This window comes from Lontra canadensis, unplaced genomic scaffold (assembly GCF_010015895.1).
Source record: "Lontra canadensis isolate GAN:19392208 unplaced genomic scaffold, GSC_riverotter_1.0 scaffold16, whole genome shotgun sequence".
Lineage (NCBI taxonomy): Eukaryota > Metazoa > Chordata > Mammalia > Carnivora > Mustelidae > Lontra > Lontra canadensis.
Genome location: NW_022631010.1, coordinates 1273857 through 1562214, shown reverse-complemented (window position 1 = coordinate 1562214; position 288358 = coordinate 1273857). Strand labels below are relative to the sequence as shown.

General features: G+C 39.6%; 3 protein-coding genes and 3 pseudogenes across 11 annotated transcripts; 2 read left to right on the top strand and 4 right to left on the bottom strand.

The window, feature by feature from the left end:
• Positions 1 to 7981: 7981 nt before the first annotated feature.
• ASIP (agouti signaling protein) lies at positions 7982 to 75861 on the top strand. Its single transcript, XM_032858861.1, is given in 5 exon segments — positions 7982 to 8111; positions 70098 to 70267; positions 71733 to 71794; positions 75687 to 75718; positions 75720 to 75861. Coding segments are annotated over 5 exon segments (420 nt in total). The 5' UTR covers positions 7982 to 8097.
• On the bottom strand, positions 10774 to 30281 carry LOC116868767 (annotated as a pseudogene).
• LOC116868802 lies at positions 54017 to 54124 on the bottom strand (annotated as a pseudogene).
• A 17094-nt stretch (positions 75862 to 92955) lies between the features above and the next one.
• Positions 92956 to 105374, bottom strand: AHCY (adenosylhomocysteinase). The gene is made up of 10 exons (XM_032858858.1): positions 105239 to 105374; positions 100846 to 101036; positions 99681 to 99756; positions 98034 to 98183; positions 97025 to 97137; positions 96356 to 96563; positions 96180 to 96267; positions 95962 to 96079; positions 94989 to 95183; positions 92956 to 93866 (listed from the first exon to the last, which is right to left on the bottom strand). Exons 1-10 carry the CDS (start codon positions 105264 to 105266, stop codon positions 93735 to 93737), a joined length of 1299 nt encoding a protein of 432 aa, XP_032714749.1. The 5' UTR covers positions 105267 to 105374; the 3' UTR covers positions 92956 to 93734.
• A 20407-nt stretch (positions 105375 to 125781) lies between these two features.
• On the bottom strand, positions 125782 to 125882 carry LOC116868813 (annotated as a pseudogene).
• A 35774-nt stretch (positions 125883 to 161656) lies between these two features.
• Positions 161657 to 287502, top strand: ITCH (itchy E3 ubiquitin protein ligase). Of its 9 annotated transcripts, none has more exons than XM_032858846.1 (25): positions 161657 to 161758; positions 166485 to 166561; positions 203312 to 203402; positions 214533 to 214674; positions 218133 to 218257; positions 219246 to 219383; positions 228703 to 228757; positions 243192 to 243349; positions 244765 to 244954; positions 246165 to 246260; positions 247850 to 248024; positions 251943 to 252012; positions 257148 to 257232; positions 262177 to 262305; positions 268134 to 268206; positions 269088 to 269159; positions 271521 to 271609; positions 273544 to 273703; positions 273933 to 274066; positions 274384 to 274524; positions 276449 to 276569; positions 277015 to 277119; positions 279906 to 280002; positions 284342 to 284414; positions 286958 to 287502. In XM_032858846.1, the coding sequence occupies exons 3-25, from the start codon at positions 203333 to 203335 to the stop codon at positions 287055 to 287057; spliced, it is 2598 nt and encodes an 865-aa protein (XP_032714737.1). In that variant the 5' UTR covers positions 161657 to 161758; positions 166485 to 166561; positions 203312 to 203332; the 3' UTR covers positions 287058 to 287502. The 9 variants fall into 9 exon arrangements, with proteins under 9 accessions (XP_032714737.1, XP_032714738.1, XP_032714739.1 ...); XM_032858847.1 differs by having other exon boundaries at positions 203291 to 203402; XM_032858848.1 differs by lacking the exon at positions 166485 to 166561 and having other exon boundaries at positions 161671 to 161758.
• Positions 287503 to 288358: the final 856 nt, after the last annotated feature.

Below are 288358 nucleotides of genomic sequence, written 5' to 3'. Positions count from 1 at the left end.
TGTAGCATGCGATCCTGTTTGATAGCATTTTACTCACAAGAGAACTTTCAGTCCTCTCAAATCCTGCCACTGCTTTATCAAGTAGGTTTATGTGATATTCTAAGTTCTTTGTTGTCATTTCAACGGTCTTCACCAGGAGTAGTTTCCATCTCAGGTAACCTCTTTCTTTACTCATGTGTAAGAAGCGACTCCTCATCCATGGAAGTTTTATCACAGGATTGCGGCAATCCAGTCTCACCTTCAGCTCCGCTTCTTCTTCTTTTTCTTCCTTTTTTTAAAATTAATTTCTTTTCAGCGTAACAGAATTCATCGTTTATGCACCACACCCAGTGCTCCATGCCATACGTGCCCTTCATAATACCCACCACCTGGCTCCCCCAACCTCCCACCCCCAACCCCTTCAAAACCCTCAGATTATTTTTCGGAGTCCATAGTCTCTCATGGTTCATCTCCCCTTCCAATTTCCCTCAACTCCCTTCTCCTCTCCATCTCCCTGTGTCCTCTATTCAGCTCCACTTCTTGCTCTCTTGTTATTTCCATCACATCTGCAGTTGCTTCTTTCACTGAAGTCTTGAACCCCTCAAACCATGAGGTCAAACCCCTGCTAATGTTGATATTGTGATCTTTTCCCATGAATCACAAATGTTCTTTTTTTAAAAAAAGATTTTTATTAATTTATTTGACAGAGAGAGATCACAAGTAGGCAGAGAGAGAGAGAGGGAGCTCGATCCCAGGATCCTGAGATCATGACCTGAGTTGAAGGTAGAGGTTAACCCACTGAGCCACCTAGGAGCCCATTCACCCAATGTTCTTAAGGGCATCTAAAATGGTTAATCCTTTCCAGAAGGTTATTAATTTTCCCAGATATATCAGAGCAGATGAATCACTATCTATAGCAGTTACAGTCTTGTGAAATGTATTTTTTAAATAATAAGACTTGAAAGTCAAAATTACTCCTAGATCCATGGGCTGCAGAAGGGTGCTGTGTTAGCAGCATGAAGACAACATGAATCTTGTGTATCTTTTTCAGAGCTCCTAGGTGAGCAGGGACATTGTCAATAAACAATAATATTTTGAAAGGAATCTTTTTTCTGAGTCATAGATCTCAACAGCGGGCTTTACATATTCAGTGAATCTTGTAAGCAGATGTGCTGTCATCCAGGTTTGTTGGTAAATTTATAGAGCATAGGCAGAGTAAATTTAGCATACTTCTTAAGGGCCCCAGGATTTTTAGAATGGTCATTGAGCACACTGACTTCAACTTAAAGCCACCAGCCACATTGGCCCCTAGCACAAAAGTCAGCCTGTCCTTTGAAGCTTTGAAGCCAGACATTAAACTATTCCTCTGTAGCTATGAAAGTCCGAGATGGCATCTTCTTCCAGTATAAGGCTATTTCATCTAAAATCTGTTGTTTACTGTAGCCACCTGCATGAATTATCTTAGCCAGATTTTCTGGATAACTTCCTGCAGCTTTGGGGCACCTGGGTGGCTCAGAGTGTTGAGCCTCTGCCTTCAGCTCAGGTCATGGTCTCATGGTCCTGGGATCGAGCCCCGCATCGGGCTCTCTGCTCAACAGGGAGCCTGCTTCCCCCCTCTCTCTCTGCCTACCTCTCCGCCTACTTGTGATCTCTCTCTCTGTGTTAAATAAATAAAAATCTTGAAAAAAAGTTTAAAAAACCCAAACTTCCTGCAGCTTCTACATCATCACTCACTGCTTCACCTTGCAGTTATGTTATGAAGACACCTGTTTTCCTTAAACCTTTAGAACAAACCACTACTCGCTTTGAACTTTTCTTCTGCAGCTTCCTCATCTCTCTCAGCCTTCACAGAATTGAAGAGAGTTAGAGCCTTGCTGTGGATTAGGGTTTGGCCTAAGGGACTGTTGTAGTTGGTTTGATCTTCTATACAGACTACTAAAAACGGTCTCCATATCAACAATAAGGTTGCTTTGCTTTCTTATCATTTGTGTGTTCACTGAAATAACACTTTTAATTTCCTTCAGGAACTTTTCCTTTGCACTCACGACTTGGCTAACTGTTTGGTGCAAGAGGCCTAGCTTTTGGCCCCTCTCAGCTTTTGACATGCCTTCCTCACTAAGCTGAATCATTTCCAGCTTTTGATTTAAAGTGAGACACATGCAATTCTTCCTTTCACTTAAGCACTTAGAGGCCACTGTAGGGTTATTAATTGGCCTAATTTCCATATTGTTGTGTCTCAGAGAACAGGGAGGCTGAAGGAGAGGGAAAGAGATGAGGGAACAACCTATTGGTGGAATAGTCACCGCACATACATTTATCAATTAAGTTTGCCATCTTACATGAGCACCGTTGGCAGCACCTCCAAACAATTATAACGGCAAAGATCACTGAACACAGATCACCATGACAAATATAATAATAATGAAAAACCTTGGAATATTGTGGGAATTACCAAAATGTGATACAGTGTCACAAAGTGAGCAAATGCTTTTGGAAAAATGGCACCAATAGACTTGCTCAATGCAGGGTTGCCACAAATCTTCAACTTGTAAAAAATGTAATATCTGCAAAGCATAATAAGGTGAAACAAAATAATATGAGGAATGTCTATAATATCAAATAATGAGGAGTTCTGGGAAGGAAATAAATAATGTGATAGGGAAAAAGAAGGAATCACCTGAGAGAGGTTAGTCGGGTAAGCCCTCTCTGAGGAGGAGACAATGAAATTCGGAGGACAAGAAGGAGATAACTAACAAAATGTAGGAGATGCTTGAAGTTTTTGCTAAATCAAAAAAAATGGGGGGGGGGAGATAACTATATGGGGATCCACTTTAAAAAGCATTCCAAGCGGAAAGGTCAGCAAATGTGTGGGTCCAAAAACAAGACCAAATGACTAGCTATAAAGCATTATATAAATAAACAAAATGTTACTTTTGGGTTTTTCTTAGCTTGTGACCATCACCCATTTCACATAAGAGTGTCTTTGATCCCTTCTGAGAAGTGATTAACTTCCCTTAACCTTCACCTTCCTTACGACTCAAATCACAGAATTTTCTTCCCCTGAACCCCACTGAAACTCATCTGAAGTTAATCTGACTGCAGCTGTTTTGGTGACTGAAGTGCCAATTTGTGGGATTAGAAAATCTGTGTGGTCCCTATGTCAGATAATACTTCCCTTCGCTATCTCTTTCAGAAGGACTAGGTCCTGCTCTCCCGTCTCTTGGGAGAGTCATCTCACCAGAAGACTCAGATGGAAATTTGTGGGGCGGGGGGGGGCAGTTCTCTGGACATACACCCACAGGTGCCTAAACTTAGAGTCTATCTCTTTGAATCCCAGGAATATCTCCCCACCCCTACAGCCATTCTGGGTACCCCTCTTCCACACTGTATGTTACCCTCCATTGGGCTTTTAAGAGAGAGTCCAAAAGAGCTGGCATCCTCTCTTAGATGCAGAGCAGTTGTTAAAAGAGGCCAGAGGGCTTCTTGCCACCAGCGACATGAAATGCTCTTAGTAAGTTAGAAGCCAGAATCAAAACCATATGGTTTGCTTTGCAAAGATCACAGGGCCCGAAGAACTAGATGAAGGAGGCCAGCCAGGGGACAAGATTTTTGGGTAAGGGGGAAGCACCTACCCTAATCCTGACAGCCTGTACTCAAAAGTATAGCCCTCCTGCCAAGGGGCCTCCTCTCCCTTGGACTTCCGGCCCACTTGGACTCTCCTCAAGCTCAGACAGGTGGAAGTTCAAACAAGAAAGGCTGGAAGAATGGGACTACTACTCGCTAGAACTTTTTAGGATTCCCTAAAAGCCTCCTGACAGATGCCCCCCAAATGGAAACTGTCCCTATTTGCTCTTGTCTCTAATGAACGGACATATCCCACATCTTAAAAATATTTAAGAAGCAGCCCTTTATCTGCTTGCTTACCAGGTATCTAACTAGATTCAGGCTCTCTAAGAGGGGGTCTAAACTTTTCCAAGCTGCTCCTGAAGGAGAATCCACAAGTATTATAAAGAAATTCAGGGGCACCCAGCTGGCTCAGTCAGTTGGGCACCTGCCTTAGGCTCAGGCTCTAGGGGTCCTAGGATCAAGCCCCGTGTTGTGTTCCCTGCTCTGCCCGGGGCCTGCTTCTCCCTCTCCCTCTGACTGCTGCTCCCCCTGCTTGTGCTCTCTCTCTCTCTGTGTCAAATAAATAAATAAATCTTAAAAAAAAAAAAAAGAAATTCATGCGAGTAACTCCTTATACAAGGGTAGATTATATGGACCCACTCTGGCAAGTCTGGATTTGGATCTGTTTGGGACTTTAAATGTGAGGGTTTGTGTTAGTTCCAGTGGGTTCCTGTCCTTACTGATATGTGAGCAGGGATTATTCATGGAAACCTGGGGAGGAGATCTGCATGCTTGGAGCTGGGGTAGCTAGCATCGTCTTTTCCTTTGCAGACCAAGACCAGGGCACCTGAGGAAAGATTTAATCCTAATTCTCACTGTCCACTCACTACCTCCCTGCTCCCCATCTAACCTATGGCTTCAGCGGCTCTATGCAAAAAGCAGAATTTGTGGGCAAAGATCTATGTTCACATGTCCTCATGTGCATGCAGAAGAGTTTGGGGTAGATGCCTTTGTTTTAGGGCCCAGGCTGATCCATAAATGGGAAGAACCTTCCAGGCAGCCCTTTGATATAAGAGAAGGATAAACCCTCAATGCCTTAGAATTGATAGCCTGCTCCATAAGCCTCTCCCATAATCTCTTCACCCAGGGCAGATCCGCAATATGCTGGGTCATAGAAGAAAATGCAGAAGCAAAAAATAGGACAAACATTGGTTTTTCTAACTTTCTTCTATAACTATTTTCTTCGATTATTAGGGGAACAAAAAATCTGATAAACAGGACTATTCTCCTTCTGGGCTGCTGTTGGAAGTCAGTGTTTACAAGGTTCTGGGTGATGAGTGATTTGAGGGTAGGACTTTGTCTTAAGCTTCTTTTTTTTTTTTTTTTAAGATTTTATTTATTTATTTATTTGACAGAGAGAGAGAGAGAGAGAGAGAGCACAAGTAGACAGAGAGGCAGGCAGAGAGAGGGGGAAGCAGGCTCACTGCCGAGCAGAGAACCCGATCCGGGGCTCGATCCCAGGACCCTGAGATCATGACCTGAGCCGAAGGCAGAGGCTTAACCCACTGAGCCACCCAGGTGCCCCTGTCTTAAGCTTCTTAAAGTTGCAATGTTGACCCCTTCCCTGCCTGCCAGATCTCCTGGCTTGCTCTACTATATTTTAAGGTCAGAACATAGAACAAGCTCCTGAAGCCATTGGGTTCCAAACATGCTCCTCAATACTAGCCATCAAAGACATGGCTTAAAAACTTGAAACATGCGGGGTGCCTGGGTGGCTCAGTGGATTAAAGCCTCTGCCTTTAGCTCTGGTCATGATCCCAGGGCTCTGGGATGGAACCCCACATCGGGCTCTCTGCTCAGCAGGGAGCCTGTTTCCCCCACTCCCCCACCTGCTTCTCTGCCTATTTGTGATCTCTGTCTGTCAAATAAATAAATAAAATCTTAAAAAAAAAAAAACTTGAAACATGCACTCACAGAAGACTTAGAATAGCTGGAGGCAAGCCTTTGTTCATTTTCTAGTGTTATTTCTCATTGCCCTTGAAGAATTAGACACAGAACAGAAGGGACTGGCTATTTGGGGGTGTTTGGTGAAAGCATTGCCAGTTATATTCTGTTCAACCAAAAAAACAGGATTAAACTAAGTTTCAGACAAGCTTGTCAGAGCACATTAGACATTGCTGGGTTGGCAGGATTCTTTTGAAGTTTTTGACTCATATAAGTTATAATTTTATTTTTACATGTTGTATACTTTCTTATATAGACCTCATCTTATTTAAGTTTCACAATTATACTATGCTTTGGAAAATGAAATTATGAATATCACAATTATATAGGTGAGGAAACAGACGTAGAGATTAAATGACTTGCCCAATTTTATCTAGGTCTGTTACCAGAATCAGAACTATAATACCAATTTCCTAACTTCCTGTTCAGTGCCTTTTCCATTCTGCTTTAAGAGCAAATATCCTCCAAAAAGGTGCACTAAGACAGGAGTATTTGGCAGTCATTGGACTCCTTCCCTGGTTCCCATTATAATTGTGGGGTCTTTTTTTTTTTTCAAGGAAGAGTTCTCTTTTGCCATAATGTGCTCCCCCAGGTTCATATGCTGTTCATGTGCATGGAACCCCACCATCAGGTTACAAACCATTATCTCAATTCATTCCCCAGTATCTCCACTGGGGATAATATTTACCCACATTACTGATAAAGAAGCTGAAGCTCAGAGAAAGCAGATAAATTAGCTTAATATCCCAAGGCTTGTAAGTGGCAGAGCTGAAACCAGGGTCTTCTAATATTTTAGTCCTCTTTCTGCTATACCCTACAAACATTAGCCATGACTGGCATCAAACAGAGATCTTCTCCTCAAGACATAAATATATTTGTGGCCTTTACCCACATGTGTCATATTCTAGGGCTGGGACACCACACAATATAATACAGATCCTCCAGTTTCTCCAGAAGGGCAAATAGTTCTCCCATTGGGTATTCACACATAAATATGTGAGCATGCTTGCATGGCCATGCTGCCCCACCTCCCCCTGCCAGGGATTTGGTCACAGCTACAGCATCTTGACAACCTATTTAAACCAACCTATAGTAACTGGCAGCACAGAATCATTCCCTGGCAGGCTGAGTCATTGAGCCTCTGCAGACTTTGGAAGAGAGAATCATTAGCAGAAACATCCAAGGGGCAGGGGGGGCGCAGGGCAGAAATGTATGTAATAAATTCCATCCAGATGTTGGGATTGGGTTTTTTCTTTTTCTTTCTTCCCACCCCCCCTCCAATTGCACTGAAAGAGTGAACAAGTTGTTTTCACCTTATCAACCAAGGTGGGAAGAACACCGTTTCCTTTATTCATGGGTGGGTCTGCACCAAAGGATTAAGAGGGCTAACAGAATGTAGGTAGTTCAGAGTGGCATCTGAATTATCAGCACTTTGTACACATGAAGGAATTAAACAGATAGGTAAATAATATTGCAAATACTTCAGCAAAATCCAATTAGCAGTGTCCAAGTCCATTCCAATTTATAGCTTCCACACCATTTACCTATAGGGTAGACAGCCTCTTTTGAAATCCTTCTAAGAGATACGGTTGTGCAAATTGGTCCAACAAATAGCTGAACATGCACATTGCTCTGTTAGAGAGGGAAAGGCAGACCTAGCCATAAATACTAAATTTTATCTCATGGCCTGGTAGCTTTGTCATGCTTTATGGCTAATAACTGAGTCAGCAGGTAACTCAAAAAGTCCTCTCCAGCAGTTCAGGCTCTACTGGGGTTAACTTCTGCTGTGGAGCAGATCTTCCCAAGCTACAGCCTCAGCTGACATCCCTTTTACCCCACACCTGAGCTCCTGCTCCCTGAAAGGGAAACCTGAGTAAAGACAGCTGTGAAAGAAGCAGAAAAGGGTTCTTTCTGGCAGTGGCTGCTTCCGACTTCAGGGAAGTGGGCATTGAACTAAAAAGCATTGCTTGGAGAGGACCAGGAAGTAAATGACACTGGAAAATGAAAAAGGACCTGACTTTCCTCCCCTCAAAGGTGTGCTTTGCAAGGTTTTTTTCATCTGGACTGGTGAGTCTTAAGATATATAGTCCTCAGACTACTTATTTGAGCAGGACAAAAGAGTTTTACCTGTTTAGTAGATTAAATAAGCCAGCAAACAAAAGAAAACATTTTTGAGATGTTTTTGCCAAATTCCTGTCAATTATTTGTAGCTCCCTTTAGACATGCTTGTTTGGGTGCTTTTAAGTTTTGATTGAAATCCTCAGTGGAAAATGTTTCAAAGGAAAACAAAACAAAACAAAAAAACCATCCCACACACTTCTACGCCTTGCGTTTTGACCCAGCCCACAAAACAATTGTAAGAATCTTTGCAGACCCACCAGAGATCCCTGGATTCACTTGGAGAATCATTGATCTAAAAACATCTTGATTTCAGAACGCTTTTTTTGACCTGGAATTATCTGTTATTGACCACAGAGAGTTGCTACTGACGACTCCTGGGACAGGGCCATGTATAGTGAGAGGTGAGCCCCAGTGTGGGAAGAAGAAATTTCTTTCTCTTTCTCAGCGGGTGTTTTGATATAGTACACTATCTATGCTTAGGATATCTGTAGACTCAATTTCTTCTCCTCCTCCTCCTTCCTCCTTCTCTTTCCTTCCTTTTCATCTTCTTCTATTTTTTGTTTGTTTGTTTCTTCTATAGTAAAAATTTTCCCAAGCCCTTGGTGCCTAGATGAATTTTGCCTGGCACATTTCACTAATTGGAGTTTCGGAATCACAGTTTCTTACTTGTGTGCAGAATTTTTCTAAATAGCTAAGCACCTAATTATTGTAAAAGCAACTGGCCACCATCACACCCTGTAGACAGGTAGGTGAGATTGCATCAGAGAAGAGAAGGCTTCAGGTCTCTACCCTTCACTGTGTCAGAACTGGGAGCTCTGTTGAGATAGATATAGGAAAGAAGAACCTTCATGGAGGGAGCAGCCATGTTGCAATGAGTGGAAATCACAGATAATATGAAGAGCAAGTCCAGGGAGTAATGGAACCAGACCCTGGAAGCATGAAGTTAAAAATCTCCCAACCAAGCTGAACCCAGAGAATGAGATAGTTCCTTTGGCCAGACTGCTCTGAAAATAAGGGAAAATTGATTCACACTGATTCACACTGAAGGTAAGAAGCGTATCTGCGTCTCTTCTGCTTAAGCCACAGGGATCTCATTAAGGATCGAGACACTAACACTGATTGATGGCTTCACTCTGGGCACAATCCTCAGCAGGAAGGTCCCATGCAAAGGTAACTACCGGGAATAGTTGGGGGTGGGGGGACACTATAGCCTTTTGATTTGATCACTCAAACATCCTGTCAGGCAGATGTAGAAAGGAGATCAACCCTTACCTTAAAAGAAGTAAATTGTTGGTTGAAGTATTTGGTTTCAGTATCTGTCAGGTTAGGCTTTGAAAGGCAGATCTGTGGTCTAGGAAACCACATCCAGGATTCTGTTGCTTTGGAGCTCTGAAAATGCAACAATATAAAGAAATGTATAACTCAGATTGAGACAATTACTTTTAATTGGGTGTTTTACTATTGAGTGCATAACCCCCATTTTGTGGAAGTGGCCCTGGGTTAGAATGTAATCTTTCTGGAAAAGGATTGTTTCTGGTTCTTCAAGACCAACTGGAGGAATCTCAAAAGTTAAAATAACATAAAACTTGCCATCTCTTAGTTTTACCATGAATGTTTCTTTATTCCAATAAGTAAGTATGAGTAAGCATTCTAACAAGGTGTTGTTACAGCCCGGCACCAGGAAGCAAAGAAGTCAAGTGTTCAGAGTTGGGCAAAAGAAGTAAAGATCCAGAACCATGCTGCTGGTCCAAAAGAGAGAAGAGTTCTTATAAAAGAAAAATACAAAATAAGAACCAAAAAGATCAGATAGGGGTTGAGTGGAAGTGCCCAGGGTATCATCTTTGATTGAAATAAAAAAAAAATACAATTCAGAGAGGAAAATACACACAAAGAAATAGATTATGATTTGAGACAAAACTGACTTCAGTTGTGTAGGGAAGATTTATTCCGATTTGGGGGAGGACACTGGAAAGAACCGTAAAGTTAGAGGCATCCAACTGAAATACCTGTGTAGCTGAGTTTGGGGGCCAAAGTAGTTGCTCCATCCCTTAAAGATCTGTGTGTTGTTCATAAAGCAGCTATCTTGAGGAAAAAGAAGAAAAATGGGGGCATGGCAGAGGGCAGAGAGTTCCATAAGCCCCGCTAATGGTCCCACAAGGCAGGATTCAGCCATAAATTGCCTCCTAGTTAGCCAACAGTTCTGTCTCCATCTGTTCCCCAAACCCTTGCTTACAGATTCTTTTTTTTTTTATATTCAAGTCTCTTTGAATCAGCTTGAAGTAAAAGTACTAAATTCAAAACATTCTATATCCTTTCATCTGTTGAGCGAAATAAGTCAATCAGAGAAAGACAATTATCATATGATCTCCCTGATATGAAGAATTTGAGAGGCAACATGGCAGACTTGGGGGGTAGGGAAGGAAAAAAATGAAACAAGATGGGATTAGGAAGGAGAAAAACCATGAGAGACTCTTAATCTCACAAAACAGAGGGTTGCTGGGGGTGGGGGGGTGGGTAGGGAGAGGGTGGTTGGGTTATGGACACTGGGGAGGGTATATGCTATGGTGAGTGCTGTGAAGTGTGTAAACCTGGCGATTCACAGACCTGTACCCCTGGGGCTAATAATACATTATATGTTAATAAAAAATAAAAAATTTAAAAAAACAAAAATTCATTCTGAATCACAATTTGAATCTTGTTTAAAGATGAAAGGATGAAAAGTAGGACTCGGTTTAGAAATAGTCCTTGTAGATGGGATCCCACGTGTTATGTGTTTTACTCTTCCTTTGATTTATTCTGCTTTTAAGTGCCACCAGGCCTCTCATTCCATAGTCAGTAATTGGGCTTTTAGAAGGGAGAAAAGTGGTTATTTAAAATTGTCTCCTTATGTTCTGTAGCCGCACCACCTGACATTTGCTTCCAGGGAAGTGTACACAGCAATAACTGACTGGATATCTGCTTTAGGTCTGTTCAACTGAAATAAATTAGGAAGCCATCCCCATCTTTGCCATCACTATAAATTAAGGACACAGAGAAAAACTCACTGAACCCTAATGAAGGCTTTCATAACTTAGAGCCTAGCCTCAGAGTGGTCGGGTGACCTGGCTCACAGGAGTAGCAGCTCACAAAGCCCAGGAGCTGAAATTAGGGGGCCAGTTGTTGGTACTGCATCTGCGCCTATCTGACTGGGAGGCTTTAATCTAGTCATTGACTTGCTTAGGGCTACCATCCTGTGCATCCAATGGGAAAATGAAGACTAGCTTCCCCTACTTACAAGGATGCTTGTGGGTAAGATGACAACCAAAAGTAACTGCCTTCGCTGGGGTAGAGAGAGCTGGGTTAGACGGAGAAAGTACATTGTGGTAGCTAATTGCTACCACATGTCATTGCTTAATTTTTAAAATCCTCATCTTCCTCTTCCCTGGGCTCCTGAATGGTCCGGAAATACTTTTCTTTTAAGTAAAGCTTTCATTGAAGATTTTTGTGTTTTTATTGAACAAAAAAGTCTCTACCATGTGAACATACCCAGGAAAGCAGAACCTAGATATAGAAATAGGACAAGGGGCACCTGGGTATCTCCATTGGTTGGGCATCTGACTCTTGCTTTTGCTCAGGTTGTGATCTCAGGGTCGTGAGACTGAGCTCCCATGTTTGGCTTGGTGCCCCTTGCTCAGCAGGGAGTTTGCTTCTCTCCTTCTGCCCTTCCCCCAACACACATGCATGTGCACACTCCCTCTCTCTCTTTCTCTAAGATAGATGGATGAATCTTAAAACAAACAAACAAACAAACAAACAGAAATAGGACATTATCAGCACCCAAAGCCCCCTTAAGTCCTTTAAGTACTTTTCTCTCCAAGGGTAACCACTGACTGACTTCTAACACCATATTTAAGTTTTGCTTGTTTGAGGGGCCTTATATATATATGTGTATGTACTTTTTTAATGTTATGACTTCTATTGTTTAATATTGGTTTGTAAAATTTGTTACTTTACATAGTCATATTTTGTTTATTCTCAATGTTGTATAGTATTTCATGAATTAATATGCCGTAGTGTGTTTATTCATTCCTTATTGGTGGATGGTTAGATTTCCAGTTGAAATCTGTTATGAACAGTGCTACTAGGAACATTCTTTTTTTTTTTAAGATTTTATTTATTTATTTGACAGACAGAGATCACAAGTAGGCAGAGAGGCAGGCAGAGAGAGGAAAGCGGGCTCCAGAGAGCCCAATGCGGGGCCGATCCCAGGACCCTGGGATCATGATCTGAGCTGAAGGCAGAGGCTTTAACCCACTGAGCCACCTAGGCGCTCTGCTACTAGGAACATTCTTGAGCAATTTTTTGATGAATGTATGAGTACATTTCTATTGAGTTATCTAGAAGTAAAATTGCTGAGTCACAGAACATATGTAAGTTCTGCCTTAATAGCCCCTGCTAGTCTTCCAAAGTCATTTTCAAAAGTCCAAAATCATTTTACACTCATACCCGTCATGTCTGAGACTTCTGTTTTATCTACATCCATATCAACATTTGGTATTGTCTGTCTTTTACATTTAGCCATTTTGGTGGGTATATTGTGGAATGTTTTTGTTATTAATTTTAATTTTCTTTATTTCTTTTAATTTTATTTTTTATAAACATATAATATATTTTTATCCCCAGGGGTACAGGTCTGTGAAACGCCAGGTTTACACACTTCACAGCACTCACCATAGCACATACCCTCCCCAATGTCCATAACCCCACCACCCCCAACCCCCCTCCCCCCGTCAACCCTCTTAATTTTAATTTTCTTGATGACTAACAAAGTTGAACATCTTTTATTTTTTATTTATTTATTTATTTATTTATTTATTTATTTTTTAAAGATTTTATTTATTCATTTGACAGACAGAGATCACAAGTAGGCAGAGAGAGAGAGGAGGAAACAGGCTTCCCGCGGAGCAGAGAGCCCGATGTGGGGCTCGATCCCAGGACACTGGGATCATGACCTGAGCCGAAGGCAGAGGCTTTAACCCACTGAGCCACCCAGGTGCCCCAGTTGAACATCTTTTAATACATTTATATTGGCCATTTGGATATCTTGTTTCATGAAATATCATTAATTCTTGAGCCTGTTTCTTCTGTTGGATTATCTGACATTTTTATTGATCTATAAGAGTTCTTTATTATAGATACTTCTTGTGTACATGTTGCAAATATCATTTCCCATAATGCCATCAAGTCATACTGGAGCTTGAGGCAAAAGGAAACATCAGAAATACTGATACTTATCTTTATTTAAAATTTTGATATTTTGCTCATCATGGGAATTTTTTACATTAATTACGATTTTTTAAAATATTGCATTAATATCTCACTTGTCTTGATTACTGAGTTTTGGGCACTGCCTTAAAAACTTATATCCAAGCCACCTTGATATACACTTCACTTGTACTCACCCTCATCCTGACTCTTATCCCATTCTGTGTCTTGTATTTTCACTTTTTTTTTTTTAAAGATTTTATTTATTTATTTGACAGACAGAGATCACAAGTAGGTGGAGAGGCAGGCAGAGAGAGAGGAGGAAGCAGGCTCCCCGATGAGCAGAGAGCCTGATGCGGGGCTAGATCCCAGAACCCTGGGATCATGACCTGAGCCGAAGGCAGAGGCTTTAACCCACTGAGCCACCCAGGCGCCCCTTCACTCTCTTTATAGTGTTATTTTTTGAAAAGGAGTTCCTGATTTTATTGAGGTCCAATTACTCAAGCTTTTCTTTTATAGTTAAGATCTTTTTTTTTTTTTTCCCCTGGGCTAGAAATTTGGCACCTTTATTTTTCTTTCTTTTTTTAAAAATTTATTTTCAGCATAACAGTATTCATTGTTTTTGTACCACACCCAGTGCTCCATGCAGTCTGTGCCCTCTCTAATACCCACCACCTGGTTCCCCCAACCTCCCACCGCCCCCACCTCTTCAAACCCTTCAGATTGTTTTTCAGAGTCCATAGTCTCTCATTGTTCACCTCCCCTTCCAATTTCCCCCAGCTGCCTTCTCCTAACTCCCCATGTTAAGATCTTTTTAAAAAATTCTATTTAAGACATTTTTTCTTACCTAAGTTCATGAAGATATTCTCTTATGACTTCTTCTAGAACAGTGCTGTCCAATAGAATATTCTGCAATGATGGAACTGTTCTGTAGGTATGCTGTCCAGTATGTTTCATGGCTAGCTACTAGCCACATGGGGCTCTTGGGCACTTGAAATGTGGCTAGTATGTTTGATACACTGAATTTTAAATTTTATTCACTTTATTTTATTTTTTTAACATCTTAATTTTATTTTTTTTTCATGTTCCAAGATTCATTGTTTATGAACAACAATTAATTAATCATGGCTAGTGGCAAAATAATCTGACAGTGCTATTCACCCAGAATTGATTTTGAGGTATGGCACAATGTGAAATTTCCTTTTCCTTTTTTTTTCTTAAAGATTTTATTTATTTATTTGACAGACGGAGATCACAAGTAGGCAGAGAAGCAGGCAGAGAGAGAGGAGGAAGCAGGCTCCCTGCTGAGCAGAAAGCCCAATGAGGGGCTCCATCCCAGGACTCTGGGACCATGACCTGAGCCGAAGGCAGGGGCTTTAACCCACTGAGTCACCCAGGCGCCCCTCCTTTTTTTTTCTTTATAGATATCCAATTGACCCAGCATCATGTACTGAAAAGACTGTTAATTCCTCACTTTTATAATTAATCATTTGTTTATATGTAAATCTGGTTCTGGAATGTCTGTTCTTTTCTACTAGTCTGTTAGTCTGTCTTTGTGCCAATTCCATACTGTTACAATTATTATACATAATAAAATAACTTCTTTTCTGGTGTTCCCCAAAATTGTATTGACTATTCTTAAACTTCTGCATTTCCACATAAATTTTAGAATAACTTTTCAAATTCCACCAGAAAAACAAAGCCCTCCTGGGATTTTTATTGGGATTGTATTTAATCTATACATCAACATGGGAATCTTTACAATATAAAAATTAACTATCCATGAATATGGTGTAGCCCTCCATGCACTGAAATCTTATTAAGATTTTTTTTTATAATGTTTTATAGTTTTATGTGTAGAGGTCTGGCATGTCATTCATTGGATTGATTCCTTATTATTTTATATTATAGTTATGTAAGTGCCATGTTTTAATGTTTTTTTTTTTATTTTAATTTTTTAATTTTAATTCCAGTATAGTTAACATACAGTGTTGTATTTGTTTCAGGTGTACATGTAGTGATTCAATAATTCTGTGTGTGATGCGGTGTCCATCATTAAGTATACTCTTTAATCCCCATCACATATTTCAACCATCCTTACCCACACCTCCCTCTGGCAACCATCACTTTGTTCATAGTTAAGAGTCTGTTTTTTGGTTTCTCTCTGTATTTCTCTTTTCTTCTTTGCTTATTTGTTTTATTTCATAAATTATACATACTAGTGAAATTACATGGTATTTGTCTTTCTCTCACTGACTTATTTTGCTTAGCATTATATTCTACCTCCATCCAGGTTGTTGCAAATGGCAAGATTTTATTATTTTTTATGGCTGAATTATATTCCATTGTATATATATACCACATCTTCTTTATCCATTCTTCTATTGATGGACAATTGGGCTGCTTCCATAATTGGGCTATTGTAAATAATGCTGCTATAAACATAAGGGTTCATGTATCCCACTGAATTAGTGTTCTTGTATTTCTTGGGTAAATACCCAGTAGTGTAGTTACTGGGTCATAGGATAGTTTTATTTTTAACTTTTTGAAGACCCTTTCTACTGTTTTCTAGAGCAACTACTGCAGTTTGTATTCCCACTAACAGTGCATGAGGGATCCTTTTCTCCACATCCTCTCCAACACATACTGTTTCTTGTGTTTTTTATTTTAGCCATTCTGACAGGTAGAGGTAATATCTCATAATAGGTTTTTTTTTTCCTATTGTAGTTTTGATTTGCATTTCCCTGATGATGAATGATGTTGAGCAACTTTTCATGTGTCTTTTGGCCATCGTATGTCTTCCTTGGAGAAATCTCTGTTCATGTCTTCTGCCTATTTTTTAACTGGATTATTTGTATTTTGGGTTTTGAGTTTTATAAGTTATATATTTTGGATACTAACCCTTTATCAGAAATGTCATTTGCAAATATCTTCTCCCATTCCATAGGCTGCCTTTTAGTTTTGTTGACTGTTTCCTTCACTGTGCAGGTTCATTTTCATTTTGATGTAATCCCAATACTTCATTCTTCCTTTTGTTTCCTTAGCCTCAGGAGACCTATTTAGAAAAATGTTGCTATGGTCAATGCCAAAGAAATTACTCCCTATGCTTTCTTCCAGGATTTTTATAGTTTCTGGTCTCACATTTAGGTCCATAAGCCTGTTTAATTTTGTGTGTGATTAAAAAAAAAAAGTGGTATAGTTTCAGGGTGCTGGGTGCCTCAATTGGTTAAGCGTTTGCTTTCGGCTCAGGTCATGATCTCAGGGTCCTGGGACTGAGTGCAACATCAGGCTCCCTGCTCAGCAGGGAATCTATTTCTCCTTCTCCCTCTGCCCTCCACCACAGTCGTGCTAGTATCTCTCTCTCTTTCTCATATAAATAAATAAGTAAATAAATAACATCTTTTTTTTTTTTTAAAGTGGTACAGTTTCATTTTTTGTAAGTAGCTGTCTAGTTTCCCCAATACCTACTTTGAAGACAGTCTTTTCCCCATTGCATATTCTTGCCTCCTTTGTCAAAGATTAATTGGCCACACAATCACAAGTTTATTTCTTGGTTCCCTATTTGGTTCCATTGATTTGTGTGTCTTTTTTTGTGCCAGTATCATATGGTTTTGATTACTACAGTTTTGTAGTATAACTTGAAATCTGAAATCATGATACTTCCAGTTTTGTTTTTCTTTTTCAAGAAAGTAGCTTTGGCTATTTGGGGTCTTTTGTGGTTTCTTAGAAATTTTAGGATTCTTTGTTCTAGTTCTGTGAAAAATGTTGTTGGTATTTTGACAGGGATCACATTAAGTCTGTAGTTTGATTTAGGTGGTATAGGCATTTTAACAATATTTGTTCTTCTACTCCATGAGCATGGAATGTCTTTCCATTTGTTTGTGTTGTCTTTAGTTTATTTCATCAATGTTTCTTAGTTTTCAGAGGACAGGTCTTTCACCTCCTGGGTTAAATTTATTCTTTTTGGGAGGGGGTTAAATTTATTCTTAGGTATTTTATTCTCTTTGATACAATTGTAAGCGGGATTGTTTTCTTCATTTCTCTTTCTGCTGCTTCATTATTAGTGTATAGAAATGCAATGGATTTCTGTATATTGATTTTTGTATCCTCAAATTTGTTGAATTCATTTATCAGTTCTAGTAGTTTCTGTTTTTTTTAGGGTTTTCTGTATAGTGCATCAAGTCATCTTAAAATAGTGAAAGTTTTTTTGGTCTTTTTTTATTAATTATTTTTATTGACATATAATGTATTATTTGCCCCAGGGATACAGGTGTGTGAATCATTAGGCTTACACACTTCACAGCACTCACCATATCACATACCCTCCCCAATGTCCATAACACAACCACCCTCTCCACACACACACCCCTGTCCCCCAGCAACTCTCAGTTTGTCTTGTGAGATTAGGAGTCTCTTACAGTTTGTCTCCCTCCTGATCCCATCTTGTTTCATTTTTTCCTACTCCCCAAACCTCCCACTCAGCCTCTCAAATTCCTCATATGAGGGAGATCATATGATAATTGTTTTTCTCTGATTGACTTATTTTACTCAGCATAATACCCTCTAGTTCCATCCATGTCATTGCAAATGGCAAGATTTCATTTCTTTTGATGACTGCATAGTATTCCATTGTATATATGCATATACCACATCTTTATCCATTCATCTGTTGATGGACATCTAGGTTCTTTCCATAGTTTGGCTATTGTGGACATTGCTGCTATAAACATTTGAGTGCACATGCCCCTTCGGATCACTACATTTGTATCTTTGGGGGTATATACTCAGTAGTGCAATTGCTAGGTCATAGGGTAGCTCTATTTTCAACTTTTTGAGGAACCTCCATGCTATTTTCCAAAGTTGCTGTACCAGCTTGCATTCCCACCAACAGTGTAGGAGAGTTTCCCTTTTTCTACATCCTCTCCAACAACTGTCATTTTGTGACTTGTTAATTTTAGCCATTGTGACTCGTGTGAGGTGATATCTCATTGTGGTTTGGATTTGTATTTCCACGATGCTGAGTGATGTTGTGTACTTTTTCATGTGTCCGTTGGCCATCTGGATGTCTTCTTTGTAGAAATGGATGTTCATGTCTTCTGCCCATTTCTTGATTGAATTATTTATTCTTTGGGTGTTGAGTTTGATAAGTTCTTTATAGATTGTAGATACTAGCTCTTTATCTGATATGTCATTTGTGAATATCTTCTCCCATTCCGTCAATTGTCTTTTGGTTTTGTTGACTGTTTCCTTTGCTGTGCAAAAACTTTTGATCTTGATGAAGTCCCAATAGTTCATTTTGCCCTTGCTTCTCTTGCCTTTGTTTCTAGGAAGATGTTGATGTGGCTGAAGTTGAAGAGGTTGCTGCCTATGTTCTTCTCAAGGATTTCGATGAGTTTTTGTCTCACATTGAGGTCTTTGATCCATTTTGAGTCTGTTTTTGTGTGCAGTGTAAGGAAATGGTCCAGTTTCATTCTTCTGTATGTGGCTGTTCAATTTTCCTGACACTACTTGTTGAAGAGACTGTCTTTTTTCCATTAGACATTCTTTCCTGCTTTGTCAAAGATTAGTTGACCACAGAGTTGAGGGTCTATTTCTTGGCTCTCTGTTTTGTTCCATTGATCTATGCATCTGTTTTTGTGACAGTACCATACTGTCTTGATGATTACAGCTTTGTAATAGAGCTTGAATTCAGGAATTGTGATGCCACCAACTTTGGCATTTCTTTTCAACATTCCTCTGGCTATTTGGGATCTTTCCTGGTTCCATACAAATTTTAGGATTATTTATTCCATTTGTTTGAAAAAAATGGATGGTATTTTGATAGGGATTGCATTAAACATGTAGATTGCTTTAAGTAGCATAGACATTTTCACAATATTTGTCCTTCCAGTCCATGAGCATGAAATTTTTTTTTCCATTTCTTTGTGTCTTTCTTAGTTTCTTCCATGAGTATTCTATAGTTTTCTGAGTACAGGTTCTTTGCCTCTTTGGTTAGATTTATTCCCAGGTATCTTATCTCTGGATTTGGGGTGGAAGGGAATGCAAACAGGGAGAAAGGGAATTTCTAATGTTCTGTTTCCTAACCTGTGTGATGAAGACAAAGTGCTGACTGTTCTTTTATTTTTTTTTAAGATTTTTATTTATTTATTTGACAGACAGAGATCACAAGTAGGCAGAGAGGCAGGCAGAGAGAGAGGAAGGGAAGCAGGCTCCTCGCTGAGCAGAGAGCCCCATGTGGGGCCCAATCCCAGGACCCTGAGATCATGACCTGAGTTGAAGGCAAAGGCTTTAACCCACTGAGCCACCCAGGTTCCCCAGTGCTAACTATTCTTTGAATAATTTGTATATATAATTTAATGTAATTTAATGTGATTAGCATGATATCTTATTTTTAAAAATTTTACCATGATATTTTGGAACTTAAACTTGTTAAGCACCTTCACACGCCTTCCCTTGCTTAACCATCTAATTAATACCCTTGAGATTTTCTCTTATAGTATTGTCTGTTTTTCTTTCACAAATCCTACAGTTTGTAATCATATACTTACTTGTTTATATGTTTTACTACCCATTTCTCCCACTAAGCTGCATGTTTCTTGAGAGCTGAAACCATGTTGGTTTTGTTTACCACTGTGCGATTCAAATAATTTCTTCTACATGAAGTTGTATATGGTTGAATTCTAGAGTTTTGAGAAATTTTTCATCCACAAAGATGAGTTTTGCCAAAGGTTGGAGGGGGAGGCTTTGCTAAAGCAGTTATACAAACACTGAAATAAGTAAGATAGCATATAAATAGATTAACACAGTACATGGTGTTTGTAAGTACTCAATACATATCAGTATGTGCTGGTATTGGTGTCAGTTCTGCATCTTTTTATTTAACTCTAATTGTCTAAATTAATTTCATTCAAATTTGTTCATCAGGGGCACGAATTATGTTGTAGTCAATCTTTCTTGCTACCCGGATATATAAATGAAGACTATTTTGCCAATCCATGAATAATGATTGTAACATAAACATAAACAGCTGAAAACCACGGAAGTCCAGTAGAGTTCAGTGTACCTGTAATTCTCCTAGTGGAAAGAAAGATCCATAGATTTGGGTTAGAGGTTGAGAGATGAAGTACTCATTTGCTGATTCTAATTCTCAAGCACAAGTGTCTTGGAATGATTTGTTTCACTATTTTAGAGACAGGGTAACATCTAAAGTCTTTTATCAAGACAAGTCCCCATTTAAAAAAAATAAGAAATTACACTAATACCAAATAAAGGGACAACTCTATAAAATGGATTAGGACCCAAGAGTTGGTGGGGAAATAAATTTAATGAGTTTCAGCCGTCACTTGTTGTAATGAGATAAAATGAATAATAAATAGCAGATAAATAATGTATGATATTATACATTATATTATATCATATATATACATATGTCATACATTATACCATTTGATATATATACCATTTTTGTTTTGATATATATACCATTTGATGTATATACCATTTTTTAAAAAATCATCTATTTATTGTGAGACACATGCTAATATCAGGGATGGTAACATGAAAGAATGGTCAATGGCAATTGCAAGAATTGTTGACTGAAATTTGAAGAAAAATTCTTTCAATTTCTTAGTGTGGATTGTGGCCAAAACATTTGAAAGCTACTGCCCTATAAAATGTATTTTCTGTTCCTTAGATTAAAGTTGAATGGAATATTGCAAAATTATACACATATCAGACTGTGAAATTACAGCATCTGTAAGAAACTCTTTGGTAAATTAAAACTAAAGTAACATTTCTAAAATTGACACAAAAATTACACATATATTATGAAATTATCAGTCAAATTATAAACTGAATCAATATAAAACATTTACTGACCATGAAATATGACAGTTAGCTAATAGCTAATAATACTTGGACCAGTGAAAACTTTAAACCACCAAGCATGAAGAATGGACAAACATGTGGATTTCTCAGAATCACAGACTCTTGGAAAAAATATATCAGCTTTTTCTGTAAAGTATATAATTCATTGCCAGTTATGTGTAATCAGTTTTTAAAAACTTCCAATTACTAAAATTTGAGAATAATAATAAAATAACCATATAAGCTTTCAATAACAATTACTTCAGTTGTTCTAGAAAACACTGCTATTTTTGGCTCTGCAGAGTCAAGTGCAGAAGTGAGCAGATTGATAAACATCATGAAAAGAGTTGTAGAGAGGAACTAGAGCCACTCAGATGCCATTTGGTTCTCACTTGTCACAAACCACTCCTTGTTTTTCTAGTTGTTGGAAAACATATTTTATTGGAACAGAAAATGTCAGTGTGATCTGGCAACCATGATCCTCTATGTAGGATGGAGTAATTATGTACAGTTTCTTGGTATCTGCTAATAGATTTTTCTCCTCAACGTCTTCATAGTTGCTTGCTTAAAGATCTCTAAACTAGCATGTAAGGAACAGACCAACAAAAGCGAGGGTTTGAAATTTGAAATCCATCGACCCCAGGGATTAACTGCTGTTTATAATCCACCTTAAATCGGGTGCTGATTTATGGCCAAACCATCCCACTAGCTCAGTTTTGATTGTATGGGCATGTTTTTCATGAATAAAGGCACCAGCAAGACTTCCTGCTCCTGAATTTAAATACTTGTAGGAGTACCAGCAAACAAAATCAACTCCCCAGTCAGGTAAGCGGAGTTCAACATTTCCAACCACATGTGCTAGATCAAAGCCAACAAAACAACGCTCTGCTTGTCCAGCTCTTGTGATGGCAGATACATTAAAGAGCTATTCAGTGTTAAAATGCAGCCCACTGAAGAGGATCACTGCAATTGAGTCTCCTTCCTTCTCAATTACTTCAAGGATATCCTCTATACTCAGTCTTTTCTTCCCTCCTTGGCTTTATCATCCACATACTTTTCTCAATATTAAGCCTATGAAATTGAAGCTGTGACTCAATAGCACAGTGATCTGAAGGGAAGGCTTTGGCTTTCAGAATTTTATACCATCTTGGTGTAGGCTTACACAAGGATAATAGCAGAAGATGTAAATGAACAGTCAAATCATTTATTAGGGCTATTTCTTTCTTATTGGCTCCTACAATGTCATTCATAAGGCCTAAAATAATCTCATCTCCTGTAATCCAAGGACATTTTTCTAGGCCGTGTCATGTGGTTTCTTTAAGGGTGGGTACTCAGCTTCCTATTGCCCTCCAGCTCTCCCAGAACCAGACACTGATTTTTAAAATTGCAGGTTTTAAGTTCTACTGATTGTAAGACCTTATGAAATTTGGCCCCTCACTTTCAAAACTGAATGTTATGGGGATTTGTCTTCCCTGTGTGGACACTCTTGTGTGATAGTCTGTTTCTCTCCCTTCTCCATGCCCAAGGCCCACTCTCCACACCCAGCTGATAGCAGAGGTGCATTTTGCTCCCTATTGTGTCTCTGTCCATCCTACCCTCTCAATGTGGTCTCTTCTTTACCTTTTGTTGTGGAGTTTTTCTGCCAGTCTTCGGGTTGTTTTCTGGGTTATTTATGTTGATGTGAGTGTTACTTAGTTGTATCCATGGCTCAAGGTGAGCTTAGGGTCTTCTTACTCTCCATCTTCCCAGCTTCCTGTACTAAGTTTAGGAATCTGGAAGTATAAGTCCTTCAGCTCTGTTCTTCTTTTTCAAGATTATGTGGGCTGTTTATATTCCATGTAAATTTTAGGATGATGTTTTTCTATTTCTGCCAAAATATCATTGGGTTTTTCGTAAGGTTTACAATGAATCTATAGATCAATATTGACAATAATATTGATGTCTTAACAATATTAAGTCTTCCAATCAGTGAACATGAGATAGGTTTCCATTTATTTATGTCTTTCATTATTTATTAATTTCTTTCAAGAGTGTTTTATAGTTTTCATTTTTAAATTTAAATTTAATTAATTAACATATAGTGTATTATTAGTTTCAGGGGTAGAGTTCAGTGATTCATCAGTTGTATATAACACCCAGTTCTCATTACATCACATGCCCTCCTTAAAGCCCATTACCTATTACCCTATCCCGACCCCTCCCCTCCAGCAACCCTAGTTTGTTTCCTATGACTAAGAGTCTCTTATGGTTTTTCTCCCTCTCTGATTACCTCTTGTTTTATTTTTCCCTCCCTTCCTCTCTGCTCCTCTGTTTTGTTTCTGAAACTCCACGTAACAGTGAGATCATATAATTATCTTTCTCTGATTYCCCTATTTCCCTTAGCATAATACCCTCTAGTTCTATCCACATGGTTGCAAAGGGCAAGACTTAGGTTTTTTTGATGACTGAATAGTGTGTGTGTGTGTGTGTGTGTGTGTGTGTGTGTGTAATCTCACATCCTCTTTGGCCATGTGGATATCTGGGCTCTTTCCATACTTTAGCTATTGTGAACATTGCTGCTATAAACATTGGGGTGCAGGTACCCCTTTGGATCACTACATTTGTATCTTTGGGGTACATACCTAGTAGTGCAATTGCTAGTCATAAGGTAGCTCTATTTTTAACTTTTTTGAGGAAACTCCTTACTGTTTTCCAGAGGGGCTGTCCCAGCTTGCATTCCCAACAGTGTACAAGGGTTCTCCTTTCTCCACATCCTTGCCAACATTTGGTGTTTCCTCAATTAATTTTAGCCATTCTGACTGGTATGAGGTAGTATCTCATTGTGGTTTTATGATTTGTATTTCCTTGATGCCAAGTGATGTTGAGCATTTTTTCATGTCTGTTGACCTTTTGTATGTCTTCTTTGGAGAAATGTCTGTTCATATCATCTTCTATTATTTGTTCTTTGGGTGTTGAGTTTGATAAGTTCTTATAGATTGTGGATAGTAGCCCTTTATCTGATAAAACATTTGCAAAAATCTTCTCCCATTCTGTACGTTGTCTCTTGGTTTTGTTAACTGTTTCCTTTGCTGAGCAAAAGCTTTTTATCTTGATGAAGTCCCAATAGCTTATTTTTGCCTTTGTTTCCCTTACCTTTGGAGACACATCTAATTAGAAATTTCTGTGGCCAAGAACACAGTTTGTGTTCTCCTCTAGGATTTTGATGGATTTCTATCCCACATTTAGGTCTTTCATCCATTTTGAATTTATTTGTATATGGTTTAAGAAAGTGGTCCACTTTCGTTTTTCTTCATGTGGCTGTCTGATTTTCCCAATACTATATGTGATGAGCCTGGTTTTTTCCCATTGGATATTCTTTCCTGATTTGTGATAGGTTAGTTGACCATAGAGTTGATGGTCCATTTCTGGGTTCTCTATTCTGTTCCACTGATCTTTGTGTTTATTTTTGTGCCAGAACAATACTGCCTTGATAATTACAGCTTTGTAATATAGCTTGAAGTCCGGACTTGTGATACCACCAGCTTTGGTTTTCCTTTTCAACTTTCCTTTGGCTATTTGGGGTCTTTTCAGGTTCTGTACAAATTTAAGGATTATTTGTTCTAGCTCTGTGGAAAATGTTGATGGTATTTGATAGGGATTGCATTGAATGTATAGATTGCTCTAAGTAGCATAGACATTTTAATAATATCTGTTCTTTCAATCCATAAGCATGGAATGTTTTCCATTTCTTTGTGTCTTCAGTTTCTTTCATGAGGGTTTTATAGTTTTCAGAGTGTAGTTTTCATTTTATAAGTCTTTCACATCCTTGGTTAAGTTAACTCCTAAGTATTTTATTTTAATTTTTTGGGAAGGGAATTATTTTTGTTCATTGTTAGTGTTTAGAAATGCAACTGATTTTTGTGTGTTTATTTTGTATCTTGCTACTTTGCTGAATTCATGTATTGGTTTTAACAGTGCTGTGTGGAATCTTTAGGGTGTTATAAGATAATATCTGCAAACAAAGATAATTTTACTTCTTCCTTTCCAGTTTGGATGCTTCTTATTTATTTTTCTTGCCTAATTGCTCTGGCTAGAGCTTCCAGTAATATTTTAAAATAGAAGTGTTCCTGATCTTAGAGGAATAGTTTTCAGTGTTTTATCAGTAAGTATGATGTTTACTGTGGATTTTTCATATATGGCTTTTATTGTAGCCATATATGAAATTATATTGAAATGTATGGAATTGTATATGCAACTGTTTTATATATGAAGTTGTATTGCAGTCTCCTTCTAGTCCCAGTTTTTTAGTGTTTTATTTTTAATCATAAAAGAGTATTGAATTTTACCACATGGTTTTTCTGTATCATTTCAGGTGATCATGTGGGGTTTTTTCCCATCACTATGTTAATATGCTGTTTAATATTGATTGATTTGGGGGGTGCCTGGGTGGCTTAGTGGGTTAAAGCCTCTGCCTTCAGCTCAGGTCATGATCCCAGGGTCCTGGGATCGAGCCCTGCATCTGGCTTTCTGCTCAGTGGGGAGCCTGCTTCTTCCTCTCTCTCCCTCTCTCTCTCTCTCTCTCTCTGCCTGCCTCTCTGCCTACTTGTGATCTCTATCTGTCAAATAAATAAATAAAATCTTTTTTAAAATATTGGTTGATTTTTGCATATTGAACCATCTTTGAATTCCAGGGATAAATCCCACTTAGTCATGGCATATAATCTTTTAATATGCTGCTGAATTTGATTTGCTAGTATTATGTTGAGGATTTTTGTATCAGTGTTTATAAGGGATATTGTTCTGTAGTTTCCTTTTGTCTTTGCCTGGCTTTGATGTCAGGGAAATGCTGGTCTCACAGGAAATGTTAGGAAGTGTTCTTTTCACTTTAATTTTTTGGGAAAGTTTGAGAAGGATTGGTAGTCTTAAATGTTTGGTAGATTTTGCTGGTGAAGCCATCCAGTTCAGAGGTTTTTGTTTGTTTGTTCGTTTTGGTTTTTTATTCTGTTATGTTAGTTACCATACAATATATCATTAGTTTTTGATGTAATGTTCCAAGATTCATTGTTTATGTATAATGCCCAGTGCTCCATGCAATATGTGCCCTCCTTAATACCCACCACCAGGCTCACCCATCCCCCCAACCCCTCCCCTCTAAAATCATCAGTTTGATCCTTGGAGTCCACAGTCTCTCATGGTTCATCTCCCCCTCCAATCTCCCCACTCTTCACTTTGCCTTTCCTTCTCCTAATGTCCTCCATGTTATTCCTTATGTTCCACAAGTAAGTGAAACCACATGATAATTGACTTTCTCTGTTTGACTTATTTCACTCAACATAATCTCCTGTCCCACCCACGCTGATCCAAAAGTTGAGTAGTCATCATTTCTGACAGCTGAGTAATATTCCATTGTATATATGGACCACATCTTTATCCATTTGTTTGTTGAAGGGCATCTTAGCTCTCTCCACAGTTTGGCTATTGTGGACATTGCTGCTATGAACCTCAAATCTATGGCCAAATAATCTTCAACAAAGCAGGAAAAAATATCCAGTGGAAAAAAGATAGTATCTTCAATAAATGGTGTTAGGAAAATTGGACAGCGGTTTACAGAGGTTTTTTTGTTTTGTTTTTTGGGTTTTTTTTGCTGGAAGATTTTTTATTACTATTCAATCTCCTTATTAGTTATAGATCTATTCAGATTTAGTATTTTTTGTGATTTAGTCTTGAAAGGTTTTGTGTTTATAGGAATTTTTCCATTTTATCTAGGTTATCCAACTTGTTGGCATACAATTGTTCATAGTACTCTCTTAAATCTTCTTTATTTCTATAAAATTGGTGGTAATGTTCCCACTTTCTTTACGATTTTAGTAACTTAAACCTTCTCTTTTTTTTCTTACTCCCTCTAGCTAAAGGTATGTCAATGTTGCTGATCTTTTGGAAAAACTACATTTGGCTTCACTAATTGTCTCTACTGTTTTTTCTATTTATCTCTGCTCTAACCCTTATTCTTTTTTAAAAATTTTTAAATTTTTTATAAACATATAATGTATTATTAGCCCCAGGGGTACAGGTCTGTGAATTGCCAGGTTTACACACTTCACAGCATTCACCATAGCACATACCCTCCCCAATGTCCATAACCCCACCACCCTCTCCCGACCCCCCTCCCCTCGGTCACCCTCAGTTTGTTTTGTGACAGTAAGAGTCTCTTATGGTTTGTCTCCCTCTCGATCCCATCTTGTTTCATTCATTCTTTTCCTACCCCCCAAACCCCCCATGTTGCATCTCCACTTCCTCATATCTGGGAGATCATATGATAGTTGTCTTTCTCTGATTGACTTATTTCGCTAAGCATAATACCCTCTAGTTCCATCCATGTCATTGCAAATGGCAAGATTTCATTTCTTTTGATGGCTGCATAGTATTCCATTGTATATATATACCACATCTTCTTTATCCATTCATCTGTTGATGGACATCTAGGTTCTTTCCATAGTTTGGCTATTGTGGACATTGCTGCTATAAACATTTGGGTGCATGTGCCCCTGCATCTAATCCTTATTCTTTCCTTATACTAAATTTGTGTTTAGTTTGTTGTTCTTTTTCTAGTTCTTTACATTGTAAAGTTAAGTTGTATTTTAGTTCTTTTTTGTTTTTGTTTTTATTGTGTTATGTTAGTCACCATAAAATACATCATTAATTTTTGTTGAAGTGTTCCAAGATTCATTGTTTATGTACAACACCCAGTGCCCTATTTATAGCTATTAATTTCCCATTAGCACTGCTTTCATTGCATCCCATCAGTTTTTGTATGTTGTGTTTTTGTTTTCACTCATTTCTAAGTATTTCCCTTGTGATTTCTTCTTTGATCCATTGGTTGTTTAAATGCTGCTTAATTTCCACAGATTTGTAATTTTCTAGTTTTACTTCTCTTTTTGATTTCTAACTTCATCCCACTGTGTTCAGAGAAGATACTTTGTATGGTAGCTACCTTTTTTAATTTCCTGAGACTTAATTTGTGACCTAACATTTGGTCTATCCTGGTAAATGTCCTTTTCAGCTCCAGAATTTTTGACTTTTTCATAGGTTTTCCCATTCTTTGTGGACATATCCATTTTGTTCACTTTGTTTTCCTGACTTTCTCTGCATCTTCCTTTAGTTCTTCAAGCATCTTTAAGATGGTTGTTTTAAAGTTGGCTAATATATCTGACATCACATCTTTTTCAGGGACAGTTTCTGTTGATTTTTTTTCCTTTGAATAGCCATATTTTCCTATTTCTTTATATGCTTTGTTATTTTTTTTTTGAAACTGGACATTTGAATCTAATAATGTGCTATCTCTTGAATTCTCTGCCTTTTCCAAGGTTTGTTGTTTTTGTTATTTTTCATTTTGTTTTGTTGATTGTGGTAAGCTGTTTCTTTGCCCAGGTTCAACCTGAGGCATAAACTTAAGAACTTCTTAGTTTTTTCCTAAGCCTTTTTATGGTCACTTTTTAATTTCCCTTATATATGTGGTTGTTTTTGAGTGTCCTAGTATAGCTTCCATAATGTCTGACTTCCAAAAAGAGGAAAGGAGAGAATTGAAATGGAGAATGGGTGCTGGCCCTTTAAATCTACCGAAAGTCACTGTGGCTATAGAGCAAGGGGCTTGCAGCAATGTGGATGAGTGCAACAACATTGACCACCCACTTTTTCATCTGTACCTCTATGATCAGAAGCAGGAATCAGCAATCAGGGCACAGATCCTAATATTTGGAAGACAGGGTTCTTTTTTGCCCACACTAGTTCAGCAAGCTCCTCCAGGAACATGTGCACAGCTGTCTGCCGCGGGTTAGTCAAAATTAAGCACAACTTGCTGTGCAAGCTTTTCCCTGGAAGTCATAAGCCTTCAATAGAGTTTGGAATTCCTAGAGAATTACATGAGACAGATTTTGTCAGTTCAGTTGTCTCGGTGGAGAGGCAGATTCCCTGTGCTGCTTACTTGATCGTCTTCCTGAAATTCTCAGTAGGAGTTCTTCATATTCTGTGACTACAAATCTTTTGCCATGTATATGTATTGGAATATTTTTTCTTAGTTGGTTGCCTGCTTATTCACTTTCAAAATTAAGTCTTTTGATGAGCAAAAATTTATTTTCTTAAAGTCCAATATTTTACTTTTTACTTTTATGGTTAGTACATTTTACATTATTCCTAAGAAAGCTTTGCCTATTCTGTAGTTGCAAGGATATTCTTTTAGAAGCTTCATGGTTCTAGCTTTTACATTAGGTTTGTGATCCATCTTGAATTATTTTTGTGGATGGAGTGCAGTAGGGATTCTTTCCATTGAGATATCCTGTCATTTTAGCACAATTTGTTAAATAGACTTAACTTTCCCAATTGAATTGATTTGGTGTCTTGGTTGATAATCAATTGACTATATATGACTGGATCTATTTCTAGACTTGACTCTTATTAATCTATTTTTTTGTTGTTGTTGAAGTTTTTTTTAAGGACACCTGGGTGGGTCAGTCCGTTAAGCGTCTGCCTTCGGCTCAGGTCATGATCCAGGGTCCTGGAATTGAACCCCACATCAGGCTCTCTCCTCAGAGAGGAGTCTTCTTCTCCCTCTTCCCTCTCCGCCGCCCGCACCCTGTCACCTGGCGTGCTCTGTCTCTCGCTTTCTCTCAGATAAACAAAACCTTAAAAAAATAAAGATTTTATTTATTTATGACAGAGAGAGATAGTGAGAGAGGGAAAACAAGCATGGGGGAACTGGAGAGGGAGAAGCAGGCTTCCTGCTGGGCAGGGAGCCCTATATGGGGCTCAAACTTAGGACACTGGGATCATGAACTGAGCCAAAGTTAGATGCTTAATGACTGAGCCACCCAGACTATTAATCCATTTCTATTTACTTCTTTTGTAAGCCTGCTGTAGTTTTCTGATAAATTCTGAACTCAGGAGTATAAGAACTCTAACTTTGTTCTTCCTTTCAGTCAATATCATTCTGATAATTCTAAGTCCTAGGTCCTTTGTATTTCCATCTAAATGTTAGAATCAAATTGTCAATGTCTTTGATAAAGCTTGCTGAACTCCAGAGATGATTAGAAATTCTATGTGATGTTATATCCCTCTAGAGAGGATTTATTTTATTTCTGTCAAACAGATGGATCAGAGCCTGAATACCTTCATCAAGTAAATGTCTGAAAAATTCAAAGCTGAGCTTCATAAGTGAATCCTCATAAGGACTAGTCTACTTTCAGTTCATCTTTATCCCTAGGGTAAATCCTTCATGATCCCAATTGAAACCTGGGGTGTTTACCAGGGCCCCTCTTCCTATTCATGCTCTTTACAATATTTTTCTCTTGCCATTCCTGGTAGGGAAATTGCCAAAAGCTCTTTTCACCTTTTCAGTGCTGTTTTTGTTTTTGGATCAGCAGTTATCTTCAGGGTAAGTTTTCCCCAAACACCAACTCACCTTTTTTAACTTCTCTTTTCTTCCACATCTTGGACCAGCAGATTATCATTGCTTTGTTAGCTTTTCTATGACTTCATTTGGTGTTTAAAAAATAATTTGTTCAACTTTCCTAATTGTTCTCAGCAATATTGTGTGTAGCAGCCTAACTAGTCAGGCTTTGCTAGAAGTAGAACTCTCTGATATTACATTTAAAATATATAAAAGTTAATTAAAATCGACTTTGTCTTGGGAAATATTTTCAGGCTTTCCTAATGACTCTGGAGATAATTGACAATTACCTAGGGGGTGAAAATTGCTAGCATAGAGGTTTGGCTTCAGCATTATTAGAGGGGGAAATCTACCACAGGCCCTTAGACCAGAATGAGAGATGCCACAGATTTGATGTTTGGAGCTACTCACCAAGACTACTTGGTGTGCCTTATAAGTTTTCCATTCACCTACTCTGCCTAGAAAATGGGAAGGTGGAGATAATATCCCTTTTTTCATTACCTTCGTTAAGTCCCACTGATGCAAATTGGCATCACCTATTCATCATTTTTCTGTTGTGAGCTATAGCAGCATCTGGGTTTTTAGTTTGATAATGGTGGGGGTTTTAGTTTGATAATGGTTTGATAATTCGCTTTTACATGTTGACAGTGGAATCTGCTCACTGCAGCTTAATCTAGTAGCTTCTCACTATATTTTCATTTAATAGGGAAAACCAGGTAGATGGCAGTAAAAGCAGCAAGAGGAGAGGAGAATGTGCCCTATTTAGTGATTTTAATTAAAGCCTCTGAGGTTTCTCAAATCAAATGCAAGGATAACTGGAAGCCTTTGGCTCTTACACACAGATGTACACACACAGCCATATAGATGTCCATATATACACTCCCAAGTAATACATATTATACACTCAAATGTATATAGGTATAGACTAATAGCTCTTGTGGGACAGGTAATGTGAAAATAGGAAACCTAACCATAGGCCACACAAGACAACATCTTGTAACACAGGAGATATTGTGTGACCCAAGTGACCCTCTTGAGGAAGGACGGGATCAAGAAGCAATAGCTAACATTGGTTGAAGACTATGGTATGTGCCAGGTATGGTGCTAAGATACTTTATATATATTATCACATTCAGTGCTCATAATGATCCTAGAATATATACCGTTATTTCCATTTTTATTTATTTTTTAAAGATTTTATTTATTTGAGAAAGAGAGAACATGAGCAGGGGACAGAGACAGAGGGAGAAACAGACTCCCCAAGCAAGAGCCCAAAGCAGGGCTTGATCCTATGACCCTGAGATCATGACCTAAGCCAAAGGCAGACACTTAACCCACTGAGCCTCCCAGGTAACTCCTGTCATTTCCATTTTTAATTTAGAGCCCTAAAAGGCCCTGCAATAGGTCAAATAACTAGTGCATTTGCAGCGCCATGAGTCTAATAAGCTTTGGAGCCAGGCAAATCTAATTCTGCCTGGCTCTAAAGCCTATTCTCTGAAAGTATGAAAATGAGGCAGAAGTTCTTTTTGACAATTAGACTATGCATGAATTTCTAAACAGAAGTATAACTAATGAAATTGTTTCTTGTTTTTCTTTCACAGTGGCCATCAGTATTAACCTAAGTTAATAAGAGTCTGTTGAGATTTACTAAATGCTCAGTAACTAAGGTTTAATGGGCAAGGGTAAGGTTATGAGTGGATGGCGAGCACAGAAATGTTAACATTAACAAGCTTTTTCTTAACACCTAAACACTGAGCTTGTTATTCATAATACAAAAGCAAGAAGTGTAAAAACTGGTTCCCCATCCTTCAAAGCTTACAGCCTAGTTACTTCAGAGACCATTTCTGTAGCATCTTCATCTACAGAGTCTATAGAGATAATACAAAGACAAGTAAGCCTGGACCTTGTCTCATGAAATTCATAGTCTAAGGGTGAGTCATACTCACAAAGAAGCACTTTCAATATAAGATATTGAGTTACAAGTAAACACCAGGGTCTTATGGGAGCATGGAGAAGGGGGCATTTAGCTCAATATGGGCCATCAGGGAATCAGGAAGAAATGAATCCTGAACTAACATGGGGGAAGCAGAATGAATGTATCTGAAACACTTAGCAAGGAACACTGACAGTATATGTGTTCTGAACAGAATGATACTGATTATATGGTACTATAGAAAGCCAACAAATATTCCTCCTGAATAGCTTCAAAGTGGGAATTATCAGACTACTAGCATTTCCTTCACTTCCCTTGACTTTAGCAACTCCTAAAGCCAATTATCTGTTGTGGGGAACTTTTCTTCCCTCCTCTCCTCCCTTTAACCCTCTCTTCCTCCCTCCCTTCCTTTTATTTTCTTTGGTGTGTGTGTGTGTGTGTGTGTGTGTATGTGTGTGTGTGTGTGTGTGTGTGTGTTTTCTACATAATAAATATGGAGGCCATAAGAACTAGAGAAATTTGGAAAATCTGTAAGCAGAATATGGCATTTGAATGACTTGTGGGATTAAATATAAAAAGAGAGGACATCAAAATGGAAACAAATGCCAACTGCTGAGTCAGTTGGCCCACATTTATTGGACTCCTATTCTAACTCCTTATACCATACTTTGGGAACATTGAGATAAATCTGTCCCATGGGTTGAAATGAGCAGGCCATGTGTGGGCAGTAAATGGAAAGCATGTGTGCAATAGTGGGAAATAAAGCAAAATGGGATGCATTGTAAAGGGCCTGGAAAATAAACAGAGGAGTTTAAACTAGCTATGGTTAATACCAAGAGTCCTTTTAGCATTTTGAGCAGGTGGGCAAGATTTGAGAGAAGGAGCACTGATGTCATACAGACGAACAAAAGGCTGTGTGTGAGTCTCATTATGGTGATAAGGGTCCCTCGGGTATGGCAGCAGGAATAAAAAGAAAAGAGTAGGAGACATTTTAAAGAAAAAATGGACAGAGTTTGTGGGTATAATGTTTACCTTTCGGATATCTGTTTTTACCTTAGAAATGCCCAGTTACAGCCTATGAAACAAAAAAGAAGTGGGGTTGGGAATGGTGGCTACAGAGAGGGAGGGAAATGAAAAACGGGCTGCAGACAGGTTGAGGCTGTAAGTGTTGTGATCTGCAGCCTTTAAGGAGCCCAGAGTCTTTCTGTGAGGTTTAGGGCTCAGGACCTGTGAAGTAACTTTTCACAAAACTGGTAAGAACCCTGAGAACCATTTTTTAGAGGGCAGTATTTCTCAGGTTGAGCAAATCTGAAACTAGACACGGAGTAGAGGGCATTTGAGAATGTTTAGCCTGCAGAGAAACTTGTGAAAAACATGTTTTAAGGATCTAGGTCCTGAGATCCTGACTTGTAGATGTAAAGTGGGACTCAGGGATCTTTAATAAGTTCTTAAGGTGATGCTAATGCAAAAGATGCTCAGGAGAAACATAGGAGAAACATTAGGGAAAGATACACACTGCCTCCTTGGGAAGATTGGGCTGGTGTTTGCCTATATGCCTTCTCAAGATCCGTGTGACTTCGCCACATCCAGCGTCAGGACTGTTCCTCCTCATTGCAGCCATTATGCTCCACTCGCCGTGAAATAGAACGAGGTATTCATGTTCCAGGAGACTGACTAATAGACAGTCCTTTTGAGTGGCTCTAAAGGTTCATAGACCTCAAAAGGGTTTTTTTGTTTTTTAAGATTTTATTTATTTATTTGACAGACGGAGATCACAAGTAGGCAGAGAGGCAGGCAGAGAGAGAGAGGAGGAAGCAAGCTCCCTGCTGAGCAGAGAGCCCGATGCGGGGCTCGATCCCAGGACTCTGGGATCATGACCCGAGCTGAAGGCAGAGGCTTTAACCCACTGAGCCACCCAGGCGCCCCTCTCAAAGGGTTTTTAAGAATGATCATCTTAACATAGTAATGACTCAGAAACATGTGTTAATTTTCTTCAGTGACTCTGTCGAGACTGGAGTAAAAAAGGAAGGGCCTTTCCAGATTCACGGGTCTAACAGAATATATTTGCTTGGGAAAATCAAGACAAGCAAAAAGGACTCCTGGGATTGTTCTACTAGGACTTCTGAGATGCCTCTAAGGAAATGATGTAAAAGAGTGGTAGAGTAGCATCTGTGGCTCCCACACTGGCTTACTCCCAGTTGAAATTGCACAACCAAGACAGGCTGACAGTCTTTGGAGCACAGTTTTCTCAAATGAACCTCAGAGGCAATTTATTTATTTTTTTAAAGATTTTATTTATTTATTTATGTGACACAGAGAGAGACAGGAGAGAGGGAATACAAGCATGGGGAGTGGAAGAAGCAGGCTTTCCGCTGAACAGGGAGCCCAAGCCAGGATGCAGGCATCGATCCCAGGACCCCAGGATCATGACCTGAGCTGAAGGCAGATGCTTAACAACTGAGCCATCCAGGCGGCCCCCCTCAGAAACAATTAAAAAAAAAAAATTTCAGTGTACCTGGGTCATTTAATGGGTTGAGCCTCTGCCTTTAACTCAGGTCATGATCCCAGGGTCCTGGGATCGAGCCCCATATCCGGCTCTCTGCTCAGCGGGGAGCCTGCTTCCCCCTCTCTCTGCCTGCCTCTCTGCCTACTTGAGATCTCTCTCTGTCTAATAAATAAATAAAATCTTAAAAAAATAAATAATAATAAAAAAATTCATTGGGATTTAGGCAGAGATTATGTTAAATTTATATATTAATCTGGGGGCAGTTCTTTTTTTTTACTGTAATAATTCTTACCCTCAGTAGTTTGTCTTTCCACTTACTCAAGTTTTTCCTGTGTCTCTCACCAGAGATTATAGTTTTTTTCATATATATCTTCATAGTTGCTTAAATGTATTCCTACTTATTTTATTTTTGTCATTCTTCTGTGAATGAGATTTTTTTGTCATTATTGCTTTTAAGTTATTGTTGGCTTATACAAACACCATTGATTTTTTTTAAATATTTACTTAGTAACCACAACAATAGAGCTACAGCTATTTTAGAACATGTGTCTCATATATCAACTGACCATATTAGCAAAAATATTCTGTGTATTATGTACATAATTTATATTAATTAGTATATTTTCTTGGTCCATGTGAATATATATTTGGTATCATCAATAAGCACAATTAAAAAACATCATCATAGGGGCACCTGGGTGGCTCAGTGGGTTAAAGCCTCTGCCTTCAGCTCAGGGCATGATCCCATGATCCTGGGATAGAGCCCCACATCGGGCTCTCTGCTCACCAGGGAGCCTGCTTCCTCCTCTTTCTCTGCCTACTTGTGATCTCTGCCTGTCAAATAATTAAATAAAATCTTTTTAAAAAAATCATTATAAATTGTCCACAAGACAATACCATCCAAAAAAGCCACAAAATTTAATTTTAAGACAAGTTACAGCTTTCCAATAAAAGAGTAATGTCCTCACTTGGCTTATAGTTTATTAAATTTGAATACCTATGCAGAAACTGATGGTACTAGTAAGACAAGTACCTTTGGTAATTACAGCTACCATTTATTGAGATTTTACTATGTACCAGCCATTAGGATACACATTTTATATTAGTTATTTCAACAACTCTAGAAGTAGGTGTTATTCTTATTTTCCAAATGAGAAAACTGAAGCTCAAAGAAACTGTCCATGGTTATATAGCTAGCTAATGATAAAGACAGAATTTTTTTTTATATAATTAATTCACTGTGGGAAAATTTATTCACATTTCTTTTGTATCACCAAATACAAGAGGCAGGCTGTATTTAAAAAGTATACATTAAAAGTATACATTGACTGGCGATTCACAGACCTGCACCCCTGGGGGAAAAATATATTATATGTTTATAAAAAATAAAATTTATAAAAAAGTATACATTGATTATGTGATATGTGTTCAACAATCTAGAACTAGAGGATCACTCCTAGTCTGCTTTACAGAGGTTGAAAATGCACTCTAAGTGCTGCGGGTGTGACGATCCAAATATTCCAAACAATTGAATCTAAACATATCCAGACAATTTTCCTATTGACAGTTTTCAGAATTTTAGATCTAGAAGACAACTTATAGATTAATTAGACTTGTTAACTCCATTAAAGACAGAATTTAAACCCAAGTTGTCTGACAAACTCCAACGTCGTGTTTTTGACACTTGATTACTTCCCCTAAGAAGTAGAATACTATAAATTCACCAACTACACTAGTGATAAGAGTTTAGGATAGTATATACCTGACTCTTTTTTTTTAAGATTTTTTATTTAATTATTTGACAGAGATCACAAGTAGGCAGAGAGGCAGGCAGAGACAGAGAGGGGGAAAGCAGGCTCCCCGCTGAGCAGAGAGCCCAATGCGGGGCTTGATCCCAGGACCTGGGATCATGACCTGAGCTGAAGGCAGAGGCTTTAACCACCCAGGCGCCCCTATACCTGACTCTTAACAGATGGTTAAGAACACAGCATACTTCTTTCTTAACTTTGTTACTTCAAACAGAATGAACACAACCAACCAAGATGGAATAACTGGTACTGAATTTACCCTCCCCCTGAAAAAACTAAAAAATGGAACAAAATATATGAAACAGTGGTTTCAGTGGACACCAGGTTATGACAGCCAGTAATCATTGAAAGATGGAAAATAAGCCAAGCTTACAATTGTTTTAATAACAGTTTACAGACCATGGTGCAATGAGGTGAAATCCAGTCATCTGGCAATCTCCCTGAGTTGAGGAGACAATGTTGCGAGTCTTTAGATGCCACAGCATATAGAGTTTACAGGGCAGAGAATCAGAGAGGAATGAAGAAACCACCTGAGGCTGGGGAAAGAACCACTTAAAGGATTAGCAGCAAAACAAAATACCAATGATCACACAGGGCTGGGACTATTACCTATTCCCTCCATTCAGGGGGGAAACCCACATAATTCACAGAGCATCAAGAAGAGTATTCAGAAGGGTTTGCCTGAATGTTGGGGAAAAATTAGTCCTAGACTAAAGGTTGCTCTAGGCCAGTCTAAGAAAGTTTAGAATCAAGACCTTAAACAATAAAACTGGTTCCAAGTAACTTTATCCAAGAACAAAACTCAAGAATATTATAAGAATATAAAAATATATATCATCCAAAAGGTGATAATTGGTTCACAATGTCTGGTCATCCAAAAAGAAATTACTGCACATTTAAAGAAGCAGAAGATATGACCTATAATTAGGATAAAAATCAATCAGTAGAAACCAACCGAGAAATGATACATATGATAGAATTAGTAGGAAGGACATTAAAATAGTTCTTTTTACTGCATCCTTACGTAAAGAAGCTGAAGAAAGGGTTGGTCATGCTAAATGGAGACATGGAAAACATAAAAATGATCCAAATCAAATTTATAGAGATGAAAAGTGTAGTGAATGAGACAAAGTATTTTATTACTCATCATACAGCAAGCAACATGAGCATTAATTTTTTATGTCTGTTCCCCTTGCTCCCAAGTTCACCAGAACAACACAGAGACCCATATAGATGTCTGCAAACATGGTGAAATGTTTTACTTAAGAGAAACACGGGCCTTGGGGAACCCACGGTTTTGTTGTATTGCAACATCTACAGTTTATTTTATTTATATATCATGTAACATTTTTATTGAAGTATGGTTAATATATAACATTATATGAATTTCAGGTGTATGACATAATGATTTGATATTTGTATATATCACAAAAACCCACCAACAATAAGCTAATGATAATAGCTTATAATATATATTATAGAAATATTATATATATTTATATAAATATTATATAAATATAAATATATTATAAAATATATATATAATTTAATAGCTAGTTAACAACATACAAATACAAAATACACCGTAATAAGTCTAGTTAACATCCATCACTACATAGTAACAGAATTTTTTTTCTTGTGATGAGAAATTTTAAGATACACTCTTAGCAACTTTCAAATATGCAATATAGTATTATTCTAGTTGCCATGCTGTACATTATATCTCCTGACTTATTTATTTCATAACTGGAAGTTTCTATCTTTTGACTTCCTTCTCCCACTTTGCTCCCCCACCCCCACTCCCACCTCCGGCAACCACCAATCTGTTCCCAAGAGGGTGTAACAACCAGGCTGACCTGAAGCTGCTGTTGGCAGAAGGAAAGGTACATTATGCCCAGGAATGGTCGGGCAAAACTGCTGAATTTCAAAAATGGGTCTATATAACTCTTCATCCCATTCATCCTGATCACTAATCAGTAAACAGCTAAGAGGAGATTATTCCTTTCCAGAGAAAGTCACATTCCAATATCAAAACTCCTTTCTAAGGTATGTGGACCGGGAGAGTTAAGAGAGGTAAAAGTCAGAAATTCTTTTGAATTAATTTTTTTTTAAGTTCATTCCATAACCACTTCTATTCAACATTGTACTGGAGGTTCTAGTAGAGCAATTAGGCAAGAAAGAAAGTAAAATATCCATATTTGAGAGAAAGAAGTAAAACTATCTCTGTTGACATGATTTATTCTATGACATAATTTTGTATATAGTAAATCCTAGGAATCCACAAAAAACTATCAGGATTAATAAGTATGGGAGATTGTAAGATACTAGATTAAAATACAGTAATCAATCATATTTTTATACATTAGCAGTTAGCAACATGAAAATAAAATTTATAAGACAATTCCGAGTAAATTACCATCAAAGAGAGTAAAATAGGGATGCCTGGGTGGCTCATTGGGTTAAATAAAGCCTCTGACTTCAGCTCAGGTCATGATCGCCGGGTCCTGGGATGGAGCCCCGCATCGCATAGGGCTCTCTGCTCAGCAGGGAGCCTACTTCCCCCTCTCTGCCTGACTCTCTGCCTATTCATGATCTGTCTGTCAAATAAATAAATAAAATCTTTTAAAAAAGTAAAATACTTAAGAATAAATTTAATAAGAAAGTGTAAGATTTATACACTGAAAACAAAAAAAAAATCTTTTAATTAAAGATTTTTTAAAATATTTTGTTTGTGAAAGAGAAAGAGGTTGAGAGACCACAAGCAGGGGGAGCAGCAGGCAGAGAGAGAAGCAGGCTCCTTGCTGAGCAAGAAGCCCAATGCAAGACTTGATCCCTGGGATCATGACCTGAGCCAAAGACAGACACTTAACCGGCTGAGCTACCCAGATATCCTAAAAAAAATTAAAGAAAATTTAAATAAGTGGAAAGACATCTGAAATTTAGGGATTGGAAGGTTTAATGTTCTTACAGTGGCAATAATCTCCAAATTGGGCCACAGGTTCAGCTTAATCCCTATGAAAATTCCAAATGCTTTTTCTTTGCATAAGTTATCAAAATGATCCAAAAATTTCATATGTGAGGGACTTAAATTGCCAAAACTATCTTAGAAAGGAAGCACAAAGTTGGAGGATTCACACTTCCTATTTCAAAACTTCCTACAAAGCTATAGTAATCAAAATAGCATACTTGTATTAGACATGGTTCTCCAGAGAATAAAAACCAATAGGAGTTATGCACGCACACACACATGCACACACAATAGAGTAGTAGTCCAATTTTCCATTGGTAGTCAGGATCAGTCACCCCAGCCAGTACAGTAACTCCCTTCTTTGCTTGTTGATTCAAGAGCATGAAGAGCCAAAAGTGATGGGGTGGCAGTATTAAATTCCAGATCAATGGAATCTGTTTTGTCTCCTAGTGGAAGCATTCCTCCCTCAGTAACGAAGACCTCTGTGCCAGCAGAGCATAAAGTCATGGGAACAAGGAGCAGAAATTTTGCTAATGGGCAACAGTAAGTGGTGCCACTTCCATTTCCATCCCTTGACTCCTGGATTTGTGAATCCTGGCTATCAGAGAAACAGTACAATCTATTCCAACCATACAACTTTTTGGAGAACCTTGCCCCAGTCCTGCAAGATACTGCCACCTAGCTGGCACTGTAACTGAGTCTTCAAAAGGCCATTCCACCATTCTATCAAATCCCACTGCTTCAGGATGGTAGGGAACATAATGAGACCAGTGAATTCCATGAGCAGTATGGGTCCATTGCTGCACTTCTTTTGCTGTGAAATGTGTTCCTTGGTCAAAAGCAATGCCATGTGGAATACTATGACTGTGGATAGACATTCTGTAAGTCCATGGATAGTAGTTTTGGCAGAAACATTGTGTGCCAGGAAAGTATATCCATATCAAAGATGTGTATTCCAGTAAGAACAAAATGCTGTCCTTCCATGATGGATGTGGTTTAATGTAATCAACCTGCCACCAGGTAGCTAGTTGATCATCTCAGGGAATGGTGCCATATTTGTGATTCATTGTTAGTCTCTGCTGCTGGCAGATCGGAGACTCACTCGTGGTCCTAGCCAGGTTGGTCTTGGTGAGTGTAAGTCCATGTTGCTGAGCCCATGCAAAGTCAGAAATGCTTTCACAGTCACTTACCCAGAAATAACAGCCAAATATCTGCCCCCCCATGGTCTAGTCAAGTTGACTCAGGTATTAAAGAAGTATAGTATTGACATAAGGAAAGACATATAGATTAGTGGAATAGAACTAAGTGGTTAGAAATAAATCAATTCATAATCAGTTGATTTTTGGCAAGCATGTTAACACCATTCAGTGAGAGAAAGAACAGTCTTTAATAAATGCTGCTGGGACAATTAGGAAACCATAGCAAAATATTATGTCAGACCCTTACCTCACACCACGTACAAAAATTAACTCACAATGGATCATAAACCTAAATATAAGACCTAAAATTATAAAATTCTTAAACGAAAACATAGAAATAAGGGATACCTGTGTGGATCGATTGGTTAAGTGTCTGTCTTTGGCTCAGGTCATGATCCTGGGGTCCTGAGATTGAGCCCCATGTCGGGCTCCCAGCTCAGCAGGGAGTCTACTTCTCCCTCACCCTCTGTCTATACTCCCCTACTAGTGGTCTCTCTCACTCTCTCTTTCTCTCTAAGTAAATAAAGTCTTCTTTAAAAAAAGAAAACATAGAAATAATAAGGAAACATGACATTAGGTTAAGCAGTGGGTTTTTAGATATGATACCAAAAGCACAAATGAAAATAAAACATAGATAAATTGTGCTTCATCGAAATTTTAAAATCTTGTGCTTCAAAAGATATTATGAAGAAAGTGAAAAGATAACCCACAGAATGGCAGAAAATATTTGCAAATTTATCTGATAAAGATTTTTTTTATCCGGAATATATAAAGAACTCTCATAACTCAACAACAGAAAGACAAATAACCCTGTTTTTAAATGAACAGAGGAGGGCACCTAGGTGGCTCAGTTTGTTAAGCGACTACTTTCAGCTCAGGTCATGATCCCAGGGTCCTGGGATCAAGTCCCACATTGGGCTCCACCTGCTCTATGGGGAGCCTTCTTCTCCCTCTCTCTCTCTCTTTCTGCCTGCCACTCCCCTGCTTGTGCTCTCTCTCTCTCTCTCTCTCAAATAAATACAATATTTAAAATAAAATAAGGAAAGGATTGGGGCACCTGGATGGCTCAGTAGGTTAGGCATTCAACTATTGATTTTGGCTCAGGTCATGAGATCAAGCCCTGTGTCAGGCTCCAATCTCAGCTCAGAGTCTGCTTGTCTCTTACCCTTCCCCTGCTTGTGTGCTCCTTCTCTCTCTCTCTCCTTCTCTCTCAAATAAATAAATAAATAAATAAATAAATAAATAAAATCTTTTAAAAAAATAAAATAAGCAAAGGATTTGAATAGATATTTCTCCAAAGAAGATATATTAATGGACCAGAAACACATGAAAACATGCTCAACATCATTTGTTACTAGAAAAATACAAATCCAAACCAAAGTGAGGTAGAATTGTACACCCATTAGGTTGACTACAATCAAAAAGATGGTAGCAAGTGTTGACAGGATTGTGGGAAAATTAGAATCCTTATGTGTTGCTGAGGGGATTGTAAAATGGTGCAGCCACTTTGGAAACGTTTGACAGTTCCTCAAAATGTTAAACATAGAGGTACATATGACCCAGCAATTCCACTTTTAGGTATATACCCAAAAGAAATGTACATACATCCACACAAAATCGTGTACTCAAATGTTTATAGCAGAATTATTTATACTAGCCACAAAGTGAAAAACAATGCAAATACCTGTCAATAGGTGAATGCATAAATGAAATGTAGTACATCCATAAAATGTTATTCAGCCATGAAAAAGAATAAAGTACTGATACATGCTACAACATGGATGGACTTTGAAAACGTTATACTAAGTGAAAGAAGTCCGTCACAAAAGACTACATGTTGTCTGATGGTTGCACAACTCTGAATATGCTAAAAACACTATATTATATATTTCAAAAGGGTGAATTTTATGTTATGTGAATTATATCACAATAAAGTTATTTTTATTTTTTTCATTTTTTAAAGTTTTTCTATTTTTAAGTAATCTCTACACCCAACGTGGGGCTCAAACCCACAATACTGACATCAAGAGTTGTGTATTTCACTGACTGAGCCAGCCAAGTGTCCCTAGTCTATAAATCTTTAAATGATTAGTATTACACAGACCATATGCTGGGACCACAATGCAATTAAGTTAGAAACCAATAATTAGGGGCACCTAGGTGGCTTAATTGGTCGGGCGACTGACTTCAGCTCAAGTCATGATCCTAGAGTCCCAGCATCGAGTCCTGCATTGGGCTCCCTGCTCAGTGGGAAGTCTGCTTCTCCCTCTGACCCTACCCCCTCTAGTACTCTCTCTTTCTCAAACTCTTTTTCTCAAGTGAATAAATAAAATCTTTAAAAAAAAAAAAGAAACCAATAATTAATGAAAAGTTTGGAAAACCTCACATATTGGGATTTAAAAAACATACTTCTTAACTACTTACAGGCTAAAAATGAAATTATATTAGAAACCAGAAAATACTTATAACTAAACAGTAGGAAAACTACTATGTAACCAAACTTGTGGGATGCAACCAAACACTGTTTAGAAGGAAATTCATAACCTTAAAGGAAGAAAAAGAAGAAAGTCTTAAAATTACAGAAGTAAGCATTCAACATATGAAATTAAGGGGGAAAACAGCAGTATAAACTAAAGCAAAAGAAGTAATAGAAATGAAGCAGAAATTAATGAAAAGGAAAGTAAATATACCATAGAGAAGGTCAACAAAGCCAATATTTGGTGTTTTGAAAATATTTCTGGTAAAATTAATTAGGCAAGCAAGAGAGAATATGAAAATCACCAATATTATAAAAGATTAAATAGATGAAGATGATGATGATGAAGAGATTAAATAGATACAAAGAATAGTATAAATAATTTCAGGCCAACAAATTTGAAAATATGAAATAGATAAATTCCAACTGATCGATGTTGAACCAGAAAATCTGAATTGTATAATGACCAGTAAAGAAATTTGATCATAGTTTAAAAATCTTGACATACTCTGTATGATATTCTTTCAGAGGCCTGGTTGTTAAGTTCTACCAAAGTTTCCAGGAATAGAAAATCTTACATAAAGTTTCCAAAGAATTAAAAAAAAAATGTAAAGGAGGGACATTTCCCGGTTCTTCTGATGAAGGTAGAATAACTGATTCCAAAACCAAGCAAGGATAGTGGTAGAAAACAGGACAGAAAACAAAAAACAAAAAACACTGTACTACATCACCTAATTGGTTTATACCAGGAAAGTGAACTTGGCTTAACAGTGGGAAATAAATTGATTTACTACATTAGCAGATGAAGGAAGGGAAACCACCTGATTGTACCAACTGATGAAAAATCCAAGATCTCTTCATGACTTAAAAAGGAGAAAACAACAACAGAAAGGAACCTCCTTAATCTAATAAAAAGAATCTCTAATACTACATATGATTGGGAAATGTTGAAAGTATATCCTTTGTTGAAATATTAGCAAAAATTCTTCACCTTAGGGATGCCTGGGTGGCTCAGTCGGTTAAGCTTCTGCCTTCGGCTCAGGTCATGATCTCAGGACCCTGGGATTGAGTCCCACATCAGGATCCCTGCTAAGCAGAGAGCCTGCTTCTCCCTCTGCCTGTCACTCTCCCTGCTTGTGCTCTCTCTCTCTCTGATAGATAGATAGATAGATAGATAAGTAAATATGTAAATAAATAAGTATTCTTCACTTTATTCAACATTATGCTGAAGACCATAGCCAACACAGTAAGATAAGAATAAGAAATAAAAGATATAAAGATTGGAAAGGAGTAGAAAAAATGGTGGGTTTTGATGAATGTACTTATCATCTACAGAGAAAATCCAAAAGAATCTGTAGGTGAATTATTAGAATTAAGAGAATTTAGCAAGCTTGATGGGTATAAATCAGTTTATAAAATTCTGTTGCTTTTCTATATACAATAATAATTACTAAAATTAGTTTACAAATATAACATTTATAATAGCAACAAAGAAATAAAAAATTCTTAGGAATAAATCTAACCAACTCTTAATCTCAGTTCAGGTCCTGATCTCAGGGTCGTGAGTTCATACCCTTTGCTGGGCTCCACACTGGGTGTGGAGGTTAAAAAAAAAGAAAAAAGATGTAAAGATGACATTTCTCTTCAGATTGATTTATAGATTTAATGCAATTTTGACAAAAAATCCTAACAGTCTGTTTTTGTGGAATTTGACAAGCTGTTTTTATGATTTTTATATGGAAGAGCAAAGGACCAGGAATAGCCAAGACATTCCTGAAAAAGAAAATAAAAGGACTATCCCCACTAGATATCAATATTTATAAAGTAATAGTAATTACAACAGTATCTTAAGACAAATAGCCCAATGAAACAGATAGAATTCCCAGAAATAAACCCATGCATATATGAAAACTTGATTTATGACAGGTAGCATTGTAGAAAGGAAGGAAAAAGATGGATTGTTCAATAAATTGTTCTGGGACAATTTTTATGGGAAAAATTATATTCCTAGTTCATACTATGTACAAAAATTAATTCTAGTTCGACTAAAAATTTAAACTTGAACTCTAAATAGATATTTGGTGACATTAAGAAATTTTAAATATTTTTATTTATTTATGTTAATACCATAGTTATGTTTTTTTAAAATAGTTCTTATACTTTAGGGTGCCTGGGTGGCTCAGTGAGTTAAAGCCTCTGCCTTCGGCTCAGGTCATGATCTCAGGGTCCTCGGATTGAGCCCCACATAGGGATCTCTGCTCAGCGGGGAGCCTGTTTCCCTTCTTCTCTCTCTGCCTGCCTCTCTGCCTACTTGTGATTTCTGTCTGTCAAATACATGAATAAAATCTTAAAAAAAATAGTTCTTATACTTTAGAAATGCATTCTATAATACTAATGGGTAAAATATAGGGGCGCCTGGGTGGCTCAGTTGGTTAAGTGGCTGCCTTCAGCTCAGGTCGTGATCCCAGGGTCCTGGGATCAAGCCCCACGTTGGGCTCCCTGCTCAGTGGAGAGCCTGCTTCTCCCTCTCCCTCTGCCTGCCACTCTGCTTACTTGTGCTCTCTCTCTATCTCTCTGTCAAATAGATAGACAGATAGATAGGTAATTAAAAAATAAATATTGTGTTTTGGGGGTATAGTGGGTAAGAGTATAGATAAAACAAGATTGGCCCTGATTTGAACATTTTTGATGGGGTGCCTGGGTGGCTCAGTCATTAATCGTCTGCCTTCAGCTCAGGTCAAGATCCCAGGACCCTGGGATCAAGCCCCGCATCAAACCCCTCATTGGGATCCCTGCCCAGTGGGAAGCCTGCTTCTCCCTCTCCCACTACCCCTGCTTGTGTTCCCTCTCTCACTGTCTCTTTCTCTCTCCGCCTAGTAAATAAATAAATAAATAATCCTTTTTTTTTTTTAAGAATGTTTTTGAAACGGAATATAGGGGTTTAATATACTATTTTCTCTAATTTTGTATATATTTGAAATTCTCCACTATAAAAATTAGAGATTTTAGTGTGAAAGACAAAACTATAAACCTTTTAGAAGAGAAGATAGGAAAATATCTTTATGACCATGAGATAGAAAAAGGTTTCTTAAATATACAAAAAGAAAAATACTGATAAATTTGACTGCGTTAGATGAAGAATTTTGATCCATCCAAAGATACCATAAAGAGACTAAAAGGGCAAGCTATAAATTAGGAGAAAAGATTTGTAAGATACATAACCAGCAAAGGATTTGTATATAAGATATTTATGAATCAATGAGAAAAAGACAATCGAGGACATGGAGGAAAGACATGAATGGGAATTTCACAGAAAAGAAAGTTCAAATGGTCATAAAAATATGAAGAAATGCTTGATCTTTTTAGTAATCAAGAAAATGTCGGGGCACCTGGGTGGCTCAGTGGGTTAAAGCCTCTGCCTTCGGCTCAGGTCATGATCCCAGGGTCCTGGGATCAAGCCCCGCATCGGGCTCTCTGCTCAGCAGGGAGCCTGCTTCCCCCTCTCTCTCTCTGCCTGCCTCTCTGCCTACTTGTGATCTCTGTCTGTCAAATAAATTTAAAAAAAAAATTTAAAAAAAAAGAAAATGTAAGTTATTCTATAATGAAATACTGTTTTAAAACAGAGGGGCAAAAATTATTTTAAGTCAACAAACAAACAAACATTGGTGATGTAAAGAGCAAGAGCAATCTGCTCCTAACTAGAGTATAAAATTGGTAAAAATGAACTTGGAAAACAATTTGGTATTACCTAATAAAGTTGACTATACACATAACTTTATAACCAACCAATTCCATTTCTCAGTATGTGGAGTAACCACTACATGTGTGCTCAGCAGTCCTGTACAAGAATGTTCACAGGAGTGTTGTTCTTAATAGTCCATATTGGAGCAACTCACATGATGATCACAGTAAAATATGCATAAATAAAATGTGGGATATTCACTATGTAGCAGTAAAAATAACTAAATCACAACTTCACACATCAACAGGTAAAACAAAAGAAGCAAGTCCCATAATACATACAGTAGTATTCCATTCAGATAAAGTTAAAAACATATTGCATCAGGCTCTCTGCTCAGCAGGGAGCCTGCTTTACCCCTCTCTCTGCCTGCCTCTCTGCCTACTTGTGATCTCTCTCTCTCTATGTCAAATAAATAAAATCTTTTAAATAAATATATAAATACATAAATAATAAATACATAAATAAATATTTATGCACCCAACATGGCACCTTCCAAATACATAAAGCAGTTAATAACAAACATAAAGGAACTAATCAATAGTAATACAATAATAATAGAGAAATTTAACAACTCGCTTACATCAATGGAGAGATCATCCAAACAGAAAATCAACAAGGACGGGGCGCCTGGGTGGCTTAGAGGGTTAAGCCTCTGCCTTCGGCTCAGGTCATGGTCCCAGGGTCCTGGGATCAAGACCTGGGCTTGATCATCGGGCTCCCTGCTCAGTGGGGAGCCTGCTTCTCCCTCTCTCTCTGTCTGCCTCTCTGACTATTTGTGATCTCTCTCTCTCTCTCTGTCAAACAAACAAATAAATAAAATCTTAAAAAAAAAAGAAAATCAACAAGGAAACAGTGGCTATGAATGACACATTGAACCAGATGAATCTAACAGATACATTCAGAACATTCCATCCTAAAACAGCAGAATACACATTCTTTTCAAGTATACATGGAACATTCTTCAGATCATATATTAGGCCACAGACAAAGTCTCAACAAATTCAAAAAGAGTAAAATCATACCATATATCTTTTCTGACCACAATACTATGAAACAAGAAATCAACCACAGGAAAAAAAATATGGGAAGAGCATAAATACATGGAGGTTAAATAATATGCTACTAAATAATGGATGGAACAACCAAGAAGTCAAAGAGGAAATCAAAAAATATATGGAGACAAATGAAAATGAACACACAATGGCCCCAAATCTTTGGGATGCAGCGAAAGCTGTTCTAAGGGGGGAGTTTATAGCAATACAGATCTAAAGGAGCTAGAAAAAGAAGAATAAACAAAAACCCAAACCAGTAGAAGGAAGGAAGGAACTAATAAAGATTAGAGCAGAAATAAACAAAATTGAAACTAAAAACAAACAAAAACCAATAGAACAGATCAATGAAACCAGGAGGCGGTTCTTTGAAAAAGTCAATAAACTTGATAAGTCTTGGGGCACCTGGGTGGCTCAGTGGGTTAAGCCTCTGCCTTTGGCTCAAGTCATGATCCCAGGGTCCTGGGATTGAGCCCCGCATCGGGCTCTCTGCTTATTGGGGAAACTGCTTCCTCCTCTCTCTCTCTGCCTGCCTCTCTGCCTGCTTGTGATCTCTGTCTGTCAAATAGATAAATAAAATCTTAAAAAAAAAAAAACTTGATAAGTCTTTAGACAGACTCATCCAAAAAATGAGAGGACTCAAATAAAAAAAATCAGAAATGAAAGAGGAGAAATAGCAACTGACCAACTGACATCACAGAATTATAAGGGATTGTGAAAGAATATTATGAAAAATTATATCCCAACAAACTGGACAACCTAGAAGAAATAGGTAAATTCCTAGAAACATTTAATTTCCCAAACCCGAATCAGGAAGAATAGAAACAGACTGATTACTGAAAATGAAGCCAAATCAGTAATCAAAAACTCCCAAAAAGGGACACAAGCAGGGAAATTGGTGTCTTTTGCAAGACTGAAATCACAGCAAGTCCAGAAATTGATGCCCAATCCCATTTCACTGGTGTCAAAAAATGTTTCAAAACTTCTACTCTCACAGGTAGAATGAATTGTGTACTGGCCACATACAGAGGAATTGCTTTGATGATCTTATACTTCAAGTTAAGATCTAAAAAAAACACCATCTCTGAAAGCAACATAAATGGATTTTAACCTGTACCTCATTTGTTAAGTCCCTATTCCTGCAGAAGCCAATGTCAACTCATCATGTGATACTTAATTTGTACCAGACAAATTGTACTAGACAATTTGTACAATAAATTATGAACCTGGGAAAAAAAACAAAAAACCTCCCAACAAACAAAAGTCCAGGACCAGATAGTATCCCAGGTGAATTATACCAAACATTTAAAGAACAGTTAATACCTATTCTTCTCAAACTATTAAAAAAAAATAGAAGCAAGAAATCTTCCAAACTTATTCCAAGAGGCCAGCATTACCCCAACCCCCAAACCAGATAAAGACACTACAAAAAAGAACTACAGACCAACATCCCTGATGAACACAGATGCAAAAAATCTTCAGCAAAATACTAGCAAACCAAATCCCACAATACATTAAGAAAATCAGGGCACCTGAGTGGCTCAGTGGGTTAAAGCCTCTGCCTTCGGCTCAGGTCATGATCCCAGGTTCCTGGGATCAAGCCCTACATAGGGCTCTCTGCTCAGCAGGGAGCCTGCTTCCCTTCCTCTCTCTCTGCCTGCCTCTCTGCCTACTTGTGATCTCTGTCTGTCAAATAAATAAATAAAATCTTAAAAAAAAAATCGTTCACCACCACCAAGTGGGGTTTGTTTCTGGGATGCAGGCATGGTTCAATATTTGCAAATCAATCAGTGTGATACATCACATCAACAAGAGAAAGTATAAAAACCATATGCTCATTTCAATAAACTCAGAAAAAGCATGTGACAAAATTCAACATCCATCATGATAAAACCCCCAACAAAGTAGGTTTAGGGAGAACTTACTTCAACATAATAAAACCCATATATGAAAAACCCACAGCTACATCATTCTCAATGGTGAAAAATTGTGAGCTTTTCCCCTAAGTTCAGGAACAAGACAAGGATCTCTACTCCCACTGCTTCTATACCTTGCCACAGCAAGGAAGTCCTTGCTACAGCAATCACACACACAGGAAGGAATAAACGGCATCCAAATTAGTAAGGAAGAAGTAAAACTTTCACTGTTTGCAGATGACTTGATATTCTATACAGAAAACCCTAAAGATGCTACCAAAGACTACTAGAACTGATAAATGAATTCAGTAAAGTTGAGGATACAAAATCAACATACAGAAATCCATTGCGTTTCTATACACTAATAATGAAGCAACAGAAAGAGAAATGCAGAAAACAATCCTGTTTACAATTATATCAAAGAGAATAAAATCCCTAAGAATAAATTTCTTAAAAGATTTTATTTATATATTTGACAGAGAGAGATCACAAGTAGGCAAACAGGCAGGCAGAGAGAAAGGGAGAAGCAGGCTCCCTGCTGAGCAGAGACCACCCCCTCCCCCAGGCGATGTGGGGCTTGAACCCAGGACCCTGAGATCATGACCTGAGCTGAAGGCAGAGGTTTAAACCACTGAGTCACCCAGGCGCCCCCCCTAAGAATAAATTTAACCCAGGAGGTAAAAGACCAGTCCTCCGAAAACCAAGAGACATTGATAAAACAAACTGAAGACAACACAATCAAATGGAAAGATACTCCATGCTCATGGAGTGAAGAACGAATATTGTTAAAATGTCTATACCACCCAAATAAAACTACAGACTTAATGCAATCCCTGTCAAAATACCAACAACATTTTTCACAGAACTAGGACAAAGAATCTTAATATTTGTATGGAACCACAAAAGACCTCAAATAGCCAAAGCTACTTTCTTGAAAAAGAAAAACAAAACTGGAAGTATCATGATTTCAGGTTTCAAGTTATACTACAAAGCTGTAGTAATCAAAACAGTGTGATACTGGCACAAAAACAGACACACAAAGCAATGTGACTGAATAGAGAACCCAGAAATAAACTTGTGATTGTGTGGCCAATTAATCTTTAACAAAGGAGGCAAGAATATGCAATGGGAAAAAGACAGTGTCTTCAAAGTAGGTGTTGAGAAAACTAGACAACTACTCACAAAAAAAAAGAAAGAAAGAAAGAAGGAAAAGAAAAAGAAAGAAAGAGAGAGAGAGAAACTGGACCACTTTCTTACACCATACACAAAAATAACCTCAAAATGGATTAAAGACCTAAATGTGAGACAGGAACCATCAAAGTCCTAGAGAACATAGGCAATAACGTCTTTAACATTGGCCATAGCTCCTTCTTTCTAGATATGTCTACTGAGGCAAGGGAAACAAAAGCAAAAATAAACTATTGGAACGTGATCAAAATGAAAACTTCTGCACAATGAAGGAACAGTCAACAGAACTAAAAGGCAACCTACAGAATCAGAGAAGATATCTGCAAATGACATATCTGATAAAGGGTTAGTATCCAAAATATATAAGACACTTATAAAACTCAAGACCTGAAAAAAATTAATCCAGTTAAAAATGAGCAGAAGATATGGATAGACATGTTTCCAAAGAAGACATACAGATGGCTAACAGACACATGAAAAGATACTCAACATCACTCATCAGAGAAATACAAATCAAAACTACATGAGATATCACTTCACACCTGTCAGAATGGCTAAAACTAACAACACAGGAAACAACAGGTGATGGCAAGGTTGTGGAGAAAATGGAACCCTATTACACTGTTGGTAGGGATGTAAACTGGAGCAGCCACTCTGGAAAACAATATGGAGGTTCCTCAGAAAGTTAAAAATAGAACTATGCTATGATCTAGGGATTGTACTACTAGGTATTTACTTAAAGGATACAAAAATAATAATTCAAAGGGATACACGCACCATGGTGTTTACAGCAGCATTATCAACAATAGTCAAATTATGGAAAGATAACTTTCCATTGACTGATGAAAGGATAAAGAAGATGTTGTGTGGGGGCACCTGGGTGGCTCAGTCATTAAGCGTCTGCCTTCGGCTCATGTCATGATCCCCGGGTCCTGGGATCGAGCCCCACATCATGCCCCCTGCATGGGGAAAAAAAAGAAGATGAAGAATCAAAGAAGGAGAAGGAAAAGAAGAAGAAGGAGGAGGAGGTGAAGAAGCAGCAGCAGCAACAGGAGGAGGAGGTGGGGAGATGTGGAGCATATATACAATGGAATATTGCTCAGCCATAAGAAGAATGGAACCTTGGCATCTGCAACAAATGGATGGCTCTAGAAACTATATTGCTAAGCGAAATAAGTCAGAGAAAGACAAATACCATATGATTTCACTCATGTGTGGAATTTAAGAAAAACTACAAAACAACAAAGAAAAAAAGAGACAACCCCCCCCCCCAAACAGCCTCTTAACTATAGAGAACAAACTGGTGGTTGCCAGAGGGGTGGTAGGTGGAGGTGGGTGAAACCGGTGAAGGGGATTAAGAGTACACTTATTTTGGTGAACATTGGGTGATCTATAGAATTGTTGAATCACTATATTGTATATCTGAAACTAATATAACACTGTATGTTAACTATACTGGAATTTTAAAAATAGATATGAGGAAATAAGGCTAAATCAATGTAGAGTTATGCTATTTCCTTTCAAACTCTTTCACTGACATCCCCACAAAAACAAATAATCCTTGCTACAGGGCTCTTGCTGTAGAAACTGTTCCCTTCTAGAGAGCCTCTGAGCTTCAGGTTACCCAGGGGGCTATAAATTGTGAACTTGTAGTTCTAATTTGTTCAAGTAAAACCCACATGAAAAAGAAGAGAAGAGCCACAGCCTAATAACCTCCAGAGTCAGCTGAAGGGCAGATCCTCAACTGACAGAAATTACATAGAAATTTGAAAATTATCAGACCAATACTGAAAATCTCCAAAAGATCTTACTAATAACACAAGCGAGGTCTCATCAGTCTTCCCATCTAGGGTTTAACTTCTCCACCAAGCTCTCCTTAGCCCACCCAGAATTTCTGAAAGAAGCTGAATTAAACCCTTCTCTGGCAGGCTTTTTTTTTTTTTTTTTTCCCCCAGGTTAACTCCTTTAGTCAAAGTTTCATTCTGTCTCCCGGGATCCATTCTGAGGTAAATTCTCGTTAAATCTTGGTCATGAGTGTCCTCAGTACAACCACTTCCTTTTCAACTTCTTCTACTAATTTTGGTGTCAACCCCAATTCCAATTCCAAAACTGAGGAGAAATATATGGAATCAGACAACAAATATGGGGAAATTAGACATCCATGTGGCTTCCAGAATGAATATGAAGGCACAGCCTTTGCTTGACTGAAAGCAAAAGGATGAGATGGGAAGCCAGCTGCTGGGAGCTCCCCAGGTCTTCTAAAAAAGTCACCACAACACATCTTGCCTCTGCTGCTTAAGGACAGGGAAGAGACGCAGCTGCAGCTTCCCTTCATTATAGAGGCTGACTAACAGGCACTGTAAGTAGGAGGAAAACACTTTTCTTCTGCTGTCCACAGAGACCCCATCTTCTTCTCTGGGTTTAAGTTTCAAATGACCTGAGCTGTTAGAGATACTCTCTGTAAAATAAATGCTACCCTTTACTTTTGCTTCTCCTGCAAAACCTAGCCTGCTCTCTTGGTCTGCCCTCCTTCTGCTTTCCAGCTGATGAAACAGTTCTTTTCGTTGTGCATCAGTGAGAATCTTCCTGCCCATGAGATGGAGTGAAGTTTGGAATAATTTTTTTGTAATATGATCGGCTGTTTCCTTATTCTTGTCTTTGAAATTACGGACAAACAAGCTGCAAGCCTCTTCTGCTGCAAGGTCAGAAACAAAGTTCCTTTGGCCTCAAATTCTTCATATAGAGTTTAGTTAGCAACTTAAATATGCTTTCAGAATGAGTGAAGCTGCTACTACTTTGGAAAGTTTAAAGAACTTGTAGTCAAAGCAGTTTACCTTCTGTTAACTAGTAGCTTCTTACTTTTCTTTACTCTGCTTTTTCCATTTCCTAGCAGTTAAAAGAAAAAAAAGGTTTTAAGAAAGAAGTACTCCAAGATCTCAATTCTGACTCCAGAGTCAGATTTTAGCACTTCTTTAATGTCTTCAGAAAGTCACCTATTGTATCAGATTTCTCCCATCCAAGTACTAACCAGGCCCGACCCTGCTTAGCTTCCGAGATCAGACGAGATCGGGTGCGTTCAGGGTGGTATGGCCGTAGACTAGTATCAGATTTCTAATGATTGTCACAGAGCAGAATTTAGGATTTGGGATCAATCTGCTTGTGTAAAACTGGTTCATTTCATATTTATTAAAAGCAAAACAGATAACCAAAAGTCCATTTATGGCATAGCCTCCTTTTCCTTTCTCAATGTTTGAGTTTTCAGAGTGGATGTCCATTTTGGCACTTTTTATTGGCCCAGGGGAAAGCTCGGGTTAATATTTTCAATTGTGGATGAATTTGTTCTGCCATTTCCATTGAAGTGATGCTAGGAGAAGGAATGGCGCACTGGAGCCACTTGTGGTTCTCTTTGGTTATTTTGGAGGACTTTGTGGGATCAAAAGATCATGACCCACTCCCGAAACACTTGCATGGGCATTTGTTTCAAAACTTTTTCTAAGTTCTCTTGGAACTAAGTCATACATAGTCTTAAGATTTGTTCAGCTGTGGGGCACCTGGGTGTGGCTCAGTCATTTAGGTGTCCCTGGCTCAGGTCATGATTTCAGCATCATAAGATCAAGCCCACAAAGGGCTCTGCACTAAGCATGGAATTTGCTTGAGGTTTTCTCCCTTTCCTTCTGCCCCTCCCTCTGCTTGTGCTCTCTCTAAAATAAATAAAATCTTTTTTTTTTAAAGGATTTGTTCAGCTGTATATCCTTGGCTCTGCCTTGAACATTTTCTGCAGAAAATTTCATTTGACAAAAAAACCTCTTCCCTTCCATCTGCTGTGAAGTTCTGAGCTGTAGCAGACCATCAGCCTAGCTTCAGGTCATGCTTAGTGAGTGTAGAATGTGCCCCAAGTCAAAGGGATCTAGAGACTCACAGCTTGGCCCAGGGCAAAGAAAGGGAGAGAAGTAGTTTCTGGCAGACAAAAACAAAATCAGTGAAGTCCCCACTAAGGTTTTTGTTGAGTAATAAGCACTAAATCATACTGAAGGGAACATTGTCAGGAGAACAAAGTAATCTTTTTTAGCAACTCCTACAAGTATTGTATTCCTTGTACACTCTGGGAATGAATATCTTGGGAAGCCTGGACTCTGACCTCTGTCTCAGTAGAACATGGAGACATATTTCATGCTGAGACGCAGCTGCCTGGATGATTTGTGTCTTTTTGCTTCTTGAGGAGAAACACAGCCTTAATTAAACCTTCTCTCAAATTCTAACTCAGGGTCCCTTAGGCAGATCCTGGGCCTGACACATGGTTCTTGCTTTCTGCAGAAGAGTCCTGAAGCAGGCTGTTAAGACCAAAACCACCCATTAGAATATTATCCAGTTTGGCATCGGATAATAAAAATATAGACTAGTCATAAAAAAAAGGTATAAAAATTAAACTAGTCAATTCAGTCACAACAGTCAGATTTGTCTGTATATATAGAAACCGCACAAGAAATAAAATTGTTTTGGTATTGTTAAAGAAGAAATCATTCTGATGCTTGTTAAAATGGTTGAGGAAGACTTTCTTCAAGACTATTTCAGTAGGGATAGTGCAATAAAGGATGGAGATCAGGCTCAACTCCAAATACAGCAAAGATAGTTGTGGATTTGTAACCAACAAGCAGAGTGAGGGTCAGTGGATGCAAAATTACTAAAAGGAGACATCAAGGATAGGAGGAATTCTTGCTAAACTGACCTAACAGGATTCTTGCTAAAGGCAGCCTTGTACATCAAAGTGGGGGACGAGGAAATCGGTCAGATATCAGGGGTGGGGAGATTCTCATTAAATTGACAAGATTCTTGCTAAAACGATGTGGTAGGCAGACCAAAGACAGGAGGAGGACCAAGGCGGAGACCTAGTTGAGAAGCCTCAGAGGAGTCTAAAGTCTGACCAGGAAGAGTCTGTGTCAATACCCACAAGCTTTCTTCTCTCCTTCTCCATTCTTTCCCATTCTGCTCCCTCAATCCCACCAGCTACAAAAGAGAAGGCTCTATTTCCTCAGCTGGCCCTTCCCTTATACTTCCCAGGCTCCCTCATTATTGAAAAACAGAGCTTTCCAGACTCTCAGAACTCCAGGTTCAACATCTCAGCTAGCAGATGTGGCTGACTTATTCTAGTTTCTGATTGCTAGGGTCAGTTTATGCCCTGGTGAAATAGTCAAGGCCCTCCCCACTTTGGGAAACATGCTTCCCAGATGTGGAGAGGCATCCCTGACAGACTCACTGGTAGTATTTGTAGTCCCCACCACTGTGGGGAGACTGGTCCGTAGAGGAGGAAGAGCAAGTGGCTAAGCAAACATATCACTCTCTCCTTAGCTGGAACATTTTTAATTAATCTGACAGTCAACAACTTTCACTGATAGAACAGTGAGTATAGAGAACTAAAAAAGTTCTAAAACCAGGGTTTGAAAAGCCAAGTAAATAGTGTTTTGCTTGGTTTTGTTTATTTCTAATGTAGCAAGCTGGACTAGGCCAGGACGGCAGGCCCCTAAACCAATGAGTTTGTAGTGTTCCTCCTTTCTACCTTAGGAAAAGGTGCCAACCTTCTTGTGTGACTTGAGTCAGACCTGGGACTGATGCCTCTCTGTATACTCACTATCTCTGTCCTTTGAGCTGCTCTGAGTTTCAGTTTCCTCAGCTATGATATGTAGTTTATGGAGAGGATTAAATGTACATAATGTGCCTAGAACAGAGTCTGGCATATAGCTGGTACTCAATAAACAGAAGCTATTATGAGTCACATCCCTGTCTTTGTCACTAATTATTAATTAGAAGTTTGAGTTGTCTTGCAGTGGAAAGAGTAGCACAGTGAAAGAAGTTCTAGTCTTGCCTCTTATTGTTGCCTCTTATTGACAGTGAAATACTAATCAGGAAAAAAAGAGCAAACTACTTATTCATCAAACAAACAAACAAAAATTCATGAAAAAATAAAACCTCAAAAATATGTTGAGCAAAAGAAGAAATAATCCCACACAAAATATTTCATCCAGTATGATTCATTTATATGAATACAAAAACCAGAAAAATTGATCTATGTTGGTTAGAGTGAAAATAGAGGTTATTTCGGAAGGCAAAAATAGGTATTGACTGGAAAGACGCCCAAGGAAACTTTCAGGAGTGAAAGAAGTATTGTATATCTTGATCTGAGTAGTGGTTACATAAGTGTATATGTAAGTTAAAATTCATTAGGCTGAATACTTAAATTTGTGCATCTTACTGTATGTAAGTATAGTAAGTGCTTGTGTACGGTAAGTACACAATACTTAACACAGTATTGTGGGCATAGTGGCAAAAACTCCCCTGATAATTCTAATGCATAACTAGGCTTAAGTTCCTTGAACAAGATCCTTGAAGTCTCTTCCTGTTCTAAAGCCCTTAAATTCTTCTATTCCCATCTCGGCCTCCTTGCTGGACACTTTTGTTCACAGAGTAAATGGTCTCTTTCACCTTTTTTGGTCAAGCTCAAGATCAAAGATATTAAGAAAAGCCAGAGTCCTATCCTAGCACTCAGATAATGGATACTGATGAAACTCAAGAATTGTCCAAGCCCCAGTATAGTAGAACAAAAGCCAAGGAAAAGACATTGAATCACAATCAAATTTGATGTGTAACCTGTCCTGTTGGCCTGAAGGGACTAGCAAATCTAAAGATTTTCCCTTGTTGGTTTTTTTTTTTTTTTTTTTGCTACCCATTCATTCATTCACTTATTTGCCAAATAATTAATGAGGGTTGACTCTGTGCCAGGCAGTGCTTAGTAGTGGGGGCAGCAAAATGAATTTGACAATAAGGTCCCTACCTTCTGGAAATTTAAATTCTACAAGAGAAGGAAAGACATTATGAAGATAAGCATAGATAATTGCTAATTTATAAGAACTATAAAAAAATGGATAATGGGATAGAGAGAACTGGAGAAAGGACACTTTCAGATAAAGTGGTAAAAAAAGAGAGATGATATTTGTACAAAGATCCAAAGGTTGCCAATGATCCAGCCATGTGAAGAGATGAGGGAATCAAGTTCAAGGCCAGGGAATGAACATTTAGGGTTAAGAGAATGACAGGTGTAAAGGTCCCAAGATAGGAAACAGTTTAGCATATTCTAGAAACAGAAAGGAGTACAATATGTCTAGAATATAGGGACTCAGCAGGAGAGTCTATCAGATGAGTCTGGAGACAGTAACAGGGCTTTGTAGGAAATTCTGGTTTTATTTCAAGAACAATGGGAAGTTCTAACAGGGTTTAAGCAGGGAGTGATGCATGATTTGAATCATGCCCCTCTTCTCCAATCCCTCTGGCTACTATTTGAGGAATGGATGGGATGGGACAAGAAAGGAGGCAGGATGTCAATTAAGAGACATTCATATGCACATGGGACATTCACAGTTGTCTAGGCAAAGGTGTCGGTGGCTTGGCTTAGAGTAGCTTTGGTTAGCAGTTCATCAGGGATGCTGAATCTCTAGGACCGGGTTAACCAAAAAGAGAGCAAGAACTAACTGTGAGGTTGGTGAATTCCTTATGCTCTCTTGGCCTTGTCTTTCTAATGTTTTTCCCACCTGTTATGGATGAGGTCAATTAAATGATCCCTTGGAATATTGGTCTCAGTCCTTCAGGTGCCTTTCTTCGGGCCCTTTCCATCAGTCTCTTCCTCTCTTTTGTTATCCCATTCCCACCCTCAGCAAAATCTGCTCTCCTAGCACCATGTCCCGAAGTTCTCTGGACCCTTCTTTCTTTGCTTCTCCTTCTCTTGCCTTGCTCAGAGGTCTACTTAATCCTGTAACACAAACTGCCATGGGAAGGAAGCCTCAAAAAATATTTGTTGCTCGATTGGCTATTCTAGGAGAAAACTAAGTAGATAAAACATATTGACACCTTCATACTACTCCAGAAATTGCTCTCACTGATAAGCCTGAAGGAACATTAAGAAATGAGCTGATAGCCCTAATGGAGCCTCCTTAGCTCAGCACAGCAAGACACCTGTCGTATCCACATATATCCACATATATCACCTGTTGATCAGATGGGTCAAAGATGTGTAGGATGATAGGACCCCTATGCAGCCACTGAACATTTTGTGTGGGGAAACTAGGTAATTATGAATGAGAGATATTTCTCCTCTGGCTCTGACCTTCAGTAATTGGTGTAGCTCATTTGGTTGAGAAACAAAACCATAACAAAATTTGTGTTACCTTTCCTAGGTTTTGGCATATCAGAAACAGTGGCTGATGAACCAGAAGGTTAAAAACTTTGAGAGCTTTCCAGGACAGAGAAGGGTAAAAGGAAGATATGCTATGAGAAAGCCCTACATTTTGGTGACAGAGCAGTAGATGCTGAGAGCAAACTGTACCTTGAATTTGAGGTACAAAGTGGGAGGAAGTTCCTGCAAATTCCACAGCATCATTGTCACAAATCAAATATAACTTTCCATCCATTTTCTTTAAATCCTTTGATGTTATGTCAAGTAGCATTCAGTATTTTATTTCTATCCTCTCTTTTTATGACAAAGTAGTAAGATTCTGTTTTTAAAAGATTTTTTTATTAATATATAATGCATTATTTTTTTCAGGGGTACAGGTCTGTGAATCATCAGTCTTACACAATTCACAGCACTTACCATAGCACATGACCTCCCCAATGTCCATAACCCAGCCACCCTATCCTTCCCCTCCCCCCAACCCTCCAGCAACCCTCAGTTTGTTTCCTGAAATTAAGAGTCTCTCATGGTTTGTCTCCCTCCCAATCCCATCTTGTTTCATTTTTTCCCTCCTTACTCCCTAGGTGCCCTATCTCTCAAATTCCTCATATCAAAGAGATCATATGATAACTGTCATTCTCTGATTGACTTATTTCACCTAGCATAATAGCCTCTAGTTCTGTCCATGTTGTTGCAAATAGCAGAATTTCATTTTTTAATGGCTGCATAATATTCCATTGTGTGTATGTGTATATGTACCACATTTTCTTTATCCATTTATCTGTTCATGGACATCTAGGTTCTCTCCATAGTTTGGCTATTGTGGACATCGCAGCTATAAACACTGGGGTGCAGGTGCCCCTTTGGATCACTACATTTGTATCTTTGTCATACATAGACAGTAGTGTGATTGCTGTGTCATAGGATAGCTCTATTTTCAACTATTTGAAGAACCTCCATACCGTCTTCCAGAGTGGCTGCACCAGCTAGCATTCCCACCAACAGTGTAGGAGGGTTCCCCTTTCTCTGCATCCTCACCAACATCGGTCATTTCCTGACTTGTTGATTTTAGTCATTCTGACTGGTGTGAGGTAGTATTTCACTGTGGTTTTGATTTGTATTTCCCTGATGCCAAGTACTGTTGAGCACTTTTTCATTTGTCTGTTGGCCATTTGGATGTCTTCTTTACAGAAATGTCTGTTCATGTCTTCTGCCCATTTCTTGATTGGATTATTTGTTTTTTGTGTGTTGAATTCAATAAGTTCTTTATAGATTGTGGATACTAGTCTTTTATCTGATAAGTCATTTGCAAATATCTTGCCCCATTCTGTCAGTTGTCTTTTGGTTTTGTTGACTGTTTCCTTTGCTGTGCAAAAGCTTTTGATCTTGATGAAGTCCCAATAGTTCATTTTGCCCTTGCTTCCCTTGTCTTTGGCAATGTTTCTAGGAAGGAGTTGCTGTGCTGACATCGAAGAGGTTTCTAGGAAGAAGTTGTTGTAGCTGAGGTCGAAGAGGTTGCTGCCTATGTTCTCCTCAAGGATTTTGAGGGATTTTTGTCTCACATTGAGGTCTTTCATCCATTTTGAGTCTGTTTTTGTGTGTGGTATAAGGAAATGGTCAGTTTTGTTCTTCTGCATGTGGCTGTCCAATTTTCCTGACAACATTTGTTGAAGAGACTGTCTTTTTTCCATTGGACATTCTTTCCTGCTTTGTCGAAGATTAGTTGACCATAGAGTTGCGGGTCCATTTCTGGGCTCTCTGTTCTGTTCCATTGACCTATGTGTCTGTTTTTGTGCCAGTACCATACTGTCTTGATGATTACAGCTTTGTTATAGAGCTTGAAGTCTGGAATTGTGGTGCCACCAACTTTGGTTTTCTTTTTCAACATTCCTCTGGCTATTTGGGATCTTTTCTGGTTCCATACAAGTTTTAGGATTATTTGTTCCATTTCGCTGAAAAAAAATTGATGGTATTTTGATAGGGATTGCATTAAATGCGTAGATTGCTTTAAGTAGCATAGACATTTTCACAATATTTGTCCTTCCAGTCCATGAGCATGAAATGGTTTGTTTTTTTTTTTTCCATTTCTTTGTGTCTTCCTTAGTTTCTTCCATGAGTATTCTATAGTTTTCTGAGTTCAGGTTCTTTGCCTCTTTGGTTAGATTTATTCCTAGGTATCTTATGGTTTTGGGTGCATTTGTAAATGGGATTGACTCCTTAATTTCTCTTTCTTCTGTCTTGTTGTTGGTGTATAGAAATGTAACGGATTTCTGTGCATTGATTTTATATCCTGCCATTTTACTGAATTCTTGTATGAGTTCTAGCAGTTTTGGGGGTGGAGTCTTTTTGGTTTTCCACAAAAAGTATCATATCACCTGCAAAGAGTGAGAGTTTGACTTCTTTGCTGATTTGGATTCCTTTTATTTATTTTTGTTGTCTGATTGCTGAAGCTAGGACTTCTAGTCCTATGTTGAATAGCAGTGGTGATGGTGGACATCCCTCCTATGTTCCTGACCTTAGGGGGAAAGCTCTCAGTTTTTCCCCATTGAGAATGATATTTGGTGTGGGCTTTTCTTAGATGGCTTTGATGATATTGAGGTGTGTACTCTCTATCCCTATCCTGTGAAGAGTTTTGATCAAGAATGGATGCTGTACTTTGTCAAATGCTTTTTCTGCATCTGTTGAGAGTATCATATGGTTCTTGTTCTTCCTTTTATTAATGTACTGTATCACGCTGATTGATTTGCAGATGTTGATCCAGACTTGCAACCCAGGAATAAATCCCAGTTGGTCGTGGTGAATAATCCTTTTAATGTACTGTTGGATCCTCTTGGCTAGTATTTTGGTGAGAATTTTTGCATCTGTGTTCTGTAATTCTCCTTTTTGATGGGGTCTTTGTCTGGTTTGGGGATCAAGGTAATGCTGGCCTCATAAGATGAGTTTGGAAGTTTTCCTTCCATTTCTATTTTTTTGGAACCATTTCAGGAGAATAGGTATTAATTGTTCTTTAAATGTTTGGTAGAATTCCCCTGGGAAGCTGTCTCACCCTGGGCTCTTGTTTGTTGGGAGATTTTTGATAACTGCTTCAATTTCCTTACTGGTTGTGGGTCCATTCAGATTTTCTATTTCTTCCTGGTTCAGTTTTGGTATTTATACATCTCTAGGAATGCATTCATTTCTTCCAGGTTGTCAAATTTGCTGACATATAGTTGCTCATAATATGTTCTTATAATTGTTTGTATTTTTTTGGCGTTGGTTGTGATCTCTCCTCTTTCATTCATGATTTTATTAACTTGGCTCTTTTCTCTTTTGTTTTTGATAAGTCTGGCCAGGGGGTTATCAATCTTATTAATTCTTTCAAAGAACCAGCTCCTAGTTTCATTGATTTGTCTACTGTTCTTTTGGTTTCTATTTCATTGATTTCTGCTCTGATCTTTATGATTTCTCTTCTCCTGCTGGGGTTAGGCTTTCTTTGCTATTCTTTCTCCAGCTCCTTTAGGTGTAGGGTTAGGTTGTGTACTTGAGTGCTTTCTTGTTTCGTGAGAAAGGCTTATATTGCTATATGCTTTGCTCTCAGGGCTGCCTTTGGTGTGTCCCAAAGATTGTGAACAGCTGTGTTTTCCTTTTCTTTTATTTCCATGAATTTTTAAAAATTGTCTAATTTCCTGGTAGACCCATTCATTTTTTAGTAGGATGCTCTTTAGCCTCCATGTATTTGAGTTCTTTCCAACTTTCCTCTTGTGGTTGAGTTCTAGTTTCAAAGCATTGCAGTCTGAAAATATGCAGGGAATGATCCTAATCTTTTGGTACCAGTTGAGACCTTATTTGTGACCCAGGATGTGATCTATTCTCGAGAATGTTCCATGCACACTCTAGAAGAATGTGTATTCTGTTGCTTTGGGGTGGAATGTTCTAAATAAATCTGCAATGTCCATCTGGTCCAGTGTGTAAAGACTTTATTTCCTTGATCTTTGCTTAGATGATCTGTCAATTTCAGTGAGGGGTGCTGTTAAAGTCCCCTACTATTATTATATTATTGTTGATATTGTTTCTCTGATTTTGTTATTAATTGGTTTATATAATTGGCTGCTTGTTTCCATGTTAGGGGCATAGATATTTAAGATTGTTAGATATTCTTGTTGGACAAACCCTTAAGTATGATATAATGTCCTTCCTCATCTCTTATTATAGTCCTTGGCTTAAAATCTAATCTAATTGATCTGGTATAAGGATTGCCACCCCAGACTTCTTTTGATGTCCATTAGCATGGTAAGTGGTTTTCCACTCCCTCACTTTAAATCTGGAGGTATCTTTGGGTCTAAAATGAGTTTCTTGCAGACAGCATATTGGTGGGTCTTGTTTTTTTATCCATTCTGATACTCTGTATCTTTTGATTGGGACATTTAGCCCATTTACATTCAGGGTAACTATTGAAAGATATGAATTTAGAGCCATTGTATTGCCTGTAAGGTGACTGTTGCTATATATTATCTCTGTTCCTTTCTGGACTGTTACTTTTAGGCTCTCTCTTTGCTTAGAGGACCGCTTTCAATATTTCTTGTAGGGCTGGTTTCGTGTTTGAAAATTCTTTTAGTTTTTGTTCGTCCTGGAAGTTTTTATCTCTCCTTCTATTTTCAATGACAGCCTAGCAGGATATAGTATTCTTGGCTGCAAATTTTTCTCATTTAGTGCTCTGAATAAATCATGCCACTCCTTTTTGGCCTGCCAGTTCTCTATGTATAGGTCTGCTGCCAATCTAATATTTCTGCCATTGTATGTTATGGACCTCTTGTCTCAAGCTGCTTTCAGGATTTTCTCTTTGTCACTGATACTTGCAAGTTTTACTATTAGATGACAGGGTATGGACCTATTTTTATTGATTTTGATGGGGGGAACCTCTGTGTCTCCTGGATTTTGATGCTTGTTCCTGTCACCAAATTATGGAAATTCTCTGCTATAATTTGCTCCAATATATCTTCTTATCCCCTCTCTCTTTCTTCTTCTTCTGGGATCCTAATTATTCTGTTATCATTTCATCTTATGGTATCACTTATCTCTCAAATTCTCCCTTCATGGTCCAGTAGTTATTTGTCTCTCTTTTTCTCAGCTTCTTTATTCTCCATCATTTAGTCTTCTATATCACTAATTCTCTCTTCTGCCTCACTTATCCTAGCAGTAAGAGCCTCCATTTTTTTATTGCTCCTCATTAATAGCTTTTTAAATTTCAACTTGGTTAGATTTTAGTTCTTTTATTTCTCCTGAAAGGGATTTTATTTCTTCAGAAAGGGATTCTCTAGTATCTTCCACGCTTTTTTCAAGCCCAGCTAGCACCTCGATAATTGTCATTCTGAACTCTAGTTTTGACATATTACTAATGTCTGTATTGATTAGGTCCCTAGCCATTGGTACTGCCTCTTGTTCTTTTATTTGAGGTGAGTTTTTCCACCCTGTCATTTTATCCAGATAAGAATAGATGAATGAGAGAACAAAAATACTAAAAGAGTAGCAACAACCCCAGAAAAATATACACTAACCAAAGCAGAATAGACCCAAAACTGGGGGGAGAAGAAAATGGGAGGGATGAATATATGAATATATGAAGATATAGATATAGATGATATAGATATAGATATAGATATAGATATAGATATATCTTAGACTGGTGAATAGAACAGAGCCACACACTTGATTTTGGGTGTATTTTGGTCTGTTAGAAGAAACTGCCTCCTAAAATTTTAAAGAAAGTATATATATATATATATATATATATATATATATATATATGGGTAAACATGATGAAGGGATAGAATATGACTGTAAAGATGAAAATTTTAAAAGATTCTAAAAAAGAATTGATAAGATGAGAAGTTGGTTGAAAAAAGAGGAAAGAATGTGATCAGGCTGGAGACTAGAACAAAGCCATGTTCTACATTTAGGGTATATTTTGATCTATTAGAAGAAACTGTATCCCAAAATTTTAAAGAAAGAAAAATCTATATGTATACAAAAAATAAGGTTAAATACAATGAAGGGATAGACTATGACTATAACAATGAAAATTTTTAAAGTTTTTTTATGTACTGATAAGATAAAATAGTTTAAAAAACATTAAAATAAGAAAGAGGAAAATAGTTTAAAAATAGAATAAGAAAAAAATAAAATTTAAAAAATTTAACTTTGAAAGACTAAAGAATCATGGGGAAAAAGCTACAAAGTCTATGTGCTGTATTCCCAGAGCTCTGAAGTTTTGCAATTTTCATTGATTGGTGAACTTGGTCTTTGCTGGCTGTTCTTGTTGATCTTCTGGGGGAAGGGCCTGTTGCATTGATTCTCAAATGTCTTTGCCTGAGTTGGAATTGCACTGCCCTTGCCAGGGGCCAGGCTAAGTAACCTGCTCAGTTTTGCTCTCTGTAGCTTTTGTTCCCTGAACAATTTCTGAACAGCTTTGGAGGATGGGAATAAATATGGTGACCTTTCAATATCTAGCCCTGTAGAAGCTGAGAACTCAGGACCCCATTCCTCAGTCTACCCTCAGAGAAAAGCAATCATTCACACCTGTCTCCCTGGTCTCTAGCCTCACTCTGTGCTCACCCAGCCTCTAATGGAGCTTTTCTATCTCTGAGGCATGGCCCCATTTGGAGTCTCCAAACCCAGCAGATTGTTGCAGCATGCTCCCACACTGCTTCTCCCAGAGGAGGAAGGAGGGGGTCTCCTTGGATCTGCCACGTGTTGGGCCCCTGCTCTTTGAGTTGGGCCTCTTTGAGCAGGGGCCCAGCTGTGCTTGAATCATGGTTTAAGGTAACCCCAAGCTGAGAGCCCACTCCTCAGCTCCATCTCTGCAGCTGGCTTTTCCGCTCTGATACCTGGGAGCTTTGCCACACTCAGACACCCCTGGTCTTTTTGTGACACCTCAGGTCCTGAGACCACACTGTCCCCATGAGGGCTTCACCCCTGCTTAGCCTCTGGAGCAATGTCCCTCAGTAGAGAAGACTTCTAAAAGTTCCAATTTTGTGCTCCTGCTCTACTACTTCCCCCACCACCACCATGGTCTCTCTTCCTGTATATCGCCCTAGATTCACTTCTCTGCACATCCTACCTTCCAGAAAGTGGTCAATTTTCTGTTCCTAGAATTGCTGCTCTTCTTCTCTTCAATCTCCTGTTGAGTTTGTAAGTGTTCAGAATGGTTTGATAACTATCTAGCTGAATGATGCTGACCCAGTGATATTTAGATCTCCTACTCCTCTGCCATCTTGCTCCTCTCCCTTTTTAAAAGATTTTATTTATTTATTTGAGAGAGAGAGAGAGAGAGAGAAGAGAGCAGAGGGAGAAGAGAAGCAGACTCCCCCCGCTGAGCAGGGAGTGGGGCTCCATCCCAGGACCATGGGATCATGCCCTGAGTTGAAAGCAGACACTTAACCAAATGAGCCACTCAGGTGCCCCAAAGTGATAATATTCTTAAAAAGGAAATTCAAATACAGAAGTACATGAAGAAGCATATGTCTCTACCTGACTCGCCATCCTCAATTCCACTCCTAAGAAGTATTTGTTATTAAAATTTTTATGTGTATCCTTCCACTCTTTTTTCTTTGCATATGTAAGCTTATCTACATTTGAAGGAGTTTTGATATTTGTTCACAAATGAAACCATAATGTTTATATTCTTTGGTTTGCTTCAATACTATATTTATTTTATACCAGTACTGGAATGATATGTCCCTTCCAAAAACCACACTTTCGCAAGTATAGAACTCAATTATTGCCTGGACAGACAAAAAAAAAAAGTATCCTCTGTTCTCATGTGGTTCTGGATGAGCCCCACTCAGGTTGCAAAAAAGGGGTTCTGAGCATCTTAGTGGCCCTTATAGATCCAGAGAAAGCTATGGACCTTCTCCCCAGAAAAAAAAAATGCACATACGGGCAAAGGTTTGTAGATAATTTAAAGGTTAAGATTCCCTCCTGGATTAATTACTCTTTATTCCCAAGTATATATTTTGTTCCAAAAGATTGATCAGGGGAGAGTCTGTCTCCAGCACCACTGGCCTGTAAGAGATGCTCCTCCATGTTAGGCCTCTACCAAACACTACTTTGCCTCTGACCACTTTTTTCCTACACAGGGATGAGCTTCACCCAGACCCCTATGTCCCTGGCAATTGGTGCTTGGCAAGACTGGTAGAAGCCATTAATTCAACCAACAAAGCCCCGTCACCTTCTCAGTAATGCCAGCTTGCTGGCTTCCCAAACACTCTGGCTCCCCTCCCTGATGCCACAAGCAAAACCCAAGGCAGGATGTCAGGACTGCACTCATTAACACCTAGTATGGTCAGCAGCTAATATTGTTCACTCTTTTCAGGAAAACTCTGGTGCCTTCTCCTCTTCCTCAGTTCTTATCTCTCACTATACCTCTGTTCCAATAGGTGGTTAGCCCTTCCTCATCACTGGGAAATTATAATCCCTTCTTTTGCTTTGGGGACCAAGGCTTGACCCTAAAGGATTAAGATATCAGGCTATCCCCCAGTGCCATAGCTAAGGGAATGTCTGCACTGCACAGTGAGTGTGTACTCTGTACTGATATACTGTCTACTCATTTTATCATACTCAGGGATGATCTGGATACTGTTGTCTCCCATATTTCCTCAATTAGAGCCCTTATTCATTAGCACCCATGTGCTGGCACACACACGTAAATACACATATGCACACACACACCAGCAAGACTTCTGAGATATACAGCCAATTGCATTTCGCCATGACTTTCTGTGCCCTCTTTTCCAGGATTTAATCAGATTCAGTCACATGAAGGTACTTGCAAACCCCTTAACTCTTAAGGATTCAAAGGTGGCCTTAACAAAATCTTTGTACAACTGTTTAACCTGTTCCAAAGTCCAGGAAGCAAGAATCAGATATCACTGATTCATAGGATTTTAGAATAGGAAGTTCTTAAGATTCTTTCATTCATTAAACAAATCTTTATTTAAAGTTTCAACTCTGTGCCTCATAATGTGTACTAAATCATGCAGTCCTAGCCTCTCTTTTAACAGATGAGAAAGCAGAGGCCCGGATGGGTCCAGGGTCACACAGCCGCTTAAATAGCAAGTACATCCAGCTAACCTAATCCCCTTTCTGGATTCTTTACATCCACCATGCTGAACAGAAACTCATCTTAAATCCTAAGCAGTAACTTAAACCAGATGATAAGTTTAAGAGAAGGAATTATCTCCAGTGATACACAGATCAAAGAAGAGTCTCCACCATGACAGAAGGGCAAGATAAATTACTCTTGAGAAACAATCGCACAGGTAGTCATTGCTGTCAGCATTATTATCCTGTATTAATAGCAGGGAGCGTGTGTTCCATGTTGAGTAGTGACAGCAATGAGGGTTTGTAGAGGTCCATAATCCTTTACCTGAAATTGCAAAATCCCAAAAGTCTGAAAACTGCCAGTTTTCTTTCTTCCTCTGGCAGCAAAACCTGACCTTACCTGAAGTCTCTTGGCAACAAAACCCATCCTCAATTGATGCAAGTCAATTCATAGTCTTTTTTATCCTGTTTATTCTGAGTATCACCATCTTTTTGCTGTGGAAGTAGCAAAAATTTTATATAAGGACTCCCAGAACCCTTGTATGTAGTTTAATTTAGGATATAGATGATATTAGCTTTCTAAAATCCACAAATTCTGAATTCTAAAAAAAAAAATAAATAAATAAATAAAAAAAAAATATGACCCTGAGGATGATAATACAACTAGGCATTATAGGCCTATATTACATTTAGAATATACATATCCTTCCCCAGGATTGGTGCAAGGAATATTCATTCTTTGCCCTCTCCCAACATACAAATAAGATTAATTCCACTGAGATTTCACCCTTCTCAGACTCAGTTTAGTCCTATAGTTCCACTAAATTACTTAGGTTCTAAGAAATTATTATTTTATTAGTTGTAGTTTGTTAGGCTGGGAAGAGTAGGCTAGGAATTGCCAGGCTTCTGTAAGGGGAACCCAGGAGTGGGCAGGACCAGCATAAGCAGATTGTTTTCATTCTCTTCTTACCCACCGTGCTTTATGGCAGGGCAGAGAGATTTTTGGAAAAGCAGCCTCAGTTTTTCCCCAGGCCAGAGAGAGCAGCCCACAGAGCAGGGGAGGAGTGGGGATCCCACACTCAGAGAAAATGAAGACGCTACTGAAGATTTGAGCCCTGATTAAGCCAAACAAAGGATTCATGGGAATAAATCCACTCTGAGATCTGTCTGCTTCATCAAAATCCAGCTAGTAATAAGTCAGTAAATACAGTTAGGCTATGTCAACAGGTCCATCCTTCTCATACAAACCACACCATTTCATTCCCTCTGGACATGGGAATACGGCAAATGCAACAACATACACTTGTCTGAAGATGCCATTTATCACTGCATGTTTCTCAGAGAGTCTTATGAGCTTTATCCTCTGCACCTTAGTAAAACCTTGGCCACAATGAGGCACTACTGGGGACCATTCAAAAATTCTGCCCAGGTCTAGGGTCACCTGGGGCCACTGACTTAAAAAAAAATAAAAAATAAAAACCATCACCCCATGCTCTGGATGACAGAGAAAACTGCAATGTATTCCTTTTCTCTTGGCTTCAATCTCCCTCCTTGCCTTGTCTCTCTTCCTCTCCCCATCTCTCCTTTTCTCTCTTCATCCTTCATCAGCCCCCCTTTCCTGTCCTAAGCCTTGGTGGTCCTCCAGCTCTACCGGGACACTTAGGAAATGGGTCAGAGCACCAGCCCAAAGAAACACAACGATAGCAAGAGGATGACACATCCTCTTGCCAGGACTCCTGGCCCACCAGCCTGACTGCCTTCTCTGTCCCACTCAGGCCTCCAGGGATGAATATCTTCTACCTACTCCTGGCCACCCTGCTGGTCTCCCTGTGCTTCCTCACTCCCAACAGCCACCTGGCACCTGAAGAAAAGCCCAGGGATGACAGGAGCCTAAGGGACAATTCCTCCGTGAAAATATTGGATTTCCCTTCTGTCTCTATTGTAGGTAAGTAGCTTGCCCTGATGCCTAGTCTCTGGACTCTGGCCCATGAGAAGGGGCTACAGGATGTCAAACATGCTCCCCAGGGTTCACTGACATAAGTCAGAGCTCCTTTTTGCTTATTCTTCAAAGCAATCCTCGAGGAATAAAATATTCCTTGACTCCTATGGCTTTAAAAAGCCCTGTATACCACCAGTTTCATAAACAATTTTTGCATGTTAAAGGCTCTGAGAAACCCTGAAGTCAAGACACTTCGTGAACTTGGTTCAACTTAGAATTTCTGAAACTTATTGAATCACAGAACTGTAAAAATATTAAACGTTAAAATGTAAAATGTTAAATCTTAAAAATCAACAATAAAGGGGCGCCTGGGTGGCTCAGTGGTTAAGGCCTCTGCCTTTGGCTCAGGTCATGATCCCAGGGTCCTGGGATGGAGCCTCACATCGGGCTCTCTGCTCAGCAGGGAGCTTGCCTCCTCCTCCTCTCTCTGCCTGCCTCTCTGCCTACTTGTGATCTGTCTGTCAAATAAATAAAAATCTTTAAACAAAAAAAAAAATCAACAATAAAAATGTTAGAAAATGCTGCAGAATATAACTGAGTGTGGGATGAACTAGTCCTTTCAGGGTTGAGAATTGAAAATAACTGCTCAGGGAAAATACCAGGGGCATTACAGCCTGGCATGGAACATTTTCTGGTTCAACTTCACCTGATAAAAACAATAGTAACAGATATACTCCTTGTGTGCTAGGCACTGTAAAGTGAGTGCTGTTTTCATTCCTACTTCACAGTTGAGGAAATTGAGCCTTAAGGTTAAGTGACTGATATAAAATCACGCAGTTCTTAATTGGCAGAGCCAGAATTCAAACCCACGTGTTTAATTCTAGAACACAAGTTCTAAACTAATGTCCTTCACTGCCTTACGTCTCACTAGGAAAAGAGAATATTCTCGATGTATCAGGGAAGTATCACCTTTGATCACCTTTGACGTGCCAGGCTTCTCATTTTATAAACATAACTTTTTTATCCTCAAAACAATCCTGCAAGGTGGATATTACCATACCCTATTTACAGATGAGAAAACTGGATCTTAAGAAGATTAAGTAGGTTGCTTAAGGAAACAGAGCTGTTAAATGGCAGAGTCAGGATTCAAATCAGGTGTGCCTGGCTCCATAACTCTGAGAAATGAAAAAGAGGAATACAAGAAACACAGGTCCATCCGTGTACATGACACTGAACCCATTTTTCAGGGCCTTTTTGGATTTTTTCTTTGCCTTCCCTCAGAGGTCACTCCAGGTCAGCAGCCAGGCTATCAAGAACCTGTTGGCCTAAGTCCCAAGTTATGATTCAGCCAACCAACCCCTCTTTTCCCCCACCCTGAGACTTCCTGGAGCCTCCTCTGGCTCCTCCCAATTTATTGCAGTTCGTGACCTCCAGAAACATCTGGCTTTGTTCCTTCTGTCTCTCTTTGAAGCACTGAACAAGAAATCCAAAAGGATCAGTAGAAAAGAGGCGGAAAAGAAGAAATCTTCCAAGGTAGGACCAGGAGTTTTCATTGTGGGGTTGGGGGTGGGACTGGACTTAAAAGGGAATTCTAGCTAGGAACTAAATGAAAGATTTTCCAGCCTTACATGAACAAAAGAAGCTGAAAGCTATCTAAAGGCTTCCTGGCCTCAAGCTCTGAATCAGACCCCCCACAGAAGCCCAGAGAGCTAAGTTTCACTAAGTGAAATAGCTTACATGCTAAAAAGCATCTTCTTTTTAAAAAAGCTTTATTTATTTATTGGCCAGAAAGAGAGCGAGCACAAGCAGGAGGAGCCCAATGAGGGGCTCCATCCCAGGACCCTGGGATCATGACCTGAGCTGAAGGCAGTCGCCTAACCAACTGAGTCACCCAGGTGTCCTTAAAAAGCATCTTCTTATATGAGCTAGCCCTCTGACTGAAATGGTCACCATCTCTCGTTCTTTTGAATGAATGCACTGTTTCCTAAAGTTTAGGTATTTCAGAACGACTTCCCACAATTTTTTTTCTGAAAGCTTTTATTTGTAAGTGATCTCTACACCCAGCGTGGGGCCTGAACTCACAACCCTGAGATCAAGAGTCACATGCTCCACTGACTGAACCAGCCAGGCACCCCCCACAATTTTTGCCATAACTGAGTTGCACTTATTTACTTAATATATTTGTTTAAAATTAAAACTCAAGGGGCACGTGGGTGGTTCCGTCAGTTACATGTCTGCCTTCACCTCCGGTCATGATTCCAAAGTCCTGGGATGGAGCCCCAGGGTGGGATCCCTGCTCAGTGGGGAATCTGTTTCTTCTTCTCCCTCTCCCCCCCGCCACTTGTGCTCTCTCTCACTCTCAATTAAACAAATATTTTAAAAATTAAATTAAAACTTAAAAATATATAACTATGATAGGAAATCAATATCACTTGCCATAAATAGAAGGTAACCATAAAAATAATTATAAAGAAAATGAAACATTGTTAGTGGATTTTAGCTGGATGGATTATTAGTGGATTTTAGCTGCTTGTCAAATGCTCTAAATCTGGGGATCTTTCCTTGTGTTAAAAGTCAGATTAGAAACTGTTGGGAAAGGGAGCTTGGGTGGCTCAGTCAGTTAAGCTTAAGCATCTGTCTTCTGCTCAGGTCCTGATCCTGGTCCTGGACCCAGCCCCAGGTCCTAGGGCTGGCTCCCTGCTCAGTGGGGAGCCTGCTTCTCCCTCTCCCTCTGCCACTCCCGCTGCTTGGGCTGTCTCTCGCTCTCTGTTAAACAAATTAATAAAATATAAAAGAAGGAAGGCAGGAAGGAAGGAAGGAAGGGAGGAAGAAAGAGAGAGTTGGGAAAGCATTAATGATAAATTGGCACCAACTGGAGCCTTTCAAGTTGAAAGAGATTGCAAAGAGGGTCCTTTCTCACTATGTGATCTAATGTCACTTAATAGTCGTATACCACCTAAAATCATACTACCGCGGCACAGGTTCCCACACTGTGGGAGATACTAGATTAAGGCATTATTGAAATGCACACATTATTCCTCTCTTAGACCTGGTACTGTGTGATCTAGAGAAAGCCCCTGCTCCTTTCTAGACCTTTTGTGAACAAGCTGATCAGGTGATTGACATGTAAGAAAACACAGTTGACAAATGTATTTGCATGCTAGGTATGGGGACTATCCAAAGGAACAAGAGATATAGCCCCCTGTCATGGAGTTTACATTCTTGAGGGGAAGACAGACAAACAGCAAGTAAGCCAATAAATAGGCAAAATAAATTCAGATAATGATAAACCCTGTAAAGGAATTAAAGCATGGTGATGAAAATGAAGGGAAGAGTCATCTCAGAAGACCTCCCCGAGGAAGCAGCACTTACTGAAAAATTCAGTAATCTCAAGCAGCGACTCCCCATGGAAATACTATGTGAAGGGCACCTGAGTGGCTCAGCTGGTTAACCATCTGCCTTCGGCTCGGGTCATGACCCCAGGACCCACACTGGGCTTCCAGCTCAGCAGAGAGCCTGCTTCTCTCCCTCTGCTGCTCCCCAAAATCTTAAAAAAAAGAAAGAAAGAAAAAAATACAATGTGGGCCACATATATAAATTAAAATTTCCTAGTAGCCACATTTAAAAAAGTAAAAAGAAGAACGTGTAATTAATTTCAGTAATATTTTATTTAACCCAATATATCTGAAATATTATCCTTTTGGTACGTAACCAATATGAAAAGTGAGATATTTTACATTACTCTGTGTGTGTGTGTGTGTGTGCTAAGTCTGAAACCTGGTGGTGCCCCTTTACACTCACAGTACATCTCAATTCCAATGCTAAATTTTAATAGTCAGTTGTAGTCCTAACAACAACAAGAAAAGAATTATTTAAAGAAAAAATGTTACACTGCTTCTATTTTAAAATGTAAATTAAGGGACACCTGGGTGGCTCAGTCCGTTAAGGGCCTGTCTTCCACTCAGGTCAGGATCCCAGGGTCCTAGGTTCCAGTCCCATATTGGGCTCCTTTACTCAGAAGGAAGCCTGCTTCTTTCTCTGCCTGCCCTTCCCCCTGCTTGTGCTCACTCTCTCGCTCTGACAAAACCTTTAAAAAAAGTGAATTAAAATTAAATAAAATTTGAAGATTCAGTCCTTCTGATATGTCCCTCAATAATGGGTCCATGATTAAAGGAGCGAGACTGATATAAAGCGAAGGTCAAGCAAAGCTTTATTCGGTGCCAAGCATCAAGAATCAGACTGAACGTTTGGGGCCGTACCTCTTACAAGAGAGAGCGACCTTTCTCTGTTTCACAGACTAGCTTTTAAGGGCAAAGGCCATGTGGTTGGGCCTGGCCACACACAGGTGGCCAATGAGATTGTAACGCAGAGAGGAAACTCCACAGTCATGTTAGGTCACACATAAGTGACCAATTGAATTACAATTTACCCTATAGTAGACATTTGACCTAGTCTATCACCTTGGTTAGAATTGGCACCCAAAAGCCTCCCAAAGGGCAGGGACCATACTCCTTGGTAGCTAGGGAGACAGTATGCAACCCCCCACTGATCCGATGTCTCCACCTGGCCTGACCCACCCTTGTATCTGGGCTTTGTTACCTGGGGCTGGTTTCCGGGACTTGTTTTTCAGTCAGTCCCCTGGGGGAAGGGGAGCAGGGACAGTTTAAGTTTTAGACAACAAAGTTATCCTTTAACTGATGGAAGCGCTCTGGCTAAATAGGTCCTTACACTTCATTTGCACTAGACGCATTTCAAGTACTCAGAAGCTTCATATGGCTAATGGCTACTCATTTTCTGTGTTTGATGCGTGGAATGCAGGCAGAGAGGTAGTAACGACGACGGCTCAGCTCAGAGAGGTGGGCGGGACCAAACCTGAGGGCCTCAAGAGCCAAAGTGAAGTTTATGGTTTATTCTAAGTTCAAAGATAACCCACTGGGAGCTTTAAGCCGGAGTGGTTGCCATCATACATACATACATACATACATCTTCGGAGAGCCGGGTTTGGGGCAACAGAGGTTGGGCTGTAAATGGGAGGATAGTGGCCTGGCCTAGGGCAGCAAAGCGGTGAAGAAGTGGGTGGATCCGATTTACTGTGAAGGCAGGACTGAGAAGAGATTGGGGATACACTGGAAGGGGGAAAATAGAGGTGGTGAAAACTCTAGAGCAGAGTGGGATTCCCTAGGGAAAGAAGTGGGCCAAGCCCAGCCAGGTAAGTAAATGTTAATGGGTTTGGAGGCAGGGGGTGGATGACTGGGGGAGGCCGGTGCCCGTGGGGTCCCCGGAGGGCATGAAGTCCAAGGGACCGTGGGGCAGCAGGTGGGGATGTCTGGTCTGGGGCCTCCGCTGCCCGAAGGAGTTCCCAGGCCCACGTGAGGCCGGTGGGGTGGGCGTGGCCGGCTTGGGCAGTCCCGGCTTTTTCCCGCAGAGAAACTCTTCCAAGAAGACCGTGGCTCGGCCCTGGCCCCCGCCACCCACCCTGCGTGGCTACTCGAGCGAGCTGCAAGTCGCCGGCACCCGCCTGCTGTGACCCCTGCGCCTCCTGCCAGTGCCGCTTCTTCCGTAGCACCTGCTCCTGCCTCGTGCTCCGCCCCGTCTGCTGAGCGCGCCCAGCCGCCTCCAGGGGACCAGTGACTTCCAAGAGCTGTGCCTTCCTAGGACCCGGTGCGCGTACCTAGGTTGGGGCGGAGCTTCCCAGAGGCGGGGCTTCAAGAAGACCTGGTTTGAGCCCGGCTAAACCCCAGATATATGTAGGCTGCTCCAAAGTGTATGGCTGTTTCCTTAAAGGACCCCAAAGATCCCTTTCCCTTACTCCTGGCTCCTTCACAGCGGAAGACCCGTGGACTGCGCATGCTCTGTCTCCTGGGCTTGGGAAACCTGATTTCCCCGGCCCTAGCGCTGCCCCCTCCTTAATCGCTTGTCCGGTTCTCTGCTGCAGACAGACGTTATCCCGACCTTTAAACCTGAGAACACGCGAAGTTGCCTGTCAGGAGTTCGCTATGAAGACTCACATATGGGCTGTGTCCTTCCACAAGGTCAGCTTTTTCAGTCATAGAGCACGATGAACAATTATAAAGCAAGTTCAATACTTTAAACGCGGTAACATTTCACCACGTGTTTAACTTGTCTTAAGGGTCACACAAAGCAAAGCACAAGTCACATAAACAATACAGAACGGAGGACAGGATGTTAACAAACCAAAGGTGAAAATCTGTGAGCGAGCAGTTGAGATAAGGCCTCACTCCGGTCTGGGTCAGCTCTTGGCGCTTGCTGCTTATTATGTTCAAGCATAACATAATAAGAAGGAGCTCTTTTCTTTTCAGACATCAACCAGGCAGCCTTCAGCAGGCTTTGAAGTAATCAGAGCGAGGTCAGTGTCTGAGGAGTCTTCACAATTTGCTGCAAATATCCTCTTTTTAAAAGGGATTTAATCAGTCTTGAGCCTTTACAGACCTCCTCTGTTTCCGTTGGTTATCACTTCGGAGTGTGTCAAAAGCTGGTGCTGGTCTCAGTGATACCTGGTCTTGGCTGCAATGCCCTTAGCTGCTTGCATCACTGCTTGACATGAGTGACTCCATCTTGCTGTCTACATTCTCCGGCGCGATTCCTCATGACAAATCTGTAAGGGTCATACAGGAATCAAATATGTCTTACACTAGGTCAGCAGTACTAGTTTGCTAACGTGGAAGAAGTTAAATCCAAATCATTCAATTGTATTTTCAGTGAGAATCAAACAAAATCAAATAAATCTCAAATCATATGAAATGTCAATTGACATAAATCAAAGATCACATCGAATCCAAACAAGTTAGATACATTAAACTGAATCAAATAAAGCAAAATTAAGTAAGGATTAAATTTTAAAACTCCAACTCAAAGTCACATCTAGTCAGAATGAAGTAAAAAAGAAGAAAAACTAAATCTAAACTTTATTAAGGTAAGTTAACAGATCAACAAAGCAGTCAAATAAATGAAATAAGAATCACATTGCCAACTATAGGCAGATCAAAGTACAAAAATATGTACAGAATCTTCAACATAGGGTCTTGGCACATCTAGAAAAGAATGGTGAGGGTACGGTTAATCAGTCTTTTTGTAATGTTTCCTACTTAAGCTTGAGGCGGCACAACATTTTAATAGCATGTTTAATAAGATATGTAACAAAAATAATAGCTAAAAGCGGGAGAAGGATTTCTCTGATGGACTCCAAGACACGTGTAGAGAGAGAATTCCTTTACGTATTTTATTTTGTTTATTTATTTACTTTCCTTTTTGTATTTTAAAGGGTTATTGTCAGACCATGAGCCAGAATAAACTATGTGTTTAAAGGATTTTTGTTAACAACTCTAGAGAGGAATATTTATTATATAAGTTTTGTATATTTTTGTTCAGTGCAGCTAAGTTGGTGTTAATGACTCCTGAGGCTGCTTGAGAGGCCTGTGTAGCATGCTCAAAGTGGGTTGGCTTCTTGGTCAAGGTTTTATGGGCTGCTTTGAGCCCTTCTAAGTTTTCATCAAAGGGTTTATCAATTTTGTTAATTTTCACCCAAAGTACTTCTGTTACTTTAATATAAGATGTTGAAAAAATTTTATATGAATATTCTGAGACAAAGGTACCCATTTGGTAACATTACTAAATGTTCACTAATAACATACAATATTTTAACACACTCATAATCTATGGTTATGATAGTATCATTCACTCTACTATGATTAAAGAACATGACCTCTGAGGGACACCTGGGTGGCTCAGTCGGTTGGGCAGCTCAGGTCATGATCTCAGGGTCCTGGGATAGAGCCCCATCAACCTCCACACTCAGGAGGGGTGTCTGCTTGAGGATTCTCTCTCTTCCTCTCCTTCTGCCCCCCCACCCCCCGCTCACAGGCTCGCTCTCTCTCTCTCTCTGAAATAAATAAAGAAATCTCAGAAAAACAAACAAACAAACATACATGACCTCTAAGAAGTTATTAGCACAAGTTATCCAGTTAAGGTGTCCCATGTCCAAAAGTAAATTTTCAATAGATGTTCTTGTTAAAGGAAAAAGATTAGCATTGGTTTCTAGTTTATGGCAGGTATAATCCATGTTATTAGACCACTGAAATACCATCTCCTTAGATAGCAAATATCCATTCATCCATGAGTGCGTATGTGTTGTCAGAAGCACTGTACGATAATGTATTTGTTGTGGCACATCATCTGTATCATATGTTAATAAGCTTTGACCCCCTAAAAGTCTTAATAATGAAAGTTTACATTGTCCTGTATTGTCACAACCTGATCTGGACATGTCTAATTTTAAGAGAGACTCCATCCAGTTAGAATACTTTTTCTTGTTACAATAATGCTTCTGATATCATTCCGTGCTCTCTCCAGGTGGTTATTGATTCTGAAGTAATTATTTTTTACCTGTTCTCTTATGTAGAAATGTCTAAGGTTAAGTAAATTTTGCTGGGGAGGGCCTGAACTTTATGGTCAGTGTTATAGTTAAATTCCAGTTGGTGGGCATGATAATCATACACGGTTGAGACAATGGAATGTGGTTCTCTGAATGATGAGATGTTGGAACCTAAACATCCTACTGGATTTAGTAGGGGTTCACATGTTTTTTAAATGCAGATAGTTCCTGCTTAAGAGTCTGGATGTCTGCTTTCTGAATTCCAGAGATAATTAAGTTGGAAGTAATGCCTACCTCTACCCAGGACTGTAGGCTTTCTAAGTCTAATCCTGTCGATGGGTGGTTGGTTGGGCTGTTCATGAGTGGTTGTTCCTAGCCTCTGTGGCATAAATTTTACATTTGGATTGTATATAGAACAAATTGAGTTGTTCCTTTTGGAAGGTTATTTCCAGTCTCTGTGGCATAGGTTTGTATACAGTCCTCAGAGGGTTAAGTAATTAGGTTCAAACATTTGGCTTGAATTTTGGTGTTGTGTTGGTAATGCCATGTGTCCATTGTGGCTTCCAGTGGAAATTTCTCAGACAATGTGTAGTATTCCAACATCCTCTCTCCGTAATACATGGGCTTTAACTATTGGGTGGTACACCACATTTGTCAAAGCTGACTCTTTTAGCTATGTAAATTGGTATAGATGAATCGGTTCTGGTTATATTTCCATAGATATGGTGCTGTACTGGCCATGTATTTCCATGCCTTGTGTATCTGATGGTTGGATCAATGAAAAGAAATATTTTTGCATACCTGGATCAGTACACGTCACTAAATTTGCATTACAATCAATTTCCAACGCTTCCCACCACATCGGCGATTTTCCTTGTATAATTGAGGTTTTATTAACTAAAGGATACTAAAAATGTGTTGAACCTAATTGTGATAATGGACATATCGGTATGCTCTCTTCCTTTGTTGTGTCTTATAGGTTGGCTTTGAATTTTGGTATTAAGGTAGCATTGTATGTGCCAATCATATTAAGTAATTTGCAGAAAGATGTGTCATAGGTAGGAATGGTGTTGGAAAAATTGAGTTGTGTCTTATACCCTATATGTGTGAAAAGACTTAAGGAGACTAGATTTATAGCTGCAATGCCCTTAGCTGCTTTCATCATTGCTTGACTCAGTCCCCTGACTGACATGAGTGACTCTATCTTACTCTCTACACTGCCTCTAAAACCAGGTAGACAGAAAGTAAATATTAAGGAACTTCCAGTCTTTGACCGTTTCTCCCCTTTTAAGAAGCTCCCCTGACTCCCCCCCAAAAAAACAAGAAAGGCTAAAATTCCATACACGGTCTCACTGGGCTTTCTGTCCTGGCGGATCTGAAGATAGAAATTGGGGTGGCTTGTTGTGACATGTGTGCCTGCAGCTAGAAGTCTCTGGCCTGAGGATCCCAGAGTTTTAGGAGGCTCCTAAACAAAGGTACCACTTGTGGCCACTCCTCCCTTTATTCTAGGGTTTTACAGACGTTCTGGGGCCAGAAGGAATTTCTCCCACTTCCAGGCAAAATGAACACTAACCATTGGTTCCAGGCATTTTTAACTCTGATTGTGCAGAGTATGTGTTCCCAAGTAAGAAGCAGGAGTTCAGGAATACTTCTTCACTCCTCACCCCAGCTCTGTCAGCCCAGTAACCAGGCAATGAGCCAAGGCTTGGTGAGTTGGCAGTAGCCTTTGTCCTGGTTTGTCAGAGGCCCTGCCACCTAAAATGTCCCAACTGTTGCCTGAAATTCCATCCTGAGAGATTTTCTTTGAATCTGTGAGAAACTGAATGCAGCATTATATCTTTAGAAAGACCCTTAAAGCAAGAGCACCTGGGATACTAGGGGAAGAGAGGGTGGAGGTGAGAGCAGGGTCTATGAGGAAGGACCAGCCAAGGTCAGGGGTCATATGGAAACTTGAGGGGCAAGGGCTCCAGATGACATCATCTACTTTGCACCGTATGGCTGGGGACATCCCTGCCACTAGGGAGAAAAACTGAGTTGTCACCTATCGGTGCTCCCCAGCAACTGGAGCTCTTCCAATAAGAAATCAATGTAAACAAGAAAGAGGAGGGAACAAACAATGGTAGCCTAAGAAGATGATTTTGAAAAAGCCTGTGCAGGGGCACCTGGGTGGCTCAGTGGGTTAAGCCTCTGCCTTCAGCTCAGGTCATGGTCTCCGGGTCCTGGGATCAAGCCCTGCATTGGGCTCTCTACTCAGCTGGGAGCCTGCTTCCCCTCTCTCTCTGCCTGCCTCTCTGCCTACTTGTGATCTCTCTCTGTCAAATAAATGAATAAAATCTTTTTTTTTTTCACAGATAAAAATAACTATTTTTTATTATTTTTTTATAAACATATAAGTATTTTTAGCCCAAGGGGTACAGGTCTGTGAATCACCAGGTTTACACACTTCACAGCACTCACCATAGCACATACCCTCCCCAATGTCCATAACCCCACCCCCCTCTCCTGACCCCCCTCCCCCCAGCAACCCTCAGTTTGTTTTGTGAGATTAAGAGTTTCTTATGGTTTGTCTCCCTCCCAATCCCATCTTGTTTCATTTATTCTTTTCCTACCCCCCAAAACCCCCATGTTGCATCTCCACTTCCTCTTATCAGGGAGATCATATGATAGTTGTCTTTCTCCGATTGACTTATTTCGCTAAGCATAATACCCTCTAGTTCCATCCACGTCGTCGCAAATGGCAAGATTTCTAAATGAATAAAATCTTAAAAAAAAAAATAAAAAGGGCTGTGCACAAGAAAGATCCCATGAGACAGACTAATTAATGTAGAGTAGTTGTCTCAGCCCTGATAAATACCATGTTTCTTTGTCCTTAGACATGAGGATAGTGAGACTCGAGGACGTATGTAGATGAAACCACCTCTCCTGGCCCACTTGTCTACTTGGAACCTTCCATCTTTCTAATGTCTTAAAACTCCCTCCTTTCCAAGGACCTTTTCCCAACTAGAGACCCAGGTTGTGCCTATAGTGATATAGCCAGTAAGGAATGGAGGAGGCAAACCCCAGGCCCTGGATTGGATAGAGCAGGAAGCACCTGAATAGAGCACAAGCTAGGCTGGTGACACAGTTCTGTTCATGGAGTAAGTTTCTGTGTTTCTCTGGGCTTCCATTTACTCCTGTGTAAAATGGGAAATAATCATTTTTACTGTTCTCATTATAAATCTGAGATGCTGATATTTCCTGTACCTTTAAAAGACAAGAAACACACATACACGCAGAGAGAAAAGCTTTCAATTGTTTGTTTGGTTCTGTTATTTAGGCTACAAACCCATAGGGCAAGAACCTTTTGTTCATTGTACCACAGCTGCCACTGAGTAAATGTCATCAGTAATGAGAACCCTGGGGACATATTCCAGCTGCTGCTCCTGTGTTTTCCAGACTTTGGTCACCGGTCAGGCACCATTTGGCCCTTAGGAGTGAGGCCGGGCATGAAAAGCCAAAGATCCAATCCATTAGTGACAAAATCACTTGGCTGCAGTGACAAAATCACTAGACAACTACATGGAAGACCAACCCATTCACTCATTTAGCAAATGTGTGTTGAGAACCTACTATGTGCCAGGCATTGTGCCAGGTGCTGTGAATACTATGACCATTGTCCCTTATTAGAAGCTAGAACCATTGTTAGCATATGTGGCCTATTCCCTCAAACTCTCAGTTGTCGCTTCTGTTGCCTCAGATACCTGGTAGATTAATAACGTACCCAAGTTCTCCTTCAGCTTGAGATCCTAAGATTCCTCCACCTTTTCAGAATTCTTCCTCAAACTTTAGGGTCCTGATAACATGGTTCTGAGCTTCTGCAAAACCCTATCTGAATGACCAGAACCAAAACACATCCGTGGCTCAGACTTAACGATTCCAGCATTGTAGGATCTACCGCTCCCCAACTTAACACACTATTATTCATTCATTCTCCCCCCCCTGGACCTAGACACACATCCTCTTTCTCTCTCTCATACACCCACAGGGTGAACTCTGTCCTGGGAAGATTTGTTCTACTTTTGTGGTTATTGATTGATAATAATTTCTTCCTCCAGGGTATAGCCTTCAACTTGGCCCAAAGTTTTCACAATAGAGCCTTGGACAAGTTATTGACTTCTTGAGGCTACTCAAGGCTTCTTGGCTTCTTGAGGCCACTTTCCCATTTGCAAAATCATACACAGTGTTATGATTGCAAACAACAGGAATAATTCTGCCTAGTCTAAGCAAAAAATAAAGGGGGGAGGGGCTGGGCAGTAATCTACTGGAGTGAACTGGGGAAACCTGAAAGAACCAAAGGAAAAGCCATATGACAGGCCTTAGAAAGGACAGCACCCTAAGGGCTGCTAAGGAAGCCAGGTCAAAGAAACCAGTAGACATTGTCTTCGGGGCAAGACCACAGGACAAGTCAGCCCCAACCACTTCAGTTCTTGCAATTTCAATACCCAGGAAAGAGGATCTGATTGAACTGAAATGGTGCCCAGGAACGCGTGGTCTGTTTTAATTAACAGTCTCACAAACACTGTTTGTAACAGAGGAAGGGTATTCTCCAAGAGAAAATCAAAGACAGACTTGCTGGGGGGGGCGTAAAACCTGCAACTGGCCACTATGAGAGAGCTGGACTCCAGATTTATTAGCAGGATAATTCCAACCCCAGAAATTCTGTGTCATAATCTGAATAATATAATCTGAAGCAATGGTTTACTTTGCTTTGCTTTAATTTCAAAGAGGTACCCTTCCTCAGTTGAAATCTTAAGGGGGAATCCTCATTATATAATAACATTAAAGCAGTTTTAAGTTAGTAAAACGTGATAATGATGTACACAAAAATTTGAAATTGGGGAATCAAGATTAACAGTTGCCCCCTAGGTCAGCCTCAGCAACCAGTTTGTTTCTTTTTTGTTTTGGTTGCACAGTACTGACAAAGATCTAACTCACACAGAGAAGTTATTGCAAAAGGTTTGAACAACTCACCCTGTGATCTCTGAACAATCTTCTATTAAAGAGAAACAGCAAATAATTTATTTCTAAATCTGATATTTTATTTAAATCTTTATTTAAATCTAAACTTTATTTAAATCTAACTTTATTTAAATCTAAATCTGCCAATGTGTTAAAATCTAGTGCATCGCATATTGAAACCTGCAAGTTTTTATTACATCTTCTAAAAGTCTTCAATGTTTTTAAAAGTAGAAATTGAAGCTTATGGTTCTACAGAAATAATAGACTTCAAAAACCATGGCCTTCAGGGCCTCAAACCCCTTCCTGGATTCTGGACTAGAGACCAACCTAAGGGCAATCTTTGGCTCCTTATTTTAAGTTCCTTCATCTGTATGAACAGCCACAGCTGTAACATCTCCACCCACTGTCGCGAAGTTACTCCCCAGTCATGCAATAGAAACTATATAGAGGATTCTAACTGCAAGAGCTAATTTCTGTGTGTGAGGGGGGCAGGATTAAGTGAAGAAAGGAATTTGATTTTAACTCATTTAGCCAAACCACTTGTAGCAAATTTCAGATTAGTCTGAAATAAAGTTGCTCATCTCTCTCTTCCTGGGGGTGGGGTGTGTGTGTTGACGGGGTTGAGGGTGGGGCAGGAATAGCCTTTGTTTTATTGGTAAAAACCATCAAATGTTTATGTTTACTCCAGAAAGCTTTTTCCTAATGGCCCGCAGAGAGACTGTAGCTGTTGCCAGCTCTCCCGACTGGCTATGGGAGCTGTAGAATCTGAGAGGTGGCACCACCGAGTGGTGGGGGTGATGATGACAATGATGATGATAATGGTGGTGCCTCCTTGTTGCCTGGGGAGCCCAGCCCATGAAGACAGCTTCATTCCTTAAGCTCCTGAAGGTCTCCAAACTCTCCAGAACTCCTCTTTAGAATTCCTGGACCCAATGGCTGCATAAACTGCCAGAACAAAAATAAAAGACAACTGCCAGAAAAACTAATATAATGATAATGATGATGATAAAAAATAACTTCCCCAAGTCACCTAATTTGGTGAGATCACATTTGCAAGCCTTTGGGTGCACTGATTCCTCCCCAAATCAAAAAGCAGAGCCTTATGACTTTGGGGAAAAGTTTTGTGTGTGTGTGTGTGTGTGTGTGTGTCTCCTTTCCATTTTAATAAAAATTCAATCTCAGTCCGATTTATTTTTTAATTTTTTAATTTTTGAAAAATTTTAATTCTAATATAGTTAATATACAGTGGTATATTAGGTTCAGGTATTCAATATAGTGATTCAATAATTCCATGTATTCCTCAGTGCTCATCAAAATAAGGGCACTCTTAATCCCTTTCACTGGTTGCACCCATCCTTCCCCACCCACTTCCACTCTGTTAACCACCACATTTTCTCTACAGTCAAGAGGCTGTTTTCTGGAAATAAAGATTCTATTTATTTATTTGACAGAGAGAGAAACAGCAAGAGAAGGAACACGAGCAGGGGGAGTGGGAGAGGAAGAAGCAGGCTTCCCACTGAGGGAAGCCTGACCCAGGGACCCTGACCTGGGGCTCACTCAGCTCAATCCCAGGACCGAAGGATCATGAACTGAGCCAAAGGCAGACGCTTAACAACTGAGCCACCCAGGTGCCCCTGGGTTGTCTCTTTTTTGTTCTGTTTCCTAAATTCCACATATGAGTGAAATTATGTGGTATTTATCTCCCTGTGACTGACTTATTTCACTTAGCACTTTACCCTCTAGATCCTTCCATGTTGTTGCAAATGCCAAGATATTATTCTTTTTATGGCTTAGTGATATTCTGGTGTGTGTGTATGTGTGTGTGTGTGTATTATGTCTTCTTTATCTATTCATTTATTGATGGATGCTGGATGCTTGGGTTGATTCCATAACTCGACTTTTGAAATAATGCTGCAATAAAACATAAGGGTGCAATATTCTTTTGAATTAGTGTTTTTGTAGTCTTTGGGTAAATACTGAGTAGTGGAATTACTGGAGTATGTGGTAATTCTATTTTGAATAATTTGAGGAACCTCCATACTGTTTTCCACAGTGGCCGCGTCAGTTTGCACTTCCACTAATGGCGCACAAGGGTTCTTTTTTCTTCACATCCTTGCCAACATTTGTTTTTTGTGTTTTTTACTTTAGCCATTCTGACAGGTGTGAGGTGAGATATCTCATTGTGGTTTTGATTCATATTTCCTTGATGATGAGTGATACTGAGCATCTTTTCATGTGTCTGTTCATGTCTTATACCCATTTTACTTTACTTTTTCTTTTTAAAGATTTTATTTATTCATTTGACAGAGAGACACAGCGAGAGAGGGAACACAAGCAGGGGGAGTGGGAGAGGGAGAAACAGGCCTCCCGCTGAGCAGGGAGCCCGATGCAGGGCTCAATGCAGGACTCCATCCCAGGACCCTGGGATCATGACCTGAGCTGAAGGCAGACACTTAAATGAATGAGCCACCTAGGTGCCCCCTTATGCCCATTTTAAAAATTGGATTGGTTTTTTTGTTGTTGAGCTCTATACGTTCTTTATATATTTTGGATACTAAAGCTTTATTGGGTATGTCATTTGCAAATATCTTCTCCCATTCAGTAGATGGTCTTTTAGTTTTGTTGGTTGTTTCCTTTGCTGTGCAGGAGCTTTTTATTCTGATGTAGTCCCAATAGTTTATTTTTGCTTTTGTTTCCCTTGCTTCAGGAGACATATCTAGAAGAATGTTGCTATGGCCGATGCCAAAGAAATTACTGCCTATGCTCTCTCCTAGGATTTTTATGGTTTCAGGTCTCACATTTAGGTCTTTCATCCACATTGAGGTTTTGCGCGCGCGCGCGTGTGTGTGTGTGTGTAAGAAAATGGTTTGGTTTCATTTCTTTGCAAGTAACTACACAGTTTTTTCAACACCTTTGTTGAAGACTCTTTTTCCGTTGAATTTTCTTGCCTCCTTCATTAAAGAGTGACATATAATCATGGGTTTATGCCTGGGCTGTTTATTTGGTTCCATTGACTTATGTTTCTGTTTTTATGTAGCACCACACTGTTTTGGTTACTACAGATTTGTAGTATACCTTAAAATCTAGGATTGTGATACCTCCAATTTTGTTCTTCTTTTTCATGATTGTTTTGGCTATTTGGGGTCTTTTGTAGTTTCATACAAATTTTAGGATTGTTTGTTCTAGTTCTCTGAAAAACACTATTGGTATTTTGATAGGGACTGCATTAAATCTGTAGATTTCTTGGGTAGTATGGACATTTTAATGATATTTATTCTTCCAATCATGAGCATGGAATGCTTTCCATTTGTTTGTGTCATCTTCAGTTTTTTTCATCAATGTTTTACAGTTTAGAGTACAGGTCTTTCATCTTCTTGGTTAAATTTATTCCTAGGTATTTTATACCCTTTGATGCAATTGCAAATGGGGATTGTTTTCTTTTTTCTTTTCTTTTTTAATTTATTTGACAGAGAGAGACACAGAGAGAGAGGGAACACAAGAAGGGGGAGTGGGAAAGGGAGAAGAAGACTTCCCGCTGAGTAGAGAGCCTGATGTGGGGCTCGATCCCAGGACCCTATGACCTGAGCCGAAGGCAGTCACTTAACAACTGAGCCACCCAGGCACCCTGGGGATCGTTTTCTCAATTTCTCTGTTAACTTTGTTATTTTTTCTTCTCTTTTTTTCTTTTCCCCTCCCATTATTTATCCCAGTATCTATCAACATATGGAATTCTGCATATGTATGCACATCAGAGGTTGCAAAGGAAAAATAGAGATGGGGCCTGGTGAGAAGGGACAGAAGTGCTGCACCTGGAGAACTGGGAAATAAAGTGGGGGTTGAGGGGGCTTAAGGAGGGAAAGGGGACAGTTAATTCACTGATGAGCCAAGGGCTGACCTTTTGGAATCCCAAGGCAATCTGTTTTCCCATTTTTAATGATCTGGGAATTAATTGATCTCCATCTGACAGAGCATCCCCCATGCCCACCACCCCTGAAAGCCCAATACCCCAAGTAATCCTCAGTAGTTTCACTCAAGCCAGAATCATGGAATCCTGCACTTGCTGACACCTCTGGAGGCCCTGAGACCTACCCACTCTCTCCAGGATGCCTCTAAGGTTGTTTCCTCACGTTTGCCACAGACCCAGAGCTGCTGCTCAGAGCCTGAGGCCATGTGCTCTGCAATTAGCACAATATCACACTAACTGTGACAATTGATTGAGCAGCTACTTCATGCCTGAGTGATACCAAGCTCCCACATTTACTTCTTGAGGTAGGTATGATAAATGAGGGGACTGGGGCTCAGATGGGCTAAGTATCGTGCGTAGACCTTACATCTCACTGCTGATTCACTTCCAGCCCACCTTAAGCACTAGGCCACTGCAAGCCTGGTATGAAATTCTATCTGCCTGGAGCCAACACTTTATAGCAGATGCAGCCCCAAGGTCTTTTCCCATTTTCTCTGTTATTTTCCTACAACCTGGTGTCATTTCTTTTTTTTTTTTTTTTTTTTTTTAGATTTTATTTATTTGACAGACAGATCACAAGTAGGCAGAGAGGCAGGCAGAGAGAGAGGAGAAAGCAGGCTTCCTGCTGAGCAGAGAGCCCGATGCGGGGCTCGATCCCAGGACCCTGGGATCATGACCTGAGCCGAAGGCAGAGGCTTTAACCAACTGAGCCACCCAGGCGCCCCCAACCTGGTGTCATTTCTATCTCCTCCACCTCAGCAGGACTCTTGAAATTGCCAGGGACAGCTTTGTCGTTGTTCACTTCCCTAAGAAGTCCAGAAGGTATTTCTAGTTAGCTTAAAGCTTAGATTCAGGTCCTCCGGAATGTGTCACTCTGTCCCCCAATTCTGTGGTGATGTCCCCCCCAGGTAGGCTCCCCCTAGCAGGGGCAAAGCAGCAGGTCTGGGTTTATATTCTTACCAAGGCCTGGCAGCCCCATTGAAGAGTGTGCCTTTTCTTCATTTTCAGGACAGATAGGTCTCTTTTGCCCTTGTCATCTGCTGTGCAACAGGCACAGAGGCAAACTGTACAATGATCGCTGTACAGCATAGGCATCACTTGGGAACTTCGTAGAAATGCAAATTATAGGGCCCAATACCAGACCCACTGAATCCGAAGCTCTGGGGGTAGGCCCAACAATCTGTTTCAATAAGCTTTCTACATGGTTCTGATGCACGCTGGGTTTAAGAACCACTGGGTTAGGGAAAAGGCTTTACTGGAGTTACACATAAGCCAGCAGTTAGTAAGAAAGCAGGCACAGGGGCGCCTGGGTGGCTCAGTGGGTTAAGCCTCTAACTTCAGCTCAGGTCAGGATCCCAGGGTCCTGGGATCGAGCCCCACATTGGGTTCTCTGCTCAGCAGGGAGCCTGCCTCCACCTCTCTCTGCCTGCCTCTCTGCCTACTTGTGATCTCTGTCTGTCAAATAAATAAATAAAATCTTTAAAAAAAAAAAAAAGCAGGCACAGGTACCCGCGGAGAAACACGCTGAAGCAAGGCATTCTGTTGGACACACCGTAGGTGTACGTTCCCACCCACCTGTTTCTCTCCCTGGTAACAGGACAAGTATGAGAACAAGTGTGAGTGCAGGCAGACCACTAGGGTGCTGGGCAGAGTGGACTTAGGTGCCAATTATACTTATGGCAGTTGTCGGGAAAAGCCCAGTGCCTAGTACTTGGGGTCTTTGGGCCCCTTGTGAGATCGTAATCCCTCCAGCCTGGAGAGAAAGCAGTAATCCTGGAGGATTCTGGGAACGAGCGCAGCTCCCACTTGGTCCAGGCAGCCCAGAGTAGGGTCCTGGGGTCACTGTTGGGAAATGTTCTACATTGCACACACCAGATTTCCAGTAAAAGTCCTAAAGCTCTGCATTTGAGTCTGGACCTACTTGAGCCACGTGCCTGTCCTTGAGCCAGTTTGGAGAGCTGATGGATGAGGAACGGACTGAAGCTGACTGACCAGGCCTGGACCACATCAGCACCCCTGGCTGCCTCCATCACTTCAAGTAGGTTTCCTAGTCTCGTCCCCTGGGGTAGTCCTGAGGTCTCAGGTATGAGTCTCGATTCCTGAGGTTTCCTGAAACGTTGAACCCCCACCAAAGCAGTGGTGACCCCTGCCTGCTGCCACTTCTAGTTCTCACTGGTATCAACAGGCCCACACGACCCCTCCAAGCTCATTACTTATCCCCAACAGGACTTGAAAAGGATGCCAGCACCTCTGCTAGGCTAAGCAGGGCCCCGCCACCACGTGGATGTGAGCAGAGGGGCCTGGTATCCAGGGAAAAGCTCTATCTGGAGGCAAGCTGGACACCTGGATCTGCAGGATGACTTTATGTGTCACTTAAGTTCTTTGAGCCTCCACTTCTCCACATATAGATGTTGGATTTGGCTCTACAGACGCTCTGTAGTCTGGACCTACTTAGAACCCTTCCTGGTTCTAAGAGCCTATGATTTTTCTATAGTATTGTCTAATTTTCCAAGTATTCTAAATTCTCTGCCCTCAAAACTGCTCCCTCACACCCACTGTACTTGACACACTTAAAAATTTTTTTTAAAAGATTTTATTCATTTGACAGAGATCACAAGTAGGCAGAGAGGCAGGCAGAGAGAGAGGAAGGGAAGCAAGCTCCCTGCTGAGCAGAGAGCCTGATGTGGGGCTCGATCCCAGGACTCTGAGCCGAAGGCAGAGGCTTTAACCCACTGAGCCACCCAGGCACCCTGACACACTTAAAATTTGCCATGAAACTCTTCATACATGTTACATCATTTGACCCTCAAAACAGCCACCTGAGGTAGATACTTGTCTGTGCCCCAAGTCACGTGGTGGGTTAACAGCAGACCCATGTCTCGTCCTTTCAAACCCCAGCCCCCTGCTCCACAACCCCCACCCAGCCTCCAAAGGCCTTAACCTCCTTTCTCCCTTTCCTGCGGGGGAAGCGGGGGCGGAGACAGCCATGGCCAGGTTAGGTGTTACAGAACCCTCAGCCAATTCCTTTTTTACCCCATGAAGCTTTGATGATGGAGCCCAGACATCAGGAGTGGGGACTGGGGACATACGAGACACATCATCTTTCATTGTGGGTACCAGGTCAATGTTACACATGTGACAGATTAGCAGACCTGAGATCAGAGGTAAGGCTGAAACCAGATGTAAGAGGAGAGGGTTGTTTTTTAATACACAATGTAGTTTTACTGAGTTTACCTGAGGCCATTCCCATTCCTGCAAGTGTACATTTATATCTTAATAAGGATGTTGCTTGAAAGATGCATTATATACAGTGTAGGAGGCGGTGTTTTTTTAAGAAGAAAGATTCTAAGAACTGGCAGGACATTTCCAAAGACGAAAGGGAAAAAAAAAAAAAAAGGAAAGGCCTGGATAACAGAAACCAGAACTCCTGGGAGACTGGAGGTCGGGGGTGGGAGCGTGGGGATCTCACAGAAGGGAATTCTAGAAAGGTATTTCCTAGGTCTGGGAGGAGGCTGACTTGAGGGAAGGGAATGTGCTTACACACAGGGCTTCTTGGAGGGAGCAGCATGACTGCCTTGTGAGCTTAAGTGTCTAACTCTCTGGCTCAGATGAACAGCGACCTGCCCCTCTTTTCCACTGAGAAGTCATTGTCCCAAAGGCCACCACGGTAGAGTTGCTGAGGGGGTTGCTGGGGGCAGCACTTTCTGGTGGAAGTCTTACCTTTAGGGGGATCTGTATTACAGTTCCAGAGTTACTGATCCAAATGTTGGGAAGTCCTGGGGTATGGATAAGGCTTGGATTGGGGCTCAGAATCCTACCTAGTACAAAGGCCAGTTCACTCTCATGGTTCCTCTCAGAGCCTGTTTGCTGATCTGTAGAACAGGAATGCCAAGTCCCTACGAGGTTATCATGAGGAATAAGCACTTTCTTAGCACAATACGTGATAAACAATTAGGTATACAAGAAACAGCAGTGGGCATGGTAATGGATGTTTGACCATTGGTGTCACAATCAGTTGAGAAGTGGGTCCTATGTTATTTGTTACTGGTAATCATTGAAGTATGAAAATTTGTAAAATTATTTACAGTAGAGACCTATCATATATGCAATAATGTTTGTATGACCTAGGGTCAGGCCATTTGGCCTCTCTGAACCCGTCCTCATTAGTAACATGGGAATAATACCACCTCATAGCTGGAGGCCGAGAATACAGAAATGAACAAACCACATTTGTGGAATGTTCAGTCAAGTAGGGACATTTCAGGAGTCTGTATGGCTCAAGGATTAAAACCAGAGGTCTTGTCTTAGTGTTCCAAGTCTATCCTTCCTATCCCCCAGGCCACCTTTCAAGCCCTTTATCTCATAGCTTCTCCTAAATTACAGCCGAACAACTCTATCCTAACCCATCCCCTCAACTCACACTTGTTTAAGCTGTTCTGCCTGGAATGCCCTTTCCTTCAATTCCTCCCATTAAAATTCAACAGTTCTTTCATAATCCATTTCAAGCATTACCTCTTCCCTGTGCCTTTCTCCTACTACTGCCAGGAACTGAACTCTAAAGCTGGGCAGAGAAAAAGAAATGCCAGGAGATGGCAAAGCTGTTTTGTAAGTATATTCTCCCTCTAGCTTGATCCCAGAAGGCTAGTCAGGTCTCAAACATCCCAATATCCCCATCACGCCCTCCATCCAGTGAATGACCCATAGAATAGTCTTCAGTTACCCTTTCCAGGTGGGTTCTTGACTTCCAGGACCAGCACAGAGTTCAATATATGACCATTTCAGCGAACAGGAGGGACCTCAATTTCCTATAAGTAGCCTCTTATAAACTGTGGGACTTTAGGAAAGACATTTAATCTGAGTCTCCATTCTCAGCTATAAAGTTGGGGTAACATTATTACTAAGATTATGAGAATAAAGAAAATCAATAATGAATCACCTAGCATCCAGTAGATGCTCAGTAAGTAATAGCTCCCCCCAAGGAGCACTGGATCAACCCAAAGTATAAAGGGGGAGAAAAAGAAAAGATGAATGAAACACACACAAAAATAAGGTAGATGAAAAAATTTGAATAGAGATTACAATAAATATAAATGGGCTAAATCCACCTATTAAATGATAGATTAGGTTAAAAAACATACAAGTTTACAAGACACATACCTCAAGAGATCAAATTCTCTCTTCACTTAACCCATTCTTCCAAGTCCAAGGGTTTGCTTGCAGGCTTTATCACCCCACCCCACACTGCAAACAAACCCTCGTCTTCATCGGCAGGCAACTATTACTTCTTATCCACGGCATTTATTGTTGGCTGTGGATTATCTGTATAATAAAGGCTCAGAATTCTTTTAGGCACCAAAATTTTTATTTACCCATCTTCCTGCTGTCTTTTAACATTATAAACATTAAACATTATAAACCAAATGAATCTTTTTGATCCAGGGTTGTGACAGGAACCATCGTGTTCCAGAGAGGTGGCAGATCTATGCCTCCTTTTATGATTCTCTGGCCCCTCTCAACCTCTGGGTGTCACTTCTCTTTTTCTTGCTCTCCCTTAACAGTATACTCTAACCTGTGTAAAATAGAAACTGACAGTACTAACCTCATTGTTCTGTGAAACCTCTTAAACAAGAGAATCTGCAGCACTAAGGTAGGTTCTCAGGGACATCAAACTCCCAAAAGTTCCTCCCAGCTCTCTGATACAGTTCATTCTCATGTCATGGGCTGAGGAAACAGTGAATCAGTAAACTAAGAACATGTGTAAAGTCCCCAGGCCAGGTGAGGGCCTAGATGGTAAAGTGCATGCACGTGACCACCACTGCTGACTTCCAACCCAAGTAAGGACTGACTGAGCAGTTCCAAAACCCCTGAGCTGAGCTCCTGTGGGTATCTCCTATGTACTTGTGATGACCAGGGCTTGAGAAGGGGCTTCTCAATTCCATCTGCCACACTTAGAACAGTATGAGGGATGCACCAGAGGCCAAAGATGGAGTGACTAGCTCTGGGGAGTCAATGGGGAACATTAACAAACCTATCTCAAAGTTGGTGCCATTTGCTCTTGGGGAAGAGAGGTGGGACCCCAGCAAGGCCAACAGCTATAAGGCAAACAGTAGGCCTGGTTCTCAGTAGCGGTAATGATCAGGCTTGAAGGGACCATCACGGGACAAGCCCAAGTACTGGGCCTGCTTCTCAGTCAGCTTGGTCAGCTTCACATTCAGCTTAGTCAGGTGGGCTTCAGCCACTGCTTCATCCAGCTAGAGAGAAACACAGGAAGATCTAGAATCAGTGTCATGCTCTGGGACCCAATACCTGCAACCAGCTACCAAGAGAGACAAGAACTACTCTGATGAAGTATCCATCATACATGTTATACATATTACCTCATTCTATCCTCACAGCCAGCCTCACTGGATGTGTTGTTTTTGGCTGCCCAGCTCCCCTTCCTCAAGAGGGAACCATGCAAAATACCCCCTCCAAGTAGCCCTGGTGAGACCATTGACTACATCTCCTTCCTCACCCTCCACCAACCCAAGCAACTACCAAACGCTGCTCTGGAATTTATCTATGAACAGAACATATTTTCTACGATAGAGACAGGGATTCTTTAATTCCTAAACAGGGAGAGAATTTTTTTTTTTTTTAAGATTTTATCTATTTATTTGAGAGATAGTGAGAGAGAGCATGAGAGAGGAAAAGGTCAGAGGGAGAAGCAGACTCCCCATGGAGCTGGGAGCCCGATGCGGGACTTGATCCCAGGACTCCAGGATCATGACCCAAGTGGAAGGCAGTTGCTCAACCAACTGAGCCACCCGGGAGCCCCGGGGAGGAAATCTTAAACAGGGGAGGTATTGGTCTCAGCTCATCAGTCAGTGGCAAGTCTATTTGACAAGTGAAGTGAATCTAAAGAAGAGAACAGCCAAGACACAGAGGAAGATGAATCCCTAGGTCCACTGTCTGACTCTTAGACTTCTCTGTTATATAACCAAGGGTTTCCTTTTAGGTTAAAATGGCTGTTCACTGTTTTACAATATATCCTTAAATTCTTTGTCTATAAATTTGTAATATCCTTTCCTTCAAGAGGTAGAGCCAATTCCTCGCTCTTTGAGTGACTCACTTCCAATGAATAGAATAAAGCAGAAATGATGTTGTGGGACTTGGAGACTAGGTCCTAAAAGGCACTTGAAGCTTCCTCCTTTGCTCTCTTGTGGATCACGCACTCTAGGGAAAGGCCAGCTCCCCTAGCGGCAACAGCCGCTCTCTGGGAGTCAGTCCCTGCTTTTGGGCCTCAGTTTCCTCCTCTGATAAATGGAGAGAATGACTTCTGCCCTGTGGAGGACTCTGGGAAGACCCCTAAGAGGGCAGAAATGCAAACCCACCTTCTTGGGCAAGAAGTGGACCCCAACAGAGTACTTGTCTGGGTGGGTCCACAACTCTATCTGTGCCAGCACTTGGTTGGTGAAGGAGTTGCTCATCACAAAGCTGGGATGGCCCATGGCACAGCCTAAGTTGACCAGCCGGCCCTCAGCCAACAGGATGATACGGCGCCCATTTTTCAGCCAGTAGCGGTCCACCTGTAAGTGGGCAGAGCAGCAGTGAGGGTTGGCAGGACATTGTTCCTAATGTCCATCCCTGCCTCATCCTACCCTCTTGTCTAGCAGGCCCTCCTGCCTCCAGCAGTGTCTGTGAAGGGACTGGACTATCCTAGAACAACCCCCAGCACAGGGCCAGGCACTCACAATTATTAAGAGCCAATAGTTTTTAAGGAGCTCTGAGCTGTAGAGCTCACAGGTCTGCTGTGAGAACTTAATGAGCTGACACGTGTAAAGCCCTTGACATATGGCTTGGCAGACCCTAAGTACTCAGTAAGTATTAACTAATGTTATTATCATTATTATTGCCATGTGCCCTGGGTTAAAAGCGTACACAAACTAATTATATATTTGTATATAATTATTACATTTGATTCCAGTAACCACCCTATGATTTAAGTATTATTATTATCCTCATTTCACAGATAGAGAAACTGAAGTTTAAAGGGTTAAGTTGCTGCAATTTGAGCCTGGACATTTTGAGGACAAATCCCATGTTCTCAATCGCCATGCTTAGTCGAAGTGGGAGGGGTGCCCAACCTTAGCTGCACAGCAGAATCATCTTGGGAGCTTTAAAAAAATATGGGGATGTCTTGGTGTCACTCTAAGATTCTGATTTAAGTGGCCCTGAAACTAGGCCCTCATCCTCCCCCGTCCCACTGCCCAGGTTGCCAGAGCCTCCTCATCTACTCTTCTTGGTGACCAGCCCACAAACACATCCCACTCAGCCTTCATCCGCCCCCCTGCTGGGGCTTCTCACCTGTGGTTTGATGTTCACCTTCTCCACAGCATTTTCGTTCAGCCACTTGACATCAATCTCCACGTCAAAGTGTCCAATGTTACACACTATGGAGTCATCTTTCATCTGCTCAAAGTGCCTGTTGGGGAGTGCCAACCCATGGGAGGCTGTCAGGGACAAAGAGCAGCCCCAAGCCTGTCTTCGTCCTCGCTCCCTGCGACCCCCAACCTGGCACCTACCGGCCAAGGATGATGTCAGTACAGCCTGTGGTGGTGACAAATATGTTGCCCTCCTGACAGGCCTCATCCATAGTGGTCACCTCATAGCCTGTGCAGAGATGGTGTCCACGGGTCATCCAGGGTGGCCCTGCCCCTCTGGCCCCAGTGGCTGACAGCCAACCCTTGCCCTATCATACCCTCCATGGCAGCCTGCAGTGCATTGATGGGGTCGATCTCCGTGATGATGACGCGGGCCCCAAAACCCCTCAGGGCCTGGGCACAACCTTTGCCCACATCGCCATAGCCTGCTACCACTGCCACCTTGCCTGCAATCATCACATCTGTAGCCCGCTTGATGCCATCTATAAGAGACTCCCGGCAGCCATACAGGTTGTCAAACTTGCTCTGAAAGGAGAGGGGGCAAAGGGGTGACGGGGGCAGGCAAGGCCCTGGGGCCTTGGGCCTACTCTCAGCATCTTGGCCTAGTGGGGCTTGGGCTCATCACTTCCTGTGACTTCTCCCCACCAGCTAATGTGCTCATATGCCCCTTGCTCTGATCAGCCCAAGACATTCTCCCTAGCCCTTCTGTGCCAGTCTAGAAGGCTTCCTGAGGATCAACTGCTAAGAGAGATTGCCTAGAATCTGCTTCACTTTAAGGCTCTGGCTGTCTAGCTCTAAAACTCATTGTATAATTCTTCCTTCTTTAATGCACTTATTACCCTCAGTCATTATAACTCCTTTCCCCCTATCAAATGAGGGCTTCAAGTCCTTAGCCTACAGCCTTCCCAGGGGACTTTCTTCAGAAGCCTGCTCCTGAGCTGCACTAGGAATGAACGGCTGAACACAACACTGCCCCACGGACTGACCTTGGTGACTGAGTCATTGACGTTGATGGCAGGCACCTTCAGCTTCCCGTTGGCCATCATCTTGTATAGGTTGTGGACCCCCGTTGTGGTCTCTTCAGAAATGCCTCGGATGCCTGGACAAGAGAGGAGGGCATGAGGCTAAGGCCAGGAAGGGGCTGACCAAAGGATAATTAATGGCTATGCCTCTGGGATGAGACCCCAAGAGCCTCAAAGAGCCCACACCTCAACTCACCCAAATCCCTCATCTCTGCCCCCAAAGCTGCTTTTCTTTCTGGGTTCCCATCTCTGTGACTGATACCAGTCACCTGATCCTCTAGCCCAGCATGCAAGGGAAGTCACCACCATCACCAGCCCTAAGGATCCCGTCTCCCAGCAATCCCCAAGCTCTCCATTCGAACTGCCACTGCCCTAGTCCCTGCCACCATCATCTCTCACCTGGTCTCCCAGCCACAACCCATCTTCTACACAGAGCCCAGCAGCCATTTTTAATGTATATATTTTCAGAGAAATCTTTTTAATACCACCCAATTACTTCTCTTTCCTCTCAGGATCAAGCCAAACTCTTTTCTCTTGGCCTGTTAAGTCCTCACACATCCGCCCGTCATTAAAGCTCCGTCCTCACCCTGCAATTCCCCTCAGTAAAGGAATGCCACACTGGCTTCCCTTCAGTTTCCTGAATAGTAGTCCATCCTTTCCTGCCTCAGGGCCTTTGTACTGCCTAACCCCTCTACATTCCTTCCCACCCTGATTTAACAAAGCTGACTCCTTCCCAGCTGTTCCCAGCCCTCAAACCAGACCTTAGCCAGACCTCCCCCCACCACCGCAGCCCCACGCCATCAGAAATCAGGAGGCCAGGCCCCAGCATGTCTGCAGGAGCCTGCCATCTTCCCATCTTCCACAAAATCTGCTGCTCTAGGCAGTGGAGTTCTGCCAGGGCTGCTGCCTTCACACGGGCAAGCAGGCCCCATCTAGCCTACCAATACCCTGCCCACCCACCTACCCCACTTACCTGACAGGAGCTGTGGGTACTTGGTGTGAATGAGGTTGGTGAGGTCACCGCCGTCATCCAGAATCATGTTGAGGGGCCCGTCCTTGAAGTACAGTGTCTGCTCAATGCACCACAGGTACTCCTCATCTGTCTCACCCTTCCAGGCGTACACTGGAGGTTGGGTGGCACAGTACATCGGGACTCACCCTCCCCACTGAGGCCCGCTACAGGCAGCCACCTGAGCACAGCCAATGCGATCTCCTACCGAGTTTCCATCCCCAGCCACCTCCAGGCCCTCTGAGGACTCAGGCGGTGAAAAGAACAGAACTTGAAACCAGCTCGATCTGAGGGCAAATCCTGGTTCTCCATTCACCAGCTGGGGGACTTTGAACAAAGCACTTCACCTCTGACAGCCTCAGTTTCTTCACCTCTAACAGTACTCATTAAGTGAGATGGAGGCCAAGTATGGCCCCTCCAGATATAGGTATCTGGAAATAATTATTTCCTTCCCTACCCCCTTCTGTCTGGACCCCAAGGATGGGGACAGCAACGAGTGACTGGGGCTCCCACCCACAATGCCTAATGATGCAAAGTGCTACAGGATCACGGAGCCACACTCAGGTGGACCCACAAGCCAAGATCCAAGATCCATTCTGCAATGAAAGGACTTGAGGGCCCAGTAGTCTCTGTGGTGGGTTGTCCTGGGCTAAGTCTGGCCGAAAAATTATTAATAGCAGCTACTGTGCGTGGAGCACTTTCTCTGTGCCAGACATTATTTTGACTGCCTCATGCTCCATCTCATTTTGCCTCACAGTAACACTCTGAGGCAGGCATTACCAACATTCATTTTTGATGCCCAGAGAGGGGCTAAGATGCGGCCAGGTCACAGCATGGGCATTCCAGAACAGGCACCAGAATCCAGGCCTCCTCCTAACTGCCGGCCCAGAGTGGGACACTGATGTTGGGCTCCTGTGAATCTCCTGTGAGCAAATGAAACTGGCCAAGCAGGCCCAGCTGCCCTCTCCCCTGAACTACAGCAGACAGTGGTCTTGAAAACAAGGCCTCTCCCAGAAAAGGGTCACGGAGCCAAATAAGGCAGAGGATTGGGGGACCTGCCAGTCCAGGCTCTGGAAGGGTCCTCCCCCACCCATTCTCTCCACCAATGGCTGGTTAGAGGAAATTGTGAATGTCCTATTTAATCACCTTCAGAGCTAACCACTTCCCTCCCAAAGTCCCAGCAGATGTGTACCTGTTTCTCTAGCAGCTTGTGATGAAGCCTTTCCTCAGCCTCCTAGACCATCAGACTCTAGGCAATGGATCTCTGGGGCTATTTTTCCACCCAGTATCCCCCCTGATTCTTTTGGAAATAGACATACATCTTCCTTTAAGGAACTTCCCCTCCTCAGCATCATGTGGTTCCCAATCATAGGATCCCACCCTCCCTGGTTATGTGATTTGGGATGGGCCAGGAAGTGCATCCCAGAGGATTTTAAATGACAGTGGCACAAAACAACTCTTTCCTTAAATCACTAGGCTAGAATTCTGTGACCGGAACCCCTCTCCCCTGCCATGGGAAAACCTGTTGCGGTGCGAGTTAGTGAGGCAGAAAAGGGAGAAGCAGAGCCCCATTACGCATTCCCACATCCCTCAGCAGCAAACAGGACTCACCTGGAATGCCAGCCTTGGCGATGGCAGCAGCTGCGTGGTCCTGGGTCGAGAAGATGTTGCAGCTGGACCACTGCACCTAGAACAGCCAACGAGACAGGGCTGCTGGTCAGAAGGCTCATGTACTGGACAGGGATCGAGCAAAACCCTGGAACAAGGGGGATGAGGCCCAGCGGGTCTCTTCAACCGTAGGCTGGGGACAACTGGTGAGTGGATGGGAGCCAGAGCATTAACAAAACCCGATTTAGGTTTTAAGACATCACCTGGTGCTGTGGGGAGGGCAAAGGGCTCCACAAGGAAGCAAGGAGATAAGTGAGGAAGCTGCTGTAAGAGTTCAGATGAGAAATGCCCTGGTAGCAGCGGAGGTGATGACGGGTCTATCCTGAAGGCCGAGATGACAGAATTTGCTGTGGGGTTAGTTGCTGGCGGGAGAGAAAAAGGAGTCCAGGTCCTTGGACGGAGAGAACCTGGAAGGCTGGTGTTTCCATTTACTTACATGAGGAAGACTGCAGGAGGAGGAGGGGGACAGGAAATCATGAGTTTGGACATGTTGAGGTTGAGATGTCTACTAGATCTCTAAGTGGAGACGACGGACACAGCGGCAGCCGGATACATAGTCTGGAGTTGCGGGGAGAAGCCCAGGCTAATACAAGTATTTTGGAGTCGTACAGACAGTACGACTGAGTGTGAACGTTGAAGAGAAATAAGAGGTCCAAGGACTGAGGGTTGGTAGCTTGGTTAGTTGGTTTTGGCTGCTCTTCCCTGCCTCGTCTCGGGAAACCATCTTACTCCAAAACTCCCAGAGAGGTTGGAAGAGCCGCCAGCCGTTGGCACTTATAACCCAGGCTGAAACAACGAGAGCACACCCATCCTCCTAGCACCACGACTGGTCCATGGCGGGCACTGGACCCTGGGAGGGCCCGTGAGAGGCAGTCCTTAGATGACTCAGTGGGACATCAGCCTTGAGTTTTTTCCTACCCAGAGCTCCTCAGTCAGCAGGATGTGAACTGAAGGAACTCAAACTATCTTCGCAGTCAGGGCAAAAACATGCGTAAGAACAGTCACCACAAAGGGTGGTGGCACTGTGACAAGCCTGGAGCCCCTACTGGGCCCCAGGGGCACCACATTGGACGTCCCCACCCCCCACAGGAAATGCTGAGGGCCTCACCTCTGCACCCAGGGCCACGAGGGTCTCAATGAGGACAGCTGTCTCCACAGTCATGTGTAGGCAGCCAGCGATGCGGGCGCCCTTCAGTGGCTTAGAGGCCGAGTACATCTCCCTCATGCGCATCAGGCCCGGCATCTCATTCTCCGCGATGTCCAGGGCCTTGCGTCCCCAGGAGGCCAGGCTGATGTCGGCTGTAGGACCAAGATGGATGGGAATTCCGTGAGCCGCCTTCTCCCACCAACCACAAAACACCACCATTCTCGCTCATCCACTTGTGGACACAAAACACTCAAGTGAGCAATCTGGTCACTGCACCCTCACTAAGGCAACAAGGATTTACGGAGACAGGGCAGTCAAAGACAGACAGACGTGGTCCCTGCCTAACCGCAGCTTACAGCCTTGTGGGAGAACACGTGTAATCAAGGAGTCACTACAACACAGTTGCTTGATCTCCCTGACCATATGAAAATGCTGCTTCGCCACTACCGATGTTTCTTTCCACTGGGAGTAAACTCACCTGTGTAACTAATACTCTTGGCCTCTCTCTGCCCTTGGGGAAGCCAGAGTGACGTGTCTGATTGGTAAACTTGGGAGGAATGAAGGGCATTCGCAGTTAAGCTCTCCCTTTTGCAAGTAAGCAGTAGCCAGCCAGCCTGCGGGGAGCAAGTTCTTTCACATGGAGACCCACCTAAGCTCCCCTTGCCTGTACCTGCAGGGTACCTGAATTTGGCCATTTGCTAGCAGGATCATCGGACTTCAACACTCATCCACACCCTCTGACTTTGAGGTCATCAGTAATGAGAGTTCTATTTTGGCTTCTCTCTGCCCCCCCAAATGTCTCAAATGTGTCCAAATTCTCAGACAGGAAAGAAGGACACTATAATGAACTCTCTCACCATCTCAATATTCTTCTAACAATTTCACCCTTTCTCTCCCAGGCCACACCAGCTCATTCCCTAGGTCAGTGGTTACAAACTTCCCTGATAAGAGTCATCAGGCATCCTTGTAAATCTCCCCTGGAAAAAAAGATTCAATAGTTCTAAGCTGAGGGCTGAGACTCCTGGCGATTTTTATCCTCAGGGAAATTTATGTCCTGCCAATCACCCAAAAAGGTAGTTGGTGGGAGGGAAAGAACTGCAGAGAATAGTAACAATAAAATTAAGTCTGCTTCCTACTGTACATCTAAACAATTTCAGAGAAGAAATATTCCTCCCCCACGGGAGGAACTACTCCCCCAGTGCCTCAACACACACACCCTCCCCTTTCACCCTCCCACCCCACACCCACCCATTCACCTTGGCAGGCCATCACCAATTCTGACCCTCCTTTGGAAATCTTGATTTCAAAACCAGCTCTGGCCATGTCCCATCTTTCCAATCCTCTCCCTCTGGAACCCGAACTCCAACAAGGGCAAAGCTGATCAGGTCAGAACCTCGAATGCATTAATCCTACCGATTTCCACAGTCCCTCACCACACCACCTTCTTTTCTCAATTTCTTCCACAGTGGAAGATTCCCCTGTTCCCTCTGAACTCCTTGGCAAAACTCCCTCACCCAGCCCTCCACTGCACCCAAGCCAGTGAGCCCAGCAGGAGGAAAATCACAACCATACTAAGACCACAAATCTCACAGCACATTCAGCAATCATAGGATTTTTTTTTAACATTTTATTAATTTGATGGGTAGAGATCACAAGTAGGCAGAGAGGCAGGCAGAGAGAGGGGGGGAAGCAGACTCCCTGCTGAGCAGTGAGCCCGAGGCGGGGCTCAATCCCAGGACCCTGAGACCATGACCTGAGCCGAAGGCAGAGGCTTAACCCATTGAGCCACCCAGGTGCCCCAATCGTAGGATTTTCTTAATAAATTTACTCTCCTTAGGCTGGGGCACCTTGGTGGCTCAGTTGGTTAAGTGTCCAACTCTTGATTTTGGTTCAGGTCATGATCTCAGGGTTGTGAGAGGGAGCCCTCTTGTGCTGAGCATGGAGCCTGCTTAAGGCTCTCCCTCCCAGGGCACCTGGGTGGGTGTACTCTCTTGCATGCACACTCTCTCTCTCTTAAAAAAAAAAAAAAAAAAAATTTACTCTTTTCCTACTCTGTCCAAGCCTCTAGCACCTCTCCTCATGAACTAATAACCTCACTTCACAATTCATTGAGAAGAAATCAGAACTATGCCATATTGCCTTCATGCAATCCACTAGTCCTCCTCCTCCGTAGCTGTAGACCAAGCATTCTTATTATAAGAGAACAGTTTCTGCGGGGTGGGGCTTGATACCCTGTCCTCTCACCTTCTTGTGCAACATTACTACTCCACTGAACTTGTTCTCAAGGTCTCCCGAGACTGGTCTGATCCGACATCTAATGGTCAATTATCTATGTTCATGTTTCTCCCTGAAGCACTGCTCCCACTAATTACGTCCTCCTTCTGAAACCCTTTCTTTTCTTGGCTTCTATGTCTGTCGTCCTGTGGTTTTCTTCCTACCCTCCTGGCTCCTATTCCTATAACTGACTGTAATGTTTGGAAGTCTTCAGGGCTCCATCATCTCCCTCTTCTCTCTTACCAGGTGAGCTCATCACATTACAGCTTTTAAATACCTTCCCTACGGCAACAATTCCTATGTTATTTCCAGCCCAAACTTCTCCCCTGAACTTAGGACTCATATAATCCAACTTATCTACTCAGCATCTCTACTTGGATACCCAGTTAGATCTATTATGTGTCACATTTGAGCCCTTGGGACTCCTCCTCCCTCTCAAACTTTTACTTCCCCAATCTTCCCATTTTAGGGAAATGAAACCACCATTTGACCAGCCACTCCAGCCAAAATCTTTAAGATTTCTTGATTCCTCTTTTCCCCTTTCACTGTCTCACCCTCTTCCAGCCCATCAGCAACATTCCAAAAAGGCCCTCAACCCTGGCCCGCTGATCTCTCCACAGTATGACATGACCCCATTCTAGCTCAGGCACCAATGAGATCTTTACTTAACCTCTCTGGGCTTCAGTTTCATGGGGACAACTAGCTATTTGATAAGCCACCATTTCCACAGTATCTTTTTTTTTCCCCAAAGATTTTATGTAAGAGAGCACAAGCAGAGGGGAGGAGCAGAGGGCAAGGGAGAAGCACACTCTCCACTGAGCAGGGAGCCCAACTCTGGGCTCTGTCCCAGGACCCTGAGATTATGACCTGAGCCCAACTAACCCACTAAGACCTAACCCACTAAGCCACCCAGGCATCCTATTTCCACAGCATCTTTACAAGTACTTCCTACTAGTGCCTCAGTTTCTTCCTCTGTATAATGGGATAAAGTCTACTTCCAAAGATTATTTTGTAAACACAAGCACACCACCAAATACACTGCAAGTGCCCCATAAATACTGATGCCTTTCTCCAGGTTTAATGGTGTCTTGAATTTACTTTAAAAACTGCTAGTAACCTGAACAGGTTTGTGCTGAGAGTTCATTAGTTTGCTCCAAGTGTGTTCCATTACACAGAGTGGTGAAAGGGATGTGCTTAGAGGCCTTCAAGGCCTACGTTCATATCCTGCTCCAACACCTCCAGCTGTAAGACCTTGAGCAAGCTACCTTTATTCCTGTGACTATGCATACTCAACAACAAATGAGAAAGTAATGGTCTCTTCCCTAAAAAACCGTGACATAAAATGAATTAATGTAGAATAAAGGTCAAAGGTGGTGCCCATCCCATAGTAAACGCCCAAAATACACTGGCAATTTATCAACTTTAATCCACAGGACAGCAAGGATTTTTCTAAGCACTCCAAGCTTTCTTCGAGATTCGCTGCACGACTGTCCCTGTTGACCAGGAAAGTGACCCCAGAGGTTGAGTAACGAGCCCAAAGTCCCCTGTGAGTGGACTAGTGCCGGCCTCTGGCTAGCTGTCCAGGCCTCCCCCACCCCCCGCACACGCCTTAGAGACTCCAGCGCCCTCGCTTTCCCTACAGGGACCCAGACAGGGGTAGGCACTTGTCCGGGTCCACCCAGCTGGCCAAGGGGGATCCAGGTCCAGACGACAGGATCTTGGCCTCCTGGAATAGGTCCCTGCAGGTGCCAACAGTCCCAGGCCGCAGCCAAGTGCACGCTCTCCGCCTGCCCCAGCCCCCTCCCGGCGCAACACGCCGCCAGTTGGCGGCTCCGCAGCCCGCGCCGGGGCAATGGGCCTTGCGCGGTACGCCGGAACTTGTAGTCCACGGCCGCCTCCAACGAACGGCTCGCTTTGACTTGAGAACTCCAACCCCCAGGAGGCCTCGCGCAGCCAAGATCGCGCCGAGCCAAAGATTCAAGAGGACCATGAGCTCCCCGCGAAGGCCCCGCGGCCGCCTCCCCAACAGGCCCCCAGCAGATGTGGAGCTCACGCGGCTAGCTGCGTTCCTGGAACTCACCGACTTTGTACGGCAGTTTGTCCGACATGCTGGCAGTTTCCGCACAGAGTGATGGACACACGCGAAGGGAACCAGCCCTGGGACTACGGGCTAGCGCAGGAAGGGCGGCGCTGGGCAGGGATCTGCGATAGGCGCCGGCGCCTTTAAATATCTTCCTCTATCTTGCATATTCATGAGTCCCGCTAGTGCTGAGCGGTCCGGGGCGGGGCCCAAAGCCGCGGAGGGAGGGGGCAGGGGCCGGAACCGACTTCGAATCCAGCTGAGAAAAAAACCCGGATTTTGTCCGTGGTGGGTCTGGAAGAGAGCTCCGGGAGAGTCCTGAGGGCAGACCTGAGGCTTCCTTTCTTTCATTCGTTCCGCCACGAAATCCATAGTCAAAACCTAGTGAAACTGCTATTCTAACCAGCTCACCTCCCTGAGCCGCAATTTGCTCATTAGTAAAATGGACCGAATGTACCTACCAAACGGGTTATACGTAAAGTTGCAATATGTCAGGTACCTAGCACATCCCAGATAATTCCACCCTGCCCTCCAGGTAACCACTCTCCTGAATTTAGGTAAATTTGCGCGCATTTTACTACTTTTACTGCATTTGTGTACATCGTTAAACGTTTCATAGAATTCCTTCTGTATTTAAGACTATTATGTAAATAGTACCATACTGTACGTAGCCTTCTGCAACTTGCTTTTTTCTGTCACTATGATATTTGTACCAGTCACGCATATAGCTTAAAATGTACTTATTTTTGCTTTTGCTGCTAGATACCATTTCAGGTGTGTACGTTCCATGATTAATTTATCTGTTCCATGCTGATGTGCAGGTTATACACAGTCTATCGCTGCTGTATACGTGGAGCAATGGACATTTCTGTCCTTGTCTCTTAGTGCACGTGTGCGGGTGTCTCTGAGGCAGAAATGAACCCAGGCGTGGAGTTTCTGGGCTGACATTGCCAGTTTAGTTTCCGAGGTAGTTTTACCATTTTACCTGCCCCCCACCCCACACACACACACACCAGCGGTATCTGAGATGGCCTGTTTTTCCATATCTCTGTGACCCCTTGTCAGTCTAACAAATTTCTGTTGACGTTATGGATGTGAAAATGTATCTTCTTGTGTTTTTAACTGGCCACCTGAAGACCCTTTAACATCTCTCAAGGAACCCTGGCCCCCACCCGACACCCCCAGCTGCTATCCATTTTCTTCCTCCCCTTCTCAAACTTTTCCAGTGTTATCCCTTTCTCCGATCTGCACTTCTTAGCTCCCACTCAGTTCTCAGCTCTGTGGCCTCTACCCCCAGGTCTTGGCTGAAATTTCTACAGCCAAGGAAGGTCATCAGGAAACCTGGCTGAATCCAAAAAATGTGCCTCAGCCTGCATTTCCATCCCACTGCAGCACACAATATGCCTTTGCCTTCCTCCTTCCTGTCTCTCCTCCCAGTATTTACTCCTGTCCACTCAGTTCCTTCTCTGACCTTGGAAACTTCCTCTTTCTCTAGTGCCTTACGGATTGATGTTCCTTCCTGTGCCATTTCACCCATACTCATGGCTCTTAGGACCATTCTGTCAGGTTGTTCCATGTGTCTGTGGATTGAAACACTGCCATATGCCAGAAGCCACCTGCTTCCCTTCTCAATCACATGCCCCTTCTCCCTACCTGGAAGTTATTGCTACAGTGAATTTTGTCTTAATCATTTTTCTTTTCTTTTCTTCTTTCTTTCTTTCTCCTTTGCTTTTCTTAATGGGTTTTATTACCTATGTGACTATCCCTAAACACAACATTGTTTAGTTTGACCAGTTTTTTGCCTTTGTAAAAATGAAATCATATTGTACATATCCTTCTGCAACTTGCTTTTCTCTCAACATTGTTTTTGAGTCAGTTGTGTAGATGGTGTAGCTATGGTTCATTTATTTCCCATATAATCTATTGTATGAATATATCACAATTTACTAATTCATGAAATTGTTGATGGGCACTGAGTTGTTCCAGTTTTCTCTACTACAAATAATAATGCTCTAACATTCTGCAGGTATGCTCATGTCCAACTTAGCTGGATAATATGAAACTGTTTCCCAGAGTGGTTGCATCAGTCTATAACCCCACCAACTTTGGGTAAAAGTTATTGTTCTGTCCCCTTACCAGCACATCCTGGTATCAATTTTTTATTTTTGTCAACCTGGCAGGTATGACATGATCTTCCATGTGGTTTTAATTTGGATTTCTGTAACTACTAATGAGGTTGAGCACCTACTCATATGCTATTTATTATATGAATTCTATCTGCGATCCTTTCTCTGTAAAAGTTGTCTTGCCCATTTAACAATAGGTGGTTTGTTTTTCCTTTCAGTTAATAGGAATTCTTTGCATATTATGGATACAGACCAATCGTACGGGTTGCAGATGTCTTCTCCCAGTTTTTTGTCTTCTCAACCTCTCTTTGTTTTTTGATAAATAGAAATTCTTCATTTTAATGTAGTCAAATTTATCTTTTCCCATAGGAAGTTTTTGTCTTGTTTTAGAAAGTCTGCAGATCCCAAGGTCGTAAAGAATTTCTCCTGTATTGTCTTCCCACAGTTTTATGGTTCAAATATGTATGCAGTTGGTATGAGGTAGGAATTGTTTCATTTTTCTCCCCATATGGTTAAGCAGTTTTCTCAGTGCCACTTAGTGCCTCCTTAACCCCAGGGGCCAACAGTGCCAGCTGTCACAGATTAAGTGTCCATAAATACATGGTTGTTTCTGCATTCTCTGTTTTGATGCATTGATCTATTCCAACTCTACCCTGTTGAAATGACCAAAGTTTTATAATAGATCTTTTTTTTTTCTTTAAGTTAGGCTTTATGCCCAGTGTGGGGCTTGAACTAATGACCCTGAGATCGACACTGATATGCTCTACCAACCAAGCTAACCAGGACTCCCTAAAGCTTTATAGTAAACCTTGATATCTGGTAGGGGAAGTCCCCTCCCACCATGTTCATCTTCAAGAGTATACAATTTATGGACACCTGGGTGGCCTGGTAGGTTAAGCGTCTGTCTTTAGCTCTGGTCATGATCCCAGGTCCTGGGATAGAGTACTGTATCATGCTCCCTGCTCAGTGGGAAGACTGCTTCTCCCTCCCCGCTCTCCCCTTGCTTGTGTTTTCTCTATCTCTCTGACAAATAAATAAACAAAATCTTTAAAAAAAAAAAGGGGGGGTATGCATTTGGTAAACAGTGATATACACAGAACTTCAGTATTATACAGATTAATTTTGACACATACGTACATCTATGTAACCTATACCCCAGCAAGATAAGAGAATATGTACAAAGATAATTTTTTTTTTAAGATTTTATTTATTTACTTGAGAGAGAGAGAGCATGAGAGGGGAGAGGGTCAGAGGGAGAAACAGACTCCCTGCTCATCAGGGAGCCTGATGTAGGACTCGATCCCAGGACTCCAGGATCATGACCTGAGCTGAAGGCAGTCACTTAACCTACTGAGCCACTTAGGCGCCCTGAATAACTTTTTTTTTGAAGTTCTCATGGAGTGGATGTATCACACAGGTTTTTCCATTTTTTCACTATTAGAACTGTGATGAGTTGTTCATTCACACGGAGTTCCCTATATATTTTGGATCACCCCCTTGGGGGAAAAATCCTAGAATTTGGACTAACTGGATCAAAGGACATAAGCATTTTTTAAAAAAAGATTTTATTTATTCATTTGAAAGAGAGAGAGTGCACACAGGCAGGGACAGCAGCAGAGGGAGAGAGAGAAGCAGGCTCCCCACTGAGCAGGACGAGGATCATGATCTGAGCTGAAAGCAAATGCTTAACCAACTGAGCCAACCAGGCGCCCCTGGACATAAGCATTTTTAAGGCTCCTCCTGATTTTATTGCCATATTTTCTAAAAATCACCTGTGGTATCTTGAGTTTATTTTACTGCATGTTTTACAGCATTTATATTATCCTTGTTTTTGTTGTTTTTTTTGGTTTGGTTTTGTTTTGTTTTGCTAATTTAGTAGGTAAAAATGATACATTGTTGTGCATTTCTGAACCTTTGGAACAAAAGGTTCCTGCTCCAGAATGAACCTAGCTAGAACATCCCACTGAAAGTTTACCAGGGTCTATCTGATTCCATGCCATATAGCCTGAGCTACTTTATTTTCCAGTTTGTTTCTTCAGAAGTGATTTCCATTCCTCTTTCTCTGTCATCCTTCTCTCTTGAAGAGAGCGTCCACCCTCCCATTGCCTGTCAAGTCTCAAACTTCCTTGTCTACACTCCTGCTGTGATCCTTGGGGAAGCACATCACCTTTCTGAGCCTCATTTTCCTCTACTGTAAAATGGGAATAAGAATAAGAACATCACCTTAGAAGGTTAGTGCTAATCAAAAAGTACGTTACCTTCACGTGAATATAGTACTTTACAGGTGACAAAGCACTTTTAAATCCATTTTCTCTGGGTGCCTGGGTGGCTCAGTGGGTTAAAGCCTCTGCCTTTGGCTCAGGTCATGATCCCAGGGAGCCTGCTTCCTCCTCTCTCTCTACCTGCTTCTCTGCCTACTTGTGATCTCTGTCTGTCAAATAAATAAATAAAATCTTTAAAAAATAAAAATAAAAAAATCCATTTTCTCACTTTGGAAAATTAATAACTTTTTCTATTAAACAGATAATTACATGAAATGTAAAAAAAATAGAAAAGTATAAAAACTCAAACTAATTCAGAGAAATGACTATTCAGAGATTATGATTTATCATTTTGATGAATTTCCTCTCGGTCTCTTTTCATTACATCTATAGGTTTTCTGTATCTGAGATCATATTGTATAAACTGTCTTATACCTCTTTTAAGAATTTATTTATTCATTTGACAGAAAGATAGCAAGAGAGAGAGCACAAGCAGGGGGAGAGGCAGAGAGAGAGGGAAAAGCAGGATCCCCACTGAGCAGGGAGCTCTACACAGCCTAATTCCAGGACCCTGAGATCATCCCTTGAGCAGAAGGCAGATAGATGTTTAACAAACTGAGCCACCCAGGCGCCCCTATACCTCTTTTTTTATAACTAAAATTATTACAAGAGCTAGCTTCATAATGCTCTCAATTTATGCCTGGTTGTATTCAAAGTGCTTTGTAAATAGTAGCTCATTTAATCCTCATAATACTAAGAAGTAGGTTTTCCTCATATTGCAAATGAAGAAAGTGGCACAAAAAGGTTAAGTAATTTCCCCAGAGTTATACACTTAATAAGTAAAGAAACTAGAATTTCGGGGTGCCTGGGTGACTCAGTCGTCAAGCGTCTGCCTTTGGCTCAGGTCATGATCCTGGGGTCCTAGGGATTGAGCCCCGTGTCACTCCGTGGGAATCCTGCTTCTCCCTCTCCCACTTCCCCTGCTCTGTGTCTCTCTCTGTCAAAAATATCAATAAATAAAATCTTAAAAAAAAAAAAAAACAATTAGAATTTCAACCCAGGTGGTCAGACTCCCAAAATTTGTTCTTAACTCCTATATTATGCAGTTTCTCTTCTTGCAGAAATTCCAGCCTGTGGATGTATCACAATTTATGTAGCTAAGCATCTGTTGTTTCAGTTTCCCTGAAACAACACGTCCCACCTTTGATACATTATGGCTTCAGATAAACAAATAGAATTGCTTGCTTAAGGAATATCAAAGTTCTTTTTTAAAAAAGATTTATTTATTTTGTGGGGGGAGAGCATGGGAGGGAGGGGCAAAGAGAGGAAGAGAGAAAATCTCAAGCTGACTCCCGGTTGAGTGCAGAGCCCAGACAAGGGGCTCGATCTCACAACCTGGAGATGATGACCTCAGCCAAAACCAAGACTCAGTCACTTAACTGACTGAGCCACCCGGGCACCCCCAACATTTGTCAAAGTCTTGATCCAACTTGCCAAATTACCTTCCAGAAATTTGGTTCCTATTCTCGATACTCTTCAAAATTAGGTATAATTTTTCAAGTATTTTCTAATTTATTGGGTGAAAAACTTGACCATACAATCTCCAACCTTTATCCTTTTTTAAGCATTATCCTTTTTTAAATAAGCTTTTTATTTTGCACTAATTTAAGATTCTCACGTAGATGTAAGAAATAATACAGAGATCCCATGGTCCCTTTACACTATTTCCCCCAGTGATGACCTCTTTCAAAACTGCACAACCAGGTTGCTGACACTGATACAGTCAAGATACAAAACATTTCCATCACCACAAGAATCCCTCATGTTGCAAATCATAAGAGAATCTTAAGAAACAAACTGAGGGTTGTTGGAGGGGAGAGGGTTGGGGGACAGGGTAACTGGGTGATGGACACTGGGGAGAGTATGTGTTGTAATGAGGACTGGGTATTATATAAGACTAATGAATCACAGACCTGTACCCCTGAAACAATACATTATATGTTGATTAATTGAATTTATATTAAAAAAAGAATAACAAATTTATAATATCAAATGTCAGTTTAGTAGGGATCATGAAATAAATGTGTCATTTTTTTAAAGATTTTATTTATTTTGGCAGAGAGAGATCACAAGTAGGCAGAGAGGCAGGCAGAGAGAGAGGGGGAAGCAGGCTCCCCGCTGAACAGAGAGCCCGATGCAGGCTCGATCCCAGGACCCTGAGACCATGACATGAGCTGAAGGTAGAGGTTTTAACCCACTGAGCCACCCAGGCGCCTCTCATGTTGCCCTTTTATAACCACACCCACTTTACTTGGTTCTATTCCCCAACCACTAATCAATAGTCCAACTCTATAATTTTGTCATTTCAAGAATACTATATAGGGCACCTGGGCGGTTCAGTGGGTTGAGCCTCTGCCTTCATCTCAGGTCATGATCTCAGGGTCCTGGGATTGAGTCTGGCATCAGGCTCTCTGCTCAGCAAGGAGGCTGCTTCTCCCTCTCATTGCCCCTCTGTGTGCATGTGCTCACTCTCTCTCTCGCTCACGCGCTCTCTCTCAAAAAAAAGAATGCTATATAAATGGAATCCTACACTATGTAACCTATTTGGATGGCTTCGCCCACTCAGCATACTTCTTTGGAGGTTCACTCAGGTTGCTGCATTTCTCAAAGTTCGTTCTTTTTTATTGCTGAGTAGTATTCCTTTGTATGGATGCACTAATTGGTTTAACCAGTCACGGACTGAAAGACATCGGGATTGTTTCCAGTTCTTGACCATTACAAATAAAGTTACTATGACTATCCATGTACAGGTTTTTTATGTGAACATAAATTTTAATTTTTCAGGGATAAATGCTGAGAAGTAGAATGGCTGAGGGGGATCTGCCTGGGTCCGTCAGTGGAGCGCGTGACTCTTGATCTTGGAGTTGTAAGTTCAAGCCCCATACAGGGTGTGGAGAATACTTAAAATCTCTTTTTCAAAAAAGTGAAATTGCTGGGTTGTATTGGAATTACATGCTTAATATTTTTTTTTTTTAAGATTCCATCCATTTACTTGACAGAGATCACAAGTAGGCAGAGAGGCAGGCAGAGAAAGAGAGGGAGAAGCAGGCTCTCCTCGGAGCAGAGAGCCCGACGCAGGGCTCGATCCCAGGACCCTGGGATCATGACCTGAGCCGAAGGCAGAGGCTTAACCCACTGAACCACCCAGGTGCCCCTGCATGTTTAATTTTTTAAGAATAAACTGCCAGACTCTTTTCCAGAGGGGCTGTACCGTTGTGCTATGTGTCTACCAGCAAAGTATGAATGATTATTTTTTAGATTTTATTTATTTGAGAGAGCACACATGAGTGGGGGGAGGAGCAGAAGGAGAGAGAGAAGCAGACTCCCCAGGGAGCAGGGAACCTGATGCAGTGCTTGATCCCAGGACTCTGAGATCATTACTTGAACCAAAAGCAGCTGCATAACTGCTTAACTGACTGAGCCACCCATGTGCCCAAAGTACCAGTGATATAGTTTCTCTCCGTCCTTGTGAGCATTTGGTGGTGTCACTATTTTTTATTTTAACCACTCTGATAGGTGTTTAATATCTCATTGTGGTTTTAATTTGCATTATCCTGACAGCTAATGATGTAGAACATTTTTTCATATATATTTGCCATTAGTATGTCCTCTTTGATGAAATAGCTCTTTCTTGCTTTTTGCCCATTTTCTAACTGGATTGTTTTGGGAGGGGGGATTGTTGTTGTTGAGTTTTACAAGTTCTTTATATATCTTAGGTAGTAGCCCTGTGTCATAGATGTGGTTTACAAATATATTCTCCTGGTCTGTAGTTTCTCTTTTTATCCTCTTAAGAAGGTCTTTCACAAAGTAAAAGTTTTCAATTTTGATGCAATCCAATTTATCAATGTTTCCTTTTACAGATCATGCCTTCAGTGTCAATTCCAAGAACGCTTTGCATCAGCCCTAGAGCTCAAAGATTCTCTCCTATGACGTTTTCTAAAACTTTTGGAGTTTTATGTTTTAAATTTAAGTTATGATCCGTTTGAGTTAATGTTGGTATCAAGTGGGCAGTTTGGTTTTGGTTCTGGTTGATTTGGGGGGTATCTTTTTTGCCACTGTGTATGCAATGGGCATTCAGCTATTCCAGCACCACTTGGAGCAGGTTACCTTTCCTCTCCTGAACTGGTTTTGCCCCTTTGTCAGAAATCAGCTGGGCCCATTGATTTCCATCTATTTCAAATCCCCTCTTCTATTTCTCCAATCCGTATGTCTGTCCTTCTGCCAGTACTCCAGTCTTGATTTCTGTAGCGATGCAAGCCCTTTTTATTTTTCAAAATTGTTTTAGTTATTTTACTTTCTTTTTCTTTCCACATAAATTTTAGAACAATCCTGTCCATGTCTAAAGAACTTCTTGCAAGGATGTTGGTAGGAATCGCATCAAACTGTATATGGATTCAAGGAGAACTGACATCTTTCCTATGTTGATTCTTACAATCCACGGACGCAGTTATGTTTCCCCCATTCATTTGTGTCTTCTTTGATTTCCTCTATCAGTATCTTGCCGTTTTCAGCATACAAGTCCTGTACCTGTGGTGTTAGATATACACCTAAGTATTTATTTCTTCTTTTTCTTCTATTTCTCTCTTCCTCCACCTCCTGAATGATATACAGCATTTTACATTTTGGTGGTTATGTGTTCATTGTTAATGTATACAAGTACAATCGAAGTGGTGTGTTTCTTTTGTGTCTTATAGATAAAAGATACCCTTGCTGAACTCACAGGTCATAGACATTTTGTGTTTCGTTTTGTTTTGTAGGTTCTTTGGAATTTTCTGTGTAGCCAATCCAGTCACCTGCACATAGGGACAGTTTTATTATTTCTTTCTGATCTGTATGCTTTTTATTTCCTTTTCTTGCATTGTTGTACTGACTAGAACTTCCAGCACTGTTGAATAAGAATGATAAGAACAGACATCCTTGCTTTGTTCCTGAATTTAGATAGAGAGCTTTCAGTTCAGTCTTTCCGCATTAAGTAAGTTAACCATAGATTTTTTTTATAGATGTTCTTTATCAAGTTGAGAAAGTTCCCCTCTACTCCTATCTCCTGTTTTTTTTTTTTAATCATGAACAGATGATGAGTTCTGTCTTGTGCTTTTACCGATATTAATTGATGTCATGAGTTTTTTCTTCTTTAGATTGTTAACATGGTAGGTTATGTTGATTGGTTTAAAAATATTAAACCAGATTTGCACCCTTGGAATAAGCTCCACTTGATCTTGAAAGAATTACATGGTGTATAATTCTTTACAATTATTGTTGGATTATATTTGTTAATATTTTGTTAAGATTTTGAAAAAAAAAGGAGAATTTTACATTTGTATTCATGAAGGATATTGAGCTGTAGTTTTCTTTCTTTGTACTGACTTCGTCTGGTTTTGGTATCAAGATAATACAGCTTCATAAAATGAATTGAGGGGTCACCTGAGTGGTTCAGCTGCTTAAGCATCCCATTCTTGGTTTTAGCTCAGGTCTTGATCTCAGGGTCATGAGATTGAGCCCCATGTTGGTCTCCATGCTAGGCAGGGAACCTACTTGGGATTCTCTCTCCTTCTCTTTCTGCCCCTCCCTCTGCTTGTGCACTCATGTTCTCTCTCTCTCTAAGGAAAAAAAAAAAAGAATTAGAAAATATTCCCTTTTCTTCTATTTTCTGGAAGAGATTGGGTGGAATTGCTGTTAATTCTTTTTTAAAACTTTGATAGAATTCTCCAATGAAATGGGTCTGAAAATTTCTTTCCTGAGAGTTTTTAAATTATGAATTTAATTTCCTTAATAGTCTAGGACTATTCAAATTACCTATTTCACATTTAATGAACATGGTAGTTAGTTTGTGTTTTGGGGGGAGGGAGTGAGCCATCTTGTTGAGGATGAATTTGTGTGTGTAGAATTATTTGCAGTATTCCCTTATTATGCTCTTAATGTCTGTGTGGTCTATAGTGATATCCCTGTTTCATTCCTGATATTGGTAATTTGTGTCTTTTCTCTCTTTTTTCTTTGTCTGTTTTCCTAGAGTTTTGTCAATTTTATCAATCTTTTCAAAGAACTGGCTGTTGCTTTCATTGAATTTCTCTACTTTTCTATTTTCAACTCACTTCTGGTCTTTATTATTTTCTTTCTCTTTTTAAAAAGATGTTATTTGGGACGCCTGGGTGGCTCAGTTGGTTAAACAGCTGCCTTCGGCTCAGGTCATGATCCCAGGATCCTGGGATCGAGTCCCACATCAGGCTCCTTGCTCGGCAGGGAGCCTGCTTCTCCCTCTGCCTCTGCCTGCCACTCTGTCTGCCTGTGCTCCCACACTCTCTCTCTCTCTCTGCCAAATAAATAAAATCTTTAAAAAAAAAAAAGATGTTATTTATTCATTTGAGAGAGAGAGAGAAAGCACAAGCAGGGGGAGCAGCAGAGGTAGAGGGAGGACCAGGCTCCCCACTGAGCAGGGATCCTGGTACAGGACTTGATCGCAGGACCCTGAGATCATGACCTGAGTGGAAGGCAGGTGCTTAACCAACTGAGCGACACAGGCACCCCTATTTCCTTCGTTCTGCTTGCTTTGGTTTATTTTGCTCTGCTTTTTTTATATTCTTGAGGTGGGAGCTTTGATGATTGACTTGAGACATTTCTTCTTTTCCAATACATGCATTTAGTCCTATGAATTTCCCTCTTAGCACTGTTTTAGCACAAGTTTTAATATGTTATGCTTTTATTTACATTCAATTCTGTGGGGTTTTTCTTTCATAATTTCCGTTGAGACTTCCTCTTTGACATAAGGACTATTTCAACATCTGTTATTTACCTTCTAAGTGTTTGGAAATCTTCACATTATCCTTCTATTATTGATTTCTAAGTTTGACTCCATTGTGATCAGAGAACACATTCTCTAGGCTTTCAGTCACTTTAAAAGTCTTAAGATTTATTTTATTTCGTGAGCAAGGACGTGGTATGTGTTCTTTGGGCCCTGGAAGCCAGTGTGTGTTCTGTGGTTACATGCACTATTCTGAGTGTGTCAAGTAGATACCGTGGTTGGTGATATTATTGAGGTCTTCTGTGTCCTTGCTGATTTTCTGTCCACTTGTTCTATCAGTGGTTGAGAGGTATCTTAAAATCTTCCAACTGTAACTATGGATTTGTCTACCTCTCCTTTCAGTTCTACCCATTTTGTTTTTGCAAATTTTGGACCTCTGTTGTGTTGTGCATATGCACTTGGGATTGCTTTGTCATCCTGGTGGATTGACCCTTTCATCATTCCGTAGTGGGGAAAAAATATATATTTAAAAAAAATCAAGGAGAGGGGGGATTCTTTATTAGTGGCACCTGGGGGTGGACACTAGGCTCCTGGTATGGTTTATGGCTGGGGGACAGGGATGATCAATTTTCTTTTTACATTTAGTATCAGATTGATAAAAATTTAAAAGTGTGATAGATGCTGGTTATCTGTTGATGAGGCAATGGGGAAGCAGGCCTCCCATACGTCATACATTGGCCCAGCTTTTTTTTTAAGATTTTAGTTATTTATTTGACAGAGAGAGACAGCAAGATCGTCAACAGAAGCAGGGGAGTGGGAGAGGGAGAAGCAGGCTTCCTGCTGAGCAGGGAGCCCGAAGCAGGGTTCGATCCCAGGACCCTGGGATCATGACCCGAGACAAAGGCAGCCACTGAGCCACCCAAGGGCCCCTGGCCCAACTTTAAAGGGGAACATTCCAGGAACAAGATCACAAACTCACATGCCCTTTGACCAAACAGTTCCGCTTCTTTGGAATTTATCCCAAAGACGTAAGCACGTGTGAGCAAAATGACAGAGCAAAAGATTGCAAACAGTCGGAATGTCCTTCTGTAGACTTGCTAAATAAATAAAGGTCCTGTCCAAATGGTGGATTACTGAAGTGCCACCACTTCTTAAAAAGGAAGGCGTTTATCTATTGTTACAGAATGTTCCATCATCAAGATAAAATGTTAAGTGAAGATAAAGAAAGCATGGTGCAGGACAGTGTGTCCAGTATGTCATTATTTGTCTAAGAGGGGAAAAACCCACAAACAAGTATTTGCCTATATACGTAAAAAAAAAAAAAAAAAAAAAATCAGGCTGAATGCACAAGTGCTTCCTAGAGGGTCGCCCACTCATGCGCACTCTGCTCAAGGCCACAGTGGACAAAATATTGTCAGATGGGCCTTCTCCCCCTACCCGCCCCAGGCTCCAGCCTAGGGCTCTGCAGAGGCTGCGGGGCCACCCTAAATAATAGGCAGAGACAGGCCGGTCCCTGTGGCCAGCCACATTGTCTGCCCTTTGAACCTACCCTTTGGGTGTTTGCTTTTGCAGTCACTTAGGCCTCCAGCTTGGAAAGTGGAGAGGGGTGGAGACAGAAGGAGCCCTCCCATTGGCCAGAGGGCCCTCTGGTTTGCCCAAGCTCCAGGGACCAGCACTTAGATTGTGAATTAATTGGGAGGCTGCCAGATGGGGGATTGGGGTCCAGATCCTGAGGATGCCTGTCGATGAGGATGAGATGGAATAATGCAGCTCTGGGGAGACCCCTGTCACTGCTCCACGCCTATGGGGGTGTCTCCCCACCTTCCCAACTCCTTCCACAACCTCCTTCCAAGCCCTTTCAGATTTGTATTTGTCCCTCGGGTGGGCCTTGATGTCCCTGCTGGGTATTGGGTACAGAAGTGGGGGATTTCTTGGAGAGTTTGGAATAGAACTCCCCCAGGCCCCCTCAATCTTCTCGTCCTAGACTGCTGCATCGGGGGTGGTGAGGGGGCCTATGAGAGTCCCAGGAGCTGGCTGTCCCCACCCGCAGACACGCTTCTCCCCTTTGGAGGAGCCCTCAGACTCAAATGGGGGTGTATGCTACTAGGTATCATTATGTCAAAATCATCCAAGCATGTGTCTGACTCTCCCACTGCTTCTAGAGGGGTCACGAATGTATCTGGTTTTGCCCACCACTGTGTTCCCAATGTCCAGCTCAGTGTCTGGCATGCAGAAGGCACCCAGTATTTGTGGAATGAATTAACGCTCTCAGATGTAGGCCCAGCTTGTGGTGTCTCTTGGCTTCAGCCCACAGACCTGGCTATCCTTGGTTGGGAGGGCGGGGTGGACCAGGAATTCTGCAAATCCAGGTCTGGAATGTCCCTGATTGAAACGGGAGCCTTCCCCTGAGGGGGGCTGGATGTTTTCTTGACAGCTGAGTAAGAAAACATTTCTTGATCCAAGAAAACATCCAGCCATCAAAAAGAATGCATTCTTGGGGCACCTGAGTGGCTAAGTCATTAAGCATATGCCCTCTACTCAGATCATGATCCCAGGATCCTGGGATAGAACCCACATTGGCTCCCTGCTCAGCAGGAGGCCTGCTTCTCCCTCTCCCACTCCCCCTGCTTGTGTTCCTTCTTTCACTGTGTTGCTCTCTGTCAAATAAATAAAATCTTAAAAAAAAAAATGCAATCTTGCCATTTGCAATGACATGGATGGAACTAGAGGGTATTATAAGCAAAATAAGTCAGAGGAGGATAAAAACCATATGATTTTCACTCCTATGTGGAATTTAAGAAACAAAACAGATAAACATAGGGGAAGGGAAGGAAAAATGAAGTAAGATGAAAACAGAGAGCGAGGCAAACCATAAGAAACTCAACTATGGGAAGCAAACTGAGGATTGCTGGAGGGGAGGCGGGTGGGGGGATGAGGCGGTAATGACCAGCTAATGGTCATTAAGGAGGGCTCTCGAAGTAATGAGCCCTGCGTGATGTATACTACTCATGACTCACTGGATTCCACCTCTGAAACTAATAATATAGTATATGTTAGTTAAATTGAACTTAAATTAAAAAAATTTTTAAATACATTTTCTTGACTAGAAAATGACTAAATATTTTTTCTTGACTAAAAAAAAAATTTTTTTTAAATGTTTTCTTGACTCTAACATACTAGAGTCTGGGCTTCCATGATCCTTTTATTCCAGCATTTACTGAGAACCTAGTCCAGGGATCCTAGGAATCCAATGGTCTGGGATGCTGCCACTCCCTTTCATTTCTCAGATGAGTCCTTCCCTCCTGAAGAGATAGACATTGTCTAAATAATCACACAGAAGAATGCAAAATGAATACGGTTTGCTCTGAGAACTTGTGACAGCGGCCGGCTCAGTCGACATCCTAAAGGGCGATCTGAGGAAGGAGGAGTCCAGCAGACAAAACTGCCCCTTTGCGGGCAGTCCTGACAGCATCTGCCTCCTATGAGGTCAGCGACTAGTCTGAGGGAGCCAACCTTCACCCCATACTTCCAGGAGAGGGCACCCTGTTCCTAGCTTTGGCTTCTGCCTCCCTCAGTCCGGTGATCTCATAAACCTCCCAGCTGCCCTAGGAGGCAAAATACAGGGTATTGTAGGAGAAACTAAGGCTCAGAGAATTTTGACGGATATAGTTCGTAGTCTGTTGACATGTTTTGAGGGTTTTTAGCCTTTGGAAGTATCTGCTGTGGAGGTCGATAGTGACATTCAGTATAATAATACTGGCTGACATTTGATAACTACTTCCTATGCCCCACCCTACAGGTTAGATGCGCAATCGTACCTATATTACAGATGAAAAAACTGAGGCTTATAGTGGTCACCTGGCCCAAAATTAGAAGCACGGATGACATCTGACTCTTGGACCCCTGCTGGTAAGCACTGTGCTATTCTGTTTTCCCATGATGCTCTTCCTGATTTACCCCTCCTCCCCTCCACATCCTGGGCGTGCCAGATACTAGAGGTGAAGACACAAAGAGGAATAACACAAAGACCCTTTCCCCTGGAGCTCCATCTTAGTGACCGTGTGTGTTTACACATAAATGCAACCATATAAACCCTCACACCCATATTCTTTCACATATATATGTTTTTCCCACCATCACACACAGATACACGCCCCCCCACACACATATTCTCACTCATTCACAGGCACACACATTCACACACTGTCACATACTCACATATATTCAGACACATATTTACACACAGTTAAGTGTTAGACAAGGATGGGCCCTTGACCTGTGTTTTAATTGCCAGAGCCCTGGGGCCCAAGGTTCAATCAGTGATCTGGGAGCTGCCTGTGACACCCCTCCCTTCCTCTTCCCTTCCCTTTATTCCAGAAACACTGCTGGCCCCCCACCCAAGGACAGACTACTGGGGAACACGGATGACTCAGGCCTGGCTCCTGCCCTTCAGAAACTTCCTAGCTCGGGGTCCAGAGACTCACCAAGAACCACCACATAGACCATCAATGTCCAGGCACATCTGAGCAAAGAGTCCAGGGGGGAGGGAAGCAATGATGCATCAGCCTGGGGGCTGTGGAGGTTTCTCAGAGGCAGCTGTGCCCACCTGGGTCTAGAAAGAGCCAGGCAGAGAAGGCAGAAAGAGACCTGCTCCAGTGTGGAAACATTAGCAAAGTCATGACAGAGTAAAAGAGTGGGGGAAACAGCAGCTGACATCATGAACTCTTTCAAACCTTCCATGTTGATGATCCTGTTTAACCCCCTCAACAATCCTATGGGATAACAATCATTATTAACTGCATTTTATAGATAAGAAAACTGAGGGTCAGGGGCGCTTGGGTGGCTCAGTGGGTTAGGGCCTCTGCCTTTGGCTCGGGTCATGATCCCAAGTCCTGGGATCGAGCCCCACATCGGGCTTTCTGCTCAGCTGGGAGCCTGCTTCTCCATCTCTCTCTGCCTGCCTCTCTGCCTACTTGTGATCTCTGTCTGTCGAATAAATAAATAAATAAATCTTAAAAAACAAAAACAAAAACAAAAAAAAACTGAGGATCAGGAAAACCCGGCTGGTAAAGCTGCAGAGCCAGGATCTGAACCCATTTCCACCCAGCCCCAAGGTGCAGACTCACGGTGCCAGGGTTCTGCTGCTTTGGCTGTGATCACTTCTGCTTCCCACACATAGACGCCTTTCCTCTCTCTCCTCTGCCACTGAAGGGGGCCCTGAAAGGTCCAACAATATAGTGTCCCCCTCCCCACACCCTTCAAAATTCATCTAAGTATCCTGGTGCCTCCCGCCCAAGAAGAACTTTCCAGTAGTGTGCCCTTAGAAACCACACTGTGTTGTTTTGGTTTTGGCAAACAGCTTTGTAAAGTGTGTTATAACCACCCCTCCCCCAAAGTATAAAGTCTGAATTAGTTGCCAATTTTTTTTTAAATGGGAGCGTTCCCACAGAAATCCATATTTCTAGGTTCTCTTGAAAAATGATCAGGTCTGGCAAATGAGCGTTATGTTGTCCTACAGCTATGGGTGGGCAAGCTGGGTGTTAACTGCCCTCTTTAGATGGTGTTTAAGTTCTCCAGGCCAACATCCATCCCCGGCCCTGGTCCACTTCAGTCGTTCTGACAGTCTGGTGTCTGGTTCACTTTTCTCAACGATCCAGGATCTCAACAATCCCTGGTTGCCAGTCTCATTGGCACAGTGGCCAATGAGTTGTTTGCCCCTACGCTAGATGTCCCCGCATTGCAAGACTTCCTGTGTTGCTTATAATGTACCTATCTTCCAGTTGCCCCTGGGATCCGAAAATGCAAGCATTAAAAATAACCCCTTAGGAGTGCCTGGCTGGCACAGTCAGTAGAGCGCGCGATTCTTTATCTTGGAGTTGTGAATTCAAGCCCCAAATTGGGTGTGCAGATTACTTAATAAAATCTTTATAAAAAATAATAATAACCCCTGAAACTCAAGCTTCCTTGGGCCTTGGATCCTTGTAGCCTCCCTTTGAGGTGGACAGAGCTGGAATTATTACGCATTTGACAGAAGAGTAAACAGGGATAAGGTCTTGCCAGAAGCATCCCAGAGTCAGCAGGGGACAAAAGCCTGGGGCTTTAAAGCTCCTGGCCAGATAGGCAGTTTGACGCAGCAGCGGTCCTGTGGTGTGAGGATCAGATGATAAGGATTGTGCGCTGAGATCCTGGCTCCTGGGGGTGGAAGAGGAGGGTCCAGACGGAGGACAGAGAGCTTGGCACCCCTGCCCCATGGTGCTTTGAAGCTAAATGTTTGTCAGTCTCTACCGCTGTATAGCAACCCCCCCCCATGCTTAGTGGCATGTAACAACAGTAATCATTACTACTGCCTTTTGGTTTGGGGGTTAATGGAGCTCAGCTGGGCAGTTCTTGGTCTTAGTTTCTTTCGCAGTTGCGGTTAGGTAGTGGCTGGACTGGTGTCATCTTAAAGGCTTCCTCACACACATGGCTGCCAGTTGGTGCGGGCTGTCAGCTGGGACCTCGGTGAGGCTGTCAGGAGGAAACCTGCAGGTGGTCTCCCCGTGTGGCCTGGGCTTCCTCTTAGCATGGGCTCCCCAGGGGAGTGTCCCAAGAGAGAACCAGGCAGGATGGGTGTCACCTTTTATTTTTTTTAACTGTTTCTTTTTGTGTTGTTTTTTTTAATAGATTTTATCCATTTATTTGAAAGAGAGAGGACAAGCAGTGGGGCAGGGGCAGAGGGGAAATGAGACACAGACTGATCCCTGACTTACTTTTCTCACCAGCCCAGAATCATCCCAGTGAAACTCCCCACTGAGCAGGGAGCACAACATGGGGCTCAATCCCAGGATCCCAAGATCATGACCGGAACCGAAGGCAGTCACCCAACTGACTGAGCCACCCAAGCACCCTTTTTAAACTATTCTTTAAAAAAAAATTTTTTTCTAGCTTTATGGAGGTGTAATTGACATACAACATTGTGTAAAGTATACAGGGGTACCTGGGTGGCTCAGTTGGTTAAGCATTTGCCTTAAGCTTCTCCCTCTCCCTCCTTCTCCCTCTCCCTCTGCCTGCCACTTCCCCTACTTATGCGCTCTCTCTCTCCATCAAATAAATAAATAAAATAAAATGTACAATGTGATGATTTGACAATCATATGTATTGTGAAAATCTGAACACAATAAAGTTAGGTAACTGTATAGCTATCATTCACCTCACATAATTATCAGTAATTTTTTTCTTGTGGTGGTAATGGTGGTGATGAGAACCTTTAAGATCTACTCTCTTAGCAACTTGTAAGTATACCATATAGTACTGCTAACTCTAGTCACCATCTTTTTTAAAAATTCTTTTTATTTATTTGACAGAGAGACACAGCAGGAGAGGGAACACAAACAGGGAGATTGGGGGAGGGAGAAACAGGCTTCCCGTTGAGCAGGGAGCCCAATGCTGGGCTCAGTCCCAGGACCTGGGATCATGACCTGAGCTGAAGGCAGACGCTTAATGACTGAGCCCCCCCAGACGCCCCTATAATCACCATCTTGTAATACATTCCACAACTTATTCATCTTCTAACTGGAAGTTTATGCCCTCTGACCAACATCTTCCCATTTCCCCCACTCCCAGCCCCTGGCAACCACCGTTCTATTCTCTGTTTCTATGTTTGGCTTTTTGAGATTCCACGTACAAATAAGACCTGCAGTATTTACCTTTCTTTGTCTGATTTACTTCACTTACAATGCCCTCAACTCGGTCCATGTTGTCCCAAATGGCAGGATTTCCTTCTTTTCTTTTTTCCAAAGATTTGTTTATTTTAGAAAGATAGAGAGAAAGAGCCCATGAGTGGGGAGAGAGACAGAGGGAAAGGAAGAGAGAGAATCCCAAGCAGGCTCCCTGCCTAGCACAGAGCCTGATGCAGGGCTCCAGCTCACAACCCTGAGATCATGACCTGAGCTGAAACCAAGAGTCAGACACCTAACTGAATGAGCCACCCAGGCACCCTAGGATTTCCTTCTTTTTATGACTGGATAATGTTCCATTGTGTGGGGGAAAGTGGCATATTTTTTCTTTATCCATTCATCCATTGATGGACAGTCAGGTGTTTCCATGTCTTGGCCATTTTTTGGTATCACCTCTTAGGATCTAGCCTTGGAATTGATATTGGCATCACTTCCACCATACTGTTATTTGAAGCAGTCACAGAGATCCACTCAAGTTCAAGAGAAGGGGCCATAGATTCTACTGTTCAATTGGAGAGTGACAAGTCTCTAGAAGAACATGAGGGATGGAAGCTATTGATGTGGTCATTTTTTTAAAAATATGCTCTACCACACCCAATAAGGAAGTGGGGAGCTCTGGAGTCAGATGCCTGGGTTAGAATCCAAGCAGTACCCTGAGTACTCTGAGTTTCATTTCCTCATCTATAAAATGAGACTAAAAATAACACCTGTTTCGTGTGATTTCTCTGAGGATTGTATGAGTCAAGGTCCCAAAGGTCCAAAGGCCAGGTACCTGGCACATGGCCAATGTTCAGTCACTATCACTGTCATCATGCCAAGCTCTGATGAGTGGGGGTCACCACCCAGGCCATTGCCTGTTTATATGTGCATGAGGAAACCTGGAGGTATGTTCAAGGATGAATGTGTGTGCATGGACCCACATGCCTAGAGGAGCTGAATGAGTGTGTACATGTGTCAGTATGAGGACTTACCTAGGTAGGACCTTGAGTGCAGGCCTGCCCATGCACGTGGGCACCTGCAGGACTATGGGAGTGTGTGAGTGTGTGAGACTGGGGAGTGAGAATGACTGAGGGTGAGTGTGTGTTCACAGCTGCACACAATTAGTAATGGATGGGGGCAGATGGAGCCGTGAAGATCCATGAGAGTGTGGGATATGGCCAAGCGTGTATGTTAGATCGTGTGTGCCTATGTACGTGAGCCTGGGTGTTTTCTGAATGGTATCTGTCCGTGCTTGATGCTTGGGAAAAAATGAGAAGATGTAGAAAAAAGAATGTTTTCAAACCTTCCCAAGGATGTTTGAATCAAATGAACCCTTGGGGACTGTGACCAGCTGGAAAGACTAGGCAAGCCAGGTGGAGGGGGGTGCAGAAAGGCTTTTCTGAGGTTCCTAATCACACTTGGGCTGAGAACCAGGGACCCTATTAGGGCCAACAGCTTCCCCCACACAGTTGTCTCTTTAGCTTGGATGACAGATTCACACCTGGGGCCTCTTCCTCTTCATTCCCACCACTATTAGTAGATCATTTGTTCATTCATTCAAAACATTTTTTTAGTCAACTAGTTTATTCTCTTTTTTTGTTTTAATTTTAATTCTAGTTAATTAATTCTAATTAATTAATTTTAATTTGTACGTTAGTTAACATACAAATGTATGAAGCACTTCATGAATTTGCTTGTCAACCTTGCAGGGGCCATGCTAATCTTCTCCATATTATTCCAGTTTTAGTCTATGTGCTGTCAAAGCGAGCTAGTCATTTAGATTTTTATTGGATACCAGGGCACCTGGGTGGCTCAGTCATTAACCATCTGCCTTCGGCTCAGGTCATGATCCCAGAGTCCTGGGATTGAGCCCCGCATTGGGGTCCCTGCTCTGCAGGAAGCCTGTTTGTCCCTCTCCCGCTCCCCTTGCTTGTGTTCCCTCTCTTGCTGTCTCTCTCTCTCTCTTTCAAATTAATAAATAAAAACTTTTATTTATTAATTTTATTTATTTATTTGACAGAGAGAGATCACAAGCAGGCAGAGAGGCAGGCAGGGAGAGAGGAAGGGAAGCAGGCTCCCTGCTGAGCAGAGAGCTCGATGTGGGGCTCGATCCCAGGACCCTGAGATCATGACCTGAGCCGAAGGCAGAGGCTTTAACCCACTGAGCCACCCAGGTGCCCCCAAAATCTTTTTTTTTTAAATGTTCGAACATTTACTGAATATTTACTGTGGACCAGGAACTTTGCTAGAGGCTGGGGATAAAGCCCCTGTCCTAGAGAAGCCAGTGTCTTAGTTGGAGGGGATATTATATATATAAACACATATATCATGGACAAATGTCACATCAAGTGGTTGTGAAGGCCATAAAAAAAAGCAGAGAGATGGGGGTGACTTGGGAGGTGGGAGATCTAGAGAGGAAATCAGGGAGGCCTGTTTGGGGAGCAGAGAACTGAGTGTCAAGGGGAAGACAGATATTTTAGACAAAGGAAACAGCAAATACCAAGACTTTAGGTAAGAATGCATCTGGTGCATTCCAGGAATGACGAGGAGACCGGTGAGGCTGCAGTGAAATGAACTAGGAGCAGAGGGCAGGAAATTGGGTCATAAAGCTGCCAGGAGATGAAGAATCATGAACTTCAGCAGGGAAGGCGGACTCTCTCTCCTTCCTTTCCATTGCCTTCTCCACCACCCTTGCGTGTTCCTTTCCTGCAGCTGCTGTGTCAGCTTACCGTGGATTGGTGGTATAAAACAAATGAAATTTTTTCTCGCAGAGTTATGGAGACCAGAGTCCAAAATCAAGGTGTCAGCCGGGCCACACTCCCTCTGAAAGCTCTAGGAGAGAGAATGCTTTCTTGCTTCTTCTGGATTCTGGTGGCTCTTTGGAGTTCGCTGGTTTATGGCCACATCCCTCCAATCTGTCTCCGTCTTCCCATAGCCTCCTCTTCTCCCTCTGTCTCTTCCGTCTTCTTGTCTCTTCTGAGGATTCTTATCATTGGGTTTGGGATTCTGGGTCCATCCAGATAAACTCATCACGAGATCCTTAATTGAATTGCACCTGCAATTTACAGGTTCTGGAGCGAGGACATAGGTATATCTTTTGAGGGGCCACTGTTCAGCCCACCGCACTTCATTTTTCTAGGATCTAAGGCAGATCAAGTGGGGCCTCTGTGGATTTCAGTTTCCACCTTTATAGAAGAGGACAAAGGCATGGATTCCTAAGGTTGTCAAGAGGGAAAGTTGAAGTCATGAATAAAAAGGTACCCCAGGTATGTAGGTGCTCCATATTGAATTGTTACTATTGGGGGGGTGTCCCCATGAAATTAGTCACTTTATCAAGTTTCTTGAGCTTCTATTGAGTGTAGAGCCTCTGCTAGGCACCATGGGAGTTGAAAAGCAAGGGGCAGGCCCAACATCAGGTCCCCCTCCCAACGCTGCTCTGGTTGGCAAAAAGTACCCGCCACCCTCACCTTTTGTGATGGTTAATTTTATGTGCCAATTTGATTGGGCCACAGGGTGTCCAAATTAAACATTCTTTCTGGGTGTCTCTGTGTGTTTCCAGATGAGAGTAGCATTTGAATCAGTGGACTCGGTAAAGGACATTGTCTTCCCCAATGTGAGTAGGCATCATGCAATTCACTGAGGGCCTGAATGGAACAAAAGGTGGAGGATGGAAGGCTTTATTCCCTTCCCGATGGCTTGTTTGAGCTGGACATTGATCTTCTCCTGCCCTTGGACAGAATTACACCACCAGGTTTCCTGGGTCTCCAGCTCAAGGATGGTAGATCATGAGACTTCGTCCCTGTAATCATGTGAGTCAATTCCTCAAGGAAATTTCTTTCTCTCTTTTTTAACATGGATGAATTTCAGTAGCAAATTGAGTGAAAGAAGCCAAACCAAAAAAGAGTACGTGCTGCAGACTCCACTTGTATGAAGTTCAAGAACAAGCAAAACTAATGTACGTTTGTAGAAATTAGGACGGTTGTTACTTTGGCAGAGGGACTGGGGACTCTTAACTGGGAAGGGACATGAAGGAGTCATCTAGTGGTCTGAAAACAGTCTGGGTAGAGGTTACATGGTTTTGAGCAAAAGTAAAAATGCATGAAGCTGGACACTTAGGACAGGTACATTTTAATTACTTAAATGTACTGTGTTATATCTCCATCACAACATTAATAAGTCTGCCAAAACCGAATGCTGACAACAGTGAGGAGTACCAGGACTTCTCATGCTTTGTTAGTAGGGGAAAAGTAGATACACATAACCTCTTGGGGAGCCAATTAGCAGTAACTTGCCAAGTTGAAGCTGTGCATGCCCACCATTTCCATTCCCAAGTCTATACCCAACAGAATATCACACATGTGCTCAAGAAGATGCGTACAACATTGTTTATTGCATCATTGTTTGTAAATGTGATATATTAGATACAACCTGAAGGTCCATCAACAGGATAATAAGATGTGCTATACTCGTGTAATGTAATTACACATACCAGATGGGTTAGAGAGAAGAGGTAGAGAATCATAGGTGGTAGATCTAGAAGGGCCTCAAAGATCAAGCCCATGCTCTATTTTAGCCATAATGAAAACTGAGGCCCAGAGAGGCTGACTGATTTGTTCAGGGTCACACAGCAAATTAATGAACAAGTCAGGTGAGGCTTAGGTTTTCTTACTCCCAATCCAGTTCTCATCCTTAGGGATAGAAAAGGAAATTTGTTATAATCACTGTTCAGGGAGCTTTCCTGGGGGCAGGAGGCAGCTCCACACGTGGGGAAGTAAGCACAATCATGTTTTGGGTATAGGGACCGTCTCCCACAGAGATATCCTATGGCCAGCTGCCCCATCACAAATCTTGTGATACCTTCACCACTTTCTTGAGACCAGGCCAGGATTACTCAGGGACCCTTAGCAGATGCAGCCACCAAAGGGAGTTGGGGGAGAATGAAGATATGGATGCCAGGCTCTTCCTTGAGTACTCTCATCCCTTCAGGATCTAAACTCAGTTCCCACCTTGGGCCCCTCCTTGCCTGTAGCACTCCCCCATTCAGCCATTCCATCACTCCTTGCTGCCTCCGGCTTCCCTATCCCTGGTCCCGCCTACATGGGTGCTTGTCTTAGATGTTTCCTCTGCGGCTTCAGAACCTCTTTTCTATACAAAGCACACTTCTTGACCTTCCCAGAATGTTTCCTTTCAGGGCTACTGTACTAGAGTAAATGGGGAGGGGACTGATTTGAGGTTGACTTTAGTTGGAGAAAGGATACTTTGTAAAATTTGTCCTGAAAGATAGACTGATCTTTACAGAGGTCCTTATGGCAGCCTTGTTTCCCCTCCTGAGCCTTCAGGAAGGGTATCATGTCCCCAAGGGTCCTGTCAAGCAAAGGTCTCTCATTTCCTGTCAACTCCATGCATCTCAGAACCTTCTCCACTCCCGAATGCTCCTTGCACATTGTTGCTTCAGTTGAACTGCCTGAGCCTCTCTTTGCTCAGATGCAGAGTGGAGATAGTAAAAGTATTGCCAAAGAATGCTCTTGGTCGCAAGTCATAGAAAACCGGACCAATAGAAGGTTAGGGGACTTTGTTTTACATGAAATCTCAACACAGGGAGCTGCTTGGGTTGTTTCACTGGTTTAATGATGTCATGGCCAGGGTCTCTGTGATTCTATTGGCCTTTTCGTCATGTTGTAGCCTCATGGAATATATTGTTCCATGGATGACATCAGGTCCATGTGCCAGGTAGAAAAAGAAAGTAAAGTAAAGGAATGAAGGGAGAGCAACTCTTCTTAGAAAGTCTACGTATTACCAGAGTTTTACCCAGTGGGCATTCTCTTCTGTCTCATTGGCCAGAATTATACACAACACTCCCCTTAGCTAGAAGGTAGCTAGAGAGGAGAATATTGATGAGGTCGTCACTAATCAATAGTATCCACACACATAAATCCACCTCTCGGGGTGATATGAGGATGACAAGAGCATAGTGCCACCAGAATAGTGAGAATGTAAAAGGCTGACGATATCAAGTGTTGATGAGAATCTGGAGCAACTAGAACGCTCATACATTATTGGTAAGAGAATAAGTTGGTACAACCCCTTTGGAAACTATTTGGCATTACATACTAGAGCTAAATCTGTATCTCTCTTATGATTCAGCAACACCCCTAGGTTTATATGTCCAAGAAGAGTAAATAAATACATCCAAAAAACATGTGCTTGTGTGATCATGGCAGTCTTCTCTGAAAACAATCCTGATGCCCGTCAACAGCAGAACAGGTCAACTTTGGACTATTTGTACAATGGGACCCTGCATAACAGAAGGAGGAGGGGGAAGGAAGAGGAGGAGAGGAAGAAACACACACATGTAAAGGTGGGATTCAACCCCAGGTGGGGTGACTCCAAATGCTGTGCTTCTTAGAGGAAACAGGATCTCCAACTGGTGGGAAGGTAAATTAGAAAAGCCTTCTTTTTATGTATGTATGTACGTACGTATGTATGTATTTGACAGAGAGAGAGAGAGAGAGCGTATGCGCACAAGCAGGGGGAGAGGCAGAGAGAGAGAGGGGGAAGCAGGCTCCCTGTTGAGCAAAGAGCCAGATGTGGGGCTCGATCCCAGGGCTCTGGGATCATGACCTGAGCTGAAGGCAGACACTTAACAGCTGAACCACCCAGGTGCCCCTAGAAAAGCCTTCTTGAGGGAGGTTTGGCAGTATTGTTGCTAAAAATGTAATGGCCTTCGACTCAGCAAGGTCACCATCACAACTGACCCTATGAAACATATCCTTGTGGACAGAAAGAAGCATGTGTGAGGATGTTCTCTTCAGCGTTGTTTGTCATGGGGGAAAATAGGAAACAATCCAAATATCCTCCAGTAGGGTACCGGGAGGGCGCTGTTGCATTTAGAAAGGCTCTTAGAGGGGACGCCTGGGTGGCTCAGTGGGTTGAAGCCTCTGCCTCCGGCTCAGGTCATGATCTCAGGGTCTTGGAATTGAGCACCACATCAGGTTCTCTGCTCAGTGGGGAGCCTGCTTCCCTTTCTATCTCTGCCTGCTGCTCTGCCTACTGTGATCTCTCTCTCTCTCTACCAAGTAAATAAATCAAGTCTTAAAATAAAAAAAAAAAAGGCTCTTAGAGATGCAGTGGGTACAGCCTACTTAAAAAACAAAATGAAACAAAACAAAAAACAGCTAGGAGGTGTGCCTGGCTGGTTCAGCTGAAGAGCATATGACTCTTGATCTCGGCATCATGAGTTCAAGCCCCATGTTGGGTGTAGAGATTAATTAAGTAAATATTTTTAAAATTTTTAAAAAACTACAAAGAACTGGGAAATCTTTATGTCTTTGTACAGAAAAGATATCTTTAGGTCCTAGGATGAAGTAGGAAAAGCTAGTTGCACAACATTTCTAGTTATTCTTCCCCCTTGGAAAAGCAAAATGATATTTTCCTGTATGTTTATGCCACAGTTCCAGTAAAAACAAGATCTGGCAGGATATGGACCACATGTATGACAGTGTTACCTCTGGGGCAAAGGAGGAATTTTGCTCTTTTATCTGCCACTTAATAGCTATGCGATCTTGGGCAAGTTATAGTGCCTCTCTGTGCCTCAGTTGCCCCATCTTTAAAATGGGGATACACTAGTAGCTACCTGATAAATGGCTGTAAGGACTAAATGAATTAACACACATGAATCACCTAGAATAGTGCCTGTAGCACAGTTCAAAGAACTGTTAGCTATTACTTATGAAATTAAATTTCTTTTCATTCTTTTGTGCTCTTTCACTCAACTGAAAACTTCTCTGCCTGGGTCAGAAGTGGGGGCTAGCTACACCCTCACAATTCCTTTGGGGTTTTATGCAGAGGAAAAGCTTGAGAAAGTTTGAAGGATTGTACTGGAGACACAGGGTAAAGAAAGGCTCGTGGGTGGTGGGCAGGAGTGGGCCTGGAAGTGGGACAGTGGAGGAGGGGATGGATACGGCGAGGCCCAGTCTCCAAGAACAGACCCTAAGGACTGCATTTCATCCAATTTGAGACCCATTGTTGTAATATGTGTAACACCATTAACCATTGTTATTTTATTTTGTGTAACACCATGTGCTTTTTACACATACCTCAACTATTACGTGCATCCCAATTTCAAAGATTAAAAGACAAACAGATGTGTATTGTAGAATCATTAAAATATGGGCCCTTAAAGCACTGAAAAATTATAATGATCTCACCCCATTTTTTAATATCCTACAAAACTATAAAATAAGGAGAACAGGATTTTCCTTCTGATGGTTACTTTGAAGTTTCTTGGGGGAGGTGGTGTAATAGTAAATGTCAAATTCTTTCCTTAAACCATATCTCGTCGTCTTTGTTCATCTGCATGGGCTGAGTCAGCCTGTTGGGTGACCCAGGCCTGCCCCAGGGGAGGGGCGAAGCCACACAACTGAGCTCTTTGAGCTTCTCCCCTGCCTCAAGGGCAGCAGCAGCTGGAAAAGGGCCCAGCTTTATGGGGGAACAATGGTGCCAGCCAGCTGCGGGTGAAGCAGGGCTGAGCAGCCTGGCCTAGCCTGGCCTGGGTCCAAAAAAGTGACCCTTGTACCTAAGGAGTCCACTCCACTTGGGGAAAGGTCTGAGAGAGCCAGGGAAAGTGGAGAGGGACTTGCCTCAACACTCCTGAAGAACAACTCCATGCATGAAATTCAGGAATCTCTTAACCAGAGGCGTGTAAGGCCCATGGGATTAAACAGTCCCATTGTTACAGATAGGAAATCAAAGGCCTCAAAGGAACTAAAACTTACTCCAGGTCACACAGTAAAGTCAGAAGCAAAGCTGGAGCCAGAATCCAGGTTCCCTCTGACTCACCAAGTCCACTGTCAAGTGATGATTTGTGGGATCTTCTATAAACATGCCCAGGTCATGTGGTTTTGGCAAAGTGACTGTCTGACACATCAGATATAGTGTCTGACCCATATGATCTATGGAATGAGATCCACACGACTTTAAGTATGTGTATCTCCAGGACGGGAGATCGTGGGCACCTGCCTGCTCCAACTCCTTCAAGCCAGTCTTTACCATGACATGGAAACTGCCTGAGTTCAAAGCCCACCCCTAATACTTCCCTTGTGCATGACCCTGGGTAAATTACTTTGTCACTGTGGTAACTAGCCTCCATGATGTCCTTCAGTGGTTTTCACCTTCTGGTCTTTCTTCATACCCTTGTAGAGTCGGTCCCCTCCACTGTGATTAGAACTGACCTGTGTAAACACTAGGATATTAGAGAAACGATAGTGTGACTTCGGAGGCTAAGCCAGAAAATACATTTCAGCGTCCTCTTTGCTCTCTTGGATCAGTTGCTCTGGGACAAGTCGGCCGCCATGTTGTAAGCACACTCAAGCAGCCCAATGGCAAGAGCCACATGGCAAGTAACAGATACGACTGCCAACTGATTTGCCAGCCCTGTGCAGGGGCCGCCTTGGCACTGGATCCTCCAGCCCCGGTGGACAGCTTGACTGGAAGCCCATGGGGTGCCCCAGGCAGGATTCACCCCGTTAATTTGCTCTTAAATTCTCCGGCCCACAGAAAATGCATGACATAACAAATGATTACTGTGGTTTTCAGCTGTTAAGCTTCAGAATAATTTGTTATGCAGCAATAATGAGTATCGTCACTCATCCTCAGCCTTGCTTTCCTTACCTTTGAACTGCAGATGACAGAAGCACCCACTGCAAAGAATCACAGGGAGAATTCAGTAGAATGATGTGGGAAGGGTCTGGGTCCCGGCGAACACTCGTGGAGAGGAGCCAACATTGCCGTATTATTTTACAGTCTTTATTCTTTGAGAGCAGAGGTGGATACTGTGCGAGGCAGGGCCGGGAGGAAGGATGCAGTAGCACCCCCAGGTATCTTCTTTATCTTCCTGGCCTCTCAGTTCTGACTCTCTACTTGCCTACCCTCTCTGGGGACAGAAGTCCTACGGGAACCTCAGTCTCCTTAGGAGGCAGGGTGGGACCCAGCCACTGCTCCCCCAGCACAGACTCAGTCTCTGGCGTCCTCACCTCGGTAGCTAATCTAGTGATTTCTTGCTCATCTGCAAGGAAGCCCTATGCACCGAATTCCCTTCATCTCAGGCCTTTCAGGGATGTTCCCTTACCCTGGCAGCCACACAGCTAAGGACTGCTTTGCTCCTTATTCTATCTCTGAGAACCAAGTTTATTATTATTTATTTTAAGATTTATTTATTGGGGCACCTGGGTGGCTCAGTGGGTTAAAGCCTCTGCCTTCGGCTCAGGTCATGATCTCAGGGTCCTGGGATCGAGCCCTGCATCCGGCTCTCTGCTCAGTGAGGAGCCTGCTTCCTCCTCTCTCTGTCTCTGTCTGCCTCTCTGCCTACTTGTCTGTCAAATCAATAAATAAAATCTTAAAAAAAAAGACTACATTATAAGATTTATTTATTGATTTGACAGTGAGAGAGAGGGAGGGAGACAGCAAGAGGGAACACAAGCAGGAGGAGTGGGAGAAGCAGGCTCCCTGCTCAGCCCGATGCGGGGCTCCATCCCAGGATTCTGGCTGAGATCATGAACTGAGCGGAAGGCAGACCCTTAATGACTGAGCCACCCCGGTGCTCCTGAGAACCAAGTTTACATTATAACTTTGCTCATAGTTTGCCCTGCGTCAAGTCACTCAACCTCTTGAGTCGTATTTCCTCATCTGACAAACAGAGATAGTGAATTTCGCCTCAGGGTCGTTGGGAGAAGAAAATGAAACAAGACAGTGAGCTAGGAATACTTTGTTAAGTGGAAATAATAAACTGTAAATGTCCCCAAGCCTGCCAGGCACTGCCCAGCTGCCCAGCTGCCCCGCCCTCCCCACAGTCCCACTGTGGTTCTGCCTTGCTCTGGGCTTGAGACCAACCTTGTTTTTTAATCAGAAGACTTTTTTTTTTTTTTTAAGATTTTATTATTTATTTGTCAGAGACAGAGAGAGAGCACAAGCAGGGGGAGTAGCAGGCAGAGGGAGAGGGAGAAGGCTCCCCACTGAGTAGGGTGCCTGACAAGGACCCTGAGATCATGATCTGACGGAAGGCAGATGCTTCATGAACAGAGCCACCCAGAGGCCCTAATCAGGGACTTTAAAGAGATTTGGTTCTTTAATCAGGGGCTCAGCCATAAGTTGAAAATGTGCTGTAGTACCATGTTTCCTATGTCAAAGACCAGTTCAAAATAAACTATTTTTAAATCAAAGTACTAAAATCACAATATAGAATACTGACCTTAAATCTGGATGTGCACTGAAATCAGCCTGAGGAGTTCATTTGATGCCCAGACCTCACCTCCAGAAATTTAGATTTAATTACCTAGGGTGGGGCTTGGATGTTGGGATTTTTTTTTTTAAGATTTTATTTATTTGACAGACAGAGATCACAAGTAGACAGAGAGGCAGGCAGAGAGAGAAGGGGAAGCAAGCTCCCACTTCTCTCTCTGCCTGCTTCTCTGCCTAGTTGTGATCTCTGTCTGTCAAATAAATAAATAAAATATTTTTAAAAAGACTTATTGATTTCTTCAGTAAACATGTATTGAGTGCCTGCTACATGTGAGACACTGTTATAGTTGCTGGGAAAATAGCAGTTATCAACACAGGCCAAAACCCATGATCCCATGGCATTTATATTCCAGTGGAGGAGAATGAGAACAAACATAACAAAATATGACATGTTGCATAGTGATAACTCTGAGAGGTCAAATATAGCAGGGAAGTGAGACAGACAAGGTATTGTGATAGGGCTTGCAATTTTAAATAACGTAATTGCAAATTTACAGAATGGTCAGGGAAGGACCCTCCAAACAGTTGACATTTGAGCAAAGATCTGAAGAAGGTGAGGGCAGGGAGCCACATGGTTATCTGGGTTCCAGGATGTTCTAGCAAAAAAGAACAGAAAGGTAGATGCATGCCTGGGGTTTCTGAGGAATAGCACAGAGCCCAGTGTGTCCAGAATGGTTTAAGGGAGACAGTAGTAGGAGATGATGTCAGAATAAAAATAGCAGGGCCAGACCACAGAGCCTAATAGGTAAGACACTGGTTTTATGGGATGCTATGAAAGAGTTTCAAGTAAAGGAGTGACTGGAAATGAGTTACATTTATAGGATCGTGCTGGTTGCTGGGTTGAGAATAGACTAAAAATACTGAATCCTCTACTTCCAAGATGTTAGAAGAAATCATTAAGTTTAATAAAGTTTAATAAGCAACTGTGACTATTAAAAAAAGAAAAGAAAAAAAGCAAGACCCAAAAGGATCAAACTGTTTCCAAATAAGGGCACAGAACAAAGTCCAAGAATACTCATAAAATTACAAAAATATCCCGCAGCCAACAGGTAACATCCACGATATTGGGCATCCAGTAAAAAAATTTACCAGTCATGCAAAGCAGGAAATAATGAGAAGAAAGAGGAATTGAAATTGACCCAGAACTGACATAGGTATTAAAATTAGCAGAGAAGGACACTTGGGTGACTCATTTGGTTAAGCACATCAGGCTCCCAGCTCGGCAGAAATCTCCTTCTCCCTCTGACGTTCTCCCCTCTCTCTCTCTCTCTCTCAAATAAATAAATAAAAGCTTAAAATAAAAATAATTAGCAGAGAAGATATTAAGGCAGCTATTATAACTGTACTGTGCATGTCCAAAAAGTTAAGCAGACACGTGGAAGACATAAAAAAAGAAATCAAACCTCTAGAAATGAGTGAGATGTCATTGATTGATTGATTTTCTGGGTTGCCTATTTTTAATTTATTTCTTTTAAGACCACCTCCTTGCAATTTCCAAAGAGAAAATACAAAACAAGAAACGGACTTCGTTTCAGAAACAGAAACAGTGTGCAGGAGTTTAAAGCATTACTGATAACATTGTTACAGAAGAATGTCCGCTTATTCCAGGGCATTTCCGTATTCCTGAGACATGAACATGATTTCTCTTTTTCCTCCCACTGGGGTGTTCTCCGGTATAAGTCACTGCCCCCGCTCATTGACATATTTCCCATGTAGAAGATACGGAGCCTGGAATTCATACTGACAGTTGGAGAAGGATTCCCAATCCCATGCCAGAACTAAAGGCTAATGGCCACGTTCTTCTTTTAAAGAAGGTTAAGTGAGAAAACACGTCTTACTCATAAACTAGTCCCTGTTTTCACTGACCACATCCTTCATGCACCGGTCACACTTCCTACCCAGCTCTGAATCCCAGGGGTTCCCCACCCCCAGGTTCCGCTTTCCTTAAGGTTGGGGATGGGCGGGCACGTTGCCATGCTCCTGGGATGAGTGAGATTTTAAAATACACTCAGGGCACCTGGGTGGCTCAGTTGTTAAGCATCTGCCTTCAACTCAGGTCATGATCCCAGGATACTTGGATCGAGCCCCGCATGGGGCTCCCAGCTCAGTGGGAAGCCTGCTTCTTCCTCTCCCACTCCCCCTGATTGTGTTCCCTTTCTCACCGTGTCTCTCTCTCTCTCTGTCAAATAATAAATAAAATCTTTTAAAAAATAAAAATAAAAAATAAAATACATTGAATGCAGGGAGCCTGGCTGGCTCAGTTGTTGTAGTAGGTGACTCTTGGTCTTGGGGTTGTGATATGGGACTCTACATTGGGTGTAGTGATTACATAAAAATACAAAAAAAAAATTTTTTAAATAAAACAAAAAATAAAATACACTGGATGGGATTAACAGCATATTAGACATTACAGTACAGAAGAAAAGATTAGTAAACTTGAAGATATAGAAATAGAAAATGTCCAAAATGAAATGCAAGAAAAGAGAATTTAAAAATAATGAACATAGCATTAGTGAGCTGTGTGATAACTTCAAGCAGTTTAATATATGTGTAATTAGAGTCTCTGAAGGTGACGAGGGTAGGACAGAAAAATTATTTGAGGAGATAATGGTTGGAGTGCCTGAGTGGCTCAGTCGGTTGAGCATCTAAACCTTGGTTTCAGCTTGGGTCATGATCTCAAGGTCATGGGATCAAGCCCCATGTTAGGCTCCACACTCAGTGGGGAGTCTGCTTGGGATTCTCTCCCTCTCCCTTTCCCTCTGTATCTCACCCAGATCTTTCTCTCAAATAAGTAAATAAATCTTTAAAAAATGAAACAATAGTGGCTAAAATATTTCCAAATAAGATGACATAATTGCCTACATAGACAAAAAACCCCTGTGGAATCTATTCTTTCAAAAAAATACTAGAACTCATAAAAAGATCAATATACAAAAATAAATTGTATTTCTATACACTAGAATATTAGAATGAATAATTGGAAATTGGAACAAAAATATTATTTATAAGGGCACCTGGGTAACTCAGTTGGTTAAGCATCCGACTCTTGATTTCAGCTCAGGTCATGATCTCAGGGTCATGAAGTCAGCCCCGCATCCAACTCCACACTAGGCATGGAACCTGCTTAAGATTCCCTCTCTCCCTCTCCCTCTGCCCCTCTACTTGCCACTCCCCACTCAATCTCTCTCTCAAGAAAAAAATGTATATATTATTTATAATAGCATCCCAAACTATAAAATATGTAGGGATAAGTATGGTAAAGAATATGAAATAGCTCTGTAGTCTGAAAACCATAGAACATTGCTGAGAGACTAAAAAAACACTTAAGTAGATTGAGAAATATACTGTATTATGGGTCAGAAGAATTAATTCTCCCCGAATTGACCTATCCATTCAATGCAATCCCAATTAAAAATTCCAGTGGGTTTTTTGTAAAAATTGACAAGCTGGTTCTAAAATTCATATGGAAATGCAAGAGCCTGGGATAGACAAAACTTGATTTCAAGACTATATAAAACTGTGGTAGTCATGACAATATGGTCTTGGCAGAAAGACTGAGAAATAGATTAATGGAACAGAAAAGAGTTGAGAAACACATCCACATTGTATATGGACTACTGATTTTCACAAAGATTCTAAAGGCAAGCATAACCTTTTCTACAACTGGTGCTGAAACAACTGGTTATCCCTCTGCAAAAGAAAAAGATAAAATATAAAAAGAATTTTGATTCATACCTTGCACCATCTACAAAAATTAACTCAAACTGTAGACCTAAATGTAAAACTGAAAACTTTATGACATTGGGTTAACCAAAGTTTTCGAGGATATCACACCAAAAGCACAATCCATAAAAGAAGAAATCGATAAAATGGATTTCATGGAAATCAAAAACTTCCACTTTCCAAAAGACACTGTTAGAAGAATGAAAAGTCAAGTCACAGACTGAGAGAAAAATATTTGTAAATCATAAAAAATAAAGTACCAGAATATATAAACAACTCCCAAGACTCATGAAGAGGATGAACAACCCAAGAATGAGCAAACAATTTGAATAGACACTTCACCAAAGAAAAGATATGGCTGGTAAATAAGCACATGAAAAGATGCTCAACATAATTAGTTATTAGGGAAATGCAACTTAAAACTGCAATTAGAAACCACTACCCAGTTATTGTGAGGAGCCTGGCCGGCTCCATTGGAGGAACATGCAACTCTTGATCTGGGGGTCATGAGTTTGAGCCCCATGTTGGGTGTAGAGATTACTTAAATAAATAAAACTTAGGAAAAAATGTTTTTAAAAGCCCCACTATACACCTATTAGAATGGTTAAAATTAGTAAAGCTGACCACAGCAAGTATTGGAGGAGCTGGAGCTCTTTTACGCTGCTGTTTGGGAAAATAAAATTGTATAATCACTTTGGAAAATAATTCAGCAGTTTCTTAAAAAGTTAAAAGTGGGGGTGCCTGGGTGGCTCAGTGGGTTAAAGCCTTTGCCTTCGGCTCGGGTCATGATCCTGGGATCCTGGGATGGAGACCCAAATCGGGCTCCCTGCTTAACAAGGAGCCTGCTTCCCCCTCTCTCTCTGCCTGCCTCTCTGCCTGCTTGTGATCTCTGTCAAATAAATAAAATATTTTTTAAAAAAGTTAAAAGTGTGCTTACCTTATTATATAGAAATTCCACTCCTAGGCATGTAGCCAAGAGAAATGAAACTGTGTGTCCGTACAAAGATTCGTATATGAATCTTCACTGTAGCTTTATTCCAATGAGTACATAGTCCAAAAACTGGAAATTATCCAGTGGTCCATCAACTGGTGAATGGATAGACAAATTGTAAGATAACCATTCAACGGTATGCTGCTCATCAATAAAAAGAAATGAACGGGGGCACCTGGGTGGCTCAGTGGGTTAAAGCCTTTGCCTTCAGCTCAGGTCATGATCCCAGGGTCCTGGGATTGAGTCCTGCATCTGGACTTTGCTCGGCGGGGAGCCTGCTTCCCCACCCACTGCCTGCCTCTCTGCCTACTTGTGATCTCTCTCTGTCAAATAAATAAATAAAATATTTTATTAAAAAAAAAGAAATAAATGAACAATCTCTACATGTTGCAGTGTTGATGGATCTCAGAATAATTGTGCGGAGTAAAGAAACCAGACACAAGAGTATATACAGTATGATTTCATTTATATAAAATTCTAAAAAATGTAAACTGATCTGTGGTGATAGCAGATCAGTGGTTGCCTGTGACATGGCAAAAGGAAGGGATTATAAAGGAACATGAGGAAATTTTGGGAAGTGATGAATATATTGGGGTTCATGGGTCTTTACATATGTCGAAGTTTATCAAATTGCATACTTCTTTTTTTTTTAAGATTTTTTTTTTTATTCATTTGACATGGAGAGAGAGAGAGATCACAAGTAGGCAGAGTGGCAGGCAGAGGGAGAGGGAGAAGCAGGTTCCTGACTGAGCAGAGAGCCCTATTCGGGGCTTGATCCCAGGACCCTGGGATCATGACCTGAGCTGAAGGTAGAATCCTTAACTGACTGAGCCACCCAGGTGCCCCTAAATTGCACACTTTAAATATGAACAGTTTATTGTATGTCAATTGGATCTTAATAAAGCTGTAAAAATTTCACAAGTGATTCTAAGACCCAGCATAGTTTTAGAATACTGTTATAGAACATTTAAAGCTTAGAAGAAACCCTACAATTCCATACAATCCCAACAAATTTAGTGTGGGCATTCTGGTGGATCATCTAATCTTGTCTTCAAATATGTGTACATTTACTCATGACAAGTTTTTTTTTTAAACCAGAACAGTAATATATGCCCAACGAAATCTGGAAAAATACAGAAAGTAGAAAGAAGAGAAAAGATCACCCATAATCACACTACTCAAATATAACCACTGGTGACATTTTTAGTATATTTCCTTCCAGGCTCAGGGGAAAGGTCTTAGCTATAGGACAAAATTTGGAGGGGAGCCTGTCTGGCTCAGTTGGAGGAGCATGCAACTCTTGATATCGGGATTGTAAATTTGATCCCACTCTGGGTGCAGAGATTACTTTAAAATATTTTGGGGGTGCCTGGGTGGCTCAGTGGGTTAAGCCTTTGGCTCAGGTCATGATCCTGGGTGCTGGGATCGAGCCCCGAATCGGGCTCTCTGCTCAGCTGGGAGCCTGCTTCTCCATCTCTCTCTGCCTGCCTCTCTGCCTACTTGTGATCTCTGTCTGTCAAATAAATAAATAAATAAAATCTTTTAAAAAAATAAAAAAATTTTTAAAAATAAATAAAATTTGCGGTCACTGGCACGGGGATGGTAATTTGATTTTTATTTTTTAAAATAAATTTTAGGGGCACTGGGGTGGTTCAGTTGGTTAAGCCTCTGACTCTTGGTTTCAGCTCAGGTCATGTTCTCAGGGTCATGGGATCAAGCCCAACTTGGGATCTACATTCAGTGCGGAGTCTGCTTAAGATTCTTTCTCTCTTGGGGCACCTGGGTGGCCCAGTGGTTAAGCATCTGCCTTCAGCTTGGGTCATGATCCCAGAGTCCTGGGATTGAGCACTGCATCAGACTCCTTGCTCAGCAGAAAGCCTGCCTTTCCCTCTCCCACTCGCCCTGTTTGTGTTCCTTCTCTCGCTGTCTAGCTCTGTCAAATAAATAAATAAAATCTCTAAAAAAAAAAAATTCTCTCTCTCTCTCTGCCCCCTGCCCCAGCTCACATACACTCTCTCTATCTCTCAAATAAATAAATAAATAAAAATTTTAATTGTGAAAATGTTCAAATATACAGAAAAATTGAAAGAATAACACAATGATCAACCAAAGACTCAGATTTAATAACTGTTAGCATTTGCCATATTTGCTTTACCTGCACATAGGCATGTGAGTGTGTACTTTTTTGTGTTGTTTTTTGCTAAACCTTTTGAAAATGAGTGTTAAACATCAGACACGTCAGCACTACGTACCCCTCAGCATGCATGCCTCAGAAAGGATGTTTCCTTCCTAAACAGTTCATTATCGCACACAGGAAAGGGAATAGTAACTCCCAAATATCAAATTTCTATTCCATAATCAGATGTTATTTTTTAATAATGATATTTATTTATTTATTTATTTGAGGTTGGGAGGGGCAGAGGGAGAGAATCTCAAGCAGACTCCCTGCCCAGTACTGAGCCCCCTGTAGGGCTTGCTCTCACGACCTTGAGATCATAACCTGAGCCAAAACCAAGACTCGGATGCTTAACCAACTGAGCCACACAGGCACCCCCCACACTCAGATAGTCAAAATTGCCCATTTTGTAGCTTTTTCTGAAAGAAAATCCATTGACATTTCACATCAAGTGTTTTGGTCTTGTATCTCTTCAGTCTCCTCCAACCTAGAACAGCCGTCCCCCCTCCCTCCTACTTTCCATGGCACCGACGTTTTGAAGGAACAAAGCCAACTGGCTTGAGTAATGTCTTACATTCTGTCATTCTATAATTGTTTGTGGTGCTCTTTAACTTACTCCTCTGTCTTGTATATTTCCTCTAAACTGGAAACTAGGTCTCAAGGCCTCATTATATTTGGGATAAATATTTTGGGCCAAAATACAGAGCTTTGTAGGTCATGTTGGGGCACCTCACATTGTATCATGTCACAGGCACACACTGTCAGGCAGTCCATCTGTGAACACTGCGAATGTTGATCCATCCGTGAGGGGGTGACGGATGGCCAGATCTTGCTATTGGGAAAAAAGATCTATTTCTTCTTTGTAATTCACGAATAATCTGTGGGGTCATATGTTGTCACAGTGGAAATAACCTATTGTCAAACAGCTAAAATCTAAGTTTTAGCAGACACTGATGATCTTCGACCAATTATTTCACTGGAGGTTGCAAAATGGTAATTAAAAAAATATATATTAGGGGTGCTTGGATGGCTCAGTGGGTTAAGCAACTGCCTTCAGCTCTGGTCATGATCCAGGATCCTGGAATCAAATTCCACATCTCACTCCCTGCTCAGTGGGGAGTCTGCTTCTCCCTCTGTCTGCTGCTCCCCCTGCTTGTGTGGAAACACTCTCTCTCTCTGGCAAATGGGTAAATAAAATCTATCATTCCTTCTATGTTTGTCAGCATCACTCTTTGGTAAAGAAGAGTTTTCTTTCTTTTGAGGATGAATTACAGGTCCTACTAGAAAGATGGGTTAAATGATTTACTCCTTCTAATAACCAATAATCACGGTAAAGAGGTAAATTCATAGATTTTTATTTATTCAATATTTTATAATTAATTACATTCATTTTTTGTTGTTAATACTCAAATTGTCCCAAATTCAGGCAAAGCCTCTTGAGCCTACCTTTGTTTCTTATGGACATAACCTTATTAATCTTGAGTGCATCCCTATTTTTTGGCACAACAAAATGTTCTAGGCTCTGCTTATACTTTCTCTGCCCAAGTTCTAGAATCAGGGATTTCTCCAAAGAGCCCTGGTCACTTTTAATCTAAAAATGTGTGGTTTTTTTTAAGATTTTTTTTTATGATTTCAATTATTTATCTGAGGGAGAGAGAGAACGTGGAAGCACAAGTAGGGGTGGGGCACAGAAGGGATAGAGGGAGAGGGTGAAGCAACTCCCCACTGAGCAGGGAGGCAGGCAGCCCAATGTGGGGCTGAATCACAGGACCCCAAGATCATGACCTGAGCTAAAGGCAGATGCTTCACCTACTGAGCCATCCAGCCACCCCTAAGATCTTTTCTTTTTTTTAAGATTTTATTTATTTATTTGACAGACAGAGATCACAAGTAGACAGAGCAGCAGGCAGCCCTCCAACATGGGGCTTGAACTTAAAACCCCAAGATCGAGCATCTCATGCTCTACTGACTGATGTAGCCACGCTCCCCAATGGAGAAAGGTATTTAAAGACTAAGATTTAGGTTCATTGCTACTGGCTTGTTATTACTTCCAGCTTTCCCTTTCACTGGGTAAATATATATGATCATGTGGTTATCTTCTTGTTATTTCCAATTTGTAAGTGTTTTTCAGAAGTTCTTTGACTTTATATTGGGATCTCTTTTCTCTTGTATAGATAATTTTGATTCTTGATAATCACATATTTACTTATTTGCTTTATTCTATACTGTATATATACTAGTTCCAAAATTACCATACCAACATTAATAGTAACAATAAAAACACCAGATGAAGTTTTGATATTCAGAATACATCCCTTCACGTGTATAGATTTTCTGTGTTCAAAGACCATTCTATTGTTCCTTCTTCATTTTAAGCCATGAGAATGAATTCTATCATTTAGATGGTGAAGAAAACTAGTCCCTGAGGAGAGCAGCATTTAGATGTTGGGTAGAAGAGTTGGCAGGAAGAAAAACAGGAATTTCAGGTGTCACAGGGACTCAGGATAGTTTTTCATTACCAGTGGAGGGCCCACAATTGTACTGACAGCTGTTTAGAGCTCAAGCATGACACAGACAGATAGATGCTACTACTAATAATAAAAATTAGTTTTCTATGTTCCAGTGTGAAATAATAGAAAAATATATATATGTATAAGTTTCTACCCCTGGTTCCTGGAACAGAGCTCCTAAAACCCTTGTAATTTTCTAAGTGATAAAAGCACTAGATCCCTTGGAATTTTCTGGGTGATAGGAGCATTATTTATTCTAATGATTCAACTCTTGGTGAGCTCCTGGATAGCTTCTGAAATGGAGGTCAGTCACCAGAAAGACCCAGCCATGATTAGAGGCTTGGAATTTGCAGCCCCACCCTCCAATCTCAGAGAATGGAGAGGAGCTGGAGTTTGAGTAAGGATCAAGAATCATTAACTATGAAGGGGCCCCTGGCTGGCTTGGTCAGTGGAGCATGCAATTCTTGATCTCAGGATTATAAGTTTGATCCTCATGTTTAGTGTAATGATTACTTAAAAATACAATCTTAAAAAAAAATCATCAATGGTGTGCTAAATCCTCCATAAAAATCCCAAAAGTCTGGCATTTGAGGAGCTTCTGAGTTGGTAAGCACATTCACATGCCGGGATAGTGGTGCACCCCAAGTCCATGGGACAGACCTTTCCAGACCTCACACTATGTATATCTTTGACTGGTTGTTCATTTGTATCCTTTAAAATATCCTTGGTAATAAACCAGCAATAGGAAGCAAATTGTTCTCTTGGGTTCTGTGAGCCATTCTAGCAAATTACCAAACCTGCGAAATGAGGGTCATGAGAACCTCCAGTTTGTAGCCAAGAGTGACAGAAGTTGTGGTAACTTGAGGACCCACTGCTTGTGATTGGTATCTGACGTTGGGGTCGGTCTTCTGGGACTGAGCCCTTAGCCTGTAGGAACTGTGCTAACTCCAGGCAGTTAGTGTCAGAACTGCTTGATGTGGAAAACCCACACGTGTGGTGTCAGAAGTGTTGTTAGTATGGCTGTTGTAGCGTGAGAGTGAAGGAAAACAGTGAGTTTTTCCTACACAATGAGACACTGTGTTTAGTGCTTTGCACACCGTTACCCATTTCATCTTTGTAGTAAGCCTATGGGGTTGGCATTATTTTCATCTCCATTCTCACAAGAGAAATTGAGTTACAGAGAGATTGAACAACTCCCCCAAGGCCACACAGGAAGCGAGGAGACCTGGTTTCTCACCCAGGCAGTCTACCTCTAGGGCAGGCTCTTAAACATGAATGTCCGTTGGATTTGGAAACAGTTGTCAGTAGCCTTAAGAAACACAATTTCAGGGGCACCTGGGTGGCTCAGTTGGTTAAGCATCTGCCGTGGGCTCAGGTCATGATCCCAGGGTCCTGGGGTCAAGCCCCACATTGAGCTCCCGGCTCAACAGGGAGCCTGCTTCTCCCTCTCCGTCGGCCTGCCACCCTCCCCCCTTCTTGTGTACTCTTGTGCTCTATCAAATAAATAAATAAAATCTTTTAAAAAAAGAAATAAGAAACACAATTTCATTGGAAAGAAGGTGAGGGAAGCTAGATTGGAGTACGGTAGAGTAGATATGCAGGAAGAAAGCAGATTTTTGAAGTTAGATTTTTGAAGAAGGCTGACCGTGAAAGGAAACAGGGGATAGAAACACGGATAAAGGGGATATAGAATCGAGAGTTGCTTACTTGTTTTTTGATATGGTAGGATCCAAAACATATTCATTTGCTGATGGAATAGACCAATAGAGAGGGTGAAATTAGTGAAGCAAGAGAGAGGGTAGAATTGAGAAGGTGAAAGGGATGGGACCCTGAGACCCAGAGCATCAAGAGGGAGATTGTTTTATGGGGCGCCTGGGTGGCTCAGTGGGTAAAGGCTCAGCTCTGCCTTTGGCTCAGGTCATGATCCCAGGGTCCTGGGATCAAGCCCTGCATCTGGCTCTCTGCTCAGCAGGGAGCCTGCTTCCCTTTCTCTCTCTCTGCCTGCCTCTCTGCCTACTTGTGATCTCTTGTCTGTCAAATAAATAAATAAAATCTTTTAAAAAAAAAAGAGGGAGATGGTTTTAGATAGGATGAGGGGTATCTCTTTGGGATAAAGGGGGAAGTAAGGGAGTTCTCTTGACTTCCATTTCTTCAAGAGGCTTGAGATGACATTGCCAACTGAAAGTGGAGAGAGTTCTTAAGAGAGGTTGAAGGAGAGGAGAATGTATAAAACAGTTGTCTGATAGAATGAGCCAAAAGAGTTAAACTGATAAGGTTGAGACCCCACTGGAGATTGTGTACTTGAATTAAAAGTAAAACAAAGCTAAGACATACAGTTTTCTCCAGCTGTGTTCAACATGGTTGCCAGAGAAGGCAGATATATGATGGGCTCACTCTGTACATCAGGAATTACCCAGGAGAGGATGGGACAAGGATCCTTCATCCATCACAGTGATGAGCAGGGAATCCAGGTGGGCCAAGAGGAACACGGAAGGGGAGGGGGTAGGTAGGTGGGCAGTGTGTCAGGGCCAGTGGATTTGTGGTCTCACTGAAATCAACAATATGATGGAAGGAAAAAACCTTCCTCTTCTCTTCAAGGTCTTCCACCTGGACTAAGAATTAAATTTACACTAGATAGATTAACAGAGAAAAAAACAAAGTTTTATTACGTGCACACAGAGGCCCGATGATGAAATGGAGACCTAAACAAATGGCCATCACAGGCGGTTTTTATTCAGTTTAGACAAAGAGAAAATAATCTGTGAGGAATTGACAGGATAAAGAAAATAGATGTGTGGAAGCTTTAATTAGTAAGGAATTTTTTAGAAGATTTTATTCACTTATTTGAGTGAGAGAGAGAGAACCAGCAGGGCCGGGGCAGAGGGAGAGGAAGTTCAGGCTCCCTGCTGAGCAGGGAGCCCAATCCCGGACTCAATCCCAGGACCCTGGGATCATGACTTGAGCCAAAGACAGACGCTTCACAGACTGAGCCACCCAGGCGCCCCATAATTAATAAGGAATTCTAAGTGGAATTTGTGCTGAGGTAGTAGATTGGTAAAAAATTAACAAGGTTTGTTTCTACAGCTTTCTCAGTTTTAAAGTTCCTCTCTCTGGTAATAAGGATGTCTTTTCTTTTTTTATGGGCTGGGGGCATATCTTTCATATGGGAGATTTGTTTCCTGATTTCAGCAGGACAGAGGAGGGTCTGAGTGTCCTGTCCTTGCACTAGTTCCTTCCCAAGTAGCTTCAATTCAAAAACAATCAGTATGTTATTGTGGTACATTTTGGGTGGCCTGCCGTTGGCCCCTACAGATCAAAGGAGAGGGGGTGGGAAAAGGAAATCAAGGGTTCAGACTTGGCATTCAGATATGACCCTGGGAGACCAAGGTCATTGGAGGAGAGGAGACCAAGGAAGGCTCTGATACTGAATCAATCATCCTAGAAGAATGTCAGGAGTAGAGGTAAGAAGTAAAACAACCAGTTTTTCTACAGGGGAGGAAACAGAGGTTAGAGATGGTGAGGCACATTCTTAAGGTCACACAGTGATGTTGGCAGGAGGGCTGGGATTTGGGGCCACCTCTGCCTAACCCAGGAGCCTGGGTCACACCTTTACTCTGCTGAATCAGTGAGTTCAGCCTCAGAGGCTAGGGCCCTAGGGTTTTGCCTCCTCTCCTGCAGAGCTAAGCTGCTGGCAGGCCACCTCGTGCCAAACATGGGTTGCCCCAGCCACCTGCCGCCATCATCTCTGAATCCTGCATTCTGTTCACTGTCATGGACTTTTTCTCCTCCCCTTTAGCTGACTCTGACTCCAGAACCTGTTCTACCCTGGAGGCTGTGTCAACAGCTCCAAATCCTGCTATTCATGACACAGCCTGTCCCATGGCCAGACCTTCTTCTGACATGGATTGGGAGGGAAATGACAGTCATAAAGCAAATAACAGCACCTGCTTCTGTGAGCCCTCACAAGCACCCACTCGACACCAGACTTGGTATCTATCCCCTCTTAATTTGATCCTCATGACGTCTGGTTGGACCCATTTTACAGATGAGAACATGAAGGCTCAGAGAGATAGTCACTTGTCTGGGACCCCACAGCCAGGAAGTCGCAAAGCTGGAGTTCATCCTGAAAATGTGTAGCTCTTACAGTCCTTGTCCTTTGCAAATACTAGAAAAAAAATTAAATAAGATAATGGACATAATAGTGTTTGTACCAGTATAACACATTTTTATTAAAATAACTTTTCAAAAGAATTGCTTATTTCCTGACCTCCATCTGCCAGAGCAGGCTGGCAATCCCTGTCAAGTCTCCTTCAAGAATTCCTTAGAACCTCTGGGGGTGTCTTCCTGTGTTCTGAAACAGGTCCTGTTGGCTGCCATGTGACCTTACCATTACTCACCCTATTTGAGTAGGTATTTCAGTACGCCTTGCATCTGGCCTAGCATTCTATGCACATGACTTCATACACATGTCTACACACCCCTAATATACATACATAAAATGTAAACAAATCATATATGTAAATATAAGATACTGTTTCTCTTTCACAAATAAGGCACGGAGAAGTAAGACCGGTAGCTATTGGTACATCCGGACCTCAGGGTTGGCAAAGCAAACTATAGTGTCCATCCCCATAGCAGTGATCCTGGCATCTCTCCCGGCCTAAATTCTCAGGGTGATCTGGGGAGTCATTCCTAATTGTACACAGTCCCCAAGACTGGTGCTCTGGCTCTCATGGATATCCTATGGGCCACCCAACATCCTTTATTGAATCTTTCCTACTCAAACGGAAGAGAGTTGATTTCTTTTATTTGCAGCTAAGCTTTTATTTTTTTAAGATTTTATTTTCATTTGAGAGAGAGAGAGAGAGCACACACAAGCAAGGGAAGAGGCAGAAGAAGAGGGAGACCCAGACTCCCTGCTGAGCTGGGAGCCTGACTTGGGGCTTGATCCCAGGACTTGGAGATCATGACCTGAGCCAAAGACAGACATTTAACCACCTGGGCCAGTCAGGTGTTCTAGCAACTAAGCTTTCTGATTTGTATGTTCCATAGCAACTCTATAGAAATGTGTATTATTTGTATTAAAAGCATGTTTGAGTTACTTAATGAATGTTTTAAATAATATAATAAATAATATAGGTGCTTGTGAATCCACCATCCCGAAATAAAATGCAGAACCTCACAGTAACTTCTGTCTAACTATCTGCCCTCCACCCCAGCCAACCCTTTCCCTGACCACAGTGACCATCCTCCTGGACCATGTGTACATTGTTCCCTTTTTTATTTAAAAAAAAATTCTATTGAATTATAACACATATGCAGTAAGGTACACAAATATCAAGTGTACAATTCAAGTTATTATGTGTGTGTAGGTTTTGGTATAACTAGATCAATATACAGGAATCAGCCCTATCCCAGAAGCCTCCCATCCCAGCTAATTCCTATTGTTCCAGAGAAATCATTATTCTTACCTCTATTGTCTTATATTTATTTTGCCTGTTCTTTTTTTTTTTAAGATTTTATTTATTTATTTGACAGAGAGAGATCACAAGTAGGCAGAGAGGCAGACAGAGAGAGGGGGGAAACAGGCTGCCTGCTGAGCAGAGAGCCCGATGTGGGCTCGATCCCAGGACCCTGAGATCATGACCTGAGCCAAAGACAGAGGCTTAACCCACTGAGCCAGCTAGGCGCCCCTGTTTTGCCTGTTCTTAAACATTAAAAGAAAAAGTATACATTTTATGGGCGTCTATTCTTTTTTTGTCCAGCTTCTTTCATTCATCATTATGTTTGTGCAAATCATCTGTGTTTTCACGTGTGGTGGTAGTTTGTACTTTTTAATGTTAGATGTATTCCATTGTATGAATGTGCCATCATTTATGTTATTCATTCTATTGAAAACACTTGGGCTGTTCTCTTACTTTCCTTTGTGTATTGCTTTATTTCATCTATATGTATTTCTGAAAGTGTCATCTCCATGTTTACAACTGTGCAAACGGAGGCTCAGAGAAGTTAGGTGACTTGCCTGAAGTTGCACAGCAAACAAGCAGTAGAGCCTGGCTTGACTCCACATTCTAAGTTCTGCATCTCAACTGCAGAGGAATGGAATAAAGACCCTTCCTCTTTTTACTCTCTGGGACTGGGGAATTGCCATGTGTGTCCAAAAGACCCAGGTGACCTGATCCCATCCCTGATGGCAGCAAGATTGTGATGTAGCTTAGTGGCTGGGAGCTCTGTATCTGTGACATGAGCTCACTCTTACCCTCTCAGGCAGCAGCCACAAGTTCCTGACTGCTCCTTCCACAAACATTGTGTCAGGCAATGTTCGGAAGGCTCAAGGTTCAGGGGCCCAGCCTCTGTCTCTTCAACCCCAGGCCAGACAGAGTGGTGTGTGGAGTCACCAGGAGGGCAGGCTGAGGCTGACCACCTTGATGGATGGCCTGTGTTGGCTCCCAGCTGAACTCATCATCATCTTACCTTAGCAATTTGTCCTTTTTTGCATATACTCTGATGTGACTTTCTCTTACTTTCTTTAAATCAACTTCCTTTTTAAAAACAACTTTAGGGCTCACGACAAGGGGCACCTGGTTGACTCAGTCAGTTGAGCGTCCAACTCATGGTTTTGGCTGGGATCAGGACCTCAGGGTGGCAGGGTCAAGCCTACCTCAGGCTCAGTGTTCAGCAGGGAGTCGGCTTGGGATTCTCTCCCTCTCCCCTCCCTCATTATCTCTCTCCTTCTTTCTTTCTCTCTCAAATAAATGGATAAATATTTTTTTAACTGTTCTTCAAAAAAACCCAGTCTTTGTTATTTTCACAACTTCTATTTTTCACATAGTTAATATAAGGATCTAAGACACTATTCAAAGAGTATGAAAAGGTATAGAGGAGAATGTTTTTCTCTTGCCCTTATCTCCCAGGCATCCAACTCCTTTTTTTTTTTTTAAGATTTTATTTATTTATTTGACAGACAGAGATCAGAAGTAGGCAGAGAGGCAGGCAGAGAGAGAGGGAGGAAGCAGGCTCCCTGCTAAGCAGAGAGCCCAATGCGGGACTTGATCCCAGGACCCTGGGATCATGAAACCCTTAGCTGAAGGCAGAGGCTTTAACCCACTGAGCCACCCAGGCACCCCAGCATCCAACTCCTTTAAGAGACATCCACTTTACTAATTTCCTTTGTGTCTTCCAGAAATATTCTATGCACACATAAACAAATGGATAGTCCAGTTACTTTTTTTTTACCAAATGTTTAGATTTTATTTCCTAAATAAAATAAAGTGGAGACCATTTCATATCTGTGTACATAGATCTTCCTTGTTTTTTTTTTTTTTAAGGTTGCATAGTTTTCCAGCACCATGTTTTATCTCATCCTCTACTGATGGACATTGACCTTATTTCCAGTTTTTTCCTATTACAAACAATGTTATGATAAATAACCAGATTCATCTGCTATTTTGCTCATTGTATATTTCTTTGTAAATTCCTAGAGATCTAACTGCTGGAACAACTGGCATATGTGGGTTGTTTTGGTTTTTTGTTTGTTTGTTTGTTTGTTTGTTTTGGGTGTATGGGGTTCTGCTTTTTTTTTTTTTTTCTTTAGGGAGAGATTTTTTTTAGAGAGAGATTGAGAGAGCGAGTGCCCATTCATGCATGAGTAGGGGAGGAAGAGCAGAGAGAGAATCTTAAAGCAGGCTCCACCCTGGGCTTGGAGCCTGAATGCAGCCCTACTTGGGGCTAGATCTCACCATCCTGAGATCATCACCTGAGCTGAAATCAAGAGTTGGAAGCTTAACCCACTGAACCACCCAGACGCCCCTATATATGTGTTTTTTAAAACAACTTTGTAGAGGTATAATGAACATACCATAAAATTCACCCATTTTAAAGATACAGTTCAATGATTTGTAGCATATTTATTGAGTTGTGCAACCATTATCATAATCTATTTTTAGAATATTTTCAGTACTCCAATAAGATCCCCTGTGGTCATTTACAATTATTTTCCATTCTCAATCTCCACCACGGGCAACCATTCATCTCTACTTTCTGTCTCTACAGATTTGTCTTTTCTGGACATTTCATGTACTGAACACAGAATCATACAATATGTGATCTTTTGTGTCTGGCTTTTGTATTTAACTTAATGTTTCTGAGGTTCATTCATATCATAGCATGTATCAATAACTCATTCCTTTTTATTATTGAGTAGTATTCCATTGTATGAATAAAATACTTTTTTTTTTTTTTTTTAATTTTATTTATTTATTTGACAGAGAGATCACAAGCAGGCAGAGAGGCAGGCAGAGAGAGAGGAGGAAGCAGGCTCCCCGCTGAGCAGAGAGCCCGATGCGGGGCTCGATCCCAGGACTCTGGGATCATGACCTGAGCCGAAGGCAGCGGCTCAACCCACTGAGCCACCCAGGCGTCCCGAATAAAATACTTTTTTAATTCCTTTGCCAATTAATGGATATTTGAATTGTTTCTTTTTATTTTCACTTTCTGGGTATTATGAATAATGTTGCTGTGAACATTTACATGCAGGTCATTGGTAGACATTTATTTCCATTTTTCTTGGGTAGATACCTAGAAGTAGAATTGTTGGATCGTGTGATAACATTTATATTCAACTTTTTAAGAAACCAAGAAACTGTTTTCCAAAGTGTGTGTATTATTTTTTAATTCATACCAGCAATGTATGAAACTTCCTGCTTCTCCACATTCTTGCCAACGTTTGTTATTGTCTGTTTTTTTTTATTATTATTCTTATAACCATTCTAGTGGGTGTAATGACATGTCATTGTGGTTTTAATTTGCATTTCACTAATGACTAATGATATTGGGAATCTGTTCATGTGCTTATTAGTCATTCCTGTACCTTCTTTAGTGAAATGGTAAAAATGCTCATTTTTTAAAAATGGGGTTCTTTGTCTTATTGAGCTTTGCAAGTTCTTTATATATTCTGGATACAAATCCTTTACAATGTATGTGTTCTGAGCAAATTTTCTCCCAGTCTGTGTCTTCATTTTCTTTCTTTTTTTTAAAGACAGTATTCATCCATTTTTTTTTTTTTAATTTTTTAAGTAGGCTTCACACCCAATGTGGGGCTTGAATTCATGACCCTGAGATCAGGAGTCACATGTTATACTGACTGAGCCAGCCAGGCACCCCATCTTTCATTTTCTTAATGATGTCTTTAAAAAAAATTATTGAAGGAAAAGTCACAAAACATAAAATCAACCATTCAATATTGAACAATTCTGGGTACCTGGCTGGCTCAGTTGGAAGAACATGCAACTCTTGATCTCAAGTTCATAACTTCAAGCCACATGTTGGGTGTAGAGAATACATACACACCTAAATCTTAAAAAATAAAATTACCAACTCATTAATGGTGTGTTTTGAAGAAAAAAATTGAATTTTGATCGTCTCATTTATTAATTTTTTTTTTTATCCATAATTCTTGTTGTGTCATATCTAAAAAAACTTTTCCTAACCCAAGGTCTCAAAGATTTTTCTCCAGGATCTTCTAAAAGTCTTATAGTTTGACTCTTCTCTTTAGGTTCCTGATCCAATTTAAGTTATTTTTTGTGTATGCCGTAAAATACTGTTATAAGCCCAACTTTTTACTTGTGGATGTCCTGACATACATATTTTAAATTTCAATAGAGATGACCAAATTTTCTCCCCACCACACAACTGGCATCACACCAATCAGCAGTGAGCATGGCGGTTTTCTCACACTTAGCAACTGCTAACACAACTGAGATGTCAAACTTTTGTTCTTGGTCAATCTAATCATGAAAATATAGCATCTCATAGCTTTACTTTGCTAAATTTCAGCTTTAGCCACAACCTAATCACTACTGTGAAATATACTAGCTCTGTGTATTAGCTACCTATTGCTTTAGCATATATTACCAAGACATATAGGGTGACTGGACCATTTGACCTTGTAGGACCTGCCCCTCCTTCCCTCCAACCTTAGAAGGTCCTCAGGACTGAAAATAAAGTCACGTTCCCTGTATATTTGATTGTGCCCTTTGCCACCTCAGAAGTTCGCTTAAATGGAGGCTGAGTTCTAAGATTCCCAGGATTGTTTCTGGTCGGACATATTCTCAGCTTGCATAAGGTGACCTGGATGCTTGTTGCTTGACTCTATCTTTGCCTGAGGAATTTGCAGGCATGATTTAGATTTTCTTTTTAAGAGATAGAAATTCTGGTTTAGGACAGACATTTCCAGTACCATGGGCAAGAAATGATTCTGATTGGCAATTTGTAGAGATAGGGTAATGGGGCTTTACTAGGAGAAGGAGACCTTTAGGTTTGAGAGCAAGAAAAGAGGGAACTGGGGATAATGAGCAGGAACAGAAGCTCTGACATACTGTTTATTATCCAAGGGAGTTCTTCAGTCCTACAGTTGCTCATCCAAATTTTAGTCCTCCCAAAAACTGCAGGAGGAGGTGCTCAGAGCTCCTTATGGCTATTTATTTTTATGACATTTTTTTTCTACTTCTAAATTCAGTACAGACAATCTGAAGGATACAGAGAAGCACAAAGTCTTTTTTTGGCATTGATTCAAAGAGGCAGTTGTGGAATAAGTGAAAAAGACAGTCCCAGGTTTAAATATCAGGTCTGTTTCTTGCATTCTGCTAACAGAGCTGGCGAGTCACCCAACCCTTCTGACCTCTGTTCCTCTTCTAGAAAAGTGGTAATCACAATGCCTCCTCCCTCATTGGGGATGAATATAGACACATTTAGTTCAGGGCATACAGTGGGCACTTAGTATGTCTCTGTCTCCTCCTTTCACAATTTACAAGAAATTTTCATTCAAGCATTTTCTGAGCATCTTTAAAATGTTATTACAGGCCAGAGGAAATACAGGGATGGATAAGACTGTGTCCTTGCCCTTGAAGAACTTATGATTTGGGGAAAGAGAGATTAAATGGTCTAGGCTGCTGCCTTTGATAAAATAGACACATGACTCCAATTTTCACATGTCAGCAGAGGCCCAGAGAGGCCAAGAAATACAGCAAGTAAGTAGTAGGGAGGGGACTGGAACACAATTAAGAGGAATATTGGGACAGAAGCAAGGAGAAAGGAATTTTGGAAATAAAATCATGCCAGTTTGTAGTTCAAAAGAGAGGAAGAGGACACCTCTCTAGCTGGCTCAGTCAGTAGAACTTGATCTTGGTGCCACTGTTGATCTCAGGCTTGTGAGTTCAAACCCCACACTGGGTATAGAGCCTATTTAAAAAAAAAGAGAGAGAGAGAAGGTGGGGACAGAGGGACAGGTGGAAGATGGAGAGGTCTACGAATGAATCAAGGGTTACAAATCCAGCCCTGAAGGTGGACTGCATTTTGTTCATGCAGGATTTCCCCTCTCCTCCCAACATTATATTATGAACATTTTCCAACCTATAGAACAGTTGAAACATTTGTACAGTGAACATCATGTATCCACCATCTGAATTCTATAGTTGCTAACCCTTTGCTATGTTTGCTTTGTCATGTGTTTAATCACTTATCTAGCTCTCCATCCATCCATCTTATTTGATGCAATTCACAGAAGCTGCAGAGTTCACTCTCCTAGACACGTCAGCACCTCTATCATTAGAGCTCAATATTTGTTTCCGTTTTTAGGTTAAATTTACATACAGTGGTATGCGTAGATCTCAAGTAAACCATTTGCTGCGTTTTGACAAATGGATACAACTGTGTAATCCACACCCCTCACAAGGTACTGAGAGAACATTTTCAACAGCAGAAAACTCCCTCCTGCCAGAGGCAACGCTATTGTGATTTTTTTCCACCATCGATTAGGTTTTTACCTGTTCTAGAACATTTTACAAATAGAATATTATTTATACAAATATACTCTTTTGCATAAGGCTTCTTTCCTTTAGTATGATGTCTGAGGCTTATCTACTTTTTGCATATTAGTAATGTTGTTATTGCCTAGTAGTATCCCACTGTATGAGTGACTACAACAGAGTTTATTCATTTTCCTGTTGATGGAACACCCCGAAGTTTTTTTTTTATTTTTTTTAAGATTTTATTTATTTATTTGACAGACAGAGATCACAGGCAGGCAGAGAGGCAGGCAGAGAGAGAGAGGAGGAAGCAGGCTCCCCGCTAAGCAGAGACCCCGATGCGGGGCTGGATCCCAGGACTCTGGGATCATGACCTGAGCCGAAAGCAGAGGCTTTAACCCACTGAACCACCCAGACGCCCCCACACAGAAGTTTTAAACACTTTGTACTGGTTGCCAGTGTTGCATGCCTGGCTGCAAATCCTGGCTCTGTTGTATGCTAGATATATGCCCATGTGCTGGTTACTTTGTCTCTTTGAGATTCAGTTTTCCCAATCTGCATAATGGGAAAACTGACAGCTATTGCTTATTAAATGTTTGCCATGTGCTTGCTTGGCCCTGTTCCAAGTGTTTTACATAATCACTTAATCCTCATAATGACCCACAGGATAGGGTTTATTACCATTCCCATTTTATAGATTTGGAAACTGAACACTCCACCTAGTTGATGGAAGTAGTCAAAGAACTAGTGTCTGGAAAGCACTTGGGACTCTGTGTTGTAACTACAATGTAGACAGTAAACATTAGTTGTTATTTTTCGTTTTAACTTACTGGTCCTTAGAGGAATCAATCAATCAATCAATCAATCAATTAATTTTTAAGATTTTTTAAAAAGATTTTATTTATTTATTTGACACAGAGAGAGACAATGCATGAGCACAAGCAGGGAGAGCGGCAGGCAGAGGGAGAAGCAGGCTCCCTGCTGAGCAAGGAGCCTGATAGGGACCTCCATCCCAGGACCCTGGTATCATGATCTGAGCAGAAGGCAGAGGCTTTAACCGACTGAGCAACCCAGGTGTCCCTCTTGGGAGAATTTAAGTTTATTACTCTTTTTTTTTTTTAAAGATTTTATTTATTTATTTGGCAGACAGAGCTCACAAGTAGGCAGAGAGGCAGGCAGAGAGAGAGAGAGAGAGAGAGAGAGAGGAAGAAGCAGGCTTCCTGCTGAGCAGAGAGCCCGATGTGGGACTCAATCCCAGAACCCTGAGATCATGACCTGAGCCAAAGGCAGAGGCTTTAACCCACTGAGCCACCCAGGCACCCCTAAGTTTATTACTTTTAATGGAGAAAGTGTATAAAACCCTGAGAATGGGGTTGCCAGATAAAAGGCAGATGTCCAGTTAAGTTTGAAGTTTAGATAGACAATGAAAATAATTTTAGCCTAACTATATTACATCAAATTTGTCACATATTAATGCTAAAAAGTGATTCGTTGTTTATCTGAAATTCAAATTTAATCCAGCCTCCTCTATTTTTATTTTCTAAGTATGGCAACCTTACCTTGCAGGAAATGACTAAGGTGACTAGGGACAGAACTTGTGCACATCAGTTTGCAGATGAGTAAACAGTCTTAAAGAGGGCAAAGGAGAGAGCCATGAGGTCTTAAGTGGATCCAGATCTTAGTCTCCTAGAAACCCCATTCAGTGTCTGTTCTCCATCAATGCACAGCTCTGCCACTTTTCAAGTCTTCCCCTGCCTCTGGCAGTTGAATGCAGAGTGGGTTCAGGGAAGACGGGGGCAGCAACATGACTAAGTGTTCTGTAGGGAAAGCCAGTAAGTGACAGGCGGCATGTGGGCTGCTGGGGTTTCTCTTCCCACTCCTTCCAGCTCTGCATCCCTGCTTCCTTCCCTCCTTCTCTCCCCAGAGGCCTGGAAAGCTCCTTCCCTTGCTGGTGGGCCTTCCTCCAGCACTGCTCTGGCAGGACTGAGTCCTGTCCCATGCTAACCTGGGTGTCCATGGCAGAAGAAGGGTGTCGGTGGTTCAAGGCTTTATCAGTCACAGGGTCTGCATTCCGACCAGGTCTACACTGACTTCTGAATCAGGGAACCTGGGAGCCAGAGCCACAGCAAGGGAGAGGAAGAAGTGGTCACACTGGGATTCTCTGTTCTCACGAATTCAGCTTCTCCTTTGAGAACCACCAACTACCTACTGTAGATTTCCCAGAACCTTCACAACATCCTACAAGGTAGAATTTGTTATTTCCATCTAGAGATTCAGACACTGAGGTGAAGGGACTGGCCTAAGACCCCTAAATTGTTGACTGTCAGGACTAGATCCTTGATCTATCTGCCTCGGGAGAGACATAAGTTTTTAGCTTCTGCTAGGTACTGCCTCCCAGATCAGAGCTAATCCACCCTGTTGGAATCTGCAAGTTAGGATAGCATAGTCCAGTGGTTCTCAAAATGTGATCCCTGGGGGGTACCTGGGTGGCTCAGTGGGTTAAAGCCTCTGCCTTCGGCTCAGATCATGATCCCAGGGTCCTGGGATCGAGCCCCGCATCGGGGTCTCTGCTCAGTGGGGAGTCTGCTTCCTCCTCTCTCTGCCTGCTTCTCGCCTACTTGTGATCTCAGTCTGTCAAATAAATAAAATTTAAAAAAAAAATTGTGACCCCTGGGTATCAACATCACCGGGGAACTTGTTAGGAATGCAATTCTTGGGCCTACTGATAACAGAACTTTCTGACTCAGAAATTCTGTGGCTAATATCTGGCAATCGGGTTTTAATAAGCTTTCCAGGTGATTCTGATGCACTCTGAAGTTTGACAATCTTTATGTATAATAGAAAGAGGTGCATAAAAAAAGTGCATATATTTAAAGCGTATTTAAGTAAGCTTTTACTGACATATAATATAAATACAGAAAAAGACACAAATCATAAGTATACAGCTCAATGAGCTTTCAAACAGTGAGAATGTTTGTGTACCAGCACTCAGCTCAAGACACAGAACATTATTACCAACCTGGAGAAGCCCCTTTGTGCCCCTTCCTGGTATTACCTCTCCTCAAAGGATAATCACTATCCTGACCTCAAACACTGTAGATTAGTTTTGCCTAATATTATACGGTTTTAAAAATTATAGATGAAGGTATGGAATGCCTGGGTGGCTCAGGCGGTTAAGTGACCCACTCTTGTTTCAGCTCAGGGCATGATCTCGGCATTGTGAAATCAAGCTCTGAGTGGGGCTCCCTGTTCAGCTAGGAGTCTTCTTGAGATTCTCTCTCTCTCCCTCTCCCTCTGCCCGCCCCTCCCCTCCCCAATAAATAAATCTTAAAAAAAAAAATTGTAGATGAAGACAGAATCTGGAACCAGAGGACTTTGACTAGATCCCTGGTTTCCTACTAACTGATCTACAACCAGTCATCTAATCTCCTTCTCTGTATAATGCTCATAGAAATACCTCAAACCTTAAAGGGACAGTGTGTTTCTTAAACTTGTGTGCTGTCAAGAATCACCTGGGGCACTAGTTAAAAAACCCACATTCCCCAGAGCATACATTCTTAATAGGACAAAAATTGGTTGTGGGTAGAGAGGAAAATTTTTTTCCTTGTTTATGTAAAAGCACATATATATATTAAAAGCACATACAATACATTAATAGATATACAGTATATTTGTGGTATTAAAATTTCATGGGGGAATAATTAGAGAAATGTCTAAAAATGTTCTTTAGAGAGCTGATAATTTTTTTTTAAAAGGTTGAAAAACACTGCCGTGCAGCAATGATTCTTCAAGCGTGGTCTGTGGTTAAAAATGCAAATTCTCAGGTCCCACTCCAGATCTACTGAATCGGAAATTCTGGGGGTGGGGCCCAGCAATCTATTGTTTAACAAATCCTTCAGGAGATTTTGACTGGGGTAAGATCCCTGAGTCTGGACCTTTAACCAGCTCTCCTAAGCCATATTGCAGCCAACATTGACAAAGAGATTTGAACGTACTTTGAAAAATGCAAGTGACTTGCCAGGTGGTAAAATATGTTCATAAGGACAGGCTAAACAATAATAGTGAAGGTCACCAATTACTAAGCCCTCAGCTGGGTCTCTGAGTCTACTTGCACAGCCTATTAATTCTCACAAACAGGAAGTTAAGAGGACGGACCAGACTGCCTGGGTTGGTTTGTTTCTTTGTTTCTTTCTCTTTCTTTTTTTTTTAAGATTTTATTTATTTACTTGACAGATCACAAGTAGGCAGAGAGGCAGGCAGAGGCAGAGGGAGAAGCAGGTTCCCCGCTGAGCAGAGAGCCCATGCAGGGCTCGATCCCAGTATCCTGGGATCATGACCTGAGCCAAAGGCAGAGGCTTTAACCCACTGAGCCACCCATGCGCCCCCTGCCTGGGTTTCTATCCAGCTTGTGACTTGGTTTATGCATTTGTAACGTGAGGATAATGGAGGTAGTTTTGTTATAGATTTGTTGTGAGGCTGAAAGAGCTTACGGATCACGGATCAGCTCTTCGAACACCTGCCACGTTGGCATCACTTATATGTAGGCTGTTTCCATATCCTTAACCGCACCTTGTTAAAAAGAAAAGGTGGATTTGAACCCAATCAATCAAACTCCCTAGTGTACTTTCTTAAGGACTAAACTATAATCCAGTGGTTCTGAAATTGTGATCCCCTACCAGGAGCACACCAGAGTTAGAGAGATGCAAATTATTACATCCATCCCAGATCTGCTGAAAGAGAAACTCTGGGGGTGGGGCCCCTAAGTTTCAACAAGCTCTTCAGGTAATTCTGATGCACATTAGCGTTTGGGAACCACAGCTACAGTCTTTAGAGGTTCGGGGGTGGGGAGTAGCTTTAAAAAAAAAAAAAAAAAAAAAGCAAAAAAAAGGCTTGAGCTGCTGGGAGAACTCCCAGGGTCCCTCCCACCTAAGCGCGAGCAAACTCCGGTTTAGAAGCTCTCCCAAGCTTCTGCCAACTCTCCCGGCCGGCGCGAAAGGCCTTCTGGGGCTTGTGGTCCACATTCCTTCCGAGCTGGAGGCGCCTGCGCGTTGGCCTCCAACTAGCTCTAGTTGCTGTGGTCGGGGCTCGGGACCGGCTGCCATCTTAGTCGAGGGACCGAAGAGTCGCCGCCGCCCCGAGTCCCGGTAAACATTCGCTGGCTGGCCGGGGGTAGTTCTGGGTAGAGGGGGGAGCCCGCATGAGAGTGTCCGAGGAGAACCAGGAGTAAGAGTGCGGCGCGCGGGCGGAGGACCCCAGAGCCGTGACTGCTCTCTTTTCCCTCACAGCCGGTGCCCGTGGGGGTCGCGGGGAGCTCGGGCTAGTGGCCGAGGGGTGGGTTGGCCGGAGGCGCCGACCAGCCACTAATGGCCGGGGTATGGGGAGCCCCTCGCCTCGCGGGCGCCAAGTTGTGAGACGGCTGGGCCGTGGCGGGCGCCAGCAGGGTCCATCCCCGCGCCCCTCAGCCCCGCCCGGGGGCCAGTCTCCCGCGGCCCGGCCTACGCGCGGGGCCCCGCGGCAGCGGCGGGAGCGGCCGACGTGGCCCTGTGAGGGGCGGCGGCGGGGCCCACCTGCCACTCGGCTGGCCTTCACGAGACTTTTTGGAGCCCCCAGTCGGGAGGCGGGCCCAGCACAGAGGCTGCCTCCTCCTTCTTCCATTCCCTTCCTCCCTCCATTGTCCCCCATCGTGGTGGTCCCGGCCCGGGCGCCCTTTTCCGCGCCCGGTGCCACGACCCCGCCGGCACCTCCCCGCGCCGAGTTTTGCGGACGTGGAGCTGTCACTGCCCTCCCTCTTGAGTGCCCTTTTTTTCATCAGAGAAAAGAAAAAAGTAGCCGGGAAAGTATTCTAAGGGTCGAAACGTGATGAGGACATGACTTAGTGGGAACTAAGTGGGGGAACTCAAGTTTTCAGACATAGTCCCGGGCCACGACTTGAGAGACGCCGGGTCTCTGCGCTCTAGGTAGACGTTAGGCCTAAAATTAGAGATGTAATCAGGTGAACTTGCAAACTACCCGCAATTCACGATTCCCCAATCACAACTTGTTTTCTTGTTTATATTCGCCGTTTAATCTTGCCGTAATTCAACAGCGCTAGTGTACTTTCTTTGGGAGTGAGGGTTGGGGAAGGCAAAGCGGGATTTTTTTTTCCTTTGGAAATTTTTTGAGGTACTGGGACCAGCCACTTACCATTGCACTAAGTTGGGGTCTCCCGTATCTACTCCTAATATAATTAGATTTTAAGGAGGTGTGTAAAGGCAGTGTATTTCTATCCTCAAAATCAGCTAAGGATTTCTCAGCTGAAATAAAATTCTCATGGCATATAATGCTGAGAGCCTGCAATGTATTCATATTCATATGTATTCATATTCACTATGTATTCACAGAGTTAGTTACTCGAGGTACAGTTACCAACAGAGAAAGTAAGTTTTTTGGGCGTGAATCCAGAGGGAATTCCTTCATGTTTAGTATAGGAATCAAGAAAAAGGATTTGAAATAAAAAAAACAAGTGCAGAATGCTTTTTCACAGTGTTCTAGAGAGATGATTTCTAAATTCTTTTTAAAAAACACATTCGTTCACCTATTGGAAGAGATAGACAAACTAATTGCTCCCAAAATTGCCCAGTAGAATAATTAGGGGAGCTTTTTAAAAAGTAGAAGCTCCAGGGTCTCCTTCCTAAGGTTGATTGTAGGTCTGCTTTGGTTCTGAAGAATTTATTTTATTTTATTATTTTTTTAAATATTTTATTTATTTATTTGACAGAGATCACAAGTAGGCAGAGAGGCAGGCAAAGAGAAGGCAGGGGAAGCAGGCTCCCAGCTGAGCAGAGAGCCCGATGTGGGGCTCGATCCCAGGACCTTAGGATCATGACCTGAGCCGAAGGCAGAGGCTTTAACCCACTGAGCCATCCAGGCGCCCCAGAAGAATTTATTTTTAAAACATGCTTCGAGCAGCTCTCATGGTCTTGGAACCACTGAGGCAAACAATACTGTGAACCTGAGAAATGCTCAAAAAACTTTAAGACTCATACCAGTTTTGTCTGGGGTTTGGCCATAGAAGGTGGCAGGACCTACCCCTGGTCCTAAGTTGGGTCTTAGATGAGTACGAGTGTGACCAGCATAGGTTACAGGAGGGACAGGGCAGACAGGACACCCCTTAATGCTGTGTGTAAATGCAGAAGACTGTGGGAGAAAAAGGTTTCACGGAGCAGGGAGTGGGATGGGGAAGGAGAGCATTGTGGGACATGAGGTCAGAAAGGTAAAAGGAGGTAACAAATGAAAAGTTACAAGTATTATGCTAAAAAACCTTGAGTTTTATGTTACCAATAGATTCAGATTTTAAACAGGGAAATTACATGAGTGACATGAATGTTGTAGAAAGATGGCTCTGGTGATGAGAGTAAAACAATGGAAGAGTGGCTATTGCAGAAGTCTAGGTGAGGGGTCAGAGGTTTGATGTTGGAGAGGCTGTGAGGATTGGATTTAGTTCTTTACTAGTGCAATATTGTTACCATATTTTTGGATGAGAATTGTTAGGGCCCCACTGGGTTTCGAAAAGGCTCTTATTCTGTAAAAAGGACCCATAAGCAAATCTGAATAATTTTGCCAGGTTATATATATTAATGGTATCAGAGTATATTTTTCATTAACACTTTTTTTTAAAAGATTTTATTTATTTATTTAAGCAAGAGAGAAAGAGAGATTGAGAGCAGAGAGAGGGAAGGTCAGAGGGAGAAGCAGACTCTGCTGAGCAGAGAGCCCTGTCCGGGACTCATCCTGGGACTCCAGGATCATGACCCCAGCGAAAGGCAGTCGCTTAACCAACTGAGCCACCCAGGCACCCTTCATTAGCTCTTTTGAAAAATTAGAATCAGATTGGCTGCAATTTGTAGGAGAATATTTGGAGATTAGACTGCAATTTATGACCATCAACACTATTGATCTAAGCTTGTTGGAAGTGTTTCTCTCATATTCAGAAACTTGGTATTAGAGTTTCAGAGTTGGAAGAGATTGCAGAGATTACTAGTCCACAGTGGCAAATATATTTTGGTTTATGCACCAGGTCTGCTTTGAAGTAGCTGGCAGAGCGATTTTGGTCATATATGTTCTCTGGAAATGTGAGTTATGATTGATTAGTGATGCTTCCTGTGGACACAGTTACTTAGTAGGTGATATATGTGCCAGGTATATGCCATCCTTAGACTAGTCCAAACTATTAGTTTTCTGTTTATTAAAAAAAATCCTAAACAGGTTCAATAATTTACCTAGAGCTAGTTAAGAATTAGAGCTAGAATTAGAACCGAGTTTTTGTAACTTTTAGTTAATCTCCAGTGTGTCAAGATGAATGTGTGCTGCTAAAGAGCCTTTGGTATTAGACCAAAAGAAAAAAGATACTTCTAGCCTGTGCCTCTTGACTGTTTAGGCAAGAGTTTAACAAGGAACTTTGGCCTAGAATGAATTTTGTTGTATTTATTCTGGCTTAAGAAATTTGTTGTTAGGGGCACCTGGGTGGCTCAGTGGGTTAAGCCTCTGCCTTCAGCTCAGGTCATGATATCAGGGTACTGGGATTGAGCCCCACATTGGGCTCTCTGCTCAGCAGGGAGCCTGCTTTCCCCTCTCTCTCTGCCTGCCTTTCTGCCTACTTGTGATCTCTCTCTCTGTGTCAAATTAATAAATAAAATCTTAAAAAAAAAAGAGAAATTTGTCGTTAGTACTGCTAGGAAATAGTCACCTGCTTGTGGCCCCGCCCCCCACTTACTTGTTCCTCACTCCTCTCTCAATTTTGGGTTTTGGGGATTGGTTTTATTTATTTATTTATTTATTTTAAAAGATTTTATTTATTTATTTGACAGACAGAGATCACAAGTAGGCAGAGAAGCAGGCAGAGAGAGAGGGAGGGGAAAGCAAGCTCCCTGCTGAGCAGAGAGCCTGACAATGCGGGGCTCGATCCCAGGACCCTGGGATCATGACCCGAGCCGAAGGCAGAGGCTTTAACCCACTGAGCCACACAGGCGCCCCAGGGATTGGTTTTATTTATATGAGTTAAGGCAAAGTGTATAAAGTTATTTTTTCCTGTATTTGTAGCACCTCACCAAATTCTAGGCTCATAATAAGCTCTTAGTAAAGGCATGTTGATTTTTGTGGCTGTACATGATATTGGTTTTGAGTTAATATAAATTAGTGGGGTGTGTGTGTGTGCGCGCGCGTGCAGAATTGAATTGCAGCATTGTCTGGTTGGTAGGTCGGCCCCTCAGCTAAAAATGTTGGGTTGGAAATAGCTTCACAACTAGTAGTCATTAACCAGGAGCTGTTCCTCCTTCAGTCTAGCAGTGTACCGTCCTTGGAAAACTGCTGCCACCTCAGCTTTTTTCTTTTCCGAACTGACTGTACTCTGATCCTGGAAGTGCTTTTTCTTTTCCTATCCTTAGGAGCCTCCCAAGTTGCAGGGACCATTCTTATAGTGACCCCAGTACATAGTGTGTGTGTTTTATGGCCATCGTCATTTTGCCATGTAGCCATCATACCCAAGTGGGCATCACCCCATATTCTGTAGGAGTCATTTTTCATGACTCACCTTCTTATCCTGCCTGCCCCATCAAAAATTATCTGTGCCTCCCCAAATTATCTATCCCATGAAACTTTTACATTTATTTTATGTAAAGATTACTTTCTAGAAGTAATCTCTGTGTCCATCGTGGTTCTTGAACTCATGACCTCAAGATCAAGAATTAACATACTCTACTGATGAGCCAGCCAGGTACCCTTATCCCATGAAACTTAAAAAGCTATTGTGCTGTCAAATTCCCAAGGTCATTGCTAATCTGATGTGTTTAACTATAAGAATAATGTGTTAATGGACCCTCCTTCCCCTCTCAGGTAACATGCATTTAACAGCGGTCTTCTGGAGACAACGCCTTAACCCAAAGAAGTGACTCGAACGGTGAGAACTTCAGGTATGGTGGCAGGCCTTTGAAAGAGATTGGGAGACAGGAATGGTGCAGAGGGTGAGAGCTCTGGTCATATAACTGCTGTGGGGATGTATGGGGAAAAGAGGGTGTTGATGCTGACTACATCAATTGGTTGAGATAGGCATTTTGCACTTGGATTTGAAACTCATAGTCTCCTCTATAAGGATTAGCTTGTGAGCCACATTTTGCTCTTACTTTTGGTCTTCTGACTTTTCTGTTTTTGTTTTTCTTGGACATACACACATTTTTCCCACTTGTGCTGTTTTATAAACATTTCTCTCTGTATGTCCAGATATGTGCATTATGATTAGAAAGTTAAGAAGTAAAAAGAAGGCAACATGCAATGGAGAAAGAGAATTTGGAAAGAAAGGTCTGATTTGATTTTCCCACTGACAAACTGTATGACTTTTGGCCAGTTATTTAATCTTGACTGGCCTCAGTTTATATATCTGTAAAATAGATGTATTCATTCCTACCTGCCTTCCTGACATCGTTGTGAGGATCAAATAAAATAATACATACTAAAGCTTTAGAAAAAAATGAATTCACAACTTAAGACATTATCTAGGTCTAAAAGGTAGGAGAAGTTGGGAGTAATACTGAGAAGGAAAACATGAGGACAGGACAGACTGACTTTAAAGGATTAGGAGAGAGAAAAGGAAGACTCGATAAGAAAAAAAAGTAGAGCAGGAAAAACTCAAGAAGAGAGTAAGGAGTGAATGAAGTAGAACTAATGAATTGGTAGGTTAGAAAGCTGAGTACTGTAGAGAGTGGTCCCTTTTACTAATTTTAACCTTGCAACTCTTCGTTGTCATTGTCATTACTACCTTCACATAATGTCCTAGATTCCATACTTAGATTCCTGTCCTCACTGTAAATGTCAGTATTTATTATTCATACCTCTACGTGACCCTTTGCATTTAGTTTATATTTTTGTTCAATAATTACCCTCTAAATGCTTAGAGACCAAGACTACGATTTGCTTGTTATGGTGTCCCAGGACATTGCTGTAATCAAATGTGTGCTTACTCTGTTCTTTTTTTATAATTATGGAGGGAAAGGAAGGAGATAGTGGGAGCTTTGTGAAAGGTAGTAGGAAAGGAAGTGGCTAAGAGGGAAAGTAGATAAATAAATGTAGTAAGAAGAAGAATTCTCAAAAAATAAAGGAAATACATGAAAATGAAAAATACATAGTGCAAAAAAAAAAAGGGGAAAAGGAAATGGTGTTATTTGCAGTTAAGGAACAAGGCAGCTTTCATTTCTTTAATGGTGATATAATACCTCACAAAAAGTTATGTGCTGGGAAAGATGATTCTTCATACCAAGTATCTTTTTTCTTTTTTTTTTCTTTTTAAAGATTTTATTTATTTGACACAGAGAGAGCGGGAGAGAGCACAAGCAGGGGGAGCAGCGGAGGGAGAGGGAGAAGCAGGCTCCCCACTGAGCAGGGAGCATGATGTGGGGCTTGATCCCAGGACCCTGGGTTTATGACTTGAGATGAAGGCAGACACTTTACCTACTGAGCCATCCAGGTGCCCCCATACCAAGTATCTTTAAAATATTTCTAAAAGTATCCACTGCATCCTGAACTCACAGAGTATTTCTTTGTGGAAAGAAAACTAGGGCAACATTCCAGGAAACCTGGGTTCTAACCTTGGTTATTTCTTGTTGCTTACTCTGAAATCTTGGGCAGTTCACTTAAATGTCTCTGGGCCTCTATTTCCTCATGTGTATGTTAAAGGTATCAAACATGATGATCTCTCTGTTTTCTTCTAGCTCACTCTTTGATTATATTTTGTGCTTTATGTTCTCTCACTAATTTTTCAGGATTTTGTTGATTCCACAATATAAGATTGGTATTAGAAATATCTTATAGTAGAACTTCATAATATCCATTACCTTATAAGTGAGAAGCCATTCTATTTTAAGTTCTACTTTAAACATTGGCAGAAAGAGAGATTTATAGAAAACCTAAGTACAAAAATGTTAAGTTTGTAATATTCAGCAATTATTTATTTGAGCTCCTGTTGTGCTAGGTCCCAATAGGTAAATATAAAACCCCTATCTAAAGGATTTTGTGCTTTTGTCAGGAAAACAGACGAGCTCACCAGTAATTCTTGTACAAAGCAGGGTGATAAGTGCTATAATAAGGATTACATTGCATTGCAATTTAAGGTAGAAGCTTTAGATTTCTTGGTTCTTTTAACATAAATGAATATATGCTAAGTGTTGCTCTGTGCTAGGTGTTGCAGGGACTCATGATGAAAAAAAAGTCCCTGACCTCAAGAAACTTGCAGGCTTTTTTTCATGTCTGGGAGCTGCTTACCCTAATAGATTTACATTTCTGTCCCAGAAAGAAGTTTTGTACTGTATCATCACTTCATAGTTTTAAACTAAGAATTCATCTGCATATTGAGCTTCCCTCAATCCAGAAATGTTAAATAACATACTTTCTGAGAAAATGTGTATTATTTCATTGGATCTGTATTGTTTTCTCTGTCAGTGACAGAAATTTTTCTTTCAGGGTAAGGAAAAAATCCAAATGCTGTCTGGATAGCATGTGTAGGTGAACTTTGGTTTGCTTCTTAATCATTCAGAGAAAGAGGGAGATCTAAAATTTAGCCTTCTTTGTTCCAGGGAATTAGTTCAGTTGGTCACAGAGGAGAGGATGTGTCTGGTTTTGATTTTTTGGCTCTACTGTGTACTGGGAGTATAACCTTGGTCAAGTTCCTCATCCATAAATTGGGACTAGAAATTGCATATATCCATAGGGTTGTTGTGTGGATTAAAAATATATTTTTGCTTGAACAATAGTTGGCTGAATAAGTATGAAGTGTTCATTGCTATTACTGTTTTTTTATTATCATCATTACCACCGACCTTGTCTTAAAATTATTATCTCAATTCTTTAATTTATTAAATAAGCTTTTCTAGGGTGAGCATTATAAATTTGAATGGAACATTTTATTTATTTATTTTAAGATTTTATTTATTTATTTGACACAGAGAAAGAGAGATCACAAGTAGGCAGAGAGGCAGGCAGGCAGGGAGGGGGAAGCAGGCCCCCGCTGAGCGGAGAGCCTGTCTCAGGGCTCCATCCCAGGACCCCGAAATCCTGACCTGAGCTGAAGGCAGAGGCCTAACCCACTGAGTCACCCAGGTGCCCCTGAATGGGACGTTTTAAATAGTGAAGATCAAATTGAGACTAAAGTGAACCAGGGAATTTGTGTTCCTCTAATGGGGTAGTTGTTAAGTGGCTTTGGCTTGCTTTTTTAAAAAATTAAAGGTAAAGTTGACCATTTTTACCATTAAAAAATATATAATTCAGCGTTGCCTCACTTTTGATCTAGTGGGGAGTATAGGACCAAGTGTGGGCCGAACATCTTAACTTTTTTCTAAACAGAAGCTGGGAATCCAGATTTTGTGAGAAATCTTTATTTTAAAATGTTGACAACTTTTGAAATCATAAATGCTGTGGGCCAAGCAAATCACCACTGCGGGAAGGATTTGTCTTGTGGGTTGCTGCTTTGCAACCTCTGTTCTGGAGCTTGACTTTTTGCATCATAACCTATGTTCCCTGTCTTCTGGGAAGAAAGTCCTTGCACACATAAAGATTTAAAACTGTTCAGGCAATACCTCAGAGCAGTCTAGGGCTGAATGAGAGGTACACAGGGTAATTATTAAGGCAGAGAAGAGGAGGGATGTTATTTAAGACAGATTCAAAATTGCCAAAGGTATGGAGGCAGGAATGGACTTGAGATGGTGGTAGTACAGGCAATAGATTAGTTGGAGTTTAGATTAGTTTCAAGAGGGTTTAATGGGCCTGGTAATAGAAGAAAGTTTGAAAGTTAAGACACCAGCCTTCTTGTTTTAGGATAACTTAAGTCCTGTTGGCTGACAGAATAAAATGGTATTTTGTGGCGATTTATTAGGTAATACCGAGGCCTACAGTATTTACTAGGGTTGGTAGCTTCTGGAGGCTGGAAAAACAGGCTAGGGAGGTAGGTGGTAGTGGGAATGGAAAGGAAGGGACAAAAGCTTGTATAAGAGACAAAAGTATATATATGGGTCACTCTGTGACAGTGGAACCCTGCAGTAGATAAAGATAGCCAATTTTGAAAGCTTTTCCCCTAGTTGTTCTTTTATAAAAACTGGGGTATGTGAGAATAATACTATTATCTCTCCTTTTTCGTGTTGTGGATCTTGCTTTATCACTCTCTCCACCCCAGCTTAATTATGGATCGTATACATAGTCTTATGATTTCCCAGCTTGCACAAAGAGAATAGAAAAAAGAGGAAATAAAGTAGTTCAGCTGCTTATCACATTTCTAGTTTTGGATTTTTGGTGATCTTGGATAACCTCTGATAAGTTTCATTAGACTTTATACGTGGAATTTTTGTATTTACCAAAGTTTGGAAACACCGGCAGTTTTCTCATGGAAAAGATGTAGAATTTTGCTGCAGAAGCTTGACACAATAATTAATTCATGATTTAGAATGTTTAAAGAAAGTGATAAACATTGTAGAAAGGTGGAATGTGTTTATTCTCTGTGACTTGAGAAAGTGATTTTTAGGATTTTATTTTCACCAGGATTTATTTTATAGTTCCTCTTGAGAATTTTGACATATACAGGGAAATTATTTCTTATTCTTGGCTAAAATGCCAAGTGTAGTTATTGTAAGTAGTCTTTTTGATGAGTAAACTGAGTAGTATGTTAGGTATAGCCTGAGTATTAAGAATAGTTGAGGTGCAGTCATATTTCCCTCACTGATGAATGAAAGTCCTAAACTGAGCCTCTGAAAAGTACAAAAAATTGGGGCCCGTCAGAGAGATGCAGCAATAGGGTCAAATAGATTTGAACTAAATCTAAATCTCATTTAATGGAGAAGGGATTTTTTTTTTTTTTTTATAGCATGGTCTAACCTAGTTTTTGGAATTCATTTGTTCTGAATATTGAAAGGGATTTTCAGGTGGTTCATTTAATTATACATCTGTTTTGGAAGTGGGAAGATAAGGAACACGAGAGAGGGATTAGCTGCATTTGTTTCTGTGGAAAGTTAGTGGTTAAGAGGAAATCCCAAATTATCTTTTTCTGTTCTTGAATTTTTTGGAGGAAAGATACCTACTACAGGTCTTAATTAAAAACAGTATGCTATTATGTATATTGAAATGTGCAGAACCTAGTTACTACTGCTTTTCATTGTCTAGAATGTTGCTGTCATTTATCTGCTGTCATTTATCTGCTGTCACTATCTTGCCCTTTGTCTCTGTTTTGACTTTATTTCATTTTGCTGGTGTTTTAGGAGGGAATGGAGTTGGAGTTCTTATGTTCAGTCAGTCCAGTTAGTTGATTTTACTCTTATCAGTGGATGTTTTCATCTCTGAGGGACAATGAAAATGATTAACTTATCTGTTCTGATTATTTTTTTGTTTCTTTTTTTAAAAGATGTTATTTGTTTATTTGACAGAGAGCAGAAGAGCACAGGCAGGGGGAACTGGAGAGGGAGAAGCAGGCCCCCTGATGAGCAGGGAGCCCCATGTGGGTGGGGCTAGATCCAAGACTCTGGGATCATGACCCAAGCCGAAGGCAATGGCTTAACCCATTGGGCCACCCAGTGCCCCTTTGTTTTTTTCTCTTTGTGGTTAAATACACATGATGTAAAACTGACTATTGTAAACATTTATTTAAGTGTTCAGTTTAAGTACATTAACTTTGGGATGCCCGGGTGGCTCAGTCAGTTCAGCATCTGCTTTAGGCTCAGGTCATGATACTTCTCCCTCTGCCTGCTGCTCCCCCTGCTTGTGCTCTCTGACAAATAAATAAATAAAATATTTTTAAAAAGTGTATTCACTTTGTTGTGCAGCCATTACCATTGTGCACATCTTGAATTTTTTCATCATCCCAAACTGAAACTCAGCACCCACTGAAAAATAACTCACCATTTTCCTTCCCTTAACCCCTTATAACGACTGTGCTATTTTTTTCTCTGTGTAGAATTTGACTGTTAAGTAATGTAAGTGGAATCATACAGTATTTGTCGTTTATGTTGGTTTCTTTTACTTTGCATAATGTCTTCAGAGTTCATTGGTGTAGCATGTGTCATGATTTCATTCCTTTTTAAGGCTGACTCATACTCGATTTTATGTGTACACCACATTTTGTTTATTCATTCTTCTGTTGGTGGACAGTTAGCTTTCTTTCACCTTTTGGCTTTTGTGAATAATAATGCTATGAATGTGGGTGCACAAATGACTGTTTGAGTCCCTTCTTTTAGTATTTTTAGGTATATTACCAGAAATGGAATTTCTGGATCAGATGGTAATTCTGTGTGTAATTTTTTGAGGAACCACCGTATTGTTCAACAACAGCTATACCATTTTACATTCCTACCAACAGTGCACAAGAATTCCAGTTTTCCACACACATACCATTTGTTACTTGCTGTGTTGGCATTTTTTTTTTTTTTTAAGTAATCATCCCAGTGAGTAAATTGGTATCTCATTATAGTTTTGATTTGCATTTCTCTAATGATCAGTGATACTGAGTGTCTTTTCATGCACTTTTTGGCTGTTAGCATATTTTTTGAGAAATGTTTGCTCAAGTCCTTTCCCATTTTAAAATGAGGGTTGTTTGGTATTTGGTGTCCTAATTATTTTGTAGGCTTCTGCCCATATCTTTTCTGCTTTTTAGTCTACTGCTCTTCTCCTTTCCTATTGTTAAAGAGCAACTAGAACCATTCTCTCCAATGGATAGTCCCTCAGTAAATGTTTGATGATAAAAGGTTAAAAGTAGGGCTTTCTGGGAAGGTAAATGTTGGTTGGGGCAAGACCTTCATTACATTTTTCTCAAGTTTTGGAGTTCCTTGTTCTCTTTTAAACATTTACTTGGTGGGGTAAACCTTTTTTTTTTTTTTTTTTTTTTTTTAAAGATTTATTTGAGAGAGAGAGATCAGGTAAGCACAGGGAGAGGCAGAGAGAGAGGGAGAGAGAGAATCCACAAGCAGGCTTCCTTCTGAGTGGGGAGTCCAATGCAGGGCAACATCCCGGAACCCCAAGATCATGTTAAACAGCTGAGCCACCCAGGTGCCCCCTGGTTGGGTAGACATTTTTGAAAGATTATGTTTTTAGGGAAAGAAGTCTGTGTGTCATTTGGATTGCATTTTAGAGAAGGAAAATGTAAGGTCTTAAAAGAAATTTTATTCTTCTCTGAGAAGCTTGCTATTAATGTTTAAATACAAGTCAGCCTGAGGTATCCAAAGAAGGATTTTACTTTTTGTGATTCCAAAGGAAGAAAATCTGTTTTAATCATTTCAGTGATTCACTTTTCTTTTCCCCCTCAGTTATCTGTATACTCAATGTGGGGCTTGAACTCAACCCTGAGATTAAAAGTCTCATGCTCTACCAACTCAGTCAATCAGGTGCCTCTCAGTGATTCACTTCTTACTTAACTTTTTCTTGTGTGATGATTTGGAATTTTTTATTTTGAAGGTGCTGTTTGTTTTTTGTTTTTGTTTTAGGCAAGAGGGGATTAGGAGTGATCCTAGACTCAATATATATGTTAATAATTTTAAAAAGGATCAACCTGAATAAATTCAAGTATAGCAATGACATAAGTATATTTTTTAAAATTTAAATTCAGCTAATTAACATATAATCTATTACTGGTTTCAGATATAGAGGTCAATGATTTATCAGTCTTATTAATACTCATTGCTCATTACATCACATGCCCTCCTTACTGTCTATCACCCAGTTACCCCCTGCCCCCACTTCCCTCCCCTCCTGTTTCTTTGTTTTCCTGTTGTCTTTTTTGTTTCCTTTAAGGAACCATGCTTTTAAATCATGAAATTAATGTTGAACAAGGCTAGAGATCTCTCTTTTGGCCACATCTTTTGTTCTGACCTTGGACAATCATTTTGATTGGGTTATTATTGAGTTGTAAGAATTCTTTGTAAATTCTGGATGTAAGTCTTCTATTAGATATGCATTTTACAAATATATTCTCCTAGGCTTTTGGTTGTCTTTTTTTTCATTTTCTTGATAATGGCTTTTGAAAAGTAGAAGTTCCTAATTTTGTTGAGGCTTTTTTCTCAGTTTTTTCTTTTATGAGTAGTACTTTTGTCATATATAAGTCTTTGGCTAACTGGGCAACCCATTTAACTTTTCTGGATTTCAGTTTGTTTACCTATAAGAACAAATAAGATGTTTGTGTATTTTGACTTCTTTGCAATAATATTTTTATTCAGTGCCTTTTTGAGTTCGAAGTAGAGAAGGTAGTCTTGGAATAGAATACTAAGGTGAAAATCTATAGACCCATATTGGAATATAGAATTGGCCCTGCTTTCATAATCCTATTTGTTTCCTAATGGGAAAGTGGTAATTTGTCTCTCTCCTCCTCTCCTGCCACAAATATTTGGGACTCCTGGTTGTAAATGATTCTCTTTGATTTTTTTCTGGGTTTTTAATACAGTCTGAATAATAATGGTTTTTGGCTCCTTTTAATAAAAATATAAATTTGTAAAGTATACATACATGTTACTCAGTGATTCATTAATATTGATATTTAATTTACTTGAGAGTTCTTAAAATTATGTTCAGAAATGATCCGAGAAAGGTTTGTTAGAAGGATGGGGATGGTGGCTATCAGGATTTTGTATTTTGAGGACAATCTGTAGGTATTAAGAGATAGTCAGAAACTAGTTTCTTGGGAGCCAGGGAGTTCACCTTTATACGTAATTAGGTTGTATAATTTCACACAAGCATTGTTTGCAGAAGAGAGCAATATTTATTGTAGCACAATGGTAGTTATATTTATTGTGGCATATCATATCATTTAAAATTCAGCAATAAATAGTCAAAACCAGGAAATAGCTTGTAATAGTTAATATTAAAATGTTTGTTAGCTGTTTGGGAGAAGAGGGAGAAAATTGCTGTCTGAAGTAGTGGGTACAGAGTTCAAACCAGCAAATGAATACTAAAAGTTTGATTTTAGTGCCAGTTTCCTTAAATTCTGTTGCCATATTCTTGAACCTTGAAAGTTACAACTTTCTGTTTTTCTCTTTGAATAAGATAATTGTCTTTTTATGCATATGCTTTAGATCCACACGCATAGATTTGGTTGGAAAATGGGAAAGGAGCTTTCAATGATCTGAGATTATTTACATGATGTTCAGAGCCAATGTGTCACTTTTGAGAGGGAGAATGGTCTATGCCCTACCTTTCTGTTAAGGTAACTTTCTCTAGTCAATAAGAAAGCAGTTTTTCCCCATCATCAGTGGGTTTGAGTTCCATTTTCTCTCATTTTATTGAGAATGTTATGGAAATGAGTGTTTATCTTCTACCCCAACCCAAAGAACTCTTATCCACTCTGATAATACCTCCAACTCTTACAAGTTAAGTTCTCTTGCCATCATTAGTAGAGAATGGGATCTAAAGGTGGTTCCTTCTGGTTAGTCTCTGCTACTATGACTGAGAGAGCAGGATCTAGTTTTCAACCTGGCTGGGTAGTGTGGCTCCTGGTGGCATACATAAGAACCATTATCACCTTCATGGTTCTACTTTCATCTGGATTGAGGCTCTGTTCTTCACAGTAGTGGCTGGTGAATAAATACAGACTTTTAAAAACCGATCCTTTTAGACATAGCCATTTTGCTTGAGTGGTGGTTTAAGAACATGGTTGGGTGGTCTTGTTCGAAGGAGACTGCTCAGTATTGACAGTTACGATGTATGCTTCTGTATTTTATTTTATTTATTTTTTTAAAGATGTATTTACTTGAGAGGGGAGGGGCAGGAGGAGAGGGAGAGAATCTTAAGCAGACTCCCCACTGAGTGTGGATCCCAACTCAGCTAGATCTCACAACCCTCAGATCATGACCTGAGCTGAAATCTAGAGTCAGACACTCTACCGACTGAGCCACCCAGGTGTCCCACTTCTGTATTGTATAGTAAGGCTGTTTGAGAGTTTGACTTCATTAGGTTTTAGTTCTCTGAATACCACTGTGTACTTTAGCTCTTTGAGCAATGTACTTGTGCTTTGACAAGCAGTTTTTCTCCTTACCAGTTTAGTGTGGTTTTTTGGGTTTTTTTTTTGTTTGTTTGTTTTGTTTTTTTGAGAGAGTGAGGTGGTAGGGGGGAGGGCAGAGGGAGAAAGAGAATCTTAACGCAGGCTCCATGCCTAGTGCAGAGCCCGAGTATGCAGGGCTCAGTGGGGAACTCAGTCTCACAACCCTGAGATCAGACCTGAGCTGAAAGCAAGAGTCAGACACTTAACTGACTGATCCACCTAGTTGCCTATAGTGTGTTTTCTTTTTTCTTTTTTTAAAGATTTTATTTATTTATTTGACAGACAGAGATCACAAGTAGGCAGAGAAGCAAGCAGAGAGTGGGGGAGGCAGGCTCCCCACTGAGCAGAGAGCCCGATGCGGGGCCCTATCCCAGGACCCTGGGATCATGACCTGAGCTGAAGGCAGAGGCCTCAACCCACTGAGAGCCACTCAGGCGCCCTCATAGTGTGTTTTCTGAAATGTCTTTTTGATGGCTTCTTTTAAGAATTACAGACCCATATTAATTTATTGAAAAGTTTTCTAGGTCAAAATAGATGGTGGCCTACAAAAAAAATAGATTATGTTGGCTGTGTTATTTCTGAAAGTAAACCAAGCAAATTTCATAATGTCCTGACTAATAATTTTTCTATGAATAAGATAATGTTTTAAAATAAGGCTAGAAATGTAGTTTGCTGTTGGTTGCTTGTGGGACAAGATATAACTGAAATAATCATGTGAAATGTGTCTTTTTCTTTCCACATTTTTATTTCTGTTGCCTTTCAGGAAGATGTAAAGGTTAGTTTTTACCTATGGCAGTGTTTTAGCACCTCCTTTCTGCATTAGACATTCTGTCACATTTTTCTAGTGTGATAGTAAACATTACTCAAAATAAACAATATAAAAGTTTTAAGAATTGACCCTATTTTAAGTTTCTTTGTAACTGATAGACTAATAGGTAATAGATTATATTAATATTGTGCTATATCTTAGATTCAAACTGATATCTTCAGTGGTTCAAGTCACAGTGGTTTACCAGGCAAAGATAGAGGCTCCATTGTACTTGATGGTGAAAGTTTTTTTTTTAAATGATGTAAAAATTAAGTTTGTTAATTTTTTATTTTATTTTTATTTATTTATTTATTTATTTATTTATTTTTTAAGTTTTTATTTATTTGTCATAGAGAGTAATAGAGCACAATCATGGGGGTGGTAGGCAGAAGGACAGGAAGAAGCAGGCTCTCCACTGAGCAGGGAACTGGATGTGGAACTCAACCTCAGGGTCCTGGGATCATGACCTGAGCCAAAGGCAGATGCTTAACCAGCTGAGCCATCCAGGCATCCCTGTTATTGTTATTATTATTATTATTTTAAAAGATTTTTATTTATTATTTGATAGACAGCGAGAGAGGGAACATAAGCAAGGGGAGTTAGAGAGGGAGAAGCAGGCTTCCTGCTGAGTGCCAGCACGGAGCCTGCTCAGTGCCAGGACCCTGGGATCATGACCTGAGCTGAAGGCAGCCACTTAACAACTAATCCACCCAGGTGCCCCTTCCTTGTTATTTTTTATAGGAAATTCAAACAGAGGCATCCATCTCGTCTCTATATCTTTTTTTTTTTTTTAATGTATTTTTAGAGTGAGTAAGTGAGAGCACGTGAGTGGGAGGAGGGAGAGGGAAAGAAAGAATCCTCAAGCAGCCTCTGCGCTGAGCATGGAACCCACATGGGGCTTGATCCCAGGACCCTGAGATCATGACCTGAGCAGAAATCAAGAGTTGGATGATCAACCAGCTGAGCCACCCAGGTGCCCCGTGTCTCTATATCTTAATGAATTTTAAAACTGTAGATGGAAGCAAAGTTTTGAAATTGCTTTAAAAATTGAGTGTTAGGAAGAGGAAGAGGAGGCTAAAGGATAGATTATAAAATGAAAGGGACACTAGAAAAGACAAGCTAATGCAGCAGTGAGATATATGGAGGTAGAAGGGTGGTACTAGAAAGGATAGATGGGTCCTGGAGAGACCTTCCCAAGATGCACAGGAGAGCTAGAGTCAATTTTTTTTTTTTTTTTTTTTTTTTTAAACAAAATAGGTTGGGTTTTTTTGGGGGGGGGGGTCATCACATTGGGAATTTTTTTAAAGGTTTTTTTAATTTTTGTTTTTAAAAGATTTTATTTATTATTTGACACAGAGGGAGAGAGAGCACAGGCAGGCAGAGGGAGAGGGAGAGGAATGCTCCCCACTGAGCAAGGAGCCTGACACAGGGCTGGATCCCAGGACCCTGGTATGTGACCTGACCCGAAGGCAGATGCTTAACTGACCGAGCCACTCAGGTGCCCCTGCAGTTAAGTTTATTAAGATGTAACTTGGACATAGTAAAATTCATCCTTTTCTAGTGTACAGGTCTTTGAATTTTGACAGTTTTGTTCCTTTGTGGTCATACATTTCTCCCCAGCTCTGTCCCCTAGGAAGTACTGATGTGTTTTCTGTTCCAATAGTTTTGCCACTCCAGTATGTCATATAAATAGAGTCATAGGATATATCATTTTTCTTAGAATGCTGTAACAAGTTGCCACATACTGGTTAGTTTAAAACAGCTGAACCTTATTCTGTCACAGTATTGGAGTCTAAAAGACCAAAACAAGGTGTCAGTAGGGTTGAACTTCTCAGAAGGAGAATCTGTGCCATGCCTTTCTCATAGCTTCTGGTGGTTGCTGGCCATCCTTGTTTCTTTCTGCCTCTGTCTTTGTGTGGCATTCTCCCTATGTGTTTTCATATCAGCTTTACTCTGTGCATGCCTATATGTCCAAATTTTCTTATAAGGACACAAGTCATTGAACTAGGGCCCACCCTAATCCAGTATGATCTTATCATAATGATTACATCTACAAAGATCCTGTAAGACCAAATAAGGTCACATTCTGAGATTTCAGGTGGACATGAATTTTGGGGAGACGCTATTCAGCATAGCACATAGGGGATGTAGCCTTTTTAAAACAGTGTGTTTTGGGGGGGTACCTGGGTGTTTCAGTTGTTTAAGCATCTAACTCAGTTATGGCTCAGGTCATGATCTCGGGGTAGTGGGATCAAGCCCCTCCTCGTGCTCCATGCTCAGTGAGGTGTCTGCTGGAGATTCTCTTTCCTCTGCCCCTCCCCCCCTAAAATAAATCCTCTTTTTTTAAAATGTGGTTTTTTAAATGTTTTTAATGCTACTTTAAAAAAATCATAGGGTAAAATTGGCTTTTTCTTTTGGTGTACAGTTGTATGAATTTTTAACACGTGTACAGATTTTTGTAACACCATAATGAGGATATAGAATTGTTCCATCATACTAGAAACCTCACTTGTACTGCACTCTGTAGTCCTACCCACCCTCTACTCTTAACAGCCATGGATTTGTTACCTATCTGTTGTTTTGTCTTTTGGAGATTGTCACCATAAGCGGAATAATACATATGTAACTTTTCTTTTTAACTTATGTAACTTTTTGAGACTGGGTTTCACTGAGCATGATGTGTTCCAGATACATCCAGGTTGTTTCATGTATCAGTAGTTTGTTTCTTTTTGTTGCACCACAGTTTATCAGTTTATCTGTTGAGGGATTTTGGGTTGTTTGACATTTTTGGTAATTATGAGCAGAGGTACTATTAACATTTGTGTATAGCTTTTGGGTGAATGTTGCTTTTATTTCTTTAGGCAGCGTTTCTTAATCTTGGTACTATGACATGTTGGGCTGGAAAATTAATTCTTTGTTGTGGAGAGCTCAGTAGGATGTTTAGCAGCATCCCTTGCTTCTTCTACCCATTAGATAACAGTAGCCACCTGCACCTTGTGCCAGTTGTTTAAAAAAAAAAAAAAAAAAAAGTTGCATAGTGCAGAATAACCTCCGGTTAAGAACTCTGCTCTAAGGTGAATACCTAGAAATGGGATTGTTGGGTTGTATGGTAAATGTGTTGAAATTTATAAGAAGTAGGCAAGAGATTTTCTATATTCACTTTACCATTTTGTATTCCAACCACAAATATATAAGGGTGTTTGCATCCTTGTCAGACACTTGTTATTGTCAGTATTTTCTTGTTGTAGCCATTCTAATAGGAGTGTCAGGTATCTCATTGTGATGGGGGTACTCTTTATATTCTTCTAATTCTTTTTTTTTTTTTTAAGATTTTATTTATTCATTTGACAGAGAGAGATTACAAGTAGGCAGAGAGGCAGGCAAAGAGAGAAGGGGAAGCAGGCTCCCTGCTGAGCAGAGAGCCCGATGCGGGGCTCCATCCCAGAGAGATCTCATCCCTGAGATCATGACCTGAGCTGAAGGCAGAGGCTTTAACCCACTGAGCCACCCAGGCGCCCCTATATTCTTCTTTAAAAACAAAAAACCAAAAAAAGTTACTTTGAAAAAAATCTAAGCTACAGAAAAGTCAGAAGAATAGTATAGTGAATACTTGTAAGCACTTGGCCTGGATTGACCAGTTAATAACATCTTGTGACATTTACTTTCTCTCTCTAGGTAGATACTTTTGAGCTGAAACATAAGAAAGTAAGTTGCAGGGCTTGATTTCTGGACCTGGAGATCATGACTTGAGCTGAAACCAAGCTTAACCAACTGAGCCACCTATGCATCCCCATCATAACCATTTTTAAGTCTGTGGTTCATTGGTACTCAGTACATTCATATCATTGTGCAGTCATCACCACCATCCATCTCTAGAACTTTTTGTCTTGCAGAATTGAAACTCTGTGCTATTGAACAACAATCCACATCCCCTTCTCCCCTGAGCCTTTGGTAACTATTGCTGTATTTTTGGTCTCTGATTTTGATTGCTCTGGGTATCTCATATAAGTGGAGTCCTCTTTTTCTGGCTGGCTTACTTCACTTAGCATAATGTCCTCAAAGTCCATCCATCTTACAGCATGTGTCAGAATTTCCTTCCTAATATTATTCCATTGTATGTATAGATCACACTTTGTTTATCCATTGATCCATTGATGGACACTTGGGTTACTTCCATATTTTAGCTATTGTGAATAATGCTGCTGTGAACTTGTGTGTATAAACACCTCTTCTAGAACCTACTTTGAATTCTTTTGAGTATATAGCAGGAAGTGGGATTATTGGATCTTATGGTAATTCTATTTTTATGTTTTTGAGGAGCCACCATACTGTTTCCCACAGCAGCTATATCCTTTTACATTCCCAGCATTGGTACACAAGGGTTATAATTTCTCCACTTTGGCAACATTTGTTAATATCTTGGTTTTTTGATAGTAGCCCTCCTGATGGGTGTGAGTTGGTATTTCATTGTGGTTTTGATTTGGATTTCCCTAATGATTAATGGTGTTAAGTGTCTTTTAGTGTGCTTACTGGCCATTCTTTGGAGAAACGTCTGTTCAAACACTTTGTCCATTTTTGAATTATGTTTTTGTTGTTGAGTTTTAGTTCTCTGGGTATTCTGGATATTAATCCTTTAGATGAATGATTTCAGATATTTTCTCCTATTTTGTAGGTTGCCTTTTCATTCTGTTGATAGTTTCTTTTGCACAAAAGTTTGAAATTTTTGTGAAGTCCAATTTATCTATTTTTTTCTTTTGTTGCCTATACCTTTGGTGTCATTGGACTCATTGCCAAATCCATGTTGTGAAACATTTGTCCTATTTTCCTCTAAGAGTTTTATATTTTTAGGTCTTAACATTTAGGTCTTTGATCCATTTTTAATTTTTGTAAATGGTGTTAGGTAAGGGTCCAACTTTATTCTTTTGCAAGTGGAGATTTGGTTTTCCCAGCACCATTTGTTGAAAAGACTGTCCTTTCCCCAATGAATGGTCTTGGCACCCTTGGCAGGAGTCGTTTTACTTTATCTGTAAGAGTTTATTTTTGGGCTCTTTATTCTAGTCCAATGGAATAAGTTTATATGTCTTTATGCCAGCACAACAATGTTTTGATTATTGCAGCTTTGTACTAAATTTTGAAATCAGGAAATCTAAATCCTCTAACTTTGTTGTTCTTTTTCAAGGTTATTTTGGCTATTCAAGGTCTCTGGAGATTGTATGTGAATTTTAGGATGGATTTTCTGTTTCTGCAAGGAACGTCATTGTTTTTTGTTTGTTTGTTTGTTTGTTTGTTTTTACATGCTTGGTTTTTTGATAGGAGTTACATTGAATCTGTGGACTGCTTTGGGTAGTATTAATATCTTAATATGAAGACTTCTAATCCATAAGCACAAGATGTCTTTCCATTTATTTGTGTCTTTTAATTTCTTTCAGCAGTGTTTTACAGTTTTCAGTGTTACAAGTCTTTTACCTCACTGGTTAATTTGTAAGTGTCTTACTGTTTGTTTTTGTTTTGTTTTTTAAGGTTTTATACATTTGGGAGAGAGATAAAAAAGAGGAGTAGGGGTAGGGCAGGGAGAGGGAGAAGCAGGCTCCACTGAGCAGAGTGGGGCTGACTGGGGCTTAATTCCAGGACCCTGGGATCATGACCTGAATGGAAGGCAGATGCTTAACCTACTGATTTTATAATTAGATTTGTCTTCTTAATTTCCTGTTTGGATTATTGATTGTTAATGAACAGAAATACAGCAGGTTTTTATGTGTTGATTTCTGTATCTTGCTAGTTTGCACAATTTATTAGTTCTAACAATTTTTCTGTGTGTGGAATCTCTAGGGTTTTCTATATATAAGATATCTTCAAACAGAATTTTACTCTTCTTTCCTATATGGGTGCTTTTGATTTCTTTTTCTTGCCTAATTGCTTTGGTTCGGGTTTCCAGGATTGTATTGAATGGAAGTGGGAAGAGTGGGCATCCTTGCCTTTTTCCTGGTCTTCAAGAAGCTTTCATTCTTTCACCATTGAATATGATGTCAGTGTGCGTTTTTCATATATGGCCTTTATTAATGAACTGAGGTGGTTCCCTTCTGTGCCTACTTTGTTGAATGTTTTTATCATAAAAGGGTGTTAAATTTTGTCAGGTGCTTTTTCTCTATCAATTGAGATGATTGTGATTTTTTCTGTTCCTTCTTTTAATCTGGTATATTACATTGATTAATTTTTGTATGTTGAACCATCCTTCAATGCCACAAATAAACCCACTTCATATATAATTCTTTCAATATGCTGAGAAATGTCTATTTCTACCTTCAAACCTGTTAGTTTTTGCTTCATTTATTTTGATGGTCTGTTATTACTAAATTTTTATAATTGTGTTAATGTTTATAAATTACTGTGTATTCCTGCTGTTTTGGGCCTTTTATTAATATTGTAAATTCTTTTGTCTCATAACCTTTTTTTTAAAGTTCTATTTATGTATTTTTTAATTTAATCTCTATACCTAATGCGGGGCTCAAATTTACGACCCTGAGATCAAGTGTCTCAAGCTCCCCTGACTGAGCCAGCCTGGCTCTCACAACTTTTTTTGATTTAAAGTCGTTTTGGAGGTGCCTGGGTGGCTCATTCAGTTAAATGTCAGCCTGTGGCTCAGGTCATGATCCCGGAGTCCTGGAATCGGGTACTGCATAGGGCTTCTTGCTCCTTGGGGAGTATGCTTCTCTCTCTTCCTCTGCTCCTCCCCCCACTCATACTCTTTTCTTTCTCTCTCTCTCTCTATCAAATAAATAAATAAAATATTTTTTAAAAAGTCTGTTTTGTGTGACTTTAGTAGACTTATCTCAGCGGTCTTTTGGTTACTATTGATAGTTTACTTGGAATATCTTTTTCCATCTTTTTACTTTTAGCCTATTTGTGTCTTTGGATCTAGAATGAGTCTCCTATAGACCGCATATGACCAGATGATGTTTTTAATCTATTCTGCCAATTTCTGTCTTCTGATTGGAGAGTTCAGCCCATTTTCATGTAAACTAGTTACTGGTAAAGAGGGACTTCCTCATTTTACTCTGTTTTCCATATGTGTTAGAGCTTTTTTGTCATTCATTTCCTTCATTACTGTCATTGTGTTTAATTGATAGTGAAACATTTTCATTGTCTTCTTATTTCCTTTTGTGTATATTCTGTAACTGTTTTCTTTTGTGGTTACCATGGGGATTACATTTAAAGTCCTAAAGTTATAATACTCTAATTTGAATTTATAACTGCTTAATTTTTCTTTTTATTATTAACGTATAATATATTATTTGTTTCAAGGGTATAGTTGTGATACATCAGTCTTTTTTTTTTTTTTAAAGATTATTTATTTATTTGACAGAAATCACAAGTAGGCAGAGAGGCAGACAGAGAGAGAGGAGGAAGCAGGCTCCCTGCCAAGCAGAGAGCCCGATGCGGGACTCGATCCCAGGACCCTGAGCCAAAGGCAGAGGCTCAACCCCCTGAGCCACCCAGGCGCCCCTGTGATACATCAGTCTTAACAGAATTCACAGCAGTCACCATAGCACATAACCTCCCCAGTGCCCATCACCCAGTGACTCCATCCCTCCTACCCCGCTCCAGTCCAGCAACCCTCAGTTTGTTTCCTCAGATTGAGTCTCTTATGGTTTGTCTGCTTCTCTGGTTTTGTTTAGATTCATTTTTCCCTCCCTTCCCCTATGAACCTCTGTCTTGTTTCTCAGATTCCCAATGAGATCATATGGTATTATCTTTCTCTGACTTATTTCACTTAGCATAATACCCTTTAGTTCCATCCACATTGTTGAAAATGGCAGGGGTTTTTTTATGCCTGCGTAATATTCCATCGTGTGTGTGTGTGTGTGTGTGTGTGTGTATCACATTTTCTTTATCCATTCATCTGTTGATGGACATTGAAGCTCTTTCCATAGTTTGGCAATTGTGGACAACGCTGTTATAAACATTTGGGGTGTGCATGCCCCTTCAGATCACTATATTTGTATCCTTTTGGTAAATACCCCGTGATGCAATTGCTGGATCATAGGGTAGCTTTACTTTCAACTTTTGAGAAACCTCCATACTGTTTTCCAGAGTGGCTGCACCAGCTTGCATTCCCACCAACAGTGTAGGAGGGTTCCCCTTTCTCCACATCCTCGCCAACACCTGTTGTTTCCAGCCATTCTGACTGGTGTAAGGTGGTATCTCACTGTGGTTTGATTTGTATTTCCCTGATGCTGTGTGATGTTGAGCACTTTTTCATGTGTCTCTTGGCCATTTGGATGTCTTTGCAGAATTGTCTGTGTCTTCTGCCCGTTTCTTGATTAGATTATTTGTTCTTTGGGTGTTGAGTTTGATAAGTTCTTTATAGATTGTGGATACTAGCCCTTTATCTGATATGTCATTTGCAAACACCTTCCCCCATTTTGTTGGTTGTCTTGGTTTTGTTGTCTGTTTCCTTTGCTGTGCAAAAGCTTTTGATCTTGATGAAGTCCCAATAGTTCATTTTTGCTCTTGTTTCTCTTGCCTTTGGCGATGTTCCTGGGAAGAAGTTGCTGTGGCTGAGGTCAGAGAGGTTGCTGCCTGTGTTCTCAAGGATTTTGATGGATTCTTGTCTCACCATTAGGTCTTTCATCCATTTTGAGTCTGTTTTTGTGTGTGGTGTAAGGAAATGGTCAGTTTCTTCTACATGTGGCTGTCCAGTTTTCCTAACCATTTGTTAGAGAGACTATCTTTTTTCCATTGGACATTCTTTCCTGCTTTGTTGAAGATTAGTTGACCATAGAGTTGAGAGTCCATTTCTGGGCTCTCTCTTCTGTTCCATTGATCTATATGTCTTTTTTGTGCCAGTACCATACTGCTTGGTGATTACAGCTTTGTAATAGAGCTTAAAGTCCAGAATTGTGATGCCACTAGCTTTGGTTTTCTTTTTCAACATTCCTCTGGCCTTTCAGGGTCTTTTTTGGTTCCATACAAGTTCTAGGATTATTTGGATTTATTTGAAAAATGTTGATGGTATTTTGATAGGGATTGGTTTAAATGTGTAGATTGCTCTAGGTAGCAAAGACATTTCACAATATTTGTTCTTCCAGTCTATGAGCATGAAACTTTTTTCCATTTTTTTGGTGTCTTCCTCACTTTCTTCCATGAGTATTTTATAGTTTTCTGAGTACAGGTTCTTTGCCTCTTTGGTTAGATTTATTCCTAGGTATCTTATGGTTTTGGGTGTGATTGTAAGTGGGATCAACTCCTTAATTTTTCTTTCTTCTGTCTTGCTGTTGGTGTATAGAAAGGCAACCAATTTCTGTGCATTGATTTTATATCCTGCCATTTTACTGAATTCTTGTATGAGTTCTGGCAGTTTTGGGGATAGAGTCTTTTGGGTTTTCCACAAAAAGTACCATACCATCTGCAAAGAGTGAGAGTTTGACTTCTTTGCCGATTTGGATGCCTTTTCTTTTTTTTTTTTTTTGTTGTCTGATTGCTGAAGCTAGGACTTCTAGTACTATGTTGAATAGCAGTGGTTATAGTGGGCATCCCTGCTATGTTACTGACCTTAGGGGGAAAGCTCTCAGTTTTTCTCCTTGGGGAATGATATTTGGTGTGGGTTTTTCATAGATGGCTTTGATGATATTGAGGTATATACCCTCTATCCCTATACTGTGAAGAGTTTTAATCAAGAAGGGATGTTTTTTTCTGCATCTGTTGAGAGTGTCATATCGTTCTTGTTCTTCCCTTTATTAATGTACTATACCACGTTGATTGATTTGCAGATGTTGAACCACCCTTGCAGCCCAGGAATAAATCCCAGTTGGTCATGGTGAATAATCCTTTTAATGTACTGTTGGATCCTATTGGCTAGTATTTTGGTAAGAATTTTTGCATCTGTGTTCATCAAGGATATTGGTCTATAATTTTCCTTTTTGATGGGGTCTTTGTATGGCTTGGGGATCAAGGTAATGCTGGCCTCATAAAATGAGTTTGGAAGTTTTCCTTCCATTTCTATTTTTTGGAACCATTTCAGGAGAGTAAGTACTAATTCTTCTTTAAATGTTTGGTAGAATTCCCCTGGGAAGCCATCTGGCCCTAGGCTCTTGTTGGGAAATTTTTGATAACTGCTTCAATTTCCTTACTGGTTATGGGTCTGTTCAGATTTTCTATTTCTTCCTGGTTCAGTTTTGGTCATTTATACATCTCTAGGAATGCATCCATTTCTTCCAGATTGTCAAATTTGCTGGAATATAGTTGTTCATACTATGTTCTTATAATTGTTTGTATTTCTTTGGTGTTGGTTGTGATCTCTCCTCTTTCATTCATGATTTTATTAACTTGGCTCTTTTCTATTTTGTTTTTGACAAGTCTGGCCAGGGGGTTTATCAATCTTACTAATTCTTTCAAAGAACCAGCTCCTAGTTTCGTTGATCTGTTCTATTCTTTTGGTTTCTTTTTCTTTGATTTCTGCCCTGATCTTTATGATTTCTCTTCTCCTGCTGAGGTTAGGCTTTCTTTGCTGTTCTTTCTCCAACTCCTTTAGGTATAGGGTTAGGTTGTGTTTCTTTCTTTCTTTCTTTCTTTTTTTTTTTTTTTTTTTTTGTCGTCAGAGAGAGAAAGCACAGGCAGGCAGAGTAGGAGGCAGAAGGAGAAGCAGGCTCCCTGCCGAGCAAGGAGCCTGATGTGGGACTTGATCCCAGAACGCTGGGATCATGACCTGAGCCGAAGGCAGCTCCTTAACTGACTGAGCCACCCAGGCGTCCCCTTCCTTGTTTCTTGAGAAAGGCTTGTATTGCTATATACTTTGCTGTCAGGACTGCCTTTGATGTGTCCCAAAGATTTTGAACAGTTGTGTTTTCATTTTCATTTGTTTCCATGAATTTTTAAAAATTCTTCTTTAATTTCCTGGTTGATCCATTCATCCTTTAGTAGGATGCCCTTTAGCCTCCCTGTATTTGAGTTCTTTCCAACTTTTCTCCTGTGATTGATTGAGTTCTAGTTTCAAAGCATTGCAGTCTGAAAATATGCAGGGAATGATCCTAATGTTTTGGTACCGGTTGAGACCTTATTTGTGACCCAGGATGTGATCTGTTCTGGAGAATGTTCCATGTACACTAGAGAAGAATGTGTATTCTGTGACTTTGGGATGGAGTGTTCCGAATATATCTGTGATGTCCATCTGGTCCAGTGTGTCATTTAAAGCCTTTATTTCCCTGTTGATCTTTTGCTTAGATCATCTGTCCATTTCAGTGAGGGGGATGTTAAACTCCCCTACTATTATTGTATTACTGTCAATATATTTCTTTGATATTAACTGGTTTATATAATTGGCTGCTACCATGTTAGGGGTATAGATATTTAAAATTATTAGATCTTCTTGTTGGACAGACCCTTTAAGTATGATAGTGTCCTTCCTCATCTCTTATTGTAGTTTTTGGTTTAAAATCTAATTTGTCTTATACAAGGATTGCCACCCCAGACTTCTTTTGATGTCCGTGAGCATGTAAGTGGTTTTCCACCCCCTCACTTTAAATCTGGAGGTGTCTTTGAGTCTCTTGCAGACAGCATATCGATAGGTCTTACTTTTTTATCCATTTTGGTACCTTGTGTCTTTTGATTGGGGTATTTAACCCATTTACATTCAGGGTAACTATTGAAAGATAGGATTTTAGTGCTATTGTATTGCCTGTAAGGTGACTGTTACTATATATTGTCTCTGTTCCTTTCTGGTGTATGTTACTTTTAAGCTTTCTATTTTAGAGGACCATTTTCAGTATTTCCTGTAGGGTTGATAACCACTTAATTTCAATAATATACAAAAGCTGTTCCTTTACAGCTCTGTCAGTACCCATTTTAGTTATCTATGTTACAGAATTGTATCTTTATACATTGTTGTGGCATTGCTTTTTATGCCCTCACCTTGGAAGTCATATACTGTCCTTTCTGCCACATTCTGTTCATTACAAGAGAGTAACTAAATCTGGCCTGCATTCAAGAGACAGGGTATTAGGTTCCATCTTTTGAAGGGAGGAATATCAGATAGTTTGTGGATATATATTAAAATGCCATCATCTGTTCAGGTTGCAAAATAATGATTCTTTCATTTCTTCTTCATTTATTAAGCTCAGCTAAATTTTGACAGCAAATTCAGTCCATATGACCAGCCTCCAAATACTATTTCCAAACAAGTTTTTTTATTACATTTTGTTACTTTTTATTCTTATCCCCAGATCTTCTGGTTTATTTGATTACTTAACATTTCTGTGCTTGTTTCATCATTGGCAAAATGTTGATAGTAGTATCTATGTCATAGGGAGTGTATTAATTTCCTGTGACTGCTATAACAAATTACCTCAAACTTGGTGACCTAAAATAGAGAATTTCTTACAGTTCTGGAGGCTAGAAGTCTGAAGGCGAGATGTCAGGATAGCTGCATTTGCTTTAAAAGCTCTGGGGAGAATCCTTCCTTCCTTTTGCTACCACCCGGTGTCTCTAGGTGTCTCTTGGCTTGTGGCTACATAATTTTAATCTCTGCCTGTCTTCACATGGCCTTTTTTTCTTCTACTTTCTGTGTGTTTCTTAACAGGACAGTTGTTACTAGATTTAAGGTCCAGCTGGATAATCTGGGATGCTACCATCTAGAAATTCCTAATTAGATGTGTAGAAGACCCTTCTTCCAAGTAAGGTCACATTTGTAGGTTTCAGGAAAGAGGATGTGGACATATTTTGGGAGCCACTACTCAGCTCATTACGGGGAGATTATATTAAATGGATTAGTACGTGTAAAATTCTTTAAAATGGTTCCCAGCACATGATTATTCACCAAACTAGTTTTTTTTTTTTTTTTAAGATTTTTTTTATTTATTTGAGAGAGATAACCTGAACAGAAGGAACACTTAAGCAGGGGGAATGGGAGAGGGAGAAGCAGGCTTCCTACTGAGCAGCAAGTTCAACCCAGGGGCTCTATCTCAGGACCCTGGGATCATGACCTGAGTGGAAGGCAAACGCATAATGACTGAGCCACCCAGGTGCCTTTTTTTTTTTTTTTTTTTAAAGATTTTGGTTTTAAGTAATTTCTACACCCAGGTGGATCTTGAACTCATAAACCTGAGGTCAAGAGTCGCATCTCCACTGACTGAGCCATCCAGGTGCCCTCAAACTATTTTTTTTTTTTTAAGGGCAGAGTAAAGGGAGAGAGAGAATCTTAAGCAGGCTCCATGCCCAGCACAGATCCTGATATAGGACTCACAACCCCACGGTCATGACCTGAGCCAAAATCAAAAGTAGGATGCTTAACTGACTGAGCCACCCAGGTACCCAAACTAATAATTTTTTATTATGATGATGCTTGTAATTTATTGCAGTCTCCTGAATTTAATACTTTTTTTTTTATACCACCTTATTTTAGCAGGTTAAATTTCCATACCTATAATGCATAATTAGGGTGGCTTTATGTCATGGTTTGCCTAGTATAGGTCTGGTTTATTCCTGTTGACACAGCATCTCATCTTGTCCCTGTTCACAATCAAAACCTTTCCAGTTTGTATGAAAAATTAAATGGTCACTGTCCCATAATTCATCCTACCTTTTATTTTGCCTTTTAAGAAATAAATAATTACCAAATGTAAAATAAGTACATACTGTTCTATTTGAATTGTAAGAACTTAAGGATAGGTTCTAAGCATGTTAGACTAGTACTTCAGTGTAAGTTTTTTTTCATGTAATTTAGAGCAGAGATCTTCTATTACCCTAGTACTTAGCCAGGATTATACCACGGTTTCTCTGTTAGTGTCCTGTTGCTATGCAATAGATTATCCTGAAGTTCTGGGGCTTAAAATAATAATAACTTATTATCTTCTGCAGTTTCTATGGTTGAGAAATTTGGGAGTAGCTTGGCTGAGCAGTTGTGGCTTAAGGTACCTCTTGATATCAGTTAGATATTAGGCTGCATTCATCTTTAGTCTTGACTGGAACTGGAAGATCTACTTCCAAGGTGGCACACTCATGGTTAGCAAATTGGTGCTGGCTTTAGTGGGAGGCTTCATTTCCTTTTTACCTAGAAATCTCCATAGGATCACTTAAATGTCTACATAGTATGGTAGCTGACTTCTCCCAGAATAAGCAATCCTAGGGATCAAGGCAAAAATTTGTAATGCCTTTTATGACCTAGCTTTAAATATAGTACACTTTAAATATAGTACACGTCTACCATATTCTGTTGGTTGTATAAGCCAACCATGTGTCAGTGTCAGGGGAATTACACAAGAGTTTTAATATCAGGATGTAAGGATCTTGGGGGGACTTTTTTTTTTTTTTAAGATTTTATTTATTTATTTGTTTATTTGACAGACAGAGATCACAAGTAGGCAGAGAGGCAGGCAGAGAGGGAGGAAGGTAAGCAGGCTCCCTGCTGAGCAGAAAACCCGACGCGGGGCTCAATCCTAGGACCCTGGGATCGTGACCTGAGCTGAAGGCAGAGGTTTTAACCCACTGAGCCACCCAGGCGCCCCGGGGGAGATATTTTTTTAAAAAGATTTTATTTACTTGTCAGAGAGAAACCACAAGCATGGGGGGTGGCAGGCAGAGGGAGAAAAAGGCTCCTTGCTGAGCATGGAGCCTGATGTGGGGCTCTATCCCAGGACCCTCAGTTCACAGCCTAAGCTGAAGGCAAATACCCAATCAACTGAGCCACCCACGTGTCTCTTTTGCTAGAGTTCAGAGGGAATTTGAAAGGGGATTCAGACATGCATGTGTAATCTATCATTTTGTTAAAGACCTTTCTCTACATATTTCATTTTTCTCTTTTTGTTTACTTCCTGCATTCTTTTAGATTCGTATTTCTTTTTCTCTCAAATCTCTTTTCTCCATACTGGTTTGGAATATGTGTACTCTGTTTTTAATTTTTTTACTGCTTCCTTTTGAAATTTTAACTTGCATATTAACTTCACAAAAGTTAATCAGTATCTTTGCCTTGCTGAGCAATAGGAAGATCTTAGAAATAAACTCCAGTTATCTTCATTCCTGATTTTCATTTCAGTATTTTAGCTTTATATTTTTAAATCCTCAAATTAGATGATCTTTCACATATTTTATATTTACCTAATCTTTACCACTTTCTTAGTCACTTTTTTATCTTGAGGTGCAGAACTTCTTTTAAGAATCATTGTCTTTATTCCTGAAGTACATCCTTTAGAATTTCTTTTTTTATTTTTTTAAGATTTTATTTATTTATTTATTTATTTGACAGAGGGAGATCACTAGTAGGCAGAGAGGCAGGCAGAGAGAGAAGAAGGGAAGCAGGCTCTGCGCTGAGCAGAGAGCCTGATGTGGGACTCGATTCCAGGACCCTGAGATCATGACCTGAGCCAAAGGCAGAGTTTTAACCCACTGAGCCACCCAGGCGCCCTCCTTTAGAATTTCTTAAAACTTCTTGGCCTTTCAGCTAAGATCAAGTGTAGAATTTCTTCTAGTGAGGATCCATTGGTAATAAAACATTTTAGCCTAGAAAAATAAAAAAATTGTCCTAAGTTTTTTTTGTTTTTTTGTCTTAAATAGTTTTATTGACATGTAGTTCACACACCATACAATATACCCATTGAAAATGTATAGTTCTCTGCATCTCTTAGTTCTCACTCCAAGTGCCACGTCTGCTCAGCCCTAGGCAACCAATGATCTACTTACTGTCTCTATAGTTTAGTTGACTCTGTACTTACTGTGTAAATGGAATCCTATAATAATCTGGTCCTTTGTGACTGGCTTCTTTCACTTAGCTTAGTATTTTCAGGGTTTGTGATAGATTTTACCAGTGCTTCATTTCTTTTTATTGCTGAATAATATTGCATTGTATGAATATACCACACTTTAAAAATCCATTCATTATTTGATGGCCATTTGGGTTATTTGTTTTCTGACTATTATGAATAATGCTGTGAACATTCATGTTCAGGTTTTTGTGTGGACATATGTTTTCATTTCTTTTGGGTGTATCCCTGGAGAAGAATAGCTGTATCACCTGGTAATTCAGTGTTTTACTTCTGGAGGAACCATTGCAGTTGCATCATTTTACATTTGCATTAGCACTGTATGAAAGTTCTAACTTATGTACATCCTCATTAACAGTAGTTATTGGTCATTTTGATTATAGGCATCCTAGTAGGTGTGAAGTGGTATCTTATTTTGGTTTTAATTTGCGTGTCTCTGATGATTAATGATGTTGAGTATCTTTTCATGTGCTTATTGGCCATTTGTGTATCTTTAGAGAAATGTCCATTTAGGTATTTTGCCAGTTTTTCAGTCATTGCCTTTTGTGACAGCTCCTTAGATATTTAGATACTTTTTGTTGGATATATATGATTTACAGAAATTATCTTGCATTTTGTGGGTTGGCTTCTCACTTTTTTTTCCCCAAGATTTATTTATTTTAGAGAGAGTGTGCATGTGCACCGGCCCATCCATCTCTGCTTTGGGGGAGGGACAAAGGGAGAGGGAGAGAGAATCCCAAGTAGAATCCCTGCTAAGTAAGGATCCCTCCCTACACGGGGCTCAGTGTGAAGGGCTTGATCTCACCACCGTGAGATCATGACTGAGCTGAAATCATCTGTCAGAGACTAAGCCAATTCAGCCACCCAGGCACCTCTGGCTTCTCACTTCTTTTTTTAAAAAAGATTTATATATTTATTTATTTGAGAGAGAGAGAGAGAGAGAAAGAGCGAGCATTGGGGGGGGAGGATCAGAGGGAGAAACAGACTCCCCACTGAGCAGGGAGCCTGATGCGGTACTCCAGGATCATGACCTGAGCTGAAGGCAGTTGCTTGACCAAGTGAGCCACCCAGGTGCCCTGGCTTCTCGCTTCTTGATGGTAGTTTTGAAGCACAAAAATTTTAACTTTTAATTTATATCCACTTTATTTTACTTTTGCTTTTATATCTGGTTCTAGTTGAATTTTAGGTTTTTTTTTTCTTCAAAAAAATGCCATTGGGATTTTGAATGGGATTGCACTGAATCTGTAAATCTTTCAACCCATGAATGTGGATGTCCTTCCATTTATTTGTGGCTTCTTTAATTTCTTTCAGCAGAGTTTTGTAGTTTTTTATTTTATTTATGAGAGAGAGACAACATGAGAGAGAGAACACGAGTGAGGAGAAGGGAGAGGGAGAAGCAGACTCCCCACTGAGCAGGGAGCTGGGTGCGGGGCTCAGTCCCAGGCCCCTGGGATCATGGCCTGAGCCAAAGGCAGATGCTTAACCGACTGAGCCACCCAGACACCCCAAGTTTTGCAGTTTCATCTCCTTGATTAAGTTTATTCCTGAGTATTTTACTCTTTTTGGTGCTGTTGTAAGTGGGGTTGTTCTGTTTGGTTTTTTTCCTGGTCTGATTGCTCTGGCTAGGAGTATTATATGAAATAAAAGCAGCGGGAGTTAGCATTCTGTCTTATTCCTAGTATTAGAAGACAAGCTTTTAATTTTTCACCACTGAGTGTGATATTAGTTGTGGGCTTTCAATATATACCATTCATTTTGTTGAGGTAATTTTCTTCTGTTCCTAGTTCAACAGTTTTTATCATGAAAGACTTTTGAATTTTGTCAAATACTTATTTTTACATCAGTTGTGATGATCATGTGATTTTTAGCCTTCTTTTAATTATAACACACTGATTTTTATATGTTGATCCATCCTTGCAACCCAGCAATGAATCCCACGTGGTCATAGTGTAGTAATCCTTTTAATGTGCTGTTGAATTTGGTTTGCTAGTATGAAAAACTGAACATTATTAATGTTCTGGAAATAAAATTCATCTGCCACTTCATGGTTTCTTCTCTTCTCTTTTCTTTTTTTAAGATTTATTTATTTAGAGCACGTGTGTGCAGGGGGAGGGGCAGAGGGAGAGGGAGAGAGACCCAGGCAGACACTGCTCAGCATGAGTCAGGATGCAGGGTTCGATCCCAGGACCTTGAGATCATGACCCTGTGCCCAAAATAAAAACCCAACACTTAACCAACTGAACCACACAGGTGCCCCCTATTTCATGGTTTCTTATTGCTGCTCATTGTGGTCGTTTGCTTATTTGATGACCTTTCCAAACTAATTTTGTGTAGTCTGTATTTGTCATGTGTGGCCACTGAAGTCTGTGTTCTGTTAGATTAGTGTTCAGCTAGTGATTGACGGATATCCTTAAAAACTTGCAACCAAAAAACCCCCAAACACTACCATGTTTGCAGATTGGCTGTGTTTGAACACTTCTGTGGTTAGGCAATTTAAAACTGTCTTAGCCTTTATTTCCTGCTTGCATGGAGCCTGAAGGTCAATCAGAGTTAAGGGCCAGGATCTTCTCCTAGCCCTTCTGAGCACGCATCCACCCCTTGGCCTTTGCAGGGACTTCTAGATTTAACACAATACCCAAGAGTGTTTCAAAGCCCTCATTGCCCCAATATGTCTTGTTCTCTAGTCTCTTTCTTCCCAGTCTTTTCAGTGTATCTGTTGTGCGCCCCACCTCTTATCCCTTTCCCCGGGAGGCATCGGTTACTGCCTTTGCTTTTAAATGCTTTTGGCAAACACTGCCTGGCTATCTGAGCCCCAAGGAAGCTGCCTTACAAGAGAACAAAGGCAAGAGAAGTTCTTGAGCCTATCAGTCCTTCATGTAACTTCTGGACAGGTCAAAACATATAACCACAGTTCTTTTGTAGGGGTCCAGCTTTTTTTCTTTTCTTTTTACATATGGTTGTGCAGTTGTCCCAGCACCATTTGTTGGAGAGATGGCAGTGAGTTTTTAGATGTGACACCAAAAGCACAATCCATGAAAGATGAAACTTAACAAATTGGACTTCATTAAAATGCACTAAGTGAGGGGCGCCTTGGTTGGTTCAGTTGTTAAGCGTCTGCCTTTGGCTTAGGTCATGATCCCAGGGTCCTGGGATTGAGGCCCATATCAGGCTCCCTGCTCAGCAAGAAGCCTCCTCCTTCTCCCACTCCCCCTGCTTGTGTTCCCTCTCTTGCTCTCTCTCTCCATCAAATAAATAAATAAAATCTCTTTTAAAAAATGCACTATGTGATACTGTGATCTTATAATAAAAAATATGTATCTGCTTTTCAGTCCTGTTCCTGACACAGAGCTCCTAAAACTCTTGGAATTTCCTAAGTGATGAGAGTGATAAAGTATCTTTTCTTAGGTTAATGAGGTGACTTTTAGAAGTTGTCTTAAGGGGGTGGCTCAGTGGGTTAAAGCCTCTGCCTTCAGCTCAGGTTATGATCCCAGGTTCCTAGGATCAGGCCCCGCATCAGGCTCTCTGCTCAGCAGGGAGCCTGCTTCCTCCTCTCTCTCTCTGCCTGCCTCTCAGCCTACTTGTCATCTCTGTCAAATGAATAAATAAAATCTTTAAAAAAAAAAAAGTTGTCTTAAGGTGGAAGCTGGTTGTCATTGGAGCCAACCATGTGATTAGAGATTGGCACTTTTAGTTCCCTCCCACCCCCAATGAGGAGAGGGCTGGAGATCTGAGTTCAATTGATAATGGTCAGTGATTTAATCAGCCACACCTGTGTAACAGAGCCTCCAGAAAAATCTAAAAGGATGGAGTTCGGAGAGGTTCTAGGTTGGTGAATACAGGAAGATTTGGGGAGAGTAGTGCACTGGCTCAGGATCTGAAACTGCATACCTTTTCTCCATACTGTGCCCTGTGCATCTCTTTCATCTGGCTGTTAGTGATATCCTTTATAATAAACTGGTAATCTAGGAATTTGTGAGCCACTCTAGCAAATTAATCAAACCCAAGGAGGTGGTCATTAGAACCTCTGGTATATAGCTGGTTAGTCAGCACAAGGCATCCTGGACTTGAGACTAGCATCTGAAGTGGGGTCGGGGGAGCTTGTAGGACTGATCACTTGACCTGTGGGATCTGACACTATGGGTGAATAAGAATTAAGAATTAAGCTGTAAGACACCCAGCTGGTGTCAGAGAATTGGTCGTTGGTGTGAGGAAACCACCCCCACCCCCACGTACACCCACAGTTTGGAACATTTACACTGTTAAGAGAATGAAAGGAGAAGCCATAGGCTGTGAGAAAATACTTGCAAAACACAAGTCTGTTAAAGGACTTGTTTCTAAAATACATAAAGAACTCTTAAAATGTAATAATGTAGAAACAAGTAAAAAAAAAAAGAGATACCCTACCAAACAATATACATAGATGCCACATAAGCATATGAAAAGATGTTCAATATCATGGGCATTACAAATTAAACCATCAGTGAAATATCACTGTACATCTGTTAGATTGGCAAAATTTTGAAAAGCTAATAATACCAAAAGCTGGTGAAGATAGAGAACATTAAGAATTTTTTAAATTATTTATTTATTAGAGACAGTAACAGCAAGCATGAGTTGTGGGGGTGGGGCAGAAGCAGATTCTCCACCAAGCAGGAAACCCGACCTGGGGCTTGATTCTGGGACCCTGAGATCACTACCTGAGTTGAAGGCAGACACTTAACTGACTGAGCCACCCAACAGCCCCAGGAATTTTCCTTCAATCCTAGTAGGAATGCAGAATAGTACAACTACTTTGGAAGATGATTTGGCAGTTTCTTACAGGGTTAAAACATAGGCTTACCATTATCCAGCAGTTGTATACCTATTTATTCAATTGAATTAAAAGCTTAAGTCCACAAATAACCTGTACATGAATATTTATAGCAGCTTTTTTCATAATTGCCCCAAACCGGGAGCTAGTAAGATGTCCTTTAATAGGAGAATGGATAAACAGTGGTACAAACACACAGTGGAGGGGCGCCTGGGTGGCTCAGTGGCTTAAAGCCTCGGCCTTCGGCTCAGGTCATAATCCCGCATTGGGCTCTCTGCTTGGCAGGGAGCCTGTTTCCCCCTCTCTCTGCCTGCCTGTCTGCCTACTTTTGATCTCTGTGTGTCAAATAAATAAAATCTTTAAAAAAACAAAAACAAACCAAACACACAATGGAATATTATTCAGCAATTTGAAAAGGTTGTCAAGCCATGGAAAGGTATGGAGGAACCTTTAGTAATATTGCTGAGTGGTAGAAGGCAATCTGAAAAGGCCTCAAATTGTATGATTCCACCTATCTGACATTAAGATGTCAGATTTTAAGGGGCTCAAATTTACAACCTGAGATCAAGAGTCTCTACCGACTGCTTGAGCAAGCTCTATGGACTGAGCCAGCCAGGCATCCCTGCACTGACTGACTTATTTATTTTTAATTTTTAAAGTTTCATTAATTTTGTAAAAAAAGATTTTAAGTAATCTGTATACCCAATGTGGGGCTTAAACTCACAACCCCAAGATCGAGAGTCTCGTACTCCAGACTGAGTGGCCAGGTGCCCCTGGATTTTTTTTTTTTTTTTTAAGATTTTATTTATTTATTTGACAGAGAGAGATCACAAGTAGGCAGAGTAGCAGGCAAAGAGAGAGAGGGAAGCAGGCTCCCTGCTGAGCAGGGATTCTGTTGCAGGGTTCGATCCCAGGACCCTGAGATCATGACCTGAGCTGAAGGCAGAGGCTCAACCAACTGAGCCACCCAGGCGCCCCTGGACTTTTCTTTTTTTTTTTTAATTGACATATAGTTGACACACAATGTTAGAGTATTTTCAGGTATACAACATAGTGATTTGATGGCTTTATATATTATGCTATGCACACCGCAAGTATAGCTGCCATCTCTCACCCTACGTTACTATTATAACACCATTGATGTGTTCCTATGCTGTACCTTTCATCCCCATGACTTATTCATGTCATAACTGGAAGTCTGTATCTCCCACTTTCTTTGCCCATTTTGCCTTGTCTCCTCACCCCCTCCCTTCTGGCAACCGCTGGTTCTCTGTATTTAGGGTCTGCTTCTGCTTTTTTTGTTTGTTCATTTGTGTTTTATATTCCACGTATAAGTGAAATCATATGGTATTTGTCTTTCTCTAACTTATTTCACTTAGCATAATACCCTCTTGGACCATCAATGCTCTTATAAATGGCAAGATTTTTTTTTTTAATATGGTTAATACTCTGTTGTATATACATACCAGATCTTTATCCATTTATCTACTGATGGGCATTTAGGTTGCTTCCATATTTTATCTGTTGTAAATAATGCTGCAGTAAAGATAAGGGTGCTTATATATTTTTGAATTAATGTTTTAAGTTTTCTTGGGTAAATACCCAGTGGTGGAATTACTGGATCATGTGGTATTTCTATTTTTAATTTTTCAAGGAAATTCCATATTGTTTTCCACAGTGGCATACCAATTTACATTCTTACTAACAGTGCACAGGGGTCCCTTTTCTGAACATTCTTGCCAATACTTGTTATTTCTTGTATTTTTGATGCTAGGTATTGTGACAGGTGAAATTGTGGACTTAAAAAAAAAACCACACACCAAAATTTCCAGAATATTCTAGGCACTGATAACAAGGTAGAGAAGGTGCCTGCTTTTATGGACTTTAAAGTCCATAAGCCAGAAAATTTTCAGTAATGTCACATAAAGTGATTGGGTGTCTACTTTAGATTGGATCAGTCCAGACAGATGTGAGGAGGTGATACTTAACTTGAAGACTGAATATAAGATGTTAGCTATTTTTTTAAAAAAGATTTATTTATTCATTTGAGAGAGAGAGCAAGAGAGAGCGTGTGTGCATGAGCTGGAGGAGGGGCAGAGGGAGAATCCTCAAGCAGACTCCCCACTGAGAAATGTGGGCCTTGATTCCAGGACTGGGAGATCATGACCTGAGTGGAAATCAAGAGCAGAATGCTCAATCTACTGAGCCACTCAGGTGCACCTATTTAAAGACAGAGGAAAAAGCATGCCCAGCAGAGGGAACAGTTAGGTACAAAGGCTGTAAGGCTGGAACGACCTAGTGTGTTTGGAGAAATAGAAAGAAAGCTAGATTTTTATTATTTTTTTATTTTTTAATTTTTTTAAGATTTTTTTTTTTTATTTATTTGACAGACAGATCACAAGTAGACAGAAAGGCAGGCAGAGAGAGATAGGAGGAGGAGGCAGGCTCCCCGCTGAGCAGAGAGCCCGATGTGGGGCTCGATCCCAGGACACTGAGATCATGACCTGAGCGGAAGGCAGAGGCTTTAACCACTGAGCCACCCAGGCGCCCCAGAAAGCTAGATTTTTAATGGGTAAGGGGGGAGAATGATAGCGAGATAAGATCAGAGAGTCAGTCATGGGTAGAATGGAGTCAGGCATCTGTAAGCCAGGGAAGAAGTTTAGATTCTATTTTAACTGAGATAGGAGGTTACTGAGTGGTTAAGCAGAGTAGAATATGATTTTTTTTTTTTTTAAAGATTTATTTATTTGAGAGAGAGAGAGCGAGCACAAGCAGGGGTAGCTGCAGGGGGAGAGGGAGAAGGCGATGCCCCAGTGAGCAGAGAGCCTGACACAGGACTCAATCCCAGGACTGTGGGATTATGACCTTAGCGGAAGGCAGACACTTAAACAGCTGAGCCACCCAGGCACCCCTGATCTAACTTATTTTTAAAAGCATACTCTAGTTGCTCTGTGGAGAATGGTGGGATGGGGAGAGAGCAGGAGCTGGATGCAAGTGGAGAAGCAAGGAGACCAGTTTAATAACTTCTCATAATTTGTTGCCAAGGAAGGAATGGATGTTTGTAGCTTGGACTTGGATGCTTAAGAAGGGAAGGAGAAGAGTAGCTATATAGTAGGGTATGTTTTGTAGGCAGAATCTTTGGAATTTATTGAGGGAAAGATGAAGCCCATATTTTGTTTGGCTTGAGCAACTGAATGGATGGTGGTGCTATTGAGGCCAGGGTGAGTGTAAAATTTTAGTCATTTTAACCAGTTACGTATGCATTTGTAAATAATGGTCAAACCTAAGAGTCTGGAGCTCAGGGGGAAAGATGGGACTTGAAGTATAGATTCTCTCTTGTATCTACTCTCTCTTGCCTGTTTTTAAATTGTCCAAATCATCTGTGATACATGTTTTCTTTTAGAAACCTAAAAAATACATATAAAACTAAAGATCCCCATGACCACCTCTGTACATATTCTTCTCCTCTACAAAAGTAACCACTGTGACCAGTTTCAGATGTATACCTTTTTTGCATTTATTTATGGGTACCTATAGGAATATATAATTTTTGTCTGCAGTATATAATTTTTGTTTGCAAAAAATACACCATATTGTATATATTTTGTAACTTAAATGTTCTTGTAATCATTTAGCTTCATTCATTAATAAGTTACTTGTTTCAGTGGCTGCATAGTATTCTGTTCTATGGTACGAATATGTGATTTAACTGGTTGCCAATATATATTATTTGGTTTCTTTAGGTTTTCTTTTTTATTATTATATGTATGGTTATTTTAATTTTTCTTAATTTAAAATACTTGATATATAAAAGTAATATGTATAAGTTCATCAATTATTTAAATTACCAGCATGTTTTTACAGAGCATCTGTTACTACTACAGTGATTCCCTGTAATTATCTGGGGGAGAATCACTGTTCCTAAAAATGTATTCTGTACTTCCATGAGTCTTTTCTATATGAAGTTAATTTGAGTTTTTAAAATATATTTTATTTCTGTAGAGACCTTAAGTTTATTTTCTTCTCAACTTTGTAATTTTAACTTAGAATAATTAATGTATGCCATACCATTAAGAAGGATATTTCCCCAGCAATAAATTGTTGATATAGATCAGCAACTAGAATGGTAGTGTATCATGCATAATAAGATTAGCACCCAGATATTGGACTTCACTTGCTGTCTCTTGATTCACTTGTCTTGATGTCATAGTACTGTTAACATACATCCTTTGGGCATTGAGGACAAGGTAATAACTACATAGAATGTTGCAATGATGTCTTGGAGGATTTTTTGTATTACAAGCACTTTGAATCAGAAGAGTAGCGGGGAGGGGCAGAGGGAGAAGCAGGCTTCCCGCTAAGCGAGGAGTCGGACTTGGGTCTTGATCCCAGGACAGTGGGATCATGACCTGAGCCGGAGGCAGATGCTTAACTGACAGAGCCACTGAGGCATCCCAGGTTTTAAACACTTTCCATCCTGATTGTGTTCATAATAGGCACTGAATCTAGACACAAGGTAGAAACAGGGAGACTGGTTGGTAATTAAGTAATTTAGAAGGGAAGCATAATCCAGGAAGAAAAGTCAGGCTGTCAGAGGCCACTATGAATAGATTGATGGTAGAGTTGGTGAGAAAAGGTTGGATTCTGGATATGTTCTGCAGAGACTGTTGAATTGCTGACAGTTAGGAAGGAAATAAAAAAGGCAGGGTGGAGGTTTTAGCCCGAGTATATGAAAGGATGGAATTGCTCTCAGCAGTTTAGTTTGATGTGTTTGATGTGAAATTTGGCGGGGTGTTGGGGGGGCGTTTTTTAGATATCCAAGTGAACTTGTTTGGAGTTTAGGAATGACATCTGGGATAGAAATACAAAGTTGGGGCTCACTGGTATATAGATGACATTTAAGGCCATAATACTGGATGATATCCTTGAGGAAATGAGTGTAGAGAAGTTAAGAGGGAACCAGGAACTGAGCCCTAGGGCACTCCAACATTAAGAGAGGGGAGAAAACAGGAGGGATTTTCAAAGGAGCCTAGAACAATCAGTGAGGTAGGACATAAACCTAGAGAACGAGTCTTGGGAATTCAAGGAAAGAATGTAAACGATGGAAGAAGGAATGAAAAGCAATGCCATTTTGTTGATAGTTTAGACAGGATGAATACTAGAATTGGAAATTTTATTTAGCAGTGTTGATGCTGCCATTATTGTGTTGTCTTTGGTGAGACATGGAAATAGCCTAGTTAGCACTATACATATTTTTTATATGGGATCTTTTGATGTTTACAGTGTCTCCTTTTCCATGCTCAGATTTGCTGTCCTATTGGTGGTATGTCTGGCAGTGGATCACAGCTTGTTTCAATGGGTAGCCTGACCATGAAATCACAACTTCAGATCACTGGTAAGTCTTAAAAAGATCTACATCTATACTTTTTTACCCCAAGGTAAAAATAATCTTAAGGAAATCTTCAGTGGCTTTTTTAGGTGTTGAATTAATATTTGCTTGGTGAATGAAGAATGTTTAGTCGTATAAAAATTATGTTTTTATTTCAGAATATTCTTGGGTATTTTGCAGGTTTTGTTTTTTCTCTCCTATTAAACATTGGTGTCTGGTCAGTTGCTATTGTTTTTTGTTTTGTATTAATGGCCTTGAGAGGTAACTCACATAGCACACAGTTTACTCATTTAGAGGATCATTGTTCCTTAGTATGCTCATTTTGTTGTATAACTGCCACCACAGTCAATTACTGGAGGACTTCCCATGTCTCTTAGCCACCCTCAGCCCTAGGCAGCCACTAATCCACTTCCTGTCTGTAGATTTGCCTATTCTGGATCTCTCATATAAATGGAACCGTAAAATGTATGGCTTTTTGTTTATGACTTTTTCCTCTTAGCATGTTTTCAGTGTTCATCTGTATTGTAGCATGCATTAGTATTTCATTTCTTTTTATTGCCAAATAATATTGCAGGTATGAACATACTATATTTTATTTATCCATTTATCAGTTGGTATATGTTTGGGTTGTTTCTACTCTTTAGCTATTGTGAATAATGCTATGAACATTTATGTTCAAGTTTTTGTGAAATTTTGTCTTTTCAGTTCTCTTGAGTATATACCTACGAGGAGTCACTGGGTCATATAGTATATGTGTTTCACTTTGTGAGGAATAACTCCGAAGTATTTTTCAAAGCATCCACACCATTTATATTCCCATTAGCCCTGTATGAGGGTTCACTTTCTCCACATCCTTGCCATTGCTTGTTGTCTGTCTTTTTGATTATAGACATCCTAGTGGGTATAAAATGGTATGTCATTGTGGGTTTGATATGCATTTCTCCGGTGGTTAATGATGTTGAACATCTTTTCATGAGCTTATTGGCCATTTATATATTTTTTTGGAGAAATGTCTGTTTAAATCCTTTGGTTGCTATTATTACTTAACTAATATCTCTCTCTCTCTCTCTAACCATACTAACCAAGTATATCGCTTTCATATTAGTATTCCTAATGCTCTAATATGCCATTTATTAGATTATATTCCTGCTCAGAAACCGTTAGTGCTTCTATTTGGCTATAGTATGGAATTTCTGTAGCCTGGGCTAAGAGCTTTAACAGTCTGGCACCATGAGGTCTCTTTGTAGGTATTTATAAATGAATTATTTGGTGAGTCACTGCAGTTTTTCCAGACATGCATGTGTCTGTATCACACAGTGAAACCTTGGCCTTTATCCTTTTAATGGCATTTATTTCTTATAGAACAATTATTCTCTGTATAGTATTTCAGCTTTTAAAAATTTATTTATTTTAGAGAGCATATGAGTGGGTAGGGGGGTGTGGCAAGCAGAAGGGAAAGAATCTCAAGCAGACTCCATGCAAGCACAGAACCCAACAAAGGGCTCAATCCCAAGACACTGAGTTCATGACCCAAGCTGAAACCAAGAGTTGGATGCTCAACTGACTTGAGCACCCAGCCACCCCAGTATTTTAGCTTTTATTATACCTGTCTTTTTTTTTTAATTAAGATTTTATTTATTTATTTACTTATTTATTTTTAACCATTTTATTTCTTTATTTGGGGGAGAGAGAGAGCACGTGAGCACAAGCAGGGGAAGCAGCTGGCAGAGGGAGAGGGAGGAAGCAGGTTCCCCACTGACCAGAGAGCCTGGCGTGGGGCTCAGTCCCAGGACCCTGGGATCATGACCTGAACCGGAGGTAGCTGCTTAACCAGTTGAGCTATCCAGGTGCCCCAAGTTTTTATTTATTTATTTGAGAGAGAGAGAAAGAGCACGAGCAGGGTGAGGGGCAAAGAGAGAAGCAGACTCCCTCCTGAGCAGGGAGCCAGATTCAGGCCTTGATCCTGGGATCCACCTCTGGATTGTGAATATTGGGCCACAAATCATATCCTTATTATCTTTCTCAAAACCTAAAAGTGAATTATATAAAAACACTTTCGTAAGGTGACAGCATCTTAGAATTTATTTTGGGGTGATTCCTTCACTGTAGTGTCTTTCCTTAGCGATGTCTGATTCTCAGTGAAAGGTATTAATATTTCTTTGTTAAGCAAGATTCTGATTTTTTTCCAGTGCTCCCCATCCTGAAGCTAGCCTGAGTAGCTGATTTAAATTGAGCCAGCTTCTTACTATTTTTCTTTTTTGGGGCAGATTAATGTTGAAACCTTTGACTGGAATGATCTTTAAAAAAAAGTCTTTACCTTTTCAGGTTACATGAGTAATGCACATGTTTTTTAGTTTTACAAACTCAGTAAAATAATAGTCAGGGATCTTATTTATCATCTTAGTCCTCAGAGATGGTATTGTTACTTCTTTAGGTTTCAGTGTATGCTCCTTTTGAATTTTTCTTTGCATACTGCTTATCATATTTGCTATCATCATCATTATCATAGTAGGAAGAATATTTAATAAATGCCTGAATGCACCTCATGAAGACAAAATTCTTGGCATTTATAAGGTTTTAATCTTGGGTCTGTATTTTCTGAGAATGCACAAATACAAGGCAAAAGCAGTTTAAATAAAGAATGATAAAAATTATATATTTGGCAAATATATCATTAAATATGAGACAAATGGAGGGCATAAGATTATAAAGAGTAATGTGCCAAGTTGAATAAATCAACTGTGCTTCATAATTCATTGTTTACTTCTTTGCTTTTGATGCTAGAAACCTTAGAACTAAGTTTTTTGCACAGATCCCTTTAATGACATTATAATTTTTATTCTATGTAAATGGATCAGTTATAGTATTGTTTTGTTTTGTTTTTGGTAAGCTGCCTCAACATCTTTCTAGAATCAAGGAGGGATAAATACTCAAGTGTAAAAAATAAATGCCATGGTATATGGTAATGTCAAGAAGAGAGAACAACTTTGGTCAGGAAAGAGAGATCACTATTTGACCAGAGTTGCTGTGAAAGGAGTTGGTGCTTAAAACATTGGTACTATTTAAATGCAGGAGGTTATTTTTTTTAAATGGAGGGGAGTAGAAGGGATCTTTTTAGGAGACAATATGGCAAGAGGCACAAAGCAGGGAAATACACAAGACTTCACCAGTGCCCCTAAAAGCCACTGCTGCTGAGTGGGGAACCATGAGAATTTAATGGGGAGTGGGTCCTCTCCTTAAGGTGTGTGTCAGGGCTACAAAAAAAATCATGTTTGGAAGACAGGGAGAGTAATCGGGGCCTTTAACAAAGAGTAATCAATTGTGTTTGTGTTTTAGAAGGTTGCTGTGGAAGGCTGATAAGAGTTGAGTGTCATAGTTAAAATCCTATTCTGTGGTTCTGCTCTAGTTTCTTGTCTTTTTTTTTTTTTTTTTTGAATTTTATTTATTTATTTGTCAGAGAGCATCATCAGGGGAGCAGCAGCCAGAGGGAGAAGCACGCTCCCCACTGAGCAAGGAGCGTGATGTGGCACTTGGTCCCAGGACCCTGGGATTGTGACCTGAGCTGAAGGCAGACGCTTAACTGACTGAGCCACCCAGGCATCCCCTTCCTTTTTTTTTTTTTAAGTGGACCCCACTACTACTATGGAGCCCAACGCAGCTCTTGAACTCATGACCCTGAGATCAAAACCTGAATTGAGATCAAGAGTCTGATGCTTAACCAACTGAGTCACCCATGTGCCTGTGTCTTTTTCTTTTTCTTTTTTTTAAATCCAGGTATTTCAGCAGCATTTATTGAAGAGACTGATTTTTCTCCATTGAGTATTCTTGGCTCTTGTCAAATATCAGTTGACCTTATATGTTTGTGTTTATTTCTGGGCTCTCAATTCTGTTCATGGGTCTGTTTGTCAGTTTTTATGTCAGTACCATGTCATTTTGATTACTATCGCTTTATTTTTTTTTTTTAAGATATATTTTTTATTTATTAGAGAGAGAGAGAACATGCACATGGGGGCAGGGAAGGGCAGAGGGAGAGAGAAACCTAAGCAGACTCTGCGCTGAGTGCATAGCCCAACGCAGGGCTCAGTCTCATAACTCTTGAGTTCATGACCTGAGCTGAAACCAAGAATCAGTTGCTTAACCAACTGTGCTATCCAGCCGCCCCAGTTACTGTAGGTTTATAGGATAGCTTGAAATTAGGAGGTATGATGCCTCCTTCTTTGTTCTTTCTCAGGATTTCTTTCGATATTCAGAGTCTTTTGTAGTTCCATATAAATTTTAGGAGTGTTTTTTCTACGTTCATCAAAAATGCTACTAGAGGGGCGCCTGGATGGCTCAGTGGGTTGAGGCCTCTGCCTTCGGCTCAGGTCATGATCTCAGGGTCCTGGGATTGAGCCCCGCATTGGGCTCTCTGCTCATCGGGGAGCCTGCTTCCTCCTTTCTATCTGCCTGCCTCTCTGACTACTTGTGATCTCTGTCTGTCAAATAAATAAAATCTTTTTAAAATAAAATGCTACTAGAATCTTGATAGGTAGTGCACTGAATCTGCAGATGGCTTCTTACTCTTACTATTTTCTTACCTCTTTCAAATTTCTTTCTTTTAAAAAAAAATTTTTTTTAAGTAGTCTCCACACCCAACATGGGGCTTGAACTCATAACCCTGACATCAAGAGTCGTATGCTCTACCAACTGAGCCAAACAGGGGCCCCTATTTTTAACCTCCTCTATCATACATGCAGACATACATAAATTCCTGTTAATTATTTACTTGCAATATATATTTGCTAATTGGTCATCCTCACCTGATTGAAGGCAAGTAGAAAATTTATTTCAGAGAAATGACTTTGGTAAGCTATAGCAACATAGAGGTTTAAAAATTCATGGTGCTGGTGTTAACTGGATTGTTTAGAGAACTCGGATGTAAGTTTTAATTTCACTGCATTTTTTATAAGAGTATCAAAGGAGAGGCAGTGTCAGCTTTCCTTTTCAGCATTTACATAGAATAAAAAAGTATAATATTGATGCATTACTAACACTTACTTTGTTTTAAAGATTTATTTATTTGAGAGAGAGAGGAAGGCAGGTGGCAAAGTGAAATGGAGAGAGAGAATCTCAAGCTGACTCCCTGCTGAGCACAGAGCCTGATTCCATCACCCAAGCAGAAATCAAGAGTAGGATGCTTAACTGACTGAGCCACCCAAATGCCCTGCATTAGTAACACTTTCTGTAACTTGAATCTAATGTATGGAAATATCCTGAGTCGCCATTTAGCTGTTCAAGTTTGAGTTGAGTAAGAAAGATTGTCTTTCGTACTACTCTTTCATGTGGATCTAGATAATTCGTTGAGGTAGTTGCTTTGGGAACTTCTGTTAGCTTTAATCATCTGTTCACATTTTAATTGAATATTGAATGTCTCTGTACTGTTCTTTGTATTGGTCAGTAGCTTTCCTGTGTAATTTACCAGATGTAAAAATTATAGCAGGAAATAATAAATACTTTCAAATGCTTTGACTGTTGTGCCATTAAAGCTTCTACACTTAAACTCTAAACTCTTGGGGAAGTCATCTAACCCACAACCCCTAGTTTTAGTTACGAAATCTTTATAATAGACTAATGACTCCCATCTTCAGGGGAGTTAATGGCCCTGGATTTTAGTCTTGGTTCTGATACTTAATAGTTTTATAACCTTGTGCATGTCACTAATATCTCTGAGCCGCTTTTCTTAGCTGTGAACTGAGGACGTTAACATCTTTGTCACATGGTTGTTGGGAGACAGTGTATATGAGTTGGAAAACTCTAAAACACTGTGTAAGTATAGATTATTCTCTTTCCCCTGACTCCTTATTTCTTTCTCCTTCTAGTATTACTCATCTAATTTAATATCTTAACAGCAACCCAAGCTTAAAATTTTTAATAAAGTTCGTTGATTATTTTACATTATCTTTATCATCCTAATTTTCCTTTTTTTTTTTTTAAGATTTTTTATTTATTTGAGAGAGAGCACGAGCAAATGAGAGCACGAGCAGAGGAGAAGGTCAGAGGGAGAGGGGGAATCAGACTCCCCACTGAGCAGGGAGCCCGATTCAGTGCTCCATCCCAAGATCCCAGGATCATGACCTGAGCTGAAGGCAGATGCTTAACTGACTGAGCCATCCAGGCACCCTTCATTCTAATTTTAAGTTTAAAAGAACGAATGGCAAGAATGGCAGTGTTTGTAAAAGATCATTGATGTTTATGTAAAAGTTTAATTTATGGGCGGAATGGAAGTGTTAACATTGTTATGAGGAGGCTAACTGGTGGATCACATATTTAAAATTTTCTTTACCTCTTTGTCCTGTATCCTTCACATTCCTGTCATCAGATTCTGCTGATTTTTACAATTAGATTTTTTGGGTCATCTACTCTTTTTTTCCTGTAATCATATGGCCTGGTCCCTTAATTGTACATAAGTCTGTTTTCTTATGTCCTTCCCTCTCTTTAGCCATTTTCTGTTTATGTTGTACACATAACCTCAGGTATTCTGAACTCACCTGTGTTTTTTATTTGATGCTTGTTGTGTGCTAGCATTATATAATGTGGGCAAAATAAGTAACTTTGTTATTTCCTTGAACTTTCTTTCCTCAGTCTTTACTTAGAACTGATCATTTGAAGAAGAGAAAGCATCTTGATTTTATTATTAATTGGAATTAAATAATACTGCACTTTACCAAATTTACTAGAAGACCGTAATCTCTGATTGCTTGAATAGTAGGAATGCCCTTTTTCCTTGAATTTAAAGTTCAGAGTTTATATAAAATTCTTTCTAGTCAACACATATTTCTGCCACAGAGGTCTTTTGTGGCTTGTCATACCTCTGACCACAAAGTTAGCCCTTGCTTAACTGGTTTTATTTCTTATTCAGCTCATACTGCTAATTTACTGGGTCTCAGCACCCTTACTTGTTTTACCTTGTTCACTGATTAGGTTGGGATAAGCTAAGGATTCACTTTAATTTCTTTATATTTAAGTTGTTAGGGTGCCTGGGTAGTGCATTTGGGTAAGTGTCTGATGCTTGATTTCAGTCGTGATCTCGAGCCCTGTATCAGGCTCCATGTTTAGTGGGGAGTCTGCTTGGGACTCTCTCTCCCTCTCCTTCTGCTGCACCCCCCCCCCAATAAATAAATAAGTCTTTTAAAAGAAATAATAAATTGTCAAAGTTTTTTGTACTGGAGAGTTAGGATGAAGAACCAAAATCATGTCAAAGCATTGACTTTCAGAAAGGATCAAAAGAACATTAATACAAATTTTAAAATTTTTAAAAAGTTTTTTATTTGAGTAATCTCTGTACCCCATGTAGGCCTTGAACTCATGACCCTGAGATCAAGAGTTGCATGCTCTTCTGACTGAGCCATCCAGGTGCCCCAGAAGAACATTAACATATGCCATGAAACTATACACAGTAGATACTGTATGTGTGTATGTAACAATAAAGCAGGGAAACTTGTTTTCTACCATGACTAATCATTGGGTTCAACAGATATGTCAAATGTCTCTCATGTTTAAATTACTAAATGCTATATAAAGACTGTCTACATCTTTGTCATGACAGGGATTACAGTGTTAATTAAACTAAAAACTAGTAAACTTAATAAAAGCAAAGGCAGAATGAAGCGCTGTAGGAACCATACATAAATATGAAAATGCAGAGGAAACGTTGAGACAGTAGCAATTTAACTTCTTAGGTTTAAAGAAGCATTGAATCAGGTCACTTGTTTCTCAAGAAGTAGGATTTTATTAGGTAGGAAAGGAAGAAGGATCATTGTGAGTGGAACTTCCAGAGTAGCATATGAAAATACATAGCCCTTGTGAGGGACAGCAAACAGCTAAGGGTGTTAGAATGCCAGGGGGCTGGGTGGGATTTGGTATAGGAGGAAGCTGAAAAGGTACATAACAATGTAAAATACCCAGAGTTTAAATTTCATTTTTCAGGTATTAGAGAAGTATTTGAAAAGTATTTACATGATCACATCTGTTTTAGGAAGATATTCTAGAAGATGTGAGGTTAAAAATGGAAAATTATTAGAGATCTTTGCATTAGCCTGTGTAACAGTTGATACTGACAATTTTTTGGTTCCCTGTCATACAGTTGACTGTTTTTATTCTTCTTATTTACTCTAGGAATTTAAATTTCGGGAAATAGTAAGTGATCTATTTCCTAATACTAGGACTATAACAAAAAAGGTTTTATGCATTCTAAACTGAGTTTTGGGGGTGCCTGGATGGCTCAGTTAGTTAACTCTTTGCCTTTATTTCAGGTCATGATCTCAGGGTCCTGGCATCAAGCCCCACATCAGGCTCCCTGCTCAGTGGAGAGTCTGCTTCTCCCTCTCTCTCCCTCTCTCTCCCCCTCCGCCCCACTTGTGCGCTCTCTCTCTGTCTCAAATAAATAAATAAACAAACAAACAAACTGGGATTTGAGCACTTAATTTCTCTTGTTCAGGCTTCACAAGTGACCCTTGGGCAAACTCTTAAGTTCTTTTGAGTTTGTCTTTTTATGTGTAAAAATTAAGATGATAGTATCTATCTCACAGACTAGTCTTGATTATTGAAATGACAATGTTTTAAGTCTAGACACATAGCAAACACTGACAGTTGGTGTTAGTTTCCTTTACCCTTCTTATTTTCCCATTTAAAGTTTCCTAAAATGGTTCTATTGGGGTTGGATGGGATTATGTGGCAAAACAACTTCCAAAAGTTTGAATCCTTTTTACCCCCCAAGATTTTATTTATTTGACAGAGAGTGAGCATGCGCACACACAAGCAGGGAGAGCTGCAGGCAGAGGGAGAGGGAGAAGTAGACTCCCTGCCCAGCGGAGAGCCTGATGTGGGACTCTATTCCAGGGCTTTGGAATCATGACCTCAGCTGAAGGCAGGTGCTTAACTGACTGAGCCACCCAGGTGCCCTAAAAAACCACTGAGGGCGGATCATTTCCTTCCTGTCAGGCCTGCATTGCTTTGGTTAATCAGTTTTAGAGGAACGCAAGAACCCCTGAAATACAATGGTGGGCCTTGCATAATTGTTTAGGCTGTTTCACCTTTTCTCAGACCAGAAATATATTAAAAACAAGGGTTTTATTATATTTTTTCTGTGGCAATCCTGTGATTGAATTTTGTTCTGTATTAAGTACTAGAGCTTTATAGTACATATTAATCAGAGATAGGTCTTGTCCCCACTTGAGTATTTTCCGTTCTGAAAAAGACTTCTCAGTGTTTATACTTGGATGTCTCACGCAAATCTCAAATTTTATATGTTCAGTACAATACTCTTGATTTCTTCTTGCCCATGCCACTCCCCTCAAACTTGTTTCCCATATCTTTTCCATCTTATTAAATGATACTATCTTCCATTCCGTTAATCATGCTGGAAACCTGAGAGTTATCATTGCTGCTTCTTTTCTCCAACTTCCTCATGTAATCTAATTCTATTGGTTCTCCTTAGAAAATACTTACTCCTCCCTTACTCCTCCATGAACATATCCATGTTCACCACCAGATCACTGTCATTTCTTGATTAGATGGCTCTAGTAGTCTCTTAACTCCTACTTTTGTTTCCCTTTCATTTTTCCCACAGCAGTGGAATGATCTTTGAGTTTTAGTCTGATCACCTCTGTATTCTCAGTGCCCCAGATAGTACCTGATATATGTAGTAGGCACTTAGTAAATTTGTTGAATAGCACTCTTTTACTTAAAATTCCTCACTGGCTCCTTATTGCCTACTTCAGTAATATCTCTTACAGCTCTTTTTCTTTGTTGACAGATATTTTTTTTGATACTGCATATTGATTTCAAATCTCATTGAACTTTATTACACCAAGTATTATAAAATACTGATGGAGCTCTAATTTATAGAATGTGAATACATTGTTGGAGTACTAACCCTGTAGCTGGCTTACATGCTATCAAAACAAGGCATGTAAGTACCAAAGGGCAGAAGTCTGTGGTACTTGTGATGTCAGGAGATTCATGGCTGCTACCTGGGACTGGACTTGTAGGATGCCCAGACTGTCTGTACTTTAAACTATATATTGATCTTCTTGGGTAGCTGCTATACAGAGGACTCTAACAACTCCAAGGGTCGCTTTACCTTGACAGGTACTGGCATTCTCTGTGCTTTGCAAGGGATTATTTCCATGGCTGTGATCACCTCATTTATGGGGGAGTAATTTCTCATTTGTGGGAACCATGGGGTACTCTGCTGGATACATATCTACTTGTTACACCTTCCAAGGGGCTTCGACAAGGTTATTTTTTGGCAAAAGTGACTAACTCAAGGGTGAAAATGATGGAGTCAGTATCTTAATTAAGATGCATTTTGTAGGAAGCTCTTGCTAATATGAGATATATGAGATGCTAAAAATAATCCTACTTTGTAACTCTCTTCCTCTGGTGGCTTTCCAGCATGCTTAGAATAAAATCCAAATTCCTTATCTGGGCCTACAAAGTTAAATGTGATCTCACCTCATACTTCCCTCTTTGCTATATTTTCCTCAGATATGCCAAGTTTTGTTTTTTGTTTTTGTTTTTTGTTTGTTTTTGTTTGTTTTTTTTTGCTTCTCTCTAGAATGCTCTTCCTACTTCTCATGGCTAATTCCCTGTATTTAGATGTTTGCTCAAAATGCTTCCTCAGAGGCCTTCCTTACTACCAGGTCATATTCTGCCACAGGAGCCTGTTTTTTAGCATATGGACTTCTCTAGCTAGGATATTATCTTCCTGAGAGCCAGAGGCTTTTCTGTATTGTAAACTGCTCTAGTTATAGTTAGAGCAATATCTGGTACATGGTAAGCATTCAAATATTTGTTAACCAGGTTTGTTGCTGTACTTTCCAATTGACATTAGAGTTCTGAGACTGTTGATACCGACATTGGAGGTATATTAATAGTAATTTGGATGCATTATATGGGGGAAGGACTATGTTTATTTACTAGGTTGGGAGGAAATACAAAGGTCATGACTTAATGAAATTAGTAAATATTCTAGAGCAAAACTGCCTCTCTGAGTAAAAGTAATAATGTTCTGTGTAACCTTTATGAAATTAAGTTGATTTGAAGGACGAACTAACATCTTGAATATTTAAATATTTTCCCTTTTCTTTTGCCTAGTCATTTCAGCAAAACTTAAAGAAAATAAAAAGAATTGGTTTGGACCAAGTCCTTATGTGGAAGTCACAGTAGATGGACAGTCAAAGAAGACAGAAAAATGCAACAACACGAACAGTCCCAAATGGAAGCAACCTCTTACAGTGTAGGTTTGAAAGTATTTTCTATAGTATATTTAGTTTAGTAGGTGAACAGAAACGAAGCTTTAAAAATTTCTCGCTTGTTTTCTTTGCTCCTCCTCCTCTTTCATTTTTTTTTTTCTTTCTCCCCTATTCCTAGGACTACTTTCTTTAGTCCCCTTTTGTTTCTCTTTAGATATTTCTTTCTCCAATCTCTCCTTTATCTTCTGTAGGTTAGTTGATGATGGTATCATTACTGCTGCTGAACAGTATCTGGAGAGCCCATGGTCATGGGCCTAGAAAGATTCTTACCAGCTCTTTCCTTAATTTAGAGCTATGAGTAGCTCACTTAATTCTCATTTATTTATTTATTTATTTGAGGGAGTGAGAAAGAGAGAACTCGCATGAGGGGGTGAGGGGGTAGGCGGGGTGGTCGAGGTGGGCAGAGGGAGAGGGAGACCAGACTCCCTGCTGAAGAGGGAGCCTGAGGCAGGGCTGGATCCCAGCACCTGGGATCATGTCCTGAGCTGAAGGCAGACGCTTAATCGACTGAGCCACCCAGGTGTCCCACTCACTTTATTTTTTAGTTTAATTTTTAAAAAAATAGTTTTCTTTTGTGTTTTAATTATAGTGCCCACACAGAACCTACATGGGAGTTTTCTTCCTTTAAAAAAAATGCAAACTTTATTCTATAACTGTTTTTATACTTTACATAGTATGGTTATCTCTCTAGCTGTATATATAGAGATCTAACATACATTATATAGTTCTATAATATTCCATAATAAGAATGGACTGTCATTTATTTTACTAGTTCTCTATTATCACTTGGTTTCTAATGTTGTGTTATTACACAGCATCGCAGTATACATCATGTGCCTGTGTCTGTAATTTGGTGCTGTTATCTGTAGAATGAATTCACCGAAGTAGCAGATAGCTCAGTTTTTAACACTTACTGACAGAGCCCCATATGTTGGTGTTGAATACTCACTGAAGAGAATTACAGATTAATTTTAATGTTTTTACTAAAATGGAAGAAAATGTGATTTAACAACAAATGGACTTCAAAAGAATAATAGCATATTTAGTTTGGGTACCACCTATATTAAAATGTAGCTCAAAATATAATTGGTTGTTACCACATCAAATACACAGAAATTGTTTTTTATTACCTAACGTTGGAATTCTTGCATTTTTTCCCTTAGAGAAGTAAACCAGTGACTAAAGAAAAGTTTTATTTCTAAACGGTGAGATAAGATATTTGAAACTATGTGCTCTTCACATAGTACACACTTATGTGTATAGTATTTATTCCTAATAAATTACAAAACAAATTGGATATACCTAAATTGTTCTTTAACTTTTGGATTTCTAGGGTATCTTTTTTTTTTTTTTTCTTTTCAGCATAACAGAATTCATTGTTTATGCACCAGACCCAGTGCTCCATGTAATACGTGCCCTCCATAATATCTTGATATACTTTATGATGATTTTGAGCAAATGAATGAAATTTAAGAAGTATCATTCTGATGGCTCTCATTTGTATTAATTTCAACAAAGTTTCTTAGACTTTGTTTTTAATTAATGATAGGTTAGAGATTGTCTCTAAATTTTAAATTATGTGAGTAAAATTTTTTTTTTAAAAAGCAAATAAAATCTATTAAAGTTCACAGCCTCCATAATGACTAGAGATGTTCAGCAGAATAACTGAGTATTGACTGAATACTCATCTAGTTTCTCCCAGCTGCTGGCTGTGTTTACTAGATGTGCACTTTGAGGCTCTTAAACTGATGATGTGAATTCTTTAGTGGTTTAAAAGTTAAGAAAAAAGAAACTCTCCCTGTAGCCCCTTAAGGTAGTGCTCTTGTTGAGCCCAGATGTTTGGGGAAACACATAACTCAAGTTTTGAATTTTTAAGTTGCAACAGATTGGTCTGCAATTTTAACGTGGCTTCCATTATAGACATTGTTTCTAGAATTGAAATAATTTAGGTCAGACCATCTTTGACAGTATACTTTATCCTCTCTCAAATTAAAGTAAAATTACTCATTTATTTTATTCTATCCCCACTACGATTTCCCAGATGACTAATGGAGGAATGTTTTCTTGATATGTTCTTCTGAATGTAATATCTGAGAATTTTATTTTATTTTTAAATTTTTAATTTCTAATTTTTTTTCAAGATTTTATTTATTTATCTGACAGGGAGACAGCAGCAGCAGGAATACAAGCAGGGGGAGTGGGAGAGGGAAAGCAGGCCTCCCGCCAAGCAGGGAGCCTGATGCAGGGCTCCATCCCAAGAACCGGGATCATGACCTGAGCTGAAGGCAGTTGCTTAACAACTGAGCTACCCAAGCACCCCCATTAAGAATTTCAAAGAGAAGACTACATTGTCCTTCCCCACCCCACAAAAGAAGAGGCATTGTTAAGATGAGAATTTTTTAGTTTGTTTAAACTGTTAAAATGGTGGTGGAAATATGATGGGGGGATTAGGCATAGGTAGACTTCTGAGAAAGTGTTTATTTGTCCCCCCAGATTTGATCACCTTTTAGAAGGACTGAGTCACCCAGGTGTCCCCAGATAGTATTCTTTTTTTTTTTTTAAAGATTTTATCCATCCATTTGACAGAGATCACAAGTACGCAGAGAGGAAGGGGGAAGCAGGCTCCCTGCTGAGCAGAGAGCCCGGTGCTGGGCTCTGTCCCAGGGCCCTGAGATCATGACCTGAGCCAAAGGCAGAGGCTCAACCCACTGAGCCACCCAGGTGACTCCTTCTCCCCTCCCAGATAGTATTCTATATAAGCATTTGGCAAGGTGCAAGTGAGTCTATATTTGACGGTTATCACAGACACTTTGCTTCTAATAGTGTGAAATTTAGGGTATTTAACATAATCCTCAAATCATGTAGCTGACCGAAGAACTTTTTTTTTCTCAAGACTGAGGAAGTTTTCAATACGGATTTTAATGCCAGACTTTGTTCAAATTACAGGCTGCCATTGACTAGCTAGCTAGCTGTGCAATGTTGGGTAATTTGCTTAACTTCTCTGAATAGCAGTTTCTATATCTGAAGATGGGGTGGTAATTCCCATCTCTTGTGGTTGCTTTGAGGATTAAATGATATAACCTCAGGCTTATCACTACCTGACCTAAAATAGGGATTTAATTTATAAATTAACTTTTTTATACTATTGAAATAAAACTAGATTTCTAACAGTTTGTAGCATGATAGGCAGTTTTACTTTTATTGATGATGCGTGAAGTTGCCCCTGTAGTTCAACTACAAGTGAAAATGACGATATGAGCATGTAGCATTCAGGTGTTTTCCATTAGGTTATAGAAAATGGGCAATATTGGTTGTACAGTAAACTCTTAAGGTCTACAGTTAAAATATCTTAGACATTAAAATTTAATTGCAATTTATTTAGGATCTATTGTAATTATTTTAATGAAAACAATACATACTTTTTACCCTTCTTTGCTTTTAGTATCGTCACCCCTGTGAGTAAATTACATTTTCGTGTATGGAGTCACCAGACACTGAAATCTGATGTTTTGTTGGGAACTGCTGCATTAGATATCTTTGAAACCTTAAAGTCAAACAACATGAAACGTATGTATGTAAAAGTAACAGAAATTGTGCTAGGCTATTTGTTTTTCTGTATGAAATTCATATGTAAAAGATACAGAATGACTATGTTCACTATTTGTTTTTAAGCTTACTTGGTTATAATATTAATGAGAAGAACCTTGAACTATTTATTTAAAGCATTCCAAATAACCTTGGTGTAGCCATTCATTTTTGACCCAGTATTTTTCATAAATTTAAAATATTATATACTCAATTATGGAAAACTAAAAAATACAGAGCAGAAATGAAGGAAAAATGTAATCCCATTTCAGAGACAAATATGGTTAATATTTTGGCAGATTTTCTTTTCAAATACTTTGAAAATTTACTAATTTTAGATGGCTGTGGTTTTATTTGAGTGTATGTATATATAAAATACAGATATAATAAACTTGAAACGTTTGTCTTTATTAGTATTATGATTTTAAAATATAGATATTTTTCTTCCCCCTTGACTAGCTAAAACATACTTCCTAAATCTCATTTAAGAGATATAATCCATTTTTTTTTTTTTAGTTGGTTCCATGCCCAGCGTGGAGCCCATCACAGGGCTTGAACTCATGACCCTGAGTGTTAAGACCTTAGCTGAGATCAAGAGTTGAAAGCTTCACCAACTGAGCAACTCAGGTGCTCTGAGACACAATCCATTCTTATGTTACATGTTTTCACTCAATAAAATTCAGGCATATGTTGCTGAATAATCCTGCTGACTTATTTTATGCAAGGATGGAATGAATATAACAGATGATTGAGCTAGTTAGTATTTTACATTATGGATATCAAGCATTAGCAAATTTCGTTCTGTTTTTTAAATGTTTTGTGTCAGAAGGCCTGAAACCTCAGTGAAATATACTAAAAACAATTTATAAACACATAAATATCAAGTTTTTCTGACGTTCTTTTTAACAGTTAAGATGACTTAAAGAAAGAAAAAATGATCATTTTGTTCTGTAATTATATTCTTTTACAGTTGAGGAAGTAGTTGTGACTTTACAGCTTGTAGGTGACAAAGAGCCGACAGAGACAATAGGAGACTTGTCAGTTTGTCTTGATGGGCTGCAGTTAGATTCTGAAGTTGTTACCAATGGTGAAACTACATGTTCAGAAAGTAAGTAATCACTTTTTCTATAGGCTCTTTAATGATTCTTAACATTAGCCACCAAAGAATGCTGATGTAATCAGTGCTGTTCTTTTTCACCTTAAAAAAATTACTTCCTTTTTGAAAGGAGACATTGATTATTTTAAACATTTTCCTTTTATTGTGTTGTTTCTGTGAATAAAACATTTTTCTGTAAGTTGAAAAGCTAACCACAGAAAAGTTGAATCACAGTTCACTGTGTAATGAGTAGACTTATAAAGTATTTATTTTATAGGCCAGTAATCACAGTTAATATGACTTATGATGCTACATCTCCTCCAGTGCCAGTGGCTGACATAATTTGCCTGCAGCAATATCTGGTTGAATATAAATTTGATGCAAAATCCCGCTTAGTGCTTAGTAATCCTACTTAGTACTGTACCAGACTGCCAATACAAGCTGAAGTCCATTTGCCATTCCTATGCCATTTTCTGTAGGCTACATTTATAAAGCCATCTTTGTGTTACAATAATAACAAAATCAATTCATTATATGTATGCCATTATATCTTACAAATTATGATTTACTAGTTTTTGTTAAAGGGAATAAGAAACATGAAACAACAGTAATTAAAAGAAGTTTGGCACCTGAATTAGTGCCTGTATAGCTAGCATGCTTAATAAAACTACTTCTTAGTGGATTCCTCCTAGATACTCAAGTGAAACTTAAAGGCCCCAAGACAAAGAGAAGATTAATGGTTTTCTTGATTAGTCTGACAAAGTTTTTGTTTATTTATTAGGAACTACATTATGAAACATTTTGCAGTTGTCAGGTGTTACTATTCTTCCGTTTCTGCTTTGGAAAACTTCCTTCCTACTTTTTTAACTTGTGAAATTTTTTTTTTAAAGATTTTATTTATTCATTTGAGACAGAGATACAGAGATAAAGATACAGACCGAGATACAGCTTTTTTAATAGCAGGACCTTCAAGATAGTCTCAGTGTATCTTCCAGGTTGGGTCTTTGAGATTAATGAGGGTGGAGAGAAATTTCTGAAATGATCATACTGTACTGCTTCAGAGTTGACAGGTTCATTTTAATTGACTGCCATTCACAGGAGCTCTGAATAGTCAATTTTTCTAGAGATTAGAATTCTGGAAGATAACATACAACTTAAATTTCATTGTTAAGGGGCGCCTGGGTGGCTCAGTAGGTTAGAGCCTCTGCCTTCAGCTCAGGTCACGATCCCAGGGTCCTGGGATCGAGCCCCGCATCGGGCTCTCTGCTCAGCAGGGAGCCTGCTTCCTCCTCTCTCTCTGCCTGCCTCTCTGCCTACTTGTGATCTCTGTCTGTCAAATAAATAAATAAAGTCTAAAAAAAAAAAATTTCATTGTTAAATTGCTCTAAACTCAGTATTTATAGCTTCCCAAGTTTTTTTAATGCCCTACAAGTTGAAACTATTAATGCAGAATATTTAATAATTAACAAAACATATTTGTCTTCATATTTCAGAGTAGAACCTAAACTGCATATTTATACTTACTTTAATGTTTATTGCCCATGGAAGTGAACAGTTCTATGTCACCAGTTTTCCACTCAGCTAGGAAAATAATTGATAGAATTTTAACCTGCTACTTAGAAAGAGGTTTTTAGCTGGAAAATCACAGTGGTTGCCAAATAAAATAGCTGCCAGTTTTTGAATGCTTGCTGTGTGCCAACCACTATGTTGGTGTGTTTACATATATACTCATTTAACCATCATAGCTTTGTAAGGCATAACCTATATTTTGCATATAAGGAAAGTGAGGTTCTGATCATTTAAATAGTAAGTCCAACATCTTACCAGCTAGTATGATGCAGAGTCAAGACTGAAACACAAATATTTATTGATGTTTCCTATTCTTTCCAATTGGTTTCACACTTAAAAACCTAGAAATTTTGAATCACATCATGAATTGTAAGCAAACAAACAAAATCCAGTTCCTTTCACAAGCATGTGTGATAGAAACTACCCTTTATTGTTCTTTGGTTCCATTTCTGTAACTTTAACTGCAAGCTAGAAATGAAAATTAGAGTTTAGTACTAAAATTGAATTTCTAGTACCTGCAGTTGTTTGGTTGGATGAGAACTGGGGGGATGAGGGAGATTGCTTTTGTATTCCAGTAATTTTCTACTGTTAAAGATTTTTAGATTTTTTTTCCCTAAGGATGTTAGAAGTTTTGTTTTTGTTTTTTAAGAAAGATTTTATTTTTAAGTACTGTCTACACCCAACGTGGGACTTGAACTTACAACCCTGAGATCAAGAGTCACATGCTCTACTGACTGAGCCAGCCAGGAGCCTCAGTTAGAAGTTTTTGGGGTTTTGTTTTGTTTTTTAAAGATTTTATTTATTTATTTGACAGAGTGAGAGAGATCACAAGTTAGAGAGGCAGGCAGACAGAGAAGGGGAAGCAGGTTCCCTGCTGAACAGAAAAGCCAATGCGGGGCTCAATCCCAGGACCTTGAGATCATGACCTCAGCTGAAGGCAGAGGCTTAACCCACTGAGCCACCCAGGTGCCCCTAGAAGTACTTTTGTGGAAGAACACATAGGATGGTTCCTAGAAGAAATTTGTTCTTATAGATGTAAATATTTTTGGTTAAGTTTTAAATAATACTTATGAAAAGAAATCACTGTCTGAAGTTTAGTATTAAGAGTCATCAAATAATAGCTTGCTATATATTTAAATATACTGTGAAAGTTGGTTTTCCTGATGGGACAGTATTATCTCTTTGGGTACCTAGAAATTTTTGGTCATTGTTCTTGGTGGATAAATTTTCTTTCTTTTTTTTTCTTTTTCTTTCTTTTTTTTTTTTTTTTTTTTTTTTTTTTTTCAGATTTTTTTTTTTTTTTTAAGATTTATTTTTATTTGGCAGGGAGAGGGGCAGAGGGAGAGAGAGTCTCAAGCAGATTCCACACTGAACCTAGAGCCCCATCTCTCAACCCTGAGATCACAATCTAAGCCAAAACCAAGAGTCAGATGCTTAACCAACTATGCCACCCAGGCACCCCTGGTGGATAAATATTCTAAAAATGGCAATTACATAAGTAGACCTTTTTTAAGTGAAGCAAAATTTTCTCAGCATGTTTGTTTTTTCTTTCCACTTATCTTCAAGCTGTATTTGAAAACTAGAGAGCTTTCTATCCCCACTCCAATTTCCCATCCCCTGCTCTGGCTCAGAGAACACTTTTAATATGCAAATGAGTTTTAGTTATAGTTGTCACATTTTCTTTGGTAGTCTTTCTTATTTCTCTGGCTTAGAAAATAATTTCATAATTTGCTCTGGTGTTCTCTTCTACTTAAGTACAGCATTAATAGTCTTTTATGAATCTCTGGGAAGAATCCTTTAGTTAGATAGACTTATTGTTTTAGCACTCAGTTCTAAATTAACAAATTGAGTGTAGGCAGTTGTTCATATCTGCAAGTACTTCCCATTCATCTATTTTTACCTCTTGGGCTGCTGGTGGTGGTAGGTTATTAATTTAACACCTGTCTTCCCAAATATACCATTGAAAAGTATTAATGTCAAAGACATTATTTTTCCTAAAAAAAAAAATCTATTTTAGTTATAAATTCATGATTATAAAATGGGAGTATACTCTTGTAAAGATCTTTATTCTTTACCATGTGTATTCTTGATATATATAAAATTATTTTAGGGATAAGTTTTTTAGCACATGAGACCTTTGGTTCTTATTGTGTGTGTTCCATTTTGACTTTATCTTACTTTCTTGCATTAGACTCTAGTTTTTGTGGTCTCTTTTAATTTTAATGTAAATAGCCATTTTTGTGTGAATATGTAATGTTTGCTTATCAGTATAATAAATTCTAAGAAACTAGCTGAAATTTTTTGCTTTACCAAATATTATTTGTAATTACTAGATCTCAGTAAGGTCTGGGCACCAACTAATTATTTTATGGAGGGAAACTTATTTGACTTATCTTTGACTTTTTCTATGTATGCTCAGGATATGAACGAGTTTGCCCTCCTCAAGAAACTAGGAAAACTCTCCACTAGTTCTACTTTAAAATCCAAGTATTGAAACAGCTGAAGAGGGTAATAAAGAGCTAAATCTTAGTGTCCTCCCAATCTCCCCTGTGTCTCATTAGTTGAACCCAATGCAAGGTAGAGCCAAAGAAGCCAGTTAGTGATTAATGTATGTCCTACAGGTTACACCTGTCAGGCACAGAGCAGGAAGAAAAGGCTGGAGAGTGATGTTCACCCCTATTCTCCCTTGCTTTTTTTTTTTTTTCTTCTTCTTCTTCTTCTTTTTTTTTTTTTTAATACACAGCCAGAGTAGTTTTGAGAAAACATAAGAAAGACCTTGTCAGATGTCTGCCCCAGTGATTTTCTATAGCACCTTAGAAGTCGTTAAAGCCTGTGTGGTCTGACATCCAAAGCTCTTCTACTTTAATGGCTTCATCTCTTACTTACTCTTTTATGCAATTTTCTTGAGTGACACCACTCTCCTTGTGGTTTCTTGAACACTCCAGGAACGTGCCTGCTTTAGGGCCATTAAAGGTTTCTTCCGTCGGCTTGAGCTCTCTTCCTTCAGTATTCCGTGTGATTCACTTCAGGATTTACTTGGATGTCACCCTCTCTGCAAGGTCGTTCCTGGCCATCTGTCTGATGTTTCGACAGCCCTCTCATCAAATCCTGATGTACTTTTCTCCGTAGAAAAATTCTATTTTCTATCTATTTCTATTTCTATTTGCCGTCTATTATATTTTACATTATATGTAGCTTTAATATATTTAGTTTAATGTGAGTTCCCTGAGGATAGGGGTCGTTTTTTTCTGTTTTCCTGATGTTTTCCCAGTTTCTAGATCAGGGTTGACACAAGAAGATGCTTGATAAATACTTGTTTATCAAATGAATAAAACCAAAAAAAGGATATCATCCTTTTCCTAAGTTTTTTCCTATAATAAAATATTTGAAATCCAGAAAAACAAACAAAAAAATCCAAGTATTAAGGCTATAATATGATCATTGTTGGTTTAGAGTAAGATTTTGCTGTATTTTTCATCCTTTTTTTTAAATTTACAAAACACTGACATATTCTCATATACAGCATATATAAAACACATATCTCATTTTATAACATATATTCTTTTATTATGTATAATATATAAACCAGCATAATAGAATTATGCACACATGAACTACTACATAACTTAGAAATTAGAACATTAATAACATCATGGCATCCACCTGTATTTCCCTCCCTATAGCATTCCTTGTCTTTCCCCTACAGATAATCACTACTCTGAATATTGAATTTATTTCCTTGCTTAAAATTTTAAAGATTTTTTTATTATTTTTAAGTGATCTAAGCCAGCCAGATGCTCCTAAAAAATTTTTAATACATATGCATATCCCTAAACAGTGTATTACTTGCCCTTTTTCTTGAGCTCTTTGAATATAGATTTTGCCTTTTAAGATTTATCCATATTACTGTTTCTGTAATTTATTTTCATTGCTGTATGATAATCTGTTAGGTGAATATACCATAATTTATCCATTTTTATATCAAAAGACATTTGGTTTCTTTCTAGTTTTTTGCCATTATGAATAGTCATAGATTGAATATTTCTGCATTTATACATTTATATGTCTCTTGGTACACAGGTTGAAGAGTCTGTGTAGGATGTATACATGGGAATGGAATTGGTACATATTGATATGTGCATTTTCAGATTTATAGCATTTATTGTTTTTCCAAATATGGCCCTTTTTTGTTGTGATTCTTTTAATTGAGGTGAAATTTGTACAACATACAGTTAACCTTATAAAGTAATACAATTCAGTGGCATTTATTGTATTCATAATTAGTATCCACCACCTCTAATTTCAAAACTCTGTCATTACCCAGAAAAATAAACCATTGTCCATTCTATAATCACTCCCAATCCCCCCCCCCACCCCAGCCACCTGGTAAACACTAATCTGCTTTCTGTCTCTGTGGATTTGCCTATTCTGGATATATTATAAAGAAGAAACCATATAGTATGTGACCTTTTGTGTCTGGATTCTTAGCATATTGTTTTTGAGGTTTATCAAGTTGAAGCATGTATCAGTACTTCCCTTTTTTGTGGCTGAATAATATTCCATTGTATGTATATGCCAGTTTGTTTATCCTTTTCATCCACTGGTGGACATGTGACTTATTTTTCCACCGTTGCCTATTAATGAGTCATAAATAATGATGCTATAAACATTTGTGTGCAAGTTTCTTTGTGCATATGTTTTCATTTCTCTTGGGTATATTCCTAGGAATGGAATTGCTGGTGCTTATTTGATAGTTTATTGTTTTTTCCTTGTTAATTTTCTTTTGATACTTTTTTTTAATGTTCTCCATTTGAAAATTCTAATATATGTGTATATAAAAAGAAAATTCCAGTATCAGAAATCTTTGGAGAGATGTATTTATGTCTCTCCTTCCTTGAGGCTTGTTTTTTTACATGTTTGCTACTCTTTGATTGCCAGTTTTATTTTTTATTGTAGTCTTTGGGAATCTTAGGGGCCTAAATTGGGGATTAATTGCCCCAGAGAAAATTTCTTTTGCTTTTGGTAGTGCTAGGGTGTGCTACATACCTGGGAACACTTCAGCTCCTTTAGAGGATCCCAGACCTTTGTTTCTGATCCATCTCAGAGCTGATAATAGCCATCAGGATAACTTTTTTTTGTTCCCCCTCTTATTTGCTTCTTGTACCCTGTTCCTGCTCTAGTATCAGTTCACTTGTTTGTTTGGCTTTTAAGATTACTAGGCACCCAGGAAATAGAACAGTGTGTTAAATAGCTTTGTCTACCAGCTAGTTATTTTGTGGCAGGACAGCCCTTTTGGGTAGCTCCCTGAATAGAAGAGATCTTTGTAGATGTTCTTCCAAAGTGTCCTGTGGGTAATATGTGTGCATTTAGAAAAACGATCATTTTTTGTTGAGGAAATTTGGAGTAGGAATGCTTTAAAAGAACAATACATTTGTAAAATGCAAACTTTAAGTATGGTCATTGTTTCCTTCTTGGACATTCATTGTATAAGTGTCAGATATTTTGTGCCTTTTAAAAAAACTATTCTCTGGAAACACAAGATTAGGTCTATTTAATTTATGCCATACAGTTCATAGTTATGTCTTCACCTCTGTATTGAAGTGAAATAAAAGATCGAACAAAATGGCCCTTGTCTATAGTTACTGATGAAATGTAACATTGAGGGCGCCTGGGTGGCTCAGTGGGTTAGGCCTCTGCCTTGGGCTCAGGTCATGATCTCAGGTTCCTGGGATCGAGTCCCACATTGGGCTCTCTGCTCAGCAGGGAGCCTGCTTCCTTCTCTCTCTCTGCCTGCCTCTCTGCCTATTTGTGATCTCTGTCAAGTAAATAAGTAAAATCTTAAAAAAAAAGAAGCGAATTTGAGAGATAGTGATAGCTAATACTTATAGAGGGCTTATGTGCTGGGCACTGCTCTAAATATTTATGCTTAATCCTCACAACTATTCTATGAAGTAGGTATCCTTATTGTCTCCATTTTGTGTGAGGTAAAATAAAAAGCACAGGAAAATTAAGTGTACTTTTCTAAAGTCATGAAGTTAGTACATGATGGAAGCTATGATGCAGACCAGGCAGTCTGGCCTCAGAGTCCATGTGATTAAATACTATGCTTCTTTGCAATATAAGAAGTTTAGAAGCGGCATTTATTGGTAGATTTAAAAAGAATATTCCAAACGACTTTCTTAATTTTTGAGATAGGTGGGATACTAATTGTCCGATTTTAGTAACACTGTATATTTTTATTTCCTTTTCTGATTTCATTTGTCTCATCAGCTATTTTAGGTGAATATAGTCTATATAAAAATAAGGTTTTGTTTTTGTTTTCTTAAAGATTTTATTTATTTATTTGACAGGCACAGCAAGAGAGGGAACACAAGCAGGGGGCATGGGAGAGGGAGAAGCAGGCCTCCCGCTGAACAGGGAGCCTGATGTGGGGCTTGATCCCAGGATCCTGGGATCATGACCCAAGTGGAACGCAGACATCTAACAAATGAGCCATCCAGGACCCCCTAAAAATAATTCTTGTAAAACTGAAATGTGCCCGTTTTAGCTAAAATGCATTTCATTGTACCATGTTTTTAAAACCATTTTTAACTGTTTCATTGAGGTGTATTTTATATTTCATAAAATGTACTCATTGCAAGTCTACAACTTAATGCTTTTTAGTAATTTAATTGAGTGATCCAGCCATTACTGTAAATCAGGATTAGAACATTTTTATCCCCCTGGCAAGATCCCTCTTATTTACACAAAATTCTGTTCTCACCTCTAAACCAGGCAACCACTTATCTATCTTATCTCCAAAAATTTGTCTTTTCTGAATATTTCATTACCATACAACACTAGTAAAATACTGTTGACTTTATTTCCTTATGCTTTTGTACTTTTTATGCCCCCACTTTTTTTAATGTAATATTTCTAGATAAGATATACCTGCCAACATTGCTGAGGTGATATAATGTAGTGGTGATTCAGCATTTTTTTAATGAATTATTCATTAATTATGCCTTGGAGCAACAGCAGTTATGATTTTACTGTTTAAAACTACGACTGTATTAAGGGACTATTGTTCTTTAACTACAATGAGGCAGACTGTTAAACTTGAATTCTTGTTTCTGCGTTTTATAGTTTTTCCTTCTCTGCCTACTATTTTTCTACAATCACTGTGCCTGCTCTTTAATATTTTTCTAGTGCACAGGCCCCTACTGAATCCTCAGAATAATTACCATGAATAAAATTTGAAGAAAATGTGAAATTTGTGGCATTAATTTGCCACTTTGAGATTAATTGGTACCTTTCCTGTTCTTGTAGTTGTTTGCCAGGCCCTTGCATTAGAGAGATGTTACTAGTTTTTTTTATTTTCAGAATCTGTTTTTTTATCCATTATCCTGATGGTGATCAGAATTTTTTGTGAGGTTTTTAGAATATAAAAGATGGCTGAAGTATTAGATTTGAATTAGAATCAAACAAACAAAAAATAAATACAAATCTTGAGAAAAAAAAAGAATCAAGCAGACATACATTTCAAAAGGCATAAGTAGGACATGAGTAATAATACCTTGACTAATTGACATCTCTTACATGTAGTAAGCATTGGAACAACATTTTGGTAAAACATTTCTAATTTCAGTCACATGAACATATATCACATTTTCCTTGAAATTTAAGTTATAGTATATTTACAATATTTAATGAAAGGCTTTGCATGTTTAGGAAGAAGGTGAAAAACACTTTTTGAATTTCATTTTCTGTGTAAATTTTATTGATGTTAAAGGTGCTTCACAGAGTGATGATGGCTCCAGACCCAAGGATGAAACAAGGTAAGAGTTCACTTTTTGCTTTACTATAGAATATGAGAAGAGATAAGGGAGAATGAATATTAATTGTAGTCAGAATTTTAGTTTGACTAAAACAAAAGTTTAGACTGCTACAAGAATAAATGAGGGTCAAAAAATTCAGGACTCAGGCACCTGGCTGGCTCAGTGCCTGGAGCATGCATTTCTTGATCTCAGGATTGTGAATTTGAGCCCCACCTTCGGTGTAGAGATTAGTTTAGGAAAAAAAATCTTTAAAAAAAAATTCAGGGCTCAGGGTAAGAAAGGAAATATTTATGAATGTTTCAGGACTCTTAGCTCATCTGACTGCAGTTCTCCAGATTAGGACAAGGATACCTGAATTGCTAGTCCTTCTTTCAGTTTATAGAAAGTGAATATATATTGTCACTTTTCCAACAGCAGGGAGTTCCAAATCCTAGGGCCATCATTGGACTGTTAAATTTTTTTTCCTAGGAAAGCTGAGATGTAAGCTTTGGGTATATAAGAAGGTCATCATGATCTGTGGTATCTTTTGGGCCTTTTTTGAAGGAGCAGAGATTTGTACCAGCTGTTCACTATTACCCTAGATTGAGCACTTTTTTTTTTTTTTTTTTTTTTTTTAAGATTTTATTTATTTGAGAGAGAGCATGAGGGGGCCGGTCGGGAAGGAGGGGCACAGGAAGAGGGACAAGCAGACTCCCTGCTGAGTATGGAGCCCAAAGAGCTTAATCCCAGGACCGTAAGAGCATGACCTGAGCCCAAGACAGGGACTTAACTGACTGAGTCACCCAGATACCCCGGTACTATTTTTTTAAGTTTGTTTGTTTATTAATATATAATGTATTATTTGTTTCAGTTTATGAATTTTTTTTATTAATCTTTGTACCCAACGTGGGCCTCAAACTCATGATTCCCAGTTCAAGAGTCAAATGCTCTTCTGACTGAGCCAGCCAGGTGCCAATAGATTCAGCAGTTTCATGTGCCTATCTGCTTTGAGGTCTAGGGTCTGAAAAATGTTGAATGCCTTGGGTTGTGTTAACGGACTTAAACTTTTATTTTAAAATTTTTTCAAAGATTTATTTCTTTGAGAGAGAGAGAGAGAGAATCTTAAGCGCACTCCCTGCCGAGCACAGAGCCTGATGCAGGGCTCCATTCTAGGACCCTGAGATCATGATCTGAGCCAAAATCAAGAGTTGGCCCAGCCACGTAACGGACTGAGCCAACCAAGTGCACCCTGACTTAAATTTTAAGTGTACAGTGGTTGTCCTAGAAGCTGGTAATGGGAGATAAACTTAGAAAAGGAAATGCTCCTAGTCTTAAAGCAGTAAGTAATGTATCTTAAAGAGTTAGAAAATCCCATTGGATTCTTTGTTTTTCCCAAACTGAGTAAGCAGTAAATAGGAAGATGGTGAACCACGGAAGTCATGGTCAGAGGAAAAGAATAGAAAAGCAGTGTCATAGAACATAAGGAAAATATCTGGAGAGGTGGGTGTTACAGTGTCAAGTGCTGTAAGAGAGGAGAGGTGGAGCAAGTAGAACAAAATGTTGGTGGTTATTGAAGCTGAGTTGATAGGGAGTTTGTTGTACCCATCTGTCTACTTTCATGATGTAGGGAAAGTTTCATAATAAAAGTTAAAAAAAGACAACTCAGCAAGATCTTTGGGGAAATGAAAATATATGAAACTGTTGTCTTTCATCTAATAGAGATCTACCTTCACAGTCGCTTCTGTAACAAAGATTCATCTCTCATACTAATCTCACAAGAGCTTAAAAATTAAGGATTAATAACATCTTGTTCAGGGATTAATAACTGCCTTTTTTTTTTTTTTTTGAGAGAGAGAAGGGTGGGAGGAACTGAGGGAGAGGGAGTGAGAGAGAGAGAGAATTTTAAGCAGCTTCCGCGCCCAGTGTGGAGCCCAACGATGCAGGACTCAGTCTCACAACTCTGAGATCATGACCTGAGCTGTCAGACGCTTAACCAACTGAGCCACCCAGACACCCTGGATAATAACTTTTATTGCTCAGTGTGATTAAAAAGCAATAGAAAAGGTTTTTAAAATTATATAAATATCTCTGTAGACTGGAAGACAACATAGGCCTCTTGTTCCTCTTTTTAGTTAGATGTTTAATAGAAGCTTTTTGAATTCCTGAAAATTTCTGCATAATAATGTATTAATACTTCAGTTTTCATTCATGAGTTGAGAACTTTTGCATAATAAATCCATATTTTTCCATTAGTGAGAATGTGATAGAATTTTGTATGCTTTCTTGAAAGTTTAAGTCATTTTCTTTTTTTGCAAATGTCAAGTTTTTTTTTTTTTAATTTTTAAGTAATCTCTGCACCCAATGTGGGGCTCAAATTTATAACCCTGAGATCAAGAGTTGTATGCTCTACTAACTGAACCAGACAAGTGCCCCCTACAAATCTCATTCTTAAAATACTTTATTTATAAACTACTCTGGACAACTATAAGTTTCTTGCAAAGACATTCCTGGAGTCCTAGCTTCATGCCATTTATTTAATCAATGCTCTACATCTTCCCAAGTGAATCATTGTCAAAAATAATCTGAGGAATAGTATCTTCTAAATTTCTGAGATGGCTAGAGTGATCTCTCAGCCTGTCTTTTGTGTTAAGCGTGAATTCCTTTGCATTAGCTTTTACTCCAGAGAGCATACCTTTGAGATGATGGGTTTGAAAAGCATTTTGTAAACTGTCAAATGTTTTCATTTTTTTTTTTTAAGATTTTATTTATTTGATAGAGACACAGCGAGAGAGGGAACACAGTAGGGGGAGTAGGAGGGGGGAAGCAGGCTTCCCACTGAGCAGGGAGCCCGATGAGGGCTCAATCCCAGGACCCTGGGATCATGACCTGAGCCGAAGGCAGACACTTAACAACTGAGCCACCCAGGCACCCCTTTCAGATGTTTTTAAATGGTACTCTGCAGTAATCATGGCCATGACTGGCTTTTCCCCTTTATTTTTATTTGCAGACTTCCTAACTATAAGATTAAAAAGCAGGGCAATATGTATACCCAGTGGACAAGGGCTTTGTGCCCATCTCCTCCAGTCCGTTGCCCTAGTTATCATTTAGGAAGATGACTGAACAACTTTTGGTTAGTTTACTTTTTTGTCCTAATTCAGGCACTATGTATACTGTGACTGTAGTCTTGTTACTCTTCTATTCTCTGTAACATGTCTGGATGTTTTGTGTTTCTCAGTGTTGTTTTTTGTCATTTTTATGAAGTTCAAGGTGATCGCTGCCTTGTACTCAAGATTTTGTTATTAGGAGTACCTTTCTGACTTATGACCTTATTGTATTAGCATCTTGGTTCTCCAGGGTACTTTATCCTGTCCATAAACATCCAGACTTATGTGTAAGTTAGATATATATGTGTGATGCGATAAGGAGAGGTTTGTGGTAAGATTGTGGAGCAGAGGAACAAAGCCATAGTAAAGCACATACTTTGTAGCTAATTCCTTTTAAAAGATAGTTGGTAGTGGTAAATTCATACTGACAATTCTGTATAGTGAATAGGTTTCCATGTTGGTTTTCAAAATCCATTTCAGGTTTTAGTTTCATACCCATTTATTAAAGGAACTAAATGTCTGTGTTTGTCAAACTTTCCATGTTGGTTTTCAAAATCCATTTCAGGTTTTAGTTTCATACCCATTTATTAAAGGAACTAAATGGCTGTGTTTGTCAAACTTCAGAGTGCATCAGAATCACCTGGGAGACTTGTTCAACTACAGATTGTGTCTTAATCTCTAGTTCCCGATTTGCTGTGTCTAGTTTTGGGCCCAAGATTTGTGTTTCTCAGGTTTCTAGGTGATGGTGATGATGTTAGACCAGGCCATATACTTTGAGAACCACTATGGTTAGACATACAGCTATTTCTTAGATTACAGCTAACTAGTATGGGAAATATTTTTCCGTTATGTAATGAAGTCTGTTTCTTGAAAATCCTGCCTTGCAGAATTGTCATTCTACCTTAATCTCATACTCTTTTACTTCAGAACTAGTTTGAATCTTGTTTCTTTTGTTGAACTTTTAAAATTTTTGTTTATTATTAGAAAATATTGCTTTTGATGGTTTTAAAAATGTTTATCAGTATGTAAAATGTTTAAAACCTTCATGAAAGAAATGGCATTTGACCCAAGACCATAAAGCATAATTATAATTTGGCTTTGCATGCTTTGGGGAATTGGAGAGGGGAAGGACTTCTAGGTGGAAGGAAGAAAAACAGTTATGGAGATGGGGAACAATACAGGGTCTTCAGTTATACCATAAATAGCTAAAAATAGAGTAATTGAAAGGGGAAAATGGGAGGTGGTGAATTTGAGAGTGGAATCAACCAGTTAATGTTTATTGCCTCTTATATGTCAGGCAGTGTGTTGAGCATGTTTCCCCTCATTTCAGTGAATCTTGAACATTTTTATGAAGTAGGTAGGTGTATATCATTTTTATGGGTGATGAGAAAACTGAGGCTTAGAAAGAGAAAGGAACTTGCTTGAGTATTAATAAGGCTCAAGGTAGCATAGTTGAACCTGGGATTACCTGACCTTCAGAGCCTGAACTCGTAATTGTCATGCTTTACCGTGACCTAAAGTGGGACTTCTTTTTTTTTTTAATCACATAAGTGCTTGACCCTCAATAAATGTCAGTTATTTTTAATGTTACACAGGTTGGGGCCAGATGGAGGTTTTGGTTTGTAAATACAGACATACTTCATTTTATTGTGCTTTGCAAATATTTTGTTTTTCACAAATTGAAGGTTTGTGGCAACCCTGCATTGAACAAATCTGTCAGCACCATTATTTTTAACAGCATTCACTCACTTGTGTCTCTGTCACATTTTGGTAATTCTTGCACTATTTCAAACTTTTTCATTGTCATATTTGTAGTGGTGATCTGTGATCAGTGATCTTTGATGTTACTGTTGTAATTGTTTTGGAGTACGACAAACTGTGCCCATGTAAGATGGTGAACTTAACTGATAAATGTGTGTGTTCTGACTGCCCTACCGATAGGCTGTTCCCTGTCTCTCTCCCTCTTCTTGGACCTCCTTATTCCCTGAGTTGCAACTGTTAGGCCAATTAATAACCCTGCAGTGGCTTCTAAGTACTCAAGTGAAAAAGAAGAATTGCTTGTCTCTCACTTTAAATCAAAAACTAGAAATAATTAAGCTTAGTGAGGAAGGCATTTTGAAAGTCAGGATAGGCCAAAAGCTAGGCAGGGCTCTTCCGCCAAATAGTTAACCAAGTTGTGAGTGCAAAGGAGAATTTCTTGAAGGAAGTTGAAAGTGCTATTTCAGTGAACACACAAATGGTATGAAAGCAGAGCAGCCTTATTGTTGATATGGAGACCATTTTAGTAGTCTGGATAGAAAATCAAACCAGCTACAACTATCCCTTAACCTAAAGCTTAATCCAGAGCAAGGCCCTAACTCTCTTCAGTTCTGTGAAGGCTGAGAGAGGTGAGGAAGCTGCAGAAGAAAAGTTTGAAGTGAGTGGTGTTTGGTTCATGAGGTTTAAGGAAAGGAGCCATATCCATTATCATAGAAGTACAAGGTGAAGCAGCAAGTGCTGATGTAGAAGCCAAAGCAAGTTATCCAGAAAATCTGGCTAATTCATGAAGGTGGCTACACTAAACAACAGATTTTCAACATAGTTGAAATAGCCTTATATTGGAAGAAGATGCCATCTAAGACTTTCATAGCTGGAGAGAAGTTAGTTCCTGGCTTAGAAGGGCAGGCTGACTCTGTTAGGGGCTAATACAGTTGGTGACTGAAGTTGAAACCAGTGCTCATTGGTCATTCCAAAAATCCTAGGGCCCTTAAGAATTTAAATTTACTCTGCCTGTGCTGTATAAACAGAACAAAAAAACCTGGATGACAGTGCATCTGTTTATAAGGTTTATTGAATATTTAAAGCCCACTGTTGAAGCCTACTGCTCAGTAAAAAGATGCCTTTCAAATGTTACTGCTCATTGGCAGTGCACCTGGTCACCCAAGAGCCCTAATGGAGATGTACAACAAGATTAATGTTTTCATGCCTGCTAACACAGCATGCATTCTGCAGCCCATGGATCTAGGAGTAGTTTTGACCTCAGGTTTTATTATTTAAGAAATGCATTTTAAAAAAAGATTTTATTTATTTATTTGAGAGAGAGCACAAGCAGAAGGGAATGGCAGGCAGAGGGAGAAGCAGGCTCCCTACTGAGCAGGGAGCCCAATATGGGACTCGATCCCAGGATTCTGGGATCATGACCTGAGTCAAAGGCAGACACTTAACTGAGTCACCCAGGCATCCCATACATACATACATACATACATTTATTTATATATATATTTTAAAGATTTATTTATTTCAGAGAGAGGGAAAGAGAGCTCACAGATGAGCAGGAGGGGTGGGGCTGGGAGAGAATCTCAAGCAGACTCCGTGCTGAGCGTGGAGCCCAGTTGGGAGTCTCTGTCCCACAAATGTGAGATTACAGCCTGAACTGAAACCAAGAGTCAGATGCTTAACCTACTGTGCAACCCAGGCACCCCAGGAAATACATTTCTTAATGTATTTCTTAATGACTGCTATAGATAGTGATTTCTCTGATGGATTGGACAAGATAAATTGATAACCTCTGGAAAGGATTAAACATTCAAATGCCACTAAGAACATTTGTGATTCATGGGAGGTCACAATGTAAACATTAATAGGAGTTTGAAAAAAATTGATGACAATCCTCATGGATGACTTGGAGGGCTTAAGACTTCAGTGGAGAAAGTAATTGCAGATGTGGTAGGAATAGCAAGAGAGCTCGCATTAGAACCTGGGCCTAAAGATGTGACTGAATTGCTGCAATCTCATGGTAAAACTTAAGTAGATGAGAAGTTTTTCTTACGGATGAGTTAAATAAAGGGGGTTTCTTGAGATCAAATCTACTCCTGGTAAAGATGCTGTGCAGATTGTTAAATGACAACAAAGGATGTAGAATATTACACAAACTTAGTTACAGAACAGCAGGATGGTTTTAGAGGATTGATTCTGATTTTGAAAGAAGTTCTACTTTGGTAAACACAGTATCAAACAGCATTGCTACAGAGAAATCATTTGTGAAGGGAAGATTCAGTTGTTCTGGCAAACTTTATTGTTGTAAGAAATTGCCACAACCGCGTAGGGGAAAAGAGGAAAAAATGAAACAAGACAAAACAAGAGAGGGAGACAAACCGTAAGAGACTCTTAATCTCAGGAAGCAGACTAAGGGTTGCTGGAATGGAGGGCAGTGGGAAGGATGGGGTGACTGGGTGATGGACAGTGGGGAGGGTGTATGTTGTGGGGAGTGCTGTGTATTTTGTAAGACTTATGGATCACAGGCCTGTACCTCTGAAACAAATAATACATTATATGTTAATAATTTTTTAAAAAAGAAAGAAATCGCCACAGCCACCCCAACCTTCAGCAACCACCACACTTATCAGTCAGCAGCTATCAGCATCAAGGCAAGACCCTCCACCAGCAGAAAGATTAAGACTTGAATCACTTTCAGGGTGGATGATGGTTAGCATTTTTTAGCAACAAAGTATTTTTACATTAAGATTAGTACATTGTTCTTTTTAGACATAATACTGTCGCACACTTAATAGACTATAGCATAGTATAAACATATATGCACTGAGAAATTTTAAAAAATTGACTTTAATACTTGCCTTATTATAGTGGTCTGGAACCAGTATTGTTGAGGTATGCTGGTATAGGCTCATGGAATCTTTCTGTGGGGAGGAAAGTCTCTAAAAATATTTAAATGAGGCATTGGTGTGATCAGAACTCCATTGGAAAAATTATTTTACTTGATAATCATGTATAGTTGATTATATGGTGGTGAATGAAGGTGGGAAGACCTAGGCAGGAAGTTATTACAGTAATCCAATAAGAGAGAAGGAGGGTTAGAACTGGGACACTGGTGGTGGAAGAGTAGAGAGAGAATGTGGAAGTGAAATCAGTGAGACTTTAGCATCAGGAGGCACAGGGGAGAAGAAAAGTCAAGTTTCCCAGGAAGATAGCTGTACCACTCACGGAACTGGAACATGGGAAGAATGATAGTTTTAGAATTGGAGAGTTATTCTAGATCTCCTGCATTTAGTTGATAATTTGGTACCAAAGGATAAGAATGAGACAAGGATGACCATTTCTGATTTGGGAATCATTTCCGAGGTGATATTTGAAATCATGAAATTTGAGACTCTAGGGGAAAAGTCATGGAAGAGGAAAGAACAAGAACAATGGGAACTATATTTAGTGAATGGAAGGAAGAAAACAAACTGAAGAAGAGATGGTTAGAAGTGGGAGTAAAAGATTAGAAAAACACTGTCACAGAAGTTAAGAGAAATGTTTTTATTTATTTATTTATTTTTAAAGATTTTATTTAGTTGAGAGACAGTGCAAGAGAGCACAAACAAGAGGAGCAGCAGAGGGAGAGGGAAAAGCAGGCCTCTCACTGAGCAGGGCTCAGGGCTTGATCCCACGATCCTGAGATCGTGACCTGAGCTGAAGGCAGACGTTTAACCGACTGAGCCAGCTAGGCGCCCCAGTTTATCATTTTTCATACTGTTAAATATCTGTCATTTGCCTTTAAGTCATTTTATTTTATTTTATTTTATTTTAAGATTTTATTTATTTATTTGACGGAGAGAGATCACAAGTAGGCAGAGAGGCAGCCAGAGAGAAGGAGAAGCAGGCTCCCCGCTGAGCAGAGAGCCTGATGTGGGGCTAGATCTGAGATCATGACCCAAGATGAAAGCAGAGGCTTAACCCAGAGTTTTTGATTTCTGTATATTTAAATTTATTCAGAAATAAGTTCACTATTCACATTTTCTTTTAAAGGTCTCATAGTTTCATTTTTTTGAAATCAGTTTTTTAATCATCCTGGAATCTCCTCTGTTCTTGGAACAAGCTGAACCTCTAACCTGACTTCTCTTTTTCCACATAGCCAGTTTTCCTTGGCTTAGTCCAGGACCTCATTCTCTTCTACAGTATTTGTCAGCATTAAATACCCCGTATTTTAAAAACACTTCTCTTGGGGTACCTGGGTGGCTCCCTGCTCAGCAGAGTCTGCTTCTCTCTCCCCCTCTACCCCTCACCCCTGGCTCGCTCCCTCTCTCGTACTCTACATTCTCTCTCTTGCTCTACACTCTCTCTCTCAAATAAATAAAATCTTTTAAAAAAATCCTCAGATTGTAAAAAGATCTTACAAATAATAAGGAAAACGATTCTCTTATAACAGAAAGATTTACAGGAGATGTATACAGTTCATGGAAGAAGAAACTCAAATGGCTTCTAAGTGAAATACTGTTGAACATTAACATTTTTATTTATCAGATTAACAAAGACTTAAAAATATTTACATACTTGATGGTGAAATGGGCATTTTCATAACTAACTGATAGGAAAATACCTTTGAAAATATTTTTTAAAAAATTTAGCAGTCAGTATTTCAGTCTTCAAAATATTTGCATACTTTAACCCAGGTATTCTGTTCTGACTGTCTGTGGGAAATAGAACCACCCTCCCCCCCACTACCACCACCACAAGAAAAGAAAAAATGTCGGGATGATGACATGTCTATATGTTATTCTATAGTCATTAGATATTATAAATGTTTTTGATTAATTTGGGGGAAGTGCCCCATATATAATAAATAACAAAACAAACACAAATTTGCTCAAGGTAGAAAACATTTAATCATCACAGACACAGCCAATGAAATAGGACTGGCAAGAAATGGGCATCCATGTCTTAATGGGAATGATCTCCAGAATGTAGGATGGAAGGTGATTTTATAATTAGAAGCTATTTTTCACTTTGAAAGAGTGGAAGTCTTTGGAAAATTAAAATTACTAAATACGTTAATTACATAAATATAAGAAATTATAATGAAGGAAAAGAGAATGAAAGAACAAACAGCTTTGGCGTGGCACCTGGCTGGCTCAGTTGGTAGAGCATTTGACTCTTGATCTCGAGGTCATGAGTTTGAGTCCTACATTGGGTATAGAGAGTCAATCAATCAATCAATCTTTAAAAAAAAAAAAAAGACCAGCTCTGAAGAGCAGTAGGATTGAGGAAATGTTTAGGTTGAGGAGTTTGATTATATTTGTGAAGTAAGAGGAAAGAGCTGGAAGAAGGAAGATGATGGAAGATATAAGGAGTTAAATGATGGTGGAAAGTCCTAGAGGATATAGGCTGAAATCAAGGACACAAATTAACCTTGAAGAAGTGAAGAGATTTCTTTTTCCCCCAAAAAAGGGAAATAAAGAAATGAAGGTGATTAATGGCACAGAGAATTTTTTATGATTGATTTTTTATTATTTTTTAACAGAAGTTTATTCTTAAATGTATAGCAGGATCTAAGACTTACTCTAGCTGTAGTTGACAATAGATGCTACAACAGACAGGGAATCCAGATGTTTAAACAGGAGTGGAATTAAGGAACACCATTTGTCTCAGACACAAGAGACAGCTGACTTTTCATCAAATTTCTTAATTCCATCTATGGCCAGGGGGCCCTTCCCTGCGGCCTTTGCTTTTAGCTCCTTGAGTTTTTTCTGCCCCTCCTCTGTTTCTGCTTAAGTGCCTTATCTTCCTTGTACATTTCCTTGGCCTGCTTTTTGGGCTACTTCAGAAGCTTCTGCCATCCTTGTGGCCGGACATTGCGCCTGCTGCCCCTGCAGAACAGAGACATTTAGACAGTTGAAGGTTAGTAGATAATCATCATGTTAGAGAAGAGGCAACATCGGAGCCATCTACAGATTGGGAAAGTAGTCAAGAGTAGATTAGATAGGTAGGAAATGATTGATATCCAAGCAGTGTGGGTAGTCCAGTTGAAGTTGTTAAATAAGGTCAACTGTAGCTTTTGTTGCCTCAGTCCCTAAAATGAGCAAGCTTTAGGAAACTGATGTCTGCCAGGATAAGAAGATGGAGACTCAGGAAACACAATTTTAATTTCTTTTTGTTTTTTTTGTGTAGGTCTCTTTAATTTTACAGCACCTAGTAAAAGTCCTTTGCCTTACCAGATTACTATCAATTTTTTTTATTACTGTTAATTTTAACACCAGTACACCAATCCCAGTGAATGCATGGTGTTCAGTTGTCATAGTCCTCCATAATTTCTAATTGTTTAGCTCCCAGGAGATTTGAGGTGTGATTTCTTCCTTTTTAACAGGGAAAAAAGTGCTCACTTTGGCAGCACTTAACTAAGCAGGGGCAAGGAGAAAAGACTACCTTGTTAGACATTGGAAATGAAAACCTCTGGACTTTTTCTTACTGGGTACAGTGAAAAATTTACAGGGACCTTTTATAGAACAGACTGCCCCTTTAATTTGGTACTTTTTTAAAAACTAATTTATTTACTCTGCTAAATTACACCTGATTTTGCCACCGGAACATTATCTGTCATTACTTCTTGGCCCCAGAGAAGAGTAGTAGAAAAAGTAAAAGGTAAATGAAGGATTAGTTGTAGTGGAAGGATTGCTTGGGGCTAGGGGATAATGGGTAATAATGAAGGAATTAAAGGCACTAGAGGAAGTAGTAGCCTATGGTGGAGCCCAAGTGGGACTTGAAGGGAGCTGATGAACTATGAACTTAAGAGGGGGTTAAAAGTCATAATGAGAGTGAATCAAAGATAAAGTAGGAGGCAGGTAGGAGTAGAAGGCTGTAGGTAGAGAGAGTTGAAAAAATTAAAAGACCTAGGAAGCAGGAGCAATTCTAACCAACAAGGAAATTTAAGGAGTTGTCATATTTCCAGGTTGTCAGATAACTATGTTGAGAAACTGAGGCCAAGTTTTTAGAAGGGTAAACAGCATGGATGTTGAAATTTCCCAAGCTTTTATTTTTTTAAAAGATTTTATTTATTTATTTGAGAGAGAGAGAGAGAGATGACAAGTAAGCGGAGCAGCAGGCGGAGCAGAGAACCCCATGCGTGGTTCCATCCCAGGACCCTGAGATCATGACCTGAGCAGAAGGCAGAGGCTTAACCCACTGAGCCACCCAGGTGCCCCAAAATTTCCCAAGCTTTTAATCCTCAACAAGAGAACCAGTTTTGCTGTACCTTTGTAATAACAGATTTACCTCATGCCCTGAATGTTCCTACTTACGTATTCCTAAAACTTGACTAGCACTGAGGTACAAAGAGATTAAGTAACTGAGTTGCCTGGGTGGCTTAGTCTGTTAAACATCTGACTCTTGATTTTGACTCAGGTCATGATCTCGGGGTTGTGGGATAGAGCCCAGTAATGGGCTCCTTGCTGGGCATGGAGCCTGCTTAAGATTCTTTCTCCCTCTCTCTCTACCCCACCCCTACTCTCCCTCTCTTAAAAAGAGAGAAGTAACTTTTCTTTGGTCATGTAACTACAGAATTAGAGGGGCACCTGGGTGGCTCAGTTGGTTGAGCATCTGCCTTCGGCTCAGGTCATGATCTCTGGGTCCTGGGATTGAGCCGTATCTTAGGCTCCCAGCTCGGTGGGGAGGCTGCTTCTCCTTCTCCCTCTGCCTCTCCCCCTACTTGTGCTCTCTCTGTCTCTGTATCTCTCTGAAATGAATAAAACAAACAAAAAATCTTAACAGCAGAGTCAGAGCTAGAAACCTCAGTTTCATAGTTTTGGTTCATTCTATCATTTGTTGTCTTTTAAAAAATATTGGTTCTTAAAAACATTAAGAACTAATTAGTAATCTCTTGAAATAGTATGGGAGGCAATACTTAGAGTCTTAAAGAGGTATACTACTCAAAATGGGTTTGGAACTTGGCACCTAGGGGAGGTGTAGCAGTGTCAAAGCTGACTCTTCTTGCCTTCAGTTCATATTTTGGGGTGGCTTGGCCTTCATGTAGGCAGTCAGCAGTACCCAGGTGCTGACTGCCAATTACTGAACTGTTCTTCTATCCAAAGTAAGCATTTGAGGCACCCCCAACGCAGTCTTGTTATATCCTACTATTCACCCAGATCACCTGAGGATCTTAACTAAAATCCAGTTCTGATACAGTGGGTGCTGGGAGTGGAGTGCAAGATGGTACATTTCTCTCCTTTTTTTTCTTTTTTAAGATTTTATCTGTTATAGAGCATGCATCCAAGTGAGGGGAAGGGCAGAGGAAGAGGGGAGGGACAGGCTGACTTGGAGCCTGATGCAGGGCTCAGTTCCTATCCCACAACCCCAAGATCATAAACTATGCCAAAACCAAGCAAATGAGCCACTCAGGTGCCCCAAGATTGTGCATTTCTAATAAGCTCTTACGTGTTACCCTTGCTTCTGTTCCAAAGACTACTTTAAGTAGAAAGGCCCTAAAGAACTTTAAGGCAACATAGTTTAAAAATGATTTAATTTTTGGTGCTGCCTCTCAATTTTGATTTCTTGAATTAAGTAGATTTTACTTTGTTCAGTCTTATTTTGAAGGTCCAGTAGAGTATTGAATTAATACTGTGTAGTAGTTCACTACTTACCAAGTAGTAGATAGCAGTCTTAACTGAGGCATCTTCAAACTGGCTACATTCACTCTTTGCTTTCTAATTCATGACAAGATCCCCCTGGGAAAAGGAACCAACTATATTTAGCTGACCATAGTAGTGACTTTCAATTTGACATTTCCTGTTGTTTTCCCCTTTCTTCTCTTTCCCTCAATTAATGTCATTGGTTTGAAGAAATGATAACCTCCTTTAAAAAAAAAAAAAAAAAGTCTGTGGGTACCTCTGCTCTAGAACACTAAATTTCCTTTTTTTTTTTTTAAGATTTTATTTATTTATTTGACAGAGAGAGGGAGATCACAAGTAGACAGAGAGGCAGGCTGAGAAAGAGGGGGAACCAGGCTCCCCACTGAGCAGAGAGCCTGATGCCGGGGCTCAGTCCCAGAACGCTGAGATCATGACCTGACCCGAAGGCAGAGGCTTAACACAGTGAGCCACCCAGGCACCCCAGAACAATAATTTTCAACATTTTATATATCATTTACTGGGATGGAGAGAAAGCATCTTGTCTTTGGGATAAAAGTATTTCTTCTGCCAAAGAACAGTCAGCCCTATCCCAAAACTGAATACTGTTAAGAGCCAGTAGAAACCAGGAAAAGGATGGTGATATTAGCTGTGGTCCTAATAAAATAATGCCCTTCCTAAGACATTTGGATTTTGAGAATTTGACTCTGTTCTAGCTTATACAAGGCCTCCAAAGACTTTCTTGAAATCGGAATCACCTTACCTAATAGTTTTGAAGACTCACAAGTGTTTCTGTGTGCTTTGGCAACCCCTCACTCTATCTGGGTGGGCTCTGAGGGTTGTATATAAGACTCTGCCCAAGGGCTATTTATGTATTTGATAAAGCTGGCCAGAAATTTTAAGTTCTGGTCTTCTTATTTTTGTTAAATTCAAAGAGCATTCGTTTTCCCTTCCCTTTCGCCTTTTCTTACTCAGAACAAACACAAATGGATCAGATGAGCCTGAGGATGCAGGGGCTGGTGAAAATAGGAAGGTCAATGGGAATAATTCTCCATCACTCTCAAATGGTGGTTTTAAACCTTCTAGGCCTCCAAGACCTTCACGACCACCTCCACCTACCCCACGTAGACCAGGTACGTATTCCAGCACTAGGGATGTAGCTGTCAATACTGTGATTGTAAATAATGTTCTGTTTGGGAATTGACCTCAGGTAAGTGTCAAGAGACCCTTTTAGGTCAGTTTTCTAGCTGTATTTTTACATTTAAGTTTTGGCCAAGAATGATCTTTCTATAGGTAGACTAATATGTGCCTTTTCCCTAAGTTTTTCCTCCAGGGTGAAGTTCTTGAGGGAAATGCTCTATTGAGAATGAAAAAGAAAAATGAGAATCATATTTGCATTATTAAAAGTATAGACAGTATAGAAAAGATTGCAACTTTTTGGCAGGGTTTGTAATAGTGTGGACATAAGCATATCATATTGTCAAGGATCTGCTTGCTTATTTTCATTCTATCTTTTAAAAGACAGAAATGGCAAGTAACCCAATAATGCTAAATGATACTCACATTTTGAAGCAAAAATTATACAATAAATGAACATATTTCATGTAGTAAAAATGTAAACATCTATCGGTAGAATACCCATTTTTTCCAGTTACTCAGAATAGAATCTTTAATCTTTAATATTTCCTTCTGTATGTAGACAGACAATATAAAATAATTAAACCAAATATTATTGGAAAAGTAAACTAGTTATCTACAAATCATTTTAGTAAAAAACTTTGTTTTTAACTATACATCTTCCCCCTTTTTTGGTAGAAAAATGTATTAATAATATATTCCTAGCCTTTACGATCATATGCTACTTGGTCAAAATATTGGTGACTTCCCTGAGGAATTGTTATGTCAAGTCTCTCTTGAAGACGTAATACGTACTTTATAACAATTTGTAATAATGCAATAGCTTAACAGATCTTCTTTAACATCAAAAAATTGGTCTTTGATCTGCAGGGTTTTAAAAATATGAAAAATTACAAAATGAACTTAAAGTACCAAAGGGTATCAGGCTTTCCTTTTTATTTTTTTAAGTAGCTTTTATTTCTTATGGTATCATAAAATCAGAATTTGTATGTGGTTCATAATTAATAAAAAGCCATTGGATAGATAGAACCTAAAAGGTTATTTAAAAAGTTTATTTAAGTAATTTTTACCTGCATATCCATATCTTAAATTTTCTATTTGTCATTTATCTACCTTTTTACTTTCTATTTTTATTTTTATTTTTTTTAAAGATTTATTTATTTGACAGACAGATCACAAGTAGGCAGAGAGGCAGGCAGAGAGAGGGTATGCAGGCTCCCTGCCTAGCAGAGAGCCTGATGTGGGGCTCGATCCCAGGACCCTGAGACCATGACCTGAGCTGAAGGCAGAGGCTTTAACCCACTGAGCCACCCAGGTGCCCCTACCTTTTTATTTTTTAAAAAGTTAAAATTCTATCCTGAATTTGGAATTCTGAAAATAAAGATTGTTGTTTTCCACAAATCTTTTATAGCATCTGTCAATGGTTCCCCATCTGCCACTTCTGAAAGTGATGGATCCAGTACAGGCTCTCTGCCACCAACAAATATAAATTCAAATACATCTGAAGGAGCAACATCTGGATTAATAATTCCTCTGACTATATCTGGAGGCTCAGGCCCTCGGCCATTAAATCCTGTACCTCAGGCTCCCCTACCACCTGGGTAAGTAACTGTTTTTGGTTACTCTGTTTGCTTTAGGCTTCTGCATGTTCTTACTAATAAGGACAATAACACTGAACTTCATTCTTTAAAAAAAACATCCTAAAGCAGTGGTGATTGATTTTTGGGTATGCTGTGTCTAGAGTCAAACTGAACCAAAAAAACTCACCACATTAGAAATCCACACCTTCTCATTTCCGGGGCAAAGGTTTTTTGTTGTTTGTTTTGTGTTTTTTAAATTGAAGGACTCTGGACCATAGAAAGTTAACCAATGCGATGTAATAAAATAGACACCTAATTCGGATTACTTTCTCTTTGAAGGAGGGAAAAAAATCACTTTTTAAAATAAAATTTTTCCATCATGGAGTCATTATAGCAAAGTAATAATAATTTAAGAAACTGAGAAATTTAGTATTCATGATCCCATTTTAATCTCTACTAATTATTTTAAAAATTAATACTCTAATATTTTATGTACATATATACATTGTGGCATTGTTAATCCAGAGCTTGGAATCTAATTAAAATTAATGGCTTAATAAATTAAACCCTCATGGTGAAACTTTTGGTTGCTAAACAGATATTATTTGTGGGTAGTTGGGCCATTTTCCTTTTGTGAAACCTACATGGGAAACCAAAATAGAAAATTATTTGTGCAAGGGATTAGCAAATAGAAACTTGTGCTTTCCAAAGTGATTGGTACTTCTAAATTGTGATAGTTCATTTCTGTCTTCTTCTCTTTGGGAATTAACCCATCAAGGAGACTAGAATAACCAGACTGATTTTGTCTGTTAGACTGTGCATAGACACATCTGACAAAATCTTAGTCTGATTTCAGTTCTTCTATAACACACATAGTGTTTTGCCTTTCGGTTAGCTCAGTCTTTCTTCAGATTTCAAAACATTAATTACAGCATTTTTTTTCCCCACCAAGTTTTGCATATGCCATGATCAGATTGAGCTAGACTTTGTCTCCTGAGTGCATGTACCTCAAATCTCTTCAGAAATATAAGGCACCTCTTGAGCAGATACTGCTGAAGAAGTCTTATCCACTCTCATCCTCAGGATAACATTTTTTTACTTTATTCCTAACTTCTTTTGATACCTTCTTTAGATATTAACATGCTTATTTGCCTTAATTCTGTAATATGGTCATATAAGAGAAGATAGCAAAGATAAGTGCTTTATCAGTTTTTTAAATTTTCTGTTTAAGTTGGGAGCAGAGAGTGGACCAGCATGGGCGAGTTTACTATGTAGATCATATTGAAAAAAGAACAACATGGGATAGACCAGAACCTCTACCTCCTGGGTAAGTATCTGAATTAAAGAAGAAGAAAAGTTATTTATTCAGAACTATAGATTAATCTGTACAGAATCTTCCCTATATTCCTACTTTTCCTTTTCCTTTCAGTCTTTTCCAAAGCTTCCACAAAGCATTCACTTTGTGTTGTGGTAGGTGCAAACGAGAAAGGAGAGAGAATTGATTGAACATGATGAATGATTTATTTTTATTCATTTCTGACCTAAAGATTCCATAGGTCTTGCCATTTCCATGTTTTCCTTTCTGTATTTTACCTGGCTCAAACCATAGGGTTTTAGAATTAGTTTCTTCAAGAGTAATTATTTTAATTTAATGGATTAATTTTAATTAGTTTTAGATTTAGATTAATTCTAATTGATTTTAATAAATTAATTTAACTCATTAATTTTAATGTAACTGAATAAGAATTGTTATAGCCCCATCATATATATGAAGATAAAGTCCCTATTATATATATATATATAATATTGAAGTCATTTGCAGAATAGTTGGGGAATTAAAGTCTATATTAATGCATGATATTAAGCATTTAACATTTACATTATAGAAAATGGAAGAAAATATTTTTATTCAGGGCAAGTCAGTAGCAAACATGGGGAAATATTTACTCTTGCTGTAATCTCAAATATATACTTAAAAGGTACTGTTTTACTTACTATTTAGCAGATAGTATCCAGTGTTGGTGAGTTTGTAGAGGAACTTTGTCACATAATATTGCTAGTGGTGGTATAAATTAGTTGCAATTCTTACAGAAAGTATATATAACTATAGTAATGCACATACCCTTAGTAATTCTGTCTAGGAAATTTATCCTAAAGAAGTAATGCAAAGGGAGAAAAAAATTGATGTATTAAAGGTATTTATTATTTTACTATTTATAATAGAGAATATTGGAAATAACCACAAACAACAAAGTAGAAATCAACAAGTTATTGTTTTAATGTTTACTTAATATTATGAACCCATTTGAGGGGCACCTGGGTGGCTCAGTTAAGTAGCCAACTTTAGATTTAGGCTCAGGTCATGATCTCAGGGTTGTAAGATCAAGCCCCATGTCAGGCGTGTCAGTGGGGAGTCTGCTTGAGATTGTCTCTCTCCCTCTTCCCTACCCCCTGCATACTTTCCCTCTCTCTAAAATAAATAAATTTTTTTTAAAAATACCATGCACCCATGATCAGTTGTAATTTTTTGGGAAAAGTGCTTTTTGATATCTGTGAAAAGCTGTATGTACAATTCTTTCCCTTCCTATTAAGATTTCAACAGTCAAAAGAACATTGGAAAGAAAGTGGGAGAACTTTTTTCTTAATTACTCTTTGAGACTTACCCACTAAATATGCATTGTATTTTTAAAACTTGATACATCTTAACTTTTAAGAAAAGAAATTTTTAAAAGCATTTCTTTTGTGTTCACTTAACGACCATTTAAAAACATATAAAATAGAAAGAGTTCAGGTAAATCAAAAGTAATTTAAGGTAAAATCTTACCAAACCTGCACCAGGGCCAAGATAAAGTCCTGTTCAATTCATATCTGTATCACAAGTAATTATTGAATTAGGTTGGTTTTGTCCTGATTTAGCTGGGAACGTCGGGTTGACAACATGGGACGAATTTACTATGTTGACCATTTCACAAGAACAACAACGTGGCAGAGGCCAACATTGGAATCCGTCCGGAACTATGAACAGTGGCAGCTCCAACGTAGTCAGCTGCAAGGAGCAATGCAGCAGTTTAACCAGAGATTTATTTATGGGGTAAGCAGCCTATTATACTATAAACTTAATAAGTATTTGTTTTTAACCTTTTTTTTTTGCATATGAAATGTTAAGTACTAAAAGACAAGAGTGCACCCAGTTGTTGCTGTTGATAGATACTATGTTTATATCTTGTCTTGAGTATTCTGTGCATGTGATCTATTCTTAACTCTTTGAAAACTTCTAAAGTTCAACCTCCTTTGCTTTGTTAATGTCAAAAATAAAAAAGGAAGTTAAGACAACTTAAAATCCATGGACAAAAGGATAATAAAAATAAACCCAAGTGGTTTGAAGAGAATTAAGACAGTTCTGAATTTAATACTCCCTAGCTTGGCAGAATATTTGAAGGTTTGGCTCTAAGAGCACCTGACTATTAAGTGGTTATATAGAACTAGTGACAGAATTGAATCACTTTGTAACATGAAAGCACAGTTTACCTAATTAATTAGTGCTCTGGGAGACTAAGGAAATTTAATTCCTTATATGATTATGCTAACTATGTATTCTGGCTTCAAAACTATATTATCTTTGGTATGCAAATATTTCCTTTTGGAAATGGTTTAAGGTTGTACATATTTTTCTTCAGAGTAATATTGCAAAAATAGCTGTAAGTTCACCAAAATATATTAATGTTTTTTTAATGCAGTCTTTGGTGCTAGGAATTTTATAGTCTCTCAAATCATAAAGTATTACAGATCCTTTCTCTGAGGAGAGGAAAATAGTCCTTGGAGAAATAGGATTCTGTGGGCCAAACAAAAGGGATTTGTTTGAGTATTACGTAGAACTTAAAACCAAAGAAAATAAGGTCTTCAAGAGTTCAGGAGAAGCTGACCTCCATTTTCATCTCTTCCCCTCCACCACCATTGGTATCATCCCTGTTAGAATACATCAGATTAAGTTTCTGTCCTCTGAGCATTATTTCCTCTCTTTTCTCCGTATTTTTATCTATTTCTTGGATCTAATCGCCATAACACTTTCATCCACTGATTTAAACAAATTCTTCTTTATCACCAGCCTTCCCTTCACTACCTAGTTTATGACTAAGATTCTTTCATATAACGGTTTTTCCTGCCACTTTCTATAGGCAGCAGTCATTATATTTCTTCCCAGTGGTTTTAGAAGTGAAATTAATTTGTCTCTTGCCTACCTGACCCTACCCATTTTTTTTTTTTCCTATGCTGTTTTACATCTTCCCTTCTTTCTAAATTATAATAGCTTTGATATACCTGGCCAGATTTCTTCTAGGGTTGAATGCCTAGTTTGCCTGCTTCTTTAAAGCTATTTTCCACATAGGTGTTCAGTGGAAAGAACATGGGCTTTGGAGTCAGACACTTCTGGGCTTGAGTCCTAATAACACAGTTACTTTCTCTATATGACTTTGAGAAAGTCGCTTAACCTCATCAGGGCTCATTTACTTTATCTGTTACAAAATTTCCTGAGAGGAATTTTTTTGAGGATTCTATAAAATAAAGTTCCTAATATGTTTGGCACATAATGGATAGAAATGTTAGTTTTCATTCCCTCATATCCACATTGTAAATGTGCTCTTTATCTTACTTTTACAGTACATCATCTTTAAAACATTGTTTTGAAACACCGGTTTAGCATATATTTCCAGGGCACCAACAGTATATATTGCTTCATTGTAAACTTCACCAATTTGATACTCAGAGTCTTTGGAACCTCCCTTGAATTGCAGCTTTTTACCTCATTGTCCATGGTTTTTTGTTGTTGTTTTGTTGTTTTGTTTTTTTACTCTTATCCAAAAATAATCTGACCACTTTTTAAAATTCTTCCACTTTGTTCTTGTTATAGAATGTGTTTTAAATCATAATTTAAACAGCCTATTTTAGTTACCTTTAACATAGATGGCAGTATTAACTGAATTAATGAATTAAGCATTCTTACTATCAGCTGCTTAAAAAGTGGTGGGGTGGTGGCATATTGCTAAGAAAGTCTGTTTTATAAAGTAGTCTTTGTTTCCCTGGTTATAGGTCAGTAGACTCTCATACACCTAGCTTTTTTTTTTTTTCCTTAAGTGGGCTCCACACCCAACGTGGGGCTTGAACTCACAATCCCAAAATCCAGAGTCACATGCTCTACTGACTGAGCCAGCCAAACATCTCTACACCTAGCATTTTTAGCCTCAGAATGGAAATGGTTGATGTTGGAACACTGTAATTGCTCTTCCTGGCCAATGGCTTCAGTGTATATGTCCCCAATTTACTTAACCAGGGAAGAGCCTTGGATCTTAGGCTTGGGCCTTAGAAAATTACTGCAATAGTTTGTTATATGCCAGACTTTTCAGACCTGTTCCATAACCAGTATTTAAACCTTTTTATAAGTGTTTATCCCTGGTCTCTCTGCTCTCAGTGCTTTTCATAATTGTGTCTGTCAGGAGGAGCAAGGCCAATTCTTGATAGGTCTGTCTTCCAAGAGTTGTTTAATCAGAGATAGAATGTCATATCCTTTAAAACTTTCAATCAGTTACCCAGTTTCTGTAATAAGTCAGTGACATGGGGAAAAAAACCCAGAGACAATAGGGGGAACTGCTATAGATTGAGACTTGAGACTCAACCAAGTGTAATGTGAGGACTTTGAATTTCACCTTGAATGAACAATCATAGGCATTTAATTAGTGACCAGATATTAGATGATTAAATTAACATAGATTCTTTGCTAGGTGTGATTAACAATGTTGTGGTTATAGAAGAAGATGTCCACAAATTTTAGAAAGACATGCTAAAATATATAGGGGTGAAATGACTAAATGATTCAGCAAAGAAGAGGGGAAAAAAAATTTTTTTTTTTTGCAAAGTCTTAATACTTGTTGAGTCTTGGTGCTGGGTATATAGGGTTTACTTTCCTTATTTTTTTTGTATATTTTTTCCATTAATAATTTTTCTTTAAAAAACAGTTAGAAAATGGGGCGCCTGGGTGGCTCAGTTGGTTAAGCAATTGCCTTTGGCTCAGGTCATAATCATAGAGTCCTGGGATGGAGTCCCACATCAGGCTTCCTGCTTGGTGGGGAGTCTGCTTCTCCCTCTGACCCTAACCCGTCTCATGCTTTCTCTCTCTTTTTCTCTCTCAAATAAATAGATAAAAACTTAAAAAAAAAAAAAAAAGCAGTTAGAATCTATTATTTACTCATTTTATCTTACTAAAGGGGAAAGGGTTTAACCAAATCTTTCTGAGAGACCACATGTTATTTCTACTTTATTATACATTTAAACCAAAACATATCCATTAACCCTACATGGTCACTATGACCTTTGCTTCTCTTATTTTAATGGTTGAAAATGGTTTCCTTTTTTCTAACCAGACTTCTGTCTCTACCAGTGTGGTCATTAGAAACAGAAGTTTAAGAAATCTTCTTTACAGATCTGTATTTATCAACTCTTTACAACTGAAATTCCCTCATCTTTCCCTCATCTGATAGCTTCCTCTTCCTACTCCCGCAGTTCTTTCCACAATATTTGTATATACCCCATGTTTTGTATATGCTGCTTCTTTTTGAGTTAGAAATACAAGGTTAGTCTCAGCCATCTGGTGACCCTGAGTACTGTGGTTTATAAATGACTCTTTGGGGATTTATGTATTTCTCTAATTTACTGAGTTGTGGCTGAAGAAGAAAATGATCTTTTGAGGGTAAGGATTACATATTTGTAATATTTGAATTTCTCATAATTTCAAGCATTAATGTTTACAAAGATTTTTTTTTTCCCTCCAGAGCGTATTGGCATATATCCATTAACTGTGTGACCTATCTCTAAGACGTGAACTCTGTAAAAGTGTGTTACATTGCACATGACCAGGGAAGACTGGTGACCACCAGAGCTCATAACCCTTGCTTTCAAGGTTCTAATTAGGTTGTTCATTATTTCACCTTTTTCTTGATGTTGTTGTTATTCTTTTTAGAATCAAGATTTGTTTACTACATCACAAAATAAAGAATTTGATCCCCTTGGTCCCCTGCCACCTGGATGGGGTAAGTCCCGTGATTTTTTTCATTGCATTTGTCATTTTAAAAATCAGGTATTTATGGATGATAGCCTGCTCTTGCTTAAGTGAATATCTGGGAAGTTTTTGGCATGTGTCAGTTCAATTCAGAGAGCCAAACAGGTATTAATTTCCCAGAAGTTCTAAGTTGATTGTCTTATTACAATTAATTTTTTTTGGAATTCAAAGTTATTTTACTCTTTTAAAGTTTAAAAATACTTTGGGCATTTAGCAATAAAAAGAAATGGATGGTTAATACACAGAATGTTCTGAATGGACCTCAAGGGGATTATGTATAGTGAAAAAAAGTCCATCTTAAAAGATTATATACCATATGATTCAGTTTATGTAATATAGTCAAAATGACAAAATTAGAGAAATGGAAAACAGATTAGTTGCTAGGAGACAGAGCCAGTGGCAGGTGGGTGCAAATACAGGAGATAATATAAGTAGTTCTTGTGTGGTGGTGAAGTAGTTCTGTGTCTTTGCCATGGTAGTGATTACACAAATCTATACATATGGGATAAAAGTGCATAGATTATACATTCACATTAATGAATTTAGCTTAAAATTTGGTGAAAATTAAATAAAGTCTGTAGTTAACAGTAATGTACCAGTTTCACTTTCCTGATTTCAGTTACTATACTATGGCTATAAAAGATATTACCATTGGGGGAAACTGGTGAAGGGTACATGAGATTCTTAGAATAATTTTGGAACATCCTGTAATTATTTCAAAATAAAAAGCTTATATATTTTTACCACATTTTTGCTTCTAAAACACTGTTCATAGTTTGGTTGAGTTGATGTAATTTTGAAAGAATAGTGGAAGGGGAACATGTTAGGGTGGGACTTTGTGCTTGGGTATGTTTTGCTTGGGTATGTACATTTATCTTAGTATTAAAATTCTATAAATAGATTTTACGTACCCTACCAGATTTTTGTTTTATGGTAATATGTGAATCCTAGCACAGTAGCAAGTTTTCAGAATAAACAGCAATATAGAAGTTTTGCATGGATGTCAAAGAGAGTATAGAAAGAAAGAAACGTGGGGTACCTGAGTGGCTCAGTGGGTTTGAACCTCTGCCTTCGGCTCGGTTCATGACCTCAGAGTCCTAGGATCGAGCCCCGCATCAGGCTCTCTGCTCGACGGGGAGCCTGCTTCCCCCTCTCTCTCTACCTGCCTCTCTGCCTACTTGTGATTTCTCTCTCTCTCTCTGTCAAATAAATAAAAATCTTAAAAAAAAAAAAAAAAAAAAGAAAGAAGGAAGGAAACAGCTAAGTAAAGCCAGCCATGGAACTAGTTGAAGTTTTGTCTTCAAGAGCGCAGATATTTCATAACTTGGGGGTAAAATCAGAAAATGATGTTTCTAGATAGTCTGGGAGGCATTGGTACCAAGATAGATTGCTCTAGCATTACTTTATTGAGGAATGGAGAAAAATGGATGTGTCAAGGTCACATGAATCTGGGCAGTAGATGATACTGGACATAAAGTTTGCCTTTGAGAAGTTCCATTGCCCTTTGGTTATTTATCCTTAACACTCTGTGAGACAAAGAGGTAAAAAACATGATAAGTAATACTTAAAATTGTTATTGTTATCAGCATGTAATAAAGGGAGGGCATTTGAAAGTGAACTGTGAATTTCTGTCTTCACCAAAGCTTGGTAATGTGATAAAGAGTCTTTGTGTTAGAGTCAGAGTGGAGAATGCATGGTTGGTATGAAGTAACTTTAGAAAAGGGAATGTTGCCTTTATATAAAGCATATTGAACCAGGCCTGTCAGATTGCTTTTACTACACATGGATGGTTTTCCCAGCTTTATTTCTAGAATTGTTGTATGTCTGTATTATAGAGGAGAAATTAATGCAATTAAAGGATGTATCTGAAGGTCACGTATTATCCTCTTAATGACCAGTGAGTGACCAGTTAGCTTTTGTCAGAAACATGGACCTTCTCCAGACCAGTTATAGGAAAAAATTAGCGCTTGCTCATTAGAAGCATGAATTGTAGGCTGTGTTGCCTTTATGCAAAGAGGCTTTTCCGGGTGCTTGGATAACTCAGTCATCAAGCGTCTGCCTTCAGCCAAGGTCATGATTCCAGGGTCTTTGGATCGAGTCCTGCATCAGGCTCCCTGCTCAGTGGGGAGTCTGCTTCTCCCATTCCCCCTGCCCCTCTGCCCTGCTTGTGCAGTCTCTCTTTCACTCTATCTCAAATAAAATCTTTAAAAAAAATTTTTTTTAATTAAAAAAAAAATTCCTGCAAGCTCCGGTGCTTTCTGTATTTATTATTATTTACATATATAAATATAAATTATAAATAAATATATTTATTAAGTAATTATAATTAATATTTATTTATTATTATAAATAATAATTTATTACTGTTAGGATCTTTCTCTTTTTTCCTAACTAGCCAACAACTCTTCCCTGAAATACTGCCTCTAAAGACCCAATCCCAGCTTACCCATGTTATGAGACTCTTTCCTTATTTTACATTCTGCTTATTTTTAGGTTTCACACTTCTGAAGTTGAAATGTTCCCCCCTTCCTAGATGAGTTCATGATTACCCTATTACTTAGACTAAGCACTGCTTTATGACTCTCTGCCTTCGGGGCACATGCCTTATTTGTGGAACCAGTGACAACACTGGTACTGTTACAGACAAAACCCTACCTGACATATCTTCAGGATTTACCCAGGAAATAAAACCCCAATTCATAGCGTGTTTTTACATTCTGAAATAGCATTATTTTTGTGACACAATATGTTATTTATTTATGAATGAATCAATGAGAAGGCTCCAGGTGGGGCTTGAACTCACAACCCTGAGATCAAGACCTGAGCTGAGACAAGACTCAGATACTTAACCGACCTAGCCACCCAGATGCCTCATCCTTTCAAGCTTTATATGCTAGGACTAGACATTACCACCTCACAAGCTGACAGTGAAGAATTTTTAATACATGCAAACTAAAGAGGCTGGAGAACAAAGAGTGTTTTTGGTTCAACAGTGTAGTCTAATAGGGCTTTGTATACCTGGTTTTACCCATCAAGTATAAAAATATTTTCTCCTTTTGAGAGTTGCTGTGAAAGAATACATAGAACAGCAAGAAGCTTCTGGTTTTTACTGTTTTATTCATCAAGTCAGGAAGAGCTCTGATCTGCATTCCCTTTGCTCTTCAGTAATCTCAGTATTGTTTATCATGTGACTTTTTTCAATAAAAATCAGCTCTGTAGTCACAGTACTTCCTCTCATTAAAAGCAGATGAGCCTTCAGTTTGCAAGTGCGCCCACCTTTTGAAATTTTGTTTCTCACAGCTTCTTTCAGGAAATGTTGGTATCAGCAGTATATACTTAGAACATACATAGAAAAGAAGTTTTCTATTGAATTTATCCGGCTTCATGTTAACTTTTGAAGAGAAAATCTCTGGCCCTGAAGTCTGAACTTACGTGGCAGATATGCACTTGGTATTATTTTTAGATTATAAAAGTTACTTTAAAAATTACTTGGATAGAAAAAAATTCCAGATTCTGCAAATATATTTTAAAATTTTTAATTTAATGTGACTGCCAAGAATATTAACTAACATTATTATGTAGCTGTAGCACTGTGGATGCTTCTTTTTACCTCAGAGACAGACTTAAAGTTGGTTTTACTTTTCACACTCAAGATGCCATGACCAGTGAAGCCAGTGTTAATATTCACAATATGTCACAAGATGCAGAATCCCATTTATCTGTATGTAACACATACTTGGGGTTCTCTTTCCATTATGGCTCAAGTGATCTAAGTAGCTGAGATGTTAGGATGGGGTTCAGGATACTCACCAGTATATCCATTCTAACCTCCCATATTACCACTATACTCGAAATAATGGAATTAGTGCTGGAGATAACAGTTGAAAGTTACCAAATACTAACTTGACATAGCTATATAATTTGGCTCAAGACTTGTCCTGCAGTAGCTTGCTCAGAGAAAGATACAAAGGATCTAAATAAATGTTTTTTGAAAAATAGCTACCAACTTTTCAAACCATAAGAGATTTAAAAAAAAAAAACAAACTTGATCAGCTTGGAATTAACCTTAAAGTTTTATTTGAAATCGCTAATTTTTAGAAACTATCCTTTTTAAAATATTGGAATCCATTCTATATTCTTCGTTACTTCACTTACCTCATTTTGAAACATCTAAAAAAATTCAGGTATAGAAATTATCTTTTGAAGAAGAATTGGTAATGGAATAGAGAATTCAGTGGTTTAAAACAACAAACTTAATATTAAAATTTCAAGGACTGACTCTTCTTTTATTAAAAGAGAAAATGATATTTACATGTCTCCTAAACCTTACTGAGAAAGCTCAAGAATTCAGGGGAAATTGTGTAGAATGGGAATAAGAAAACAAGGAGAATCCTAAAGCAAGAGGTAGATGGAGGAAAGAAGCTGCGGTTTCAAAGGCAGTAAACTAAAGAACTGAGCCCTTTGCCCAGCCTTTGTATAGAAGGTTACTTTAGATATTTAGGATTTGGGAACTGAGTTAGGGAAGAGGATATATTTTGAAACAGTGTCTTCTAGTTGAATAATGCCTAGCATATAGCAAAGAAACAAGTTATATCCCTCCCCTCCATTGTATTTTAAGAAAGGAGGTGATGTGGTATGCAAAAAATGGCTTAAAGAGACCTGACTTTCCATCCTGTCATTATTACTCAATTCTGAGATTTTGGGCAGATCACTTAACCTGTCCAAGTTTCCCTATCATGAAGATGAAATGAAACTGTCTAGGCCTGGGACTAATATTAAGGATAAAATGAGGTCATGTATGAAAAGTTAAAATGTTAATTATTCTTGCTGCCTTTGGTTAGATTGAACAAAAAGGTCTTGTAGGCAGGACATTGTGAATTAAGTCTGTTTAGCTTCTAAAATGTAATGATATTTTAATAGCTCTAGCAGGTATATGAACTTAAAAGTGAAAGAATAACTCACACCTCTTAAAGTTGTGATTTGGAAGCTATAAAAATCAGTGCAATGAGAAATGGGCAAATTCAGCACATTTTATTTTAGTTTGTGGAAGAAGACAATGCCAACCCTAATGCTTTGCCTTTTTTTTTTTTTTTTTCTTTCTTTAAGAGAAGAGAACAGACAGCAATGGTAGAGTATATTTTGTCAACCACAACACTCGTATCACACAGTGGGAAGATCCCAGAAGTCAAGGGTAAGAAACTTTCAGTTACTAGTATATAGATAATCTCGTGAAGATTGTACCCTATTTCTGACTCAGTTATGGAAAAAATCAAGTTACAAGTTCTTCCCCCAAAGTCCTTAAACATTACTCACCCATATACTTTAGAAAGAGAAAAAATTACACTGTTATTATTGTATATAAAAGATGTGGGTTTCCTGAGAGTAGAGGAAAAAAGTCATTGGTTCATACAAATATACTATGTATTTTAAAATTCCTATTTATTATTAGTAAGTCCAGATTAATAGCTCTAACGCAGGGTTTTGCAACCTGAGATCACTAGAGAAAATTCAGGGAATACGTGACTTAAGGGGGAATAAACGCAGATTCAGTTATATTAACTTTTACCTGAAATTGAGTGTTTCCATCCATTCTGATCGTAAGCTACAGCCATAGTGGAATTAGTAGTACCTTGGACTCTTCCTACCAGAAGAAATCATACGTGTTTTTTAAAATAGCATTTTGCAGTTGTTGCAATTATCTCAAAATATACTTTACACATATTGCAAGAACTTGCTAGTTAATATATTGACAAAGAGACACATACTATTATTACAAGTTTTCCTTTTCATTTAAGTATAATTAACATAAGGTATTATATTAGTTTCAGGTATACAATATGGTGATTTGACATTTATATACATTATGAAATTATCACCTAATAAATCTAATTACCCTCTGTCACCAAAGTTATTACAGTATTACTGGCTGTATTCCCTTTGTTGTACTTTACATCCTTGTGACATTTATTTCATAACTGGAAGTTTGTATCTCAAAGACAAGTTTGTCTTTTTAATGTTTGGTAACTGTGTATATATTTGCCCATCCTTCCTTCCTTCATTCCGAGTGAGGGAGCAGAAGCAAGGGGAGCGGCAGAGGGAAAGGGAGAAGCAGGCTCCCCACTGAGCAGTCAGCCCAATGTGGGGCTCGATCCCAGGACCCCAGGATCACAACCTGAGCCAGAGGCAGACGCTAACCAGCTGAGCCGCCCAGGCGCCCCTACTTGCTTTTCTTTGTAGCATTATGTAATAGTACTTGTATTAGTTTGTTAGAACTGCCTTAACAAAGCCACAAATTGAGTGGCTTAAACAATAGAAATTTGTCTCATAGTTCAAGAGATTCAGGAGATTAGACGTCTAGAATCAAGGTATAGGCAGGGCTTTGCTCCCTTGGAAGGCACTAAAAGGATTTGTTCCATGCCTTAGCTTATATCCATTACTATCATGGAACAGAAACAATGATCCTTATTGAGGATATAGAGAAATTGGGGAACTCTCCTGCATTGCTGGTGGGAATGTAAAACAGTGCACAACTGTGGAAAAGAATTTGATGGCTCCTCAAAAAGCTAAACATAAATTAATGTATCCAGCAGTTCTCCTAGGTATACCCAAAAGAAGTGAAAGCAAGGACTCAAACACATCCTTGTATACTTACATTCATAAATCGTGTTATTGACAGTAGCCAAAAGGTAGAAGCAACTTATGTGTCCATCAGCAGATGGATGGATAAACAAAATGTGATGTATACATACAGTGGAATATTATCCAGCCCTAAAGAGAAAGGAAATTCTTTTTTTTTTAATTAACATATAATGTGTTATTTGTTTCAGGGGTATAGGTCTGTATCACAGACCTATAGTGAGTACACAGCACTCCCCACAACTCGTACCCTCCCCGGTGTCCATCACCCAGCCACCCCATCCCCACCACGCTCCACTGCGGCTTCTGGTAGTTTGGTTTGTGGCAACATAACTGCAGTCGTCGCATAGCATTCTTCAGGTCTGCAAGTGTCAAGTGTCCAAATTTCCCCTTTTTATAAGGACTCCAGCCCTATTGGATTAATGGCTCATTGTATTCCAGTATGATCTCATCTTAACTGATAATGTCTGCAATGACTCTATTTCCAAATAAGGTCACATTCTGAGCTCCTGATGGTTAGTATATAGGAATCTGTGGATGAACACAATTCAGCCCATAATAAAATCTAATACTGTGCATTTATCAGACCACCAGAGGGTTCCATTCTGCAAGGAATTTGGCAAGCTGTAAAGTTGGAGAGCAGTCTCCCCAAGAATTCCCTCACTTCAGACATCAGCCACAAACTGGGAGATCCCCCAAAATTGCTCTCACTTCAGGCCAACTGGGTATGGATTTAGGGGTTCCCACAACCACTTTCAGGTTTGATAACTCACTTGAGAGACTAGAACTCACTTGAAGCTTGTTATACTCACAGTTACATTCATGATAGGGAAGGCATACAAATTACAAGCAGCAGAAGGAAGAAATACAGGACAGAATGTGAGAAGGTTCTAAATACCCAAAATTGATATGGAGTAATATGTGTGGAGGATTAGCAACCAGCAAATCTGACCTGAGTCTCTTACATCCAGAGTTTTTATTGGGGCTCCATTATGTACTGCTTGCATTGCTAACCTTTAGTCTCTAGCCCTGTCCCAGAGTTTGAGCTAATATCTTCAGTGTCTAGTTACTCCAGAAGTTGTAGTTGATGGGAGGTGTCCCAAAGCCTCCATCATAAATCACTTGTTGACTGTCTGGTGTTCAAAGTTCCCAAGCAAACAGAGGTATTCCTGACATGCAGGACATTCCAGAGGCCTAGCGATCACCTCCCAGTAACAGAGGGCAGACGCCACACCTCTCTTTTGGTATGATTAATTCTTCACACATCCCTTGACTCAAAGTTAAGAACCTTTGTTCTGATAATACAGTTTAGATTTAAAATCTGCTTCTGGATACTAACGTCACATTTTTTATGTTAATATTTAACTTAAATATATTCAGTTTCCCTAAAAGGAAGAAGAATTTCAAAGGTAACATTTTAAATTGATCTGTAAAATTCTCTCTTGAAGGACAGAATGAACTATGTCACCTTTCTGTAATTTACTATCATTTTTTGTTCCCCCTTAGACTTTTAAAATGTCAGAGCTGAAGTGAGAATCGTATCTTAATAAACAGTACAAATGACCCAGTTCTATCCTGTTTGTTTTCAAGACAACAGTTTGTTACTGAGCTTATCTTGAAAATAAAATTATAACAAATAAATGTTAACTTTTAAAAAATTTTTGGTAATCTATTTTATCTGACATTTCTGTTCAGCTCTGTGAATAAAGCTAAATGTTCTTAACCTTTCAACACAGTTTACAGAATACTGTTCTGAACAGTGGTTCTTAGCCTTTTATTCCTCTGAAGTACATTTGAGGAAGATGACAATCCTGTCAACAGTAGTGGCTCTCTAAAACCAGTCAGCTTAAATGCCCCCAACCCCTCCCCTTCTTCCTTTCTGATATGAACTTGGACATTTCCATTTTTTTTTCCCCTTCTCTCACTGAACCTACCAGGTGAGAAAATCTGAAACTATAGAATAGAGGAAAACAAACTAGCAAATATGGGTAAAAACTTGGAACACTTATACCTAACTAGTTAAAAAGACTAGTTGCCATTATGACAGAACACACAAATACAAACTACAAAGGAGGTATTCAATAATTCTCTACCCATTCTAGTGGAATATTTTAAAATGCAAAAATATCTTAAGTTCACAAGTAAGCAGTTTTGAATATTTATGCTTATGCCCCAGTTATTTTAATATATAACAAATAAAAATGCACTATTGCCTTATAATCTAGTTCCTGTTTTAAAACTCAAGTAGTGGGGTGCCTGCATGACTAAGTCATTAAGTAGCTGCCTTCAGCTTGCATTGTGATGCCAGGGTCCTAGTATCGAGCCCCACATTGGGCTCCCTGCTCTGTGGAAGGCCTACTTTTTCCTCTCCCACTCCCCCTACTCGTGTTCCCTCTCTGTGTCTTTCTCTGTCAAATAAAATCTTTAAAAGAAGCAGAAAACAAAACAAAACAAAAAAGCTCACATAGTATTTGCAGGGTGAAAGTTGTTGCCATACACACAAAAGCTGAAAAACTTGGCAAATGCTGTGCTAGCAGTCTGAAGGAAGTACTTTGAGAGACTCAAGAAGAATGATCAGTATATAGTAGGGGGAATACTAATAGTTACAACTTGAGGGTTACTATGTGTGAAGCTTTTTACTTACATTGTCTCACTTATTCCTCTTACAGTCTTACTATATATACATTCTTAACAAACTGCAGTTGAGAGAGATTAACCAAAGTCTAAAGATAGGTATTAAGAACTGGTTAGAAATACTTCAGAAAGAACAGTTGAGTTGCTTTAGTAGAGGAATAATTAAGATCTTCTGGACAAGGGGAAAGTCTTCACTTGGAGGTATAACAGATCATGTCTTGTTAAGGGAAATGGTGAGTAGCACTACACTTGGAAATAACAGGCTTCACGGAAGGGAGTTGGAGTTAGAGTGTGGGGTTAAACCTGAAAGGGAACACTGAGGGCAGAGTGAGTGCCCCATGTTGAGAGTTCAGGGCTTATCATTCACTGGTAGTGTGAACAGTGAATATCACTTTAAGAAGAGAGTTAATCATGATCAGAGCTCTGTTTTAGTACTCTGTCAGCAATATGAAATGAATGTAGGACCAGAGTGAGACTAGAGGCAAGAAAACCAGTTTGGTGGCCATTATGAAATTTTAAAAGAGAGATGAATGATGCCAGGTTAAGGATGTTCTTGGGGATTGAAAACAGTGATGAAAATGAAGGCTTCCAAGGCAGAATGGGCAGAACTTGGGTTACCAAAAGGTGTTTAGGTGGGTTATTAGAGGGGATTACAGGCCAGGTGGGTGGAAACAGGGTGGTTCCATGAATCTATTGACATGTTTAACATGCTTGTAGGATATCTATAGAGAGGTCTAGTAAACAATGGGAAACACTGGACTAAGTGATCTAAATGATGCTGCATTTATGGGTGATTTTTGTTTTGTGTATTTGGGAAACAAACAGCTCAACATTTTTTATTTGTATTTTTTCCTATGTTTTGTAGTCAATTAAATGAAAAGCCCTTGCCTGAAGGCTGGGAAATGAGATTCACAGTCGATGGAATTCCGTATTTTGTGGACCACAATAGAAGAACAACCACCTATATCGATCCCCGCACTGGAAAATCTGCCCTGTAAGTTTTCTAAACATTGTAGATTAAAAGTAAAACCGATTCCTAAGATTTTGTTATGAAGAGCTAAATTTTGTTATGAAGAGCTAAATTAGCAGGGAGTACAGTTCTCACTGTTTCTTGAGTTGGGTTGCCCAGAAGTCATTATTTCCTAAATATTTTGTATTTTTTATTGCCCTATTTATTTATCACCATATTTTCTCGTAGAGATCTTTCATATTTGTTATCTATTCACATAGCACTAAAAAGGTTATTTAGAAATTATCAGTACAGTGCTGCTTACCAATTAATCCCTGATTTCTGATGCCTGCTTTCTTTCAAATCTCCTGTTACTAAAGTAACTTTCTGTTTTGTTTTGCTTAATGTGTTTTGTTTAAGGTGTTTTTTGTGGCAAAATACGTATAGTAGAGTTTTATAGAGTACCTTTTTAACCATTTTAAGTGTACAATTCAGTGGCATTAAGTACCATCACTGTCCATCTCCAGAATATTCTTTCATTCCATACTGAAACTCTATGCCTATTTAACAATAACTTTCCTGTCCCCTTTTTTCCTTAGCCCCTGATAACTCTTAAACTTCCTGTCTGTGAATTCGACCTCTCATGTAAATGGAATCATATGGTATTTGTGCTTGTGACTGGTTTATTTCACTTAGCATTATATTTCTAGGGTTCATCTGTGTTACCATTTGTATCAGAATTTCACTCTTTTTTAATGCTTTAATCCTTTGTAGTGTATATGTATATGCCATATTTTATTTATACATCTGTTCATGGACTTTTGGGTTGTTTCAGACATCTTTTGACTATTGTGAATAACGCAGCTGTGAATGTGAGTGTACAAATACCTGTTTGAGGTTTTGTTTTCACTTCTTTTGTGTATATACTCAGAAGTGGAATTGCTCAGTCAATGGTAATTTTTTGTTTTTTTGAGGCACTTCAAGACTGTTTCCACCGTGGGTATACCATTTTACATTGCCACCAAAAATGTACACAGGTTCCAGTTTTTCCTGTCAGTGGTTGTTGTTTTCTATTTGTTTTTTAAAACCGTCAACCTGATGGTTATGAAGTGGTTTCGCTCAGTTTTTATTTGTATTTCTCTAATGATTCATGATTTTGAGCATCTTTTCATGTGCTAATTGACCAAATATTTGTATATCTTCCTTAAAAAAATGTCTGTTCAACTTCTTTGCCCATCTTTGAATCTGGTTGTTTTTTATTGTTGAATTTTAGAAGTTCTTTATATTTTGGATATTAATCCCTTATGAGATACATCATTTGCTATTATTTTCTCCTAATCTGTGCATTCATGTAAGTTTTATAGCTTTAACTCTTAGGTGTAGGTTTTGGGTCCATTTTTAGTTAGTTTTTGTAAATGGTATTGGGAAAGGGTCCAACTTTATTTTTTTGCAAGTGATGATCCAATTTTCCAAGCAGCCTTTGTTGAAAAGACTGGTGAATGATCTTGGCACCCTTGTCAAAAATCCTTTGACCGTATATATGCAAGGTTTATTTCTGGAGTTTATATTTCATTGGTCATTGTAGTTGTCTTTATTCTAGTTCTACACTGTTTTCATGACTGTAGGTTTTACTAAATTTTGAACTCAGGAAATGTGAGATCTCCAAGTTCTTTTTTGAGATTGCTTTGGCTTTTTAGGGTCCCTGAGATTTCGTGATTTTTAGAATAGAATTTTGTATTGCTGCAAAAAATGTCATTAGGATTTTGATAGGGGTTGCATTGAATTTGTATTTCTCTTTGGTTTGTTTTGACATCTTAACAATATGACATCTTTTAAGCCTGAACATAGGGTGTCTTTACATTTATTTGTCACCTTTAATTTCTTTTTCAACAATAGTTTGTAGTTTTCCAGTATACAAATCTTTTCTCCTTGGCTTGGTTAATTCCAGAGTTTTTTTTAATGCTGTTTGTAAATGGGATTTTTTTTTTTAATTTTTCAGATTGATTATTAGTGTATAGAAATGCAACTGATTTTTGTGTTGTTTTATATCCTACTTTGCTGAATGTACTTATTGGTTCTAATAGTTCTTTGGAATCTTTAGGATTTTCTAAATAGAAGATTATGTCATCTTCAAACAAAGATAATTTTTACTTCTTCCTTTCTGGACACCTTTTTTTTCTTTTCCTTGCTTGATTGCCCTGGCTAGAACTTCTAATACTATATTGAGTAGAAGAGAAAGCAGGCGTCCTTTCCTTGTTCCTGATCTTTGAAGGAAAGCTTTCATTTTCACCATTGAGTATGTCAGCTGTGGGATGTTCGTAAATGGCTCCTATACTGAGGGAGTTCCCTTCTAGTCCTCTTTTGTTGAGTGTTTTTTTCACCATAGAAGGATGTTAAACTTTATCAGTGTTTTTTTTTTCTTTCTCTCTCTCTCTTTTTTTTTTTGCCTCAATTGAGATGATCATGTGGAGGTTTTTTGCCTTTGTTATTGAAGTCTGGTGTATAGAATTGACATTTCATATGTTGAACAATCCTTGTATTCCAGGAGTAAATCCCACATTCCTTTTAATATTCTGCTGAATTCAATTTGCTAATACTTTGTTGTGGACTCATATCAGTTCATAAGAAATACTGGTCAGTAGTTTTCTTGTAGTATCTCTGGCTTTGATATCAGGGCAATGTTTATCTCTTGTTGCTTTTTGAATTTTATAATTTCTGCTTCTTAAAAGCTTTGGGGACTCCTGGCTGGCTCAGTTGGTACGACATGTGACTCTTGATATCAGGATTGTGCCTTCAAGCCCCATGTTGGGTATAGAGATTACATAAAAATAAAATCTTAAAAAACTTTGTGTAAAGCAGAAACTAGAAATTCAGGCCACTTAGGTTTTAATGAAATTAAAAATTATTTAAATATCATTATTTACCCCAAAGATAAAAATACAGTGATCCGAAAGGGCATCTACACCCATTATTCATAGCAGCAATGTCCACAGTAGCCCAGCTGCAGAGAGCCCAGATGTCCATCGACAAATGAATGGATAAAGAAGATGTATATATATGCAATGGAATAGTACTACTCAGCAATCAAAAAAATGAAATTTTGCCACTTGCAAGGACCTGGAAGGAACTAGAGGGTATCATGCAAGTGAAATAAGTCAATCAGAGAAATATAATTATCCTATGATCTCACTTATATGTGGAATTTAAGAAACAAAACAGAATCATAGGAGAAGAGAGGAAAAAATAAAACGCGATGAAATCACAGAGGTAGACAAACCATAAGAGACTCTTAATTATAGGAAACAAACAGAGGGTTGCTAGAGGGGAGGGAGGTAGGATGGGGTAACTGGATGTTAGACATCAAGGAAAGTATGTGATGTAATAAGCACTGAGTATTATATAAGGCTGAGGAATTACTGACCTCTACCTCAAAAACCAATAATATATGTTAACTGAATTTAAATTTTAAAAATGAAAAAATTATTTAAGAATGCAAATAAATAATAGATTCTTTAGTATCATCTATTTTTAGTTTCAGTTAAGTTTGGTTACATAAAACAAAAAACCATAAAACCATAGTGGTTCATTTATGACAGAAATATGTTTCTTTCCATCATTAAGCAAACTACTAATAACCCCTAGCTCAATGAAGTCATAAGAAATTAGGAAACGTTGTATTTAATGATAATAAAAATGCAACATATCACAGTTTGTGGGGTTTAACAAAAATAGTCCTCAGGGGAAATTTTATTGCTCTATATAGGATTAGATTAGAAAATAAGAAAGGGGGCACCTGGGTGGCTCAGTGGGTTAGATAAGCCTCTGCTTTCTGCTCGTCATGATCTCAGGGTCCTGGGATCCAGTCCTGCTTTGGGCTCTGCTCAGCAGGGAGCCTGCCTCCCAACCCCACCCCACCTGCTTCCCACCCCCTCCCTGCCTGTCTCTCTGCCTACTTGTGATCTCCATGTGTCAAATAAATAAATAAAATCTTTAAAAAAAAAAAAAAAAGAAAGGAGAAAGATATAAAATCAGTGATCTCTGCTTTCACCTTAGTCTAGAAGAAGAAAGTTTATTAAACCCCAAATAAGCACAAAAAAGGAAATAAGCATAAAAGCAGATTTGAACAAAATGAAAATGAAATTATAGAGAACTCAGAGCTAGACATTGGATCTTGGAAATGATTAATGGTATGAATAACCTCTAATAAACCTGAAGAGAGAAAAAAAAGAAAACACAAATTAATATGAAAGTGAAAAACACTACATATCCTACACAACATTGAAAGATAACAGAGTATATACTTGAACAACCTAATGCCAAGAATTTTGTGTGTGTGTTATTTTTTTTTTAAGAGAGAGAGGGGTGGGGCAGAGGGAAAGGGAAAGAGAGAATCTTAAGCCGAGCATTGAGCCCAATGCAGGGCTTGATGTGGGGGGCTCAGTCTCAAGACCCTGAGATCATGACCTGAGCCAAAATCAAGAGTCGAACACTTAACCAACTGAGCCACCCAAGTGCTTCAAGAAGTTTGATATTTTAGGTCAAACTGACAAATTCCTTGAGAGATACAAGTTACCAAAATGAATACAAGAAAAAATAGTAAGTCTCAATAACCCTATCTCTAGTAAAGAAATTGAATTCATAATTAAACAATTTCCCACAAAGAAAATTCTGGCCTAGATGGCCTCCACTGGTAAATTTTATCAAAACTGTAAGTAATATCAACCCTATTCAAATTCTTTCATAGAATAAAAGTGATGGGAACACTTACCAACTTATTAGGAACTCTCCTCCCCCCTCTTCCCTCCTTTTCTTTTTCTTTTTCTTCTTTTTCTTTATCTTTGGAAGACTTTACTTTTAAATAATTTCTACAGCCAATGCAGGGCCCAAACCCACAACCCCAAGACAAACCTACTGTCCAAGACAGGCGCCCCTAAAATCAATTATATTTCTACATTGAACATACAGAAAATGAATTTAAAGGAAGTCCAAGGTAGGGTGCCTGAGTGGTGCAGTAGGTTAAGCGGTTGCTTCAGCTCAGGTTTTGGTTTCCGGGTCCTGGGATCAATCAAGCCCACAACTGACTCCTTGCTCAGCGGGAAGTCTGCTTCTCCCTTGCCTGCCACTCCCCCTGCTTAGGCTCGTCGTCGTTGCGCTCTCTCCCCCTCCCTCCCTCTCCTGCTCTCTGGGAAATAAATAAAATCTTTAAAAAAAAAAAAAAAAAAATCCAGGGCTTGCTTGGAAGCCCCATGGTGTCATCAGTGATCTGGGCTTCTTTCTTTCTGTTCTACCATCCCAGACCATTGGCTCTTTTCTCAAGGTTACCTCATAGTGTGTGGTAACTGCTGAAACTTCGGCTATCAGTGCACTCTAGGTTGGAATATGGAGGAACAACAAATTGGAAAGAAAAAATCCTTCTCTAGCTATCTTCACTCTCTTTAAATTAAAGAGCCTTGCGAAGTCCGTCCTATACATTTACAGTTCATTAACCATGGTTAAGTCACACAACCATGCTGGGAAATGTAATCTTTGTTCTGGGTAGTAGTTTGCCCAGGTAGATATCAGAAGTCTGATTTAAGGAAAAGGAAAGAATGGATTTGGGGACAGGCAACATTCCCAGATAGAACTTCCTTTACCTAGTCCTGTTAGATTTCACTATATATAAAAGAAAATCCCCCAACAATGCCTTTAAGAAGATCTAAATTTCTGTCTCTTATAACTAGTCCTGGGAATTTTTTTTTTTAAAGGTGCTGTTTAGGAGTGTGCTATGCTACAGTATTTTTATATTTGACTGAGTACTGAGGGGGTATGGTATTTTGCTTTCCTTCTATAATATCACAAGCTGTTATACATGTCATATTAACATTTTTCCTCAGAGACAATGGACCACAGATAGCCTATGTACGGGATTTCAAGGCAAAAGTTCAGTATTTCCGGTTCTGGTGTCAGGTTAGTATCAGGACTTTTTTCCTGTACTCCCTTTCTTTTGTTATGTTGCTTATATTACCAGTGATTGTGAGAATAATTAAACCGTAGAAAAACAAGTAAAATGGGAAACATTGGAATCTCTTTTTTCTATTTTTAGGGCAAGAAAAAAATTTATCAGCTCATTTGTGGCTTCTGTAGTCCAGAAGAATAAATTTGAAACAGTTTGAATTAAAAAATTGCTACTCAAGGAGAGTAGCATATACCCATAATTCTAAGATTACAGAAATCTTCAAACAAATGAGTTAAAGCATTCTCTGATGTACTGATTGTAACCAGCCCCTTTCTTTTTTATTTATTTATGTAACCAGCCCCTTTCATATCTAACATTTGATATAAATGACTTTGATATTTATTTATATTTATATTTATATTTATATTTACATTCTGAGTATTCTTCCCAGATGTGATCAGTTATTTCTGACACATATTTCCTGAATTAATGATTTCTTTGTGGGTTCTAAGTAAAATTAATGTACTAATCAAAGTGTTACTATGATGAATATTTTTAAACTTCAAACTCATGTAATTAACTGGGCCCAAGCAAGCAAAAGTAATGTTAGCTTCCTGAAAGTAAAATTAAAGATTTATTTGACTCATTAAGTAAGCACTGCATATGAAATCTTTTCTTTTTTCTTTTTTTTTGTTTTCTTTTGTTATATATCAAATGATCTGTAATTAGCATAAATGCTCACAAATGCATGGTTAAACATTACTGAAATAGATTCATATTCACAGTCTACTTTTTTCTCTAAGCAAAGATAAAAGTAAATAGAACTTCACTCTTCTGGTTTTTCAGTAGGCTATTTTAATAGAGAGTTGACTTAGTCATTCTTACGTTTCAGCAACTGGCCATGCCACAGCACATAAAGATTACAGTGACAAGAAAGACATTGTTTGAAGATTCCTTTCAGCAGGTACTGTCTTATCCACTTGATAAAGCCCCGTGGCTGCCTGTCCAAAACCACTTTTGGTTCCAAGTCTTAACAGTTTGGCTTTTTGATTTGGAGTTCTTAAATTAAGTATTGCCATCTGTATTCATACTTAAAATTTAGGAACATGTAGATAGTTTTGTATGTATATACGTCTTGTGCTTTTGAAATGTCAGAATAATTTAAAGTAATTGGTAAGTTTCAGGTTTTCATTTCTAAGCTAAGTGTTCAGTTTGAAGTAGATATTTGAGTAAAAAAGTAGGTTTTTGGTAGACAGAAGTAGAACATTATTGGATGGGTAGAAAGGAAGAGGGGATGACTTTGCTTTTATACATGTGTGTTACTTGCATTTTTACGATCAGCATTTGTCATTCATAATTTTTATAAAAGTTTTTTTTATGTAGGAAAGAAGTTGGTCATTGGTTACAGTACCAAAGTAAAAAAAGATATTTTTTCAGAAGTAGTCAACAAATTATTTTTATTGTCCTCAGAACCTGTTAACTTACACTTAATCCTTATTTTACGGCTGGATATGGACATAATTTTTTATTATCAAGCCCCTGTGATAATTGTGGTAGCTACAGCTTCAAAATGAATGCAGAGGAAAAAGAAATTTTCTGAGATGGTTGGGAGGTCATACAGTTATGTACATTTCCTAATGGAATCTTTGTAATTAACATTGAAGAGAAAAGCCAGTTGGCATCTTGCTAAGTAAGAACAGGTAGCTTTTTAGCAGCAGAACCTGACTAAGGCCATTTAGAGAATCATGAGTGATTCCCTTCATCTAATGTAAGTCTCTAAGACCATTCCCAACTCCAGTAATTACCTGCTTCTAATTTTCATATTCATAACTACTGTGTAGTCAGCCTCTGGTGGGCCAGTTTCTTGGAACATAACTTGTTATTGCAGTGCTGAAAAGTACAAAACATGATTGAATATCCCTTTATTTTTTAACTTTTGAAACCTAAAGACTTTCGCAGAATGACAGACCAGAGGGTACTAAAACAGTTGTTTAAAATTGTCATCTAGATTTGGTATTCACCAAATACATGTGAAACTGAAACTTACAAGAAAAATTTGCTTTGGAAGAGTGACAGAGCTGATAGCAAAATTAGCATCAAATTTTCTTCCTAAGTGGTGGATAAAGTTGTTTGGGGTAGTAAGTGTTTTGGTCATTGGGGAAATTGCAGGAGAAAAAAAAATTTTTTATATTAGACATTTGTTAAAGGGCACTATTTAAAGATATTTTTCCCAGGGAATCCTAAAGTATCAGACACAGGGCAAAAAAAAACAAGTAAAATTTCCAAGGGAGAGCAGTCTCAGGTTTGGGGGAACGTCAAGAGAGATCAAAAACAGTCCTAGGTTTTGGGGAGCAGCCATAGGGACAAGGAATAGCCAGAGGGAGCAAGAAACAAACCAATAAAAACAAATATTTTAACCTTTACTGTCTGTCATTTGTATTGCTATATAGCTAACCTAGTATATTTGTAGAATATTTGCCATAAGCATTGAATTTTTGTTACATCTGGGTTTTTTAGTAGCAGATGAATTCATGAAAGTGACATGAAGTGAGCCCTGGCATAAGCAGGTTATTTACTGGGCCTCTTTGGATATTTAATGTGAGAGTTCATTCTGATTTCATAAAAGAGTGGCATTAAGTCCACTTCTCTTTGTCCAGGCCCTGTCACTTTTTTTATAAAAGTAAATAATGCATGTAATGTCCTTTGGCCAAATTTTAGGCAAGTAATTAAATAGTTTTACAAGGGAAAAACCCAAATCATCTACTCATTATATTTCAGTAATGGTGCTGTCCTTCAAACATGAAGGTGTTCTTATTAACCACTGTAGTAGGACACAAAATTTGAGTATTTTTCCAGGTATTTATAGGTTTCCACTGAGAATGAGTTTCCAAAATTAACTATATTCTCTCTGTAGCCACTGGTTTTCATTTCTGTTAGCCAAATGCTGCTATGTGTACTTTTGGCTATAAAACAAATCCAAACATAACCAAACCAAGCCCTTCACCACCCAAATGACCTAACAAAGGACCATGCCTACAGTTACTCTGCTCTAGTAAGCAAGTGACAGAAGCAACCTGATAAGTCAAAAGGTATTAAAAGAAAATTATGTATAAAGTATATTAAAACATAGATATGTATATTTATATAAAATATTATAAAACTTTAATGTATTTTCTGTATGTATGTTGCTGACTAGACCATGAATACCATTCTATGTCATGGGAAACTCAAGTTACATATAATGAAGAATATTTTAGACCTGGAAGTGGTAGAACGATGTTTCAATAACTGCTTTTACCAATTCTTTTACTTTATTATTTTGTAGATAATGAGCTTCAATCCCCAAGATCTGCGAAGACGTTTGTGGGTGATTTTTCCAGGAGAAGAAGGTTTAGATTATGGAGGTGTAGCAAGGTAGTGATAATATGAATACTCAGAACTTAGTTCCTTTCTTCCAAAGGTATCATTCACTTTGCTTGCAAGTATTTTCTCAATCTTACATTTCAGGAAAATGAATTTGGCAAATTATTGTGCGTTTATTCTGCAGCTACAGAAGTTCAGCAAACACTAATTCAGCACTTTCTCTAAGGGACTGCTAGGTGATTTCCCTGACATTACTCATTTTAATCCTTAGGATAACCCTGTGAGAATTTTATAGGTAATAATGAGGCTTAGAGACTAAACTATGGCACATAATGAAGATGGATGCAAGCTTTGTATCATCAAACCAGAAGCCGGTCTTCAGTCTACCACCTCTTTTTTTTCCACAGAGTGAGCATACAAGGCCCTATAGTAGTGATCAGGTTATTTTACCCATCACAGATTACTGATAACAGATGGTAGCCACTCAATTCCCAACTGAGATTAATATATCTGCTTTAAGAATACAGAGGGCTGTGTAAAATAGGAGTTGAAATTTTAAATTCTGCTTTCTTAATATTGGAGCTTCTAATCAAACCCTGGTGGCAAAGAAATTCCTTTGCTTGTTGCATAACAATATAGCTTATCAGGTTAAATATTTGCATAGCAGTGGCAGTGTAGAAAGCAAGAACCTTGGAGTCAAGACTGGATTTGAATCCTTTTTCTGTACTCAGTAGTACAACCTCGGGTACATATCTTCCATCTGTAAAAAAAACCATTCCTAGTTTTCTAGGATTATTGTGAAGAGTAGAAATAGTGTTTATTAGTGACCTAGTTCAGACCCTCCATTTTTGTGTGCTCACTAAATGATGGCTGCATTTTAGTTCTTACTTATGTTATATATTAAAGTTCGCATTTCAAAATGTATGAAGCAACCACTGGTAAATAGTAAATATGAATAGAAACACTGAATTTTGATGAGTTAAAGGCAGTTCAGGAGGAGAGCAATCATTTATTCTTAAATTAGAAAATTAAATAGTATTAAGAAGTAAAAGCAGCATTACCACTAGAGGCCATGAACTCACAGGAAAAGAAATCTTGGGTGCCTGGGTGGCTCAGTCGTTAAGTGTCTGCCTTCGGCTAGGGTCATGATCCCAGGGTCTTGGCATCAAGCCCCACATCAGGCTCCCTGCTCAGTGGGAATCCTGCTTCTCCTTCTCGCACTCCCCCTGCTTGTATTCCCTTTCCTGCTGTCTCTCTCTCTGTGTCAAATAAATAAAAAAAAAAATCTTAAAAAAAGAAAAGAAAAAGAAATCTCCGACACAAGGTAGTATCACCTGTATTGCCCCAGATCTGTTCTGCCTACGGTTCTATGAGGCCAACCCATGTTATGTAGTCACTATAATCTTGTGTTAATATTGGTTGGTATTTTCAACCGCTGAATTAGAGCTCCTCAGAGCATTTTTCTAATGAATGAGTGGCTTCAGTTAAGTGTTTTATTGTCTTTGTGAAATTGGAAGTTTTCTCGTATTTACCTAAAATTTAGAGAGCAGTGGCATTTGATGAGGATTTCTGTGAGGTTTAGTAACAGATAGAGTAATACTAGACTTCTTTCAGCTGCTCTGACTACATGGGTTAGTAGTGAATTTTAGACTTGCCTCTATATAGTATTTCATTGATTCTAAGACTAACATTTTAATGGCTCTGACATTAGACTATGTATCACAATTATAATTAGAAAAATTTTTAGTGGTTCATCAAATAACGGTGTCTTTTAAGTTGACGTCTTAGATTCTTTGAAATATAATATGTAGTATGTAAATATCATCTCTCTAAACTAGATGTCTGTTTGAACAGAAACAGTTAAAAATCAACATGGGATTAAAAAACTATCACCAGCTGAGGAGTGTAGATTCCTGAGATCTTTGTAGCACTGCTCTTTGATTTGTTGGCATGGTTTTTCACCCTAAATTTTCTTTTGATTTCAGAGAGTGGTTCTTTCTTTTGTCACACGAAGTGTTGAACCCAATGTATTGCCTGTTTGAATATGCAGGGAAGGATAACTACTGCTTGCAGATTAATCCTGCTTCTTACATCAATCCAGATCACCTGAAATACTTTCGTTTTATTGGCAGGTTTATTGCCATGGTAAGTATGGATGGAGAACTGTTGCTCAGCAATACTAAAGCATGTTTCTTTAATCTTCTCATTTGAAATTTTCTCATTACTAAGACATTATTTTAAGATTGGTTTGTTATCTTTGCCCTTTTCCCAAAAATGTGCCATAATAGATGACAGAGGAGCTTTAGGGGAAGAATTCATCTAACATTCTATTATAAAATTATCATAAATGTGGTATTATTTTCTTCTCATATAGGCTCTCTTCCATGGGAAATTCATAGACACAGGTTTTTCTTTGCCATTCTATAAACGTATATTGAACAAACCAGTTGGACTCAAGGATTTAGAATCTATTGATCCAGAATTTTACAATTCTCTCATCTGGGTTAAGTAAGTTTGTTTCCATTTAATTTATCAAAATATAATCTTATATGCTTTCATTATGGTGTTAGTAACTTATCCAAACTGTAAGCATGTAATTGGTTTATTGAATTTAAATATTAAACTTGTCTTGGGTTTTAATATGATGGATTTTACAGAATACACCCAATATCTTAGGTAAAAATATGATGACTTAAGAGTATATAATCTCTCCAGTTTTCTTATTTTGATACTATAGTTTTATAGTAATTATTGAAGAACACAGTTCTTTAAAAAAATTTTTTTATGATTGAATTTAACAAATAGTGTTAATTTCATTTGTGCAGAGAAAACAATATTGAGGAATGTGGTTTGGAAATGTACTTCTCTGTCGATAAAGAAATTTTAGGTGAAATCAAGAGTCATGATTTGAAACCTAATGGTGGCAATATTCTTGTGACAGAAGAAAATAAAGAGGAATATATCAGGTGAGAGAGAATGCTCCTTTTAACATACAATGGCTACAGCACATTGACAGTTGCCTAGTAATACTAGTGGACAGTATTTCAAAAGATAATGTTTGCCTTTTTACTAATCATTATGAGAATTGATCAAGGACATGGACATGATCACTTTCTACCTTACAAGTATGTTGAGAGAGGAACAAGGAATGTGCTATGGGAAGTTAAGGGAGGGAGACATTATTTCTTCTAGTTGTAGTCATGAGCAGAGATACGAAGGCTGGAAAGCACAAGTCACAAGTAGTAAGTAGGGAAGTGTAGTGTGTGATGGTGCTGTCAGGCAGCTCAGAGCTGATAGCTCATTCTGACATGTCCTGCATTTCAGAGGCCAGGGAAAATGAGGAATCTTTAGAAGATGTGGAGGCTAGTAAGTTACAGTAACTGTTAAGAGAACAATTACAGCTACATCCAAATGGTAGATAGAGAGACTACATCACAAGAAATTAAGGACCAAATTCAGTAGACAATCTAAATTTCTTTTAACTAGCCCAGTGGCAGAAAAAATAAGAAGGTAGAACAGATTCTTGTGGAGGCAGCAGGGGAGAGAGCATATGCTCCAGGTTAACTCAAACTAAATTTTACAGAGAATTAATCTAACGGGTACTGCTAGGTTTTATACTCCCTTTCTTGGTATATTTTCAGTTTTACCACAGTTTGAAGATTATATATAAAGGGATAGAAAAGAATTTTGGTTATACAGCACTTTCATTTTTTAAAAATAGTGCTAGATCACTCTTTTAAAAACCAGCTCTGTAATCACTGCCATGTAACATCAAGTCATTGAAAAGAATTTCAAGGGGCGCCTGGGTGGATCAGTCAGTTAAGCATCTGCCTTTGGCACAGGTCATGATCCTGGGGTCCTGGGATCAAGCCCTGTGTTGGGCTCCCTGCTCAGCGGGGAGTTTGCTTCTCCCTCTGCTTCTCTCCCTGTTCATTCTCTCTCTCTCTCTCTCTCTCTCTCGCCCCCTCACATGAAATCTTTTAAAAGTCAAAGTTGAAATTTAGACTATTTAGTAGAGAATCTTCACTAAAAGTATTTTCATTCAAGGGTTGCTTGGGTGGCTCAGTTATGATCTCATGGTGGTGGGATCCAGCCCCTGTACTGGCTCCTTGCTCAGCAGGGAGTCTGCTGGAGAGTCTTTCTCTCCCTCTCTCCCTTAGTCAGTCCCCCCACCAGCGCCAAACACTCTCATACTCTTGTGTGCGTGTGCATGCGCTCTCTCTCTTTTTTTTTTAAGATTTTATTTATTTATTTGACAGAGATCACAAGTAGGCGAAGAGGCAGGCAGAGAGAGAAAGAAGCAGGCTCCCCGCTGAGCAGAGAGCCCTATGCAGGGCTTGATCCCAGGACCCTGGGATCCTGACTTGAGCTGAAGGCAGAGGCTTTAACCCACTGAGCCACCCAGGTGCCCCAAACACGTGCTCTCTCTTTATCTCTTTCTCTCTCTCTCTCTCAAATAAATAAATCTTCAAAAAAACCATTTTCATTTTAAAAAATTGCAAGGGGGAATCTATAAGTTAAAAGCTTAAGAGACTTTTAGATTGTATGAACCCTTTTTAGATGCTGATTAAAGCAGTATGTTAAATTGAGTCAGAATTTGAGAACTGAATACTTGGCTATAAAGGAATTATTTACTTTTTTGTGTGATAATAGAATTGTGGTTTTCAAAATGAGGCTTTATCTTACAGAGATACATGCTGAATTATTTACGTTTAAAATGATATAGATTGGTGTTGTGTTGAAGCTGGGATATACATAGGATTCATTATATCCTACTTTTATAAATATTTGAAGTTTTTCATATTAAAGTTTTTAAAAACTATTTTTACACTGGGAATTTAAAGGTAAAATCTAAACTTCCTGACAGTTTTTTTAATATTTATTTACCAGAATGGTAGCTGAATGGAGGTTGTCTCGAGGTGTTGAAGAACAGACACAAGCTTTCTTTGAGGGCTTTAATGAAATTCTTCCCCAGCAGTATTTGCAATACTTTGATGCAAAGGAATTAGAGGTAATGAGTTTTTCTTATTTCCTCTTCAGCATGCTGGTAAATAATGCCTTCAGGTGTCTGCTTTCAGCTCACTTTCTCATCTTTCCAGTAGCAATAGTACTTTTTATGCTAGCAGGATGTTTTGAAGCATCCCTAGTGGTTTAAAAAGTCCATTAATTTATCAAATAAATAAAAAGTTACCCCCCAAAAAAAGAATTACTATCAAAACTTCTCTACAGTGAATGACTGACTTACCTGAATATGTATATATATATATGACACCGTCCATGAAAACTCAACCTTCTTAAGTAATGTAGACACAGTTCTTGATGCACAGCTTACAAGCCTAAGCCTCCTGATTAATTTGATTTTTGAAAGTTGTTGAATATTAGTCTTTTCTTTTCTATGTCTAGCAGTTTTATATAAGTTGTAAAGAAACCTTTTTTTTTTTTTTTAATCTCCAAAGGTCCTTTTATGTGGAATGCAAGAGATTGACTTGAATGACTGGCAAAGACATGCCATCTACCGCCATTACACCAGGACAAGCAAACAAATCATGTGGTTTTGGCAGGTTTGTCTCGGTTTATTTCAATTGGCAGAACATAATAATTTTTTAGAAACTGCTTACCATATACGGAAGAAAGTCACAGAACAAAATGTACCAGTATATTCAGGCCCCTCATTCCATTCTGTGCATTATAATAAATGAATAGATTAGGGAAGTGCTAAGTTATGGAAGCAGCCCAAGTGTCCATTAATAGATGAATGGATCAAGATATGTGTGTGTGTGTGTGTGTGTGTTTTATAAAATGTGTATATCAACCACACACACTGGAATATTACTCAGCCATTAAAAAGAATGAAATTTTATTGGAGGGGGTAAGGAATGGACTCTTGCCATTTGCAATATCATGAATGGATTTAGAGGGTATCATACTAAGTGAAATAAGTCAGCCAGAAAAAGACAAATGCCATAGGATTTCACTCATATGGAATTTAAGAAACAGACAAAGAAAAATATAAACCAAGAAACATACTCTTAACTAGAGAGAGCAAACTGATGGTCAGAGTGGACTTGTGGGAGTGGGTAAAATTGGTGAAGGGGTTTAAGAGTAGACTTACCGTGACAAGCACTGAGTAATGTATAGAATTGTTGAATCACTATATTGTACTCCTGAAACTAATGTAATACTACATGTTTATACTGGAATTAAATTTTTTAAAAAAGATTATAACATTTTTAAAAACTTTTGCTGATTAAGCAACACACACCTTTTACCTTTGCCCAGGGTATAAGACAACCTCAGATGATGATTCCCCTGCATTTGATCTAAATGCTTTTGGAATTTTATGGAACTGTCTAAAGTATGGTTTTCGTCATTCATACCTCATTAAGAATTATATACTGTTCAGAAGGCAAAACTTAAGGGAGCGACCTGGTTTGGAATCACAGTGGTGTGTCTTTAAAAAAAAAAAAGCCTGCTATAAGCACATGAGAAGATGCTCAAATCACTAATCATTAGGGAAGTGCAAATCAAAACCACAGTGAGACACCATTTCATATCCATTACTGTCATGGCTATTACCAAGAAACAGAAAATAATCATCCTTGTTGAGGATGTACAGAAATTGGAACTCTCTTGTATTGCTGGTAGGAATGTAAAATGGTGCACAACTGTGGAAAACAATTTGATGGCTCCTCAAAAAGCAAATATAAATTAACGTATCCAGCAGTTCTCCTAGGTATAGCCAAAGGAAGTGAAAGCAAGACTCAAACACATACTTCTATACCTGCCGTCATAACAGCGTTACTCACCATAGCGAAAAGGTAGATGCAATTTAAGTGCCATCAACAGGTGAATGGATAAACAAAATGTGGTGTTCACATACAATGGAATATCATCCAGCCTTAAAGAGAAAGAAAGTTCTTTTTTTTAATTAACATATAATTTATTATTTGTTTCGGGGGTACAGGTCTGTGATTCATCACACAATACACAATGCTCCCCACAACTTATATCCTCCCCAGTGTCCATCACCCAGCCACCCCATCCCTCCCACCCCCTTCTACTCCAGCAACCCTCAGGAGAAAGGAAATTCTGACAGGCTGCAACAGGGATAAACCTTAAGAATATTATTCTGAGTGAAATAAGCCAATCACGAAAGACAAATATTGTATGAGTCCATGATTCCATTTATATGAGGTATCTAGAATAGGCAAATTCATAGAGACAAAGTAGAACAGAGGTTAACAAGAGTGGTTGGGGGATGAGAAGATACATTTCATGAATTCAGAGTTTTTGTTTAGGGTCACAGAGTTCTGGAAATAGTGGTAATAGCTATTTAGCAGTGTGAACATACTTAATGCCATTGAATTATGTGCTTAAAATGAAAAATTATATGTATTTTACCACAATAAGAAAATAAAATTTTAAAAGATGTCTGTTACTTATATAAAGAAATTCATAAGGGGGTGCCTGAGTGGTCAGTGGGTTAAGCTTCTGCCTTTGGGTTGGGTCATGATCTCAGGGTCCTGGGATCAAGCCCTGCATGGAGCTCTGCTCAGCAGGGAACCTACTCCCCCCCCGCTTTCTGCCTGCCCCTCGGCCTACTTGTGATCTCTCTCTCTCTGTCAAATAAATAAATAAAATCTTTTAAAAAAAAAATTTAATAAGAAACTCAGATGAACTGAGCTTCTATAGCAAATAGAATTAGCATTTGAAAATACTTGATCGTAGTACAATAAGATACAAATTATTTACAAAAAATATTTGGCTGAGTCAAAACATTTGTGCTACAGGCTGGAAAGCATCTTCCATAAACCTAATGTTTTAAGCCAGAGTTGTAGGAGTTGGAAGCCACCTGATTCTGATAGTGTATAGCTACACCAAAACCTAGCAAACATTAAGAGAAGGAGGTTATTGAGATATATGTGGATGAGAATTCTAGGAGCTTGATTTCATGTGTTCATAAAATTAAAAAAGTCCATACTTACTCAAGCTCTGTGTCCTGTGTAACCACATGAGCATCCTATAGGACAGGCCTATCTGGGAGGTAAAATAAGGGGCTTCTCTAAAAGAGCTCATCTTGAGACTTTGAGTACGGAGCTCTTAGGCCCAGGGCACCCTCCTTTTTCTGTCTCCCTAAAAGGATATGGTCCTAAGATTTATATCGGGAAGGTTGGCAGGGCTTCGACAAACATGGAGAAGCTCCTCCATCCACAGTGGTGGAGTATAGTCATTATCTAGTGCATCTAACACTGGGAGTTCATTTGAAATGATTGTTTATCATTCTTATTTATGCTAAACATAACATAGGACCTGTATATCTCTTTACGTGTGTATTTTTTTTTAACAGTTTGTTAAAGAAATTGATAATGAGAAGAGAATGAGACTTCTGCAGTTTGTTACTGGAACCTGCCGATTGCCAGTTGGAGGATTTGCTGACCTCATGGGTGTGTATACAGGATCACTTTTCCTATACAGAAAATTACCACACAGTTACATCAAATCAGTGTCTATAAAACTTAAAAGAATAGACATTTTCCTAACCAGTCACAATTATCCTGGATTTGTGTAAACTTTTAATTCACTTTGTAGTCTTTACCCCTAGAAATTTTTAACCTAAGGCTGGATTCCACATTTTAACTTCATAGGATAGCAATATTCTATATGTAAATCTGTTTGGTCATTCAGTCATTGGTAAACATTTTAGAGTCTCCTACGAGCCAGGCACTTTTGATTGTGTTATACTATATTTTAATGATGAGTTTAACAGTCTTCTCTATTATACCTGGAGCTCCTTGAGATACAGATCCATATCTTCATCTTTTTATTTCTGGTGCCTCACATAGTGCTTGTCACATGGTATTCACTGATCAAAATGTGTGGTGTTTGGACATGAATGACCATGAAAATAATTTTGTGATTGATAATAAAGTAAATTCAAATCTTTAACACCAGCATTATGCCAAGTACCACAGGAGAACAGAAGTTATGATCCCTAAGTCTGTTTCAGCTGAAGGAGAACTGAAGAACTAAGTAGGCAATTTTGGATACAGTGACTAAAAGCCAGACCAGAATAATTTTGGCCATTACTCTGAGGGTATTGGAAGCTGTGGAAATTTTTGAAGAGAGGAAAACTTGCTGAAGCTGCGTATTAGGAAGACTTGATAGCAAGGTATAGCATGCATTAAAGGATAAGGGAAACCCTGAAGAGAGGAAGAAAATATTGGAGCAGTTAATCTTAGGAGATGGAGGTAGGGATGGAAAAGAAGGGATAAATGCTAGAGAAGTTCCAAAGGTAGCAACAGAACTTGATTAGAGATTAGAAGATGAGCTATAAAGGAAGAATGTCAAGGATAAAACCATGTTTTGAAAAATGGAGAAATGGAGAAGTTACAAAGTGTAAAGAATATGGTTTAGAGGTTTTGAGGGAAGATAATGAATGGCTCGAGTTCAAGGTGATAGCCAGGCAACCAGAAGAATACCAGGAAGCCAGAGGGACAGTTGAGTGGGTATTGCCAAAGTATGAGTAGAGCAGTGACACTTGAAGCTATTAGAATAGGTCGGCTAATGCAGAAATAGAATACAAAGAGTAGAGGACTGATGCTTAGAAACACCTGTATTTAGGGATGAGACAGAAATAGCCTAGAGGCAAACTTAAAGGATTTAGAGCCAGAGAGGGAAGAGGAGAAATAAATATTCTAGTCTCTCAGAAGCAATATAAGGAGATTTTTTAGTCCAGCTCTAGAGAGGTCTCAGAGAAGGTTTATTATTACTAAGTAAATTTTTGGAGAGGTGTACCTTTTGAGAATGCTATCTTAATTTGAAAAAGAAAAACCATGTTGGTGGGTCAGGAAGTAAGGTAGTAACCATAATGAGGAAAAAAGTGGCATAAGTTTCAGTATAAACTAGAAATCTGATCATTTAAGAGATAACAACTAGATCTGCTCTTGGGAATAATATTTGGGGTTGGATGAAGCTATCTAATACAGGAGTATACCTGTGGAAGGCGGAGAGGAGATTGTGGTTCATAGAATTTTAGAGGCCATCTGGTTTAACCTTCTACTCAGTGTAGGAGGAGGAAGTTATAAGAATAATGTATATAACACTGTAATGTGTTGGATTTCAACTTTGACAGATCTAACATCCCTTTTCTGTAACAAATATTTATAATACCCTCTACATTCTGGAATAAAACTGGTAGACATGAGATAAAAGTACCTACAATCTCAAAAAAATATAAAAACTTAGCCTAACTAAAATTTTTAAGAAGTGACTTACAGTGTGGTTGGGTTATGGGGAGGGTATGTGCTATGATGAGTGCTATGAAGTGTGTAAGCCTGATGATTCACAGGCTTACCCTGAGGCAAATAATACATTATATGTTAATTTTTTTAAAAAGTGACTTATAGGGACGCCTGGGTGGCTCAGTTGGTTAAGCCACTGCCTTCGGCTCAGGTCATGATCCCAGAGTCCTGGGATCAAGTCCCGCATCGGGCTCCTTGCTCAGTGGGGAGCCTGCTTCTCTCTCTACCTCTGCCTGCTGCTCTGCCTGCTTGTGTTCTCTCTCTCTCTGACAAATAAATAAAATCTTTAAAAAAATAAAAATAAAAAATAAAATAAAAGTGACTTATAATGAAATAATACTTTTGTCAGTGTATATTTCGGAAAAACTGTTAGAAGACACTAGTTAATAGGTAATTGTTCCTACTTAAAAGGTTTGGGTTTAAGATAAGATAGGAAAGCTTTCTATATAATAAACACTGCAATATGAAAGAACAGACAGAAAGAGCAAGAAATAGAGATGTCTGGGTGGCTCAGTTGGTTAAGCATCTGCCTTTGGCTCAGGTCATGATTCCAGGGTCCTGAGATCCAGCCTGGTGTCAGGCTCCCTGCTCAGCGGAGAGCCTGCTTCTTCCACTCCCTGCTGCTTCCCCTTCTTGTCTGCTCACTTTCTCTCTCTGACAAATAAATAAATAAATAAAACCTTTAAAAGAAAAGAAAGGGCAAGAAATAATAGACTTAAGTATGATAAGAAAAAGAGGGAGGGACAGCTGGGTGGCTCAGTTAGTGTAGCATCCAACTCTTGATCTCCGCTCAGGTCTTGATTTCATGGTTGTGAGCTCACGCCCCACGTTGGGCTCCATGCTGGTGTGGAACCTACTTAGAAAAGAAAGAAAAACAGGGAAATAATCTAAATGAAGTAGGGATAATAGACTTGCCAGAATAAATTAGAGATGATCAAAGTGGAGAAAAATGAGGTAGTATCTATGATGAAATTCCACTGATACATAAAAAGTCCTCGGAGACCATATTATTTGAAAGTTGAAATGGGTTGAAAATAGGAACATAGGTGCAAGAGTCCACATAAAACTTGTGTGGTTTAGGGGCAATGTCAGAATAAGATTGAAAACAGGCAACCTAAAAATAATTTCAGTATGTATAATGTATACAACTTGATGTCTTACCATTCCATAAAGTTTTAGAAAGCACTTAGGATGATATGACATATTTGTAAGATAGCTTTACTGGTGAAATTCACTAAGATCCCTTCATTTTCTCTTTTTCTCTTTTAGTATTTGATTCTCTTGTCTTTTTAATGTAATCCAGACTCTTCTGTTATATATTAATTAGCACATTAAAATGTTCCATTCTTTGTGGTTAGAAAGGCTGTAATATATTGACTAGAGAGAATGTTCAGAGTGAGTTAATGTAATTTTGAGTTTAATTATTTAATAATTTTAACTATCATTTTTCATAATCACCATTTCCTATCTTACTGGGCTTTTCATGTTAACTACTTGTGCAAATACTTTGATGTTATTCAGTCAAAAGTACTACCAGTGCGTATTTGCAGTGGTCAAGGGGGACATGAGGACATGAGAAAATTCTTTGAGTATGACTGCCCCACACATTGCCAACATTTAGTTTGCCTGGCCCATTCTAAAGTCCAGTAACACCACCAATCATTGTAACTACCAATAAATACTTTCTAGGGATTGGTAGTGACCTTTTAGAAAACCCGTGCTTTAGGATCACCATTCACTCTGTTGACAACAGAAGGTAACTGAGAGGAGAGACAAGAAGTGGGTTGTAAGTGTATAAGGTTTCTGCAGGACCTATAAGCACAAGCACTGTTAATATTGAATTCACTAGATTATATTTAAATCAAGCTTTATTGTATAAGACGGTTGTAGTTTTCCTGTTGTGTTTAAAGCTAAAATTAAGCTTTTTCGGTGTTCTGTTATTAGGTGAGGTATATTAGTTATAGCATTCTGTTATTCTGGCAAAGTAATGCCAGATAAAACTGCATTTTCTTCTCTTGGGCATACATTAACAAAATGGTTCTCAAACTTTAGCACTCTTCAGAATCACTTGGAAGCCTGTTCAGACGCACATTGCTTAGCCTTATCTCAAAGTTTCTGATTCAGTTCGGTAGGCTTTGCTTAGGGCCTATGGGTTTGTGTTTGTTTTTGTTTTTTTCCTTTGAAAGATTTTACTTATTTTAGAGAGAGTGTATGAACAAGTGGGGGAAGGGGTAGAGGGAGAGCCAGAAAGCCAAGCAGAATCCACACTGAGAACAGAGCCTGATGCAGGGCTTGATTTCATGACCCTGAGATCATGACCTGAGCTGAAATCAAGAGTCAGACGCTTGACCGACTTGAGATACCCAGGAGCCCAGAGTTGTGGTTCTGACAAGGTCCTGGGTGATGCTGATGCTGCCGGACTGAGGGGGTCACAATTTGAGAACCACCAAGTGTCAAACTGTTGATGATTTCATTGTTCTAGGGAGTAATGGACCACAAAAATTCTGCATTGAAAAGGTTGGGAAAGAAAATTGGTTACCCAGAAGTCATACGTGGTAAGTAAAATCAGAAAGAGTAAATACCTTTTTTCCAATTACCCTGTAGATATTAAAGCCTGTTGGAAATTAGAAATGAAATATTTTCCCCATGGTATTGAATTATTTATAGCCTTAGCAAGGCATAATTTATATACAGTAAAACTAAGGTCATAAGGTTATCCATTTAAATTCAGTGATATTTAGAAGATTTACAGAGTAGTAACCATCAACCAATTTTAGATTATTTCTGTCACTCCAGAATGACTCCTTATGGCCCTTTGCAGTCAGTCCCTTTTCCTAGCCATGGATTTTTTTTTTTTTTTTTAATGTGATATTAGGAAAACTTTTAACTTTTCTCTGAAAGCAGAAGATACCAACTTTTCATAGTTTCGGGGAGAACAAATATTTTCTTATTATAAATGTAGCTTAACCACATTTCCAAAAATGTACAGAACTAAAAACAACCCTAATTTTAATTCAAAATACAATATGTAGAAATCCCACCTAACATCAACAATATTTGAACTGTATTTTGTGAGACATTTCAGTAACCTTGCTGGATATTCCTTTATTTTCCTCATCTGCCCTTTATATTTATTTTAGTGTCTGTTCCTTTATATTTTGATTCATATACATACATGTGGTTTTTAAAAAATAACATTGCCACATTTGTTGAAAATCAGTTTACCATAAATAAATACATGAGTTTATTTTGGGATTCCTGGGTCTATTTCATTGATCTGTTTGTCTTTCCTTAATGGTTGTACCACACTGTCTTGATTACTATAGCTTTGTAATAAGTTTTGAAATTAGGAGGTTTGAATTCTCCAACTTTTTCAAGATCGTTTTGGATATTCTCAGTCCTTTGGATTTCCATATGAATTTTAGGATCTGCTTGTCCATTTCTACAAAGATGTCAACTGGGATTTTGATACAAATTGCTCTGAATGTATAGATCAGTTTTTTTTTTTTTTTTAATTTTTTTTTTTTATTTTTTTTTTATTTATTTGACAGACAGAGATCACAAGGAGGCAGAGAGGCAGACAGAGAGAGAGGGGGAAGCAGGCTCCCCGCTGAGCAGAGAGCCCGATGTGGGGCTCGATCCCAGGACCCTGGGATCATGACCTGAGCCGAAGGCAGAGGCTTTAACCCACTGAGCCACCCAGGTGCCCCAGTATAGATCAGTTTTGGGGGATACTTTATTCTTTTTGAAGCTATTATAAATGGAATTGTTTTCTTAATTTCATTTCAGGTTGTTAAGATTATTGCTAATGTACAGAAATACTGTTGATTTTTGTACATTCATCTTGTACACATGCACATTTTTTATTTGACCTCATCTTTTTTTCAAACTTGGAACAGACTGTGCCATTATACTCCTGTGAACAGTTTTTCTCAGTCACACACAAAACCCAGCCTCATTAGTTTGTCAAGTTCCATGTTTTCATTTGCAAGAAGTAACAAAAGTTATAATTATAGATTTATTTTCCCTTTGTGGATAGCATTATTTTTTCTGATGTCAAACATCTGCCTAGGCCTTACCCTTAAAATATAGCAGAAGGCCCAAAACCTTAATGGCAAACTCAGTGCCTTATGAAGGTGATAATAATGTAGCCCCAAATTAGAAGATGCCCTTTAAGACCTCACAGCTAAGAATAGGACAGAGAAATTCAGTAGGACTAGAATATTAGATACTAAAGCAGAAAATTGTTTCTTAAAGTAGTACACAGTCCCTGACTTAATATGGTTTGACTTAAGATTTCTTGACTGACTTTATGATGGTGTGAAAATAATATGCATTTGGTAGAAACTGTACTTTGAATTTTTAATTTCATCTTTTCTTTGGCTAGCAATATATGTATGGTATTCTCTCATGATTCTGGGCAGTGGTAGTGATCTGTATCTCCCAATCAGCCAGCAGTTATGAGGGTAAACAACCAGTGTATTTAAACCAGTCTATATCCATACAACCATTCTGTTTTTCACTTTGAGTACATTATCCAATAAATTACATGATATTCAACAATTTATTATAAAATGGGTTTTATGTTCAATAATTGTGCCCAGCTATAGGCTAATGAAGGTGTTCTTAACACATTTAAGGTAGGCTAAGTTACGATGTTTGGCAGGTTAGATTTATTAAAATGCATTTTTTACTTATGATACTTTTAACTTATCATAGGGTTTATCCACATGTAACCCAATCATAAGTCAGGGAAGATCTGTACTTAAAACCTATATTTACTGTCTAGCCCTCCACAGAAAAAGTTTGCTGACCACTAATCTAGATTAAGGAGAGTATGAGAGGACTAACTCTTGCCCCTGTGTTGTATAAACACTTGTTCTTCATTCTGTCCTAAAAGGTAAATATTGTTATTTCCATGCTACCAAAGAAGAAACCAAAATTGAGAAAGGTAAAAGCAATGTTCAAAGGCCCAGTGACAGAGCTGGGATTTGAACTCATTTTTACCTGACTTTAAAACCAGTGTTGTTATATACTACATTGCTCATATGATTCTTTGTATATTTCCTTTTCTCAAGCTAACAATTCTTACTTTTAGTTTTAATCGCCTGGACCTGCCACCCTACAAGAGCTATGAGCAACTGAAGGAAAAGCTGTTATTTGCCATTGAAGAAACAGAAGGATTTGGACAAGAGTAACTTCCAAGAACTTGTGCCACCAAAGGACAAGAACTTAATTGCAATGTCTGTCCTTTTCCTTCTCTGCTTGTTGCACATCTTGTTGTAAAATTGGGCTGTGACTGTTTAGAGAGTTATTTGAGTGTAAGTAAATTAATGTTTTCATTGAGATTTATCTCCCAGTGATTCTGGATTTCTACTCAATATTTCCAGAAATCAGATCTGCAAATGACTAGTCAAATCTTACTTAACATGAGATTTAACACATCAATGAAATCTGCCTTGTCTTATTCCACTAGATTGTTACCTTAACAACAATTTTGTAAATGTGTGTCAAAAGTCTCACTTGGAAGTAGATTTTTTTCTTTTAGAGATTTCTGCAGATATTCAGGGACGTCCCTTGGTAAATGAAATATTAAGACCTTAAGCCTCTTGGTGAGAGGTATTTATTAAAAGTACAAACTCAGCCCAGCTTCTGGGAATGTGAGTGAACTTCTGGCTTGTGCTCTCCCTCTCATTTCAGCCTGGCCTGACTGTTGTTTTTCCTTTCCGGAGCATGAATTCATGCATCATTTTGCTGGTATCGTTGGAAAGTGATACAAGACTCTTGCGTCGCTCTACAAAGTAGTGTTACTTTGAATTCAGGGAGAAGTTGGTCCCAGCCTGCAAATGACCCTATAACTTTCTTCATTTGGAAGTTTGTTTTAATTGCCTTGCAAATACTAAACTTTACAAACAATATTAACACTGTGCTTCCTTCACGGTCATTTTATAAAAGTTTAATCTAGAATTGGAATTAATTTAGATAAATTCATCAAAGGCCATCATTGACAATTTTTGTATGTTCCTATATATAAATTGTATCTATAATTTTATCATAATCCAGCAACTTCAGTTATATTTAATTATTGCTAAGGAGTTCAAGTTATAACTAGAGTACTTTACACCCAAAGAAAGAGGTCAGTGAAACATTCTCTAAATTACATTTTCATTAGGGAGGGAGAGCTGAGGTACTGGCTAAAAAGAAGGGAGTAATACATTTACTAGCAATACATTTCTAGTAACCACAAAAATGTATTCTCTGTATGAATTAAAAGTCAAACTTATTTCTCTGACACCTTGGAATAGTCTTTTCCATTCTTGACATTGTTCTGAATTGGATACTCTCTTCACTCCTAAAAATTTTAACAGGCTTTCCTTTTTGGAAAAAGGACTTTTTTTCCCCCATGACTATTTAATTTCATCCTGCTCCATTAGTATCTGATTAGTGCACTTTTGAACATCTCTGTAGTTAATTATTTTAACTTGGCCTAACTTAGACT

Coding starts and splice junctions, on each gene's coding strand:
- ITCH (XM_032858844.1), top strand. CDS start 187,282: ATGTACTGTTGGATCCTATTGGCTAGTATTTTG. Junction 262,306..268,133: donor CGCACTGGAAAATCTGCCCT/GTAAGTTTTCTA, acceptor ATTTTTCCTCAG/AGACAATGGACCACAGATAG. Junction 274,525..276,448: donor AATAAAGAGGAATATATCAG/GTGAGAGAGAAT, acceptor TTTATTTACCAG/AATGGTAGCTGAATGGAGGT.
- AHCY (XM_032858858.1), bottom strand. CDS start 105,266: ATGTCGGACAAACTGCCGTACAAAGTCG. Junction 101,037..105,238: donor CAAACTGCCGTACAAAGTCG/GTGAGTTCCAGG, acceptor TTGGTCCTACAG/CCGACATCAGCCTGGCCTCC. Junction 99,757..100,845: donor TCGTGGCCCTGGGTGCAGAG/GTGAGGCCCTCA, acceptor TGGCTGTTCTAG/GTGCAGTGGTCCAGCTGCAA.